The sequence below is a fragment of the Sus scrofa genome, chromosome 2 (assembly GCF_000003025.6).
Source record: "Sus scrofa isolate TJ Tabasco breed Duroc chromosome 2, Sscrofa11.1, whole genome shotgun sequence".
Taxonomy (NCBI): domain Eukaryota; kingdom Metazoa; phylum Chordata; class Mammalia; order Artiodactyla; family Suidae; genus Sus; species Sus scrofa.
Genome location: NC_010444.4, coordinates 69,581,612 through 69,867,260, shown reverse-complemented (window position 1 = coordinate 69,867,260; position 285,649 = coordinate 69,581,612). Strand labels below are relative to the sequence as shown.

At 49.2% G+C, this 285,649-nt stretch overlaps 6 protein-coding genes and 1 long non-coding RNA gene across 48 annotated transcripts; 2 read left to right on the top strand and 5 right to left on the bottom strand.

The window, feature by feature from the left end:
- On the bottom strand, positions 2,438-38,913 carry LDLR (low density lipoprotein receptor). 5 transcript variants are annotated; one of them, XM_021080457.1, is made up of 18 exons: positions 31,169-32,195; positions 28,014-28,136; positions 26,815-26,937; positions 25,491-25,877; positions 21,263-21,385; positions 19,420-19,542; positions 17,599-17,718; positions 16,765-16,890; positions 13,834-14,005; positions 13,516-13,743; positions 12,442-12,560; positions 12,022-12,161; positions 10,358-10,499; positions 10,106-10,258; positions 9,051-9,170; positions 5,835-5,912; positions 4,659-4,816; positions 2,438-4,147 (listed from the first exon to the last, which is right to left on the bottom strand). In XM_021080457.1, coding segments are annotated over exons 2-18 (2,349 nt in total). In that variant the 5' UTR covers positions 28,015-28,136; positions 31,169-32,195; the 3' UTR covers positions 2,438-4,111.
- On the bottom strand, positions 56,960-150,086 carry SMARCA4 (SWI/SNF related, matrix associated, actin dependent regulator of chromatin, subfamily a, member 4). 25 transcript variants are annotated; one of them, XM_021083834.1, is made up of 36 exons: positions 149,789-150,058; positions 135,210-135,459; positions 133,248-133,380; positions 131,783-132,187; positions 131,378-131,476; positions 130,269-130,527; positions 128,542-128,668; positions 127,824-127,997; positions 126,324-126,497; positions 124,981-125,160; positions 124,852-124,902; positions 119,209-119,339; positions 118,959-119,016; positions 108,506-108,627; positions 106,908-107,058; positions 105,387-105,550; positions 99,484-99,550; positions 98,236-98,346; positions 96,226-96,468; positions 94,832-94,945; positions 94,201-94,308; positions 93,027-93,113; positions 91,732-91,778; positions 89,998-90,164; positions 87,135-87,298; positions 84,781-85,008; positions 84,431-84,529; positions 84,096-84,173; positions 83,247-83,465; positions 79,064-79,120; positions 78,343-78,596; positions 60,707-60,815; positions 60,330-60,431; positions 59,450-59,582; positions 59,171-59,313; positions 56,960-57,463 (listed from the first exon to the last, which is right to left on the bottom strand). In XM_021083834.1, the coding sequence occupies exons 2-36, from the start codon at positions 135,429-135,431 to the stop codon at positions 57,431-57,433; spliced, it is 5,013 nt and encodes a 1,670-aa protein (XP_020939493.1). In that variant the 5' UTR covers positions 135,432-135,459; positions 149,789-150,058; the 3' UTR covers positions 56,960-57,430. The 25 variants fall into 25 exon arrangements, with proteins under 25 accessions (XP_020939493.1, XP_020939494.1, XP_020939497.1 ...); XM_021083835.1 differs by having other exon boundaries at positions 60,707-60,812; XM_021083838.1 differs by lacking the exon at positions 79,064-79,120 and having other exon boundaries at positions 78,343-78,605.
- On the top strand, positions 141,453-205,875 carry LOC110259342. Its single transcript, XR_002341646.1, has 2 exons — positions 141,453-149,915; positions 204,970-205,875. It is a non-coding gene; the product is annotated as an uncharacterized LOC110259342 (long non-coding RNA).
- Positions 214,892-217,591, bottom strand: TIMM29 (translocase of inner mitochondrial membrane 29). Its single transcript, XM_003123205.4, has 2 exons — positions 217,450-217,591; positions 214,892-217,372 (listed from the first exon to the last, which is right to left on the bottom strand). Exons 1-2 carry the CDS (start codon positions 217,541-217,543, stop codon positions 216,684-216,686), a joined length of 783 nt encoding a protein of 260 aa, XP_003123253.3. The 5' UTR covers positions 217,544-217,591; the 3' UTR covers positions 214,892-216,683.
- On the top strand, positions 217,570-223,261 carry YIPF2 (Yip1 domain family member 2). Of its 11 annotated transcripts, none has more exons than XM_003123204.5 (10): positions 217,570-217,781; positions 217,936-217,996; positions 218,376-218,530; positions 218,613-218,693; positions 220,232-220,319; positions 221,358-221,474; positions 221,553-221,719; positions 221,794-221,976; positions 222,067-222,198; positions 222,304-223,261. In XM_003123204.5, exons 2-9 carry the CDS (start codon positions 217,966-217,968, stop codon positions 222,178-222,180), a joined length of 936 nt encoding a protein of 311 aa, XP_003123252.1. In that variant the 5' UTR covers positions 217,570-217,781; positions 217,936-217,965; the 3' UTR covers positions 222,181-222,198; positions 222,304-223,261. The 11 variants fall into 11 exon arrangements, 5 of the variants coding, with proteins under 5 accessions (XP_003123252.1, XP_005661307.1, XP_013850139.1 ...); XM_005661250.3 differs by having other exon boundaries at positions 218,373-218,530; XM_013994685.2 differs by having other exon boundaries at positions 217,570-217,786; positions 218,373-218,530.
- CARM1 (coactivator associated arginine methyltransferase 1) lies at positions 222,399-265,140 on the bottom strand. 4 transcript variants are annotated; one of them, XM_021083822.1, is made up of 16 exons: positions 264,885-265,138; positions 238,713-238,838; positions 236,340-236,446; positions 235,362-235,466; positions 234,064-234,174; positions 233,645-233,822; positions 231,509-231,599; positions 231,255-231,336; positions 225,804-225,889; positions 225,532-225,621; positions 224,936-225,073; positions 224,754-224,843; positions 224,551-224,663; positions 224,343-224,420; positions 224,030-224,098; positions 222,399-223,868 (listed from the first exon to the last, which is right to left on the bottom strand). In XM_021083822.1, exons 1-16 carry the CDS (start codon positions 265,102-265,104, stop codon positions 223,726-223,728), a joined length of 1,827 nt encoding a protein of 608 aa, XP_020939481.1. In that variant the 5' UTR covers positions 265,105-265,138; the 3' UTR covers positions 222,399-223,725. The 4 variants fall into 4 exon arrangements, with proteins under 4 accessions (XP_020939481.1, XP_020939483.1, XP_020939480.1 ...); XM_021083824.1 differs by lacking the exon at positions 264,885-265,138 and adding an exon at positions 256,561-256,890; XM_021083821.1 differs by having other exon boundaries at positions 224,030-224,420; positions 264,885-265,140.
- Positions 266,501-282,711, bottom strand: C2H19orf38 (chromosome 2 C19orf38 homolog). The gene is made up of 7 exons (XM_013994683.2): positions 281,251-282,711; positions 279,352-279,660; positions 274,999-275,091; positions 273,538-273,565; positions 272,522-272,565; positions 270,860-270,894; positions 266,501-267,118 (listed from the first exon to the last, which is right to left on the bottom strand). The coding sequence occupies exons 1-7, from the start codon at positions 281,279-281,281 to the stop codon at positions 266,972-266,974; spliced, it is 687 nt and encodes a 228-aa protein (XP_013850137.1). The 5' UTR covers positions 281,282-282,711; the 3' UTR covers positions 266,501-266,971.

The following is a 285,649-nucleotide window of genomic DNA, read 5'->3' as shown; positions in this document are numbered from 1 at the left end:
CAAATTATGATTTTCTATAGGTGGATGCTAGGGAGTGGTATTGGTAGATCATATATCTGTTCTATTTTTGTTTTTTTGAGGAGCCTCTGTACTGTTTTCTCTAGTAGTTGTACCAGTTTACATTCCCACCAACAGTATAGGAGGGTTCCCTTTTCTCCCCACCCTTTATTGTTTGTGGACTTTTTGATGATGGCCATTCTGGTTGGTGTAAGGTGGTACCTTATAATAGTTTTGACTTGCATTTCTCTAATTAGCTATGTTGAGCATCTTTTTATGTGGGGTTTTTTTTTTTTGCCATCTATATGTCTTCTTTGAAGAAACATTATTTAGATCTTCTGTCCATTTTTAATTGTTTTTTTTTTTATATTGAGCTGCAGGAGGTGTTTGTATATGTTCAAGATTAATCCCTTGTCAGTCTCTTTATTGACACATATTTTCTTCCATTCTGTGGGTCGACTTTCTATTTATGGTTTTCCTTTAAGTTTAATTAGGTCCCATTTGTTTATTTTTGTTTTTATTTTCATTACTCTAGGAGGTGGATCTGAGAAGATACTGCTTTGGTTTATGTTAGAGTTTGCCCTATGTTTTTGTAGTCTTACATTTAGGTCTTTAATCCATTTTGAGTTTATTTTTGTATATGGTGTTAGAGAGTGTTCTAATTTCATTCCTTTACTTGTAGCTGTTCAGTTTCCCCAGCACTTCTTATTGAAGAGACCATCTTTAATAAGTCTCATTTTAATCCTGTGTCTTGGTAAAAAAAAAAAATAAATAAAGCCCTCATGCCAACCACTGCAGGGGCTTCAATGCAGAATCCTTCAGAAAAATCAGGAGTTCCCGTTGTGGCGCAGTGGTTAACGAATCCGACTAGGAACCATGAGGTTGCGGTTTCGGTCCCTGGCCTTGCTCAGTGGGTTAACCATCCGGCGTTGCCATGAGCTGTGGTGTAGGTTTCAGACACGGCTTGGATCCTGCGTTGCTGTGGCTCTGGCACAGGCTGGCAGCTACAGCTCCGATTCGACCCCTAGCCTGGGAACCTCCATATGCTGTGGCAGCGGCCCAAGAAATAACAAAAAAAAAAAAAAAAAATCATTTGTGTATTGATAGAGCCAAGTGGTTGTGGGGTTTGTTTGTTGTGTGTTTTTGTTTTGCTTTGTTTTGTTTGCTTTTCAGGGTCACACCTGCAGCATATGGAGGTTCCCAGGCTAGGGGTCCAATCGGAAGCTACAGCTGGCAGCCTACACCACAGCCACAGCAGTGCCAGATCCGAGCCACATCTGCAACCTACACCACAGCTCACAGCAACGCTGGATCCTTAATCCACTGAGCAAGGGCAGGTATTGAACCTGCAACCTCATGATTCTTAGTTGGATTCCTTTCCGCTGTGTCACGACAGGAACCCCTGTGGGGGGTTAATCTCAGCTCCTATACTCTTTTTTCCCCCTAGATCTTCACCTGGCCAGTTCCTACTCTTCTGGATTCAGCTCAGATGATTGCTTAGACAGTCCTTCCTTGACAGCCCCCAGAATAAGAGCCCCCCGGTCAGTTCTCTGTCTCATTATCCTATTTAATATTCTTCTAGAATAATCTCGTAAAAGGTAATTTTTTGTAGATGTTTCCCCTTCTAAAATATCAGGTCCTTGGAGTTCCCTTGTGGCACAGCTGGTTAAGGATCTAGTGTTGTCACTGCTGTGGCATGGGTTCATTTGAGGGCATGGACTTCCATTCTGTTATTCACCTCAGTGTGAATGCCACATGCCCAGAACAGGACCTGGCTCACCAGGGGCACCCAATGTTTTTCCTTTTTGGCCTCCCCAAGGCATATAGAATTCCAGGGCCATCAGTCAGATCCAACATTCAGTTTCTACCTACCCTGCAGATACAGTGATGCCAGGTCCTTAACCCACTGTGCTGGGCTGGGGACTGAACCTTCGTCCCACTGATCAAGAGAAACTGCCAATCCCCTCATGCCACAGTGGGAACTCCTGAGTGTTTGTCAAATGAATGGACAAGCAGGAAATTTAGCAAAACACCAACTCAGGAGTTCCTTATGTGTTTCAGTGGTTAACAAACGCGACTAGGATCCAACAGGACTCAGATTCGATCCCTGGCCTTGCTCAGTGGGTTAAGGATCCGGTGTTGCCATGAGCTGTCGTGTAGGTCACAGATGTGGCTCAGATCCTGCGTTGCTGTGCCTGTGGCTGGCAGCTACAGCTCTGATTCAACCCCTTAGCCTGGGAACCTCCATATGCCATAGGTGTGGCCCTAAAAAGACCAAAGACAAAAAACCCAGCAGAGCTGCTCCCCAGCTGAGCATGATATCCTCCAGAGCCTGGGGCTTGTGGGAGCCTCCGGGGAAGCGTTCCCTTTCCAGATCCTTCTTAGGGGAATCTAACCCATCAATAGGTGGAGGAAGCAAGAGAACGCAGGAAGAAAGTACTTCACATTTAACCAAATACTTTATTTAAGAAATTTAACTGATCACAGTAAGACGTGTAGGCTATAAAAACATTCTTTATACAGTGGTTTAAAACCCAATACCCTCCCCACAAAGCAACCCATATATACAACCCAGACCTGATTCTCCTGAAGAGCATTGCGCACAGCACGCGAATAATCTTTGTACAGAAAGATAAGGCGTCTCAGAGACAGTTCCCCCCAATGCAGCAACCAGGGTTTGCAAAAATAAATAGATCTTTTTCATATATATAGGCAAGTAAGTGTTTCAACAAATATACAAAGTGCAAACATAACAAAAAGCCCCCACTGTCTGCATGGGGGTTATTTACATGCTTCAGAAAGAGAAAAGGCATTCACAGTCTCCTGCAGAGTGGGGCACCACGTTCCTCCGTTGTGCAATGAAAGTTAACCCCCTTAGAGGCCGTCCCCCAGCACAGGGGTTCTAAATGCCACGACATGTGTGGCAATTTCAGGAAGCATTCTTCTTTAATAGGTCCCCTCAAATGCCTGAGCCTAGAGCAAGTCTTACAGGGCGGACCAACAAGCACATTTCATCATGGACCAGCTTGTCGGGGAAGTGGATGGCTCAGGGGCACAGAAGTGGAAATGTTTGGGGGATACATAGTTGAGATCTTGACTTTGAAATCATGGTCAAGCTGCCCCTTTCCTCTGCATGCACCTCTCATTATGCCCTCGGAGAGAGGCTGGGTCTGCACCGTCATCCGCCCGGAGCCTCTCTGGCCTAGGAGCCCGTCCCAACCAGAACGGAAAGCAGTGCAAAATAATAGAATGTGGACTTTACACAGTGTATAACCCTGAACTGAAAAGTGCAAGAGGCGGGGCTGGGGTCCAGACACCCACACCCGGATGGAAGGACACAGTTAGAGGTCGGAGCTGCTTGTCTTGACGCACAAGGTAACGGGGTCTCAGGCACTTAATACATATTAAGAGCGACGAGCGGCTTGAGCTTTCCCTGGGGTTGTGGCTGGGGTTTTGGTGAATGAATGGGTCTCAGTGGGTGCAGCCCCCAAGAAGGCTAGATTCAGCCATTGCCAGAGGCCCCTCCCTGGCTTATGGAGAGGGCAAACCCAGCTTGGAAACCCTCATCTGATCCTGACCTGGGGGTAGCAGAGCAAAAGCCAACTCTGGCCGCCCCAGCAGGTTCACCAGGCAGAGGTAAACACATTCAGTCCTGAGTGTGGGGCTCGGGAACTCCCCGGGGACCCTGTGGGCATCACCTGCCCTGCTGTGTTCAGAGCCCCTAACCCTCTCCTTCTGTATCCCTCCATCCATCAGTCCCTAAGTCTCTCAGGCGGTGCATGTCAAGGGGGAGAAAAGCTCAGGCGTCCCAGCTCATCCACCTTGCTCCTCTTCTTCACATGTCAAGAAAGAAAGGAAGAAAAAAAGCCACCCTAACCCATTCCCAGCCCAGGCGCCATCAGAAGCCTGTTCTGCCTCCCAGACAATAAATATATAAAACAAAACTCTGACAGACAAGCAGATGGCACCAGGGCTGTAACCACCAACAGTGCTTTTGGCGCCTCAGTCTCAGGAAGGGTTTTGGGCAGTTCAGGGGTCCAAGGAGAAAGTGTTCTTCCTGCCGGTGAGTGGCCAGCAGCAGCTTCTGAGGTGGGACAGGGCTCAAGGCAGCAGCTCACGCCACGTCATCTTCCAGGCTGACCATCTGTCTCTGTCAACATAAGGGTAAATGCCGGAAACAATCAGTCCAACATCCAGTAAACATGGCCAGAGGCCACCTATGCCTCAATCCCTCCTGGTCCCTCGGGCCAGCCCTCATTCATCTCCCCCCTGGACCTGCACAGTCGCCTCTGCTGTGGTTTCCTGGCTCTGGAACTTGGCCCCAGCCTGTTCCCCTAACAGCTGTCAGGCGGCCCAGGTGAGCCCCCAGTTCGGGTCAAACCCCTCCCCAGCTCTGATCTCACTCCTCCCAGAGGCCTACAGTGTCCTGTTCCATCTGCCTGTCCCCTCCCACACTCTCCTCTCTCTCCCCTCCAAGCTCCTCAAATACCCCTGGCCCTTTGCACAGGCTTTGCCTTCTGCACACCATATACTCCCAGCTCAGAGAAGCCTCCCCAGCCACCAGACCCACAAACCACCCTCCGTCCCCCTTCTGACTTTCACCCTTGGACCTATGATCCCTTGACCAGACCCATAGGCAAGGTGCCGAGGGGGCCGCTCACCGAGGGGTAGGTGTAGCCGTCCTGGCTGCGGCAGATGTGGACCTCGTCTTCCGTGGTCTTCTGGTACACAGGGTTGTCGAAGTTAATGCTGTTGATGCTCTTAAGCCTCCAGTTCTTCCAGAGGAGGAAGGTTCCGAAGAAGAGGAGGATGAGCAGTGCTGTGGGGAGATGCTGCCTTCAGGCCCCAAGCCTCTTCACTTGTAAGTTTTTTCCGCATTTAAAGCAATACTCATCCCCCTGTAACACCCTCTATCAACGAGCATAAGGAATCTCTAGCTTGAAAACCACTGTGATTGCCTCGCCCCCCAAATACCCAACTACTGTCAACTCTTCCAGGTCACTTTTGTGACTCATCACACGTGAGCTAGTCCTTTTTCACAAGACTGTTCTCTACCTATGGGGCCACAACACACTCTTTGCTTTTGTCTGAACGTGAGTGGGACTGGATCCCTCTTTGCGTCATGTACAGTGGGCCTTGGAGTGGCACTCCCTGTACCCCTACCCCTACCCCAGGGATCCAGGAGACAGCCAAGGGCTCACCCAGCCCAGGTTTGTAAAAGATTCTGGCCAGAGCCGAGGGTAAGAGAGACAGGCTCTGCTGGGAAGATGCCCAGCCGGTGACACCCTTGGGCAGCCCCAAGGGAGGTGAGGATCCTGCCCAAGTCTCTCAACAGACAGCAGGCCAGCTGTTGGGCACCCAGATCACTGGTCTCTCTGATGCTGCAAAAGGATTTCCTCAGAAAAGTAAAAGTGGCCATGATGCTAACCAAGCCATGACTGACAGATGAGAGGGACAAAGAAGAACTTTCTAAATGAACTCCCTGCCAAGAGAACTGCTCACCAGCCCCCCCCCCCACCAGGGACCCTGGCCCAGCCCACTTCCCCCATGTGGCACACCCACTGTCCCACTCTGCTCACTGTCAGCTCCGAGGGGTGAGGCGGGAAATGTTTGTTTCCTTCAGGGCTGTGTCCCCAGTGCCCGGAAATGGGCTTGGTACACAGTAGGCCCTCAACTACATTTGTCCTGTGAATGAAGCTGGGAAGGAGGTTCCCAGTGATGAACAGGACACACAGTGGGGCTGCCCCATTCCTGGAGGGAAGGTGGACTGGTTTGCTGGGCGCTGGGGTCATTTTACAGGTAGCCAGGAACCAGGGGAGGGCCGGCCACAAGCTTACCAATGGGGAGGACAATGTACAGAGCACCCACGCTCTGGGGCTTCTCAGTGACTCCTCGGCCAGCAACGTCGCCCAGGGCTGCGTGGGAGAAAGGAGAAAGTGAGCCAAGAAGACACAGCAGGTGCGTGATGACCCACACAAAGGAGAACGCCTGACACTTCTTATTGTCCTCGTTTGTTTTTTTTTTTTTTTCTTTTTGGTGATACACTTGCAGCACATGGAAGTTCCCAGATTAAGGATCAAATCAGAGCCAGAGCTGCTGGCCTACACCACAGCCATGCCAGATCCAAGCCACATCTGTGACCTACACCATAGCTCAATGCAATGCAGGATCCTTAACCTACTGAGCGAGGCCAGGGATCGAACCCATATCCTCATGAATAATTAGGTTCTTAACCTGCTGAGCCACGACGGAGACTCCTCAGTGTTCTCAATTTTTTAAAGGAACTTGAGGCATCTCTCAGGTTTGAGAGGGACCAGGCTGGCTTCCAGAGGGGCCTTGATTGTTAGCCATTGGGGTTATGAGATTTAGTACAAATATAAGAGGGTGCTTTAGCCTCAATTAGAGGCCTGGGAGCAAGGCCACCAGACTCTGAGATGAAAGCCTGCAAATACATTCCCAGTGGCTGCAGAGGTCACTGGTGCGATTTTTCAACCAGCTTTTGCACTTGATGACAAGGAGCCTAGTCTGGATGGGGCAGGGGCCCCCTGATGCTCAGCAATTCCAGTGCCTGGGTTGGATCGCACCAAAGACGAGTCAACTGTCCCTGGCTAATAAGAAATAATGAGGGGAGGAACCCATATAACCAGGTATGTGCACCTGGGCTGGACAATGTGAGGGCCCATGAGAGTGAAAGTTTAAAGACCCCCAAACAGGCAGATGGGTTGGTAAGACTGCACAAGTTACATCTGGGCCACAATTATGCCAGTGCATAGTGACCGACCATCATCAGTTATCTTTAAATCTCCCTGGGCTTTAATTCTACTGGCTGTTGCATGTATGTATATGGAGTTAAATATTAAGAGTTCCCTTCGTGGCTCAGAGGTTAACAAACTGATTGGGATCCATGAGGATGCGGGTTCGATCCCAGGCCTCACTCAGAGAGTTAAGGATCCCATGGTGCCGTGAGCTGTGGTGCAGGTTGCAGATTCAGCTCACATCTGGCATGGCTGTGGCTGTGGCGTAGGCAAGCAGCTATAGTTCCTACTGGACTCCCTAGCCTGGGAACATCCATATGATGCAGGTGTGGCCGTAAAAAAGGAAAAAAAAAAAAAAGAAACTTCATGGAGTTCCCTTGTGTTTTGGCAGGTTAGGGATCTGGTGGTGTCATTGCAGCAGCTCAAGTCACTGCTGCAGCACAAGTACAGTCCCTGGCCTGGGAACTTCCACATGCCACATGGGTGGCCAAAAAGGAACTTCATAACAAAAATAACTAAGGGCAGCAGCAGTGTCTTTGAGAAATTTTTCCCTTAAAAAGACTCCTTTGCCAAATTTGAGAAGTTCAGATGGGCTCATCCGCACAATGATTTTTCAAGCAATGGTCCTTCCAACAAGAAGGGTTCTCTCAACCATGGCAGTTTCTGTTTCATCCTTATGGTTAAATAAAGGATTCAGCTACTGTGAGAATTAAAAAACATCTGAATTCTGTGCCTGTTATCTGGCCAGATTGCTTGATGCTCCATTTCTGGCGCTAGTTTAAGACCGGTCGGAGCTGCCTTTCTGGGCTGTGTACAAAATAAAAAAAAAAAAAAAAAAAAAAAAAAAAAAAAAAAAAAAAAAAAAAAAAAAAAAAAAAAAAAAAAAAAAAAACCAGGTCGGACGCCCTCTGCTGGACAAAATGGAGAACAGCAGATCTTCCACTAGTTCACTGAGCACCCTCTCTCACCTTCTTCAGCTGGGAAAGTAGATCATGACCTTGAGGGCCAACTAAGTTGAGGAGAACAAGGGACTTGGTTCAAGCACACGATTTAAAGCACCCCCCCCTTAGTAATCCAGTAACATTATAATGCATGATCATTATTATTTTTTTGGCCATGACCGAAGCATAAGTAAGTTGTTCCCAGGCCAGGGACTGAACTTGCACCACAGCAGCAACCTGAGCCCAGCAGAGGCAATGCCAGATCCTTAACCCACTGAGCCACCAGGGTACTCCCTATATTGCATTATTTTTTAAAATCAAAATTAATTCCAATACCTAATGATGAACAAAATAGCAAAATTTGTAGGAATAGAGGAAATGACTAATACAGATCCTGCCTCACTTGTTTCTGCTGAGCCACGATGGGAACTCCTGATGATTTTATTTTTTATTTTTATTTTCTTTTAATTTTTTTTTTTGTCTTTTTGTCCTTTTAGGTCTGCACCAGTGGCACATAGAGGTTCCCAGGCTAGGGGTCTAATCAGAGCTGTTGCTGCCGGCCTACGCCACAGCCATGCTAGATCCGAGCCATATCTGGGACCTACACCACATCTCACGGCAACACTGGATCCTTAACCCACTGAGCAAGTCCAGGGATCGAACCCGCAACCTCATGGTTCCTAGTAGGATTCGTTTCCACTGCGCCATGACAGGAATTTTTTTTTTTTTTGATGATTTGATTAAAAAAAAAACAAAACAAAACTGGGACGTTCCCTTTATAGCCAACCTAGTGGTTAACAAACCTGACTAGGATCCATGAAGATGTGGGTTCAATCCCTAGCCTTGCTCAGTGGGTTAAGGATCCGGCGTGGCTGTGAGCTGTGCTGTACGTCTCAGATGCAGCTTGGATCCCCATTCTGCATTGCTGGGGTGTAGTGTAGGTCAGCAGCTACAGCTACAATTTGACCCCTAGCCTGGGAACTTCCATATGCCATGGGTACAGCCCTAAAAAGCAAAAAATAAAAAAATACTGCATTAGAATATTGAGTCTTGGGCTTTTTGGTAACCCTTCCCCACTTAGATGCTGCCCCAGGAAGTGCACGATGTGCCCCACACTAGTCCTGGCTCTGTTGGGCAGATTCCTGAAAACACAGCAGTGAACAGACCTTGATCACATTTCAGACGCCTGGGCCCCTTGCTGGGGACTCTGGGATTAATAGCCACCATACCAGAGACAGTCAGCACAGCAACTAAGACTAAGAACACTGTCTCTTCACCAAGATGCTCGTGGCCTCTAAAGGGGCCCCGCCAGATGCTCATCCCAATGAACGGGTGCCAGGGTGGCCCCAGCCCTTACCATGTTGGGACATCGTCACTGACTCGGCTGTGGTGAGCTCAGAGCTGGCGGTGTGCTTTGGCCCCACAGCTGTCGAGTTGACCATGGAAGGTCCCTGGGTGGTTCCTGCAGGTTCAGTCTCTGAAAGAATAAACATTTCCTGAGTGCTCAGTTCTGCAAGCTGTGCTGCTGATTGACAAGGGCTAGGAAGCAAATGCCATGGGCCACAAAGAAATAACTGAAGACAAATGCAGTGAAAATACAAACCCACTAACATCTACATTTTTATATTACATGTTGTTTAAAGGGGAGATTCCTAGAGTTCCCACTATAGCGCAGTGGGTTAATGAGCAAGCTTATCTGTGTGGTGGTACCAGTTCAACCTACAGCTGTGGCTCTGACTCAATCCCTGACTTGGGAGACCCAGAAACTTGGATATGCTGTGGGTGCAGCCATTAAAAAAAAAAAAAAGGTTCATAAGTGGGTTTTTTTTGGGGGGGGGGCGCACCTGCAGCACATAGAGGTTCCCAGGCTAGGGGTCAAATCAGAGCTACAGCTGCCGGCCTATGCCAGAGCCACGGTAACTTGGGATCTGAACTGAGTCTGCAACCTACACAGCTCACGGCCACACCAGAGCCTTAACCCACGGAGCAAGGCCAGGGATTTCATCTTCATCCTTATGGTTCCTAGTCGGATTCGTTTCCACTGCGCCACGACAGGAACTCCCCATAAGTGTTATGGATACACTGGTCCCAAATAGAGGCTTTTTCTGAGGATGAGGAAAATCAAAAGGGAACCACCTTCTCCTTCAATGTCTGGATCTAAAACAGTCACCCCTCCAGGACAGCTGGGAAAGACTAAACTTGACACCAACAGTGAACTGAGTCCATTTACCTGCCAGGCACAGTGTTGATATGACCAGCATTTGACAAAGACCTTAGAGCAAAGCCCTTATTACCACAACGGCCTCCTGAGGCCCTGCTCTCCCATTTGACACATGAGCAAAGAGAGGTTCAGGCAGGTCCAGCTGCAGGGCTGACCCCTAAGGGTGGCAGAAGGCAGGCTAGCACCCTCACCTGTGAGACAGCTCCTCATGTCCTTGGCCAACAGCATGCCATCCGGGCAGGCACAGGTGAACTTCGGCGAGCGTGGGTTGATCTGTGGAGCTGGCAGACACAGGTACTGGCAGCCACCGTTTTGGAGGGCGGTCCTTTCACACCAGTTCACCCCTGAGGTGGAAAAGGCAGGGAGACAGGGCAAGAACGAGATCAGAAAATTTCTAGAAAATTCCAGGGCACTGGCAGTGGGGGTGACCACCCCATCTTTACCTCTCGGCTGTGTGAGGTTGTGGAAAAGGACAATGTCCTCTGGAGACAACAGGTTTTCTGCCATCAAATGTATGTCCGAGCCTGTGAGGCGGTTGGCACTGAAAATGGCTTCGTTGATTACATCTGTCCAAAATACTTTATCCTATAAGGGCGTTAAGGAAGATGACAGATCCCATCAACCATGGGGGCGTAACATGGACCACTATCTCCACATCCACACCCCGGGAGCTTAGGGTTCTCTGGGGAAAGAGCAGTGCTTGTATTGTGTAAAATACGCACAATGTAAAATTACCAGCTTAACCACTTTTAAGTGTCCAGTTCTGTGGCATAAGTATATTTACAATGTTATGACAAGTGTCACCACGATTCATCTCTAAAACGTTTTCATCTCTCCAAGTTGAAACTCTGGCCCCCTTAAACCGTAATACCCCTTCCCCTTCCCCCAGCCCCTGGTCCCCACCATCCTTTCTGTCTCTACAGATCTGACTCCTCCAGGGACGGCCTATGAATGGAAATCAGACAGTATTTGTCTTTCTGTGCCTGACTTATTTCACTTATTTTCACTTAATGGACTTGAGCATCATGTCCTCTAGGCTCATCCGTGGTATAGCAGGTTTCAGAATTTCAGAAGTTCTCAGGCCAGGGATTAAACCCACACCACAGCAGTGACCTGAGCCAGCAGTGACAACTAGGGCTCCTTAACTCCTGAGCCACCAGGAAACTGAATTTTTAAGGCTGAATAATGTTCCAATTGTGTGGGTGGACACACTGTGTTTATCCAGTCACCGTCCATTGACAGACACTTGTGTGACTTCTACCTCTTGGCTTTTGTAAATCATACCTCCTGAACACGGGTTTACAAAAACAGTTGACCCCTGAACAACACAGTAATAAATACACAATCCTGGCTTGGTTAAATCCACAGATGTAGAACTATGGATATCCATAAATCATGGATACAGATTTATACTCGGACTTTTTTTTTTTTTTTTTTTTTGCTATTTCTTGGGCCGCTCCCGCGGCATATGGAGGTTCCCAGGCTAGGGGTACAATTGGAGCTGTAGCCACTGGCCTACGCCAGAGCCACAGCAACGCGGGATCCGAGCCGCGTCTGCAGCCTACACCATAGCTCACGGCAATGTTGGATCCTTAACCCACTGAGCAAGACCAGGGACTGAACCCGCAACCTCATGGTTCCTAGTCAGATTCGTTAACCACTGCGCCACAACGGGAACGCCTATACTCGGATTTTTGACTGTGCACCCATAATCCCCACTTTGTTCCAGGGTCAACTGTACAGCAACATTCTTTAGAGTAGGAGCATTTTTTTGAGGCCAGATAAGCCTTCCTGGTCTCCGACCCCCACCCCCTCTCACAGCAGCATCCCTGGCCTATTCCAGATTCTGCCAAATGTCCCTAGGCGGCAGGACGGCCTCTGATTGAAAACTACTGCTTTAGACCTTTTAAGACCCTCTCCAGAAGAAGAAAATGGAAATCATTCCAGGGTTAAGACCTCTTCATGGTCAGGGCAGTTTTCTTACTTGGTCTTGGCTTGAACAACTGAGGCGGCATGTGGCACCGTCAGCGCATGCGCACAGACTTCTACAGCGCAGGGTGAATTCGCGCAAGCGCAGAAGGAGCTCCCGCCTGCCCCCAGCACCCACCTCAAAAATGGCCAAGGAGAAGGGGTGCGCCAGCTTCGTCTTGTCCTCCAGGACGGTCTTCCGGTTCCCCCCGTTGACATCGATGCTGGAGATGGAGTGGAGCTTGGAGTCGACCCAGTAAAGGCGGCCGCCAGAAAGATCTAGAACCCATGGCGGGGGACAAGGAGAGGTCACACAGTATGCTTGGGGGCCTTGGCACCCTGCTCCCCCAGGAGGAAGCCCCCCCAAGCCCAGCAGAGACGTGCCCAGGAAAGCACCCCCCATCCCCCTAAACCATGCAGGAGCCTGAACCGCATGCGGGTATGTGGGGGGCAAGGCAGCTCAGTTTGGGGTTATAAAAATCTCAGGGAGCCACCCAGGCCATCTCCTCTCTCCTCTGGACTGTGTCCGACCCACCAGGACACAGCCCCACCAATGTACCCAGGGTGATGCCATTGGGCCACTGGATGTCCTCCGTCACCAGCGAGTAGACGTCCACTCCGTTCAGGCCGCCCTTCTTGATCTTGGCGGGGGTTCCCCAATCAGTCCAGTACATGAAGCTGGTGCAACGGCGGGGCGGGGGACACACAGACAGACAAGAGGATGTCAGCGAGGGAGGCTCCGCCCACGCGGAAGAGACCAGGACTCCCAGTCAGTCCCAGGGACCCCCTGGATTCTTTCTGCTCTCCTGACCTTGCTGACCCCAGGGCCCACAACATGGGGAGACCCTGCAGGATTATAGGGGTTTGGAGAACGAAAGGAGGTTTTCATTCCAGTGTGAGGACTGGGGCTCTGGAATCCACACTCTGAATACTACTTTCTGAGGGATTTTATAAATACTTAATTTTCTGTAATTTTTCAGGCTTTTGAACTATATGTAGGAGTTCCTGCTGTGGCACAATGGGATTGACTGCGTATTGGGAGCCCTGGGACGCAGGTCCCACCCCCCCCCCCCCCCCGACCTGACACAGTGGCTTAAGGATCTCTCTGGCATTGCTGCACCTGCCACCTAGGTCACAACCAGGACTCCTATCTGATCCCTGGCCGGGGAAGTCCATACACTGCCAGGAGGCCAGAAAAGAAAAAAACAAAGACAAAAACTATATGTCTGTATCATAAAATTTTTTTGGCTGCACCTGTGGCATGTAGAAGTTCCCAAGCTAGGGGTCAGATTGGAGCTACAGCTGTCAGCCTACACCACAGCCACAGCAGATCTGAGCTTAGTCTGTGACTTACACCACAGCTCACGACAGTGCCGGATACTTAACCCACTGTGCAAGGCCGGGGATCAAACCCACATCCTCCTGGATACTAGTTAGGTTCTTAACCTGCTAAGCCTCAATGGGAACTCCTGGCCCTGTTCTTTTCTGACAGCTTGAGAATGCAGGGGCTAGGGGCAACCCCCACCCTACTCAGTCTGGTCCACTCCAGCATAAACGTCCCCCCTTCCATAGCCCTTAACCCGTCATGAACCACTGCCCATGTCCTCGTGCACCCAGCCCTGGGAACACTCACCCATGGACAGGGTCCACCACAATGGCCCGTGGCTTGGAGCCTTTCTCTTGGAAGAGAGTCTTCCTCTTCACGCCCTTGGTGTCAGCCACGGAGACAGTGCCCAGGATGGAGTCAGTCCAGTATATGTTGCTGTGGATCCAGTCCACCGCCAGCCCATCGGGGGCCTGGAGATCTTCGCCAATAATGGTGTCATAGGAGGAAAAGCTGGGGGCCCTGTTGATCTGGGTACTGGGGGAGGAGGAGGAGGACAGCGTCAACTCCAGGGGCCCTGAGACAATTGGGGTCTGGGGCTGCTGGCGGGGGAGGGCCCAGGCCCACCTGTAGATCTTCCTCTGAGACAGATCAGACCAGTAGATTCTGTTGCTGGCCACCTCAGTGTCCAGAGCGACCACGTTCTTCAGGTTGGGGATGAGGCTGGTGTACTCACTACGGTCCAGGGTCATCTTCCTCACCTCGTGGCGGTTGGTGAAGAAGAGGTAGGCGATGGTGCCTGGGGAGCCACGAAGTGCGCTCAGGGGAGGGGAAGGGACCTCAGCCCCCCGCCATCACCCTGCAGGGTCTGGATGAATCAGAGGAGGCACCCAGCACCTGCCTGGTGTATTAACCATGTTTTGTGTTTGGGGTTTTGTTTTTGTTTTTTATCTTTTTAGGTCCAAATCCGCAGCACATGGAAGTTCCTAGGCTAGGGGTCGAATCAGAGCTATAGCTACCAGCTGACACCACAGTCACAGCAACGCCAGATCCAAGCCACATCCAGGACCTACACTGTAGCTCATGGCAACACTGGATCCTTAACCCACTGGGCGAGGCTAGGGATCAAACCCATATCTTCATGGATACTAGTTGGGTTCTTAACCTGCTGAACCACAACAGGAACTCCAGGGGTATTTTTGTTTTGGCCGCACCTGGATTGAAGCCTCACCATAGCCGCAGCAGTGACAATGCCAGATCCTTAACCCATTGAGCCACAAGGGAATTCCACCTCTGTGGTTTGGATGTAGATCAGGGGGGGACCAACCTCCCAGGGCTTCCAGCTTGCTGGATACTTGCCTCAAATGCGAACTCACTTCAAATGCAAACTAACCAGCCCACACCCTCACCATCTCCTTTACTGGGTTTCACACTCTGGCCTACTCTCCGCCTGCCCCAGTCACCCCAGAGCCAGGTGCCACGCAACCTGGGCCAGCATCTATGCCCCAGAGCCTGTGGAAATTATTCAGACTAGCCAATCCTAAGCCTGTTTAACCTGTTCCTTCCCACAAACCACAGCAGAGGCTCTTGTCCCCATATTCCCCTCACTCCCTTCTGCTTCCTGACCATTCCTGGTGCTTCCCCATATGCCTCCACCCCAGCCCTGCAAAGCTGGCCCCCTCTTCTTGTGAACAACAAACTGTCTTTTTTTTTTTTTTTTTTTTTTTGCCTTTTCTAGGGCTGCTCCTACGCCATATGAAGGTTCCCAGGCTAGGGGTCCAATTGGAGCCACAGCAATGCAGGATCTGAGCCTCATCTGTGACCTACACCACAGCTCACAGCAACGCCAGATCATTAACCCACTGAGCAAGGCCAGGGATCGAACCCGCAACCTCATGGTTCCTAGTCGGATTCGTTAACCACTGTGCCACGACGGGAGCTCCCAAACTGTCTTTTCAATGGTCATTACCATAGCTGAATAACAGTAAAACCTATTACTAAAACACCAGGACCCCAGCACTTTACATTTGAGAACAAAAGATGGAGAAATGATAATGGCAAATATATGCAAGAGTGATTCCGAAGGGCATCCTTGGATGCTAGTCACATTCTTTAACCACTGAGCCACAACCGGAACGCCTGCTGTCAACCTGCTTTACAGTATTAAGGCTCAGAGAGGGGAAGTGACCTGCCCAAGGTCACACAGCTAGTGAGTTCCAGAGCTGGGATTTGAACCCGGGTTGCCTTGAGTCTGGGGGCTGTGCTATAACCAGGATCCCAGCACTCACCAACCCAATGGACCCCACTCAGAATATCCCTTCCCATGACACCAGTCCAGCTGGGATGGCATCTGTAGGGACCCGACCTTACAGGATGGGATGAAAGTGAACTTTCGAATGCTCGAGGGTTTCACATATGGGGATGTGACAGAGGGAGGCCAGGGAGCCAATAAAAGGGATGACAAGAAGAGAGAGAGATTTAAAAGGCCAAGAGACCTTTGGGGAAACAGCTCTAAGATATTTCTGCAAAATAGGCTCTCCTTGGAGTTCCTGCTGAGGCACAACGGGACTGGCAGTGTCTTCGGAGTGCTGGAACACAGGTTCCATCCCCGGCCTGGCACAGTGGGTTAAGAATCTGTGTTGCCACAGCTGCAGCTTAGGTCTCAACTAAGGCTAATATCTGATCCCAGGCCTGAGAACTCCACATGCTGTGGGGCAGCCAAAAATGAAAAATGAAGAAAAAAAAATTGGCACTCCTTGGTATCACACACGCTGCAAGAGTGGAATATGACAGAAAGCAAAGGATGTCTAGGCGACCTGTCCCTTCCACCAGGGCAGCTATGGCTCTAAACACACAGGATTCTGTGATTTAGGTAATTCTAAGAATCAATGCATGGTTGCAGTTCTAACCTAAATGTCATGTGAGAAACACAGTCATGTCTATTTTGTTTCATGATGAGCCATTATATTTGGGTCTCTTGGAGTTCCCACCATGGCTCAGTGGTTAATGAATCCAACTAGGATCCATCAGGAGGCGGATTTGATCCCTGGCCTTGCTCAGTGGGTTAAGGATCCGGCATTGCCATGAGCTGTGGTGTAGGTCAAAGACGTGGCTTGGATCTGGCGTTGCTGTGGCTGTGGTGTAGGTCAGCAGCTGTAGCCCCTATTCGACCCCTAGCCTGGCAACCTCCATATGCCACAGGTGCAGCCCTAAAAAAACAAAAGACAATATTTAGGTCTCTTTTCACTAAATTTGCTTTCTTTAAGTCCTTTCGCTGAAGTGGGTGCAGGCTGTTTGGGCCAAAGCTTTCCACCTCTCATCTCCTGAAGCAGCCCCCCCCTCCATGGGACTGGGAGCTGCGCACCATCCCCTGTGAGACTGACCTGTGTTGACAGCAGAGAAGCCCCACCTGTATGGGCAGCCCTCTAGCAAACCCAGTTCCTAACTGGGCTGTGTGGTCTTGGGAGCAAACAGGTCATTGCATTCGGTACAATGTTCAGATGATGAAATTCCCCAGCGTGTTTGCTTCTGCCCCTCCCGCCACCTCCCCCAGCTCACCTATGGCCTTGCAGGCCTTGGTGAGAGGCTCCAGCTGGAAGCCCTCCTCACACTGGCACTTGTAGCTGCCCTCGAGGTTCACGCAGATCTGGCTGCAGGCGTCTGGGTCCTGACACTCGTCGATATCTGTGGGACACAGAGAAATTTGGGGAGAAATTGGGGGCATCTTCCCTGATGGTCATAAATGCAGCCATGGGCATGTGGACCAAAAGCAGGGCCTCCCAGTGGCAAATGGGGGGACAGCCCGTCCTCTCTAGGGAAGACCTCCAGGGCCAGGGACACGGTGACCATTGGGTTCAGAAATGAAATCTTATTTGTTCTTTTCTTTTCAGGGCAGCACCTGAGGCATATGGAGGTTCCTAGGCGAGGGGTTGAATCAGCTGCAGCTGCCGGCCTACACCACGGCCACAGCAACCCCAGATCCTTAACCCACTGAGTGAGGCCAGGGATCCAAACCACATACTCATGGATACTAGTCAGATCCTTAACCCACTAAACCAAAATGGGAACTCCAAGAAATGAAATCTTGGAAACGGCCAAGTATCACCTCAAACAGTGGCCTCCACCTCACCATTCACTTCAGGGCACAGCCAACAGGGCAAAGTGGCATCAGCTGAGATTTCTTTCTTAATTATTAAACCCCAAAGGCAAGAAGCTAGTGCTCCCAGAGGGCCAAGCCTGCAATAATTGGCCGGCTCGCCTGGCATCTTGCTCAAGCCTCCTACCAGCCCTGTGAGGAGCGGACCGCTTCCATGCACATTTCACAGGCGGGAAAGCGGAGGCAGAGGGTTTGAACTGCCCACATCCAGAGAAGGGGCCCGGGGTTAGCATTACCTTCGCATCTGTGCTTATCCACCAGCTGGAAGCCCTCGGGACAGAGGCACTCATAGCCGATCTTGAGGTCATTGCAGATATGGGAGCAGCCACCCTTGTTGTCCAGACACTCGTTGGTCCCTGCACCGGGTGGGGGATGGGGGTGAGTCACCCTCTGGCCTCCAGACACCCCTCCTCCCCTGCCACCCGACGCTATTTTGTCATCGTCATCATCATCACCACCATGACCAGGAAGCTGGTTAAGTACCAGGACTCCTAGGAGGACTTGAGAGTCACTGTCACAAGTGACGCCATGGATGAACCATGAGGACATCACAGTGGGTGAAAGAAGCCCAGGACAGAAGGATAAATCCTGCACATTTCCACCATGAGGTCCCCAGGGGAGTCAGATTCATAGAGACAGAAAGTTGGATGGTGGGTGTTGGAGGGGCTTAGTGTTTAATCCCCAAAATGAAAGAGTTCTGGAGATGGGTGGTGGTGATGGTTACACAATAATACAAATAAAATTAACACCATTGAACTGTACGACTAAAAATGGTTGAGAGGGTAAATATATTGATTTTTTTTTCTTACCACAATTTAAAAAATTTAATTATTTTTTGACTGTAATAAGTGGTATGTGGCTTTCACCTTTTATAACTCATTTAATCCTCCCTGTATCCCTAAAGGCAAAGGAACTCCAGCTGGGGAAGCTGAGGGATGGCCAGGTTAAATGATTTGTCCAAGATCACACTGCTGGACTCAAACCCAGGGCACTCAGCCCCCAAATCCAGGTGCTTATCCTCTACACCAGGTGTGGGCCAAAGTCAGCCCCCCACCTGCTCTTACACAGCCCCACAGCTAAGAATGGTTTTTACATTTAGAAATAGTTGAGGGGAATTCCCATTGTGGCTCAGCAGAAACACATCTAGGATCCATGAGGACGCAGGTTCAATCCCTGGCCTCACTCAGTGGGTTAAGGATCTGGTGTTGCCGTGAGCTGTGGTGTAGGTCGCAGATGCGGCTCGAATCCTGTGTTACTGTGGCTGTGGTATAGGCCGGCAGCATCAGCTCTGATTTGACTCCTAGCTTGGGAATCTCCATATGCCATGGTGCAGCCCTAAAAAGACAAAAAATAAAAATAAATAAATAAAAATAGTTGAGAAAAAAAATTGATCACAAATTAAAAAACCTGAGTTCCCAATGTGGCACGATGGGATTGGCAGCATCTCTGTAGTATGGAGACGCAGGTTTGATCCCTGGCCCAGCACAGTGGGTTAAGGATCTGGCACTGCTGCAGCTGCAGTGTAGGTCACAGCTGCAGCTCGGATCTAATCCCTGGCCTGGGAACTCCATGTGCCATGGGATGGCCAAAAAAGAAAGAAAAAAAGAAAAGAGAAAAATGAGAATCAAGAGCAAAATTATATTTTGTGCCATGTCAAAGTTCTCTGAAATTCAAGTTTCACATGCACATGTATGCATTCGTATGACTGCTTTCTTGCTACAAGGGCCTGGTTGAACAGCTATGACAGAGACTCTATGGCCCAAAAAGTCAGAAATATTTAAATGGCTCTGGATCACAGCGTTGTTGAAATTACAAGTATCACATTGGCTGGTCTCCAGCAGCCCTAGGATGTGTGAGCAGTTACTGTCCCATCTTATAGTTGGGAAAACTGAGGCTTAAAAGAAATCCACTTACCCCAGCCCACTATCCCCCACATCTGTCTGGCCCCAAAACCACAGCATTCTCAGACCTGGGTAGACCAGTCCCTGGCAGCATCACAGTGCCCATTTCTGGGTCCCAACCCCATTCTGCCAGCAGCCCACATCCTGGGGACTTACCACACTCCTTGAGGGGCTCGTCTGACCAGTCCCGGCAGTCCCTGACTGAGTTGCACACTTTGTCCAAGGAGATGCACTCGCCGCTTTGACACTTGAACTTGTTGGGCCCCTCGCACAGAGTCACTATCAAAGTCACAAAGGAGGGTCAGGTGCTTCCGGGCAGCTGGAGTTTCCTTAGTGCTCTTGATTAATATGATAGTTTATTGATCCAAGAATAGATGCAAATGTACTTGGTAATAAAACAGCATAATTACTCACCACCCCTGGAGCTTCCACTCAGCTTAAGAATTAGAACATCATTGAGAGCAGGGAAACTCTGGCCCACTGCTTGTTTGTTTAAATAAAGGTTTATTGGCATATAGCCCTGTTCATTTGTTCATATGTTGTCAATGGTGATTTTCACACTATAATACTAGAGTAGAGCAGCTGTCATTATGACTATGGCTGGCAAAGCTGAAAATACTTATTATGTGATCTTTACTATCTGTTCCTGGTCTAGACAATTACAGCGGTTTTTGCCATCCTATCCTGCTACCCCTAGAGGCAATAATAATCTTAAATTTGACCATTTCCTTATTTTTCATTAATAGTTCTATCAAGCATGTATGAATGAACAATATACTGTTGAATTCTGCTTGTTTCTGAGCCTTATGTGATAACTATCCAGTAAATTCCTGCAACTTGCTTCTTGCTCCCAAGCCCAAGTTTATGAGGTTTAGCCTGTGCAGCAGCTGAGAGCTGTAGCCTCAGATTCCCAACTGTATGATGCTACACTGTGTGACTACACTGCCATTTAAAAATTATTTCCATGCACCTCTGTTCACAGCAGCCTTATTCACAATGGCCAAGGAATAGAAGCAATTCAAATGTCCATCCATACAATAGAATATTATTCAGTCTTAAAAAAGAAGGGAATTCTACTATACCATGGTTGCATGTTGAAGTCATTATACTAAGTGAAAGAAGCCTGTCACAAAAAGACAAATACTGTATGATTCCACTCACGTGAGGTTCATAAAGGGGTCAATTTCAGAGAGACAGAAAGTATGACAGTAAGTGTCAGTGCTTGGGGAGTTAGTGGTTAATGGGGACAGAGTTTCAATTTGGAAAGATAAAAACAGTTCTGGATGGTGGTGATGAATACTTGGCATTACCAAACCGTACCCTTAAAAATCAAGATGGGAGTCCCCGTCGTGGCTCAGCAGTTAGTGAACCCGACAAGCTTCCGTGAGGGCATGGGTTTGAACCCTAGCCTCGCTCAGTGGTTTAAGGATCCGGCGTTGCTGCAAGCTGTGGTGTAGGTTGCAGACGCAGCTCGGATCTGTTGTTTCTGTGGCTCTGGTGAAGGCTGGCTGCTACAGCTCCAATTAGACCCCTAGCCTGGGAACCTCCATATGCCGTGGATGTGGCCTTAAAATTAAGCCAAAAAAATAAATTAATTAAATTAATTCTACTGCTGATAAACATTTGGGTTGCTTCTAATGTTTTGCTGTTAGGACAGTGCTGCTCTGCCTGTTCCAGGGTCTATCCTCCAGTGCACAGGTCTAAGTTTCTCCTGGCATCATTCCCAAGAACAGGAACTGCAATGTTGTAGATTCAGCAAAGTGCTTTTTACATGGAGTTATATCTGCATGTAACTCAGGGTAAGTATATGAGCTCTCTACACTCTGACCTCATTCTCACAGTCCTGAGGTAGGGCTTTCATTTTGCACAGTTTTCAGATAAGCAGAAGTGAGGCTCAGAGAGGTCAACTAATTTCCCCAAGGACAAACAGCCAGTGAGGACCCAGGAGGCTCCTCCCCACATCTCCCCCAGGCCCAGGACCCCATGGAACAGAGCTCACCATTGACACAGCCCTGCTCGTCGCTCAGGTCCTTGCAGTCATATTCCCTGTCGCACTGCCGGCTACCATGGATGCAGGTCCCGTCTGAGCACTGGAACTCGTCAGGCCGGCACGTGGCCACATCTGGGAGAGGCAGAGCCAAGTGTGGAAGATAAGAAAATGGGCAATACACAAATATTAAGTTTTCTTAGACTTCTCTCTGCTTTGTCTTCACATGCATGTTTCAAAACAGGAAATTCATGGAGTTCCCGTCGTGGCTCAGCGGTTAACGAATCCAACTAGGAAGCGTGAGGTTGCGGGTTTGATCCCTGGCCTTGCTCAGTGGGTTAAGGATCCAGCATTGCCATGAGCTGTGGTGTAGGTTGCAGACGTGGCTCGGATCCCGCGTTGCTGTGGTTCTGGGGTAGGCCGGCGGCTACAGCTCCAATTGGACCCCTAGCCTGGGAACCTCCATATGCCATAGGAGCGGCCCAAGAAATGGCAAAAAGACACAAACAATAAAACACAAAAAACCAGGAAATTTATTAAAAAGCTGGCAGACCCTCAGGAGTTCCCTGGTGGCTCAGTGGGTAAGGATCTGGCCTTGTCACTGCTCTCACTCTAGTTACAGCTATGGTGCAGAAACTTCCACATGCCTCAGGTGCATGTCTTGGGTGCAGCCAATTTATAATAAACTTTTTTATTAAAGTTGAATAACAATCTTGTGCCAATTTCTGTTACATAGAATGATCCTGTTTTTGCTTTGTTTTGCTTCCTTTCATTTAGAATGATCGTGTTTTTTTAATTTTAAGGAAGTATAGTTGATTAACAACATTGTGTTAATTTCTGCTGTACTGTAAAGTGACTCAGTTTTATCTGTAACACACATATTCTTTTTATTTCCATTATGGTTTCTCACAGGATAGAAAAGAATCCTTTTGTGTTTTTGTGTTTTGGGGCCATGTCTATGGCATACAGAAATTCTGGGGCCAGGGAGTGAACTCATGACACAGCAGTAACCAGGGCCATAGCAGTGAAATGCTGGATCCTTAACCCCTGTACCTGCACAAGGAAACTCCCAGAATGATTCTTTTTTTTTTTTTTTTTAATAGCCACACTTGTGGCATATTAAAAAAAGTCCCAGGGCCAAGAATCGAATGCAAGCCACAGTTGCAACCTAGGCCACAGCTGCAGCAATGCTGGATCCTTAAGCCAGAGCACAGGGCTGGAGATCGAACCTGCACCTCCACAGCGACCAGAGCTGTTGCTGTCAGATTCTTAACCCGCTGCACCAGAGCGGGAATTCCCATGATTTTATTTTTAAACCATTTGTTCATCTTTGCAATAAGGAACAAAAACACAACTGAGCATTAACTCTAATGAAAAATGCACTCAGACGACAGCTAAAATAGTAGGGTACATATGGGAAGTATAGTTTTCATAGGTGTGTGTCCTCAGAAGGCTACTCTGCCTTTCTGTGCCTTGGTTTCCTCATCTGTAAAGAATGAGGGAAGCCTGCTCAAGGCATGGGGATTAACCAAGTTTGTGTTCAGTTTTAGAACCAATCACAGACAAAGTCTCTAATTGTTCTTAAAAAGTAACATTTGGAGTTCCCATTGTGGCTCAGTGGTTAACGAATCTGACTAGGAACCATGAGGTTGCGGGTTTGATCCCTGACCTTGCTCAGTGGGTTAGGGATCCAGTGTTGCTGTGAGCTGTGGTGTAGGTCACAGACGCGGCTTGGATCCTGAATTGCTGTGGCTGTGGCGTAGGCTGGCGGCTACAGCTCGGACTAGACCCCCTAGCCTGGGAACCTCCATATGCCGAGGGGGTGGCCCTCAAAAGCAAAAAAAATAAAAAATAAAAAATAAAATAAAATAAATAAAAATAAATTAAAAAAAATTTAAAAATCTAAATCGACAGAACATTGTAAATCAACTATAATAAACTTTTTTTAAAAAGAACATACTGATTTGTTAATCTAAAAACAACAAATAAACAAAAAGTCTGTATAGTGGCAACTATACAGTGAGTGCAACTCTGAAAACTGTGCCCAAGGGCAAAGGTACCAAAGAAACAGAAAGAGGGAAACTTCCTACATCATTAGTCATGGGTGAACGGCCTCCATTCAGGGCCAGGTCCTTGACTGGCACTCTCTCCTATGCAGGAGCCACTAACTACACGTGGCCATTTAACTTTCAATTAGTTAAAGCGAAATAAACCTAAGAATTCTGGGCTTCGGTGGAACCAGCCACACTGCCCAGCTCTGGTGCACGGGGCAGCCTCACAGAAAGTTCTATCGGTGGCGCTGGATTCTGCCCAAGGTCTGAGAAGGCCAAGGCTGTTGCCCCATAACAGGGGAGGGGATCACGGCACAGTGAGGCTAAGTCCTTGGCCAAGGGTCACGCAGCAGGGACGTCACCAGCCAGGCCCGGAGCCCAGGATGATTTCTGGACAAAAAGACACTGCGGGTTGCAGTGTGTGCCCCTTGTCAAAAGAGACTAATTAAGGAGACATTTGAGATGGAGCTTGTCCTCCAAGTGATCAGAAAGATTGGAAGAAACCTGAAATGGGGCCAACTTTCTTGCTGTGTGATGCGAAATCATTGAACTGAGGTAGGAAGTAGATGGGCCCCTGGGCTGAGAACAGCTGGGACACGTCAGGCTTGGTAATTTGGGCTTTGCTTCTTTTTGACATGTCAAGGAGAAAGTTAATGGCAGGACCTGAGCTCTGCTGGAATAAAAAGATTTTTTTTTTCTTTTTAGGGCAGCACCCTCGGCATATAGAAGTTCCCAGGCTAGGGGTTGAATCGGAGCTACTGCTGCTGCTGCTGCCGCTGCCGGCCTAGATCACAGCCACAGCAACACCAGGTCCCAGCTGAGTCTGCAACCTACAGAACTCACGGCAACACCAGATCCTTAACCTACTGAGTGAGGACAGGGTTCAAACCTGCGTCCTAATGGATACTAGTCAGGTTCCTTACCACTGAGCCACGATGGGAACTCCCTAGTATAGAGAGATAAGCTGACTACTTCAATTACTCCTGGGGTCAAGAAGACCTCCCCAGTTATATATACACAGAGAAACTCTTGGGGGTCAAAAACGGAGGTGGGTACCAGGCCATAGTAGGTCCTGATGCCCTCCCATAACACTTTGCTCTGAAATCCATCTTGACCAAAAGCTGCACACACAGATCAGGGAGGGCCCTGGGTCTGGTCAGGTGTGAGAAATAAAACAGGATAACTGGTCAAAGAAAAACAAAGACCCAGTAGACCCGTCTATAAAGTGGTTTAAATCACCTCTCTGGCTCGCTCTTCATTCGGGGGGGGAACGCCAGCACTCCTCTTTTGGGTGTGGATTACTGCTTTGCTCTGACTTAAATAAACTACTTTTTCTTTTTTCAGTCTTTTTAGGGCCACACGCACAGCATGTGGAAGTTCCCAGGCTAGGGGTCAAACTGGGGGACTGTAGCTGCTGGCCGACACCACAGCCACAGCCACTCGAGATCCAATCCTAGCCTGTGACCTACACCACAGCTCACGGCAATGCCGGATCCTTAACCCACTGAGCGAGGCCAAGGATCGAACCTGTGTCCTCATGGATGCTAGGTGGGTTCGTTAACCACTGAGCTATGATGGGAACTCCTAAATAAACTACTTCCCTGTGTGCTCTCCAACATGTCACACTGTGTCTCTGACAATAAACTTTGTACCTGTTTTTACAGTCTTTGTCTCCTTGAAACATTCTTGCTTTCAACAGGGAGCAAGAATCAAGGCAATTCTGCTTCCAGCCTCTAGCTAAGATTCCTGGTTTTCACCCAGGCTGCTCAGGTTTTGTTTTTTGTATTTTCTAGGGCCTCACTCACGGCATATGGAGGTTCCCAGGCTAGGGGTTGAATCGGAGCTGTAGCCGCTGGCCTATGCCAGAGCCACAGCAACACCAGATCTGAGCTGCGTCTGCAACCTACACCACAGCTCACAGCAACACCAGATCCTTAACCCACTGAGCAAGGCCAGGGATCGAACCTGCAACCTCATGGTTCCTAGTCAGATTCGTTAACCACTGAGCCACCACGGAACACCCAGGCTGCCCAGGTTTGATTCCCGAGCAGAGAATTAAGATCTTGCTTCGAGCCATCACTCACAGCTGTCTCTCCAAGATCAGAACCACCTAAAGGCACTGGCCAGCCCCCCACCCCCCACACAGGAGGGCCCAGGGACAGGTGAAGGGATCCCCAAGGCGCCCCTACCGCAGTTCTCCTCGTCAGACTTGTCCTTGCAGTCAGTGTCTCCGTCGCAGCGCCAGCTGGAGTGGATGCACTCGCCACTGTGGCAGTGGAACTCGAGGGCTGAGCAGGGGTTGTTGCTCCTCTCGGGGAGTGATGAGCTGTGGCTCCTGCAGTGCTGTGGCCACTCGTCTGAGCCGTCCTCGCAGTCAGGATCACCATCACAGGCCCACAGCTCAGGGATGCAGGTGGAGCTGTTGCACTGGAAGCTGGCGGGGCCACAGGTGGGTGTGGGGCAGGATGCTTCATCCGAGCCGTCCAGGCAGTCCCGGTCCGAGTCACAGACAAACTTTGGGGCGATGCACTTGCCGTCCTGGCAGCGGAACTCATCTTGGGAGCACGTCTTGGGGGCTTCAGAAATAGACAGAAGATCACAGCCAGGTTACCGGGGAGGCCCTACACCAGCCCACTGCATAGATGGGGACACTGAGCCCAGGACAGGCCAAGCCCAGTGAGTGGACCTGGGGTAGTAGTCAGGGGCCCTGGATTTGGAACCACTGCCCCACCCAGATACCCACCCAGCTCCCGGCCCTCTCAATGCCTCGGACGTCTGTTCGTGTCTCAAGGTGTTACTGTGAGGAACGTGTGTAAAGTTCCCAGGTTGGGCTGGGCACATGGGAAGCACTATTTAAGAGTTTGCACAGGGATCCACATTCAATTTCTTGTAATAAACTATAATGGAAAAGAACATGAAAAAGAGGGAGTTCCCTGGTCGTTCAGCAGGTTAAGGATCTGGCAGTTGTCACTGCTGTGCAGTGGGTTGCAGCTGCACCTTGAATTCAGTCCCTGGCCTGGGAACTTGATATGCAGTGGATGCGACCAAATAAAAAAAAGAGAGAGAGAAATATATATATTTCTCTTCCTTTTACATTCTCTCCCATTATAGGTTATTACAACCTGTCCAGAGGTTTTTGTTTTTTTAAAGAGCCTCACTTCATGAAAGACATGTCTATACAAGAGTTCCCCAGTGGCTCAGTGGGTTAATGATCCAGGGTTGTCACTGCTGTGGCACAGGTTTGATCCCTGGCCCAGGAATTTCCACATGCCATAGATGCGGCCAAAAAAAAAAAAAAAAAAAAAAAAGTTTATATAGCTGAAAAGGAAATTATAAATAATGAATAAAATCAAAGAGCCAGCTGCCACATGCCTTCCCATCTGAAACTATCAGCCTTGTTTCTTTGTGGAACTCTCAGCTGGAGGAACAAATTCTGACCTCAGACCAGAATCTGGTCGGGTCACTTGGACGTGGCTGAGGCCCATGGCCCATGAGGTGAGGGACCCCACTTACAACAGCCTTCCTCATCTGAGCCATTCTCGCAGTCCTGCTGACCGTCACACCTCCAAGACTCAGGAATGCAGCGGTTGACACGGCCCCCACAGCTAAAGTCCCCTATCTTGCAGGTGACAGACACTGTGGGAGAAAACAGCATTGACCCTTAACTCATAGGAAGACCAACCTGCCTTGCCAGTCTGGGCTTTGCAAAGGAAAAAACCTTGGAGTTCCCTGGTGGCCTAATGGTTAAGGATCTGGCATTGTCACTGCTGTGGCTAGGGTTCCATCGCTGGCCTGGGAACTTCTGCATGCTGTGGGAGCAGCCAAAAGTGAGTAGCGAGCTCCCCTTTACATTTTATTTAATAAAATAAAAATTATAGGAGTTCCCATGGTGGCTCAGTGGTTAACGAATCTGACTAGGAACCATGAGGTTGCGGGTTCGATCCCTGGCCTTGCTCAGTGGGTTAAGGATCTGGTGTTGCTGTGAGTTGTGGTGTAGGTCACAGACACGGCTCAGATCCTGCCTTGCTGTGGCTCTGGCGTAGGCCAGTGGCTACAGCTCCGATTAGACCCCTAGCCTGGGAACCTCCATATGCCACAGGAGCACTCAAGAAAAGGCAAAAAGACTAAAATAAAATAAAAATTATATTAAATTGGAAAAAAATTAAGTGACCAGTTGGTAAGGGCTATAGGGATAAATTAGGAGTTTGGAATTAACAGATACACGACACTACATATTAAATAGATAGACGACAAGGACCTACTGCATAGCACAGGAAACTATATTCAATATCTTGTAATAACTATACTAGAAAAGAATCTAGGAGTTCCAGTTGTGGCTCAGTGGAAACGAACCCAACAAGCATCCATGAGGACCCAGGTTCGATCCCTGGCCTTGCTCAGTGGGTTAAGGGTCCAGCGTTGCCATGAGCTGTGGTATAGGTCACAGACGAAGCTCAGATCTGGCTACAGCTCCGGTTAGACCCCTAGCCTGGGAACCTCCATATGAGGTAAAAATACCAAAAAAAAAAAAAAAAAAAAAATCCTATTTCATCTCATTAAAAAAAAAACGGGAGGGCCATTAAAGGAAAGTTCCAGAAATACCTTCTCCGCCCACATCCTAATTCACAGCAGAATGCATCAATACACAAGCTGATTCCCACCGAGTCTATCACCCACCATGGTCAGAAAGGTCACAACCCAAGGGGACTCACTGCACGTCTCCAGGGACTCATCGGACCCGTCCTTGCACTCGGTGTTCCCATCACAAATCCACTTGTAGGAGATGCATTTCCCGTCTCGGCACTGGAACTCGTTTCTCCCACATTTCTCTTCCACTGAGAGAGAAGGAAAAGGAAATGAAGCATCAGTGCCAGGATCAGCAAGTGACCATACTCCCTGTGTCTATTTCTTGCCAGCTGAGAAATGAGCCAGAAATACAATCCTATCGTAACAGTCAGGTTCCCAGGAAATGAAATATGAACAAATTCAATTTCAAGAACCAACAACATCGTGGAGGATTGAGTTCCTTGATGATGTAGCAGGTTAAGGAGCTGGCATTATTACGGCTGTGGCTCGGGTTTGATCCCTGGCCCAGGATCTTCCACATGCCACAGGCATGACCAAAGAGAAAGGAAAAAAATTATACACACACACACATATCATGGAAAAAAATTATACATAAATATATAATTTTTATATAAATATATACATATCATATATATTTTATATATATCATCAATGAGATAGATCTACCTCATGGAGGATGCAAAGAGTATACCCAAAAGAGATTTGTCAACAATGTGAGATTTTGACATCATGGTTGGATGCTGAGTCTAGAGTATGGATCCAGAGAGTTCCCTTGTGACTCAGTGGGTTAAGGACCAAATGTTGTTTCTGTGAGGATGTGGGTTTGATCCCTGGCCTCCCTCAGTGGCTTAAAGATCCAGCATGGCCACAAGCTGTGACATAGTTCACAGATGCAGCTCGGATTCGGTGCTGCCATGGCTGTGATGTAGGCTGGCAGCTGCAGCTCTGATTCCACCCCAAACTCAAGAACTTCCTTCCATAGGCCGTAGGTGAGGCAATCAAAAGAAAAAAATAAAATAAAATATTGAAAAAAAAGTATGGATCCATTGAGCTATGGGAACAAAATATTAGAACTTTGGTGCATGTTAACAAAGAAAAGAGGAGTTCCCACTGTGGCACAATGGAATTGGAGGCGTCTTGGTAGTACTGGCACACAGGTTCAATCCCCAGCCCAGCAGAATGGGTTAAGAATCTGGTGTTGCTGCAGCTGAGGTAGGTCAAAACTGTGGCTTAGATCTGATCCCTGGCCCAGGAACTCCATACATCTCAGGGCAGCCAAAAACAAAACAAAATAAAAACAAAGTAAAGAAAATTATTTGGTATATTACAAAACTGAATTGAAAACAGTACGAAGGAAAATTGAGGCTGCAAAGGCATTAAGCTGGAGGAAAACTTGAAAAGCTTTCTCCAGTAGGTAGAAAGGAACTAGAAAGAGATAAAACTATGAAAATGTGTTAATGTAGAGTCAGGGAGCAGAGATCCAACAGAAAAATTAATCATACAACTAGATATGAGTAAAAGAAATGGGACAGACACAGTAACAAAAGATCTAATAAAAGAAAATAATTGCAGTTCCCGTGTGGCACAGCAGAAATGAATCTGACCAGGAACAACGAGGTTGTAGGTTCGATCCCTGGCCTCAATCAGTGGGCTAAGGATCCAGCATTGCCACAAGCCATGGTGTAGTTCGCAGACGCATGTCGGATCTGGCGTTGCTGTGGCTGTGACACGGGCCGGCAACTGTAGTTTTGATGGGACCACTAGCCTGGGACCCCCCAAAGGCTGTGGGTGCAGCCCTAAAAAAGCAAAAAAAATAAAAGACAGAAAGAAAACTTTGCTGGGAGTTCCATGGTGGCAATGATCCCAACTTGTTACCCTTGTGAGGACGAGGGTTTGATCCCTGGCTTCATCCAGTGGGTCAAGGATCCGGCGTTGCCGTGAGCTGTGGTATAGGTTGCAGACGTGGCTCAGATAGATCTGTTGTTGCTGTGGCTGTGGTGTAGGCCAGTGGCTACACCTCTGATTCAACCCCTAGCCTAGGATCTTCCATATGCCTCAGGTACGGCCCTAAAAAGACCAACCAACCAAACAAAAAACCCCACCAGATCCTTAACTCACTGCAATACAAGGGAACTTCCTGGTATTAATCCTTTCATCTCTAAATATAAACTGTGATCTCCCATTGCAATCTAAAATAATGCAGCCAATAAAAATTATGATCCGGTTCATCTCAGGATGAAGAAATAAGAACAAAAAAAGAAGCTAGGAAGATTTTCCTGATGTCAGATGTTCTGTAGACAAACAGTATGTAAAATTTAAGTTTTGACTGATGGCTATATTTATTACATTTTTCACTACCTTTGTAAGAAGATTAAAGTGGTTTTTCTTTTTGTCAATTAATTTTGAATGTTAGCCATACCCAAAAAGTAGTTTAATGGTTTGTGCAAAATTTCGCCATCAGCTCTTCTTGCACAAGGGCAATGAATGAAAGCTTCATGAATGAGGCAGAAAGTACATGTCCATATCTTCCATTCCTGGGAGAACCTTACAGTACAGAATGCAGAACCTTCCAGAAGACAGTACATCTTGGAATTTCCCCTATGGCACAGCAGGTCAAGGATCTTGCATTAGCACTGTAGCACCTTGGGTTGCAACTGTGGCCTGGGTTTGATCCCTGGCCCAAGAACTTCTATATGCCACAGGCAAGCCCCACCCCACCAAAAAGAACAGAAGACAGTAGATCCTTCTTTTTTTTTCTTTTTTTTTTTTTTTGGTCTTTTTGCCTTTTCCTGAGCCACTCCTGTGGCATGTGGAGGATCCCAGGCTAGGGGATCTAATTGGAGCTGTAGCCACCAGCCTATGCCAGAGCCACAGCAACGTGGCATCCGAGCCACGTCGGTGATCTACACCACAGCTCACGGCAACGCCAGATCCTTAATCCACTGATCGAGGCCAGGGGTCGAACCCACAACTTCATGGTTCCTAGTCAGATTCGTTAACCACTGAGCCACAAAGGGAACTCCGAAGATAGTAGATCCTTTAATGATTCTGTCCCAAGAGAGTCTGGCTATGCAAGAGGAAGGATTAAGACCTTAAACATTGTGTCAGTCTTTTTATGTATATATGTTTCTTTTTCCCTTGATATTCTCTTAATTAAAGACCCATAATTTGTCTTTATCCAAGGAAGTATTGCCTAGAACACTAGAATCATCTACACTTGTTCTAGTAAACAGATTATAGGTAAATTTTTTTTTAAAATTTTTTCTTTTTCTAGGCGCACCTGCCACATAGGGAATTTCCCAGTCTAGGAGTCAAACTGGAGCCACAGCTTCAGGCTATGCCATAGCCAGGGCAATGCCAAATCCTTAAATCACTGAGCCAGGCCAGGGATCCAACCCACATTCTCACGGAGACAATGTCAGTTTGTCCTGACGGAACAAAAACTCCCAAATTAAAATTTTTGTTGGGAAAAAAAAAAAAAAAAAGAATTTCCATTACATAATTTTTTTTTAACCACATACATAGCATGTAGAAGTTTCCGGGCCAGGGAATGAACCCAAGCCACAGCAGTAACCAGAGCTACAGCAGTGACACTGTTGCCTTAACCAACAGAGCCACCAGGGAAATCCTCCATTCATAGTAATTCTTTAGCCTTGAGACTACTAAAGACTCTTTTGAAGGATCTATTCTCCTCCTTCTTCTCTGTATTACTGCTAATGAGCTGCAAGTAGATATAAATGTGCAAACTTCAGGGCACACACTTAGATGGCAACGTTAACAAGTTTATTCCGAGAAATGAGCATTTTGCCCCTCCCACCCTCAACGTACAAGATAAAAACAGACCTCATCAGATATGATGGAAGGTTGAGTAAAGAAAAAAAGAACAAAAAAAAAAATCAAAATGATCAAGGTCGCTCTTTGAAATGTGGCTTCCTGTGGCAATTAACCTTGCCCTTGGTACTTGGCCATAAAAAAGAATGAAACAATGCCATTTGCAGCAACAAGGATGGATCTAGGGATTATATACTAAGTAAGCCAGACAGAGAAAGAAAAATAACCTAGTATTACTTATATTTGGAATCTTACAAAAAATACAAGCGGAAGTTCCCACCGTGGCTCAGTGGTTCACGAATTTCACGAGCATCCATGAGGACGTAGGCTCCATCCCTGTCCTTGCTCAGTGGGTTAAGGATCCGGGGTTGCTGTGAGCTGTGGTGTAGGTCGCAGACCCTGCTCGGATCTGGCCTTGCTGTGGCTGTGGTGTAGGCCAGCAGCTACAGATCTGATTTGACCCCTAGCCTGGGAACCTCCATATGCCTTGAGTTCGGCCCCAAAAAGCAAACAAACAAATAAAAAACACAAGTGAACTTATTTACCAAATGGAAATAGACCCACAGACATAGAAAACAAACTTATGGTTACCAAAGGGGATAGTGGGGGAGGGCGGAATATATTAAGGAGTTTGGAATTAACACATACACACAACCCCTGGCCCAAGAACTCCCGCAGACCATGATGACGAAAGAGCTATGAGTCTCCAAATGATCAATTCTTGGCCAGAATGGAAGTCTGGTCTCTATCTAAGTTAATCTCAAGACAGAAGGTGGTAGAGAGGTGAAGTTAGCCCCAGCCAGAAGGGAATGTGCCTGAGGATTTTCTGTTGTGATGCAGCAGATTACAAGCCTGATTAGGAACCATGAGGATGTGGGTTCGATCCCTGGCCTTGCTCAGTTGGTTTAAGGATCTGGCGTTGCCGTGAGCTGTGATGTAGTTTACAGATGCAGCTCGGATCTGGCGTTGCTGTGGCTGCAGTGTAGGTCATTGGCTGTAGATCCAATTTGACCCCTAGCCTGGGAACTTCCATATGCCACTGGTATGGCCCTAAAAAAAAGCAAAAAGAAATAAAGAAAACGTGCTTCTCTTTTAAGCTCATGCGCAGGCGTATGGCTGGTGCTCCCTGCAATCATCTCATTTCCTTTCACATGCACACATCTGCAGACAGCTGTTTTCCTATAAATGGCTGTGAACCAGTAACAGCCCAAGGCCTGACATAGTCACAATAATTTTTTGTTCAATTAGGTATGCTGAGGGAGTTCCCGTTGTGGCACAGTGGTTAATGAATCCAACTAGGAACCATGAGGTTTCGGGTTCGATCCCTGGCCTTGCTCAGTGCGTTAAGGATCCAGTGTTGCTGTGAGCTGTGGTGTAGGTCGCAGACGTGGCTTGGATCTTGAGTTGCTGTGGCTGTGGCGTAGGCCGGTGGCTACAGCTCCGATTCGACCCCTAGCCTGGGAACCTCCATATGCCTCAGGAGCAGACCTAGAAAAGGCAAAAAGACTTTTCCACAGTCTCCCTTTTAGAAGGGCAACTCAGCAGAATCTGTTAAAAAAAACAAACAACCCCACGAACTCATTGTAGCTGTCAAGGAATGTTCTGCATGTTTAAAACTTTTGGAGAATCTTGCAAAAAAAATCATCTTTCACGCTGTCCTGGAGCCTACAAGGCACAGTGAAACTTACATTTGGTTGCTTTTTCCTTATAAAAGTTTTTAAAAAACAACAACAACAAAAAACAAAAACCAAAAAAAAAAAAAACCCAACAGAGTTCCTGTCCTGGCTCAGCAGAAACGAATCTGACAAGCATCCATGAGCACACAGGTTCGATCCCTGGTGTAGGCCAGCGGCTACTACTCAGATTTGAACCCTAGCCTGGGAACCTCCATATGCCAAGGGTGTGGCCCTAAAAAAAGAAAAAAAAAAAAAAAAACAACAACTAGGAGTTCTTGTCCTGGCTCAGTGGAAAAAACCTGATTAGCATCCACGAGGATGCAGGTTCAATCCTTGGCCTCGCTCAGTGGGCTAAGGATCCAGCATTGCCGTGAGCTGTGGTGTAGGTTGCAGATGTGGCTCAGATCCTGAGTTGCTGTGGCTGTGGGGTAGGCCGGCCGCTACAGCTCTGATTTGACCCCTAGCCTGGGAACGTCCATATGCCACAGGTGCAGACCTAAAAAAGACAAAACAAACAAACAAACAAACAAACAAAAAAAAAACCAAACCAAAACAAAACATAAAAACTACCAGAGTTCCCAATGTATTGCACTGGGATTGGCCGTTTCTCTGCAGTGCAAGGACACAGGTTCCATCCCAGAACAGTGGGTTAAGGATCTGGCATCCCTGCAGCTGCAAAGTAAGTCTCAACTGTGGCTTGGATCTAATGCCTGGTCCAAGAACTCCCTATGCTACAAAAAAAGGAAAAAATAAAATAAAATTGGACAAACGGCTGATACATGAACCAATACACGAATTTCCAAAACATGTGTGTCTGGCTTTTTTGACTCCAGAGTATGTACTATTTACCTGTGTTCTAGTTGGGGCAAACTAACCTATAGGAGTTCCCTTGTGGTGCAGCAGGTTAAGGATCCTGAATTGTCACTGCAGCCACTTGGGTCACTGCTGTGGTGCAGGTTCAATCCCTGACCCAGGAAGTGCCATATGCTGTGAATGCACCAACAACAAACCAAACCAAAACTAAAACAAAACTAAACTAAACCAACTAAACTAACCTACAATGATAGAAATCAGATTAGTAGTGGCCTTTGTTGTGTGAGGGTGGTGAACAAGCTGAAGGGAACAGAGAACTTTCTGAGAGGTGAGAAATCCTCTAAATCATGATGAGAGGTTGTTCCATGGAAGGAGACATTTATCACAATTCACTGAATTGTTTGCTGAACACTTGTCCTTTTTATGGGATGGCAATTACCCTAGATTTCAAAAGGAAACACATTCTGGGTCATATCCAAGTCTCCTTAGGAAACCAGCCAGGTGAGATTAGGAGAGATAAGAGGCAGGGCCACAAGGAGGCCACAGGAGATACATGGAGTGTTTAGAAATATCAACAGAACTCGATAACTGTAGTACAAGGAGGCCAAGATCAAGGGGGCCATGGGGAAGCCCAGGAGACAGGAAGAAGGGGTAGGAGAGACAGAGGGAAGGGAGAAGCTGAGTTGACCTTCAGAACCTGCTGCTATCAGAACACAGACTGATAAAAACATGGATAAAAGCACAGCCCAGCTACTGATCCAAACAGGACCATGGCCCTCAGAGGCGCCTCTACAATACACCCCACACCCCACTGACTCACAGAAGAATCGTCAGAAGAAAGGAAATGACTCACTTCTCACTGAGTGGGCCAAAAGCAATCGGAATTTCAGGACTCTCAGAAAAAAAAAAAATGTCCAAAAGGAAGTTCAGGCAAGGGGCATTCTCAACTGAGGATCCCAGAGGAGGAAATCAGTTGTTCCCTTCCCCAACCAGGCAACTGCAGCTTTAGTTACCACCAATCTACTTTGCACATGGACTCAGCTTATGCTACTGGAAAGGCTAAATATATATATATATTAAAAAATATATATATATATATATATATATATATATATATATATATATATATATATATATTTTACTTTTTAAGGCAGCACCCGCGGCATATGGAGGTTCCCAGGCTAGGGGTCCAATAGGAGCTGTAGCCACCAGACTATGCCACAGCCACAGCCACGGAAGATCTGAGTCACACCTGAGACTTACACCACAGCTCACGGCAGCACCAGATCCTTAACCCACTGAGCCGGGCCAGGGATTGAACCTGGGTCCTCATGGATGCTAGGCAGATTCGTTAACTGCTGAGCCACGACAGGAACTCAAGTCTAGAAATGCGTAAACATCCCAAGGCCCTTTAAAGAGGGTTTAAAGAACAAGAACCCATCTCCCTGGACAACAAGCTCTGGCGTTGCTGTGGCATAGGCTGGCGGCTAAAGCTCTGATTTGACCCTTAGCCTAGTAACCTCCACATGCTGTGGGTGCAGCCCCAAAAAGACAATAAAAAAAAGGAAAAACACAAATACCGCAGCCCAAAGAAACCACTTTTCCTGGTTTCCTCCCTGTTCCAGGAGCAAGGTTTGAGTTTCCCATGTCAATTTCATCCGAATTTCAGGAAAAGCAAACTTGAAGCTCCCCATCCCATTATCTCATCATGCTGGAGGTGCCTAAAATTACATAAGCACTGAAACCTGTTCCCCCACCCAAGAATAAAAACCTGCTAAACTCAAGCCTGCAAAACTCTCCTGTCACAAGTGACTGGTCAGGAACAAGGTTATCGAAACAAAAAAGGGGAATACACATTTCTGCTTTTTCTCCAGCACACAAATGAAGCGGTAAACGCTTTCGATGTTTTCTTTCCACTGCTACAGAAGAGGGTGGTTGTTCAAGGAAGTCAAAATTATACATGGAAAACATTTCCTTGAATAAAGAAGTGGCCAGAGCTAACAGACTCAGCGGAAAATGAAAGAGAAATCCGTTTATCAGTTTTCTTTTCCACACAAGGTGATGCCAAGGTATTTTCCCCAGGGGTGATCTCGATGATAAATTTTGGGGCCTGCTTCTTTGGGGGAGGGCTAGCCTGTTTCTATCACTGTTCACCACTGGTTACTTCCAGTGTCTGAGCAATACGTGATCATTTACTTGCTGGACAGAGGGGCAGGATGTGGATGCACTAGTGTTAACACACTAGATGTGGAATGTGAAAGGCTGTCAAAGCAAGGCGCACACAAGGCACCTAAAATTGGGTCCTATCAGGAGAGGAACTCTTACACCTAAGAGCGGGAACATCCTGGACAAATGAGGTACATATTTTCCCTTAGAGGTTTGCAGTCTCAAAAAACATTCTCCCTAATCTTTTGCCGGTGTTGCTCTGGAAAAAAAATATGCCCAGCAATGACCATGAATCACCTAGGTGGGGCATGTTGTTAGAACAGACACAACTCTTAGTGGGACCACTCTGCTTTCTCCGTTTGGGTGTGTCTCTGGCATACTCCACACACAACTGTTAACTGATTTTGATCTGGCAAAGCAGGCAAGTTAAGATCTGCAACTACTTCCATTCCCCAAGGAAACAGACAAGACACTCCCACCCACTCCACCTCCACCCCCAGTCACTACTCAGGGCAAATGTGGAGTAGCCAGGGCTGCTACAAACAGACCTCATCCTACATCATCTTGTTAACACCAGAAATAAGGAGTAACTGTCAGCTATTAGGAGTCTGGGGAAGATGTCAGGACTCAAGAGCCTCCTTGAGAACAAAATATACCAGACTCTCAGGCCCCACAGGGAAAGAGGAAACTATGACAAGCAACACATCTTGCTCAAGACTTCACTGCCATTACTTTTTCTTAGGAAGAAGTGGATCAACGTGTGAAACACAGATTAATCAAGTGCGTCTTGACTAAACCATACTACCTCCGCTTCACACAACTGGGTGGCCGAATTATTATAATAATCCTCTGCCATGTGGCTACAACCTCCCTTCCTTTCCTCCCAGAGGAAACTGATGTGTCACGGGCACTGATTCCAAGAGTTCAAAGGTCTCGCCTCAAAGCCCCCCCTCCACCCTGTCAATAAAAAGACAGCTTCCTGCATCCTGTTAATCAGACCATCCCAAGCCTTTTCTACGCCCAGCTGGTTGTAAGTAGAAAAAAGACATTCTCTATAATCCAGAGCCAGGTCAAATGCCTCTAGCAGCCAATGGATAACTAAGGATCCTGCACCAAGCAGCCTCTTGCCCAAACCTAAATTTCAAACCCTCTAACACGAAAGGTCGTCTTGTAGGCAGCTCGGCTGAACCCATTTATCCTCTCTGAACAAACAAGGCAAGCTGAGGGGTCCATCCAGTCCCTGATACTCAGTCCCTGCCCCAGCACGGCTGGAGGTCTCCGCGAAAGTGCTCTTCGCGTCCGCTCAAGGAGTGGTATTAGTTCCTTAGGAACAGTTTCAGCCTGGAGAGGAACCGAAGCCTTGAGGGTGTCCCGGGCGAACCCAGCGAGGGCAGCCGCGAGGACAAAGTGCGGACAGAGGCCACGCCACCGATCGCAGAAGAAACCGAGGCATTCGCCGACGGGGCCCAGGCGCTCAGCAGGAGCCTCGTCCAGGCTCATGGAGCTTCTCCAGGGGCCCAAAACCTGCTCCCTCTTTTGTGACAGGAGCCTGGGATGAACCCCAGGAATCTCCTTCGACCTCACCCAGAACCAGGTGCCGCGGCGTGGTACCCCAGCCACGCCCCGCGCCGCGCGCGCTTCTCTGCCGCCATTGGCCAAGGGGAGTGGCTCGAGGCTCGCCTGTTCGAGTAGTGCCCAATAGCAGCCCGAGGGCGGGCCCGCGGGGCTGAAGGCGGGGCAGGAGGCGGTGGCCCGGGGCGGAAGCGTGGTTCCGGGACGATTCTGGGTGCCCTCGGCTCTGTTCTGGGAGCCAGCATCCCTTTCGGACAGCACAAAGCTAATTGGGCCGCCGTCGTAACCCCTGCAGGCGAAAAGGATGCAGAGGGAAGGATCCGGGGGAAGCGCTCGGCAGGGACCTCGAGGCTGAGCAATAGGGTTTTGGATCACCCTCACCCTAGAATAACTCTGAGAGGGAGAGCTCTCTCCCCACAGGGGTGGAGATCCGCGTACCGTGCTCTAAGATAAGGGGGACCTGCATCGAGTGGAAACTTGTGGGAAAGCCACACCATGTTTTCCCTGACTCCCCCAGAGCCTCCAGACCCCCTAAACTCTCGCGCCCCCCTTAGAGCCCCCTCCAACCACGTAAGAATGACTTCGTGCCATTTTCCCACAAGTCTGCCAAGGATACAGTGATTTTTAGTTCTCCACCCCCTAAAAAAAAAAATTACTAAGAGGCTCCCCGAGTTCGGGAGCTAACCTCCAAGCCGCGAGAGCTTCTGGAGCCAGACTTACCTGCAGCTGCCACCGCAGCAATGAGCAAGGCGACAGCCCATCGCAGGACCCAGCCCGTGGACTTCATGCTTCCAGCCTCCGCCTGCAGCTCCCTGGCCCGGGCTCCTGTTCACTGTGTGCGCTCTTGAAATCCGGGCTTCGCGCGGCCCGGACGCGACTGCACGCGGGGCCCCAGTCATTTGCAGCATTTCAATGTGAGGTTTCTCGTAGAGGGAGGAGTTTGCATGGGGTGATTTTCAAATATCTTCACCTCACTGCAAGAGGAGGAGTTTCGGGAGGAGGAGTTTCGAACGGCTGATGTGACATGGGATCCTTAACCCGTGAAGCCCTGACTCGGATTCCAGTCTTTTCCAAAGCCGCTCTGGGATGGGCTGCTAGATGTGTCGATTTTGGTGGCACAAGAACTAAGCCCCCGACCCCCAGCCCAAAATGGAAACGCGCGTCAGCTGAAGGGTATCCCTTAAATTTCTCTCAATTTTTAATTGTTACATCCTCTTTGGTGTCCAAAGTTAACATCCATCTGTCCTTCCAAATGGTTTTGGCCAATGACATCTCCCCTCTGACTAGAAATATTGGAAACTTACCCCCCACACACACCCCCTTCTCTACTTGGCCTTTTCCTTTCTAGGAATTGTTTATAGATTTTAACCATTTCGTCATATATAGTTTTAGAGAGTTCTTCCACATCGCCCCATAATCAATGAGAGTTAAATAAAATCATCTTGAAAGAACGCCCCAAAACTGATTTTGTTTTATGGGATCCAGCGCTCAGATGAATTTTGAGCAAAAACATCTCTAAAATCAACTGACCCACTACTTGGGGTCTGGATATAAATATTGATTTATCCTTTTAGGAGAAGGAGTTGAACAAACAGAGAAGCCACTTCCTCTCCTCTGAGCAAAATCAAAACAAAATAGAGCTTTCAGAGCTGAACCTGATTGCTTAGACCACAGAGGGCTGTTGGAAAACAGCTTTTAAGAATCAGGGAGTCTTCAGTGTTGCCGCAGCTACACAGCTGCCGCTTGGATTCAATCCCTGGCCCAGGAATTTCCCTATGCTGCAGGTATAGCCATAAAAATTTTTTTCAATAAAAATACATGAATGAATGCACAAAAAGCTATGGAGGAGAAATCTCTCAGAGTACTAAGGAGAGTTATCTTTGGGCAGTGACATTTTTTGTTTACCTCTATTTTTCTTGAGCTATCTATATTGTTCATGTATTCTCACCATGCTCAAAAATAAACCTTTTGAAACTAAGAAAAAAATAATTAAAATAATTAAAATCATAAAGATTTTCTTCACATTAAAAAAATAAATAAATCAGGGAGTCTCTTTTGGGATCCATGCACTTACCAGCGGCCCCTTGCCAAAAAAGCCTCCCACAAAGGGTCTGGCAGTTTTGGAGGTTTACTTCAGGAATGAGCAGAGATCTCTAAGGTTTTACAAACTGAGCTTAGCTGGGCAAACTAACCTTTCAGCAGGCTTACAGGGAAACCCAGCAGAGAAGTCAGAAAAGAAGTATAAGGGGCACAATTGAATCCTTGGGGAGAAAAATAGCGATTAATCCAGAAGAAGAAACTTACAAAGTGTTTGGCAGTAAAGAGCCCCAGATTCTGAATCAGACGGACCTCAGGCAAATAACTTAGCTTTGCCAATAAATCAAGGCTGATAAAATAAATATGGGGAGGAAATGCCTGCTTCCCTTATTTGGCAGGTTCATTATCAGGGTCAAAACGAGCTCATTAGCAATACCTGGAGAAATTTACAAGGACTAGCAAGTTCTGAGAGTGGTTTATGAATGTGTCACCATCAAATTCCATTCCTTATTCTATATGTGCCTCTTTTTGTTGTTGTTGTGTTTTTTTGTTTGTTTGTTAAGTCAGGAGCAGTAGATTTGGTTTTTTGTTTTGTTTTTCTTTTTTTGAGGGCCACACCTGCAGCATATCGAAGTTCCCAGGCTAGGGGTCAGATCAGAACTGCAGCCACTGGCCTATACCACAGCCAGGCAACACCAAATCCAAGCCACATCTGTGACCTATTGAACAGCTTTCAGCAGGGCTGGATCTTTAAACCACTGAGCAAGGCCGGGGATTGAACATGCATCATCACAGAAACAATGTTGGGCTCTAAACCCATTGAACCACAACTGAAATTCCTGGAGTACTAGGTCTGATTTCCTTTCTGAAAAATTATAAAAGACTTCTCAGGCTCAGTTTCTGTTCTGTTCCGCTCCAGCTTTTTCTGATCCACCTGGTGGTAGAAGGCCCTTGCTTCCCAATAGGCCTGCAAAGAGTTACCAGGAAACATTCCCTTCCAGAAGGGACTTAGCTTTTTATGTCTCCAGAGGTAGTTGTATGGAGATGTGAGGTCAGGCCTGAAAGAAGTCCACAAAAGCTCTGAAAAGAACATTCCCAGGGTGCCAGGTCCTGGGCAAGAATTCCAGGAGGGCTCTCCCCATGTCCTCAGGGCTCTTAACCCACTGAGCCACAACAGGAACTCCCAGTGTTTTGTTTTTGATGTCCTTGCAACTACATCTTTTCCCTCTCTCTTTTCTTCAAGGAAAAACTTCTTCCTCATACACACTTAAAAACAATCCTTCCTAGAGTTCCAGGCATAGCTCTGTGGAAACAAATCTGACTAGTATCAATGAGGAGGTAGGTTAGATCCTTGGCCTCACTCCATGGGTTAATGATCCAGTGTTGTTGCGACCTGTGGTGTAGATCTAAGACTGGCTCAGATCCTGTATTGCTATGGCTGTGGCAAGGGCAGGCAGCTGCAGCTCCAGTTAGAGTCCTAGCCTGGGAACTTCCATATGCCACGGGTATGGCCCTAAAAAGACCAAAAAAAGTGCTCGCTTCAGCAGCACATATACTAAAATTGGAATGATACAGAGAAGATTAGCATGGCCCCTGCGCAAGGATGACACACAAATTCGTGAAGCGTTCCATATTAAAAAAAAAAAAAAAAGACCAAAAAAAAATCCTTCCATGGAATCCACTTCATTTGAATGTTCTTCTGCTTGGAGTTCCCACTGTGGCTTCTTAGGTTATGAACCTGACTTGGATCCACAAGGATTCAGGTTCAATCCCTGGTCCTACTCAGTGGGTTAAATATCTGGCAGCTGTGGCTTAGGCCATCAGCTGCAGCTACAATTAGATCCCTGGCCTAGGCTCTTCCATATGGTCCAGGTGTGGTTCTAAAAAAGCAAAAAACAAAAACAAAAAAAAAAAAAAAAAGAAAGAAAGAAAGAAAGAAAGAAAAATTCCTCTGTTAGCAAAGTCATCTAAACCGAGGGCAGGCATTTTCCTCATTCTTGTTTTTTTTTCTTTTTAATTGAAGTATAGTTGATTTACAATGTTGTGTTAATTTCTGCCTTACATCAAAGTGATTCAGTTATACATGTATATACATTCTTTTTCAGATTCTTTTCCATTATGGTTTATTGCAGGATATTGACCCTAAGTTCTCTGTGCTATAGAGTAGGACCTTGCTGTTTATCTTTTTTTCTTTTCTTTTTTTTGTCTTTTTAGTGCATCTTCAAGTGCTGTGAGCTGTGGTGTAGGCTGGCAGCTCCAATTCGCCCCCTAGCCTTGGAACCTCCATATGCCACCAGTTCAGCCCTATAAAGACAAAAGACAAAAAATAAAAAATAAAATAAAATAAAAAGAAAAGAAAACATAAAGAAATAGACGGAAAGAAAGGCTGGAGGGAGGGAGGGGGGGAGGAAGAAGCAAAAATAAAAGAAAGAAGAGGAGTTCCCGTCGTGGCGCAGTGGTTAACGAATCCGACTAGGAACCATGAGGTTGCGGGTTCGGTCCCTGCCCTTGCTCAGTGGGTTAAGGATCCGGCGTTGCCGTGAGCTGTGGTGTAGGTTGCAGACGCGGCTCGGATCCCGCGTTGCTGTGGCTCTGGCGTAGGCCGGTAGCTACAGCTCCGATTCAACCCCTAGCCTGGGAACCTCCATATGCCGAGGAAGCGGCCCAAGAGATAGCAACAACAACAACAAAAAGACAAAAGACAAAAAAAAAAAAAAAAAAAAAAAAAAAAAAAAAGAAAGAAGAAAGAAAAAACTCTGGCAAGAGCTCCTCCAAGCCATGCTTGTGACCTTGGCTCCTAGAGCCTTTTACGTCAGCCCCGGCTGCCTTGGCCTCAGGGTCAATGTCAAGGGCAACACAGGCTCCCAGACTTCTCTCTCAGGCCACTAACTCCAGGCAGCTAGGAATCCAGGAAGAAAAAGCCATCAGAAATCCCTGCCTGTTCTTCACAGTGGGCATCTTTGGACCCATAGCAACCCAATGCCCTGCCTCTACCACAGCCACAGCAACACCAGATTCAAGCCGCATCTACAACCTCTGCTGCAACTTTCAGCAATGCCGGATCCTTAACACACTGAGCAAGGCCAGGGACCAAACTTGCCTTCTCATGGATGCTAGCTGAGTTATTAACCTGCGGAGCCCAAGGGATCTGGCATTGTCTCTGCAGTAGCTCAGGTCACTGATGTGGAATGGGTTCGATCCCTAGCCAGGGAACTTCCATGTGCCAGGGATGTAGCCAAAAAAATAATAAAATAAAATAATTATGATAAGGAGTTCCCATTGTGGCACAGCGGAAATGAATCCAACTAGGAACCATGAGGTTGCAGATTTGATCCCTGGCCTTGATCAGTGGGTTAAAGATCTGGCATTGCCATGAGCTGTGGTGTAGTTCACAGTCATGGCTTGGATCTGGCGTTATTGTGGCTGTGGCTGTGGCAGGCAGCTATGCTCTGATTAGACCCCTAACCTGGGAACCTCCATATGCCTCGGGTGTGGCCCTAAAAAGCAAAAATAAATAATAATAATAATAATAATAATAATGGTAAAATACACATAACATAAAATGTGCCATCTTAACCATCGGAAGTGTGCAGTTCGGAGACATGAAGTACATTCATGTTATTGTGCAACTATCACCACCATCCATCTCCAAGACCATTTGCATCTTGCAAAACTAAAACTCTGTTCCCGTAAAAGACTAACTTCCCCTCTCCCATCCCCCAGCCCATGGCATTCACCATTCTGCTGTCTCTACTTTTTTTTTCTTTTTCTTTTTTTGCCATTTCTAGGGCCGCTCCCGCGGCACATGGAGGTTCCCAGGCTAATCAGAGCTGTAGCCGCCAGCCTACGCCACAGCCACAGCAACTCAGGATCCAAGCCTCGTCTGTGACCTACACCACAGCTCACGGCAACGCCGGATCCTTAACCCACTGAGCAAGGCCAGGGATCGAACCCACAACCTCATGCTTCCTAGTCGGATTCATTAACCACTGAGCCACGATAGGAACTCCTCTGCTTCCTGTCTCTGTTAAATTGACTGCTCTAGGGACCTCATATAAGTGGAATCAGGCAGTATTCGTACTTTTGTTATTATGTTACTGAGCATCATGTCCTCAGCATTCATCTATGTTGTAGCCTGTGTCAGAATTTTCAGAATTCCTGTTGTGGCTCAATAGAAACAAACCGACTAGCATTCATGAGGTCGCAGGATAGATCCCTGGCCTCGCTCAGTGGGTTAAGGATCTGGTGTTGCCTTGAGCAGTGGTGTAGATCGTGGATACGGCTCGGATCTGGCATTGCTGTGGCTGTGGAGAGGGCTGGCAGCTATAGCTCTGATTGGCTTGCTAGCTTGGGAACCTCCATGTGCCCCAAGCATGGCCCTAAAAAGTCAAAAAAAAAAAAAAATCAAAAAAAGAAAAAAGAAAATGCTATTTTTATTCAGCTAAAATCCCCTGACACTGGGAGTTCCCATCGTGGCTCAGCGGAAACGACTCTGACTAGTATCCACGAGGACGCAGGTTCGATCCCTGGCCTTGCTCAGTGGGTTAAGGATCTGGCGTTACTGTGAGCTGTGGTGTAGGTTGCAGATGCAGCTTGGATCTGGGGTTGCTGTGGCTGTAATCAGAGCTATAGCCACTGGCCTACACCAGAGCCATAGCAACGTGGGATCCGAGCTGAGCTGGGTCTGCAACGTACACCACAGCTCACGGCAACACCTGATCCTTAACCCACTGAGCAAGGCTAGGGGTCAAACCTGCAACCTCATGGTTCCTAGTCAGATTAACCACTGAGCCACAACGGGAACTCCCAAGGCCAGGGATTGAACCCGAAACCTTATGTTTTCTACTCAGATTCATTTCTGCTGTGCCACAATGGGAACTCCAAAATGAGAACTTTTGTGCTGGGAGAGCCTGTTGCAGCTCAACTAGTATCCATGAGGTTTCGGGTTCGAGCACTGGCCTCGCTCAGTGGATTAAAGGATCCAACATTCCTGTGAGTTGTGGTGTGGGTCACAGATGTGGCTCAGACTCTGAAGTTGCTGTGGCATAGGCTGGCAGCTCTGATTTGACTCCTAGCCCCGGAACTTCCGCATGCTGCAGATGCAGTCCTAAAAAGCTAAAAAAAAAAAAAAAAAAAAAAAAAAAGAAAGAAAGAAGAAAGAAAGAAAAAAGAAAGAAATTTTGTGCATATGTACATTTGTTCTGGAGAGACTGCCTCTAGTTTTCATCAGATTCTAAAAGAATAAGAGGTTTTCAAATCCTGGCCTTACAAAAAAAAGCTTGTAGTAGGTGGAAATCAAGATTTTATTTCATTTATTTTAATTTGAATTTAACTGTGTCCAATCTTGAATATAACACCCAGAGCTCGAACATGATTTCATCAAGAAAACATTGGTTTTAATAAGAAGAATCTTTTTTTTTTTTTTTTTTGGTCTTTTTGCCATCTCTTGGGCCGCTCCTGTGGCATATGGAGGTTCCCAGGCTAGGGGTCGAATCAGAGCTGCAGCCACCAGCCTACGCCAGAGTCACAGCACCTCGGGATCTGAGCCATGTCTTCAACCTACACCACACCTCATGGCAATGCCAGATCCTTAACCCACTGAGCAAGGCCAGGGATCGAACCCACAACCTCATGGTTCCTAGTCGGATTCGTTAACCACTGCGCCACGACGGGAACTCCAGCTACAGCTCCGATTTGACCCCTAGCCTGGGAACCTCCATATGCCGCGGGAGCAGCCCAAAGAAATAGCAAAAAGACAAAAAAAAAAAAAAAAAGAATTAAATGGCTGTCTTTACAAAATCACCCATCACCTCCTTAATAGGTGAAAAACTAAGGCACAGAGAAGGAAAGGGGTTTGCCCAAGGTCACACAGCAAGTTGGTGGCAAAGCTGATCTTTCCAGCTTTCTCAAGCATTGGTACCCCCCCATTTTGTCTGTTAGCACATGAACCCATTTCCTGCATTTGAGGATCTGCCTCCCCACTCCAACTTTTGAAATTCCAAAGGCCAGATACTCACTTTCCCAGCATCCCTTCAACAAGAAATTGAGACTGTGATTGGGACTCGGCCAGTGATATCCTCCCACCCAAGAACTTGACTCCAAAGCCAGTCTCTGGATCCACTGTCCTTTTGATTCTGAAACTATCCAATCTGGTTTGAGCCATTTGCAAACAAGAATAGACATATTTACTCTATTAGATTAAAAGAGAACTGAAATAACCCCTATCTGGGGCTAGAAAACCCCTTGGTGTCACCTCCTCAAATTCTCAGCCTCATGATCTCCAATTTAGAACATTCCTATAAGAATGTTCCATCTATTTTCATCATTGTCTTTGATTATAGCACATGCTTAAGTGTAAAAACCTTAGGCAGTAGAAAACTTAGAAATTACTGAGAAGAAAGCAGTGGACACTTAAAGTTCACTCAAGATCATTACTGTTTAGGAGTTCCATTGTGGCTTAGTGGTTAATGAATCCGACTAGGAACCATGAGGTTGCAGGTTCGATCCCTGCCCTTGTTCAGTGGGTTAAGGATCCGGCGTTGCCATGAACTGTGGTGTAGGTTACAGACATGGCTTGGATCCCGAGTTGCTGTGGTTCTGGTGTAGGCCGGTGGCTACAGCTCCGATTTGACTTCTAGCCTGGGAACCTCCATGTGCCGCAGAAGTGGCCCAAGAAATGGCAAAAAAAAGACAAAAAAAAAAAAAAAATAGTACAGAGAGGTCCCTTGGATTCTACCCTCAGCCTCCCCCAACAATGAGTAATCTTACATAACTTCTTTTTTCTTTTCTTTTTTTTTTTTTTTGTCTTTGTGTCTTTCCTAGGGCCGCTCCCACGGCATATGGAGGTTCCCAGGCTAGGGGTCTAATCGGAACTGTAGCCGCCGGTATACGCCAGAGCCACAGCAATGCAGGATCTGAGCCACATCTGCAATCCACACCACAGCTCACAGCAATGCCAGATCCTTACCCTACTGAGCAAGGCCGGGGAACAAACCTGCAACCTCATGGTTCCTAGTCAGATTAGTTAACCACTGAGCCATGACGGGAATTCCCACATAACTTCTTTATTAAACCAGGAAACTGACATTAATATAATACAATCATACAGAGACTTAACTAGGGATTTATTGACCAGTAACATTTTGTAGCCTGTCTCCACATATTTTTCATATATAAGCTCTTTCTCATGCCTCTGTCATGATAATGACTGTTCATGGATAAGCAATGAAGTCCTACTGTACAGCACAGGGAGCTATATCCAATCTCTTGCGACAGAACATGTTGGAAGATAATATGAGAAAAAGAATATATATATATGTATGACTGGGTCACTATCCTGTATAGCAGAAATTGGCACAACATTGTAAATCAACTATACTTTAATAAAAATTTAAAAAATGACTGTTGAGTGTCTTCTGGCTGAACCTTAGCAGATGTCATCGAGGCCTTATTGTTGAGTCCTTTAATTCCCACCAAAACACAAAAATAATATCTGTTCATACATCTTGGTACCTCTAAAGATTTCCTTACAAGAAATTCCTGAGAAACAGATATAAACATATTTAAATCATCTTGTCAAACTGCTGTTTATTTTTTCTTTAAGGGTGTATTTATTTATTTATTTATTTTGTAGGGCCCCACCTGCGGCATATGAAGTTTCCCAGGCTAGGGGTCGAATCAGAGCTACAGCTGCTGGCCTACGCCAGAGCCACAGCAACGCTGGATTTGAGCCGTGTCTGCGACCTACAGCACACAGCTCACGGCAATGCCAGATCTTTAACTCACTGAGTGGGGCCAGGGATCGAACCTGCATCCTCATGGATACTAGTCAGGTTTGTTACCGCTGAGCCATGATGAGAACTCCTGCTATTTACTTTTTACTTTTATTTATTTATTTGTTTGGCCGAGCCCACGGCATGCAGAAGTTTCCAGGCCAGGGACTGAATGCGCCACAGCAGTGACAATATCTAATCTGCCAGGGAACTCCTCAAATTGCTTTTTAGATAGCCATATCCAAGTACAGCCACGGATGTGAGGCCCCATCTTTTCACCACCTTACCAACACTGTGTTATCATTTAACAAATGTTTACCAATTTGCTAAGCCACATGATGATAATAATAAAGTATTCCATCATGGTTTTAATTGGCATTTACTTGGTGGTTCATAGGATTAAACCCACTTTACTTCTGGCTGGCACGCGTAGTTCTTCTTTGCAGTTTCTCTGTGGGGTTGCTGCAGAAAAATAGTAAACAGAAAGCAAACAAGCTAGCAGTTCTTTTTCGGTTTCCACTAATTCGTCTTTACCACATCCCCTTCCTGTTGGTTACTTATCGGCAAGCTTTCGCGGGTATCATGGGGATATGGTTTGAAAAGTATGTTTTTTAGGATTCTCTTAGGGAGGCCTACATGCGTCCTCCCCCAGATTGTCAAGGAAAGGTGAGAAGGGGCAGGAAAGTGACATGTGAGATGAGGCTTAGGGGAAGGAGATTTCCCAGGTGAGGCATTACAGGAAGAGGGACGCGGATGTGAAAGCGCTTGTAAGTATGTGGTGTAAGATGTCAGTGTGGCTAAGGTTTAGAAAGCCATGGCTGGAGAGTCGCCAAGCTCAGATGATCGGCCCCGTGTGCATTCAGGAATTGCAAAAGCTTATGTTTCTGACCATGTGGGAAGAAAAGCCCGGTGGGGAGTGAGGGCAGGAACTGGGGAACCAGGGAAGAGCAGACTACACTGGTCCAGACTGGCGATGGCAGTGGTGGTGGACCAGGTGAGGGCCAAGGATTGATTTTGTGTGGGCAGATTGAAGAGATTATAATCTATGTATGTATGTATGTATGTATCTATCTATCTATCTATTAATCTTTTTACCACCACACCTGCAGCATAAGGAAGTTCCCAGGCTAGGAGTGGAATCACCACAGCTGCAGCAACACCTGATCCAAGCTGCATCTTCAAACTATGCTGCAGCTCAGGGCAACACTGGATCCTTAACCCACTGAGCGAGGCCAGGGATTGAACTTGTATCCTCTAGGATGCTTGTTGAATTCATTTCAGCTGAGACACAATGGAAACTCTGGATTGAAGCTATTTAGAAAGGAGAATAGGCAGAGTTGGGGGGTGGACTGGATAGAGGAGCCTGACGGAAAGGGATGAGATCTGACTTAGATTTTTGGGGGGCACTGAGGCCAATTAAGAGGTGGGGGACACAGGAGCAGAATCAGCTGAGTGAGGTATATGAGTCAGGCATTGGCCACCTTATAAGTATTAAGGCCCCAGAAGATACAACTGGCCTCATTAAAGCAAAAATCTTTGGAGTTCCCATCGTGGCTCAGTGGTTAACAAACCTGACTGGCATCCATGAGGACGCAGGTTCGATCCCCGGCCTCACTCAGTGGGTTAAGTATCTGGCGTTGCCATTAGCTGTGATGTAGATGGCAGACATAGCTCAGATCCCCCATTGCTGTGGCTGTGGTGTAGGCTCGTGGCTACAGCTCCAATTGGATCCCTAGCCTGGGAACCTCTATATGCCGCGGGTGTGGCCCTAAAAAGACAGAAACCCCCCCCCAAAAAAAAAACAAAAAAAAACTTTGAGACCATGACATAAACTAGAAACCAACCACTCTGTTCAATTAAACAGTGGTGAGGAATCAAAAGACAGTTCTTAAAATGGGCACATGTCCAGACCTCACCAGCTTGGAGAAGTTCCCAACTCCATCCTCTTGACCCCTGCCCCTAGGGGTTATAGCTGTTTAGGATATAGTGTGTTTGGGGTATAACCCGACAGACAGGTTTTTGTTTCTTTTTTCTTTTCCCTTTACTAGGGCCGCTCCCGCGGCATATGGAGGTTCCCAGGCTAGGGGTTGAATCGGAGCTGTAGCCACTGGCCTACGCCAGAGCCACAGCAACGCGGGATCCGAGCCGCATCTGCGACCTGCACCACAGCTCACGGCAACGCCAGATCCTTAACCCACTGATCAAGGCCAGGGACCGAACCCGCGACCTCATGGTTCCTAGTCAGATTCGTTAACCACTGTGCCACAATGAGAACTCCCTGACAGACCTTTATTTAAATGTTTACATGGTGGAAACATGGTCCAGAGCAAACACCTGCAATCCTGTGTGTGTGCCAAAAAACGCTTCTTGCCAGACAGCTCCTTGTGCAGTTTGCTTTTCTAGCCTTAACATTGCTCTAAAGACCTGCCCAGGGGAGTTCCCTCGTGGCGCAGTGGTTAAGGAATCCAACTAGGAACCATGAGGTTTCGGGTTCGATCCCTGGCCTTGCTCAGCGGGTTAAGGATCTGGCGTTGCCATGAGCTGTGGTGTAGTTTGCAGATGCGGCTCAGGTCTTGCATGGCTGTGACTCTGGCGTAGGCTGGCGGCTACAGCTCCGATTAGACCCATAGCCTGGGAACCTCCATATAACGCGGGAGCAGCCCCAGAGAAAGCGAAAAGACCAAAAAAAAAAAAAAAAAAAAGACCTGTCCAGGAGTTCTCCTGCGGCACAGTGGATTAAGGATCTGGCATTGTCACTGCAGCAGATTCGCTGCTGCGGTGCGGGTTCAATCCCTGCGTGGGAACTTTGATGAGGCCAAAAAAACAAATAAAGACATTTCCATGTTGACTTAATTAGACTGGTGTCACTTGAAAAATTGTTTTAGGACAACCCAGTTGCTGTCACTGTGTAAAAAATCATCCCACAGCTTAGTGGCTTAAAACAACACTTTATTCTTTTTCATCATTTCTTTGTGTCAGGAAGGTGGTGGGAAGGGCTCAGCTGGGCGAGGACACATAGTTGGGGGCTTGGCTAGATGTCTCTTCCTCCTCATGCGGTCTTGGTCATCTCTCAGCATGAGCTTGTTTGGGTGTCCTCATAATATGGTGGCTTCCAGGTGGCTGGGCTGTTCCATGACAGCTGATGGCTTCAAGAAGGAGTGTTTCAACAAGCTGTGGTGCTGCTGTTGCTTCTTTTTTTTTTTTTTGGACCGCAACTGCAGCATGTAGAAGTTTCAGGGCCAGGGATTGAACCCGCACCACAGCAGTGATCCAAGCCACTGCAGTGACAACACCAGATCCTTAACCTGCTGTGCCACCAGGGAACTCCAGCTGTGGTACTTTGTATGACACACTCTTAGCATTCACAGAGTTACTTCCACTGCACTCCACTGGTTACCAGAGGGTTCCAAGCCAAACTCAAGGGAAGGAGAATTAGCCTCCAAGACCTGATGGGGGAGTTGCATGTGGGATGGGAGAGACTGTCATGGCCGTCTGTCACATGTGATGCTCCATTCTCTTCCTGATTACCCCCTCCCAGTCCTGGCAGTGTCAGGGCTCCTGTTATACTGACCATCTGGCACTCCAGCTGAAAGGACCTGCTCACCTCAGTCTTGCTGAGTTCTTCCTTGTCTCTTGAGGACACAGACCTGGCTACATGACTCAACCCACCACCCTTTCCAGGGGGCCATTTCACCTTCACAGATGCCCTATCTTTCCTCAGGATCTAGAGCAGGTCCCAGCCCTTGAGGACTCACTCCTGTGCCCCACAAACCTGGGTCCAAATCTGTGTGACTTTGGCCAAGTGCCTCAACCTCTCTGAGCCCTTGTATCATCTGAGAAATAGGAATGAAGTCGCCCACTTCTCAGTGCTGTGGGGATAAACGGGGGAGGAAGGCACAGGCCAGCAGGTCAGAGTCAGAGGGAAAAGGACGGTCCAGATAGATTCATGCTAAGAGCAAAGGCCAGTGGGGGGTGGGGGAGGAAGTCAGCAGCTGTCACCAGGAGTGACAGGAGTCCAGGCTGGTGGAGGTTCCTGGTTCATGGCCAGTGTCCACACAAAGGCCATGCTGATTCCAGGACCTCAGGCCAAGGTCAGTGTGGGATAGCCAGCCCAGGGGGCTGACCCCTCACCCACACCACAGCCTACGTGTCCCAGGGTCACCGTCATACTTGGCTATGCATGTGTGGACATTCAGCCAAACTAGCTCCTCTTATTGATTCCCTTCGTTTCTTCTTTTTTTTTTTTCTTATCTTTTGTCTTTTTGCTATTTCTTGGGCTGCTCCCGCGGCATATGGAGGTTTCCAGGCTAGGGTTCTAATCGGAGCTGTAGCCGCCAGCCTACACCAGAGCCTCAGCAACATGGGATCCGAGCTGTGAGCTGTGTCTGCAACCTACACCATGCCTCACGGCGATGCCAGATCCTTAATCCACTGAGCAAGGCCAGGGATCGAACCTACATCCTCTCATTAACTGCTGAGCCACGAAGGGAATTCCCAAATGCTTTTTTTTTTTTTTTTTTTTTTTTTTTTGTCTTTTTGCCATTTCTAGGGCCTCTCCCACGGCATATGGAAGTTCCCAGGCTACGGGTCTAATCGAAACTGTAGCCGCCAGCCTACACCATAGCCACAGCCACGCAGGATCTGAGCCGCGTCTGCAACCTACTCCGTAGCTCACGGCAACAACACTGGAGTCTTAACCCTCTGAGCAAGGCCAGGGATCGAACCCGCAACCTCATGGTTCCTAGTCGGATTTGTTAACCACTGAGCCATGACGGGAACTCCCCCAAATGCTTCCTCTTTTGGGTGCCTCAATTTTCTTATCAGAAAACTGGGGATAACCACCTCAAAGCAGGCAGTGAGCAAGTTGTATGCCCACAACTTTAGCTGGGCATGTAGGCACCAGAAGATAGGTTGCATTTCTCAGCTTCCTATGCAGCTAGGTGTGGACATTTGACTATGCTGCAGCCAATGAACATGTAAGACAGTGATGTGTCAGTTTCCAGAGAGGGTCTCTAAGGGATGGGTGAATCTTTCTCCTTCCCCTTGCCTCCTTGTTTATGGCTGGAATGTTGTTGGCTAGATGGAGCGCCGGCAGCCATATTGGGCTACGAGGTGATAGTGGACATAGGAGGGGCAAATACTGCAACAAGACAGAAGGAGCTGTTCTCTAACACTGTGAGGCACCAACTGCAGGCTGTGACACACAAGAGGTATGAACTCATGGCTAATAAGTCAGTATTATTTTGAATTTTGCTGCATTCACCAGCAAACTATATTAGACACATAACTTTTGTCCTATTCAAATCCCACATATAGTTCTCTTGAGGCTCAGTGGGTTAAGAACTTGGTATTGGCACGGTAGCATCTTGGCTCACTGCTGTGGTGCAGGTTTGGTCCTTGGCCTGTGGACTTCCATATGCCTCAGATGTGGCCAAAACAAACTAAAACAAGTATTTGGTGTGTGAATGAATAAATAAGTAAAACAATATTGAATGAAGTAAATCTTTAAAACACACACAAAACCCAAATTCCACACGTACTTCTTCCCCCCCAAGAAACATTTTTTTTTCTTTTTATGTCACACCTGCTGCATATGTAAGTTCCCGGGCTAGGGGTTGAATAGGAGCTGCAACTGCTGGCCTATACCATAGCCTGCGGCAACGCCAGATCCTTAACCCATTAAGTGAGGCCAGGGATCGAACCCGCATCCTCATGGATACTAGTTGGGTTTATTTCTACTGAGCTACAGGGGGAACTCCCTAAGGAACTCATTTTTAAATTGGCCACAGTCTGAATACTATGAAATCAAGGGTTTGGTCAGCTGATTTTCTATAAACATGAAAATAAATTCAAATCTATGAAAATGAAGTCAAAGTCGTTCAAACAAAAAACCATGGGCTTTTAAAATGACATGAGGATCGTGGCAAATCTACTCCCTAAGAACAATCATAAAACTAGACAGAACTGTCAAACACAAAATTTTCAGGGGAATTCTGTTGTGGCTCAGTAATAAAGAACCTGACTAGTATACATGAGGACACGGGTTCAACCCCTGGCCTTGCTCAGTGGGTTAAGGTTTTGGCATTGCCACAGATGTGGCTCGGATCTGGCAGCTACAGCTCTGATTCAACCCCAAGCTTAGAAACTTCCATATGCCTCAGGTGTGGCCCTAAAAAGACAAAAACAACAACAACCCCTCCCCCCCAAAAAAAGAACCCACAACCATTTCAGGATTCTGGAGATTAATCAAAGGCATTAAAGGAATTAAGAAGCATTTACTCGAGTCAACTAATCTATGACAAAGGAGGCAAGAATATACAAGGGAGAAAAGACATCCCCGTCAATAAGTGGTGCTGGGAAAACTGGATGGCCACATGCAAAAGAATGAAATTAGAACATTTCCTAACACCATATACAAACATAAACTCAAAATGGATTAAAGACCTAAATACAGGACCAGGTACTATAAAACTCTTAGAGGAAAACATAGGTCAAACACTCTCAAACACTCTCCGACCTAAACCACAGCAATATCTTCTCAGATTCACCTCCTAGAGTAATGACAATAAAAACAAAAATAAACAAATGGGACTTAAAAGTTTCTGCACAGCAGAAACCTAAACAAAACGAAATCCTAAACAAAACGAAAAGACAACCCACAGAATGGGAGAAAACATTTGCAAATGAAGCGACTGACAAAGGATTAATCTCCAATTTATAAACACCTTCCACAGCTCAGTACCAAAAAAACAAATAATCCCATCAAAAAATGGGCAGATCTAAACAGACAATTCTCCAAAGAAGACATACAGATGGCTAAAAAACACATGAAAAGATGTTCAACATCACTCATTATTAGAGAAATGCAAATCAAAACCACTACGAGGTACCACCTGCCAGACAGAATGGCCATCATCAAAAAGTCTACAAACAATAAATGCTGGAGAGGGTGTGGAGGAAAGGGAACACTATTACACTGTTGGTGGGAATGTAAATTGGTGCAACACGATGGAAAACAGTATGAAGATTTCTCAGGAAACTAAAAATAGAATTACCACTTGATCCAACAATCCCACTCCTGGGCATCTATCCAGAGAAAACCATGATTCAAAAAGATACATGCACACCAATGTTCACCACAGCACTATATACAATAGCCAAGACATGGAAACAACCTAAATGTCCATGGACAGAGGAGTGGATAAAGAAGTTGTACGTATTGTATACACAATGGAATATTACCCAGCCATTAAAAGGAAAGAAATAACGGCATTTGCACCAACATGGATGGACCTAGAAATTATCATGCTAAGTGAAGTCAGTCAGTGAGACACCAACATCAAGTGCTATCACTTACATGTGGAATCTAAAAAGAGGACATAACGAACTTCTTTGCAGAACAGATACTGACTCACAGACTTTGAAAAACTTAAGGTTTCCAAATAAGACAGTTGAGGGGTGGGCGCATGCACTGGGGGTTTGGGATGGAAATGCTATAAAATTGGGTTGTGATGATCATTGTACAACTATAAATGTAATAAAATTCATTGAGTAATTTAAAAAAAAGCATTTACTCAAGAAAATTGACTGAATGGCAAGGTAAGAGCAGTGGGATTTTATGGTTTTTCTGGCCTCCCAGCTCCTACCAGCCGGGCCAAGCTATGAAAATCACTGCACTTCAGGCCACTGGACAAAGCAAAAACAGCAGGGATCTCAGGGTGGAATGAACAGGGACAACCAAGGTCTCCTAACGAGTTGAGGTTGTGATCCTGGTTGGAACAGATTGGTAAACTAGTCAGCAGTTAACCAGTAGGTCCAGAGAATGAAAGTCAGCCCCACATATCCTCAGGGTCCAGAAAGCTGTGTGCACACCCCAGGCTGCATGAGAGCCAGTGGCGGGGAGCCCTATCAACCCACAAATCCAGGCAAGCTGCTCAGCGGGAGGCTGTGTGCATGGGCTGAAAAACGCAAGAAGGACACATGAGAGGGGTGAGAAGGAAGAAAACGCAGGTCAGGCTTGCAAACTGTTGGAGCACTGACTGCTGGCACAGGGCCTCCCTGATTCACGTGTTTGAGCACAACTGCAACCACAGCATATGGAGGTTCCCAGGCTAGGGGTCAAATCAGAGCTGTAGCTGCCAGCCTATGCCACAGTCACAGCAATGCCAGATCCAAGCCACATCTGCAAGCTACACCACAGCTCTTGGCAATGCCGGACCCTTAACCCACTGAGCAAGGCCAGGGATCAAACCTGCGTCCTCACAGATGCTAGTCAGATTCGTTAACTGCTGAGCCATGATAGGAAGTCCCCCCAATTTTTTTTTTTTTTTTGGTCTTTTTGCCATTTCTAGGGTCACTCCTGCAGCATATGGAGGTTCCCAGGCTAGGGGTCGAATCGGAGCTACAGCCGCCAGACTATGCCACAGCCACAGCAACGCGGGATCCGAGCCGCATCTGCGACCTGCACCACAGCTCACGGCAACGCCAGATCCTTAACCCATTGAGCAAGGCCAGGGATTGAACCCGCAACCTCATGGTTCCTAGATGGATTCGTTAACCACTGAGCCACGACGGGAACTCCTCAAAAATACTTTTAAAAAGTCCATTTTTGGGGAAAAACATGCAAAAAAACCCAGGAAAAGTGTGACCTATTCTGAGGAACAAAGCAGACAAGAGACATCCTCTGAGGGGGTCCAGGTGTTGGACTTAAGAACAGTCATTATAAATATGTTCAAAGAACTAAAAAGAACCACATCTGAAGAATTAAAGGATATTATGATAATAGTGACTTATGAATACAAGATCTTAATGAAGAAATATGAACCACAGAACAGAACCCAAAGCAAGTTCTGGACTTGGAAGTGCTCCCTGATCACCTGGGGCTTCCTGTGACATGGCTGACAGGTGGGTTGCACCTGCCTGTTTATGTGACATCTCCCCAACCCCACTTTGGCCGCAGGCAGGGACAGGACTGAGCTATTTGCTACCTGCATGGCTGGGCCAGCTTGAACGAATGATGAAGGACAGTGGTGAGAGAGCCAGGGAGAGTCCAGGCTTGCGGTCAGATGGTGTGAGGCCTTGGATTCCTCCCCTGTGAAAGGCGCCCCCTGGGGTCTCATGATGGGAGGACAGGGTCCTGGACATGGCGAGGCCCCATGCAGACCATGCCAGGAGCCGGGAATGAGTGCACCAGAAGGCAAGACCTTTGCTGTCGGTTTAATTTATTACTGTTTGACATCCAGTGACACTGACATACCCCTGCCGGGCCTGCGGACCCCAGGCCCCGGCGAGTCTGACCTGTCCAATAAAATACAGTACGAGGAGTGGACGGCTACACACATGCATCCACAGCTTAAACTACAGTGATTCCAAACTGTGGCCGAAAACAGTACTGCCAGGGAAGGAAAAGAAAAACAGGTGTTGTGTGTTCCCCAATTCATAATTTTTTTTCTTGTTTTAAACAGCTAATGCTGTTACAAACACTACTGATGCCAGGACAGGGCCAGACACAAACAGTCCTACATCTTCTCTGCCGTATAAATATGGAAGATTTTCGTTTATACAGTTTTATCTCAAGTCTGAAACTACATCTGCTGCTAGCCGTTACTGCTAAGGGCTAAGCCGGCTTGGCTCTGGTACGAGGGGCTTGGGGGCGAGACTCTGGAATGTCGGGACTCAGTCTTCCTCACTGCCACTTCCTGAGCGGTCCTGAAAGAGGGACAGGAAAGAGTAGGAGTCAGTCCTGCCCACAGGAGCAAGCCCCCCGACTGGGACCAATCCCGGCTTTAAACACACCCAGTCACCAACATAGGTGGTACAACTGCTTTCCCCAGTGAACGATACACACGAGCTCCATGAGGCTGTGGGTGCTGCCATGGCCAAATCCCAACATCATTTTTCTCCCAGGGGCTGCCCCAGTGCCCATACCCACTCCTCTTTGGGACCTGGGAAGCTTGCTGGGCCCTCCCAGCTCCGTACCATCGTGGTCTGTCTGTCCCTGTGCTCCTGACCTGTGGCTTTACAGCTACCTTGGCCATTCGTGACTACATAAGATCTTTGCTTTTCTGTCTGAACTTTTTTTTTTGGTCTTTTTGCTATTTCTTTGGGCCACTCCCACAGCATATGGAGATTCCCAGGCCAGGGGTCGAATCGGAGCTGTAGCCACCGGCCTACGCCAGAGCCACAGCAACGCAGGATCCGAGCCGCGTCTGCAACCTACACCACAGCTCACGGCAACGCCGGATTGTTAACCCACTGAGCAAGGGCAGGGACCGAACCTGCAACCTCATGGTTCCTAGTCGGATTCGTTAACCACTGCGCCACAACGGGAACTCCTCTGTCTGAACATTTTAAACAGCCTGGCGAGGGCCACAGAACACCCTGCTGGATCCTGACTGGGCAGATGAGGAGCTTTACAGCCAAGACACGCCTCTCCAGAAACAGGGCCACCCCTCTCCACGTTTACAATGTCATTAATGGCCCTATAAGACCATGTACATTGACAGTCAGATTTATCCTGGGGCACCTGGTTTTGCTGCTACTGCAGTTAGACAAGAAAAATAATGACAATGAAATGGTGCTTTGCTGGGAGCTAGGCCCTGGGTCGTCCCTGCTTCACAGCTGTGGAGACAGGCTCAGAAGTGAAGTGAATCGCCCAGGTCCCATGAACGGAAGGGCCAGGCACTGGGCTGCAGCTAGAAACAAAGCTTAGTTAAACCCAGTGAGTGAGTCTGCTCCTGCCGCTCACACCCATGAAACTGTCCATTGTGGGCTTGACGCTCCCGAAGCTCATCTTGGTGTGTGGGGACCACAGCCCAGGCCCAGGGGGTCCCCCACTGAGGAACCGCTCACAGCCCATGTTCAGTGTCTGCTCCGTTCTGTTTTTATGACTTTGGGTTACGGGTTTTTTGTTTTTTGTGTATGTTTTAACCCACTACCATTGTTTAGAAGTCCTTGTAGAGGCCAGGACAGAGCCACAAGCAGAGGCCTGGGCTGCATGGTTTGTGTCACATGCAGTGGTGACACTATGGCAGCCTTGGCTGTGGAGGGCCCTGTGCTGAGGGCGCTGGGGCCTGTCTGATGGCATCGCCATTCCCAGTGCCTCCCGTCCCCCCAACATGATAAAGACTGTCCCTGTCGGCCTTAGCATGGCAGCCCAGACATTCTGGGCAGCGGGAACCGGATGGATGACCTGCCTAAACCCCAGATGCCCACTGGCTCTAAGCGCACTGGTTTGAGGGTCACGTGGACCAGGGCTTGAGTCACATGGCATTTAGTATTGAGCCTCAGCTTCCTTACATGTGAGAAGCCGAGGCACCAGAGCATCTACCCTCACGGGACCACAGAATGGAGTCTGGCACCTGCATGGGCATGGATGTCCAGTAACCCGCCTGGCCTGGGTCCTGAGGGCCTTACCTCCTCCTGCTCCTCCTCACTGTCATCATCGCTCACCACCGGCTTGGCCCTGGACCCACGGCTCGGCCGCCGCCGGCCCCCCTTGAGCCGATCCTGGGCCTTCTCTTTCCGGCCAAGCTTGATCTTCACTTTGACCGAGCGAGCTGGGGTGGGACCAGAAGAAAGAAGATGTGAGCTCGGGAGAGGAGGGTCCCCCTGGAGCCGTGCAGATGGTGGAGGAATGGGGCCTCAGGTCCTCTCCCTCCAGTGCAGCTCCACCCACCCCCACCTGGGACTCACACTCCGACTCCGAGCCTTCCTCCTCGCCCTCCTCCTCCTCCTCGCTCTCCTCCCCTTCACTGTCATCCTCCTTCTCGATTTTCTGCCGCACACTGGTGAAGACCGACTGCAGGACAATGGAGTCTTCGTAGATCTGGGTGGAGATACACAGGGCTCATGTGCATGGCCCAATGCAAGGGAGCTGCCTGCCCACTTGGCCGTGGCAGAAAGACAGCTGGACAATCCTTTCCCAGCCCGAGCCCACCAGGATGAAAAGGTTCCAGGCAAAAGGTCAGGCATGTCATTCAGAAACAGCCATGGGTTCCTCCCTCCCTTGATGAATCGGTGAGCATCCTCTTAAAGGCTCTGAGAGGGTCTGCAGCAATGTGAGAAATGCATGCCTCTCGTTAAAGCCAGAGTTTTCCCCAATTTTATGACTAGCAAATCTCTTCCAGAAGGTACCCATCCCAACACTCAGGAGAACTCATAGTCTGGGCTCTGTGTGTGCACGTGGACTTAATCACAGGACAGGAGACAGTGCAGGCTTACTTTCAAGAGTCCCCTAGTGAATCCAAACAGATCCAAGATGTACATGGGCTGTTCTCAGGGTTCTCCTGCATGGACAGGACTGAGTCTGTTTCCACTATTTTTTGTTTTTATTTTTTGGCTGCACCCGCAGCATGTGGAAGTTCCTGGGCCAGGGACTGAACCCAGGCCACTGCAGTGACAACATTGGATCCTTAATCTGCTGCACTACCAGGGAACTCCTATTTCCTCTACCTTGCTTGTCTTTATCTCCTGCCTTTTTTTTTCAGTAATGAACACATATTGCTTCTGTAACGAGTGGGATACCCCAATTACAGGGCTGATTCACTGCGGGTGTGGCAGGGGTGCTGCTCACCAGAGACCCCTCCAGGTTGAAGGTCTGCGCATTCTGGCACAGCAGCATCACGTCCTTCTCCAGGTCGTTGAGACTGCGGTACTTGTGGTTGCGGATGCGCTCCTGTGGGCGGGAGAAGCAGTTTTACCTTGGGGCTCCGTCATGCCCAGGGACCCCCGGGGCTGGGGGCGGGGGTGTCTCTGCATAACAAGGTCATGGCCGAATCCCTGGGCTCTGTGCAGACTTGGGGGCCCAGGCCCACTACACACAAGGGCTGCCGGCTGACACACCCGGGACCCTGGCCAGGGGCCCAAGGCCCCGGATGGGAATCCCTCAAAGACTGAAGTGGGCATGCCTGGGGAGAGGACCCGCCCTCCCCACACTTGATGCAGGGTTACCTTTATCTTCTTGAAGTCCACAGGCTTTCGGATGAGCTCATAGTACTCAGGCAGCTCCTTTCGGGACGGCAGCTGGATGAACACCTCACTGAGCTGACGTCCACTACTACTGCAAGGAGGGACATGGTGGGTGTCACTCATAGGCCCCACCTGCTGGGGAGCCCCCCAACCTGGAGTCCCAACAGGCCACCTCCTCATCGCTTGTGGACAGAGAAGGTGAGAAGTTCAAAGCCGACTCGAGTTAATTCCTGTGTGTGTACTGTCACATACAGGAATTAACATTCCTGAGGGGCAGCCGTACACAGAGAGGCCCCCGATCCATTTCAATCCAGGCTCTGAACCCACCCGACTTCTCCCACGCCTCTCAGCTCTGGAGGAAACATCACAGATTCTTGCATCATACACAGCAGAAGCCTCGGCACTTGAATGATGGAGCATCTTAATTCTCCTAATGTGTGATGCAAAAATCAGTTTGCTTGTGCAGGGAGCAATGAGTGCTGGCGTTTTCGGAGACCGGTTTTCCAAGCAGGTCGTGTGCCTCTAGCAGGCAGCACTTAGGAGCAGTGAACTTCAGAGAATCTGGCAGAAACCCAAGGAAAAATGCCCCCTGGCGAGATGCTAAAGGACGATAAAAGCTGTTTTCTAGTCCTTTTCACACGCTTGTTTCGCAGAGGAGAGACGTGCCATGGGTGGCTGAGCACTGGGCTGCCAGGGTGTGGCAGGGACAAGAGCTCGGAGACGACATTCTCCTACGCCTGCACGAGGAGGGAGGAGTGGACTGAGAGACCTCAACCCTCGGCTTCCCTTTAGCCTCCTGAGCCAGGACTCGGTCTCCTGGAGAGACGGTGGCAGAGCCCAGCGAGGCCATCCATGGAGCTGGGGACCTTTGCTCTGCGGTCCTCTTTACCCAGGCCCCACGCACTTCAGGTCCTGCTCACCACCCAGGCTTCTCCCTGGTTGCTTTGCAACCCGGGCTCCACAAAGTCACTTCTCAGAGATGGTGGATGCGGTCTCCATGCTGCCAGAGGGTTGAGCCCTGGTGGCTCCTGGCAGCTTTGGCCTCCCTGTCTCCTCCGCTTCTTTCCTTGTCCTTTCAAGGTAATTCTCAAAGGACAGGCTGGCCGCCTGTGCCATCCCACAGCATGGGCCATCTGTCTGTACAACCTGAGTGCATCCTATCGTCATCTTTGTTTACTACTCGGGAAGACAGCAGTGACAACACAACTGCTTTTTGAGTTTTGTCATGGGATGCCTGATTTCACAATGGTTTTAAGGAGCAGCTCTGCCAGGACTGACTCCTTGAGGCAGCTGCAATTTGGGGTTTCTGGGTGGCACGAGGCCCCTGGCTCTCCTCCCACAATTGGGGGACCTCCTGAGACGGGAGGCTGGAACCTGGTCCTTGTATCTTACTTGCCTTGGACAACTGCCATCATCTGATCTTTGCTCTGGGCCAGACACTTGGCATTCACGATCTTACTCAACTCGTTATTCCAACTGTGACGGGAAAACGGGCGAGGAGCTCAGCCTGCCCTCCCTGGCCTTCACCTTCCTTCCCAAGCAAGCTGGGGCCGGCCCCCCTTTCCTTCCAGGTGCCTTCTCAGCCACATCCCGCCTCATGTGGGGCCGGCCCATCACTGATAATGGGGGCAGGCTGGCTCCAGGTCATCGTTCTCTACCTGTGATCCCCTCCCCAGAGGCACAGGCTTCCTTTCTCTTATGAACAAGTTGGTAGGTGGTTTGGTCACAGAAAAAATGGAATTTGTATATATGAACTGCAAGAAAAATGAGGACAAGTAACCAAACATGGCAGGGGCTCTACTTTGATTAAGTGGAGAGAAGTTGGGCCCCCTTGCTTTGGGAAATTCCGGTCTTAAAGCACAGCAGGGCCCAGATCCACCCTTGACTCCTCAACCCTCCTGGGCCCAGCTCTTCCGCCCAAGACCTTCTAAGCAAAGAGCCAGCTTTGCTGGTCACCCTACACTTCTGACCAGGCCACACCCCTGCATAAAACAACAGAAGGGCCTGGTCAGCAGTCTCTCTAAGTGCAGTGGGTGCTGGTTATTTCCTACTCTGTTTCACATCTTAGAAATGTCCGTTTAGACCCACTGAACTCATTCTGCAGCCCACTAACGGATGAGTGCTCGGTGCCAGGGGCAGGCTCACTGAGCCACCCTGCCCCATGCTCACCTGTGTCATCCACACAGGTGGCCTGACCCTTCAGGGAGCACAGGAAATAAGACTCTGCAGCCATGATACAGAGGAAAGTTTCATAGTAAAATCTTCTCACAAACCTCTGGGGTTATCGCATCCTTGAGGAATAAAGGCCCACCTGGCCTGACAACCCTTCCCTGGAGCAATGTGCTGAGAGCAGATGGCCTGGAACAGGTCATGCATGAGGGAGGAACAGGATGCAAGGACCAAGGAGGCCTTTTAAAACCACCCTGACAGGAGTTTCCTGGTGGCCTAGTAGGTTAAGGATCCGGTGTCACTACTGTGGCTCGGGTTTGAACCCTGGCTTGGAAACTTCTGCACGTGGAGGGTATGGCCAAAAACAAAACCATCCTGAGGAGTTCCTGTCGTGGCTCAGTGGCAACGAACCCAGCTAGTATCCATGAGGACTTGGGTTGGATCCCTGGCCTCACTCAGTGGGTGAAGGATCCCTCATTGCTGTGAGCTATGGTCCAGGGTGCAGGACTAGCAGTTTGGATCCTGAGTTGCTGTGGCTGTGGTGTAGGCCGGCCGCTGCAGCTCCAATTTGACTCCTAGCCTGGGAACTTCCATATGCTCTGGGTGTGGCCCTAAAAAGTCAAAAAACAAAAAACAACCATCCTAACAGCTAGGACCTCTTAGAAAGCCCCTGCCATAAGAGTTTAGTTGCTAAAGTGCTGAGATATCATTTTTAATCCTTAAAAGTCCCCTGGAGAATCCCCTCACCCCTACCACACACACACCAGGGACTGGTGTGGTTGGCTTTGGCTGAGAGAGCCTTCCATGCTTGCTCGCCAGTCCCCTCCTCGCTGGGGATAAAACCCACAGCCCTCTGGTGGCTGTTTGGCCTTTCGGGATGACCTCTGACATCAGTGCACCTCTCCACCCCCTCACAGCCACCTCAAAATCATTAAAGCAGCTGCTCTCCCAGGAAACTCCAGCTCCTACCCTCACCTCAGAGGAAATGTCACCTCTTACAAAAACGTTGACTGAGATGAAAAACAAAGGCTCAAATCTCCAGTGCTTCAACCTCTAGCACCTCGCCAAGCTCAGCCTCTCCTTAAACTCGAGACTACACACAGGATCCCACAGGGAGAGCTCCTAGGCCTGGCTACCCCCTCATCACTGTCTGGAAGACCTGTCTCTATCGGCACACATGGAATGGCAGCAGCTCATGTATTTCAACATGCTTGCCCACCTGCTGTTGATGGGCACCTGGGCCATGTTCGGCCTTGGATATTACAAGGTTAAGTGGCTGCAGAATTTCATGTGTGAGCACTTGGCTCGCATCTCTTGGGAGAGTACCTGGTGGTGGAGTGCTTGGTCCTAGGCGGGGGCACTCAGCTTTGGTAGTGACTGAGTCCACGTCCACTGCTCTGGCAGAGGATAAGCCATCCTACAACCTGGTGGGGAATGGCATCTCTGTTTTTTGTTTCTTTAAATCTCTGTGGTTTTAATTAACATTTCCTGATGAGCACTGAAGCTGCGTACATCTTCACAGGTCAGCCAAGGACCTCTCAGGCAGAACCTGTTCTTTTTTTTCCCTGAGGAATTCTCTGTTGAAATGTTTACTGCAAACACCTTCTCTAGTCTACAGCGTGTCTTCTTATTCTCTTGACGGTGTCTTTTGATGAATGGATCTTAGCGATTTCTTTTTAAAATTTTTTTTGGGCTGCACCTGCATCATGCTAAAGTTCCTAGGCTAGAAAGTGAATGGATCAAAGTCCAATCTACCACCTATCTATCTATTGCACCTGCTGCATGGGAATCAATCGATCAGTCTATCTATCTGCTGCACCTGCTGCATGGGAAAATTCCCAGGTCAGGGACTGATATTGCACCATAGTAGCGACCCGAGCTGCTCCAGGGACAATGTTAAATCCTTAATATGCTGCACCGCAAGAGAACGCCAATCTTTCCTTTCATACATGGTGCTTCTCCTGTCTTGTTAACGAAATCTTTGCCTACCTCAATGTCACAGAAGTACTGCATTTCCCTCTAGAAGCTTTGCTATTTTAACCACTGCAAACTGTTAGGCACAAGGCTGGTTACCCTGCTTAGCTTTTGTCCAGAGCAGCTCTGATCCTATCCAACATATCTTGTCTGTCTTCACCAGCTGGAACATAAGACACGCGGGCATGGACCTCACTGGTTTTATTTACTGCTCTATCTTTTGCGTTAAGAACAAAGCCTAGTATACAGGAAATGCTCAATAAACATTTTTTGATTGAAGAAAGGGCTCAGGGTAAACGTCTCAGGGTCATGGAGCAGGGTTCAAACTCGGGTCTCATCAAGATCATCTCTGAAGAAGGGTGCCTCATCTCCCTGCACCTGCATGGTCATTTATATCACCCCATTCCAGAAAGGACCCTGGCAGCAACTACCAGGAGTCCTACTGTCCAGCGTGTTGCTCTGCCCAAGACCTGTCTTGTGAGACATACTCTAAAGAAGTTTCTGCAGGCAGAGTGGTCTGGAATTCCATCTCTGGCCCTGCCCCATGTCCTGAGGCTGTCAGGATTCACCCTGCAACCCCAATCCAGACACTAAGGAAGGAAGTGCCCACCATGGCCTTAGTGCCTCCAGCCTGGGCTGTCACCTGGTTTGGCAACACTAGCAATGGTGGCTGCCGATACGTGTGACAATGTTGTTACCCTCCTGCCTCTAGAGGTCACCTCCTGCAGAGGGGATTTTCTTCCACCTCATTCACTGCCCTGGCTCCATCACAAGAGGACATGAGACACAGGGGGGGCTCAGAGTGACCAAGACCTTGTCTGGAGCCCTCAATTTCTGCTACAACTAGCCCAGCTGTAATTTCATACTGAACGAGATTTGTGGCAACAAGTCTGACCACGTGGCGGGGGGAGGCCTCGTCTAGTTTTACAAGCCTTTCTCCTTGGGGCCCCAACAGCCCAGTTGGGGACTCCCATTATCCGACCTGCCCACACGATGTCTGCCTCCCTGTGGAAAGGTGCCCTTCCCGACATCAACTCAAGGTTCTGGTGGGGCTGCCTGGCACTGAGTCCCAGCCTCTCCCCTTCAAGACTGATGGGACCAAGCACAGCTCCTCAGCCATCTGGTCTCAGTAACTGGTCCAGGCAAGAGCCTGGGACACAGGCTACCTAATAAAAGCCCTTCCCTGGGCCTTTCTACCAGGAATTGGGGAAGCAGAGGTTGCTTTCCTCTTGGGGTGTGAGGTCTTGAGGACGGTCCCCAGAGCTGTGTTTCTCCAGAGAGGAGAAGGGGAGGGGAGGCAGATGGCTCTGGGTCCTGAAAGCTAGTCTCCACCAACTCCTCCATGGACTCCAAGCCTAAGGAATCCTTCTTCTGCTTGAGGACTTCAGAAATATGTTCCTGACACATAGAGCCAGAAAGTCTAAATTGACATATCCTTTGATGTGTCCTTGAACAAAATTACAACATTTGAAGGAGAAACAAAGAATGAGAAGAGATCATCAGTCCCCTGAAAGGTACAGAACCACAGACTCTCAGGATCTAAGGGTCATCCATCGATTTGAACAAATGAAGAAAGCAGAGAGGTTATGAGAGCTGGCCTAGACACAGAAAACTGGTGGCCGGCGGGACCCGAGCACAGGTCCCCTAGGCTAAGTCAGGGGTCTCTCCCATCCTTTCCCATGTGCTGTTCTAAATCAGCAGACTTGGTCTATGAATAGCCAGTGTCTATATTACAGGCTTTGTGGGCCATACAACCTCTGCCACAACTACTCCACTCTACCAACTCAGCCACAGAGAACATGCAGATAAACAGAGTTTATCTGTGTTCTAGTAAAACCTCATTTATGAAAAATGAAATTTGATTTTTATATAATTTCACATCATGAAATATTCTTTTGATACTCTGAAACTCAACAACAAAAGTCTTGTAGTTCCCTGGTGGCTTAGCAGGTTAAGGATTCAGCATTGTCATTGCCATGGCACAGGTTTGATCCCTGCCACAGGTATGGCCAAAAAATTAATAAATCAAAAAAAAATTTTTGGGAGCTCCCATTGTGGCTCAGTAGTTAATGAACCCGACTAGTATCCATGAGGACACGGGTTCAATCCCTGCCTTGCTCAGTGGGTTAAGGATCTGGTTTTGCTGTGAGCTGTGGTGTAGGTCATAGACTGAGGCTCAGATCTGGTGTTGCTGTGGCTGTATGCAGGCCAGCAGCTGTAGCTCCAATTTAACCCCTAGCCTGGGAACTTCCATATGCTGTGGATGTGGCCCTAAAAAGACAAAAGACGAACAAAAATGACAAAAATTTTTTTGCCTTGCTGGTGGCATGTGGAAGTTTTCAGGCCAGGGACTGAATGAGTGCCAAAGCAGCAATCCAAGCCACAGCAGCAATAATGACGGACCTTTAACTTGCTGAAAAACCAGAGAACTCCTTTCCCTTTCCTTAAAAAAAAAAAAAAAAAAAAAAAAATCTTGGAGTTCCTGTTGTGGCTCGGCGGTAACAAACCCGACTAGTATCCATGAGGACACGGGTTCGATCACTGGCCTTGCTCAGTGGGTTAAGGATCTGGCATGGCTGTGGCATAGGCCAGCAGCTATAGCTCCAATTAGACCCCTAGCCTGGGAACTTACATATGCTGCAGGTGTGGCCCTGAAAAGCAAAACAAAACAAACAAACAAGCAACCTCCCCCAAAAAAAACCCCCAAACAACTTAATTCACCAAATACACACATACAAGTGGTAGGCCAGATCTGTGTTTCCACTGATGTGCAGATTTGGTTTGCTGACCTAGGGTATGAATCCTAAAAGTAACAGAAAGTTCAAATTGGGGATGATGTCATACTGCTTGGTGCCTTCCATTCCTCATCCTCTGAGCAGGACAGATGCTGCAAATAAATCACAACACTACCCCTTGAGCTCCCATAGCCTCAGGCAGGCAGAAGCAATCAAGTGAAGATGGTGCTGGAGACAGATCCTTCTCGCCTCTCTCCCTGTCCCTCAGCCCCACTCTTCTTCCTAGACCCCCTTCCCATGACACCTCTCAGTGACAGCGTCTCACCCTGGGGCTATCTTCTCTTTTGACTCTCAACCACTGAACTGAGTGAGCCAGCAAGGGTTCTGGATATGAATAGCTAAGGCTTTTAAAAACTGATTTAGCAGCAGAACATTTACCTAAAACAGAATCTCAGATACATGTATGTACAGCACACGTGAAACTGGAAAATGAAATAATGAGACATATTAAATAGGTATTGACACAAAATTACTTTCTAGATACCATTTTTTAACTCATTACAAAGTCAAGGATATTTTAAGAATTGGAAAAGTGAGGCGTCTGGGACAGATCCATTTACAAATAAGCACTAAGAGCCTCCACCAGCCGGATGTCCACCCCTAAAAGATCAATCTCAGAGTCAGATTTATGGCTGTGCGGTATAGAAGAAGTCCTGATTCAGGTACGAGTGAAAGGAAATGATACTCATCAAGGAACCTGCCCACAAGAAAGGTCTGTAGGCTGCCTGCCCTACACACTCCGCACACTCTTCCAACCAAGAGGGAGAGGGGGGAAGCTTTACTGCAGGGTCCTCAGGCTGAGGGCTGGGTTGGCTGTAGGTTATGATGCTGATTCATTGTCTAATGAACCAAAATTTCTAATGAACCAATTGTTTTAACACGTGCCAAAGACACATCTGAGGACTCATGTTCAACAGTGAAATCTAAGTCTCTAATTTTAAAGAAAACCTGACCACTACCCCCTGCTAAGCTGGATTTGAAATCACTTAGTTTGAAACCCTCATTATAGAGAAGAGAGACACAAGGCTCAGGGTCACAGAGCAAGCGACAGAAGCCAGATCATGATGTAGGCTGGCTCTCAGGCAGGGCATCTACTCCAAGTGTGTGTGCTGGCTGGCACCATGCTCTGCTGTGGCAGGTGCTCAGAGACACTAGCTGTCAGTGATGAGGACAAAGGACAGAGCACCTGTGTCCCATTCACAACAAAGAATGAATGTCTCTCAGGATCAAAGAGATGAAATCGAGAAGCAAAGCAAGCCCAAGAGCTGCAGCCAGAGGCAGATGGAGCTGGTCAGGTGAGTACAGGGAGGCCCAAGGCCACTTTCTGCAGGGCTGAGTGACCAGAGTCTTGAGAAGTGTGCTTCTTGCCTGGAGCCCCATCATTAGCACCTGCAGCTCTAAGTCCTGAGCGGCTCCAAGAGGCCTCAAGACACTGTTGAAGAGGCAGGAACCAGAGAATCGCCACACTGGGAGCTCAGGGTGCTGGGGGTCCCTGGACTACTCGGATGAAGGGGCTGGGATGTCTAGGGGTTAGGGAGCTGGAGACCATGTTGCCACTATCTGCCAGACCCACTCTACACCTCCCTGGAGGCCCTGCAGCCTCTCTCTCTCCTCCCTCTAAATTTTAACCTTAGTTAAATTCCATTTTTAACTAGTTTTATCTCAGAAGTTTGACACTTCTCAATCTGTTTTTAAATTCTTTTATCTAGCTGTCTCCTGGCTTCATTTTAAATTTTACCTGTATTTTGTGGACTTCTCTCTCTCTTTTTCATTTTGGCCGCCCTGCGGCATATGGAGCTTCTAGGCCAGGGATCGGATTCGAGCCGCAATTTCGACCTAAGCCACAGCTGAGGCAACACCGGATTCTTAATCTACTGTGCCAAGCTGGGAATTGAACCTGCAACCCATCACTCCCAAGAGGCTGCCAATCTCGTTGTGCCACAGTGGGAACTCTGGGGACTTCTCATTTATTTGGACCTTTTTATTAATCCTTTTTATTCATCCTTTTCCCCCCAGTCGTTTGGAATTTTCCATTTTACACCCTTCTCTTAGCCTGTTTGCCCTCTCTTATTTTAATGAACATTCCTTTACTCTTTTCCCTGAGGGCAGAAGCAGTGCACACTGAGCACTTCACAGGGTCCCACAGGGGACTCAGGGAGGGGCAGGCTGTGAATAGCTTACCCAAATCTTCTTGGTGCCAATGTTCAAATATCTGTACCTGTCCTATTTTGCACTTCTATGTAATTCTAGTTCTGAGACCCTTAAAACTAGTAACATGCTAGTTTTTTTCTGTTGTTTTGATGTGATCTGTCTCTATTATGGTGATTACCAGTGGGAGTGAAGCCAGGGGACAAAATGGACTTATAAACTGGGCACGTGGGGGGTTTTTCCAGCAAATTCTGTGGCAGAGTCAGAACCTCCACCCAGCTCAACAAGGCCACCTGGGTTAATCCTCCCATGGTTCTGAGCCCACAGGGCTAACAGCCACCTGTATCCACGCTCAGGCTGGCCTGAGGACTGATGATGGATGGGGACCAGCATTTTTCTCAATACATCTTATGTCAGGCTCTAGGCTGGGTGCCCAGGAGAGTGATGACCCTAGACCAGGCCCTGCAGGTGGATGGCTGCCTCCCACTCTCTGAGCACCTGTTCCGGGAGCACCTGCTCGGGCTCCAACTGATGGGGCAGCACGGCCTTCTGAGAAGTTGGAGGCCTCCCTGGCCCTCAGAAAAGGGCTCCCAGGCCCACCACCCTCTGCACTCTCCCTTCTCCCCCGGGGCCTGTTTTGAAGAGCCTAGAGCCGCCTGCGGTGTCCTCTCCTAGAGAATGCTTCAGCCTGATAACTTGCCTGGGGGGCTGGTTACATTGCCCCAGTTTTTCTTTCTTTTTTTGTCTTTTTAGGGCCACACCCATAGCATATGGAGGTTCCCAGGCTAGGGGTGGAATCGGAGCTACAGCTGCTGGCCTATGTCACAGCCACAGCAACATGGGATCCCAGCCAAGTCTGCAACCTACACCACAGCTCACAGCAACGCCAGATCCTTAACCTACTGAGCGATGTCAGGGATAGAACCTGCATCCTCGTGGATGTTAGTCAGATTCATTTCCACTAAGCCACAATAGGATCTCCTGCCCCTGTTTTTCTTCCAAAGCAAGGCACAACCTTTCAGCTGAAGAGCCATCTGCTTTTTGATTCTAATCAAGGTGGTGAAAGGCTTCTGCAAGGGCAGAGGTTAAGTGCTGACAGGGTTTGCATAGTGGCCACCAGGCCCAGGCCTGGGTGAAGCTACCACCTGGTTGTGGCTGGGGCCCTCCATCACCCACAGTGGACACGGGGCTGGTCTCTGGCTGGGTGTCTGGCCCCCGTTATCTCATTTGGGGTCTTCACAATCCCATGATGGGGCTTTCATTCCTGTGCTGTGGACCTGGAAGGTGATGCAGGGAGATGGTTGTTGAACCCAGGTCTCCGTGACACTCAAGCCCTAGAGTCCTTAGAGGGCTGCTGCCTCTTGGTGAGGGGACGGGTGAAGGAGACCTAGAGGGCCTACCCAGTGGAGCTTGGCCCTGGGAGGCTTAGCCTGGGTGGCCTGGACAAAGCTGGGGTACCTCGTGAGTATCTCCTGAAAACAAAGGAGAGGTTCCCTGACCACAGCAAACTCAGGAAACTTGGCGCTGACGCACCTCCACTGCCCAACATTGTCTTTATAGCAGTGACAGTTCAGCCCTGCAGCTGTTAACAGTCAAGCTCTGTGTAGGGAAGCACAGAGGGGGCTCTGTGGGGTCGTCTGGAGCGGCACCTTCCAGCAGATGCACTTCTCTGAAAACTTCCTAAAGGCACCATGGGATGCGCCTGGAGCATTCGCCTGGTGACTGGCATTTGGAGATGGGACCCGAATGCCTTGGTCACCAGCTTCTGACTCTCTGAATGATCAAGGAAGAAGACACCAACTGGCAGCACACACAGCCCCGGCACAAGGTCCCAACCTGACCCCAGAGGCTCACTTACTTGAGTGTTTAGATCTGAAAGTGAAAATCCCTACTTCCAATGTAATTCCTTAATTCTGGTCTCACTTCTGCTGGTGACCAGAGGGTTCCTCCATGCAGTGCTGAGATTTCCAACCATTAAGAAGGTACCCTGGGAGGGCCTGCATGCGGCTTTGGCCTCCAGGTCCCTGCACACGCTGCCCCTCTACCTGTGACGCTCCTTCTCTCTTCTTCCCTGGTGGGCCTCTGCTTTTCCTCAGGCTCTGATTATGTGGCACTCCTCCCAGAGGTCATGCTGGACCCTGGGGTCATCGGGCCTGATATCAGTGGTGCTGAACTGCAGCCTCTTTGAGGTTTTCCCACTGTGGCCCTCAGTGGGAGGGGCACTGTCACCATTATCCAGCAGAGGGTCACAGCAGCAAAGGCTGACGGCCATATACCTCCTGGAAGTGCCACTCAAAGGACGCAGCGGCACTTCAATCTGAACACACGTGAAGGAAGCAAAAGCTTCCATAATCAGGACGTTACCTGATGGCAGACAAGAACATAAATGCAAAGGTGCTACCAAACACGACTGCACTGCTATTTTAATACACCCGGGAGGTGACCTTGAAATAAACACTCAGTGGCAATGTCTGGAGTGGTGCCAACTGGCAGCAGGGAGGCCCTGCTCAGACATAGCTGCAGAGACACCGTGGGGCGGCTTTTCTCTGCAGTCGCTGCACTGAGGTGCAACCCTGGCTCTCACTGGGGCAGTAATGGCAGCACCGCACCCCCTGCTCAGCAAGGCAGGCTCCGAATCCAAACACCGACAATGTCCTGTAATCGTTCTTTGGCATCCAGGAAGAATAAGCTGTAACAATTTCTTATCTCCTCAGGATTCACATTTAACTCAAGTACAGAGTTTAGCTGATCAAAGAGTTCTGGAAAGCAAATTGGTTTTTAAAATTCAAAGCTTCATTTTCTCTTCTGGAAAGGAGCCATTGGAAGACTGAGACAGGGAAGTGCATGTCAGGCTACCTCCAGTTTTGTTTCACTGCCGTTCTCCTGTTGTGGCCTGGTGGCCAGTCCCTCAGAACCTTCCCAAGATGTGTAACCACTATGTCTAAGAAATTTTAGCATGGCCCAAAGAAAGGTCTGGCCTTTGCCCTTGGCTCTTGGGAGGCGAGGTCTCAGTCCTTGCTGGGGTGCCCTTGTTTAGCTGGGGGCCCTGGGCACACAGTCTAAGTATGATTCAGGGCAGAGGTGCTGGTCACATGGCAACAGCTCAACCTGAGGTGCTGGGGACAGGGAGGCCACGTGGCTGGTCCATCGTGTCTATGTGACCAAGTTCCAATGAAATCCCATGACACTGAGGCTTCCCGGGCTGGCAGTGCTCTGTGTGCTTCTTCTCCTAATGTTGCCACAAAAGTCAGTTCTGCCGGTGACTCCACGGGAGGACAAGGGATAGCCCTGTGCATGGAGCCCTCTGGATGCTGCTCCCTTCGTATCTCCCCTTGGCTGGTTTTAACCTGTGTCCTTTTACCATAATAAACCATAACTATGAGTACAGCAGCTTGCAGAGAGCACTGAGAGTCCTTCTAGGGAATTACCGAGCCTGAGCCTGGTCTGAGAGACCATGAATTCTACAGCTGTGGTAAGAAGAGGGTGGTCTAGACTGCATAACTCTACAGCTGTGTGAACCATACTGTAGTTTTCCTCATGGTTTCAGATTCGGCTGGTTAAGAACATCGAAAGTATCCATTAAGTAGGACAGTTCTGGACTCTTAACATCATCTTTGAAAGCATTTTCCATAACTTTTCACACAGGACAATGGGACTGTTTTCCTGAGTTTAGGTGCCACACCTGATCTCTTCCCCTGCAGCCATCAGCAAACCAGCAACTGGAAGGAGCCACTTCAATCTCAAACCAAACGTTTCCTAAAGCCATCACCCAGGACGCTTCCTGGAAATGGTCATAACTGCCGTCCCACTTGTATCTCCTCTGTGGTTCTCTCCAGTCTAATGGAGAACTCCCAGACCTGCTCTGCCATCCATTCCAGGAGGACAGAAGGTTAAATGCAAACCAAGTGTCACCTCTCCACTGAGGCACCAGCACGTGAGTCTGACAGAGCCAGGAGCTTGGCTGTGTGACCACAGGGTCAGGCTCTTCATCAGATCTCAGAATCCCTACCTGGATCTTGGCGTAACAGAATGCTCTCAACAAGGGATCCCTGAACCCTAAGAGCTGGTTTTAATTTTTTGCCCACAGGGACTTCCCATCGTGGCGCAGTGGTTAATGAATCTGACTAGGAACCATGAGGTTGCGGGTTCAGTCCCTGGCCTTGCTCAGTGGGTTAAGGATCTGGCGTTGCCGTGAGCTGTGGTGTAAGTTGCAGACGTGGCTCGGATCCCGCATTGCTATGGCTCTGGTGTAGGCCAGTGGCTGCAGCTCTGATTGGACCCCTAGCCTGGGAACCTCCATATGCTGTGGGAGCGGCCCAAGAAATAGCAAAAAGACAAAAAAATAATAATAATAATAATTTATTGCCCACAGGCTGGAAGAGCGATGGTTTGCAGCAGCCAGGGGAGCCCCCTGTTCTCGTGTCGCGAGACATACAGCTCAACAGGATGCTCAGGAGGCTTTTTCTTGAAGTCATAGGATGACTAAGAAAAGTGAACTGACACGACGTATTTTTTTTTCTTTTTAGCTCTGCATCCATGGCATATGGAAGTCCTGGGGCTAGAGGTTGCACTGGAGCTGAGGTGAGGCCTACACTACAGCCATAGCAATGCCTGATCCGAGCAACAACTGCAACCTACACCAAAGGTTGCAGTAACACCAGATCCTTAACCCACAGAGTGAGGCCAGGCATCAAACCTGCATCCTCATGGATGCGGTGTTGGGTTCTTAACCCACTGAGACACAATGGGAACTTCTGACATATCCAAGGCCTTGTTAACAAATGCAATATGATGATTCTAAGCATCTTTTTTTTTTTTTTTTTCTGGCTGTGCCAGCTGCATATGAAAGTTCTTGGGCCAGGGATTAAGTCCAGGCCACAGCAGCGACCCCAGCTGCTACAGTAACAATGCTGGATCCTTAACCTGCTGTACCACACAGGAACTCCAGTGTCTACTTTTTTTTGGCTTGGTTTTTTTTGGTCTTTTTAGGGCCACACCCTCGGCATATGGCGCCTCCCAGGCTAGGGGGTCTAAACAGAACTACAGCCGCCGGCCTACACCACAGCCACAGCAACACAGGATCCGAGCCATATCTGCAACCTACACTGCAGCTCACAGCAACATCAGATCCTTAACTCACTGAGCAAGGCCAGGGATCGAACCAGCAACCTCATGGTTTCTAGTTGGATTTGTTTCTACTGGGCCACGAGGGGAACTTCTCCAGTGTCTATTTTTTAAAAACCGAGGCAGAGCCTGCTATAAGGACATGCACATGCCTTAGGTATACACCCTGGTGAGGCTTTTCATATGCACAACGAGATCCCAAAGCCCCAGAAACTCCCCAGTGCCCCTTCCCTGTCAATTCCTTTGACGTGAGGTAACCACTGATCAATGCCCATCACCACTGATCAGCTTTTGAACTTCCTATAAGGGGGCGCACACAAGAAATACTTGTCAGTGGCTGGCTTATCTCACTCAACAAAATGTTTGTGAGATTCTTCCAGGGAGTGGGAGTTACATCTGTCTTCGTGACTATCAGAATTCTGCTCTTTGGAGTACCTATCATGGCTCAGCAGAAACACATATGACTAGGATCCATGAGGATGCAGGTCTAATCCCTGGCCTTGCTCAGTGGGTTAAGGATTCGGCATTGCCATGAGCTGTGGTGTAGCTCACAGACTCAGCTAGGATCTGGCATTGCTGTGGCTGTGGCATAGGCCAGCAGCTGTAGCTCTAATTCGACACCTAGCCTGGGAAACTCCATATGCTGTGGGTGCAGCCCCCCTCAAAAAGATAAAATAAAAAAAAAAGAATAAAAAAGTTTCTGCTCTCTGATTAGGCCACCACCGCAATGTTCTCCTGTGGGAGGACACTGGGCTGTTTCCTTTGGGGTCATGATCAAAGCTGCTTTGAACGTTCTTGCACACGTCTCCTGGGAGACACACGCACTCAGGACTGGGACTGGAGAGGCTGGGTGTCGAGCCTCAGAAGATCCTGCCCAGGGCTGAATGCTCCACGAGCAGCATGGGAGGTCCTACTGCTCCACATCCTTGGCAACACTGAGAGGAATTTCAGCCATTCTGGTGCGTGTGAGGAGGCATCTCACTTTTGTGTTAATTGAGCATTTCCTTGATGTTATCATGTCGTGCAGTGATCCTGAGCACCTTTCCACATGCTGATGGGTCAATGGGACATCTTCCTCTGGGAGGTGTCTGTTCATGCCTTCTATTTTAAAATGGGATTTTCTTTTCCTACTTTGTGACAAGTCTTCATGAGGGTGCCCTTAATGATGAACAAATGTTCTTAACTTTAGTGAAGCCTAACTCATGAGTCTTTTTTCTTTCTTCCTTTCCTTCCCTTTTTGGTTTCGCCTGTGGCATGCAGAAGTTCCCAAGCCAGGGACTGAACCCGAGCCACAGCAGCAACAATGCCAGATCCTTGACCTGATTCGCCACCAGGAAACTCCATAACTCACGAGTCTTTTATGGCTAGTGGCGAACCTATCCTACCTATGCCCACCTCAAGACCATAAAGATTTTCCCCCTTACTGTACCTTTCACATTTATCTCTATGATCCATTTCAAATTAACATGTGTGTATGGTGTGAGGAGAGGTCAGAGTTCATCTTCTCCAATGGACATCCCAGTGATCAAGTATGACTTTTTTTTGGCTATGCCTGTGGCATGAAAAGTTCCTGGCCAGGGATCAAACCCACATCACAGCAGTGACAATTCTGGATCCTTAACCCACTGAGCCACCAGGGAACTCCTGACATAACTTTTTGAAAAGTCCATCTTCACCCCCTCACCATTGAGGGTCTTCATTTTGACAATGTTAAGGTTCTCTTGCAAGAATATCACTAAGAAGAAAGCATCAAGGCCTATCATTTCATTGGATTTTTTTGTATATTCCATATTTTATTTTATTTTTTGCCTTTTAGGGCCTCACCTGCAGCATATGGAGGTTCCCAGGCTAGGGCTCGAATTGGAGCTACAGCTGCTGGCCTACAACACAGCCACAGCAAAGCAGGATCCGAGCTGTGTCTGTGACCTACACCACAGCTCACGGCAATGCCAGCTCCTTAACCCACTGAGCGAGGCCAGGGATCGAACCTACAACCTCATGGTTCCTAGTCAGATTTGTTTCTGCTGCGCCACAAGAGGGACTCCAACATTTCACATTTTAAATAACTGTTGGTCTACTTTTTTCTTTGTGGAATTTGCCTCAAAGGCAAAGTTTGCAAATGAGTTCAATATTTTATTCTCAATACTGACATAGAAATTACATTTTGGGGGCCTAGTAGTTCAACTTGAATATGCCTCTTCCACATCACATTTGTCTCTCCCCTAGTAATAAAAGATTCTTTTTAAAGGGCAATTTGTACCCTTTATTTGGGTACCACACCCCCTAACTCACATGCTTGGTAACAGTTTCTTCAAATAATCCACTGTGCGTTCACACCTTGACACTATTCCGTCTGACAGATTAAAATTCTCCCCTACTTTGCTTATGAATTACTATCAATTTGAGTTGTAAAGCCCTCCCATTATGGGATAGCATCATGACCTGTACGAGGAGTACATGGAATAAGACACCGGGGAGTGGAAGGACATGCCTGGCTGCCTTGTGTAGCTCCACACAACCTGCCCTACACTGGTAGGATGTGCACGTGTCTCCCTGGAGGGCTGCAGGAGGACTGTCACTTTTTTTTTTTTTTTCCTGTCTTTTTGTTTTTTGAGTGCCTCACCTGCATCATATGGAGGTTCCCAGGCTAGGGGTCGAATCGGAGCTACAACTGCCAGCCTATACCACAGCCATAGCAACACCAGATCCAAGCTGCAACTGAGACCTACACCACAGCTCATAGCAATGTTGGATCCTTAACCCACTGAGCGAGGCTAGGGATTGAATCCACAACCTCATGGTTCCTAGTCAGATTCGTTTCTGCTGCGCCACAACGGGAACTCCACGTCACATTCTTTTTACTTAGGTGGCACTCATGATCCATGAGCAGATCCAGTGAAGCTGAAATCATGCACTGTCCTTGGCACACCTGTGAGGACGGGGGCCCCAGTGCCTGGTCTATGTCTTCCCAACAAGCAGCGACCTATGATGGCCCAGAGAGACCATGCAGGTGGGGAGAGGGCAGTGAAGGTGGAGGGTCTACAGAAGAAGCGCCACTGGCTCTCCGTTCCAGCCACAGGAGCCTCTCCGCCATGGTCCACCAGCCATGTGACTGGGGTCTACCGCAGCCCAGACCCCTCCCCCATACTCACCTGCCACTGGCCTCAAACTCGCTGGCCACTCTTTCCTGGGGCCTGACTACCTGCTAGGCCCTTGCTGGAGCCCTTGTCCCCAGACCTGCCCTCAGGGCTCCTCTCAAATGCCACCTTTCCTGCCCTCTCAGCAGGGCTGCTTGTCTCCTCTCTTCCAGGATGTGAATGTTAAGTCCTATGTGGGCAGGGCCACTGCACCAGCGGTGGGCTCACAGGTCCCTCCCGGACACCCCACCCATGCCCCTCCCCCACTTACCTGTCCTTGTATTTGATCACAGCATCCACGATCTTCTTCATCTTCTTGGTGAGGTTGGGTGGGTTGGGGGAGAGCTTCTCGGCGGGAGGACGGCCACGCTTCTTCTGCTTCTTGCTCTCGTCATCCTTGTCGCGGCTGCGCGTGCTGGTGGTCGGGGTGGAGGGGCCGGCATCACTGTCTCGCTTGCGCTTCCGTGATGATTTCTTCTGCCGGACCTCCTCTTCTATCTCCTCCAGCGTGCCCTCCTCGATGGCCTTCAGGGTCAATAGTGGTAAAATAGGACAGCCAGCACCGAGGTTGACAAGCAGAGGCCGCGGCGCGAACCTGAGGGCCCGGCTGGGGTGGGACACACACCAGGGGTCTGGACAGGCTCCGGGCCACAGAGGCCAGCTCTGCCTCCTGGCGCCGGCCCACCTCAACAGCATATGTTTCAAGCTGAAGAGTCATATCCTCAGTGTGTGGGGCCTGAAGAACGGGCTCTTGTAAACCCTCGACCCAGAGGTGACACTGTCCACACTGCTGCTCTAGACCTTCTATGTATTTTTAAAATTGTGGTAAGATACACATAAGGCTGACCACTTCAACCACCGTTAAGTGTGCAGTGCAGTGGCATTAGGTATGTTCACGCTGTGCAGCCATCACCGCCATCCACCAGCAGGACGCCCCACATTCCCACACACGCGTGCAAGACCGAGGCAGCACCGGGATCGGGGCCACGTACCACATCACGACTCATCTTTTTGCTTACTATGTCCTGGATATATTTCCCTTCGTTTTTCTGCAACATAGTTTTAAACGTCTATTTAGAATTTCCTCGTTCGACAGGTCTGAATTTAACTTCCCCTGTTGTTGGGCACTTAGGTTCTTTCCAATTTTGGGGGGTGGGTGGACTATTCTAAGTACCACCATGACTGACATCTGATTTTCTTTTGGATAGACACCTGGAAGTGAAACTGCTGAGTTGAAGGACATAAGCATAAATATTAATTTTAAAATAATTCTGATTAATTCTCAATGACAATAACCAACTTGTTTTACTCCTCAACACAAAGTGAATCAGAAAAGGGAGTGAGGCTTGGACCCAAAGGGATGCACTGGTTATTCTATTACTGGCTGCAACTGTGAGTTGGGTACAGGGCCAGGCACCAAGGACAGAGCACTGAACACAACACCTCATGGAGGGGAGACAGTAATTAACATCTAGCAAACTTGGTGACCAGTCTATCAAATGCCAAAAAGGAGGGTGAGTGGTGCTCTGAGGATGGTGGGGCAGGAGAGGGTCCCAGACGTGGGCATTTCAGCTGAGATCTGCAGGGTGAGAGGAGGGAAAGGCCTCCAGGCCAAAGGAACAGCATGGAAGGCATGGAGCAGGTAGGAGGGACTGGAAGGAGGCTGGCATGGGGAGGGCACGCAGTGGGCAGAGGAACAATGTCCTCTCTAACTCATATCTCCGGAAACCTCAGACTGGGATCTTATGAGGGTAAGAGTCTTTGCAGGTGGAATCACTTAAGGATCAGGATGAGCTCATCCTACATTAAGGTGGGTCCAAATCCAAGGAGTCAGACAGAGACAGATTGGAGTGACGCAGCCACAAACCAAGGAATGCTGGGGCCACCACAGGCCGGAAGGGGCCAGGGAAGGGCCCGCCCTTAGAGCCTTCAGAGGGAACATGGACCTGCCGACACCAAATTTTCAGACTCCCAGGCTCCTGAACTGTGAGAGAATAAGTCCCTGTTGTATTAAGCCCCCAAGTTAGTTGTAACTGTTACAGCAGCCTGAGGAATCTCTCTCTTTCTTTTTTATGGCTGAGTAGCATTCCATTGTGTATATATATACCACATAGCCTGAGGAATCTAATACGAGGGTCTCTGGTCCTGCACCCTGGACATGCAGGTCAGTCCAGCAGGGCAAGAGGGAGGCACATTCTGAAGGCACCAGGCTGGCTACCAGAAAAGTGATGCCAGTTACAGGTTCACCACTAAGACAGAGGAGTGCCTGTTTTGGGTAAGTTAACTCTCTTTACTGATGTAAGTTTTATTAATTATGATATATGAGAAGGCAAATGCTCAGCTGGGAAAGAACTGTCTTTTCATCTTTTTTTTTTTTTTTGGTTTGTTTTTATGGCTGCCCCACAGCATATGGAAGTTTCTGGGTCAGGGATGGAGTCTGAGCTGGCTGCAGCTGGGGACACACTGGGTCCATTAACCCACTGTGCTGGGCCGGAGATGGAACCCACACCTCTACAGCAACCTGAGCAGCTGTAGTCAGATTCTTAACCCACTGTGGCACAGCAGGAACTCTAAGAACAGTCTTTTCAATAAATGGTGCTATAGTAACTGGACAGCCAGGTGCAAAAGAATGAAACTGGACTCTGACTTCACGCTACATGCAAAGATTAACTCAGAAAGGACTGTGGACCTAAATGTGAGAGCTGAAACTCCAATAACATTTTTGAAAGAAAACACAGGGGTAAATCTTTGGGACCCTGGATTTGGCAATGGATTTTCAGACATTATACCAAGGCATAAGCAAAAAGAGAAAAACAGATAAACTGGTCTTCATCAAATTAAAACCTTTTGTGCCTCCCAGGACACCATCAAGAAAGTTAAAAAGAAAAAAAACCTCCCATAGAATATGAGAAAATATTCGCAAATCATAAATCTGATGAGAGACTTGTAAAGAAGATACATAAACGGCCAGCAAGCACATGGAAAGGTGCTCAACACCATCAGCCCCCATGGAAATGCAATTCACAACCACAAGATACCAACGCATACCCACTAGGATGGCTATAATCAAAGAGGCAAATAAAAAGTATTGGCAAGAATGTGGAAAAACTGGGACCCTCCTGGGCTGCAGGTGGAAATATAAAATGGTGCAACTGTTCTGGAGAACAGATTTAGTCCCTTGAAAAGTTTAAACAGAGAAATACCATCTGATTCACTTTTAGGAACACAGCTAAGAAAAATCAAAGCATATGTCCTCACAAAAACTTGTCCACAAATGTTCACAGCAGCAGTAGTCAGAGTAGCTGACAAGGGTAAACGACCCCAGTGTCCATCAACTGATAAGCAAAGGCTGAGCATCCATATAGTGGAATATTCTCTGGCCATAAAAAGAAGGAAATCCTGCTATATGATCAAGCCTGGATGAACCTTGAAAATATTGTGCTAAGTAAAGGAAGACAGACCTCAAAGGATCATACACTGTATGACTTCATCTACAGACAATGTCAACAGGCAAAATTCCTGAGACAGAAAGTTGTTCAGCAGATGCCAAGGTCTGGGGGAATAAAGAAACAGGAAGAAAGCTAAAGAGGGAAAAGAGGGTTTCTTTTTGGGGACAATGGTCTAAACCTCATCTGTGGTGACGGGTGCACAACTCTACAGATAATACTGAAAGTCACTGAAGTACACATCTTAAATAGCTGAATTCTGTGGTATATAAGCTATACCTCCAAATAACAAAAGGAAGAAAAAAATCAACGCAAAGCATTATGAACACGTGGGCAGTTTTTTGTTTGTTGGTTGGTTGGTTTTTTTGGTCTTGTTGCCTTTTTCTAGGGCTGCACTCGTGGCATATGGAGGTTCCCAGGCTAGGGGTCTAATTGGAGCTGTTGTGGCTGGCCTACGCCAGAGCCACAGCAACACGGGATCCGAGTCGCATCTGCGACCTACACCACAGCTCACAGCAATGCCAGATCCTTAACCCACTGAGCAAGGCCAGGGATCAAACTCGTAACCTCATGGTTTCTAGTCAGATTTGTTAACCACTGAGCCATGATGGGAACTCCTGGGCAGCTAATTTTTAAAAGGCACCTGGTGTCTCAGTAACACAGGGCTGGTAAAGGGCCCACAGGAGCTGCATGGGTCTGTGGCTGGGCAGGTGCTCCCTCCTCAGGGGGTTCCCTCCCTGGCCCTGGAGCCTGGGTGATGGCAGGAATGGGACACCCCACCCTGGCATGTTTCAACAGCTTCCTCTCATGCACAGCTAAGTGGGTGAGCTAGCAAGCCTGGGGTGTTTTGAGCTTCCGGGAGGGGACCAGGACCATCTGGCCACACAGCTGAGGAAGTACCAGGCTGCAGTTAATCAAGGGGAACCCCAGGGTCCGTGACCAGAGGCATGGGAAGCAGGGGAGAGCTGGGCTGCTCATTCTGGGGTGTGTTACTCAGCAGGGCGTAGCCAAAAGCTGCCATCTGCCTTGTGGGAAATGTTGTTTCAGGATAACAATTTGAGGGTTGGATTCTTAATCATCACCTCTATACTCAGAGCCCCTGAGCAGGGGTGGGGTCAGATGTGTCACTGTAACCTCAGTGCTGGCGTGGGGAGGAGGAGGGCTGAGCCATGAGGGCTGAACAGGCGCCTGCAGCCCTGCTTGGCTGTCGGCAGCTGCTGAGGTCCAGGTGTCACCTGCTGACAACAGGTGCTCATGTCACCTCCATAAGCAGCTGGCGCCAGAGCCTGGGCTGGGGTGGGGGTGGGGAACGTGTGTTCTCCCCTTCCCTCCCCACAGTTCCCAGGGGTGACGGGCCCAAAGCAGGGCCACCTGACCCCGTCAGCACTCCCAATCATTTCGTGGGGGACCTGACAATCCCTGATCTATCACTGGGTCCCCAGACCAGCTCCATGCTGAGATCAGCAGTATTTACTTTAACCTGACACTAGAAAGGCCAATTCCACCCAGGAGCAAGTTTTGAGCTGCACGGGGACCACACGGTGCTCCTTCCTGAGTTGTGTCAGGAGGAACTGCGTGAATCTGACCCCACATGGAAGGGTTGCTGTCATTAGTGAAAACTGACTGAGGACAGCAGAAGGGCACTGCTCAGGTTTCTGACGAAGGCCGAATCTCAGCAACCAAGCCCCAAGCTGCCCGAGGCCTGCCTGTAGCCCTCTCTGGCATGTACCTTGAGCCACTGCTTCTCAGTCAGAGAGTCGCTGTAGTCCACCTCCTTGCGGTGACGGGAGCCGCGGCCGAACATCTTCTCCTCCTCCTCCTCACAGGTCAGCCGCTCCACCTCGGCGTCGTCCTTGATGATCCACGAGGGGAGCTCATCCTCCTCCATCAGGCGCGGCTTCCGCTTGGGGTTGCGAGCCTCCTCACGCCTGCGGTCCAGGTCCATGCGCTGTGGAACATTGGGTGGCAGGGACAGAGGAAGAAAGGTGTCAGCACAGGGATGGCAATGGGAGCACAGGGGTGCCCTGACGAGGGGCTACTTCCCGCCTCAGGGCTACGCTGCATCGGTAGTTAAACAGTGGCCGGGCTGACCGGGCTCCCATGTCAGGCCCTTACTGGGGCTCAGCTTCAGGGGCAGAGAGAACTGGAAAGGACAGCAAAAGATGGCGGGAGAGGGGCTGAAATGGGGTGGTAGCTCCCTGTACAGTCTTGGCAAGAAGCACAAGCCTGCTGGGGCCAAGGGCACTCCTGATTCCATGCCCAAGAGGGGCGACAGCAGGCATCAGCAGGACCAAGGACCACACATCAGAGCAGGGCTGTGCATGTACACATCCCATCATCCTTATGACACACTTAGGAGGCCAGGGAACAAAGATGGATCAGTTAGGGGTCATCATGAGGCCACCCTAGGGCTGTCCCTGGCTCCATTACGGGCTGGGGCACCACTGTCACTGAGACCTTTTGCGCTGTGCGGTGTCAGCAGGGAGGGGCCTGCAAGCCCAGGTCCCCCTCGTGCAGGCGGGAACCGAGCCCTGCAAGGCGTGTAGGGTGGAACTGCTGTCCCGGCCCGTGTGCTCACCATGAACAGGTCGAACTCCTCCTCATGCCGGGCAATCATCTGGTTCACCGTCTCATCGTCAGGCACTTCGTCTTCTTCCTACAAGATTTCACAGGTTTAATCCGAGTGCGGAGAGGCCGGGGTGGGCGGCGGCCGGGCTCGGAGGCGAGCGGCGGCAGTCCATGGGAAATGAGCTGGCGGTCCCAGTCCGGCTGCGGTGGATGGGGACCCACACGGCAGCGAGAGGCACACACGCACACGCACACGCACGCTCCGTGGGATCAGGGCCCTTGCTGGCCGTCTCAGCCGAGAAGCCGAGGATTGAATGGGCATGGAGACTGAACTACCCCTCTCACCTTTAGAGGTGGCTCCTCCAAGTCGGGGTTGACGCCCGCTGGCGGAGGGGCAGTGTGGGCGAAGCTGGCACTGCCGCTGCCCGTGCTGCAGTGTCTGCTCTGTGGATAAATAGAGGACTTCAGTCTCCAGGGCTGTCAATCCGGCGTCTTTCACCAGCAGTTTAGAAAAAAAAAACCACTTCAAAGAAAAAGCAAGTACTCATCCTCTTTCCTTTCAGCCCACACTCCCTTTACTCCAAAGGGATGCAAAAAAAATAAGAGTGCAAAAAAGGTAAAAAAACAAAAATGAAAGCCGCTCATGCGTCCACCACTCACGCCGGGGAGGGGGTCGGGGCCGGCGCTGCCCTCACCTCATCCTGCTCCTCATGCTCGAGGATGGCCTGCAGGAAGGCACGCCTCTCGTGGCTGGAGGACTTTTGGTCGAACATGCCGGCCTGGATCACCTTCTGGTCGACGTTGAGCTTGTACTTGGCTGCAGCCAGAATCTTCTCCTCCACGCTGTTGACCGTGCAAAGGCGGAGAACGCGCACCTCATTCTGCTGCCCAATGCGGTGGGCACGGTCCTGCGCTTGCAGGTCCTGGGGAGAGAGAAATGCAGGTCAGTCCCAAACAAGCTCTTTAGACTGTTAAGGGAAAGTTGACCCTTGGATGCTCTCATGCACCTGCCTGGCTGCTCCTGCACCACAACCAGAGGCTGCACAGGCCGGAAGCTCAGGAGCAAGACAGAAGCCTCTGCCAGGATGATCTCACCTGAGCTCCTAAGCTAGAAATGTGTCCCTTTCTAAGTTAGCTGGGATTGGACAGAGACTGTGGGAAGGAAGCACAGTTTTAGAGGGCCACCCCAGGGGTTATGTTCCTGAGCAGTTCCTGTCACAGCTGCACAAGCCCCCAGGCCTAGCCCAGAAGAGCCCTGGCGTGGCCGTATCACAGCGAGGGAACTGTTTACAGAATGGCGCCAAGGCTGGGCAACATCACTGTGATACCTGGTTTGACTGGAGGCCCTGCTACTTTCTTGCTGGGCCCAGGCCCCCCTCTTTTGAGCTTCAGGATTCACTTTGCTGACATGAGACTCTCTCATGTCTACTGTGTTCAAAAGAGGAGCCAACAGGCATTGGGTGCTCAGTCGAGCACCTGGTAGATGCAGTGCCAACACTATCTGTATCATCACGCCCAGCGCAGAACCAGGAGGAGTCCTATAAAATCCTGTGTCGGGGGCCTGGAGCTGCTGGCAGGAAGAGACATGTGCAAGAACATGCCATGTTCACGTCAGAGCCACAACATGTGTGTGCACACAGGTTGATGCCTGCAAATGCTCAAAGGCCACTCCTGTGTGGGGCCGACCTCGAGATCTGCACCCAATGGGAACGGGTGTGTCTGTGTCTATGGTTCCTCCCCCAATTCAACTCAGCCTGTGATTCCCGGCAGGGCCCGCACCTGATGACCTATTCCTGGCCCTGCAACATGCCTCAGGACATCTGATGCTCCCCGGTGTAGTGGGGACAAGGCTCCTGCCTGCCTGATGACAGGGAAACACACCCTAACCACCTCTCAGGAAAAAGGCCAGTCATCGAGGTCTGGTAGGGAACTACTCCCCAGCCTGATGGCAGGAAGGGACACCAGCAACCACCCCAGTACGTCTGCCAGGTGAGTTATCACGTACACAATGATAACGGGTGCTGTGGGGCTATGGGGAAGGGCTTGCTCACACTGCCCACAGGAGTGAAAGCTGGGGCAGCCTGCTGGGCCACTTTGGCAGAAGCAACAAGAATGAGGAGGGGACAGGCCTATGGCTGAGCAATCCCACCTTTCAGGCTTGACCTGGCCGGTGCTCCAAGGGAGGGACAAGTGGTTTTCCCAAGGGGACAAATGGTCATGCTGAGAAACAGAAAACCCGGACACCTGCCCTCTGGGGTTTGTCTTTAAAGTTCTTGGGTCACCATATGCCAGGACAGCTGGCCGCCAAGCAAAGGCTGGGCAGGGTCCTGGTGCTTATGCATGGAGGCATGAACACACTAGCTGCCAGCAGGAAGAGGTACGTGCAAGAGCATGCCGTGTTCACATCAGAGCTGCAAACTGTGTGTGCACACAGGTTGATGCTGGCGTACACTCAAAGTAGAGTGGGATTGGTGTGGGAGGGGGAAATGGACTCTTGTCTGTTACTTTGAGTTACTGAAAATAATAATTTTATAATGAAAAGTAGGGAAAGGATAAAAGCTTACTTTGAAACTGCTGTATCTATAAAAGACCACATCCCTGTTATCAACCAGCAGGAAGCCCCATGAGGGGCCTGCAGATAAGAAACAAGGGCAGCAGCACACAAAGTGTGCCCCGAGTGTGGTTTTAAGAGGCACCAGCAGTGAGAGCTGGGCCAGAACACAGCCGGGAAGGACCTGTACAACTTCAACAGTGACTACAGCTGCCAGCCGACAAGACCGGGGCGGTTTCCACTTTCTTCGCACACCCACCTGATGCGTTTTGTTTTGTTTTGTTTTAAAATATGTACTTTTCCCTAATCAGAGCAAAAAACTAGTTCTGAGGAACAGAGAAAAATAACTGCTCTAGGCATCGCTCCAAAGGCGTCTGGAGCTGTGGGTGCTGCTGCTTCTCTGGGGCTGCAGGAGAACGTCAGGGGGCCTGTGGGACCCGGGACGGTGGGCACAGTCTCCCTGAGGCTTTGAGCCCCTCCCCCTGAGCCTCTTGTTACCTGGTGGGGGTTCCAGTCACTGTCGAATATGATCACAGTGTCAGCCGATTGGAGGTTCAGACCGAGCCCCCCAGCCCGGGTGCTGAGCAGGAAGATGAAGTACTCGGAGCCGGGCTCGTTGAAGGTTTTCAGCAGCATGCCCCGGTCCTCCGCTTTCGTGGTTCCTGCCGGGGGGTGGAAAGCAGGGTTATCAGGGTGACTGGGAGGAAGGGAGGGGTGGTGAGGAGACAATGAGGAACGCCTGACCAGGGGCCGGGACCACACCCTCACAGGTCCTACTGGGGCCACCTGAGCCACACTACATTTGTGCAACACGTGGCCATGAGCTGCAATTAGCAAGCAACTCATTTACAGGAGATGATAATGAGCCCCCAACGGGCCCACAGTGTAAAACGGAGCTGCTGTGGGAACTAAATGGGCGAGCGCGAGAGCATGGTGTCCGGCACCAGAGTGGGCTGCCCTGTAGGTGTCATTGCCACCACCTGCCCTGCCTAGAAGTCCAGCATGTGGCGGGAGACTCCACAGCCATTAACACCATGTCCCCCAAACACACAAGGGGCCTTAGGGTGGGCAGAGAGCACTGCTCTGGTAGAGAATAACCGGCCAGAGGGATGGGGCCTGCCTCCATCCTGCCGCAGTGGGAACTGTCTACAGGCGGGCACATGGGCCCTCATAATGGGGACTTGCTTCCCTCTGGGCAGGGCGGCTCCCTCTTCATGGAGTCATAAGGACTCTCATGTGACAGCCCAGGGTATGATCCTCAGCACCCCGAGTCTCAGAGCAAAGATGCCTCTGGTAAAGTCAGGTGTCATTTCTGGTGATGCTTCTGGCCACTTGCCTACACATCACAATGAACAGCATGGAGGCCTGATGCCCAGTGGAGCCGGGGCTGCCCCCGTTCCGAGGAGGGGCTAGGGCCTCTAGCTGGGGGTGGGGCAGGTGGGACCAGGCCATGTGGAGGGGCTGCTCCTGGACACCCGGCTGTGCCCTCACCTTCGGCATTCTGACAGCAGGAGGGCTGCCCCACGTGTCACTGAGTTCCCATCCCCTGTCCTGTCCCAGTTTCTGCCTGTTTCAGCAACCACATGAGGTGCTAGGAATGCAGCCACAGCTGAGCAGATGAAAATCCTCACCCTTACATAGAGGGCTCTCATCACGGAGAGAAGGGAATAAAAGGGACGAACAGACGGGTGCAGGGAACATGCCCCCTGCATTCAGCCTGTCCTCTATGGGTCAGGACGGTGACACAGAGGAGGAGCAGCACTCACAAAGGCTTGGCCCCTAAAGGACAGAGAGGACGATAAGGAGGGCCAGCACACAGATGGAGGGGTGAGGTGGGCCCAGCCATGCCAGCCTTAGCAGGGGTGCTGTTTTCAGTCCCAAGTGGAACACAGCTGAAGGGGGCAGGGCAGGGGACACATGACCAAAGCTGTGTTTGTGAGGTTGCTCTGGAAAGAATTCCAGGAAGGGCTGAAGGAAAGCAAGACCAGAACGAGGCAAAGGTTCTGGGTGAGGGTGGGGAGGGCGGAGATGGACAGATGAGACCAGCAACTATAGGTCCATGGTCTGAAAAAAACCCACAGTTCCACAGGATGCACGGTAAGAGATAAATCAGGGGCAAAGAGGATTGGGGTGTCTATCCATAGATTAGATAAAGGCTCTGAGGAGTGTGGTTTACCCCAGAGGCTCCCGAGTCAATTTTCCTTGAGAGCCCTGTTCACTCCATCTGATAGAGGGTGGGGGACTCTCTCTAGGGCCTTCCAGGTCAGATGACACTCATCGGAGCATGAGACCTGCATGCCATCAGCATCTCACTCAGCTCCCTCCACCCGGAGCGCCCACATTCTGGGAACAAGGCAGAAACAGGACTTCCTGGGAGTGCACATGGTCACGTGAGCGATGTTCCCAGGGGAACTTGAAGCTATCACCCCTGAAGCATCTGTTTCCCTCCCTCCCTTCCTCTCCTGCTATTCTCAGTGCTCACGCCTGATTCCAGCTCCAGAGCCACTCGGGCAGTGGAGAGAGGAGCATGTTGCTCACAGTAGCCTAATGAGAGCTGGCTCTCAGACCTCGGGGGGAAACACAAGCTGCTTCTGATTGGGACACTGAGTAGGCGGAAGAAAGCCTGCAGGGGATGCCTGAGAATGAAGCCAAAGTGGAAGACAAAACAGCCAGGAGCTCCAGAAAAGTCCCTCCAACATCACCTGGGCACCTGGATTCACCTGTGCCTAAAAGCTACCTCTTGAAGTTCAGTTGTGAAAGTCTAACAAAGCTTTCTTCCTTATGCCCACAGGATATGGGTTTCTGCCATTTATCACCATAACAGGACTGTAGGGTATCCCTCAACCATTGGACCCAGCTTATGGTGCAAAGGGCATAAGCCTTACTTTCAGGAGAACCAGCCACAAGACTCCCAGGGCCATCCCCCTGGTCTCTCGAGCCTGTGTCACTGAGTGTGCTGCTATGCCCACTCTGGTCACTAGAGCTACAGTCTTTGAGCCTTGGCCTGCCTTGTGACGGGGGGCATACTGGCCGGGAACTTTGGCAGCAGCGGATAGCTAGGCCCCCCTTTATTGTTTTTGCTTCTTAGGGCTGCACCCGAGGCACACAGAAGTTCTCAGGCTAGGGGGTGAATTGGAGCTACAGCTGCTGGCCTAGGCCACAGCCACGGCAATGTGGGGTCCAAGCCACATCTGTGACCTTCCCCATAGCTCACAGCTACACCAGATCCTCAACCCACTGAGTGAGGCCAGGGATTGAACCCGTAACCTCATGGATACTGGTCAGATTCATTTCCACTGAGCCACAACGGGAACTCCCAACAAGGCCCTTTAATCACCACCTTTCTCCCAGTCATACTCACCATCGAGCCTGAGGTATTTAAAACCGCGATACGCAAAATAGTCTTCCATGATCGTCATGAGGGAGGTCATCTGACAGAACAGCAGCACTTTATGGTTGGTGGCACGGAGTTTGGGAAGAATTCTGTCGAGCAGCTCAAACTTCCCCGAGGCTCGGTACAGGTCCAGCCTGGGGAGTGGAGGGGGTGGGGAGGGACACAGACAGCGTGAGCCACAGCACTCTGCGACGGGCAAAGGAGGAGGCACACCCCATCTCCAGTTACATGAGCCCAGGAAGGCTGGCCACCAGGCTCAGGGGCACACAAGTGGCTTCCCGAGCAGACTACCCTTCCCTGCCACTTGCCAGCATTTCAGTGAAACCACTTCAACTCAATTAAAACTCAGGTCACTATTTCCAGAGTGATCATGAAGTTACTGTCCAACTCAGATACTCTTAAAAGTGAGCGGATTGTAAATCAAGTATAATAAAAATATTTTATTTATTATTTTATTTTATTTTATTTTATTTTGCTTTTTAGGGCTGCCCCTGTGGCATATGGAAGTTCCCAGGCTAGGGGTCGAATTGGAGCTACAACTTCTGGCCTACACCACAGCCACAGCAACTTGAGATCCAAGCCGCATCTGCAACCTACACCACAGCTTGTGATCCTTAACTTACTGAGTGAAGCCAGGGATTGAACCCGCAACCTCATGGTTCCTAGTCAAGGTTTGTTTCCACTGCACCATGACGGGAACTCCCCAATTTTTTTTTTTTTTTAAAGAGAGAGAGGAGGTGCTATTAGTAAAGATAACAGGACAAGTAGCGTGGATGAAGGCTTCCCTGGGAAAGCAAGGCCTCCCATTAAAGAAACTTTAGGGAGCAGAGACTCACAGTGGAGAGCACCCATTTCGCAGCACATGCAGGGCTAAGGGCCACTGTGGCTCCTGTCATTCACTCCCAGTTTATAGATGTGAACACTGACACTGGGAGACAGTGTGACATGGCTGCTGACATGCCAGGGCCAGAACTCAAACCCAGGACTGTGTGGCCCCATTCTGCAATTTGTTATGAAAAACTATACAACAAATGAACATTTTGGTCTTTCATCTGGTGCCTCTGCTCCTGGAAATAGTTTACTATCCCAGAGAAATGATGGTGGTTTTAGCTCTAAGAATGTTTGTGTTTTTTGCGGTTTTTTCTTCTTTGGTTTTTTTTGGCCTTGCCCATGATATTCAGTTACCAGGCCAGAGATCGAACTCAATAAAAGAACAGTGCCCTGTGCCACAGCAGCGACAATGCCAGATCCTTAACCTGATAGGCCACTCTCCTAAGAATGTTTTATGCAAGGCTGTTTGTAGCAGTGAAACCTTGAGGCCGCATCCGTGTCCAATACCAGGGCTGAACGATGTCTGGGGTGCACATTATAAACAAAGCAGAAGAAAATCCCTCCACAGTGAGGTGGGTAGCACACTGTATAATGAATATGTCTCTGTTGGTGGGCAGAGTTTAGGATCAGAGTGGTTAGGAAAGTGGTCACAGGTCACAGAGCCTGGAAGAATAGGGCCTGGAAGCCAAGCCTAGTCAACTCTCAAAGTGGTGAATTTGTATTCTCTTTGAGTTCATCTATGTCTTTTAAATTTTCTGCCATGAACGGACTGCCTTTGAAACAAATATAACAACAGAAGTAAAGCCAATCAAAGAGAGAGACACCTGCACATAGACCAACTGCCCACCCCATTAAGCAAGAAAATCTCACCCTTGAACGATGCCGCCAGTAAAGCCCAAGTGCTCAGAAAAGGACTCCTGCAAAGGAAAGAGAGGTGGGTCAGTGTGGGGCAGCAATGAGCAGCCCAGCCCCATGCCTCTGAGTCAACCCACTGGTGCTCAGCCGTCAGCCACAATGGCTCCAAGGCCACACAGAGACACTGAACACAGTGTTTCTATCCCGACGACATCCCTTCCCTTGAAACAGAACACTCTCAACTGCCAAAAGGAGGAGTTCCTGTTGTGGCTCAGGGGAAACGAATCCAACTAGTATCCACAAGGATGTGGATTCGATCCCTGGTCTCGTTCAGTGTTTTAGGGATCCGGTGTTGTCACAAGCTGTGGTATAGGCTGCAGATGCAGCTTGGATCCTGCGATACTGTGGCTGTGGTGTAGGCTGGTAGCGTGAGCCTGAGACCATCCTTGGAGTCATGAAATGGAATCCCGGGGGGTCTTCAGGGGATTTGCAATGACCCTGAAATGTTATCAGAATGTATGGACAGATATGTGCTTTTTAGAAGCAAGAGTCTAGACCCTCAAGGGTACTGTGGACCAGAAAGGTTCTGACGAGGGCTGTCATGAAGAGGGACACTGAGCTCTCAATGTTTCAACCCAGGACAGCCCCTCAGGTCACTGAGTGGGAAAGGCTAGTAGCCAACGAGCAGGGCAGCGTGATCCCACCAGGGTGGGCAACAGCCTCAAAGAACAGCCTCCAAAGGCTTCAGTGGTTATTGGAGGGGCTTCCACTTCTCCTGCATATTTCCTTACACAGTTTGGATTCTTTACCATAAGTACTTGCAAACAAGAAATCAATCAAAAGACAAACGTACAAGCATCACAAAGTCAAAACATCACAACCTCTTCTTCTTCCTTTTTTTTTTTTTGGTCTTTTTGTCTTTTTAGGGCCACACCTGCAGGACATGGAGGGTATCAGGGTAGGGGTTGAATTGGAGCTATAGCTGCTGACCTACACCACAGCCAGAGCACCCCGGGATCCAAGCCACATCTGCAACCTACACCATAGCTCATGGCAACACTGGATCCTTAACCCACTGAGTGAGGCCAGGGATCAAACCTGCATCCTCATGGGTATTAGCCACATTCATTTCTGCTGGGCCACGAAGGGAACTCCCCAACAACCTCTTTTTTAAGGTTGTCACAAAGAAGCCACCTAGCTCTGTGTGGGTCTCAGTGCAGACAGCTGCTCCCAAGAGCAGGGCCTGTGCAGGGCTAAGGCCCACGAGCTCTGGGTGCCTCTGGGCCTGCCGCCCTGTCCCCAGACCTCACCTCGATGTGCTGGAACATGTACGGGTGGTTGCAGATCTTCCTCAGCTGCATGATGGTGTTCATCAGTGTCTTGGTGCCACCTTTGCCCTGAGGAGGTAGAAGAGAAGCTCCCAGATCGGTCTGGTCCTGGGGTGGGGGGGGTGGGGGGGGCAGGCGTGGAAGAAGGACGTGTGGCTTGTGGCAGAGGAGAGGGAGCGTAGCTCTGGCTCCTGCTGAGGCTTGGAGGGCTGAGGCCAGCACTGGGGAAGACAGAGACCCTCTGGCACCTGGGAAGGTGGAGGCTGAGGATGGGCCAGCGGGAAGGGAAACATGACAGGCAAAGAGCTGAGGCCAGATCACAAACATTTTGTGAGGCCAGACAGCTTCGAGGGCACTGGGTGGAGGCCCCAGGGGCTGCAGCCAGATGGGCCATGCTGGCTTACAAAGATCTCTGGCTACCAGGTGAAGGAAGGATGCGGGGGTGGGTGCCCTGGGCCGGGAAGTAAACCAGGAAATATGCTGCTACAACGGCTCAGGTAAGAAAGGGCCCAAAGGAAACGTCAAGGGGAGCAATCGAGGAGGCAAGGCCTAGCTCAAGGCATCGGACACAGAACTGAGGGACCTGAGAGGATGATTTCAGTCCTGGTGAGGGGAGCTGGGGCAGGTAGGACCTGGAACCTCAGAGGGTATCAGAAGGCAGCAGCCTGCACAGCCCCCCTCTCCTCTCCACTGTGAACTAATGTCACCCCAAAGTCACATAATAACAAGGCAAAGGGGCTCAGAGGATGTGGCTGTTGAGGTGACTCCTTCTCAGCTGGGAAGGTGGGACCCAATAGCACTTTCTACCTGCCAGGCTCTATGCTAGGCCCCACACTGCCAAGTGACACACAGGAGCCAGCACTTCTGAAGCAGAGGACCCCAGACAGGGCTGACTGAGGCTCTGGGGGACCCCCTGGAAACAGGCTTGCAGCCCCTGCTACCTCAGCGTTCTAGATGGGGCCGCTTCACACCAGACACAGTTTCAACCAAGCCATTCAATGCCTTTGAGATCACGACCAGATGGGGGCTCAGCCACAACATCACCTCCACGGAGGCGAAAGGCCCACTAGTTACAGTGTGCTCAAGCCCCACACCCAGCTGCCCACCAACCCGCCCACCGTAGACACCAAGGTGGGGAAGGGGGCCCCGGGCTAACCTTCTTGTCCTTCTCAGAGCCATCGGTCAGCAGCACCCCCTTGGCCTGCATGTGCCGGTAGAGCACGCGCTGCAGGGCGGACATGTCGCACTTGATGACGTATTCCACCTGCAGGGACACATGCCACCGTCAGCTGGAACCGAGGGTCCAGAGCCTGGCCCAGCTCCAATCTCCCAGCCTCTCGGAGGCTCCTGGGCCCTGGTATGTGTGCTCGGATCAGGGCACACAGGAGACAGTGAGGAGACCCCACAGATAGACTATGGCAGGTCTATGCAGAGAAATGTGGACTATGCAGAGAAATGTGGGGGGCATTGTGGGCCTGAAGGGGCAACTTGGCCACCTTCTGAGGACCTCTCCACAGCTGGCCAAAAAAACCAAGGGCAAGTGTGACTGCAGGGGAGACTGGCTAGGGTCACCAACCCTCAGGGGAGAGAGAAGGGGCCCTGGTGACCAGCAGGTGGGACCTAGTACTCGAACACAGCACACTGGCCTTCCACTTTGGGGACCTGTGGGGGTGGGAAGCCATCCCCAGGCTGGATCGACCAGGGCCAGACCTGGGACCCAGGACAGTCACCTGACAGGGCCCACCCTAGAGAACCCCCCTGCACAATGCTCAGAACAAACATGGCACCTTTTCAGGCAACTGAGCCTCGACTTCCTTCTTGAGCCGCCGGAGCAGGAAGGGCCGTAGCACTTTGTGGAGACGACGGATGATGAGAATGGTTTCCTCCTCGTTCAGGTCCACCTGGCATCCCCAATAAGACACGCAAACCAAGCGTTATCTCCGAAGAAGGGGACAGGCCACTGGGAGCCTCCTTTTCAGGCTGCCTTAAGCTTTATCGGAGCCTGGCAGGCACCTTCTCCCTTTGGAAAACTGCAAGGATCTGGGACCTGCCACAGAAGTCCTGGGACACAGAGGCCAAGGCCCCAGGGCACTCTGCTCCGCGGCCTCATGAAGAGAAACACAGCGGCATGCTGTCACTTCCCCCAAAGTAGCATGAACTTGTGTGCCCAGAACCCCACCAACATGTCCAAATGAAAGCTGGATAGCACCAGGGTCACAATGATTGGCGTTTGATGTCAACTGGGGGTTCTCACAGTGGGTTTGGCCCTGTCACTGGGAGCCCAAATCCACTCTCATTTCTGCCTGGGTGGGACGGAGGGAAAGAAATGCTGCTCTCTCCCAGGAGGCCTGCTACTCTGAAGAGCAAGACAGCACCTAGAGGTCAACTTGAAAATAAGTGGAACAGAGCATTTGTTCCCCAGTTATTGGGGTAGGGATCCCGATTGTCTCAAAACTGGTGGCTTCTTTATTAGGAGACTCTTGGAAAGGCCCGTTTCTCTTTCAGGAGGATTACTGCCTCAGCTGGTGCACAGATGGGGGATCCCATGGACGATGTCGACAGAGGCCCCTCTGTAACAGCCTGGTAGCCTTGGCTGTCCTGGACTTCTCTATGGAAAACCTCAAAACTGGGAGGAAGCAGGCTGGGACATGGCTGCCTGGGCAGTGACACTCCTGTCAACCCCTGCAGGTGTGCCCACTTCCCCAGTCACCAGGCTGCTTCACCTCCTTCAACTGAAAAAGCAGCTGGCCTGGAAGTGGACTGAACACCACCCACAGCTATATGAACCTCGAGGTGCACGGCCACAGCATTCTTTGAAAACAAGAGGTACAGATGCAGACCATGTTACATCCTTGACTGAAACCTTCAGAGTTTCCCACTGCCCTCAGGGTGAAAACCAAATTCCCCTCAGATCCTCCAGCTGCGCCTTCACACCTCAAGGCCATATTTCTTGCTGTCCCCTCCCTGTGCCTGGGGCGCAGGATCAGGTGAGCCTAGAGAGTACCCTGGGATTTGCCCTCAGGGCTGCCTCCAATTGGCTGGGCCTGCTGTGGTGGGCACTGAACACATGCCAGTTGGGCCTGGGACCATCAACTTGAATGGTCTTTGGAGAAGCTCGTGGCTGAGGGACCAAGGCTCCCCACTCCACCCCACACTAGCACGTGGCTGGCTGCACACCCACCTTTTCCCCAGTCATGGCAAAGGGTGCATTGAACCACTGTTCAAAGGTGCTGCAGCTCTTGAAGATGGTGGGCAGCAGGAAGTTGAGCAGTGCCCAGAGCTCAGGCAGCTTGTTCTGCAGCGGTGTGCCCGTCAGCAGCAGGCGGCGGGGGGCCACGTAGTGCGTGTTGAGGACCTGCGTCAGCTTGCAGTGGTGGTTCTTCATGCGGTGGCCTTCGTCCACGATCATGTACTTCCAGCGGATCTGCGGGCCCGAGAGCAGGAAGTCAGAGCAGGACAGGCGGGCGGGGCTGCCCGGCTGGGCAAAACCTCAAGGCCAGTAGGCAAGAAGACACCAGGCAGATCAGCCTGTCGAGGAGGAAAACGTGAGCACAACAGCCCCTGGTGAGGGAGCAGCACACCATGTGACAGCCACACACAGCAGCCTCTGTAAAGTGTGGGGTGAGGGCGGACACTCAGACAGAGAGACATAGCCATGACCTGCCACCCGGTGAAAAAAGCCACATGTGGAAGAGTGTTTAGGCTTCCCAAGAAAACTACACATTCTAGCATCTGGCACAGAGAAAACCCCCAAATAACACACCCCTGCTGAGCAGAAGCTCCCCTGGGTGGGGTCCACGGAGCACGTGGTTTGGTAACAGGGACACTGCTAATTGGCAGGTTGTGGCTCTAAGGCAGGTGTAGCACAGGCGGGAAGAGAGTGTGAGCTTTGGGACCATGGCTGAGCCCCAGAGCCTGTCAGGGGCCACATGTCTGAAGGACACAGGCTGGACACCAATTCTAATGGTGAGTGGGAGTCTGCAGGCAGGAGCTGCGGGTATAAATCCCTGTTTATACGTCACTGCGATGAGCTTCAGAGCCACTCTGGCTTCGCCTTCTAAATCCCAAGGACCCAGGGTGGCCTAAAGGAGGCAGTGCATGTCAGGTGCACTGGGCGAAAAAGGCAGAACTGACAGGAGGGTGGGGGTGGGCAGCAGCCATTTCCTGAGAGGAGCCCCCACAACAGGGCATTTACATCCATTAAAGCCACTGTCAGATAAACACAGGATATTCAGAGCCCTGTTCCCACGCTTGGGACGGGCCTGGCTCTCTACTAGGTCAGAAGGGTGATCCGCAGCGCAAGTCCCAAGGTAGGCACACTGGACCCCAGCTCCCTGGGCCTCACTTTCCTTATCTGCAGCTCAGAGATGTGGACCAAGCACCAAATATCATCGGTATGATGAAGACCCACAGGTGTGGTAACATGTAAACATCTCCATCCATGGGGTCAAAGGTCAACCATGGACTTTACTCCCCTGCACCGTAGTGAGGCCAGATGTAGCACCTTCTGGCTCGGTCCCTTTCCAAACCAGGGAAAGAACTTTCACTCTCTGCAGGCAGAGGACAGTGCCTGTCTTCCGTTGGGATCATGATCTGTTCCTGGTAATTCAGCTGCCTTGACAGCTACATCAGCTGAGAGGCCCCCAGTGGAGGTGCCAGCCCAGTGGCCCAAGGCTAATGGAACACAGAGGACCTCAGAGTCCTGGGCCCTGAATGCTGAATCCTGCCTGCTTTGTGGGCTGGATTTCTGTGGGTTGTGGTGGGAGACACAGCCACCAGGGAGGGAGGTCTGAGGCCTCTAGAGAAAGGTGGAGACAAGCGGGCCTCGCCAAGGCTCTGCCAGGGACACGGCAGGCAGAAGAGGCAGGTCCATGTGTGACCAGGCTCTTCAGACAGAAAACCTGAGGGGAGCTGGTCCAAGTGCTGCCCAGACAGCACTCATCTCTGGACGTGACCCAGGGCCAGCCTGGGGACAGGCAGAGAGGCAAACCCAAGGTCACCTGGACCAGGGCCATTCACAGACAGAGCAGCTGTCTTTATATGCATGTGCAGGGGAATCACTGAGAAATGACTTGCAGGGGCCTTGAGAAGATGGGAAGTGTGATGCACACGACAATCCTGGGCAGGATCATGGGGCCCCTGACAGCACATGACAGCCTGGGCTGGCTTGTTTCACAAGTAAACACACTACCTTTGCAAGGATGTGCTTGTCTTTAATGATATACTCGTATGTGGTCAGCAAAACGTTGAACTTGCCGCTCCGGAGCTGAGGAACAAAAGCTCGTCTGGCTGCTGGAGAGCCCTGTGAGGGAGAGAAGACACGCGCGCCTCAGCCTCCAGGTCCTGACTGAGGCTGCTGGCCCATCCTCCAGCCCTGCCGTGTAGAGGGTCAACTGCAGGCAGTGGAGAGGAGTAGGGGCCCTCCGTGGCCCGGGCTTCCTGGGAAACACGCTGCCTGAAACTCCATCTGTCCTGCTCCTGATGGTTGACCAGCTCCATTTCCCACACCCTCCTCTTCCTGGGTCCCCACCTCAGGCCTCCATATCTTCCACACAAGTGCAGATCATTGTGATTATTCCTTGAGGGCAGCTCCAGCCCCTCCCCAGAAAATCTGCTCCAACCTCCCCTTTTCCAAGCTCACACTGCAGACAGACTGAGCTTGGCTAGCTCCCATAAGCTCTTACCAGTAGAGAGACTTTTATTTATTTAGGCCACACCTGAGGCATGCGAAAATTCCTGGATAAGGGATTGAACCCGTGCCACAGCAGTGACAATGTCAGATTCTTAACCTGCTGTGCCACCAGGGAAGTCCCCAGAATGACTTTTAGTTCCCCCAACCTCAACAAATTCTCCCTACACCTGCTGTTCCTTCTGCCAAGACCCGCTTCTCCCTATCACGGGGCCGTGAGCCTCACAGAACAGGGTGGCGAGCCTGGACCTGGGAGCCCAGCCGCCATGGTTCTGCCACTAAGTGGCTGCGTGAGGCCCTCTCTGCCTTCTCCCCCACAAGGACAAGAGGCACCATGCGTCCCCACTTCACAGGAGAACTGATCGAGGGGTGGCACTCAGAGCAGGCCTGCACGGGGCTCACATGCCCCATCACAAAGCAGCCCATTGTAGACACTAAGTCATCCTATGTGAATGGGTTTTAACCAAAGCTCAGTGAGAATTAAATTAGCTATCAGTGAATGCATTAATGTCACCACATTCCACAAAATGAGTTCACAACCTCGCTTCTTTTTCAGCATTTCTTCTCAAAACAAAATGATCCGAACCCTGCGTTAACAGCAGGATCCTACGTCATGGCAGAAGAAAACGTACACATGTACACTTTATCACCAATACAAGCTGACATCCCTCCTCACCTACATGTACCCCGCACCCTCTATCCCTCCCTCCCTCCCTGCGCCCACGCCTACCTCCTCAGGCTGCCACATACCTTGTATGACACCTTCACCACGGAGGGGGCCCATTTGTCAAATTCGTATGCCCAGTTGGACAGCGTTCTGGTGGAAACAAGGAAGGGGTGGTTAGGCTCTAGTTCTGTCACCAGCAGCTCACTGTCCACAATGACACCCACAAGAAAATGAAGCCGCCGTAGCTGTGACCTCAGAGGTGGCACAGTAACCGACTGACTGAAGGAAGCAGGGGATGGTGCCCCGGGTTGGTGACACAGGGACACACAAAGGTAGGGTGGTGGGTACAGGGACAGCAGCTACTAGAGGGTGGCAGGAGCCTGGATAGGCCTGGGCTGGAGCAGGGTGGCCGGAGAGGGCCAGGCCAAGGAGCTGGACCTTGGAGATCAGTCCTCTGTCACTACTGTGCAGTGACAGGCCCCTGTGAGAATATACCATTTGCTGTGGATCACTGCCAGGAAAAACGCAGACTCATGGTGCCTCGTTTCAGGTTCAGAAGGCTAGGGCTTATGCCTGGAGCTATAGGAGGCACCACAGGGTCTTGGGGCCACCTCGAAATGAAAACAGCAGCCACTGCAGCTTCCTGTCCAGTAAGAGACAGAATGAAGACGGTGGGCAGGTGAGACCAAGCCAGGCCCAGGCAGAAGACTGGAGGAGGGGAGCGTAGGCAGAGGACCCAAGGTCAGTAAGGGGGGAAAGAGGGGGAGACGGGCAGTGACTGGATATGGGGGCGGGTGAGGAGGGACAAGCCACTCCAGACTATATGAGATAGCCTCAGCAGAGGGTGATGGCAGCAATAAAACCAAGTTTGGAGAGGGAGGGCTCTCAGAGAAACACTGGGACATAGAATTTTCAGTGGGGGAGGGAATTCACTCATAGTCTAGACTGGGGGGTTTGTAAAGACAGGACTCAAAGGCCAAGTGGTAGAAACTGCTTGTGGCTCACCCAGCTCCTCCCTCCAAGAAGTTCCACTGAGGGTACTGCTGTGTCTCCCTTGAACCCCTAGCAGTCAGGGCCAACCAGGTGGACACAATCCGAGCCATTGAGATGGAAGCTCAAGTCACTGGGCTGAAAACTGGGGAAAGGGTAGAGGGGACAGGGCTGGGGGTAGGGCTGGGGACTCAGCTGCTCTTGCTGCTCCTGGCCCCACTCATCATGCTGGGAACCCAGAGGAGATGATGGAGGCAGTGTAGCCGTCTTGCAACCATGAGGGTAAAATCCTGGGGATGACAGAGCAGAAGACTGCAGAAAGCCTGGATCCTGGCAGCTTGAAGGCACCAGGTCGGCCTTAGGCCACCTGGCTCTGGGCTTTCTTTCACTGAGGGTCACCAAGATCGCCCTGGTTCAGTCACTGAGGTCTGGTTCTCTACTGCAGGGAGCAATGAGGGACAGTCAGGGCATCAAGAGAAGCCAAGCGCCAAAACCTGAGGTGTTGGGGGCAGAGGGGGAGAAGAGCCGAAGAGAGTCAGGAAGGGAAGTAAGGAAACAGGGCAGAGGGAGAGGTCAAGACAAGCAAACTCATGGTGGAGAACACCACATCCCAATGGTGGACAGGACAGCAGGACACTAGGGGTCTGAAAGTGTTCCCCAGGGTACAGGGGGCTCTTCTGGCCTGCAGAAGATGACACTCAACAGACAGGACCTCAGTGTACATAGGACTGCAGATCAGGTCCTGCTGGTGTAAAGGCTGCAAATCAACCTACAACATAACTTCACTGAAGGGAATAGGGGAAAGCAATCAACTGAAGTAACCTGGGGAAATGATGTTTTGACCGGAAGTGGTTAAGTCTAAGGTCAAAGGAGCTGGGTCTAAACACTGTACCCCAGGTGGTGAGGCTGTTTCTCACAGGCTAAGTATTCCGAAAGTGCTGTAAATGCACTCTGGGAGCCAACATATGAGCGAAGGGAAAGACTAGAACCAGCGCTGTGGTCCCAGCTGAGTCGGAGACAGCAGCGTGGTCACACTTAGCTACACAGAGACACAGATGACCAGATGCAAATCACGTCAGCACGTATGCATGAGGGTCAGGACGTGTATTCCTAGCGCTGCACAGGGAAGGCCTAGAAGCAGTGATGCCCCAGCAGCAAGGAGCACACCTCACGCCCGGGTCTTGGTTTCCATGACCATTTTTTAATAGGAGAAACCTGGAGAAGTGGCTGATTCTAGGCCTGGGCAGGAAATGCACCAGCTGAGCTTGGAGCATCTTTGGGTGCCAAAAAGGAAAAAAGTGCTCAAAAACCCCCACAAGGATAGGGGCATGTCAAAGGGACAGAGCAGCCCACTGGAAAAACCCCCGATGGCCAAGGCTGGAATGATCTGAGCAACAAAATAAACTAGTACTGGAGTTCAGCCCAAAGTATACAATAAAGATCCATTAAGTCCACACTGATACAAATCACTGAATACATCTGCAAATGAGAGATAAGAGAGAAATCTCCCACAAAGAAAAACTCCAAATAATTTAAAAGGTGACCTCCCCTTCAAGGAGATGACTCTCATCTGCCAACTTGTGGGCTGAACTTAGTGACTTTTTTCCCAGGATACAAGACGGAAGGGGAGAAAAGAGAAACTTCATCGTGGAGATGCCTGACACACACTTCCTCAGCCAGGCGATCAAGGTCAACCTCAAGAGTGAAAAGTCACGTTGACAGTAACCGCCCTTGATGTGAGGTGATGAGAGGTACGCTTCACCTCTGGTCTTCACTCCAAAAGCCATCATCCCGTTTTAAGATGAGGGAATCACCAAAGGGATGCAGACTGAGGCACATCCCACAAAACTCCTGACCAGTTCTCCTCAAAACCACCAAGGTCAGCAAAAATATTCAAAGTCTGAGGAATGATCATAGACCAGAAAATGCTGAGGAGACAAAAAGCCTAAATGTCACAGAGGATCCTGGAATTAACAATGGAAACTGGCGAAAACTAAGGAAATAATCCAAATAAAGTTTAGTTACTAGTGATGTGCTAGTGCTGATTCCTTGGTGGTGACAAAGGTGACACGGTCATGTGTGATGTCATCCACCACAGGTGGGGGGCCAGGGGAGAGTAGAGAGGAGCTCTATGCACTATCTTTTCAACTTTTCTGTAAATCCAATACTACTGTAAACAACAATACTGCAGTGGCAGGGAGGTGTTGAAAGGACATGGGAACCAATTTGAAGCATTTCTCCAGGCCAAACACAGGACAATTTAAACAAAGTAAATAGTGGTTCTGATATGAAGGGTTAAATAATTAAATGAGAGAAGAGAATTCCCTACAGTGGAATTTTAGCACTTGTGGAAGGAATGATGAAAAAACCATTTGCTCTGGGAACTATATCTAGTCACCTTTGATGGAGCATGATAATGTGAGCAAAAAGAATGTATACATGTATGTGTGAATGGGTCACCTTGCTATACAGTAAAAAATTGACAGAACGCCATACACCAGCTATAATGGAAAAAATAAAAATCATTATTAAAAAAAAAAAGAAAAAAAACCACTTGCCACTTCCCACAGTGACCATCATGTCAGGCAAGGCTCATCCGAGAGGGGCTGAGATTTCTATGGAAAGTATGATGAGAAATGAGATGTTCACAGAAGTGCCTCCCCACAAGATACTTATGAATTACAAAGGTAAACTCTTCGGTTCATGTGTGGAGAGCAGAAGGGACCACGTAAGGAGAGACCAAAGTAACTCTCCTGTCATGGAGCCCTTTGGCTTGTGCCTCCGGACGTGAGGGCCCCAAGAAGGGCAGGGCATCCCCTCCCGGAGCTTTTCGCCAGAATTCCAGAAAGAAGACATATCACACGAATCCAGTCTGAGGGACAGTGCCCCAAAGGCCAGGGAAGGATTCAGGTGTCAAGATCATGAAGGACACAGAGGGACTGGGGAACTGGCACAGGCACACAACAAAAGGCAAAGTGGGATCCTGGACCAGAAAAAGGCCTTCGGGGGGGAATCGACAGCATGGGAATAGTGTCTCTAGATTTGATAACAGGTAACAATGACTTGTCAAATTATTGTCACTATCCTGGTGTTGAAACTGTCCTAAGGTTATATGAAATGTGGGAGGCCGGGTGAAAAGTATATAGGAACTCTTTATATACTACTTTTGTAATTGTTCATAAGTCTGAAATCATTTCAAAATGCAAAGTTAGAAACAAAAAATCTCAGGCTGTAGAACAGCATGCTGGACAGAGCTATTCCAGAGGAGTAAGGTCATGTCTGGGGAGCTAAATAGAAGGGGGGAGATGAGAGCCACTGGAGGGCTGGGAGTCAGTGCACAGACAAGAGCGGCAGAAGCCGCGAAGCAAGCTGGGTCTGACCATGGGGGAGGACAAGCCAAGTCCATCCTGCCAGGCCTGGGACCTTATGCTGCCCAGTGGAAATAGTTCTCTATGAAGATCTGTTTCTGCCAAGGCAGCCAGATTTACACTTCACGAAGAACAAAAGGCAGAAGCAAGAAATCAACTTTTCCAAGTAAATTCTGGGAGGGTTCTGGGGCCCTGAGCCCTGGGTGTGTGGCCTTTGGCGGACCAGCCGTCTTTTTTTGTTTCCTGTCTTTTTATGGCTGCACCCACTGTATATGGAAGTTCCTGGACTAGGGGTCGAATCTGAGCTGCATCTGCCAGCCTACACCACAGCCAGAGCAATACCAGATTCAAGCCCCATCTGCAACCTACTTCCCAGCCGGTGGTAACGCGGGATCCTTAACCCACTGAGCGAGGCCAGGGATTGAACCTGTATCCTCATGGATATTAGTTGGGTTCTTAACCCGCTGAGCCACAACGGGAACTCTCGGCCATCTTACAGACAGGAGGGCATGTTCTCAAGGGCTCAGGGGATGAGTGCTTGGTTCCCCATCCTCCCCCTCGACAGCTGAATTGAAGTGGACTTGGTTCCTTCTGACCACTGGGCCAAATGTAAGGGGGTTCTCCTCAGAGCCAGGCCAAGGGCACACAGCCAGGCCTGGCCACATTACAGCAGACCATACCCCAGGCCCATGACTGTACTGTTGCCTAACATGTGACATGGACTGGGTCAATGACAACCAGTCCTGGGACGTCCAGAGAAACCCTGGGGCAGGAGAACTATTTTGTGGCACATGAAAAACTGGGAAGAAGATGCCCAGAGTGGCCTGAAGAATCGTGGCCCCTGGAAAGGTACCTCCTGGGAGGAAGAAGACAGTGGCACCAAGAGGTGGTGAATGATCGAGCTGCCTCTGGACGCCATTTAGGTACCCAGATGCCACTACCCTGAGTGTCTGTGTTGCCTGGACCAGGCTGGAATGCGTCCAACAAGGTTCAGGGCCCCAGCAGTTAGTGGAAACAGTGATTGCTCAAACGGCTCCACTCTATGTTTCTAGTGGGAGCTTATCTGACTCCTGTGACAAGCTTGGGTGGAGTTTGCTGGCCATGGGGCTTGAAGAGGACACTGAGGACATCCTGTGAGAGCTGCCCCAATAGTGATAACCTGTCACCTGCCCTTCTTCTATCCTGTGCCTAGACACCAGAGGCAGGCCATGGGCTGAATTGTGTCCCCTCCCAAATTCATTATGTTGACGTCTTTCCCCATCAGCACCCCAGAAAATGACTAGATTTGGAAATAAGGTCTTTAAAGAGGTAAAAACAAGGGCACTAGAACAAGCCCTAGTCCGCCACGACTGTCATGACTTTCTTACAGGAGAGGGAAATTAGGGACACAGACAGAGGGAAGACGATGCGTGGACGCAGGAGATGACGGCCATCTGGGAGGCTAGGGGAGGTCTCAGGAGAAACCAGCCCTGCCCACCCCTTGTTCTCAGACTTGTGGCCCCAGGGAAACAGTGCCTGTTGTCTAAAGTACCCAGGCTGTGGTCCTTCATTCGCGAGGCCCAAGCAAACCCAGACACAGGCATCTGAGTGCAGGCTGGGCTGCGGGCCCTCCCGCTGGGGGCACTCACGAGAGAGGTACTATGATGAGGAAGGGCCCGTTGATCCGCTTGTGCTCCATGAGGTACGTGATGAGCGCGATGGTCTGGATGGTCTTGCCCAGGCCCATCTCATCGGCCAGGATGCCGTTCAGGTTGTTGTTGTACAGGGACACCAGCCACTCCAAGCCTTTGATCTGCAAGGAGAGGCAGCCAGGACTGAAGCCCGGGTCAGGCTGAAGAGTGTTCCCAGCACCTTGAAGACTTACAGGTTCTGCCCCAGCCATGGACCGCCCATCCTCATTTGCTATTTACCTCTAAGCCAGCCACTCCTTTCCTCAGCCTCAGCCACCCCTGCTGTGAAACCACAGCATTGCAGTGCTAATAGGATGTGTCTATGACATGTCTTTCCTGGGTATAGGTTTAAACACCTAGGTCTCTAACTGTCACAGCATCCATCTGTCACCAGCTGACACCAAGCAATGCAGCACTCCAGGGCCAAGCTGCCCTCAACCACGCAACCCTGGACCCAGGAGTGCACTGGGGCACCAGGGGAACTCAGTGACAAGTGCACCACATGACCAACTACCTGAATATCACTTCAAAATTTAACTGAAGGGTTTCTAAAGCTTGCAAGGCTTTCTGAAACACACACACAGTTAAAAAGATCATTTTCCAAAGATTTGGAAACTTTGGTGGCAGATTCAGCAAGTTAAGTTCTGGCTATATTCTAACTTCTTTGATGACACTGGCCTTTGGAAAGTTCCAAAGATCACTGGATTTGCCTTTGGGATGTGACATCAGCATGGAGGTTCTGAGACTTCTTTCAAGGAAAGTTGGGGTTCAGGGGTTACAATCAACCAGAGTATCAGGGAGACGTGTTTTTTGGTTGGAGATAAACCAGCTACCCTTTGGGAGCTAACAGATGAGCCTGGGATATGGTGTCACAAAGAAAGAAATTTCTACTATGGCCAACTACTGTTCTTGGCTGTTCCAGGCCAGGCCCTGCTTCAGAGTCGTCATCTCTTCAGCCTCATAGGACCTGCAGGGGGGACTGCTGCCCCATGTCCCAGAAGAAAGCTGAGTCTAGGGCTGCTGGTTCTGGACAGCCAAGCTCTCCTTCATCGCTGCTTCACTCTGCACAGACCCCCAGGAAGGATGTACTGAGCACCACGGGCCATTCCCAAGCGGTATGATTCCAAGCAAATACCACCCCTCCGCAGTCATCCTCCAATCCCCCATGGAATCTGGATGACCACAGCACCTACTTCAGGTATACTGGGGGATTCAACACTAGCAGCCTATATTAAGTGCTCCATTCTGCTGGCTTGTATTAAGCCCACAGCAGATACCAACTTACTGCACCATTACATTTCCTCCTGGTCACATCGTGCTGCTGCTTTGCAGAGGGGGAAACTGAGGCTCAGAGGGGAAGAGCAGGTTGCCAGAGATAAGGAGTGGACTGTGAACTCAGGCCTGCCTGACATCAGCAGCCCACCCACCAGGGAAGCCCTTGGTTGAGACTACTCTGTGGATGTGGCCCCTCCTACGTACCTGGTACTGCTTGAGGACACCATTGACCATGAGCGCTGACTGCTTGTCTACCCTCTCGGTGACGGCGTGGGCCACAGCATAATAGGACTGCAGGCCACGAGCAAGGGCCTGAGACACGCCATACTCATCATCAACGTCTTGCTTGGCATTCCTGGGAGCAAGATCAAAATGCCATGTGAAGACACACATACCTACTTGTGACACCTGTGCTTCTGCCAAAGCCTGTGCAGAGCAGCTTTATGGCCTGAGACGGAATATAAGTCAAAGTGTAGCTGCAGGCAAGGCAGCAAATACTAAACCAGGGGGTGTTCAAGACTGGACTTCCAGGTGCTGTGGGTCACCCCACATTCCTAGAACAGGAATCAACTCAGTGTCATAGCACAGACATAGCACATAGGTGGTCACCTGGCCCACTCCCTCTACTGAGAGTTAAGGAGCCTAAAAGGAAAACATACACTCAACAGCCTCACATAAACCAGAATCATTTATACTTTGACTGTACTGTGATCCAATCTGGAATGTTTTTAAAAAGTGACTTTAGGAGTTCCCTGGTAGTCAAGCAGTTTATGGTCCAGTATTGTTACTTCTGGGGTACAGGTTCGACCTCTGGCCTGGGAACTTCCACATGCCACAGGTGTGGCCAAAAAAAAGGTGATCTTAACTATTTACATTTAATTAATGTACAGATACATGTGATACAACATCTGTCATATTATTTTATACTCTGCTGTGGTTTCTGTTTATCTTCTGACAAATCTTACACAGTGAGCTGGGTTTTCTTAGTTTTCTGGGGGCTTTTCCTACATATTTATGAATTCGAAAAACTGTACGTTGGAGTTCCCGTTGTGGCTCAGCAGAAACGAATCTGACTAGCACCCAGGAGGACACCGGGTCAATCCCTGGCGTTGCTCAGTGGGCTAAAGATCCAGCATTGCCGTTAGCTGTGGTGTAGATCACAGATGTGGCTCGGATCTAGTACTGCTGTGGCTGTGGCATAGGCTGGCAGCTTCGGCTCTGATTCCACCCCTAACCTGGGAACCTCCATAAGCCTTGGGTGCAGCCCTAAAAAGACAAAAAAAAAAAAAAAAGGACTGCATGTTTGTTACCGTGGTTCCCTTCATACCTAGAACTTATATAATACTCTCGAACCTCTATTTAAGAGTATTCAGGAATTTCCGTTGTGGTACAGTAGAAACGAAACCCACTAGTATCCATGAAGATGCAGGTTTGACTCCAGGCTTTGCTCAGTGGGTTGGGGATCTGGCGTTGCTGCTGTCTGTGGTATAGGTTGCAGACAAGGCTTGGATCTCATGTTGCCATGGCTGTGGCACAGGCTGGCAGCTGTAGCTCCAATTCGACCCCAAACCTGGAACCTTCCATATGCCGAAAGTGCAGCCCTAAAAAGACAAAAAAAAAAAAAAAAAAAAAAAAGAAAAGAAAGAAAGAAACCAGTGAAATCTTAAGTAAACCAAATTAGTGCCTATGGTCCCACAATGGCTGCCAGCAGGACAGTGCTATCTGAGGAGGAGCTGGGGTACTGAAGGCTTCAGCCAGTGCAGCCCCACAGCAGGCTGGGAATGAGTGCCGGGGTGCCTTACTCAATGATGTGCCGGGCGTCCACCTCAGAGACATCATCACTGTCTGGATCTGGAATCTTCTTCTTCTCTTCTACCGGCAGAGTGGGAGGCTGTGCTGGCTGCGGCTGCTCTTCCTCCTCCTCCTACCAAGAGACAAGCCCCAGTCACCTAAGGTCACAACACAGCAAAGGGCTCCTGGGAAAAGACACTTTTGCAAACAGGTGATGTCTTTGTAATCCACAAGCCCTCTTCCTATCCTAGGCCTTTTATCTGCATCTATTTTTTTCTTTTAATGGCCACACTCGAATTATGGAAGTTCCCAGGACAGGGATAGAAACTGAGCTACAGCTACAGCAATGCCAGATCCTTTAACTCACTGTGCCGGGCCAGGGTTCAAACCCTCGCTTCTGCAGTCAGATTCTTAACCTACTGTACACTGTATCACAGTGTAAACTCCTATCTGAATCTTCCTTTTTTTTTTTTTTTTTTTTTAGGGGCCACACCTGCGGCATATGGAAGTTGGCTAGGGGTCAAATTGGAGCTGTAGTTGCTGGCCTATGCCACAGCCACAGCTACACCAGATCTGAGCCTCATGGACACTAGTAGGGTTCATCACTGCTGAGCCATGATGGGAACTCCTGCGTCTTCTTTTAATTGCTCAGCATATGATAGAACAGTGTCCAAACAGTGTCTTCTCTTTAAGAATATCTCAGGGTAATTGCATACTTTTGCTGCCACTAGTAGAATCCATCTGCTCCCAGTCTCCCTCACACAAGGTACACTACTAAAGCAGTTTTTCATTTGATTCTCTTGGATTTTCCTAGGAATTAAATATTTTATAAGCAATTTTCAGTATTTATTCCTTTTGATTTACTTCCAGCCTTGCCAACTTGGCCAAAATATCTACTAAAACATGCTAAAGGATGCTGGTGATAACAGGCATCACGGTTTACTAAGTGGCTTTCTATAAACCTGTAAAGTAAGTATGAATGTTATGTTTCATTAAAGAGATTTTTCAATATTTACAGAGCAGACAATAAAGAGTTTGACGTCATATTGATAAAATACAAATATATTTCCCAATATTAAACAACCCTTGTATTCCTGTATAAATCATGTGAAATGCTGTGTGTATATGGAAATTCTAAAAATCTGAAATATATATACATCTTTTCTGTTAAATTATTCCAATCAAAACCCAGTGTGATTTCCCCTGGACCTTGCAAAATGGTTGTATAGATCATTTGGAGTGAACTGGTGATGACAACACAAACATTTTGACCAAACAAATCATAAGTGGTAAGATTTGTCCTAGTTGATACTACCTCATGAGGAATTAAAACAGGGGTAGTAAGTCCTAGTGAGGAGGTCAGAAAATTTTCCCCTCAAAAAGTGACTTTAAACTGGATAAAAGTGACATAGGCAAAAAAAAAAAAAAAAAAAGGAGTTCATGTTGAGGCTCAGCAGTAACAAACCTGACTAGTATCCATGAGCATGCAAGTTCAATCCATGGCCTCGCTCAGTGGGTTGAGGATCTGGCATTGCTGGGACCTGTGGTGTAGGTCTCAGATGTGGCTTAGATCCCGAGTTGCTGTGCTGTGGTGTAGGCCAGCAGCTGCAGCTCTGATTCAACACCTAGCCTGGGAACGTCCATATGCCTTGAGTGCAGCCCTAAAAAGCAACAACAACAACAAAAAAAAACATAGTGTAGGCAACCATTTCAGAGCTTGAGGAATCTGAAAAGCATTAACGCTTAAAAAACTGAGCTTTGAGTAATAGTGGGAGTTTGTAGCATTCTTACTTGGGAGTGCTTTCATCTCTCCCCACCCCAGCTCTGACATGAAGACTCTGCCGGGGGGGGGGGTGGGGGGGGGGGGGAATTGCGGGGCAGGCCACGAGGCCTGAGAGCCAAGGCTGATGAGGACTCATTTTGTAGCAGTAGTAGAGGCCTAGGCCAGCAATACTATCGGTGGAGCTGAGGACCTCAGGGACAGATGGGGAAAGCATATTATTGGCTGAGGCTATGCATTCAACAGAGGAAATGAGAAAGGGCCCAGAAGAAAGTAAAAGCCATGGGAGACTCAAAAATGGCCAAAACTTGGAACATGTTCTGCACTCACTGCTTCATTGGCAGAAGGAAGCCTGACTCCAGGTGGTTGAGTATAATCTCTGCCCAAAGAGATGAGGCCCATTTTTAGAGAGTCAGGATTAAAAATTAAAATGAGTGCATTCCCGCTATGGTGCAATGGAATCAGAGATGTCTTTGAAGTGCTGGGATGTAGGGTCCATCCCCGGCCTGGCACAATAAGAATTTGGTGCTGCTGCAGCTGCAGCTTAGGCTGCAACTGCAGCATGGATCTGATCTGTGACCCAGGAACTCCATATACCTCGGGGTGGCCAAAAATGAAAAAAACAAAAAACAAAAAAATAAACTGAGCACAGACACCAAAGGCCACACACACCCTGGGGAAACAATACCAGAGATTCAGCCTAGATAATTTACTAAACAAACAATAACATCAAAAAGAAACCACAGGGGTGAAAGTCAGAATCCAGAATGGCTGAAATAGGCTTTCACTAGACATTAGAAGACAAGCATGGAATTCCCTGGTGGCTTAGTGGTTAAGCATCCGGTGTTGTCACTGCGGCATGGGTTCAATCCCTAGCCTAGGAACTTCCACTTGCTGGGGGTGCTGCCAAAGAAAGAACAACAAAACCTGCGATGTCTATATGGCAATTAAAAAAAAAAAACAAGCCCAAAAGGAGGAAAGTAGGATAAGAACTCAGGGGCAAAAGCAGTCAGTTGAGCCTGTCTCTGTTGCCAGACGTTGCTGGACTTAGCACACAATTTCCCAAGCACCTATTACTATAAATAGGTTCAAAGCCATTTTAAATATATTCAAAGAGGGAGATCCCATTGTGGCACGGTGGAAACAATCTGACTAGTATCTATGAGAATGCTGGTTCGCAGACAAGGCTTGGATCCCGCAGTGCTGTGGCTGTGGTGTTTGTTGGCTGGCAGCTATAGCTCGATTCAACCCCTAGCCTGGGAATTTCCCTATGCCAGGGTGTGGCACTAAAAAGAAAAATATATATATATTCAAAGAAAAAACAGAAACCATTTTTAAGGAGAATGAATCAACAAATAAAAAATATTAAGGCAGAAATGATAAACTGCCCAAATGTGATTAAAAAAGCCCATGAAACTACCAGCCAAGAAGCTAAGCAAACACTGAGAGTTAATATAAAGGGAGGATTCACAATCAAACTTCTAAAAGCCAAAGACAAAGAGAAAATCTCAAAAGCAAGAAAGAGAGGAATTCCCGTCGTGGCGCAGTGGTTAACGAATCCGACTAGGAATCATGAGGTTGTGGGTTCGATCCCTGGCCTTGCTCAGTGGGTTAAGGATCCAGCGTTGCTGAGAGCTGTGGTGTAGCTTGCAGATGCGGCTCGGATCCTGCGTTGCTGTGGCTGTGGCGTAGACCGGCGGCTACAGCTCCGATTCAACCCCTAGCCTGGGAACCTCCATATGCCGCGGGAGCGGCTCAAGAAAAGGCAAAAAGACAAAAAAAATTTAAAAATTTTAAAAAAGCAAGAAAGAGAAAATGAACTGTCAAATACAAAGGCACACTAATACAACTAGTGGCTAAATTCTCATCTGAAAAGAGGGATCAGAAAGTAGTAGAACGACACATTCAAAAGGAAAGAGGTTGTTGTCAACAAAGAAGTCTTTCAAGCTGAAAGGAAACGACAGGAGATAGCAACTTGAATCCATAAAAGAGAAATAAAGAACATCAGAAATGGTAAATGCATGTATCAATATAAAAGAACTCAATAAATATATTATTTCTTTTCTTCTAATTTTATAAGACTAAGCAGTAAGATTATGTAAGATATTAATCAGAAGACGGTACTGGGTTTTTTTTTATTGAAGTATAGTGATTTACAATGTTTATGCCAATTTTTGCTGTACAGCATAGTGACCCAGTCATATATATACATATACATATTCTTTTTCTCATGTTATCTTTTCCCATGCAGTCTATCACAAGAGACTGGATAGTTCCCTGTGGTATACCATAGGACCTCATTCTAAATGTAATAGTCTCTATGTCTGTGAGTCCATTTCTGTTCTGTACACAGTTCATTTGTGCCATATTTTAGATTCCGCATATAAGTGGCATATGGTATTTGTTTTTTTCCTTCTGAAAAAGATTTTTCACTTAGTATTAAAATCTCTGGTTGCATGGAAGAATGTATTGTCAGTTTATAACATATACAGGTAACATATGTAACAATAAACAGAACAAGGAAGAGGAGCAAATGTAGTTATGCTAGTTTAAAATTTCCATTTTTACCAGAATGTAGTTAGTATCAACCTGAAGCATATGGTGATAAACTAATATGCACACTGTAAGCCCCAGAAACTACAATATTACCTTTAAAATGCAGTAAAAATTAAAACCTACAGAATAAATCAAATGGTAAAATAAGAAAATAATACAAAAGAAAGCAGCAAAGGAGGAAAAAAAGCTCAAAGAAAAGAAACAACAAAACGGCAACAGTGAACCCAATCATGTCAATAATTACATTAAATGCGAAGTCTAAAACTCAATCACAAGGCAAACACTGTCGTACAAGACAAAAAAGCAAGATCTAGCTATCTGCTATGTCAGATTCTAATGAACAGACAGGATTAAAATAAAAGAATGGAAAATTATATGCCCTGCAAAATAGTAACCATATGAAAGCTGGAGTGACTAACTCTGATATTGAACAAAACAAACTTTAAAACAAGAAATATTACTAGAGACAGATACTTAATAATGATAGACATCAGGAAGGTAAGTATAGCTATCAATAAAGCATCGAAATACATAAAGCAATAAGTACAGAACTTAAACATAAGAAATACATAATTCAACAAAAACAGCTGGAGATTTTACTGCTTTATTCTCAACTGGTAGAAAAACTAGACAAAACTCCACATACATACACCTGGCTGGAATAACTAACACCATCTCAACTTAAATACCTTACCATACATACTCTAAGACTACAGAAATCTTTTCAACAGTACATGTAAGATTTGTCAGGAAGCTAAGCCATAAAATCTCTCAATAAACTTTGAAAAACTAAAATCATATAAAGTATATTCTAATGAATTAAATTAGCAATCAAAAATAGAAGGAGTTCCCTTCGTGGCTCAGCAGTTGACAAATTCGACTAGAATCCATGAGGATGCAGGTTCGATTTCTGGCCTTGCTCAGTGGGTTAAGGATCTGGCGTTGCTGTGAGCTATGGTGTAGGTGGCAGATGCAGCTTGGATCCCGTTGTCGCTGTGGCTGTGGCCAGCAGCTGTAGCTCATATTCGACCCCTACCCTAGGAACTTCCATATGCCGTGGGCGCAGCTCTAAAAAGCAAAAAAAAAAAAAAAAAAACACAACAAAAAAAAAGAGTTGACTGACTAGCAAAAACTGAAAGACAAATTACTAATTACCAAAATTAGCAATTAATGAGATATCACTGCCAGTCCCATTGAGATATGATAACAACTACTGTAACTAACTTTATGCCAACAAATAACTAAGATGAAATGGACAAATTCCTAGAAAGAAACAAATCACTAAATCTGACCCAAAAAACGGAAAACTGTGAATAAAATCTATAATAACTAATTGGATTAGTAATTAAAAATCTCCTCACAAGAGTTTCCATTGTGGCTCACTGGGCTAGGAACTTGACCGGTATCCATGAGGATGCTGGTTCAATCCCTGGCAGTGGGTTAAGGATCTGGTGTTGCTGCAAGCTACAGGGTAGGTTGTAAATGTAGCTCAGATCTGGTATTGCTGTAGCTATGGCATAGGCCAGCAGCTGCATCTCTGATTTGACCCCTAGCCGGGAACTTCCATAGGCCGCAGGTGCAGTCCTACAAAGAAAAAGAAAAAAAACTAATTCTGTTCACAGCAGCATAAAATATTTAAGAATAAATTTAACGAACCCCTGCCCCCCAAAGCAAAAACTACTGTGAGGAGTTCTGGCTGTGGCACAGTGGGTTAAGAATCCAACTGCAGTAGCTTGGGTCGCTGTCGAAGCAGAGGTTCAATCCCCGACCACACAGTGGGTTGAGGGTCCAGCTTTGCCACTGCTGAAGTATAGGTCCCAGCTGTGGCTCGGATTTAACCCCTGGCCTACGAACTTCCATATGCCATAAGTGGGGCCATTAAAACAAACAAACTGTAAAGTGAAAACTACAAAACACAGCAAAGAGAAATTAAAGATGATCAAATTAAATAAAGATGTTTCATATTTTCAGACTAAATATTAAGATGTGATACTTCCAAAACTGATCTATAGATTCAACACAAACGCAGCAAGCCTAACTGATGAGCTGATCCTAAAATGTATACTGGAATGCAAAGGATCTATAATTACCAACAGAGCAAAAACGTTGGAGTACACTAACTTATTTCAAAACATAGGCTACAATAATCAAGATAGTGTGGTAGTAGCACAAAGATAGACATATAGATCAATAAAAAAACATTAAGAGTCAGAAACAAACCCTTATTTTCGCCGTCAACTGATTTCCCACAAAGTTATGAAGGGTATTCAACGGGAGAAAGAATGGTCTGTTCATCAAATGGGGGTAGATTGAGAGACTATCTGTATGCCGAAACACCCCTTAGACCTGTACCTCAGACCACACTCAGAAATCAACTATGACCCTAAACGTAAGAGATGAAATAGAAAACTTCTAGAAGAAAACATAAGAGAAAAACCTTAGCGACCTCAAACAGTTCTTAGATACAACACCAAAGGCACACTTCATAAAAGAAAAAAAAAAAATCAATAAATGGACTTCATCAAAATGAAACATTTCTGCATTTCAAAAGACATCACTGAGAGGGAAAAAAAGGCAAACAGACTGGGAGAAGATATGGACAAGTTATGTATGTGATTAGGGACATGTATGAAGAATATACAAAAAATTCTGCTGTGCCTTTGGTCTCTTAAAAAAAGTATAAAGAATTCTTATAGCTCAATGATGAGATGACAACTCAATTAAAAGTGGGCCAAATTTCCATAAACTTTCACCCAAGATGATATATGAATGGTGCATAAACATTTGAAAAGATGCTCACCATTCTTACTTACTAGGAAAATGAAAAATAAAACCACAATAAGAAACCACAACACACTCACTAGGATGGTATAATGTAAAGAACAGATAATATACCAAGGGTTGAGAATGATAATGTAGAAACTGGAACCTATCAAAAGGTACAACCGCTTTAGGCAACACTTTGGCAATTCCTTAAAAAGGTAAACGTCAACTTACTGTATGACCCAGCAATGCCGCTCCTAAGTATCTACCCAAGGGAAATGAAAACATATGTCCACACATGGACATGAATGCGCAATTGCACAGTAATGTTATTCATAATTGCAAATGGAAAAAACACAAAAGGCCACCAACTGGTGAATGGATAAACAAAGTGTGGTGTATCAATACAATGGATTGACTCAGGAATAAAACAGTGTTTAAGATCTTAACTTACTAATGGTTTCTCCAAATTCATTTTTAAAATATTTTTGAGGTATACATTACTTAGATTAAAATGCATGTATTTAATCATAAATTTCAATAGGCTGAGTTTACGTTTGGAAATACGCATATAAAGGTTAAATCTATACTCTCAAGGCATAGGACATTTTCTTTTTTTTTTTTCTTTTCCATTATGATTTATTACAGGATACAATAGGACCTTCCTGTTTATCTATTCTCTATATAACAGTTTGCATCCCCCACTCCCTACCCCCTGGCAAATACCAGGCTGTTTTCTATGTCTGTGAGTTTCTTTCTGTTTCACAGATGAGTTTATTTGTATCATATTTTACCTTCCACATATTAGTAAATCATATGGAACTTGCCTTTCTCCTTCTGACCTACTTCACTTAGTATGACAGTCTCTAGGTCCATCCACAGTGCTGCAACTCGCATTATTGGGTTTTGTTTTGTTTTTTTTATAGCTGAGTGACATTCCATTGTACATATTATATATACAATGTCTTCTTTATGAATTCATTTGTTGAATGAGTGGGTACTTGCACTGCTTCCATGTCTTGGCTATTGTAAATAATGCTCCTATGAAAATTGGGATGCATGTATTTTTTCCAATTATAGTTATGTCCAGATATATGCCCAGAGGTGGGATTGCTGGATCAAATGGCAACTCTATTTTTAGTATTTTGAGGAACCTGCATACTATTCTCCAGTGGCTATACAAATTTACATTCCTACCAGCCAGCAGTGTAGGAGAGTTCCCTTTTCTACACACTCTCTCCAGGATTTGTTATTTGTAGATTTTTTAATGATGGCCATTCTAACCAATGTGAGGTGATACCTCACTGCAGTTGTGATTTGCATTTCTCCAATAATTAGCGATATAAAACAAACTTGCAGTTCCTGCCCTGGCACAGCAGAAACGAATCCAACTAGGAACCATGAGGTTGCAGGTTCAATCCCTGACCTCACTCAGTGGGTTAAGGATCTGGCATTGCCATGAGCTGTGGTGTAGGTCGCAGACACGGCTCAGATCTGGAATCACTGGGGCTGTCGTATAGGCCAGTGGCTACAGATCCAATTTGACCCCTAGCCTGGGAATCTCCATATGCCTTGGATGTGTCCCTAAAAAGACAAAAGACAAACAAAAACCCCCCAAAACTTCTGATAAACAGACAAATGGATAAAACTCAAGGAAATGCCACATAAAAGAAGGCAGACACAAAATAATACGTGTTGAATTTATTTATGTGACATTCCAGAAAGGCAGATATATAGAGACAGAGCAGAGCAGTGGTTACCTGGGGCTGGAAGAGGAAGCAAGAAAAAACTGTAAATGGGGTGGGAGGAAACATCTGGGGTGACATAAATGTTCTAAATCTGGTGTAAAGCGATGATTCCACAACTCTATAAATTCACTAAAAATCACTGAATTGTATTTTTACTATGGGTGCACTTTACGGCATATAAATTACATCTCCATAAAGCTGTTTAAAAAATTACAGCAAAATGTTATTGGTATAAGAATCATTAGAATTTTAAAAGAAAGCGAACAGTACATCAACTATATATATATATATATATATATATATATATATATCAATTTTTAAAAATAAATAAAATAAAAATCAGAAAAGTAAATTTTCAAAATTAAAGTAAAATGAAAACTGAACAGGTGGCCCTAAAAAGGCACTAGTGGATATAAAAACCTAATATAGTTTTTAAAAAGACCACAGGTCAGAGTTCCCGCTGTGGCACAGCAGGTTAAGGATCCATCATTGTCACTGTAGTGGTGCCAGTTCGATCACCGGCCTGGTGTAGTGGGTTAAGGATCTGGCAATGCCACAGCTGTAGTCTGGATTCAATCCCTGGCCCGGGAACTTCTATATGCTGCCAGTATAGCCAGAAAAATTAAACTAAAATGAAATGAAATGAATTTTAAAATAAAATTATCACAGGTCAGGGGAAAGGATAGAGTAACAGTCTATCAATTGGCTTAATACCATTGGGAGGGAGAGAAAAGGGCTCCATCTCATGCCCTACACAAAATGAATTCCAGATGCCCTGAAGAGGTAACATGGAGGGGAGTGAAAATAGGACAAACTATGATTAAGATGTAGGTGAACACATCTAATTTCAGGCTGGGGCAAATACATACAGAGCACTTAAAATCCAGTTCACAAACACTCACAACTGATAAGATGTGGGCAAATGAAGCAAATCATTCACAGAAGAAATCTAATTGGTTATTAACACTTGAAAAAAACGTTCAACCTTAACACCAAAGCTGTATCTATTAAAACTTTACGGAGGCGGCAAAGCTTTTCAAAAGACACTCTCACCCCAGCATCCTTTCTGCATGCTAACCACGCGAAAGGAGACCTGCCCTTGGACACTGCATCCCCAGGGCTCCCACTGAGGTACCCTTCCACGGCGGCTGCCCAGGACAGCGTGGGGAACAAGACTCTCATCAGAGCTTCATCAACCAGACAAAATCTGAAATTCACTTTAATGCGGCATAATTAAAGGATTTAGGATATACACATGATAAATGCACCATTTAAAATGTTTCTAAAGAAGAGATTATAATGGGCCAACATGTATGTGATCTTCATACTGATTTTTTTTGGAGAGGAGAGCTCTTGGGGACCAGAAATGTGGCTGGTGTGACTGAGGACATAAGAATGAGGATACTGACATTTAAGTTAATTTAAAGTGGAAAAAGTCACATGTGGCAGGAGGTTACCACGCTGGCCAGCATGGCTCTAAAGCACCACATTTCAGCCTCGTGCACCGCCTGCCCAGCTCCTGCCCCACATGATGAGCAGGAGAAGTCACAGCACCCAGGGACAGGGTCCATACTACACACAGCACTGAGGGCCTTGACAACCAGAAATGACTCTTACCTCCTCCTCTTCTTCTGAGCCACTCTCTTCACTATCAGATCTTGGAGCTACTTCATACCTTAAAAAAAAAAAAAAAGTATTGATGTTTGAACATAAATCTTCCCAGAACCAGCAGGATTCACTTTCCTTAGCAAACTGGTCTGTTTCCAAATGTAAGCAAAGTCACCCCCCCCCGTCAGCTCCTCCAGAATAGGGCTGACCGCTGCGACTCAGGGTCCTGGATGCCACTGGAACACGCGGCCCCACTCACCCCGGGTTCATTTCCAGCCAGGCTTCCAGCTGCCCTGCTTTGGGTGCGTCTGTACCCGTAAGGATTTTCCCACTCTCCACGTGGATCACCTTCACTGGCAGGTCACTCATCTGACTGGTCTCGTCCAGAGGCTGAAAGAGTCACCCATGTCACCTGAGGTTTCGTAGGGCTCACACCCTGAGCATCCGCTAACCACAGTCAACAGTCAAGTGGGGAAGTGGCCTCCCAACTCGATACCCAGAAAATGGCACGTAAATGTGACCAGTGGATGTGGAGATGGGTTTACTGCATGGTAATAATTCAGTTATAATGTATAACTCATTGGTAACAGCTATTTCTTTGAAGTAACTGGTATATACATTTCAATTTTCAAATGAGTAGTATATTCATGCAGTTCAAAATTCAAAAGAGTACAGAGTATGGAACCCCTTATCCCTATCCCCCAGCCTGTTCCTCTCTTCACAGGCACCCACCAATATTAGTTTCTCCCACATTCTCCTAGATCAATTACACACATTAAGAAACAAGAACTGGAGTTCCCATGTGGCGCAGTGGGTTATGGATCTGGCATGGTCTCTGTAGTGACTCAGGTTGCTGTTGAGGCGCAGGTTAGCTCCCTGGCCTGGAGCAGAGAGTTAAGGATCCAGTGCCACCGCAGCTGTGGCATAGGTTGTAGCTGTGGCTCGGATTCAACCCCTGGCCCAGGATCTTCTATAAGCCATGGGTGCAACCAAAAAAAGGGGGGAAAAAAAGAAAGAAAGAAGCAAGGACTTATGTATTCCCTCCTTTTCTACTTGAATTGACTACAATATTCCCAGTCTTCTGGCCTTGGTTTTTTCCATTTATACCTCATTTGTGGACTTCATCAAGGGTGCTCAATCTTTTTTTTTTTTTTTTTTTTTTTTTTTTTTTTTGCTTTTTAGGGCCGCACCCACAACATATGGAAGTTCCCAAGCTAGGGGTCGAATTGGAGCTATAGCTGCTGGCCTATGCCACAGCCACAGTCACAGCAATGCTGGGTCCTTAACCCACTAAGCAAGGCCAGAGATCAAAACTGAATCCTCATGGATACTAGTCAAGTTTGTTACTGCTGAGCCACAATAGGAACTCCCTCAATCTTTTCTGTTAAATAGCCAACTAGAATTTTTGAAAAATCAAACAACTTTCTTTTAGCAACAAATTTGGAATTCCTCAATTCCTTGTTTTGAGATATCAACGTTGGATGATGTTTCCCCCTTCATTGGCTCCTTCACATTTCCTGGAGAAAAGCTTCAGGACAAGAATGAGGACAGAAACCTTTGTTTGCATCTACCAGGAACTCAGACCTCCCAGGCCTCCCTCCAAAGCTGTTACTTGTCATCAGCACGGACCCAACGTTGATCAGATTCTATGCACATTAAAGCAGCCCACCCTCAAAGCAGCCCACCACGGAGGGGGACAGAAACCCTCATGCCACGAATGAACTCTACAGGCTGCCTCAATCAGTGACTTTCACCCCTACGTCATTCCTGAGAGAGATTAGGATACTGACGGCAAGACCTCCCCATCCCAGAATTCTGACTAAACTGCACCGGGTGGGGTTTGGGCCTCCCTGTTTTTTAAAAGCTCCCCAAGTGATTCTGATGTGCAGCCAAGGCTGACACACACTGGGCAAGAACAAGGACAAGCAATAGCCATCATCGAGTGATGCTTCCCGTTACTAAACAGGATGAGCGGCAGTGATTACCCAATGGAATTCTCTGAGCCAGGCTTTCCCGATATATGACTTTCCCCTTGACCTCACCAAATGGCCTCATAAAAGGCTTTGAGCTATAGGAAAATGCCAGCTCACATTTCTCTTAAAAATTTCAATTTAACATTTCAAATAAAATCACGTGAAATAAGTACATATTTTTGAGTTAATCAGTACAGTCATTCATTTCTGGGAATTGGGCCAAGAAGAAAGTGTTCATCTGCTATGGAATGAACTGTGTCCCCTCCAAAATGCATATGTTCACATCCCAACTCTTCTATGTGACTCTATCTGGAAATGGGGCCACTAAGGGTTCATCAGGGTTAAATTAGGTCATAAGGGTGGGGACCTCAGGATGGGATTAGTGCCCCGTAAGAAGAAACATTAGTGCTTGTGCGCTCTGGAGTTCCCTCATGGCTCAGTGGGTTAAGGATCCTGCATTTTCACTGCCGTGGCTCTGGTTACACAGCTGTGGCACTGGTTCAGTCCTTGGCCCAGGAACTTCTGCATGCCGCAAGTGGGGCCAGAAAAAAAAAAAGCTTGCAGTCTTCTCATCCCAGGTGAGGACACAGCCAGAAGGCGGCACTCTATAACCACGGAAGTGAATTCTCATCCTGGGAACCAACCTAGCTGCTCTTTGACCTTGAATTTCCAGCCTCCAGAACTATACGAACATATATTTCTGTTGTATGAGCCACACAGGCTATGGGGTTTTATTATGGCAGCCCAAGCTCAGAGAGCATCAAAAGGCCATGTACAAGGAGGCTCATTAAAACACACTGCAACAGGAAACAAGGGAAATAGCCACCAATGGGGGGGAGGTATATGGTGGTGCATGAGAGCTGCTTGGTGCAGGATCCCTGTAACAGCTCAGGTGGGAAGCTACCCAAACAGCTATCAATGTGAACAATGGAAGAGATTTTAATATGTCAATATAATAACGTGAAAATAGGACGAATGACCCGATATGGAAAGTGGCCCAAGATGCCCTGCTAAGCAGGGAAAGTCTATGTCTAGAATGACCCAAATGGTCCCAAAACAAAGCAAAGAGTATAAAGGTTTCTGGAAGGGTACAGAGGAGACATCAACCAGGGATCAACCTGCAGGCTCCTGAGAGAACAGGTCCACATTCCATGTCATCACTTAAGGTTTTTTCTAAAAGAGGTATTGCATTTATGATTCAAAGAAGCAAGCAATAGCCACCTCTCTAACAGGGTGACATGAGAAAGAGTAAGGCAGGTGTGCAAGAGCTAACGTAAAAGACTAAGATACAGTGCTAGGCATGGGGTAGCCCGTGCACAGAAAAGGTCCCAGAGTCAACACACCAACAGTTACCCAAGGCTTCCCTCTGGGAAGTGGGACTGAGGACAGCTTGGGGAAGGTGGTACAGGAAAGACTTTTTATATACACATCTCACTCTGATGCATCTTTCTTCCAAATAAGTATGTTAAGTGAGAACAGCTGCCTTCACGAGCCAGAGAAGAATATTGTGGAAAAGATGGGTATGTGGAGATAGCAACCACTCTCAGAGTGGGCCCCACTGGACAGTCTGACTTTGGGAACCAGGCCAGTATTTCACATACTAAATAAATAAGAAGTAAATAAATAGGAGCTTGGAATGTGGCAGAGAGGGTTAAGATTCTGACTGCAGTGGCTCAGGTTGTTGTAGAGGCACAGGTTTGATCCCTGGTCTGGCACAGTGGGTGCAGCCATTAAAACAAACAAACAAACAAATAAAACCAACAAGGGTGAGGGGAACTTCATTAACAGGGTAAACTGGGTTTTTTTTGTTTTTGTTTTTGTCTTTTTGCCTTTTCTAGGGCTGCACCCGCAGCATATGGAGCTCCCAGACTAGGGGTCTAATCAGAACTGTAGCCACTGGCCTACGCCTGAGCCACAGCAATGTGGGATCTGAGCCGTGTCTGCAACTTACACCACAGCTCATAGCAACGCCGGATCCTTGACCCCACTGAGTGAGGCCAGGGAGCCAACCCGCAACCTCATGGTTCCTAGTCAGATTCATTAACCACTGCACCATGACAGGAACTCCCAGGGTAAACTGTTAACAAGGGGTAAACACCTTTCAAATTCGGTATTTGGTGCATACACTTTCAACTTCAAATAAACATTGACTGAGAGGCTTCTTTTGCACAGGGGTACAAGGTAGCCATTCTGAATGTACTTTCTGCATGTTCTAGGATTATACAAATCAGGGACTACAAAGTGGCTGATGGGAGCCAGGTTTGAGGCCATCATAACATGGACAGGAAGAAGAAAAGGAAAAAACCCTGCAGTATGGAATTAGAATTGGAGGTACCTGCGTGACCTCAAGGTTTTCAATATATGTAAGTAGCAATCTATTTCCTAGATCTCTCCGCTAAGAGGGCCCAGAAGTGATGACACCTTAGGAGCAATAAGCACATCCAGATAATGGTTTCTAAATATTCTTCTCTGATGAAAGGAATCAGCGCTCTTTGGAGAAGTGGCTAAGTCCAGGACTCAGGGAGGGAAAGGAGAAAAATGAGCTGGGGCTGTTTCGGTATACGAGGAAATCAGAAAAGAAAGTCCTCAAAGAATAATGGGGACACATCAAAGGACGCAGGAGCCAATGTGAAGGGGCACCTGCTGGCCCAAACTTGAACAATTTGAGCATCAAAATAAATAACAAAATGGAGTTCCCATCGTGGCTCAGAGGTTAACGAATCCGACTAGGAACCATGAGGTTGCGGGTTCAACCCCTAGCTTTGCTCAGTGGGTTAAGGATCCGGCGTTGCCGTGAGTTGTGGTGTGGGTTTGCAGTTCGGATCCCACGTTGCTGTGGCTCTGGTGTAGGTTGGCGGCTACAGCTCCGATTAGACCCCTAGCCTGGGAACCTCCATGTGCCGCAGATTTGGCCCTAGAAAGGGCAAAAAGGCAAAAAAAAAAAAACAAAAAACACAAAAAAACCCAACAAGCAAATCCATTAAACTAAATAAGAATCCATGAGTCAGTGCCAGGGGTTGGCAAACTATGGCCCACAAGCCAAAGAGAAAAGAAAGAAAAGCTTTTCTTTCCTGTAGAAAGCCAAGTAATAAGTGCAGAAGGAATGATGGGGGTGGGGGGAATCACCATTTTGTAACCCTTATGGCAAAAACTGATACAGGCAAAGACAACAGATGATGAAGCACTGGTTGGAGTTTGAGGAGTTACAGTATGTTTACATATTTTAAGACTCTCCCCACAAGATACTAAATCATTATGAAAGGAAAAACCGAAACCTTACAGTTAGAGATGCCTGAGCCGACACCAAAGGATCAAGGTCAATATCACCAGTGAGGGAAGGAACCTAGGCCACGCATATCCGAGGTGACGCACAAAGGAGGACACTGCGTCACTTCAGGGTTTTCTGTTGCTGTGAAGGACGCTGGAGGCCTTAACAAGGGCTATGGATTAGATCACACGACTGTGCTAGTGTCGTTTCCTGGCTTTGATCGGGGTGCAGTTATGGAAAAGAACAGGCTTAGGATGTACACCCTGAAACATACAGAGGGGTGAAGTGCCATCATGTCTGCATCTGACTGGCAAGAGGAACAGGGGAACATGATGGTTATGTGAAAAGTGGGAAGCAGGGTGAAGAGTATGCAGGAATTCTCTGTGCTCTTCTCACACCTCTCCTGTGAGCCTGAAATTTTAAAGTAAAAACTTGGGAAATAAATAACAGCACGTGCATAGGAAAAGGAAGGAAACACAGCCGACAGTAAACAACATTCTGTCTGGGGAATGGGCGTGAGGAGTGGCAGGGATTCTATGTGGATTTTATCTCCATAAACTTTTATCATTTCAAATGAAAAAGAAAAAATTTGAAGATGAAATAGACCTAAGCTCTGGGGCTGGGCCAGCATTTCCACAAGAGGAAATCCCTGGTTCCTCACCTCACCATCAGGTCCGATCGCAGGTGTCTGTCCTTCCGCGTTTTCTGCCTTCTGGAAGAGAAGAGAGGCACAGTCATTCCCTGCCCCAAGAGACCAAGGCACACACACAAACAGCCATTCCGGTCCCACCTCGGGGCGAACCTTCTTTTTCTTTTTCTTCTTCTTCTCCTTGGCGACCTGGGCAGCCTTGTGCTGCCGCACCAGCTCCGTGAGGTTCGCCACATACTCATCCGTCTGCTGCAAGAGGTAGGCCAAGCGCTTGTCCTTCTTCTGGTCGATGAGCTTGCGGTACCCTTCCTCGTCTTCAGCCTGCGGAAGTGTGCAGTTATGGTATGGGCTTGGGAGACTGGCCCCAGGGCAGGCGACTCCGAGTCAAGAAGCCCATGGGGTTGCTGTTAACCAGCAGCCAGACCCGTGTTTGGGGGTTTAGCTCATGCCTGGTGCTGGGCTATATTCACACTTACTGGCTCCCCTTTGGGACTTCTCCGATTCCCCCCCAGAGTCAGGTCCATAGGGACCTGTGAGACAGATACAATCCTGCCAGGAGCCATTTAAAAGTCCTATCCCCTTTGTCCACACACACACTCCTGAATCCCAACCCTTCTCTCTACCTACTCCGAGCTACAGCTCGCCTGCAGACCCTGCAGCAAGCCAATCCCAGCTTTCTAGAATATATAGAATCATGTTGCCTCCCAGCTTATAGCCTCCAGAGGCTCCCCTCATGGTCAGAATTAAATCCAAAGCCCTCCCTATGGCCTGCAAGGACCCATGTGACTGCCTTTAGGACTTTGACCTCATACTTCCCTAGACCATGCTGCTCAGGGGCCACTGGCAGGGCCTTGCTCACGGATTTCTCCCCCCTCTGGTCTCTGTCCCTGACTCCTCTATCACTGGGAGGTGCTTCCTCCGGATCACTGCATTCGTGGGTCACACCCACCCTGCCTATGCCACCAGGTCAAATCCCACCCCTTCAGCCTGCTTCATTCTCTGCAGTGAGCTTTTCACCACCCCAAACACTCTTCTCTGTTTTGCTTGGGCATCTCCTGAGCCAGCAGGACCCCTGCCAGGGCAGGGACTTCGCCATTCTTACTACCAAGGCCCCAGACACACAGCAGTGTCTGTCACCATCTCCCTGATTAGAGAGCCCTCGAGGGCTCATGGTCAGACAGCAAGGGTGGGCGGGAGGTCGGCCTCACACCTTCGGTGGCTCTTCCATCAGAAGGGGCTGCCACCTCCAATTTCCAGAGAGCACAGAGCATCCAGCAAACCTGTGGTCACTGACGGCTGGAGTGGCCCGGCAAAGGTCTGGTGACAGGTCCTTCGGACTCCCAAACCCAAGCCCTCTCTTCCTCTGTCCCACTTCTAACTCTGAGCAGCAAAATACCCCAGCGAAATCCTGGGCAGTCAATCCCCATGCTTGTGAGAGAGAGACACACACACAAAGGAACCCGGGTCACAAAGGCCAATTGTACCATGAGCCTCCGCATTCTCTCCTTCTCGATTCTTTCGTTTTCCTTCTTCTGTTCCCGCTCTGTGTTGGCGTGGTAAGTGGCCACCGCCTTTGTGAGTTTCTGGATTTTGCCTGTGACTGATCTGTGATATTCTTTGAAATCCTTGGCATGCTGAAGAATGCTGTTGAGGTATTCCTGTAGGAAGCACACAATAGAGCAGACTGACTACAGGACAGGAGTCGCTGCATCGAACATCAAAGGTAGCTTGGTGAAAACCCAGAGGGCACAATCTAAACAACACATCGACCCTATGCCCATGAAGTCCAGCATTCTCTGCGTCGGGATAAAACTCCATGCCGGCCTGTGGCGTGAAGGGCCTTCCCTCGTGCACAGTAGATGGGGTAGTCCACAGGGCTTCCACTGGGCTGGGACCACCTGGCACTGTCTGCCAAGTGCTTCCAAACACAACTGCCTGCCAGCCAAATCACTCCACTGCTAGGGATTTATTTCAAGGAAAAGAGCAGAGACTGGCCCCCAAATTCAAGTATAAGAAAGTCTATCCCAATGTTATTTTTAATATTGAAAAGCTGAAAATATACTGCATGTCCCCCAGTAGGAAATGGTTTCATAAATTACTGGATGCTGGACATACTGAGAAGGACTACAATGTAGACACTAAAATCATGCTTCAACAATACTCTAAACAGGTCAACATGTGTATGTTGTTTTAAAAAGTGGCTGCTTAACTTGTGATTACTATATGTAAGAAAAAAGAAGATTGGAATGATATATACCAAAATGTTAACAGAGGCTAACACTGAGCACTGACTTTTTTGTTATCATAAACCGTATCAGTAATAGATACTGATAGGAGAAAACTTCATAAAACATATATCAACAAAATCAACCCAAATCCTATTTGAGGAGAGATTCTGGTTTCCTTTACTGATGTTGTAACAACCTCTGCCAGATCACTCCCTCTGCTTAGGACCCTCCAGGGCTCTCATCTCATTCAGAGTGAAAGCCCAAGTCATCCCCTCGCCCCATGGAAGCCTTGCATGCTCTGCCCATCACCTCCCCCTTCTCCCCACCTCCTGCTCGCCTCCTTGCTCACTCCACTGACTACACTGGATCCTTGCTTTTCACAGAGCAGTGGGACACAACCAGCCCCAGGGCCTTTGCACCTTCCCCTCTATCTGGAAACACACACATCTGGTGGCTCCCTCCCTTGGGCCTCAGAGCTCACCTGCTCAGGGAGGACCTCCCAGACGGACCATCCTCCATCACGCTCTAGCCTCACTTCATGCTTCCTTACACCCTATTAACTTCCAACATGTTATACACGCATCTGATTCTACTATTTGGCTTTGTCCCCTGATGTATTTTTAATGCTCAGAATACTGACATAACAAACGGAAAAGAGACACAGACAGTGTGTTGACAGATAAACCAAGGCTCAGCAGCTTACAAGCTGACACCCTGGACATGTGGGCAGGCTAACGCGCAGCTGCAGGGACCTACCTGGTGCTTCTGCCGGCGCTTTCGCTCCTGCTCAATCTTTTGCTGCTTCTCCAGCTTCTCGGTGATGCGGGCCTCGCGCAGGGACTGCCGCTTGCTACGCTTGTAGGCCTTGGCATTGAGGGCCGTCTCGAGGGCTGTGTCCCTCCGCATGCACACTACCACCTCCTGCCGCAGCTTCAGGAAGGAAGAGGAGAAACTGGTAACGGGTACAACTCCGCGACATCTGAATGACATGCACAATTCCACATGGCAAGCTGGGCAGAAGGCTCCCGCTCCCAGAAGGACCCATGAGCACAAATGTGTGCACGGGGAGGACACATGGTGAGGCCCTCGGGTTGGGAGATGGCTGCTTCTGGACACCCGGCAGAGAACACTCTCACACCTCAGGTCTCCAGTTCTACCCTCCCTCAACCACAATCAAACAAAATTTCTTATTGGTTGTTCAAAAGGAAAGGACCCTCAGCAATAGACCCATCTAAGTTCCCTGCTTCAAGCTGGTCACTGCCGCCTTAAGGAAGACCCACGTCTATTCAGCCTGTGCCTTCACTGAGCAGTTCCTCCACTGGGCAGGATGTGCAGAGGAAGGGGGGGGACAGTGACCTAATGAATGTGGGTGAGCACTGAGGCTTTTAATGGTCAGGGTGCATTTAAAGACCTGAAGCAGTAACATTGACAGAAAGGGCTCTTTTCCTAAAGCATCAGCTGCGCCTGCGCCCACCTGCCTCTGGAAGTTCAGGAGCCTGAGGGCCTTGAGCTCAATGGTCGCTTTGGTTCGCAAATCCCCGGCCAGGGACCCGGGAAGGTTTTCAAGTTCCTGAATTCGGTGTGCGATGCGAGCCTGCAGCCTAGAGTGCAAAGATAGAAAGAAGAGCAGGTGATGGGAGGTCTCACTTGTTTATAAGGAACACACCTCTTCCTTTTCTTTAAAGCCAGAACCTCAGAAGAATCCAACCCTTGAAGGAGGCTGCTACTGGTCACAAGACAGGACATGGCTAAGAAAAGGAGGCCACACAACACAGACTACACACAGGACAGCAGCTGCAGAGGTCTCGGGAGCCACGGCAAACAGGAAACCTGACAGGGCGCAGCAGGCTTCTGCCATTTCAGCAGTGGGAGCCAGGCTCTGGAATCAGGCAGCCAGTGTCTCCATCCCAGCCCTGGGAATCTACTTAGCCCCTGAGCCTCAGTGTCCTTAGGTGTGAAGTGGGGAGACCCTTCATAGCACCCTCCAGGGTTGCTAACTGTAAAAAGAGACTTCAAAAAACCTGTATGGGAAACAGTACACAGGTAAGGATGAGAGCAGGGAGGAGGCATAGACCAGACAGCAAGGTGAAAGGCGCTGGGGGTAAGGAAGCTGAAAGGGTTCACCAAGCGGACATCAGGGATGAGGAAGGGCAAGCAAGGGTCAAGGGGCCACGGGGGCCACGGTCCACTCAGCTACAGGATGGTAGGTGCATGGGAACAGAGACAGGAGGGGAAAGTGGGTGGGTGTACCACCATCTGGACAGGCCATCTTTAAGCCGTCCAGATGGGGAGGTGCCTGGGTATAGGGGCTGGAGCTCCAGGGCACAGCACAGCTGGAGATGCACTCTGGAGACGGTCATTTGGCAAAGCTTTCCTGGTGCATCTGGGGAGTTTATGGTGCACAAGGCACAGCCCCCTCCTCTGATGGAGCCAATATTTATTTACCAAGGGAGGCTAGCCCTGAACAAGTCATAATGGAGAAACAGGCAGTGCAAGGAGCTTGGGAAGTGAAGCTCTGGCACCCCCACAGGGTGGAACAGGGTGATACAGTTCTACTGTGCGCCAGGCATCTCACACAGCACCTGGCGCCCAGGAGGCCTGGGCAAAGCTTGCCAGGTGGCCTTTTGAGTGCGGAGGAGCCAAAAGGTGGATAATACACTGTGCTGGAGAGGAGTGACAGGCACTTTCAATTCCAACAATTATCTGTACAACCTACGTGGAGGGCAGTTTTGCGGAATCTATGGAATGTCTATGTGCATGTAAATCTCCCATACCCAAATGATGCCACTTTTATGAACTTATTCTGACACATGTGCAAACATGTGAAACAAGAGACACATGTGCAAGTGTATCTACTACAGCGTCATTTTAATGAAAGGGTAGAAACTACCTAAGGCCCACTTGGGCAGAAGATTGGCAAATAAGTTACAGTACAGCCACCATGCAAAATGCATCCAGAAAAAAGAAGAGTTCATTTTGTACAAACGGGATAATGGCTAAGATACGTTGCTATGGGAAGGAACAGTGCGCACATCATGTACCATTTGGGGGACCACACAGCCACTGTTTGCCTGTATACACAAAGGATTTCTCAAGAAAGATACACATCAACTCAGGGAATTGAGAGGCTGGGACAGAGGCCTTTAGAACTGAGAACCAACAAGCGCAGGGCTGAGCTGGCTGAGCGGGCGGCACCCTCACCTGTACTCCCGCTCCTGCAGGATCTCCACAGGGTCCAGGCCCCGCGGCTTCTGGATGGGGGTGATCCGGCTCTGCTTCTGGTGGAGTGGCACCATGGGGGCAGGCTGGGCTGGCTGCCCCGGCGACTGTGTCTGGGGCGGCATCACGGGGGAGGCAGCAGGTGGGACAGCAGGGGGTGCAGGAGAGGGGCGACCCGTTGGCTGTGGGGGGATCAGCTTCTGAGGTGTGCTCGTGGGGGCAGCAGCATTCGCCATGGGTCCTTGGGGAGTCAAGAAGCAGGGCACAGCACTGAGTTCTGGGGCAGTTCCTGCTGGATGCTCACTGCCCAGGAGACAAAGTCATCTCCAAGGCTGACGAGGCCTGTGCAGGCTGCATATTCCCCAACCCCCAACCCCTCACTAAGCTGTTACTCTCAGGGGTCTCACTCCCTCCTGCCTCCTCTAGATCTCAGCCTACACAGCCCTTCACAGAAGCCCCCACTGGCCCAAGTGCCGGTCCTGGGTGTGGTCTTGCTCTGCTGTGGCCTCACAGGACCAGCGGCTGCCTGATCTTCATCCACCTCAGCTCCAGCAGAACCCTATTTAAGCAATCAGCACTTCAGTGTCAGGCACTGAACCTCTGGCTCCAAGATGACGGGGAATGAGTCCGTTTTATCTACTGCTTTGACCCAATGGATATGACCCTTAATACTGATGACTACATTTTACACAGAACACGGGAGAGAGAACCCCGCGCCATCCTGCCATCCTACCACGCTGCCGGAGGGCATTCTCCGGAGGGAAGGGTGTCAGCCGTGACCTCCAGGGTCGGGGCACCACGTCCTGCAGCTGGGCCTCTCCATGGTCTCCCACTTGGTCACACAGTGGACTCATCCACTAGTACCCTCCTCTTCTCAGCACATGTTTAGAGACCCCAGAGTTACTATGACCCATGAGACTAGGGAGCAAATATTACAGAGGGGAACCAAACCCAAGCCTTTGGTGAGAACCAAGCAGCCAAGGTGTGTCCTCAGCCCACTCTCTCTGACTGGGCTCATCTCAGGGTTTGTGCAGTGCAAGCTGATACGGGAGTCAGGGCACAGACGTGTCACCAGGACAGAGGGAACTTACCTTCAGGCCAGGGCTTGGGAGGCCCTCCGGGGGGCTGGCCAGGCATCCCAGGGGGCACGCCTGAGGGTCCTGGTGGAGGCATATTGGGCCCTCCCATACCTATGCGCAGGGAAACAAACAAGAGGATAAAATGTGTCCTGTGTTTATATCTGTACCCATCCCCCACCCCCATCAGCCCTGGCTCCAGGGCACACATCTAACAACAAGCCCCTTGTTGTGGGCATCAGGGGAGAAAGGGGGGAGCTGGAGAAACGGCATTTATCATGACAGCAGCCCTGCCTCCCTGAATGCCCAGCTCAAGTGGGAAGCCGATGGGCAGCAGAGCCCAGATCTGTCTGACACTGATGTCAGTTTGCTCTAAGACCCCTCCTCACCCCAAGGGCCATGGGCAGGGGCAGGCCTTACCGTGAGGCCTGCTATAATTTGGAGGTGCTGGTCCCGGACCCGGCCCGGGGCCAGGGCCGGGGCCAGGGCCAGGTCCTGTTGCGGACACGGAGGGTGGAGGTAGTGTTGGCATCTGCTGCTGCATCCCAGGCATCGGCCGCTTTCCCTGGACTGCCATTTGCAGGTGGTCAGGGAGGGGCTGTCCCCGGGCCAGCATCTTGTAGGCCATGATCTGGGCTCTGAGCTGGTGCAGCTGGTTCTGGTTAAATGGGGTAGGGCCCCGGTTCTGTTGTCCCAAAGCCTGGGGGTCGGCACCATCCAGCGGGGCCCCTCCTGGACCAGACGACATCTGTGGGCCTGAGGATGGGCCGCTGGCTGGAACCGGGCTGGAGGCATGCTCAGAGCCGCCCAGGGGCGAGGGGTAACCTGCAGGAAAACACGGATCCAAGCAGTCACTTGGCAGCATATGCCCAGCAATTTTTAAGGCAAAGATGGGAACCTTTTCATGCTATTTACACACCACCCCTACCCCGAGATAGGAAACAGCCAAGTGACTTCATTCTGGTGATTCAAAAAAGAGGCACCTGGAGGGCACACACTCATAGCCTGGTCAGAGGCTGGCTTGGTTTGCCCACCTTTCGGTAACTCGCCAACAATGAAGGCTGAGATGTTACACAGATTCAGGCTTTCTCCGGGCCTGCCCTCCTGCCCCTTGGCTTGGCGAGGCCCAGTCCCCTCACTTCTGCTGCCTGTGGAGCCCCTGAGCTTCCCACCCCATGACAGGAAGCCATCTACCCCATCACTTCTCAAACTTCCCTGTTCAGAAAAACCACCTTGAAGTTCCCGTTGTGGCTCAACGGGTAAAGGACCCGACTAGTATACATGAGGATGCAGGTTCAATCCCTGCACTCACTCAGTGGATTAAGGATCTGGCATTGCTGTAAGCTGCGATGTAGGTTGCAAATGCGGCTTGGATCTGGTATTGCTATGGCCATGGCGGCAGCTGCAGCTCCAATTAGACCCCTTGCCTGGGAACTTTCAACATGCTGCAGGTGAGGCCATAAAAGGGAAAAAAGGAAAAAGAAATAGAAAAGGCACTTGGAGGGCTATTAATGCAGAGCCCTGCCCTCCTGCCGAGATTCTGACTCAACAGGTCTGGAGCAAGGTCCAGACACTTCTAACATGCTCCTGGGTGGTTCTAAGCTGCAAGCCAGAGGAGCCCACCCTGCCCAGCTCTGTCGAACACCCGCACTGAACATGGTTCCGTTCCACCAGTGTTCGCCCTCCTGGGGCTGTTCCAAGACAAGACAGCCTGAACAGGACACCAGCCAAGCCCAAGTTAAACAGCCCTCCATGGCAGGGCTGCCCACTGGGCTCAACTGTCCTGGGTTCTCTGAATCCTTCTATAGGTGACTGGATCAGGAAAATGACCTCAGGACTCCTGGAAGGTGACAAATAAGAGAAAAGAAGAGAAAGGGAACCATACCTTGGGAGTGTTGGTCCATGGGGCTCGGCGGGGGCCCCATCCCTGCGTGGCCCCCTGACCGCATGCCCATCCCCTTCATCTGGTTGTAGCGGGGGTCATCCGACATGCCCTTCTCATGCATGGACTCCATAGGCTAAGAGAGAGGACAACGAGGCAGGATCAGCAAGGGGGTCGGGAAGTGGTGGCACAGAAAAGTGCCGCCTGAGAGAAGCTCAATGTTGCTGAAAATGTCCATCCGAAGTCGTCCCAGCATTTACTGAACATCACCAAGTGGCTCAGCTCTAAGACACAATCCTGACATCTATTTAGGTGTCTGTATGCATGAAATAATGCCCCCAGAGGACCTGCAGCAGACTGGTGGGCTAGAGGCAAGGGGACAGCTGGACTACGACTCCAGGGGGAAGGCAAGGAGACAGTTTCAGATGCCAAAATCTCACAAGGAAAGGACACAAACTGCCCTGGTCAGGAGCAGTTTTAGCCAGGATACCAGGCTCCCTGTTCATCATCACGAGAAGAACTTGTGACCACAAATCTTCGGATCAGGGACCCTCTTGCTTGGGTGAATCAGAGAGACAGAAACTCCTGCCCATGAAAATATAATCAACAATATGTCAAGTGTCTTCACTGATCCAACTGGCCCCCTGCCTGCTAGCTGGGAGGGAGGCTGTCTGCAGCATAGTTCTGTCCCTCCTAAGAGGCGTGATCAGATCCTGGAGGAACGAAAATACACACTTTCCTTCCTGATGCTCAGCACTAAGCACTCCCCCTGTGGAAGAGCCAGGAGAGGGCATGTCTTCTAAGACTCTGTTAACCCGGTTAAGGCAAACATCCCTCTCTGGTCTAACAGGTGGCCCAGCAAAGTTAGCTATGGCCCAGCATGTGCCGTGAGTGGAGGAGAGGGCACAAGGCTGGGAGGATGAAGGGCAGCTTCACAAGAAGGAGAAGCAGGGTGCCCTCGGGATGCTGACCAGACCCCTCTGCTCCTTCTTCCCTGGACTGGTGGAGCTGACTGAAGGGCTCCCCTTCCTGACCCTAAGAGCTTTGTGCAGGTGGGAGTGGGGGAACTATAGGACCTCAGCTCCTAGGCCAGACACATGGCAAGGGTCTGATGGGCGTGTGTCAAGTGTTCAGGAGGAAAAAACAAAATGAGCAGAGAGGGAAAAGGGGACTATGTTGGAGAAGACACTGGCCTAAATCACTGAGTGTATTGTGGGGGGGAGTCACCAAGAGCTTCCCAAGAGAGAAGTGACAAAACAGACACTGTACCAATGACGACAGATGAGGGGAGTGTTTGTCACCTCACTGTGCTAGAGGCCAGAAGGATGAGATTGCTCTGCCACCAACTCACTGAATGACCCTCTAAGAGCCTACTTCCTCATCTGCAAAATGGGTACAATACCCCTCTACACCTGATGGGTTGGAGTGAGGGGATAAGCAAAATCCATGGTACAAATACATGGACAGCCCTGTAGGGAGGACAGATTCTTTGTCCCCAGGCCACACCACTTGCATCGTCTACCTTGATGGCTCCCTTTTTGCCTTTCCCTTTAAATGCTGTACAGAAGAGGATACTTCTTCATTTCCTCCAACCACCTTCCAGGAACACAAAGAAAGAACACCTATTTGTGTTAAAAGAGGTTTTCTTCATCTCACTGGCAAAAGCAAACCTGATAAGCTAAGGTCAGTGGTTACAAAAGCGGTACCTGAGTGCAGGATGGAGCAGGGATACAGGGCACCTGCTGCTGTGCTCTGTGAGCTACTCGAGCACCCTGAGTAGAGGACCATGAGCTGTAAGCCATCTTCTGGGATTCGGACATTCTCATTCATTAATAAAACAGCAGAAGTGAGGGGGACAGGGTGGGACAGCTGCCAGCTAGGGCCAGAGGCCTGGACATGCTGCTCACTCCCATCTCTGGTCATGTGGACCCAGCTGGTTGGAGCAATGAGCCCAAGGCCCCCTACCTTGTGCATCTGGTGCATGTTGTCCTGAGGGTACCCTCCAGGCCCCTGGGTCGGGATGGGGTGTCCTGCTGAGGGAGGCCCCGGGCTGGGCCCCATCATGCTGTGGGCGGAGCCAGGAGAGGGCCCCGGGCTAGGGCCCAACATGGCTCCAGGGGAGGGGCCCGGGCCCGGGGAAGGGCCTGGCCGAGGTGTTCCGCCCAGAGGTGGGTCTGGAGTGGACATCTTCACAGGAGCTGTGGACAGTGGTCTCCTGCTGGAAGAAAGTCCTGGTCAGTGTAAGGGTCATGGCCATCGGCTAGGCAGGTCAGGGCAGGTCAGGCAGGATGACTCAGTCATGTCAGAGCATCAATCTGACAGGGAGCTGGCACCTTTGACACGCACCCCCAGCCACCCAGTCCTTTCTCCTCCACTCCTGCCCGAGGTGATACATCAGGCATCCAAAAGCAGATCAAAGTCTCCTGAGGAAGAGGTGCCAGGAGGTGGGGGCACACAGACCTGGCACCAGGTGATACTGCCTCACTTCCCTTGGTATCTTCCTGATTATAAGGGGAGGGACATCTCAGGGTAGTGCTGACACGCCCTTCACACCACTCTGATGCTTGCCCATCTTCCTATTTATGACAAAAGAGCATGAGTAAGGCTCAAGGCCTTCGCCAGCAACAGCACCTGACTGGACCTTTATAAATTCGACCAAAAAAAATATTCATGGCAAGTAATGTAAGTTTCCACTTAAGGCAGTGAAACCAAGTTTCTTTTAAAATAAATGAATTTATAGTATCCATGAGGATGCAGGTTCGATCCCTGGCCTTGTTCAGTGGGTTAAGGATCAGGTGTTGCCGTGAGCTGCGGTGTAGGTCACTGACGCAGCTCGGATTCCAAGTTGCTGTAGCTGTGGCACGGGTTTGCAGCTGCAGCTCCTATTTGACCCCTAGCATGGGAACTTCCATATGCTGTGGGTGCAGCGCTAAAGAGCCAAAAGAAAGAAAGAAAGAAAGAAACAAAGAAAGAAACAAAAAAAGAAAGAAAAAATTTAAGTTTTTCATAGGTTTATTTAAAGAGAAGTATTATAGAACTCATGGCACTCTGATATCTCAAACACTTCAAAAGTGATATTCAACTGTCCAAAGTTTGACGAATATTGCTGTAAATTAATTTATTTTTTTATTTTTTATTTTTTGTTTTTTTTTAGGGCTGCACCCGCAGCATATGGAAGTTCCCAGGCTAGGGACTGAATTGGAGCTGCAACTGCCGGCCTACACCACAGCCACAGCAATGCAGGATCTAAGCCGTGTCTGTGACCTATACCACAGCTCACTGCAACACCAGATCCTTAACCCACTGAGCAAGGCTAGGGACCAAATCTGCATCCTCATGGATACTAGCTGGGTCTGCAACCTGCTAAGCCACAGCAGGAACTCCAAATGTTGCTGTAAATTAAAAATCGATATCCTGAACCATGACCCAGAACCTCCACAAAATCCAAAAATCAGCTTAAAAAAATAAAAAATTCCAATGACACTGATAAATTACATTTACTGTGACTGGCCTGTGAGCTGATAAATTTTCTAAGTGCTTTCTATAGTACGGGTTCAATTTTCAGGTCGCCCTCAATCTGTTATGTAGTTTCATGGCCTCAAGTAAAATTCTATATAACTTAACCTCTTTCCTGATGATGGAGTAATACATTCTCAGTGCTGAATAGAAAACATTAACAAAATATAGAAACTTAAAATCACCCATCATCCTACCAGCGACAGAGATCAAGTGCTTGCTTGCTGGCCTTGTAGAGAATGAGAAGCAACCCTGCCCTCCTTACCCCTCCCAGCAAAGTGGAGTGATGGGGCATCTGTGGGGAGAGAGGGTTGCTACTGAGACCTTCCTGGACCTGTGAGGATGAAGCCCACTCAGAAGGGAGTGCTGACCTGGGACTGCCGCCTGGACTCCACCAGGCTCCAGTGCTTCTCCTTTGAGGCTACCCTACACATAAAGAGACATTCACTCTACAGAATTACTCAGCAACATGGTAGGCAAGCTTTCTCTTTAGAGAATCATTCATACCTATGACCCTTTTCATCATTTAAGTCTTCAAGATGCAAATTCTAGCAGTTCCACCAAGTTTTGTGGTCCTGATGAAACACAAGCTATTTAAACAGCCCCTTTCTTATTGGCATGTCACAGATCTGCTGTTTCTGTGGACATTTTAGTTTGGGGAATGAACCTCTTTGTCCCTAAACTTTACTGAGCTCTCCTGGTTCTAAGGATAAATCTTGAAAAAGTAGAGGAACATTTTTAATTCTTTTGATTAAAAAAAAAAAGTTTTCAGAGTTCTCTGGTGGCTCAACAGGTTAAGGATCTGAGTTGTCAATGCAACAGCTTGGGCTGCCACTGTGGTGAGGGTTCAGTCCTTGGCCCAGCAACTTCCACATACTGTAGGTGCAGTCAAAGAGTAAATTAATTTTTAAAAAAGTGTTCATTTGAGAAATTATCAAAACCTTGTAAATCAATTATACATCAATAAAACAAGAAAAAATAAAAAATAAACAAAAGACCATTAAAAAAAAAACCTGTTCATTTGAAAGGTGGGGTTATTTTCCTGGATAATAGGTCAAAAGCCCAAATTTCTTCATTTCAGCTTCATGACTAAATTACTGGAAGACAGAGGATCAGAAATCTCAGCAGGGCAGGGACCAGTGGTGGTCACACCCACCTGCCTATGAACAGACCCAATTTGATGAGAAAACATTCCTCCATCCTTCCAGCATCCCCAATTTTCTCTGAAGCTCAAGGAACCTCAGTGCTGGATCTATTCCCACCTTATAGGAATACTGGAGAATCTGTCTGTTCATAATTCCTTCCCCACAAATCCAAAATCCAGTAAGCTTAGGGGGAAAACAAAAATCAAACTTAAAAAAAAATTGAGACATATATCTGGATGCAAAATTTGACCTGATTCAAAATGACCTGGGAAACTATACTCAGAAAGCTATAAGACACTGAAGAAAGAAACTGAAGATAACATAAACAGATAGAATGATATACCATATTCCTAGATTGGAAGGCTTAATATTATCAAAATGGCCATACTACCCAAAGCAATCTACAGATTCAATGCAAAACCTATCGAAATACCCATGGCATTTTTCACAGAACTAGAATAAATAATTCTAAAATTTGTATGGAAACACAAAAGACTCTGAATAACCAAAGCAATCCTGAGAAAAAAGAACAGAGCTGGAGGTATCATGGTCCCTGACATCAGACTATATTACAAAGCTACAGTAACCAAAATAGTATGGTACTGGCAGAGAAATAAACACATGTATCAATGGAACATAAATAAAGCCATGCACTTACAGTTAGTTAATCTATGACAAAGGAGACAAGAATATACGATAGAGAAAAGATTCACACACCCCAATGTTCACAGCAGTATCATTATTTTTTGGTCACACCTGTGGCATGCAGAAATTCTCAGGCCAAGGACTGAATCTGAGCCACAGCAGTGACAATGCTGAACCCCCAACCACTGGGCCACTAGAGAACTCCCACAGCAGTATTACTTACAATTGCCAAGATACAGAAGCAACCTAAGTATCCATTAACAAATGAATGGTTAAAGATGTGGTATATATATATATACAATGGAATAATACTCAGCCATTAAAAAGAATGAAATTTTGCCATTATCAACAACATGGATAGACCTAGAGGATATCATGCTTAGTGAAATAAGTCAGAGAAAGACAAATACTCTATGTTATCACTTACATAGAGGAATCTAAAAAATAAAAGAATGAAACAAAAACAGAAACAGACTCCCAGCTATATAGAGCAAGCCAGTGGTTACCAGCAGGAAGAAGGATGGAGGAAGGGGCATAGAGGATAAGGAGGAACAAATTGCTATGTAAAAATGAATAAGCTACAAGGATATATAGTACAGTGCAAGGAAGACAGCCAATATTTTATAACTCTAAATGGAGTATAATCTATGAAAAATTGAAGCACCATGTTATACACCTGAAATTAATATAATATTGTAAAGCAACTGTACCTCAATTAAAAAAAAAACCTGACCTGATTCAGCTCTGTATGAATATTCACACATCGTGCCACAGAAACAGAATTCTGCCTGCTCTGCCACTTGGCAGCAGTCTGTGCCCTCTATCACCTTTGTTAAAATAATGATTCTGGAGTCAGAAACCTCTAACACAGGGGTTTGTCTATGGGCAGGATGCACCGCAGTCCTGGTGGGAAGCCGAGTGATACAGACATGGTTGTGGCTGGGTTGAGAACAATGATTCCTTCTGGCTCCCTTCTAGGCCATCTGTGTCCACGGGCCCTCTCTTGGGCCCCCAGAGCACTGCTGTGAGGTGGGAGAAGGGGCAATAGTCCTGCACCTCCTTAAGGGGCCTGTGGCATCCAGCAAGCAGCTCATGGTTTCTTTCTCACCTGGAAGTCTCTACTCTAGGTCAAGCCAACTGAAGCTGAAAGCAAAATAAAACCCACCCCATCTCCATACCTAAAGGCAGACAAGCCCGATGTGCCTCTGGAATGACAGCTCTTCTCAAAGCAGTTTACCGTGAACATTAGCCCTTCACTCTTCTTCCCATCAAAGCACGTGGCACCTCTAGAACTAACTGTCTCCTCTTGCAGCAGCGCTAACATCATCGGTGACACACAGCAGCTCACAAAAGACAATGAAGAGCATCGAATAAGACCTTCGTGCCCACGTATGGCAATGTTCACCTTTGAGAAGCACAGAGTTTCACAACATGCTTTTTAAATGGCTTTTGCTTCAAAAAGCTGCCACCTCTGAAGGGTCAGGCTGCAATGAAATAGCTATGTGGTCAGAGCCACCACCAGCAAACTCATTTCTGGACTCAAAGTTCAGACACATATGGGGAGCGGCAGTAAAGGAGATCAAAAGCGTCTCAAACGGCAAAGCAGGTAGGGTTCCGTCAAAAGCCCCACCAGGAGCTGCTGCCACCTGTGGGCAGACCTACACCATCAGAAAGCAGAGACCAAGAAAATGGAAGCTAGGAGTGGCTCCCGAGTCCTCAGTGTAGTACTGAGGAGGGGCATTTTGTTTATTTGCTTGTCCTAAGCTCTGGCATATCTAAGATAACCTAACCCTAGGCACACAGCTGCATGAATCTTAGATCAGAAAAAGCACTTCCAACATTCCAGAAGGGGCCCATGGCCCCTTGCCAGCCACGACCACCCTTGCAACAGACCTTCTTTTCTAACTCTCTCACTGTAGGTTTGTTTCACCTGCTACTGAATCTGAAAACAGGGTAATGCACTTTACTTCTGCTCATCATTAGGTCACCCACACTGTTGGGATGGCCATCAATTCTTCTTTATTTGCCCATCCTCTTGTTCATGGCATTGTGCTCCCAGGTTCTGACTAGCACACATAAAGCTGCTGTAAACAATGGGTCAGAAGAAGAGCTGGAGTCACAAAGCCAAGGCCACCGTAAAGTGGCCTCTGCCACCTGCCAATCGCATGACACTGGATTCTTTGATCCTGTTTCCTTCTCAGCGGAGATCAGTTCCTCCTTCAGGGGTCACCAGCTGCATCACAGAAGCTAACACATGCAAGGCACACACAGGCAGCAAGTGCTACCACACTGCTGGTGAAATTAAAGGCCCCCCACATAAGTCGCTTACGGCTGGTCACTACCGTCCTAAAAGCATCACTCAGGTTAAATCCTGAGATCCTCCTTTCCTCACACAGAGATGAGTAAACTGAGTCATGTGTTAAGTAACCACTCTGGAGGACTTGCTTCCAAAGCTTAGCCTCCCCGCAGAACAAACTTCAATTAACGCTGCCATCCCACAGTGCTCAGGACAACAGACTTGCGTCCCCCCTCAGGAAGCAGAGGCTGCACAAAGCAGCTCTGCTGACATGGAGGAGCAGCCGCTGCCTAAAGGCCAGCACAGCCTTGAGTAAATGAAGGCCAGTTGTCAAAACTGACAAGCAGCTAGACGGACAATCAACAGACAGGACTTTTTTTTTTTTGCTTTATAGGGCTGTACCCACGGCATGTGGAGGTTCCCATGCTAGGGGTCTAATCAGAGCTACAGCTGCCGGCCTACACCACAGCCACAACAACGCAGGATCCTTAACCCACTGAGCAAGGCCAGGGATCAAACCCACAACCTCATGGCTCCTAGTCAGGTTCATTTCCTCTGTGCCACGATGGGAACGCCTGGATTTTTTTTTTTTTTTTAATAACTGTACCTTAGGGAAGTTCCCACTGTGGCACAGTGGAAACGAATCCAACTAATATCCATAAGGATGCGGGGTCAATCCCTGGCCTCACTCAGTGGGTCAGGGATCTGGTGTTTCTGTAGCTGTGGTGTAGGCCAGCAGCTGTAGCTCCAATTCAACCCCTAGCCTGGGAACTTCCACATGCCCTAAAAAGCCAAAAAACAAACACGAAAACCCACAAATAGCTGCACCTTCGGCACATGGACGTTCCCAGGCCAGGGATTGAATTTGAGACACAGCCACAACCTACACTGAAGCCGCAGCTGTGGCAACACGGGATCCTCCTGCGCCTGGCCAGGAATTAAACCCGCATCTCTGTCACAGCCCAAGCTGTTACAAGTAAGGTTCTTAACACACTGAACCACAGTTGGAACTCCAATAGGCAGGATTTGAGCTACTGCAAACTCTGCCTTGCCCTCTTGGTCTCCACTGGACAAAGCTGGTGTTCTCAGCCACCATCAAGATCCTTTTGGCCAGCCAACCTTTCCCTAGGGGTAAGGGTGGGCCTTGGCCTGCTGAGAGCCAGAGAGGGTGTGGGCAGGGTACCAATGTGCTTTGGTATGGGGTGGGGGGGCAGATGAGCTCAGCCAGGAATTTCAGAAGAGGGGTAAGATCTCAGGCAAGAACACCCCTTTTCCCTCATCACCAAACACCCCTGCTAAGACTTCACAATTTCAGTCAAGCGCCCCCGCCCCCGCCCCGCTCTGGTACTCCTTAAGGCTTCTTCAGAGGGTTTCAGGTGGCTCCTGGTGCTGCCTGGACTCTGGCAACAAGTCCCTTTCTGACAAGTCACATGGTGTCTGGGCTGGGAAAGGGAGGAAGACTGTGCAACACAGAAATCCATCTCAAACCAGACAGACATCTCAAATCTAAGCAGATGAGAAAAGCAAAGGAAAAGAGGAAGCAGGGGCCAAATTCCAAAGCCACTAGCACATGTGTCTGGAAGCCTAATCAGGATGTATGTGGCCCAGGGAGCAGGTGTGGTTGGGGGCTCCGCAAGGAGGGAATGGAACCTGGGATTCCGGGCAGGTAGCCCAAAGGAATGTGATGGAAAAATAAAAGAACTCTGGGGCCAGAATCTTTTTCTTGGTGAAAACTAAGACCTTCAGGAGGCTGTGAGGTGAAAACTGATTCCCAAGTTCCTGGGGCTAAAGGGTCTGGAAGGGATTCTGCCAAGTATTGTCAATTTCTCTGAGAAAGCATCCCCCCCTCCCCAACCTGCCCCTGCAACTGCTAAACAATCAGAACTGCCCACAAACCATGCTATTAGAAGTCAGAGCATCATTAAAAATGAATGAGGTAGCTCTGTGCATACAGACAGACACTTAGGATGGTCCAAAATGAACCAGAAGAAGATATGGTCAAAGTTAGGGGCACTTGGCCCGAGCCCCATTTTGCTAAGAATAACAGTGTCTGCGTGTTAACTGGAGCATAGAAGCCAGCCCAAAGAAAACATGCCTCAAACTGCTGTCAGCAGCAGCCAGTGGCTCTCTCTGGAGGCGTGTGATGGGGAACTTACACTTTCTACATCACAGATTTCTGGGGCTTTTTCTTTTGTGTTCGTTTTAATCACCTATTACTTCTGTAAACAGATTTTTTTAAAAAAAATGCTTTTTAAGGAAAAAACAAGAAACCTAGGTAAGAAAAAATATCTGGGAAAGAAACACCCAGAAAAGATGCCCAGGAAGTGCCTCTGTGGGAAATAAATGAGGACGATGAAAGGATTTGGGGACTGTGTTACTTTCTGCTTTGCCAAAATCACTGTCAATGTTCAACATGTGGAACCAGACTGCCTGAGGATCAGAGGTCTGTTTCTTCTTTCATAACACCCTTAGCGTTTCTCTTATAAATAAAAAAGGACCATGGTGACCGGCCACTGTGGCAGGAAGGGCTGATAATAGGCAATCAGGACCCTCTGAAATCTATGTGCTGAGATTATGGGTTGACTTTTTAATTTTTTTCCCCCATCTTGCCTAAAAACCAGCATTATACTTAAGTTTGGCCCCAGGATAGCGGCTACTTTGTTTTTAGGGCGTGAAGAAATTTGTTCCAAGACACATTTCAGCAGCAGCTACATAGTAGTCAAGTCATGACCCTGCACTCAGATGGTTCAGGACAGGATAGCTTCAGCAAAGCCAGCCCCATTTGTTACATTCAAACTACAAAATGAGACTCTCCCCCCCTACACACACACACACACACACACACACACACACACACACACTCATGCACACTCTCTCTCTCTCCCTCTCTCCACAACTAAGAAACCCCCCCTACACACACACACACACACACACTCATGCACACACTCATGCACTCTCTCCCTCTCTCCACAACTAAGAAAACCCTCCCAAAGCTGGCTGTTCTGTGGAATTTTCCTTGCAATATAATTAAGTAGCAAAACCTTGCCCTACATTTAACAGGGAATACATTTCAGAAACTAAAAAAACATGTCAGGATGATAAATTACAATGTTTTCTCAGTTCTACCTAAAAGGTAGATATGCCAAATTATTCCCAAGTATTATTTTTAGCACTCAGAATTATACATCATTTTATTCATTGGAATCCTCTCCCCCGCCCTTTTTAAATATTTCATTCATGTGAAAACCACTGAAGAGCACCTTCCCATCTATAACATGGCAGATGACAACCAGACCAGTCCTCTGCCCTCGGGAGGCCAAGCTCTAATCCAGCAGGGAGATAAAGCGTCTACACTTGAGTATACAAATACTACCCTACCTACCCAGGTGTTTTTCAAACTCTTAATCATGACCCAGAGTCCACTGTGACCTGTTTAAAACACACATTAGGTCACCATAACAAGTTTTACAATTCTGTCCTGACCCTGCTCCCCGTGAAACCCGGGTAGACTCTCTTCCTTTTCTCTGCTAAGGCTGACCAAGCCCCACTGTATGGAGGTCAGAGCACAACACTGGGACTTTTGTGGTGCCTGATATACACTCAACACTGAGCATGATGTGTGACTGGTGGAGAGGGCAGGGGAGAAGTCCCCCAAAACAGTGTTGGTCAAAGCACAAGAGCGGCCACGAGGGGGCAAAAGGAGTGGCACCTGTACCTGCCAAGTGTCACTTGAGACAGGCCCTCCAGTCACCACAAATACTGACCAACAACCAACTCTGTGCTGAAGTGGGTTCCAGGCATTGGGCATTCAGCAGAGTCCCTGCCTGGTGGGACTAACAACTGAGTGACAGAAACAACCACACAAATAAACATGACACAATGTCACACACTGGGAAGTGCTATGAATAATTAAGGGTTAACAGTGAAGCTGAAGGGAGGCGCTCTCTCTCAATCATAGTGGCGAGGGATGGTCTCAATGATGGGGACACATCTGAGCAGAGATCTGAAGTAAAACGGGAGCCAGTGGCACAGACAGGCGGAGGGACCAACACATGCAAAGGCCGTGGGGTAGGACTCTGACGGGAGAGAGCAGAAGAGAGGGGTATGGAGGCAGATGAGGTCAGAGCTGAGTGGAGAGGGCAGATCACAAGCCTGAGGGCAGTGGTGAGGAAGCAGAAGTCTACTCTAGGTGCAATGGGAAACCACTGGAATGTTCTGAGCAAGGCAGTGACACGGTCTGAAGATGGTTTTAGAAGGTTTCTCTCGACAGGCTGAAGGAATGGATGTGAGGGTAAGAGAATGAAGGGATAAAGATGACCAAGGTAACCAGCAGGGCCTCAGCTGACATACGCCATTTGAAATAGAAAAGGTGTCCCTTCCTTGAGGGAGACCAGCCCTGAAACCAGGATAAGCAAAGCCCGGCCAGGATGAATTTCAGCCCCATCTTGCATCCCTTCATTCACTACTGGTGACCATAGGTGCCAAGTGGAGACTATGGGAGGGTCAAGGGGTTTTAAATTCAGAGAGGTTGTTTGCCAAGTCATGTAGGGAATAGAGTCCTGCCTACCTCAAGTCTGTCTGACTCCAATGTCTGAGTAACTGATTGAGGCAGAGGATCAGAAGCTTTCAGAGGGGGAGAGCCTGGAAGAGCACCAAGTGCAGTAAAGAGAAGCACTCCAAAGGCAGGAGCCTCCAAGGGGGTGTTCCAAGGAGGCGGTCAGGGGCACTGAGCAAGCGAGCTATCCAGGTTGTGATCGGATGCAGCACTCGGCCGTCACCAGTGCCAGATGCCGTTCCCAGGGCACTTCCAGGGGCTTCCTGTGCTTCAGCGTCCCCCTTAGGACAAGGAGACATCCATCGTGCCACCTGATGGAGACTTTGGGGGCAAATCAGGGTGGTACACATCAAACCCTGCCCCCTCAAGTCTCTCACTGTAACAGGTGAAAGAGCAACTGCCACTTGGCCACCTGCTTCCTGAACCAGCAGGGCGAGACCTACCAGTGAAAGGAGAACTTAAACCACCCCAAGGAGCCATGTTAAAGCCCATCCTCCTCATCACTCTTGTACTACTGGCGAACTTCACACTGAATGAAACTCAGACTGTTCCCAGTGACAAGTGTTCCAATGCACAAATGAAGACATGGCCCTTTAGCAAAGTAACAACAGTCTCAAAATGACACTCTGGAAACCAGACTGGGTTTCCAGAAAGGAGTAGGTTTATGCTGTGCTACTTGTTTTCAAAAGAAAGCTCTTTCTCTGAGGGAACTGGATACACCATCTCTTTCCTTTCCTCTGCCGTGTGAAATCCACTCTCCCAAGAAACCCAGCTACCCCCGGTACTTCCCTTAAGGCCCTTTCATGTACAGGAAGGTGAGTGGAGTGTGACCTTCTCAGGCAGGTTGACTCCATGTCCTACAAAATTTGCATCAGCAGCGTGTAGCTAACAGAAAACTCTTGAGATATCGCTGATCATATCAACGAGCTTAATACTTCTTAGGGATGACACCTGTAAGGTCGACAGCCATGGCAGCTCCACCTGGCCTCAACTCAATTCTGATGTATTCACCCCCAGACATTTCTCCCCCAATATTCCCACAGCTATTATTTCCCTTTTACAGTAGGTTTTGCCCATGCTTTTAATTTAAAAAAAGAAAAAAAAAAAAAACTTTAATTCTCCCTTCAGTGTTCCCATCAGTGTTGCAAGTTATGAGATGTGGGAAATGAAAAATGAGCATTTGATGTTTTTCAAAACCCATGCCACCACACTTCCCTCTTTCCAATGCCGTATGGTGAAATTGCAGAGCATACAATTTTTTTTTTTTTCCTTTTTCACTGCACTCGCAGCACATGAAGTTCCCAGCCAGGGACTGAGTGCGAGCCAGAGCTGCAACCTACGTACACCACAGCTGCAGCAATGCCAGATCCTTAACCCACTGTGCCATAGCTGGAACTCTGAGCATACAACTTGTAAACTAGTAAGGAGAAAATGAAGGACATAATTCCTTTGCTACCACTGTGAAAAAAAAAAATAACTATTACAATGGGGCAAAAATATAGTCTGTATTTCGACCCACTAGAATGTTGTAGGAATCCTAATAAATGACAACTACAAACTGTTCAGCCCTTTGTGCCAGGCACTGCCCTAAGCACAGTATGTTTGTCGTCTGTCATTTTGCTGTCATTTAGTCCTTGCAACAATCCTACAAGCTGGGTACTATTACTGCCCCCAAATGAGGGACAGGGCCCTTGTCTGCCTGTTTCAGGTTGAACCCCCAGCCATTTCACTACATGAATGTGGAATGCGTGGCTGGGCTACTTCTAGTACAACTCAAGGGAGCACCATTCATGTTGTGTTCTATGGTACATGTGAGTGCCCTCTGTGCCATGGCAGCCCTGATGACTGAGGACTTACAAAGCGCCAGGCACTGTCACCCCTATTTCCTTGAGGCACCAAGAGGGAAGCAGCAAAGCTAGGCGTCAGACCTGGATGTTTGACTGGAGAGCTCTGGACCTCAGTTTCTCCACTGGCAAAATCTTCTCACCAGACATTCACCCAACACACCCAGTCCCTCCCCGTCTCCCACATCACAAAGAGCTAGGACATGGAGCTGGTGTGGGGTTACAACCCAACGTTTGAGGACCCACAAGAGGTAAAAAAGGTAAATAAATAAATATGTGTTCCTGTTGAAGTGCTTTTCACTGACAACAAATTTGGAGACCACTGCACTGCCCCCCCGCTAAAGCTCTGGTGAGGTCAGCTCACAACCACCCCTGGGCTCAAAAACCTTCAAGATCACCATCTCCTGACGGGTTGGACACAAAATGATTTTAAGTGGCATGTGGAGCAATGTTTATTATTGTCACAATTATGTATGCATTGATTTTAAAGAAAATTAGGAAAATATATATAACCAGCACATCAAACCCGGGATTTCTGGAATACAGAATGACTCTAAATTATGTTTTCAGTTTTTTTATACAGCTAATTTACATATATATAAATAATATAAACACCAATAAGTTGAGGGCTCATTACATGTCAGGCTCTGCAGATGGTAAGCCACTTCCCACACTGTCTTTTGAACTCTCACAATAACTCTCTGAGGTGACACCACTATCGTACCTGTTTCACAAGAGGGGAGTCTACTGTTAAGTGTCTTGCTTGAGGTCAAACTAGGATTAAGAGATGGGTATAAATCCAGGAGGTCTGATTCCAGAACTAGCTCTCCACACCACCACCTCATATTAACCACAGCCCTACATCTTCATTTTTGGGGGAATGAGGTTTGGGAAACAATGGCCTAGAAAGTTAAAACAACAACAAAAACCCTCCAACAACTAACATTTATCGCCTACAACCCACTTTCAGTCGTGGGCCAAGCACTTCACACACAGCTTCACTCAATCCTCCTGAACACCCTCCTCTTCATCCACAAATGGCTGCTAAGGGCCTACTACGTGCTTCAGGAGATCAGGGAGACAGAGCTGTGAGAGCTCTGATGGCCCTTGGAAAAGAATAGATGTGTAATTACAAACCCAGATAACTGCTACACAAGAAAGGATCAAGGTGATGTGAGAATAGCAGAGGGGAGCAATGACTGGTCCCAGATGGTCAAATGCAACCTGGACATCCTCCCTGATCCTCAGTAAAGGCTCCTCTTCCACGCAACCTCCCTAATCTCTGACTCCCATCACTGGGCATCCATCCACTGTGTTCCTCTCACATGACAGGCCAAGGGGAGTAGTCCCCACATTTACCACCTGTTCCCCTACAAGGCTGGAGAGGCTCCCAAGGCATCCAACCTCCAATCATCTAACACCCAGTAGGGACTCAACAAACTTTTGTTTAACAATAAAGGAGGAGATTGGACTGAACAACAAAATAGTGCTTCCCTCTAACCAGGAACCATTTTATTGGCTTTCACCAACTCCATTTGTGGCATTATTGCCATTTCACAAATGAGGAAACTAAGAGGTTCAGAAAAATTAAGTTATTTGCCTAAGGTCACATAGCTAAGTAACCAGCAACGCCAGAAATCAAACCCAACTCCAGTCTGTCAATTGAAAGTGAAAACTTACTTCAAATTCCTAGGAAGTGGTTCTAACATTATTCCCTACTTTACCTAAGGATTCACTGGGGGTGGGGGCGTGGGGTGGCTACCTAGGCTAGTCTTCAAGATCGGCACAAAACACCTTCTCCTTAAAGATCCACATCTTAAATAAAAGCGTTAATCTGGAAAATCAATTGCGAGGAAGGGAAAAGGATGGAAAACTAAAACAAAGCTTTCAACAGCAGTTCTCCCGGTCCTTCCCGACTAGCTGCGGATCCTCCGATTTAAGGCAAACATTCTGGAGTCACTACTTTACAAGGGGCTGAAAGAGTTATTTACCTTGCCTTGAAAACCTAAAATTGACTTTTTAAAAATGAAATTTTAGGTCATCTAAACCAATTGTGCTGCTAATGTTCATGTCCAGGCGACGCTGGACATATCTGGGGGTTTTCCTACTGAGCGATGACCGCAGCCTTGTTAAAAGGCAACAATCGAGTCGGACCCGTTACAACGTAGCCAGAATAGCCCGGACGCCTGGCTATTGTTATAGCCGCAGCTGAGACCGCGATGGGGGCCGGGCCCGTGGCCCGCCGACTGGGCGAAGAGCTTTGTCCGGCGACCCCGGCGAGAGCGCGCGCGAGGGGCGCGCGGCCTCCACGCGGCCCGGGCCCCCACCCCACCCGCCGCGGATACTGTAGCCGCCGCGGCCTCGATGCACTGTGGCCTTCCCCGCGCGCGCGGTGCAGGCCAGGCGTCTTGACCCTCGGGCGCCGCCGTACCCCGGCCCTGCTCCGGGCGCCGGCGGCCCCCTCCCCCCTCGGAACCCCGGCTCCATTCAAACCGTCCTCCCAAGCCCCGCGCCGCGCTCCCCCCGCGATCTGCGTTCCTTACCGGGAGTCGCCGGTGCCGTCGCCTTCCTGGCGCCGCCCCCGCCCCTCCGCGCGAGGCCGGGGGCAGAATGGGCGTCTCGCCTCTTCTCACGAAACAAAGAAGCCGCCGCTGCCGCCGCCAAGCGAGGGTAAGCCTCGCGCGCGCGCCCGCCGGCCTCGGCCGCCCCCCCCACGCCACCCGCGCCCCCGCTGCGCGCGCACTCGTCACCTCCCCTCCCCCCCACCACTAAGCGCCTCTCCCGCTTCCGCCGCCCGCCCGGTCTCGTGCGCGTGCCCGCCCGCCCTTCCGCTCCTAGAGCGCGTGCGTGTCGGCCGCGGGGGTGGGGTGGGGAGGGGGCGGGGCCAGAGAGAGCTAGCGCCCCGGACGCACCTCCCTACTTTGTGCGGGACGCGCCTGCGCTTGCGCATGGGGGTGGTTCTTCGCCTTCCGCACGTCGTGCGTCGCCACTGCTCCGAGCATGCGCAGAGCGGGCGCCACTGCGGCGGCGGTAGTGGTGGTGGTAGTGATGGTGGTGGTGGGTGGCTGGGGGATGGGACTGGATGGCGGCAGGGTCTTTGGGGAAGGGGTGGCAGAGGGGCCCTGAGACCGGGAAGTGAGGATGCAAGGCAGTGCTTGAGGGGAAGAGGCGGGGAGGCTGGGCCAGAGATGAGCAGAGCCGGCCTCCGGGTCAAGGGCGAACTTAGGAACCGTTTTCATCCTTGGTAGGGGGGATGTGGTGCCCTTTGGGCAGTCTGACGGGTACGGACTGTGGCTGTCTTTTGTGCAGAGCCTATGTAAGGCTATTAATTAGCAGATATTTATTGATTTGCTGTTGAGTTGCGGCACCGGACATAAAATTTCAGCTGCTGTGGCTCTCATGATCTAATGGGGGAGGCAGGCGCGAGGCAAGAGAACCAAGTAAAATATAAAATACACTGTGTTGAAATGGAGACATGAAAAGTGGTGGAAATTTTAAAGCGGCAGCTAGGGAAGGCCGCGTTGGGAAGACATTTGAGTCCAGTAGTAAAAGCAGTGAGGGAGAGAGCCTTGTTAGAAGTATGAAGGCCTAGAGCTTGTAGGCGGCTTCCTCTATGTTTTTAAAGTATCTCCAGCCCCACCTCATTTAGCCCCACAACTGAGCAAATGCTCCCCAAAGTCAAGTCCCACAGCCTGTGACTGTCCCTATCCCTGCTTCTCCCAGGCCCACTCTTCCTCATTTTTCAGGTCTCAGTTGACTTACCACCTCCACCAGTCTTGCCTCCTCTTTGATCACTGCCTCCATTCCCTTTCCTTCACATTTCTTGGGTACCTTTTTAAGTTTTTTTATTATAGTTGATTTATAATATCCTGTCAGTTTCTGCTGTACAGCATCCTTCTCTTCAATTTAAATGGCATGATGTTGTCAATTTTAGTCCCTAGTGAATACCCAGCATCTACTGTAGTGTGCCACCCCCACCCCCCCACAAGACAGTTTAAAAAATTTTTTTAGGGAGTTCCCATCGTGGCTCATCAGTAACGAATCTGACTGGCATCCATGAGGATGAAGGTTCGATCCCTGGCCTTGTTCAGTGAGTTAAGGATCCTGCATTGCTGAGCTATAGTGCAGGTCACAGACACAGCTTGGATCCTGTGTTGCTGTGGTGTAGGCCAACAGCTACAGCTCTGATTCCATGCCTAGTCTGAAAACATCCATATACTGTGGGTGTGGCCCTAAAAAAAAAAAAATTTTTTTTTTTTAGGCGTTCAAGTTGTGGCTCACTGGGTTAAGAACCAGACATAGTATCTATGAGATGCAGGTTCTATCCCTGGCCTTGCCAGTGGTTTAAGGGTCCTGCATTGCTCCAAGCTGAGCTATGGTATAGGTCATATATGCAGCTCAGATCTGGTGTTGGCATGACTGTGGCATAAGCCTCAGCTGCAGCTCCATTTCACCCCCTAGCCCAGGAGCTCTAAAAAGAAAAAAAAAATTTTTTTTATTATTGAAAGGTTAACGGAGAATGTCTCTTGAGAGTGTATTTTTTGTGTCAGGTCTTTGGGTCATTCCAAGCCCAAAGTGAGTCCCTCGCAGCAAAGAGCAGCAGTTGAGATCTCCAGCTCACATCAAAAAGACCTGGGTTGAAAACTTGACTCCATTGTTAGTAGCTGGGGGACGCCAGGCAAATTTATTGGACTCATCCGCACTTCCTTCTCTTCACCTGTAGAATGGAAACAGTAACAGCACTCACCTCCACAGGTTGGTTATGAGGAATCTGTGAAAGCATGCCACCTGGGAGTTCTCAAATCTTAGTTCATGATGTTGGATAGTGCACAGTTAATGGGCAAATGGGATCTGAACTTTGGTCTCATTCATTCAGTACTTCTTTTTTTATGTTATTATCTTATGTATTTCTTTTGAAATTATAGTTGATTTACAATGTTGTGCCAATCTCTGCTGTATAGCAAAGTGACTCAGTCATATGTATATACTTTGTTTTTTTGATAATATTTTCCATCATGGTCCATCCCCAGAGATTGGATATAGTTCCCTGTGCCATACAGGAGGACCTTGTTACTGATCCATTCTAAATGTAATAGTTTGCATCTTCAGATAATATTTCTTAAGTACTTTCAACGTGCTAAACACTGAGCTAGTCATAGGCCCACAGTGATGCACCCAGTAGGCAGGCTCCAACTCTTGAAGCAGACAGTCCATTGATGGCACTAATACCATCAATATTAGAATCTAAGTGAACTGGAAGAAAAGCCCACGGTGTGTTGAGATCATAACTCTTCCTGGGATTGAGGAATCAGCTAGATCTCTGAGGAGACCTGTATGCCGAGACCCAAAGGAAGAGGGCACTAGGTGGAAGAAACAGGATGTGCCAAGACCCTGAAGAGGGAAAGAGTGTGGGAGCAGAGGGTGGCCTGTGTGGCTGCGAGGAGGAGGTCAGCAGTAGCCACTGTGAGCAGGGCCTTGTGGGCAATGGTGAGGATCTCAAGATTTTTCTGGAGCACAGTGGGAAGTAGTTGAAGGGCTTTAATCAGGAGTATCCCATGGCTGCTCTGGCTCAGGTGGGGCAAGGAAAGCAAGTGGAGAATCCCCTTAGATTTCTGCAGCTGTCCAGGGTGGAGAGGTTGGGGCCTGCACTAGAGAGAAAGCAGCGGAGGTAGAGAGAGCTAGAAAAAAATGGGAGGTAGAAAGGATAAAAGTTAAAGTGGACCTGAGAGGTGAAGAAAGAGGGCCTTGTGTGAACTCCAACTTCCTCTCTGCAGCTGGGACTCTGGGACACAGACATTCTGGCAAGGAAGGATCAAGAGTCCTGTTTTGTGTGTGGTTTTTGGGGTTTTTTTGTGGGGTTTTGTTTTTTTTTTTTGTCTTTTCATCTTTTCTAGGGATGCGCCCTCGGCATGTGGAGGTTCCCAGGCTAGGGGTCCGATTGGAGCTGTAGCCGCCGGCCTACACCACAGCTCATGGCAATGCCGGATTCCTAACCCACTGAGTGAGGCCAGGAATCGAACCTGCAGCCTCATGGTTCCTAGTCAGATTCGTTAACCACTAAGCCACGACAGGAACTGCTGGTTTTGAGTTTTTATTTTGGCATGTGGAGGTTCCCCGTCCAGGGATTGAAACCATACCGCAGTTGCAACCTGAGCCACAGCTGCAGCAATGCCAGATCCTTAACCCCTTCCACCCACAAGGAACCTTCTAAGAGTTCTATTTTAATGGCAAGATGTCTTTTGGGAATAATCCTGTGGACCAGTGGTTTATGGTTGTACATATATTGAAACTCCATTTAAAGCAAAACTGAAGCCTTTAGCACTTATACTTCTGTCTATGATACATTGAGTTAGTTTTTGTATATGGTATAAGGTAAGATTGACATTCATTGTTGTCCATAGGAAATATTTCAGTAGTTCCTGACTGTCCACTTCCTCATTGGATTGCCTTGGCACTTTTTATCAAATTCAGTTGATTGTTTGAGGCAGAAAGTGTGAGTCTTTTTCCAAACTGTTCTGTTCATTGATCAGTATGTCTCCTCTTATGCTAAGAACACACTTGGTTTTTTTGGCTGTGCCCACCCACAACACATGGAAGTTTCCAGGCCAGGGATCAAATACACACCATAGCAGTGACAATGGCAGTCCTTAACCCATTAGGTCACCAAGGAACTCCCAAGACCACATTGTTTTGATTACTGTAGCTTTAGAGTAAGTCTTGAAATCAAGTAGTTCTCCAACTTTGTTCTTTTTAAAAATTGTTCTAGTTACTGTAGATCCTTTGCATTTCCATGTAAATTTTAGAATCAACTTGTCAGTTTCTACCAAAAATTGTGATGGGATTTTGATCAGGATTACATTGAATCTGTGGATCAATTTGGGGAGAATTGCCATCTTAACTATAATCCTCCAGTCCATGAACATGGTGTATCTGTTTATTTAGGTCCTCTCTAGTGTCCATTCAACTTGCTCTTTTTGGATCTTTTGTCCCCCACTGAAATGAGTCCTTTTTGGGCACAGGGACCTACCTGTCAATTCTCACTTTCGCCTTCCTGGGTCTGTTGGCCACAGTAGACACATTCCCTCCTTAGGCAATCTCCTCAAGTCGTTGTCAGGACACCATAAATTTTTTTTTTTCCCACCCCATCATTGGCTCCTTTGTAACTTCTCCCACTTCACACTGACCTCAGACCTTGGTCCCCTTGCTACACTCACCTCCTGGCTCCAGTCTCATGGCCTTAAAAAATCATCTACATCCTAGTATCTACCCAAAAGAATGGAAAACAGGTATTTGAACAAATACTTGTAAATAAATGTTCATTGCTGCTGCACTCTTTATAATACCCAAAAGGTTAGTAAGACAGACCAAATATCCACGAACAGAGGAACGGATAAACTGTGGTGTATACATTTGATGAACATTTAGCCATAAAAGGGAGTGAAATCATGATATGTGCTACAATATAGATGAACCTTGAAAACATGCTAAGCAAGTGAAGTCAGACACAAAAGGCCACATATTGTATGAGTCCGTTTATTTCTTTTGCTTTTGCTTTTGCTTTTTAGGGCCACACCCGCAGCATATGGAACTTCCCAGGCGAGGGCCAGCCTACACCACAGCCACAGCAATGCATGGCCATGTCTGCAACCTACACGACTGCAGCGCTGCATCCTTAACCCACTGAGCAAGGCCAGGGATCAAACCCACAACCTCATGGTTCCTAGTCAGATTCATTTCTGCTGCACCACTACAGGAACTCCAAGTTTGTTTATTTCAAATACCGAAAATAAGCAAATACATAGAGACACGAAAGCAGATTGCCAGGAGCTGAGGGTAGGAGGAGAGTGACTTCTTAATGGATAGAGGGTTTTATTTTGGGGTAATGAAAATACTTTGGAACTAGATAGAGATGATGCTTACACAATGCTGTGAATGTATTAAATATGACTAAATTTTTCATTTATAAATGTTTAATTTTATATGACTCTCACATTTTTTAAAAATCTACATGCTAATGACTTGTAAATGTTTATCTCCTGAGTGGACGTTACCCTGGATCACCAGAAAAGTGCCTCTAAAGCACTATCATTTGGGTATTTAATAAGGGTTAAAATTTCAGTTCCATCATGTCCCGCTTTTGCTCAGAACCCTCCAATAGCTCCCATCCTGCCAAGAATGAAAGGCAAAAACCATCAAGATAATGAGAAGACAAACCACAGATTGAGAGGAAATATTTGAAAAGACGTAATAATGGATTGTTATCCAAATATACAAAGAACTCTTAAAACTCCAAAATAAAAAAGTGAAAAACACACAAAAAAACAAGACCTTCCTGACCAGGGAACATATGTAAGCTGCAGGTGCAGCCACAAATCAAAAAACAAAAAATGAAAGACCCAAATAAACATTTCACCAAAGAGGATATACAGATGGCAAATAAGCATATGAAAAGATGTTCAACATCATGTGTTAATGAGGAGCTCTTGGCACAGCGGAAACAAATCTGACTAGGAACCATGAGGTTGTGCCTTCAATCCCCGGCCTCGCTCAGTGGGTTAAGGATCCGGCGTTGCCATGAGCTGTGGTGTAGGTCACAGATGGGGCTTGGACCTGGTGTTGCTGTGGCTGTGTCGTAGACTGGCAGCTATACCTCTGATTAGACCCCTCGCCTGGGAACGTCCATATGAAGGGGGCGCTGCCCGAAAAAGACAAAAAATAAAAAAACCCAAAAACTAAAAAACAATGAGATACTACTACACATCTATTAGAAAGGGAGAAATCCCAAACCTTTGACAACACCAAATGCTGATGAGGATGTGGAGCAACAGGAACTCTCATTCATTACTGGTAGGACTGCAAAATAATTCAGTCAAGTTGGAAGGTAGTTTGACCATTTCTTACTAAACATACTCTTACGATATAACCCAGCAGAGACGTTCCTTGATACTTACCTGAAAGAGTTGAAAATCTGCACCTGGATGTTTCTAGCAGCATTATAATATTTTTTTGGGCTTTTTTGGCCATGCCCATGGTATATGGATGTTCCCGGGCCAGAGATCAAACCCATGTCAAAGCAGCAACCAGAGCCACAGCAGTGACAATGCCAGATCCCTGCTGAGCAACCAGGGAACTCCTAGCAGCTTTATTCTGTTTGGGTTTTTTTTTTTTTTTTTTTTTTTGCTTTTTTTTAGGGTGCACTGGTGGCATATGGAAGTTCCCAGGCTAGGGGTTGAATCGGAGCTGCAGCTGCCAGCCTATACCACAGCCACAGCAACACGGGATCCAAGCCACGTCTACAACCTACATCATAGCTCACAGCAACACCAGATCCCCAACCCACAAAGCGAGGCCAGAGATCAAACCCGCATCTTCAAGGATACTAATTAAGATTCATTTCCCCTGAGCCACATCGGAAACTCCCCTAGCAGCTTTATTCTTGATTGCCAAAACTTGAAAGCATACTCTACGTCAGTAGAGGCGTGGATAAATAAATTGTAATGCATCCAAACAATACAGCACTCAAAAGATATGGGCTATCAAGCCATGAAAAGACATAGAAAGACCTTAAATGCATATGACTAAGTAAAAGAAGCCCATCTGAAAAGTCTCATGTATGGTCTGTATGATCCCAACTCTGTGACATTCTTGAAAAGGCAAAACTATGGAGGCAGTAGAAAGATCAGTGGTTTCCAGGGATTCCAAGGGAGGAAGGCATAAATAGAGCCCAGAGGATTTTTAGAGCAGCTCTGCCTAATATTGCAGTGGTAGATGCTTGTCATAATTTTGTCCAAACCCATAAAATGTACAGCTCCTAGAATGAACCGTAATGTAAACTATGGACTCCGGGTGATGAAGATGTGTCAGTATTGGCTCCAGAGGCACCACTCTGGTGGGGGGGCTTTGATAGTGGGGGAGGCTCTCCGTGTATGGGGGAAGGGAGTATATGGGAACACTGTGCCTTTTGCTCAGTTTTACTGTGAGCTTAAAACTACCCTATAAGATAAAGTTTATTTTAAAAATGTAAACAGGGAGTTCCCATTGTGGCTCAGCAGTAACGAACCTGACTAATATCCATGAGGGTGCAGGTTTGATCCCTGGCCTCGCTCAGTGAATTAAGGATCTGGCATTGCCATGAGCTGTGGTGTAGGTCACAGACGCTGCTCAGATCTTTCGTTTCTGTGGCTCTGGCATAGGCCAGCAGCTACAGCTCCAATTCAACCAGTAGCCTGGGAAGTTCCATATGCCGCAGGTGCGGCCCTAAAAAGACCAGAAAAAAAAAAAAAAAGATATAATATAATAGAATAGGATAGAATAAAAATAAAAATGTGGGAGTTTCCGTCGTGGCTCAGTGGTTAACGAATCTGACTAGGAACCATGAGGTTGCGGGTTCGGTCCCTGCCCTTGCTCAGTGGGTTAAGGATCCAGCGTTGCCGTGAGCTGTGGTGTAGGTTGCAGACGCGGCTCGGATCCCGCGTTGCTGTGGCTCTGGCGTAGGCCGGTGGCTACAGCTCCGATTCGACCCCTAGCCTGGGAACCTCCATATGCCGCAGGAGCGGCCCAAGAAATAGCAACAACAACAACAACAACAAAAAGACAAAAGACAAAAAAAATTAAAATTAAAATAAATAAATAAATAAATAAATAAATAATGTAAACAGGAGTTCCCTGGCATCCTAGCACTTAAGGATCCAGCATTGTCACTGCTATGGCACTGGTTTGATCCCTGATCCAGGGACTTCTGCATGCCACTGAAAAGGCAAAAAAAAAAAAAAAAAAAAAAGATAAAATAAAAAATTAAAATGTAAATAAATTTGTGGGGCCTTCCCGTCGTGGTGCAGCGGAAACAAATCTGACTAGGAACCATTAGATTACAGGTTCGATCCCTGGCCTGGCTTAGTGGGTTAAGGATTTGGCATGGCTGCGACTGTGGTGTAGGCCGGCAGCTGTAGCTCCAATTAGACTCCTAGCCTGGCAACCTCCATATGCCTCGGGTGCAGCCCTAAAAAGATAAAAGACAAAAAAAAAAGTAAAGAAATTTAAAAGAGCAAAGTTGGTCACCACAGGGACCTGTAGGCCCTTTGCTGCCTCCCAGGCTGCGTCTCCCACTGCCTTTCTCCTAGCTCATTCCCTTCCCACCACCAGCCTCCTCGCTCACTATTCTTGTGCCAGGGCCTTTGCCCATGTGCTCCTGACACGTGTGGCTCCGTCTCCCAGAGGATCTGTGTAATATTGCCAGTAGCCTTTCCCGCATTCCCAGTTGATTTCTCTCCACGAGACTCATTCTCCACACTGGAACATAAGCTTTGTGGTCTCCACCACCCATGCATCCCCAGCACCTTGCACAGTGCTAAGTGCCTGGTGCATGGAAGAGAGTGTGAAGGAGCATCCACAGTGCCTCTCCTCACATGGAATCAGAGTTTACGAGATGCTTCCTGAGGCTTCATATTACTCCCCCCACCCCCACCCCCAGCTTCTCAGTTGCCAGTAGGGAGAAGGTTGCCATCTCTTTAGTCTCCACCCCTCATCTCACATGTCCAGGTGCAGTCACCCTCCCCATCTGCTGTCTGGCATAATGGTAGCTGCTCCTCCCACCTTGTGTGGTGTGTGGGGAAGGGTGTGCTGGGGATGCAAAGTGGTGGATGGAAGATTAGATGTTTGCAGCATCACTCCCCCACGTGGTGAAAATACAGTTCCCAGTTGGTTGTACCAGTCTTGGAGTCTATGCTTTCATGTCTACATCTTGTATCTGTCGGCTTATTAGGGGGGAGTTTCTCATATTTTCCATGTGGCTTAAAGGATGTGTCAGGGTTCTCTAGAGATACAAAATCAATAGGATGTTGGATATACATATTTATACATCTTATTGATTGTTTCACTGGAGAAATGTAGTATGCATACATAGAGAAAGAGAACACACACACATATACATAATTATTAGATAAAGAAAGGACGTTTATTTTAAGGAATGGGCTCACATGACTGTGGAGGCCAGCAAGTCCTGTCTGTAGGGCAGACCAACAGCTGGAAATTCAGGGAAGAGTGAATGTTGCAGTGTTGAGTCTGAATTCCATAGGCAGCAGGCCAAAAACTTAGGATTTCTGTTCTGCAGTCTGGAGAATTTTTCTTTGCTCTTACAGCTGATTGCTTGAGGCCCACACATGTGATGGAGGGTCATCACTCGCCTCAGCGTCCTGAGTCTGATTTAAACTTTAATCACATCTGGAGTTCTCTCTGAGGCTGTTATATCTCAATAAAGCTGGGGCTGGGGGGGTGCAGGATTTCCCTTGTGGCACAGCAGGTTAATGACCTGGCATTGTCACTGCTATGTCTTGGGTTGCTGCTGTGGCTTGGGTCCTATCCTTGGCCAGGGAACTTTCACATGCCACAAGCTCTGCCAGAAAAAAAGGAAGAAAATTCTGACACCTGCTACAACATGTATGAACTTTGAGGATATTGTGTTAAGTAAAATAAGCCAGACACAAAAGGACAAAAATTGTATAATTCCACTTATATGAGCTATCAAGAACAGATAAATTAATAGAGATAGAAAGTGAATAGAGGTTACTAGAGGCTTTGGGAGGGGGGGATGGGGAGTGAGTGTTTAATGGGGACAGAGCTGCAGTTTGGGAGGATTAAAAAGTTCTGGGGATAGATGGTGATGATGTTTGCACAACACTTTGGATGAAATTAATGCCACTAGTCTATAATTTAAAATGGTCTTGGGAGTTCCTGCCATGGCGCAGCAGAAACGAATCCAACTAGGAAGCATGAGGTTGCAGGTTTGATCCCTGGCCTCACTCAGTGGGTTAAGGATCTGGCATTGCCATGAGCTGTGGTGTAGGTCTCAGAGGAGGCTCGGATCTGGCATTGCTGTGGCTGTGGTGTAGGCTGGCAGCTGTAGCTCCAATTAGACCCTAGCTTGGGAACCTCCATGCGCTGTGGGTGTGGCCCTAACAAGCAAAAAAAATGAAAAAAAAGTCTCTAAAGAACTGTCCTTGGAATGCCCATTGTGGCTCAGTGAGTTAAGAACCCAACTAGTATCCATGAGAAAGCGGGTTCAGTCCCTGGCCTCACTCAGTGGATTAAGGATCTGGCATTGCCAAGAGCTACAGGGTAGGTCGCAGATGCAGCTTGGATCCAGTACCACTGGGCTTTGGTGTAGGCCAGCAGCTGCAGCTCCTATTCACAGCCCCTAGCCAGGGAACTTCAATATGCCACAGGTGCAGCCCTAAAAAGAAAAAAAAAATGGTAAATTTTTTGTTGTGTGTATTTTGCCACAATTTTTTTAATGGAAAAGTTACTATGGGGGAAACCAAGAAAGTATACAGAACTCTCTGTATTATTTTTTACAACTGCCCATGAATCAACAACAATCTCAGTAAAATTTCCATTTAAAAGCTTAAATCAGGAATTCCTGGAGTTCCCGTCGTGGCTCAGTAGTTAATGAATCTGACTAAGAACCATGAGGTTGCAGGTTCGATCCCTAGCCTTGATCAGTGGGTTGAGGATCCGGCGTTGCCATGAGCTGTGGTGTAGGTTGCAGACACGGCTCGGATCCAAAGTTGCTGTGGCTCTGGCATAAGCTGGCGGCTACAGCTCTGATTGGACCCCTAGTCTGGGAACCTCCATATGCCATGGGTGCAGCCTCAGAAAAGACAAAAAAAAAAAAAAAAAAAAAAGAAAAGAAAAGAAATTCCCTGGTGGCCTAGTAGGTTAAGGATCCAGTGTTGTCACTGCTATGGCTCAGATCACTGCTCTGGCAAGGGTTCAATCTCTGGCCCAGGAACTTGCATCAGTGAGGCCAAACACATACACACAGACACATAGACACACACACACACAGAGCTCCTGCTGTGGTGCAACGGGATCAGTGATGTCTTGGGAGCGCTAGGACACAGGTTCAATCCCCAGCCCAGCACAGTGGGTTAGGGATCTCCCCACAGTGCGGCTTGGGTCGAAACTTCAGCTCAAATCTGTTCCCTGGTCCTAAAGTGCCATATGCTGCAGTGGAAAAACAAACAAACAAAAAACCCATATGCAAGCCTGGAGAATTTTCTGGAGTTTCTGAGATCCCATAGGGTGGAGGTCTAGAATTTTTTTTAATTAAAAATGTCTAGAAGTTCCCGTCGTGGCCCAGTGGAAATGAATCTGACTAGGAACCATGAGGTTGCAGTTTTGATCCCTGGCCTCGCTCAGCAGGTTAAGGATCCGGTGCTGCCATGAGCTGTGGTGTAGGCTGCAGACGTGGCTTGGATCTGGTGTTGCTGTGACTGTAGCATAGGCTGGCAGCAACAGCTCCAGTTAGATCCCTAGCCTGAGAACTTCCATATGCCATGGGTGCAGCCCTATAAAAACAAAAGACAAAAAAAAAAAAGTCTAAGATGAGGAGTTCTCACTGTAGCACAATGGGCTTGGCAGTGTCTGGGTCGAAGGTTCGATCCCCCACCCAGACCTGGTGGCTTAGACCATGACTGTGGCTCAGATCTGATCTCTGGCCTGGAAACTCCATATGCCTTGGGGCAGCCAAAAATGAAAAAAAAAAGGGGGGGGTGGTTGGGGAGCTTGGGGTTAATAGATACAAACTATTGCCTTTGGAATGGATTAGCAATGACATCCTGCTCTGTTGCACTGGGAACTATGTCTAGTCACTTAGGATGGAACATGAGAATGTGTGAGAATAGAATGTGTACATGTATGTGTAACTGGGTCACCATGCTGTATAGTAGAAAAAAAACTGAATTGGGGAAATAACTATTAAAAAAAATAATAATAAAAAAGAAGTATAAAAAAAAGTCTAAGGTGAGTCTTACCATCTGTAAAGTCTGTGAACAGCTGAGGAGACACTGATTTCAGTGAGGCAGACCCACAGACACAGCTACTTCCTCCACATGCTTGCCGATGTGAAAACCTAGATGCTTCCAACAAGTAATTCACAGCTAGTGTGGCCACCACCTGATTTATTTATTTTTGTGGCCATGCCAATGGCTTGCAGAAGTTTCCAGGCCAGGGATCAAACCCCTGCTACTGCAATGACCTGAACCACAGCAATGACAACACCTGATCCTTAACCACTAGGTTACCCGGGAACTGCAGAAAACACAATTTTATTGTGTCTGTCAGCATCCCCTGGAGGGCTTAACAACAGGCAGGTTGCTAGGCCCACCCACAGAGCATCTGATCAGCAGGGCCTGAGAACCTGCATTACTGGCAGGTAGCCAGGTGATGCTGAGCTTGGTGATGAAATTGTCATCCCCATGACCTTTTCACAGGTGAAGCATCCGAGCCCAGAGGTTAAACTTATCGGGGATCACACATCAAGTGTGGTGGTTGGGGGGCATGGCTCTGCACTGGTCCCTGCGAGGAACTAAGATCCAGGAAGGCAGAGGCCTACAGCCTTTAGAGCTAAGTAGATATATCATCTGTTTATTTTATTTTATTTTATTTTATTTTATTTTATTTTATTTTTTATTTTGTCTTTTTAGGGCTGTACCTGTGGCATATGGAGGTTCCCAGGCTAGGGGTCAAATCAGAGCTGAGCTGCTGGCCCACACCACAGCCACAGCAACGTCAGATCTGAGCCCGACTGCGACCTACACCACAGCTCACAGCAACACCTAATCCTTAACCCACTGAGTGAGGCCAGGGATCGAACCTGCATCCTCTTGGATGCTAGTCACATTCGTTTCCACTGAGCCTCAACAGGAACTCCTCACCAGTTTACTTTGAATAAATCCTTGAATGACTCAGAATGAGGCCCGAACTTTGAAAGTGGCCCATAAGGCCCTGCAATTTGTCCAGCCCCCCTCGCCTGCAATTTGTCTTCTACCTGCTGAAAACAGCAGCTGTGTGTATACACCTAACTGTAGATCCCCTCTTGTCCTTTTCTAGTCTCCCGGCCTTTGTCCAAGATTCCTCAGCCTGAATGCTCCCCCTCTGTCTCCCTCCTGGGCTTCCTACACAAAAACTTGGCTTGGACTTAACTTCTACCTCTGCCCCAGACTCATTAGACACCCTTCTTCTGTTGGAAGAAATAGGGACACTTAGGAAGGAATCTTTCTTCAGAGCTGTTGAAGGAGGAGTTTAGCAAGCCAAAGGGTTTGTGCTAAGGGTAATTGGCATTGAAGGACCAGAGATTAACATTTGCAACAGTAGCTAAAGTTTGTATAGTACTTGCAGGGTGCCTGCTATTTTTCTAAGCTGTGAATATGTAAATTAAAATGAAGTGGAGAGAGTTCCCCTTGTAGCTCAGGGGGTTAAGAATCCAACTAGGAGTTCCCATCGTGGCGCAGTGGTTAACGAATCCGACTAGGAACCATGGGGTCGCGGGTTCGATCCCTGCCCTTGCTCAGTGGGTTAACGATCCGGTGTTGCCGTGAGCTGTGGTGTAGGTCGCAGACGTGGCTCGGATCCCTCGTTGCTGTGGCTCTGGCGTAGGCCGGTGGCTACAGCTCCGATTCAACCCCTAGCCTGGGAACCTCCATATGCCGCGGGAGCGGCCCAAGAAATAGCAACAACAACAACAACAGACAAAAAGACAAAAGACAAAAAAAAAAAAAAAAAGAATCCAACTAGTGGAGTTCCCAGTCGTGGCACAGCAGAAATGAATCCAACTAGGAATCATGAGGTTGCAGGTTCGATCCCTGGCCTCACTCAGTGGGTTAAGAATCTGGCGTTGCCGTGAGTTGTGGTTGTAGGTCGCAGATGAGGCTCTTATCCCGTCTTGCTGTGGCTGTGGTGTAGGCCAGCAATTCGACTCCTAGCCTGGGAATCTCCATGTGCCATGGGTGTGGCCCTAAAAAGCAAAAAAAAAAACAACAAAAAAACAACAAAAACAAAAAAGAATCCAACTAGTATCCATGAGGATCCAGGTTCAATCCCTGGCCTCGCTCAGTGGGTTAAAGGATCCAGCTGCAGTGTAGGTCACGGACGCTGCTCAGATCCAAAGTTGCAGTGGCCTTGGCATAGGCCAGCAGCTATGGCTCCAATTCAACCCCTAGCTGGGGAACTTCCATATGCCGTGGGTGAAGTCCTTAAAAAAAAAAAAAAAAAAAAAAAAAAAAAAAAAAAAGATGTCTTTCAAGCAATGAATGGATAAACAAACTATGGAAAATCCAGACTATGGAATTTTAGCACTAAAAGGAAATAAGATCAAACCACAAAAAGACTTGGAGGAATCTTAAATGCATATTTCTGAGTGAAAGAAGCCAATCTGTAATAGCTCCATTCTGTGTGAGTCTAAGTCTGACCATTCTGGGAAAGGCAACACTGGAGACAGTAAAAGGAGACACCCCCACTCCCAGGGTTGGGGGAAGGGAGGGAGGAAGAGGTGGAGCACAATAGGACTTTCAGGGCAGTGAAACTGTTCTGCGTGATATGATAATGATGGATACATGTCATTTTACATCTGTCCAGACCCATAGAATGTACCACCAAGAGGGACCCCTCATGTAAACTCTGGACTTTTAAGTGTTAACGTAGGTGTCAGTGTAGGTGCATCAGTTGCAGCAAATTGGTGGGAGATGTTGATAATGAGGGAGTAGAGGGTATATGGGAAATCTCTGTACATTCTGCTCAGTTTTTCTGTGAACCTAAAACTGCCCTAAAAAAATAAAGTTTATTAGCAATTCCCTGGAGATGCAGTGGGTTAAAGATCTAACATTGTCACTGCTGTGCCGTAGGTTTGATCCCTGCTCTGGGGAACTTATACATGCCATAGACACAGCAAAAAAAAAAATAAAAATTTAAAGTAGTCTGTTAAAAAATCAGCATGTTCAACAACATGAGTGAACCCTAATGTAAACTGTGGACTTTACTTAATAGTGATATATCCATGAGTTCCGTGGTGGCTCAACAGGTTAAGGATCAGTCATTGTCATTGCTGGCTTGGGTCACTGCTGTGGCATGGGTTATTTTATTTCTTTTTTTTTTTTTTTTTTTTTTTTTGGACACACTTATGGCACATGGAGTTCCCAGGCTAGGGGTCGAATCAGAGCTGCATCTGCGACCTACACCACAGCTCACAGCAACGCCAGATCCTTAACCCAATGAGGAAGGCCAGGGATCAAACCCAAGTCCTCATAGATACTAGTCCAGTTACCACTGAGCAGTAACAGGAAGTCCTGTGGTGTGGAGTTCAGTACCTGGCAGGGGAAATTCTGCATGCTGAAGGCACAGCCAAGAAATAATAAGGTGTCCATATTGATTCAATTGTAACAAATTTCACTTGTAACAGATGTCCCACATTAATGCAAGATGTTAATAATTATGGGGGGAGGGCTTGTGAGGAGAGCAGATGTATGGGAACTCAGAACTATTTGCTCAATTTTCAGTAAACTAAACCTGCTCTAAAAAAATAAAGTCTTGGAATTCCCATCACGGATCAGCAGAAACAAATCTGCTTAGTATCCATGAGGACGCAGGTTCGATCCCTGGCCTCGATCAATGAGTTAAGGATCTGGTGTTGCCATGAGCTGTGGTATAGGTTGCAGACACAGCTCAGCTCTAGTGTTGCTGTGGCTCTGGCGTAGGCCAGCGGCTACAGCTCCGATTTGGCCCCTAGCCTGGGAACCTCCATATGCTGCAGGTTTGGCCCTAAAAAGACATAAAAAATTAAAAAATAAAACAAGGTCTGTTCATTTAAAAACTGTATGCCCATGTCCATATCTACACATAGAATGGTACATGACCCTCACCACACCCTGTGCTGCCTCTCCCACCATTGCCTCACATTATAATTGGAACTAAGGCACAGAGATGGTTAATCTATCCAAGGCAACACTGTCCTGGCTGAGACGCCCTGTGCACAGCCAGGCAGGTGGACTCTGGTGGTTGTGTTCTTAACCAGCACTGCCAATGACGAGAGCATAAAAAATGAAGAGCCAGAGATAGAGGTGGAATCGGCTGCCTGCAGGTGATATGTGAAGCCACAGAGGGGAGGGGAACCCTAGGTGACCATGATCACCTGTGCTCAGTGGTCCATGACAGCAGTGCCTGAGTTAGTTTAAGAAGATCTTGTCTCGCCTCTATAGTCAATGTTTCCCAGAGAAACAGAACCAATAAAATGTCTACATGGATAGAAAGAGATTTGCTGTGGACTGAATTGTGTCCCCAAAATTCATGTGTTGAAGCCCTTACCCCTAATGTGACTGTATTTGGAGGTGGGCCTGAAAGGAGGTGATTAAAGTTAAATGAGGTCATAAGGGTGGGAATCTGATATGATAGGTTTAGTGTCCTTAAAAGAATAGACACCAGGAGTTCCCGTTGTGGTTCAGTGGTTAATGAATCAGACTAGGAACCATGAGGTTGCGGGTTTGATCCCTGGCCTTGCTCAGTGGGTTAAGGATCCCTAGTTGCTGTGAGCTGTGGTGTAGGCCAGCAGCTGCAGCTCCCATTAGACCCCTAGCCTGGAACCCCTATGCTGAGGGAGTGGTCCAAGAAATGGCAAAAAGACCAAAAAGACCAAAAAAAAAAAAAAAGAATAGACACCAAAGAGAACAATCTCATAGTCTGTGCCCTCTCCTTCTTTCTCTCTCTCCCTCCCTCTCTCTCCTCCCCCCTCTCCTTCTCTCCCTCCCTCCCTCTCCCTCTCCTTCATCCTTCTCCATCTCTGCCATGTGAGCATGCAGCAAGAAGGGACCATCTATAAGCCAGGAGGAGAGCTCTCACTAGAAACCGAATTGGCTGGCACCTTGATCTTTGGACTTCCCACATCTAGAACTGTGAAAAATTTTTTTTCTGTTTTTGAGGCCACTTAGCTTACAGTGTGTTGGTAAGGCAGCCTGAGGAGGTAAGTACAAGATCAATTTTAAGGCACTGGCTCAGACAGTTAAGGAGACTGGGAAGTCCAGAATCTGCAGGAGGGGCCAGCATGCTGGAGACCCAGGAAGAGCTGATGCTGCAGTTCCAGCTCCAAGGCCTTCTGCTGGCAGAATTTCCTCTTGATTGGGGGAGCCAGTCTTTTGTTTTAGTCTTAGGCCTTTGACTGATTAGGCAAGGCCCACCTGAATTCTGAAGGGCAATCTGCTTTACTCAAAGTCTGTTGATTTAAATGTGACTCTCATTCAAAAACACCCTCACAGGAACATCCATAATATTGTCTGACCAAATGTCTGGGCACCACAGCCTGACCGAGGTGACACAGAAAATTAACCATCACAATAAATAAATAAATAAATAAATAAATAAATAAATAAATAAATAAATTTTTTAAAGAAATAAAAAACTAAGGATGGGGAGTTCCCACTGTGGCTCAGCAGTATCCATGAGGATTTGGGTTCAATCCCTGGCCCCACTCAGTGGGTTAAGAATCTTGCATTCCTCCTTGCCTGCCCGCTTGCATCTCTCATGAGCAGCCTATTTTAATATACCTATTTCTTGCCTAAAAAAAGAAAAAAAAGAATCTGACATTGCTACGAGTTGCAGTATAGGTCACAGACATGGCTCAAACCTGGCTATGCTATAGGCCAGCAGCTGCAGCTCCGATTCGACTCCTAGCCTGGGAACTTCCGTATGCTGTGGGTACGGCCCTAAAAAAACAAACAAACAAACGAAAAAAAACCCACAAAAAACAAAATTAAAAATTAAAAAATATAAAACCAAGGACAGGAAGGGGAGGCAGCAGCCTTAGCAACAGCAGGTCCCTCCAGTCTCCAGGTGGGGATCCAGAATCAGATAGGCCCCCTCAAAATGTCTGCCGCCTTCTCTGCCCTCCCCACCTCCCCTGGGCATGGGTTCTAGATGTCTGTAATTTGGGGACAGATCTGGGGACAGAGGCTGGGCCAATCCAGGGAGTGGAGCTGTGTCTACATGTTGGATGTACAGAACTTAGTCTTGGAGACAAACTAAGTTGTGAGAATTCAGTGGCTAATATTTTTTGTTAAAAAAATACTTTTATAAAGTATTTTATAAATACTGTTAATACTTTTATAAAGTATTCTGGGAGTTCCCGCTATGGTATGGTGGGCTAAAGATCCAACATTGCCATACCTGTGGCTTGGATTTGATCCCTGGCCCAGGAACTTCCATATGCCGTGGGTGTGGCCAAAAAAAAAAGTATTCTGTATTTATATGATGTCACAGACTCCTGTGTAATAAATGACACCCTCCCTCCTGTGTCTGATGTCCACTTCCAACCTCAGACAAGAGGCAGTTTTGCCTATTTGTCTGTTCTGTAGGTTTACAATGTCTAGAATCCTGTTTAAGGCTTTAGGATGCCTTCAATACTTTTTTTGGGGGGGTGATAATTTTTTATTCAATAAATATTTGTTAAGAACCTCCTGTATGCCAGGCATTGTTGAAGGAATTGTAAATATGTCATTGTACAAATTAAATTCCCCCATTATCATGGAGCTTACTTTTTTTTTAGGGCTGCACCTGAGGCATATGGAGCTCCTAGGCCAAGGGTCAAATCAGAGCCGTAGCCACTGGCCTATACCACAGCCACAGCAATGCTAGATCTGAGCCCCCTTTGAAACCCACACCACAGTTCATGGCAACGCTGGATCCTTAACCCACTGAACAAGGCCAGGGATCAAACCTGCATCCTCATGGATGTTAGTCAGGTTTATTTCCGCTGAGCCATGATGGGAACTCCAGAGCTTACATTCTTTTAAGTCATGTTAACCTCGGACTTTCAGGAAAGGTCTTAAGCAGCAGAGATTCATGGTATGATTTCTGTTTAAGATTATTTTGGTTGATTTCTGTAGAATGGACATTCCAGAAATCTTCCCTTCATCCAAAGCCACATGCCTCTTCAGAGGAGCTCTGACAGTAGATGTGCCCACCAGGAATGGTGAAAAATATTTCAAATGCAATAAGACAAATTCTTCTTCCTCTTGAGAACTGACCCCTACTGATAAGTATAAGAGAGAATATTTCAGCTAGGGAAGATAGTTTCAATACTTTTTTTTTTTTCTTTTTGCCTTTTCTAGGGCTGATCCCATGGCACATGGAGGTTCCCTGGCTAGGGGCTGAATCGGAGCTGCAGTCGCCGGCCTACACCAGAGCCACAGCAACACGGGATCCGAGTCGCGTCTGCAACCTACACCACAGCTCCCGGCAACGTCGGATCCCTAATCCACTGAGCAAGGCCAGGGATCAAACCCACAACTTCATGGTTCCCAGTCGGATTTGTTAACCACTGAGCCACGACAGGAACTCCACTTCAGTATTTTTTGAAATAAAAATATTTCTTATTTTTGGAGTTCCCATTGTGGCTCAGCAGGTTAAGAACCCAATTAGTATCCATGAGGATGTGGGTTCGATCCCTGACCTCGCTCAATGTGTTAAGGATCTGGTGTTGCTGTGAGCTGTGGTGTAGGTTGCAGACGTGGCTCAAGTCTGTTGTTGCTGTGGCTGTGGCATAGGCCAGTGGCTACAGCTCTGATTCAACCCCTAGCCTGGGAACCTCCTTGTGCCGCAGGTGCGGCCCTAAAAAGACAAAAATAAAATTAAAATATCTCCTATTTTTAAAAAAATATCCTCCTAGGGTTCTGACCACCCGAAAGTGTCTCCAGAACATGACCAGATGTCCCTTGGAGGGCAAAATCGTCTCCCACTGAGAAGCACTGATTTAGGGACCCAATTTAGGGTAGCTTCTTTTTTTTTTTTTTTTTTTTTTTTTTTTTTGCTACTTCTTTGGGCCGCTCCTGCGGCATATGGAGGTTCCCAGGCTAGGGGTCTAATCGGAGCTGTAGTCTCCAGCCTACGCCAGAGCCACAGCAATGCAGGATCCGAGCCGCGTCTGCAACCTACACCACAGCTCACGGCAACGCCGGATCGTTAACCCACTGAGCAAGGGCAGGGACCGAACCCGCAACCTCATGGTTCCTAGTCGGATTCGTTAACCACTGCGCCACAACGGGAACTCCTAGGGTAGCTTCTAAGCATCCTTCTACCCTCTCCTGTTCATGAGAGGATCACAGCAGAAATGATCATCCTGCAGCCCCAGGGCATGTGAAGACACACATACATGGCCAGTGGAGCCTGCAACAGGCAAGGTGGCCGTCCTGCCCAGCCCCTGCCATCCACCTCTTCTTCACCTCTTCTTTGCCTCTCTTGTGCCGTCTCCTCCCTTTCTTCCACTGACCTCATTCTGCAGTGCAAATTATGCCTGGGAGTGGCATCTCTGGGACTGTGGCAGAACAGGTTGTCCAACCATAAATTGGAGAAATGAAACCCATTTCTGCCCCAGCCAGTGTTCCTCCAACATGGCCTGCCTATGAGTGCCTGTCAACAAGCGACCTAGGGAAAGGCACCTAGGGTGGGGCCGAGGGAAAGGGCTTCATTGTCCTGAGTTCATGTGGCTCTTCCTTCTCCCTGGGGCTGCTGGCCAAATCTAATGACTTTATAAACCAGAGATATACTTCCATGAAAGCAGAAGCAGCCTCTTAAAACTCTGGAGTAACTACCACCTCCCACTGTTAAGATGGCTACTATCAAAAAATAATAATAGGGAGTTCCCGTCGTGGCTCAGCAGTTAGCAAATCCGACTAGTATTCATGAGGATGTATGTTTGATCCCTGGCCTTGCTTAGTGGGTTGGGGACCCAGCATTGCCATGAGCTTCGGTGTACGTTGCAGACTTGGCTCAGATCCAGCATTGCAGTGGTGTAGGCCAGCAGCTGTAGCTCCAATTTGACCCCTAGCCTGGGAACCTCCACATGCCATGGGTACGGCCCTAAAAAAAAAAAGCCGAAAAGTAATAATAATAGGAGTTCCCTCATGACTCTGGTTACACCTGTCATGCAGGTTTGATCTCTGGCTTGGGAACTTCCATTTGCCATGGGTACAGCCATAAAAAAAATTAAAATAAAATTTTTTAAGGGTTGTTCCTATGTGGTATAACAGGTTAAGGATCCAGCATTGCCACTGCTCTAGCTTGGGTTGCTGCTATGGTATGGGTTCAGTCCCTGGCCACAGAACTTCCACATGCCACAGGTGTGGCCAATTAAAAAAAGGGGGGGGAGAAGAACAAAGTAGCATTATTCATTATAGCCAAGAGATGGAAACAGCTTTAGTGTCCATCATCAGGTGTATGTGATCCATCCATACAATGGAATATTATTCAGCCTTCTAAAGGAAGGCCATTCTGGAGTTCCCATTGTTCCTCAGTGGGTTAAGAACCTGACTAGTATCCACCAGGATGCAGGTTTGATCCCTGGCCTTGTCAGTGGGTTGAGGATCTGGCATTGCCTCAAGCTGCAGCATAGGTCACAGATGCTACTCTGATTCCACCCCTAGCCTGGGAACTTCCATATGCTCTGGAGGTAGGCCTTTTTTTAAAAAAAAGGTGGGGGGGAAGGAACTTTTGACACCTGCTTCACCATGGAGGACATTATAAATGCAAACTGACAAATGCCATGTGATTCCACGTGCTATATAGAATAATGGGAGCCAGGGGCCAAGGAAGGGGAATGGGGAGTTAGTATTTAATGGGGGAAGAGTTTCAGTTTTGCAAGACCAAGAGAATTCTGGAGATGGATGGTGGTGATGGCTGCCCAACAATGTGAATGTGCTTAATGCCAGACTATATCCTGAAAAATGTAGTTCAAATGGTCAGTTTTATGTTATGCATACTTCATCTCAATTTTAAATAAAAAACACCTCATAAGGGGCAATAAATCCAAGCCATCCAGCTAACCTCTGATGAGTGCAACCCAGGTCCCCAGGACCAGCCTCGAGTGCTGGCTGAGAGGCAGTGTGAGGGATCTCCAAAGAAGCCTCAGCTCAGATTAATTAAGACTCCACTCTGCTGGCTTATCCAGGCGCCCTGGGGAACCCTGGAGCTGGTTTGCATCTGGTAGAGATCACAGTGTCTCTGTTTATGGAGGGAACCTGGGGGCCTCCATCACAATGCTCGTTCTCCACCCTTCTGAGGTCAGTGCCAAGGCTCCCAGGACAGGATGGAATTATGACAGCGCCAGCTGGGGCCTGAATCAGCAAGCACAGTAATTACCGCTGGAAGACCTCGCCTGTGAGAGCCGAGGAAGGAAAGCTGCTCCTCCAGCGGCTCCAAGGCAGGTTTTCCTTTTAACAATCATTGGCTGGTCCCTTTGATGTGCTGTTATCAAACATCTTGAAGTTGCCTGCTCTACTATACCAGACCCCCCCTAGATCCTGGACATAGATTTTTTTTTTCCTCCATATTTTCTTTTATCTTTTTTTGTCTTTTCAGGGCCGCACACGTGACATATGGAGGTTCCCAGGCTAGGGGTCGAATTGGAGCTGCAGCTGCCAGCCTACACCACAATCACAGCAACACCAGATCCTTAACCCACTGCGTGAGGCCAGGGATCAAACATGTGTCCCCATGGATACTAGTCAGATTTGTTTCTGTGAGCCACAACGGGAATGCCTACTTATTTTTTTAAATTGAAGTATAGTTGATTTACAATGTTTTGTTAGTTTCAGGTGTGCAACAGAGTGATTCACTTACTATTTTTCAGATTATTTTACCTTTAAAAATTCTTTTCCCTATTGAATATTGTTCTCTGTGCTATATAATAGGTCCTTGTTGGTTATCTGTTTTACATTTAATAATTTGTATATGTTAATCCCAAACTCCTAATTTATTCATCCTGCCTTTGTCTCCATATTTTTCTTTTTTCTTTTTTGGCCACCTGGTGGCATATGGAGTTCCCAGGCCAGGGATCAGATCTGAGCCTCAGTTGCACCCTATGCTGCAGCTGCAGCAACACTGCATCCTTAACCCACTGTGCTGGGCCGGAGCTCAAACATGCACCCCTTGGAGTTCCCGTCGTGGCACAGTGGTTAATGAATCCGACTAGGAACCATGAGGTTTTGGGTTCGATCCCTGCCCTTGCTCAGTGGGTTAACGATCCAGCGTTGCTGTAAGCTGTGGTGTAGGTTGCAGAGGTGGCTCGGATCCTGCGTTGCTGTGGCTCTGGCGTAGGCTGGTGGCTACGGCTCCGATTAGACCCCTAGCCTGGGAATCTCCATATGCCGTGGGAGCGGCCCAAGAAGATGGCAAAAAGACAAAAAACAAACAAACAAACAGACAAACAAAAAAATGCATCCCAGCGCTCCAGAGACACTGCCCATCCAATTGTACCACAGCAGGAATTCCTCTCCATATTTAAAATTTCCGAAAGAATGAAGTGGAGAGTTCCCGTTCATGGCTCCGCGGGTTACATACCCAACTAGTATCCATAAGGACGTGGATTCCATCCCTGGCCTCGCTCAGTGGGTTAAGGATCCAGCATTGCCATGAGCTGTGGTTAGGCTGGCAGCTGCAGCTCTGATTCTACCCCGAGCCTGGGAACTTCCATATGCTGAAGGTACAGCCCTAAAAAGCAAAAAAAATAAATAAATAAATAAAGTGGAAGAAGCCATGGATCATATTTCTAGGGCAAAGTAAAGACCACATTTCTTGCATTCAGAGCCTCTGGAATCTAGGCTAGAAGGACTAGGCCAGTGGCTGCACTGACCTCAGCTGAAGTCCTGAGCATGGGCAAAAAGACCCCCTGCCCTCACCTCTGTCAGTCCATACCACTCACTCATTCCAGCCACAATGACCTTCTCACTGCTCCTCCACCCTGCCAGGTATAGTCCTGCCCCAGGGCCTTTGCACCTGCTGTCTTTCTGCCTGGAGCATCTTTCCCCGTATATCCTCATTGCTCCTCCCTCAGCTGCATCAGACCTTTTCTCCAGTCTCAACATCTCTGATATTGCAGATCCTCCATCATCACTTAACTCTCCTATCCCCTCTTCTCAATAGCACTTACCACTGTCTAACACACTCTGATTACCTTATTTACTGTGTCAGTAGTGTATCTACTATGCCATCTCCTCTGTCCTTTGTACCCCACCCAGTAGCATTTGAGCTCCATGAGAGTGGGGGTCTTTGTGTTGTTCATCAACACAAACTGTGTGTCTGTAATAGTGTGTAGTAGGTGCTCAGGAAACACTAGTCAAATGAATTCACCTGAGCCACCAATAGTGTTACTGCCAAGTCCATGTGTCCTATGCACAGTAAGGCCAAACAATACTAAAACGACAGAGTTGGAGCAGAGAAAGGTTTATTGCAGGACCATGCAAGGAGATGGGTGGCTCATGCCTTAAAAAGAACCTGATCTCCTAGAAGGCTTTCAGCAAAGCCCTTTTATAGGAAAGGTGAGGGAGGGGCATGGTTAGTTGCAAACTTCTTAGTGTCGGTTCCTTTGTTCTTGCAGCTGTCCAGGTAGGTCAGGCACAATGTTCCTGTAAACGTCTATCAAAACAAATATTCTCTTTTCTACAACCTTTTCATGCAAGGGAGCCACCACACACAGACCTTTGAAGGAGAAGGAGGAACCATGAGGGTCCGCCTTGGAGATTCCATCTGGCTCTAAAGCTCTAAGAGCTTGAATCGTAACTTAACTGAGCAGCCCGCCTTCCCTGTTAGGTAACTGGCCCAAATTCCATGGGGAAGAGGAAAGGGAAGGGGAGCATTGTCATATAGAGGCCTGTGGGCCTCATGGACAGGCCCTTCTTGAATGACAAGTACCAGGCCAAACAGTGATAAAGATAGATCAGAGAGGAGTTCCTGCTGTGGCGTTAAAAAAAAAAAAAAAGATAGGTCTGGAGTTCCCATCATGGTGCAGTGGAAACAAATCCAATGAGGAACCATGAGGTTGTGGGTTCTAGCCCAGGCCTCACTCAATGGGTTAAGGATCTGGTGTTGCCGTGAGCTGTGCTATTGGTCACAGACACGGCTCAGATCCGGTGTTGGTGTGGCTGTGGTGTAGGCTGGCAGCTGTAGCTCCGATTAGACCCCTAGCCTGCGAACCTCCATATGCCTCAGGTGCAGCCCTAAAAAAAAAAAAAAAAAAAAAATTGGTCAAAGAGAAAGAAAAAATGTATATGTATTTAAGGGGCGATCCCACTATGCCACAGTGGGTTAATGATCGGGCTTGACTCTGGCTGCTCCAGTTCAAGCACTGGCCTGGCACAGTGGGTTAAGGATCCAACATTGCTGCAAGCTGTGGCATAGGTCACAGATGCAGCTCAGATACGGTGTTGCTATGGCTGTGCCTGTGGTGTAGGCTGGCAGCTGAGGCTCCAATTCAACCTCTAGCCAGGGAACTTCCATATGCCACAGGTGTGACCCTGGGGGAACATAAAAAGGTCCCAGGCCAGGGATCAAACCCATGCCACAGCAGCAACCCAAGCCACTGTAGTGAAACCGGATCCTTAACTCACTGTGCCATGAGAGCCTTACCGTGCCACTGCCCCAAGGCTGGAGGGCCTGGAGGAAACCAGGAGAGAAGGCCAAGGTCCGCTGCTCACTGTCCTCTGCCCTTTTTTAAAATTATGTTTGTGGAGTTCCCGCCGTGGCGCAGTGGTTAACAAATCCAACTAGGAACCATGAGGTCGCGGGTTCGATCCCTGCCCTTGCTCAGTGGGTTAACGATCCGGCGTTGCCGTGAGCTGTGGTGTAGGTTGCAGACGAGGCTCGGATCCCACGTTGCTGTGGCTCTGGCGTAGGCCCGTGGCTAAGCTCCGATTCGACCCCTAGCCTGGGAACCTCCATATGCCACGGGAGCGGCCCAAAGAAATAGCAAAAAAAAGACCAAAAAAATAAATAAAAAATAAATAAAATTGTGTTTGTTAGTACTTTATATTTAAAAAACGATAATAATGGACTTGTGTTCATTAATAGCAGCTCCATCCATCCAGGTGCTCAGGCCAAAAATCTCAATGTCATATTTACTGCCTCACTTTGTCACCTCCACATCCAATTCATGTGAAAATCCTAATTGGTTCTACATTCAAATTGTGTCCTGTGATACTGTGATTTATAATAAGGAATATTTATTTGCTCTTCATCCACCTTCCCGGCTGAGCTCCTAAAACCTTTGGAATTTCCTAAGTGATAGGAGCAGTAAAGGTATCTTTGTATTCATAACAAGTGCCTGTTTCAGGCACAACTAGTTTGTGTTAACGGGGTGAATTTTGGAAGGCACCTGAGGAAGGGAGCTGGTGGTCAGGGGAAACCACTCTGTGATTAGAAGGCTGGAACTTTTGTCACTGATCACAAATCGAGTGTCCCGTGCACAGTGAGGCCAAATATTACCAAAACATCAGAGTTTGGAGCAGAGAAAGGTTTATCGCACGGCTGTGCAAGGAGACAGGTGGCTCATGCCTTAAAGTAACCCGAACTCCCCAAGGGCTTTCAGCAAAGCCCTTTTATAGGAAAGGTGAGGAACGAAGCCTGGTTAGTTGTTGCCGACTTCTTGGTGTCAGATCCTTTTTCTTGTAGCTGTCCATCATGGTCAGGTCACAATATTTCTATAAACCTCCATCAAAACCATTATTCTCGAAATCTGACTAGCATCCATGAGGATGCAGGTTCAATCCCTGGCCTTGCTCAGTGGGTTAAAGATCCAGCATTGCCGTGAGCTGTGGTATAGGTCAAAGATGCGGCTAGGATCTGGTGTTCCTGTGACTGTGGTGTAGGCTGGCAGCTGCAGCTCTGATTAGACCCCTGGCCTGGGAACTTCCTTATGCTACTGATGCTGCCCTAAAAAGACAAAAAAAAAAAAAAAAAAAAAAAAAAGCAAAAAAACCCCAAAACCTTTATTCTCTGTTCTGCTACTTTTTATCTAAAGGTGTAATATACAAAAGAGGGAAGAGGAGGCATTAAATTCTATCTCCATGCTCCTTGTGGTTTTTAATGCTTAACAAATCCCATAAGCAAAGCAACATCATTACCCCTTATCTTACTGTTCAAGGTTTGTCCCAAGCAAGATTTTCGACCTCTGAGGTCCAGGCCCTGGCTAAGAGGAGGGGGACCCTGCGCAGGCTGGTCACACTGCCCATGAACATTTTTCCAGCTCCCAGTCTGGGTCCTCCGGCCAGTGCCCAGGCACATTGAAGAGGCAGATCTCAGAGGTGCCCTCTGGACCAGGCCCAGACCCTGCCCACCTGTCACTGATGGAGCAAGGTGCTGGGGACCTAGCCGGCCCTCAGTCTCCTTAGGCCAACCAAACAACAGCTGGGTCTGAGGACTGTGACCCAGGGAGATTGCTGCCACCATTAGATTGCAGAAGTGGGTTGGGGCCAGGCCAGTGGGCAGCCTGGGCAAAGGTTACTGAACTCCGCAGGGCATAGCCCTTAGCCTCTTCCCTGGCCACCCCCTGAAGCTCACCCACCAACCAGAGGCTGGAGGGCATGGAGGGTGCCCAGAGAGAGGGCCATAATTCGCTACTCACTGCCCTCTGCCACGTGTACCACCATTGCAGAGCAGGACCTCTAATGGTCCTGTGCTATCAGTCATGCACTAGTCTTGCACTAATGGCCACATGGTAGTGGCCATCCACACTAAGGGCTACACACCCCTGTTACATTGTGGGATGAAGCCCTTCACCTGTGAGGGCTCATGCTACATCCAGGGGGCAGTGGGGAGCAATATGGATCTTGTTCTCAAAAATGTGGTTGTGCCTTTTAACCTGCCTTCAGTCCACCCGGAGACGGGCACAGAGGTTTGCTTTTGTTTGACCCCCTCCCCCCCGCCCCCCGTCAGAGCAGGGCTGCCACTGAAGCATCTTCTTAGGTGGCATTGGTAAAAAGCTATAAAGACATATGCTACCCACAGCCATTTAGGGCAAGAGATGGCAGTTGGGGTGAGAAACAGACCAACATGCTGGGGCAGGAAAGCGAGGGTGGAATCAAAATGGCACACTAGGAAAAAAATCAAACACCAAAGGAGACAGTAATGGGGAATTAAGAACAGAGAACTTATAGGCCATATAGAAAAAAAAAATAGCTGTGGAGTTACCATTGTGGCTCAGCGTGTTAAGAACCTGACATAGTGTCTTTGAGGATTCAGATTTAATCCCTGGCCTTGCTTAGTAGGTTAAGGATCAGACATTGCTGCAAGTTGCAGTGTAGGTCACAGATGCAACTTGGATCTGGTGTTGCCGTGGCTGTGGCATAGGCCTGCAGCTACAGCTCCATTTCGACCCCTAGTCTGGGAACTTGCAAATGCCACACGTGTGACCTTAAAAAGAAACAAAGAAAATAACCTAATGCATTTCACAGCAAATGTTTTTCTAGCATTAACTATGGCAAGACAGTGGCGCTTTTGTTTTTGTTTTTGTTTTTGTTTTTATGGTTGCCCCCATAGCATATGGAAGTTCCTGGGCCAGGAACTAAATCCAAGCCACAGCTTCAACCTATGCCAGTTCCTTTAAATCCACTGTACTACAGTGAAAACTCCTGATGCTGGCAATTTTTTTTTTCTTAGCTTTTTAGGGCCACACCTGAGGCATATGGCAGTTCTCAGGCTAGGGGTTGAATTGGAGTATAGCTACTAGCCTACACCACGGCCACAGCAGTGTGGGATCTGAGCCGTGTCTGCAGCCTACACCACAGCTCACGGCAATGCCAGATCCCTGACCCACTGAATAAGGCCAGGGATCAAACCTGCATCCTCATGGATACTAGTCGGAATCGTTTCCACTGTGTCACACTGGAACTCCTGACACTGGAGACTTAACAACAAGAAGTTTCCGTCATCCTCAGGGATGGGTTATCCTTTGGGAACATCCATCTGCGACAATTTGCATAGACTATTGCCAACATGGAAAGTGCATCCAAGTTTCAGTGTTCAGAGTTTTCACGAGGGTTTCATTAAGTAGGGATTGTTGATTGAATCCTTACATGAGAAAATCATTGCCCACGCGGCTCAATCTCTGGCCTCCCCTTTCCCACAGCCCCTCCCTGGAGGCAAGGCTGATATCACGTGGCTCAAACCCTATCCATCTAATTATGTGGTTGGTCTTCCTGATGTGGACAGCACCCGCCCTAAGTCATCAAGTTAGCATAAACCATCCTGGGACCTACCATGAATCATCGAGTTAGCATAAACTCTCAAGGGTGTTCCAAGGAGCCCTCCAAGAATAGCTAACACACTCCCATGACTTGAGGAATCCCAATGGTTTAGAGGTTACCTCCCAGGAGCTAGTTCAGAGGCCAGACCTGACTCTGGGTAATTCTTACTATGCAACTTTATACTTCACTTTAAAATTTATCAAGGGGTTCCCATCATGGCTCAGTGGTTAATGAACCTGACTAGTATCCATGGGGACTCAGGTTCGATACCTGGCCTCACTCAGTGGGTTAAGGATCCAGCGTTGTGGTAAGCCCTGGTGTAGGTTGCAGACATGGTTCAGATCCAGTGTTGCTGCGGCTGTGATATAAGCTAGCAGCTGCAGCTCTGATTCGACCCCTAGCCTGGGAACCTCCATATGCCACAGGTGCAGCCTTAAAAATAAATAAATAAGGAGTTCCCTTCGTGGCTCAGTGGTTATCGAATCCGACTAGAAACCATTAGTTGCGGATTCGATCCCCAGCCTTGCTCAGTGGGTTAAGGATCTGGCGTTGCCGTGAGCTGTGGTGTAGGTTGCAGACGAGGCTCGGATCCCACGTTGCTGTGGCTCTGGCATAGGCCAGTGGCTACAGCTCCGATTCAACCCCTAGCCTGGGAACCTCCGTATGCTGCGGAAGCAGCCCCAGAAATGGCAAAAATAAATGAATAAATAAAACTTATCAAAATAATAATTCCATGCCTAGACCAATGTTAATAAAACTGTAGAACATCTAAAACAAAGAGATGACTTTTCAGATCAGCCAGAATAAGAACAATTATACAAAGAAAAATTAAAAAAAAGAACAGTTATACAAAGTGTTCACATCACAGAAGCACCATTGAAGATTATCATATCTTCAATAAATAATCAGGAGTTCCCATTGCAGCGCAGTGGAAACGAATCTGACTAGTATCCACAAGGATGAGGGTTTGATCCTTGGCCTCACTCAGTGGGTCAGGGATCCAGCGTTGCCATGAGCCATGGTGTAGGTCGAAAATGTGGCTTGGGTCCCAAGGTGCTGTGGCTGTGGTGTAGGCTGGCAGCTGTAGCTCTGATTCAACCCCTAACTTGGGAACGTCCATATGTGCCCCTCCCTAAAATGAATAAATAAATAAATAATCAAATTTTCGAATTTGAAAAAACCAAAGTCAACTTTGCACTGAAAACAACCTTCAAGTACAGAGTAAAAGGAAGACATTTTCATTCAAATAAAAACTGAGGAGTTCCCATTGTGGCTCAGTGGGTTAAGAACCCAAAATAGTGTCTGTGAAGACATGGGTTGGATTCCTGGCCTTGATCAGTGGGTTAAGGATCCGGCATTGCTGCAGCCTGCAGTGTAGGTCACAGTTGTGGCTTGAATCAGGTGTGGCTGTGGCATAGGTCAGCAGCTGCAGTTCCAATTTGACCCCTCACCCTTGAACTTCATATGCTGCAGGTGCCTCCCTAAAAAGAAAAATAGAAAATGGATATAGATACAAAAATTTTTTAAAAACTAAGCAGAGTTTCCTGGTGGCTAGTGGTTAAGGATCTGTTGTCACTGCTATGACATGGGGTTTGATCCCTGGCCTGGGAACTTCTGCACACTGCACACATGGCCAAAAAAAACTGAGATAGTTTGCTCCTAGCAGACCTTCATCAAAGGAAATTCTAAAGGATGTTCTTTAAGCAGCACAAAAAGTGATCCAAGAAGGAATGTTGAACAAATGCATATTGTTCATTGGATAAATCTAAGTGCATGTTGAATTTGAAACACTAGTTAGTAATAGTGCAGTGTATTTCTGAAGTTGAAAATAAATGGTTTAGAAATTTTTTTTTGGCAGCACCCTCAGCATGCGGAAGTTCCTAGGCCAGGGATCGAATCCAAAGCTGGAGCTACAACCTACACCACAGCTGCAGAAATACTGGACCCTTAATTCACTGAGCTGGGCTGGCGATCGAGCCTTCATTCTGGCACTGCAAATATGCCAGATGATCCCACTGCACCACAGCAGAAAATCTAGAATTACTTTTTAAAATTAGTGTGATAGCCAGAATTGAGCAGCTGTTCCTCCAATAAAGAAGATAGGACAGGTCCCTGATGCCTGTGTGTCAGGTTAGGGACAAAACCCAAGAAACCTAAATGTACAAATCCCTCTACCATATCCTTGTAGCACGTGCTCTGAAGGCAGAATGTGTGGCAAGAGGCCAGAGCCTGGGAAGGTGTCCTTGGCTACAGTGATGCTGCAGGTGATACTCAAGGGAGGAACTGGCTTGAACAGTTCCCATTGTGGCTCAGTGGTAACGAACCCGACTAGTATCCATGAGGATGAGGGTTCAATTCCTGGCCTCTCCAAGTGGGTTAAGGATGTGGTGTTGCCATGAGCTGTGGTGTAGGTCACAGACATGGCTTGGATCCAGTGCAGCTGTGGCTGGGGCGTAGGCCAGCAGCTGCAGCCTCTATTCGACCCCTAGCCTGGGAACTTCCCTATGCCATGGCTGCAGCCCTAAAAAGACCAAAAGAAAAAAAGGAGTTGGCCTTAAAGCAAAGGGCGGTACTGGTGGATACTGGTGTGGACTGGCAGGAGAGTGTCAGTCTCTCAACACAGCTGGGTTCTGTGTAAATGAAGACTTTGAGCTTCTGGGGTATCAAGTGTCAGAAGTGCTTTTGCAGCTGCCATCCATCCTCCCTGGCAGCTGAACTTGTGTGTCCAGGTGCCTTGGACCAGCTCCATTTGCATCCTGGGCCCAGCCCAGGTGTACGCAGGGAAGACTGTCATTTGTTTTTGTTTTTCTAAGAAAAAAGAATTCATCCTTTGGGACAGAAGATGGATAGGAACCAACTTGAGCATCCCTGTCACACAATGTGTGGCTGGATGTTTGTTTTGATATAATTTTGGATGCTTTTCTGTTACCTTGAAATAATGCCCAATTTAAAAATATTCCCTCAGCAACACTGATCACTAGGGAAATGCAGATCAAAACCACCGTGAGATACCACTTCACCCACATTAGGATGTGGAGAAATTAGAGTCCTCGTGCACTGCTGGTGGGAAGGTGAAATACTGATGACAACCACTGTGGAAAAGAGTGTGGCAGTTCCTCAAAAAATTAAAAACAGGGTAACTATTTGATCCAGCAATTCCACTTCTGGTTATATACCTAAAAGAATTGAGGGGGGGGAAAAAGGAGTTCCTGCTGTGGCTCAGTGGGTTAAGGATCTGCCATTGCTGTGGCTGTGGTGTAGGTCGAAGATGTGACTCACGTTCGATCCCTGGCCTGAGAACGTGCCATGGATCTGCATGATCCACATGCCGTGGGTGCAGCCAAAGGAAAAAAAAAAGTGAAATTCTGACTCCACTAAACACTTAACTCCCCACCCCCTCCCCTCAGTCCCTTGCACCCACTCTCCTGATTTTTTATCTCTATGAAGCTGACTCCTCTAGGGATTGCTTATGAGTGGAATCATATAGTATTTGTCTTTTTGCATCTGGCTTATGTCCTAAAGGTTCATCCATGTTGCTGCATTTGTCTGAATTTCTTTCCCTTTTAAAGCTGAATAACATTCCATTGTATGAAAATAAACTTATAAGTTCCCTGGTGGCCTAGTGGTTAGGACTTGGTGCTCTTACTACTGTGGCCCGGTGTTCAATCCCTGGTCTGGAAACTGAGATCTCATATCAAGCCACTGCACACTGTAGGGGGAGAAAAGGATTAAAGACCTAAATTTATGGCCAGAAGCTGGAAGACTCCTAGAGGAGAACATAGACACAACACTCTTTTGACATAAATCACGGAAATATCTTTTTGGATCGGTCTCCTAGAGTAATGGAAACAAGCCCAAAAATAAACAAATGGGACCTAATTTAAAAGCTTCAAGCCGTAAACAAAATGAAAAGACACCCTACAGAATGAAAGAAAATATTTGCAGATGATGCAACTGGCAAGGAATTATTTTCCAAAATATACAAACAATTCATAGAGCTCAGTATCAAACAACAAGAACCCAATTAAAAAGGGGGCAGAATATCTAAATGGACATTTCTCCAGAGAAGACGTACAGATGGCCAACAGACACATAAAAAAATGCTCAACATTGCTAATTATTAGAGAAATGAAAATCAAAACTATGAGGTATCACCTCACTCCAGTCAGAATGGCCATCACCAAAAAGTGCACATATAACAAATACTGGAGAAGATGTGGAGAAAAGGGAACCCTCCTACACTGTTGGTGCAATTCTAAAAAAGGCAAAAAAAAACACATGTACCCCAATGTTCATTGCAACACTATTACAGTAGCCAAGACATGGAAGCAACATAAATGTCCTTTGACAGATGAATGAATAAAGAATATATATATGCACACACAATGGAATATTACTCATCCATAAAAAAGAATGAAATAATACCATTTGCATGGATGAACCTAGAAATTATCATGCTAAGTGAAGTAAATCAGAAAAACAAGTATCATATGAGATCGCTAATGTGTGGAATCTAAAAAAAAAGGATTCAGGGAGTTCCCATTGTGGGGCAGAAGAAACTAATCCAGCTAATATCCGTGAAGATTGGTTTCGATCCCTGACCTTGTTCAGTGGGTCAGGGATCTGGCATTGCTGTGAGCTGTGGTATAGGTCACAGATACAGCTTGGATCCCGAGTTGCTGTGGCTGTGGCATAGGCCAGCAGTTGTAGCTCCAATCTGACCTGTAGCTCTGATTCGCCCCCTAGCCTGGGAACTTCCATATGCTGCGGGTGCAGCCCTAAAAAGCAAATAAATAAATAAATAAATAGGGAGTTCCCGTCGTGGCTCAGTGGTTAACGAACCCAGCTAGTATCCATGAGGACGTGGATTTGATCCCTGGCCTTACTCAGTGGGTTAAGGATCCGGCATTGCCGTGAGCTGTGGTGTAGGTCGCAGATGCGGCTTGGAGCTAGTATTGCTGTGGCTGTGGTGTAAGCCAGCACCTACAGCTCCGATTTGACCCCTAGCCTGTGAACCTCCATAGCTGAGGTGCAGCCCTAAAATGCCAAAAAAAAAAAAAAAAAAAAGAAAGGCAAAAAAAAGTTTTAAATAAATAAATAAAAGAATACAGGGAGTTCCTGCTGTGGCACAAAAAGCTCTGCAGCTTAGGTCACAACTACGGGTCAGATCTGATCCCTGGCCATGGAATTCCATATGCTGCAGGGCAGCCAAAAAATGAAAGAAAAAAAAAAAAGAAAGAAAGAAAATGAAAATTTAAAAAGGATACAAATGAACTTATTTACAAAACAGAAATAGGCCCACAAACATGGTCACCAAATGGGGAAGGGAGGAGGGATACATTCAGAAGCTGAGATTAATTTATACACACTACTATATATAAAATAGTCAATAAGGATCTACTATATAGCACAGGGAACTATACTCTTTTATAATAACCTATAAGGGAAAACAGTGTGAAAAATATATATACAAAAGTATGTATGTGTGTGTGTATAGTATTCTTTTAATGTATATCTTAGTGTGTGTGTGTGTGTGTGTGTAACTGATATATATAACTGTGCTGTACACCTGAAACTAACATGACATTGTAAATCAACTATACGTCAATTTTTAAAAATTTCATTGTATGGGGAGTTCCCATTGTAGCTCAGCAGAAATGAACTTGACTAGTATCTGTGAGGACGTGGGTTCGGTCCCTGGTATCTGTGAGCATGTAGGTTTGGTCCCCGGCCTTGCTTAGTGGATTAAGGATCTGGCTTTGCCATGAGCTGTGGTGTAGGTCACAGACGTGGTTCAGGTCTTGTGTTACTGTGGCTGTGACATAGGCTAGCAGCCGTAGCTCCAGTTCAACCCCTACCCTGGGAATTTCCATATGCCACACCTGTGGTTCTTCAAAAAAAATTTTTTATTTTGTTTTGTTTAATCAGTCACCTCTTGGTGGACACTAGGCTTGCTTCCACCTTTTGGCTGTTGTGAATGTGGGTGTGCTTGTTCAAGACCCTGCTTTCAGTGATTTTGGTTCTATACCCAGAAATGGAATTGCTGGATCACATAGTAATTGTATTTTTAGTTTTTTGAGGAACCACCATACTGTTTTCCATTGCAGCTGCATTATTTTCCATTCCCACCTACAGTCCACAAGTGTTCCAATTTCTCTTGATCCTCACCAACAATTGTTATTTTCTTTGTGGTTGTTTTCTTATACTAACTATCCTGATGGGTGTGAGGTGCTATCTCGTGTAGTCATCCTTCTGATATTTCAAAAGTGCTTTAACTGTTTGTTTAAGAAGTCTTTAGGAGTTCCCGTCGTGGCGCAGTGGTTAATGAATCCGACTAGGAACCATGAGGTTGCGGGTTCGGTCCCTGGCCTTGCTCAGTGGGTTAACGATCCGGCGTTGCCATGAGCTGTGGTGTAGGTTGCAGACGTGGCTTGGATCCCGTGTTGCTGTGGCTCTGGTGTAGGCCGGTGGCTACAGCTCTGATTGGACCCCTAGCCTGGGAATCTCCACATGCCGTGGGAGTGGCCCAAGAAATAGCAAAAAAGAAGTCTTTAATAGTTTTTTAGAACAGATCAGGATTCACAGCAACATTGAGCAGAGAGGAGTTCCTTGGTGGCCTAGCAGTTAAGGTTTTGGTGTTGTCACTGCTGTGGCTCAGGTTTGATACCTGACCCATGAACTTCCCCATGCTACCAGCTTGGCAAAAAAAAAAAAAAAAAAAAAATTGAGAGGAGAGTTTCCTTATGTCCCCTGCTCTGTCCCCTCTACAAACACACACACAGGTGTTCAGAGCTTCCACTCCCAGTCACTCTGTGACCATCCTGCACCAGAGCAGTGTCCTGGTCCCAGTCAGTAAATCTACATGGACATGTCATGATCCCCCAGAGTCCAGAGTTTACACTAGGGTTCATACCTGGTGCTGTACATTCAGTGCTTTTGACAAATCTTCTCACCATGAGAATATTGTTGGAGAGGCAGAAAGTTTTTTCTACCTTTCTGGGTTCTTCTGGTTGGTCTAAGAATTGACTTGAGACAGATGAACAGGAGGAAATCAAACTAAGTTTACTAACATGAATACATGGGGGAGACCCAGGAAAACTGACTCACTCGCCAAGTGTTTTGACTCTGTAGCAGGTTTTATAAAATCCCCAAAAGGTAAGGCTTATAGGATTTTTTCTTTTCTTTTTTTTTTTTTTTCTGTCTTTTTGCCATTTCTTGGGCCACTCCCATGGCATATGGAGGTTCCCAGGCTAGGGGTCAAATTGGAGCTGTAGCCACCTGCCTACGCCAGAGCCACAGCAACGTGGGATCCAAGCCACGTCTGCGACCTACACCACAACTCACGGCAACACCGGATCCTTAACCCACTGAGCAAGGCCAGGGACCGAACCCGCAACCTCATGGTTCCTAGTCGGATTCATTAACCACTGCACCACGACGGGAACTCCAGGATTTTTTCAACACCCAAATGACTGTTTATAGAAATGGGGAGACCCTTCAGAGCACTGTTCCCTCAGCAAGGTCACATGTCAGAAACTGAGCTTGGAGAAAACAGAGCTGCAGATGTTAACATGCACCTCAACAAAGAATGGAAGGGTCTCTGGAAAGGTGATGGGAACTTCCCAAAGACAGTTTTCCTCAAGTGGAGTCAGACCCAACCTTCAGAGCACTCTCCCTACCCTGTAATCAGTCCAGGCTGAACTCACTCGGTGAAAAACTCTAATAAAAGTTCTGGCATGAATAACATCCAGAAGATGCTGGGTTCTCACAGCACCCCTACTTGTTTGTTTGTTTTTTATTCAAAGGACTGTGACAGTTTCAAATAAATATTTTTTCATGTAACTATTTGCTATAAAGGTTTATCACCAACTATGAAGCTTAAGGACACAGTCCACCCAAGACTTCCCTCATTTCTGCTATACTTGTAAGGTCAGGGGTCCTCCAGACCACCGTCAGGTTAGGTAACTTGCTGGAAAGATTCACAGAACTGACCTGAAGCTGTTATGCTCATGGCTATGGTTTATCACAGGGAAAGGATATAGATTGAAATCAGCAGTAAGAAGGAGGCACTCGGTGCAGAGTCTAAGAGAAGCATCAGGTGCACAGCCTCTGGTGTCCTAGCCCCATGGAGTCATCATTCACTCTATCATCATTGGCGTGTGATGATATACACACTAAGGCCACCCAGGCCTCAGGTGCAGAGTTTTTACTGCGGCTTCATTTTGTGACCATGATTGGCTGATTGGTTAGTTGCCCACAAGACTGATCTTAGTCCAGGTCCATCAATACCACCTGACTCAAAGCTCTCACCTTAAATCACACCCCAGTCTTTCTGGCCCCCAGCCTAAACTGTATTATTACATATGCATTAGACCCAAGGCCACCAAGCAAACAAAGCCACCTGTATCAGGCATAACATCTTGAAGATTACCTCCCAGGAGCTGGAAACAAAGGCTAGACCTCTTTTGCGGCAAAGTTAAAATAGGTTCCCAGTCCATTTCCTCTAGAAAATGGTGATCTCCATGAGGGCAGGACTAGAACTATCTTTGCTGCCTCCCAGTGCCAGGGATTTTGTTGGATGCAAAGAGCAGTGACTATTTTTTTTTAAAGGTTGTCTTCCATTATTGAGGCATTTGGGTTATTTACTGTCAAGGTTCAGGGTATGAATGTGCCTCTGATGAAACCTGTGTTTCAGCATGAAATCAGCAGGCTGCTGACTTAGCTCCTATCCATACTGAAGGCTCTTCCTCCAGTCAGTTGATGAACTGAAGTTTCCCCCCACTCCCGAGATTCAATGTCAAGATCCTAACATCCAAGGCGATGGTGTTAGGAGGTGGGGCCTGTGGGAAGCGACTAGGTCAGGAGAGTGGAGCCCCCATGAGCAGAATTAGCACCCTTGTAAAAGAGACCCCACAGAGCCCTCTCACCTTCTTTATGCCCTGTAAGGACTGGATGAGAAGCAGGCCATCTGCAGTCCAGAAGACAGCCCTCACTTTGAACAATGCTACTGTGAATGCAGGTGCAAGAGTATCTGTTTTAGACCCTGCTTTCAGTTCTTTGGGAGCATTGCTGGGTCACATGGCAGTGCTATTTTTAACTGTTTGAAGGACTGCCATACCATTTTCCAAAGTGGTTGTCATCACATCTGTTTTTACTCTTACCCTTTTTTTTTTGCTTTCCATACCTGCAGCATATGGAGGTTCCCAGGCTAGGGGTCAAATCGGAGCTGTAGCTGCTGGCCTATACCACAGCCACAGCAACTTGGGATCCAAGCCACATCTGCAGCCTACACTGCAGTTCCTGGCAATGCCAGATCCTTAACCCACTGAGCAAGGCCAGGGATCAAACCCACATTCTCATGGGTACTAGTTGGGTTCCTCACAGCTGAGCCAAAACTGGAACTCCTACTCTTGTCTTCTAATTAGAGCAAGTGATACTAGCTGCCACATAAGATATTGATGGGAAACTTCCCCTGAGAAAAGTCAGTAGGTGAAACAATGAGCCCACTGAAATAAAACTAAGCTTCTGCTCAAAAATCTAAGCATAGAGTACCCAAAGGCATACCCCCAGCTGGCCTGCTCTTCAGGTTGATTTGTAGACCACATATGAACTTTCAAGGTGGGCTTTTTTGTTCTTATTTTACTGGCTGCAACCCTGCATATGGGAGGTCCTGGGGCAGGAGTCGAATCTGAGCCGAAACTGCAAGCTACAGTAGAGCAACATCTGATCCTTTTACCTACTGCACTGGATTGGGGATCAAACCCTCAACCTCCTCAGCACCCAGAGCTGCTACAGTCAGACTCTTCACCCACTGCACCATAGCAGGAACTCCAGGGATTTTTTTTTTGTTCTTTACCTTTCTTCTTTTGTGTTTATGCTTTAAAACAAATGGCACAAACATTTCTACTTTATTTGGCTATTAATCTGGAACAAACCTTGAACAAGGGGTAGACAGGAAGATTTTTCTGACAACTTCTCTGGCAATTTTGCATATTCCATCTTCACAGTGGTTCCAGGAGATGTTCATGGATCTGTCAGTAGAAACAACAAGCTCATACAGAATCTGTAGTAGTCTCATGTCCTTGGAGCTGCTGACATGTTAATTTCCTCACACCCTTTTTATCAGGATAATAGCTAGAATGATTGCAGCTAATAGGACCAGGCCCAGCTGTCTCCATGGTAACATTGTACCCTATCAATGTCACTTGCATCCATCCAAGAACATAGTTCATAGGATCAGTGCCAGTCATCTCCATAGTAACATTGTACCCTATAAGTGCCAGTTTCATCTGCCTAAGAATGTGGTTACACAGGGATCAAGGCAAACCTGGGCTAGGAAAAGATACTGGTATGTTTTAAATTTCCATTTTATCAGTTTCCATCTCTGTGAATCAAGTTTACAAATTTTTTTTTTTTTTGTCTTTTTGCCATTTCTTGGGCTGCTCCTGCGGCATATGGAGGTTCCCAGGCTAGGTGCCCAATCGGAGCTGTAGCTTCCTGCCTATGCCAGAGCACAGCAACACAGGATCCAAGCCGCGTCTGCAACCTACACCACAGCTCACAGCAACACCAGATCCTTAACCCACTGAGCAAGGCCAGGGATCAAACCCACAACTAATAGTTCCTAGTCGGATTCGTTAACCACTGTGCCACGACGGGAACTCCAAAGTTTACAATGTTTTAAGAGCAGAAAGTCTTGGAAGTTCCAGGGTGGCACAGCAGGTTAAAGATCCAGCTATGGCACAGGTCACAATTGCAGCGTGGGTTTGATCCCTGGCCTGGGAACTTCCACATGACACAGGCGCAGCCAAAAAAAAGAGCAGAAAAGCTCATAATGAGCCTTTGTTATTTTGCAAGGTGGCATTTCAAAGCAAAGCTACATGGAGTAGTGGCTTGAAATCCTATAGGCAAAGGGATCTTCTAGTGAACACATGCTGAAGAGGAACAGCCTCCAAGCCATGGTCTCAAGAGTAGAGACAATTAGGGAGTTCCCATTGTGGCTTATCGGGTTAAGAACCTGACTAGCATCCATGGGGATTCAAGTTTGATCCCTGGCTTCAGTAAGTGGGTTAAAGGATATGGTGTTGCCATTAGCTGCGGCATTAGGTCTCAGATGCAGCTCAGATCTGGCATTGCTGTCTGCGGCATAGGCTGGCAGCTACAGCTCTGATTCTACCCCTAGTCTGGGAACTCCCATATGCCACAAGTGTGGCCCTAAAAAGGAAAAAAAAAAAAAAAAAGACTAGAGACAATTAGGAGTCTTGCTCTTTGAAATGAAGTAGGCTTATGTTGGCAGCATTACAAAATCCAAGTTTGGTGCCCAACATACACTGAGGCCAAACAATACAAAAACATCACGAGTTAACGATTTTGGAGCAGATAAAGATTTATTGCTGAGCCATGCAAGGAGACAGGTGGCTCATGTCTTTTAAAAAAACCCTAAACTCCTCAAAGGCTTTCAGCAAAGCCTTTTTATAGGAAAGGTGAGAGAGGGGAGTGGTTATTTGTTGCAAACTTCTTGGTGTCAGATCCTTTGTTCTGGCAGCTGCCCTTTTAGGTCAGGTCACCGTCAGGTCACAATGTCCCTGTCAAGTTCTCAAAACAAACTTTATTTTCAATTCTGCAACTTTTAATCTATCTAAAGCTGTAATATACAAGAAAAGGACAGGGAGGCATTAAGTTCTGTCTCCACGCCTCCTTGCAGCTTTTAACACTTAGCAAATCCCATAAGCAAAGTGACATCATTACCCCTCATCTTATTTGTTCAAGGTTAGTTAGTCCGACACTCAGCTCTCATCACTGAGGGAATGAGGCACCCAGGACCCAGTTGGCCCTCAGGCTCCTCAGGCCTCACGAATGGTAGCCAGTGCTATGGCCTGCAACCAGGGAGATTTCCACCGAGAGGAGGTGGGGCCCAGGCCCATCTGGGGGCAGGGGGCTCTGGAGCTCTGCAAGACACAGCCCTCAGCCTGTCCCCGAGGCCAGAGAGCCTGGACAGCCCCAGGGAGAAGGCTGTGATCTGCTTTTCACTGCATTCTGCCTCAAGGACCGCTGCGAGAATGACTCTTGGTGGAGCAGTGTTAGGTAAGATGGGATAGGGACTCAGACCCGGGTGATTCAAAACAGGCCATTTATCAATTACCAAAAACAGGAGGCCTGTGTTCAAACAATGAAGACACATGCAGATACCAGAGGGATGCTCTTAGGAGCATCTCCCTATAACCCTCTCCCCATGCAAATAAGGCGTTCTAGCCCAGAACCAATCCGAGGATCAAAACGCACCCCCTCACCCCATACAGAGATGGAAACAACACTCAGCCATTACGCACACACATGGGCAGGGAGCTTGGGACAGGAAATTTTTCAAGAGAATAGGGGTCCCCAAACAGGTCTGAGATATAGGGATATAAGTTGCAGACAGGGCCAGTCCCTACCCAGGGCGGCCTGCTCTCTCTGAGGACATAAATAAAATTTGCTACCAGATACACTGCTACCTGACTCTTGATTGTGACCTCCAAGGCAACTGGCAGGAGGGACTGGAAGGGCTCATTAAAAGAGCTCAGGTCAGCTGTTACACTGAGCTGTCAGTTCAAGGAGAAATTCCCTTCAACTCAGAACCACTCCCACCCTGATCTGATTGCTCCTGCCTGGAGAGATCACCTGCCTCCATCCCTGCACGGCAATACCACTGGGTCTATCCCAGTGCTCCTGCAGCCCCTCCCAGCTGGAACAACCTCCCACCAGACCACCTGCCTCCATCCTTGCGAGATAAGGCTTGCTGGTTCTATCCCGGCGTTCTATCCCGGCGCCGTTACAGCACTTCTCAGCCTGCACCTCCAAATCTTCGTTGTGTGCAGGCAAGGACCAAGAGAGATAGCACAGAGCAGAGGAACCTGACAGCAGGACCTCTAAGGGTCCTGAGCTAAAGGCCGACCACTAAAGGCTACACACCCTCGCCACCCATATTACAGCAAGAAGCCGAAATATAGTCTGTGGCCACTGGGACCTAATGCCTGGGGTCCAGTAAGTGCCAATCATTGCTCATGGAGTGGGTGGGATTTTCCATTTGTTATTGTGGATGAAGTGTTCTCTGCAGAACCATAAATTCATTCATTTGACTACAAATAAAAACTGTCTTGGTCTGCTCAGGTTGCTACAACAGAATATCATGGACTTATCATTTATGAAAACAGAAATTTATTTCTCACAGTTCTGGAGGTTGAGAAGTTCAAGATAAAGGCTTCAGCAGATTTGATGGCTGGGGAGAGCCCACTTCCTGTTCTACGGAAGGACATCTCACTGTGTCCTCACATGGTGCAAAAAGGGATCAAGAGAGCTCCTTGAGGTCCCTTTATACGGTCACTAATCCCATTCATGAAGGCTCCAGCCTCATGACCTGATCACCCCCCAAGACCCTACTAATTAATACCATCACATTGGAGGTTAGGATTTGCACATATGAACTGAAGGGGACACAAACATTCAATCTATAATGTTGACTGAGTGTGTACTTTGTGCCGGGCACCAGAGAGCTGGTAGTGAACAAAGGAGACAGATCTGGCTCCTTCAGACCTTCATCCATTGGGGGAAATGGACAGAGAAAACATCATCAAATACTAGGAAGGGGAGTCCCATAGTGGCTTCACAGGTTGGGGATTTGGTGTTGTCACTGCTATGGCTCAGGTTGCTTGCTGTGGCATGGGTTTGATCCCTGGCCTTGGAACTTCTACATGCCACAGGCAAGGCTAGGGAAAGAGAAAAAAAAAAAAATACCAGGAAGTAAACACAAACTGAGCAAGAGGCTGGAGAGGGATCTCAGCAGGGTGGTCAGGAGACACTCTTTTTTTTTTTTTTTTAAGGCCACACCCATGACATATGGAGGTTCTCAGACTAGGGGTTGAATTGGAGCTGTAGCTGCCAGCCTACAACACAGCTCAGGGCACCACTGGATCCTTAACCCACTGAGCATCCTCATGGATACTAGTCAGGTTCATTACCAGTGAGCCATGATGGGAACTCCAAGAGACATCTTTTTAATCAGGCGATGCTGGAATTCCTGCTGTGGCAAAGTGGATTAAGAATCCAACTGCAGGAGTTCCCACTGTGGCTCAGTGGTTAACAAATCCAACTAGGAACCATGAGGTTGTGGGTTCGATCCCTGGCCTCGCTCAGTGGGTTAAGGATCCACCATTGCCATCAGCTGTGGTGTAGGTTGCAGATGCAGCTCGGATCCTGCGTTGCTGTGGCTCTGATGTAGGCCAGCAGCTACAGCTCCTATTCGACCCCTAGCCTGGGAACCTCCATATGCCAAGGGAGCGGCCCAAGAAATGGCCAGAAAAAAAAAAAATGGCCAAAAAAAAAAAAAAGTCCAACTGCAGCAGCTTGGGTCTCTGCAGAGGGGCAGGTTTGATCCCCAGCCTGGAGCTGTGAGTTAAAGTTCCAGCATTGCCACAGCTGTGGCATAGGTTGCAGCTGCAGCTTGGATTCAATCCCTGACCCAGAAACTTCCATGTACTATGGGTGCAGAGAAAGGAAAAAAAGAAAGAAAGAGAAAATTAATTACCCTAAATGCCTTCTGAAGAAGATGGTGTGTTTTTTGTTCTTGTATTTTTTATTTGAGAGGATGTGGTTTAGGCTAAAGCACATGGTCTCCCTTGACTCATGTCATTTAACAGGGTCTTCTTCCCCCTGGCCCTCATACCCTTTTAGGTAACTAACCAAAAATTTCCAGGGTGATGTGCTTCATAGAAGCCATTTCCAGGGCAAGTATGGGCAATGGTTAAGACCCCGGGCTTGAACCAGTCTCCCCGGGTCTGAATTCAGGTCTTGCCGCTTGCCTCTAAAAAAGTGACAACAGGAGTTCCTGTGGTGGCGCAGTGGTTAACGAATCCGACTAGGAACCATGAGGTTGCTCGGATCCTGTGGCTCTGGTGTAGGCTGGTGGCTACAGCTCCGATTCGACCCCTAGCCTGGAAACCTCCATATGCCGCAGGAGCAGCCCAAAAAATGGCAAAAAAAAAAAAAAAAGACAAAAAATAAAAAATAAATAAAAGTCATAAAAGGAATTCTGGTACAGATTTGAGCAGATAGAAGAAAGAATCAGGATAAATGAGATAGGATGGTGGTTAAGCCAGCTAAGGATCTGGCATTGTAACTACTGTAGCACAGGTTTGATCCCTGGCCCAGGAACTTCTGCATGCCCTGAGCAAAGCCAAAAAAAAAAAAAAGGATAATAGTAATTATTGAGTCCAAGAAACAGAAAGAAAAAAGAATGACATGAATAGAACCTGAAGGACCTGTGGGACATTGTTAAGCAGATTAACATACTCACTGTGGAAGTTCCACTATGAAAAGAATGAGAGAAAGGGGCAGAGGGTATATCTGAAGAAATCATAGCTGAAAATTTCCCAGAGTTGATGAAAGACATGAATATAAACATCCACAGAGCTCAACAAACTCCAACAGGATGAATTCCGAGAGATCTATACCAAGACATATTATAACCAAACTGTCTAAGACAGAATCTTGAAAGCAGCAAGAATGAAATGACTCATCAAATATAAAAGCTTTTCAGGATCATAAGCAGATTTCTCATCAGAAACTCTGGAGGCTGAAGGCAGTGGCCAGAGATCTTCAAAGTATAAAATGAAGGAAACCGTCACCCAAGAACTCTCTATCTCGCAAAACTGTCCTTCAAAAGAGAGGAATTAAGGAGTTCTTGTTGTAGCTCACCTGTAATGAACCTGACTAGTATCTATGAGGACCCAGGTTCAAAAAAAAAAGGAGGAGTTCCCATCGTGGCTCAGCAGAAACAAACCTGACAAGTATCCATAAGATGCAGATTCGATCCCTGTCCTCACTCAGTGGGTTAAGGATCCAGCATTGCCATGAGCTGTGGTGTAGGTCACAGATGCAGCTCAAATCTGGTGTTTCTGTGGCTGTGGCATAGCCCAGCATCTACAGCCCTGATTCGACCCCTAACCTGGGAACTTCCATATGCCATGGGTGTGGCCCTGAAAAGACAAAAAAAGGGGGGGGGGAAGAGAAATTAAGATATTCCCAAACTAACAAAAGTTGGAGAAGTTCATTACCGCTAGACCTAGGTGGCAAGAAATGTTCTAGAGAGTTCTGCAGGGGAATGAAAGGACACAAGATAGTAACTCAAAGCCATATGGAGACATAAAGATCCCAGTAAAGATAAATACATGGGCAATTATAAAAGCTAGTGTTATTGTAACAATGGTTTGAAACTCCACTATTTGTTTTCTACATATTTTAAGCTATTGATACACTTGAAAAAATAAATCAGTCTAAAAGCTAGTTTATACATAAATTGAGACCAATCTGTTTATTGTCTTTTTAGTGCTGGACCTGGGGCATATGGAAGTTCCTGGGCTAGGGGTCTTTCAGAGCTGCAGCTGCTGACCTATGCCACAGCCATAGCAATCCCAGATTGGAGTCAAGTATGTAACCTACGCTGCACTGCAGCTTGCAGCAACGCCGAATCCTTAACCCACTGAGTAGGGCCAGCGAGCAAACCTGCATCCTCATAGAGTTCCTGCTATGGCACAATGGGATTGGCAGTGTCTTGGGAGCACTGGGATGCAGGTTCAGTTCCTGACCCGGCACAGTGGGTTAAGGATCTGGTATTGCAGCAGCTTTGGCTTAAGTTGCAGCTGAGTCTCAAATCTGATCCCTGGCCCAGGAACTCCATATGCCTCAAGATGGCCAAAAAAGAAAAAAAAAATGTTTACTGGTATTTTTCGACACACAGTATATGGGGATATGATTTTGTGACACTGACAGCTGAGGAAAAAATGGGATGGAGCTCTAAAGGAGCAGTTTTGTATGTTATTACATTAAGTTGGTATAAATTCAAGTTAGAGAGTTATAACTTTAGTTGGTTGAGGGTAATCCCCATGGTAAACACATAGAAAATATCTATAGAACATACACAAAAAGAAATGGGAGAGGCATTTAAACTTTTCACTAAAAAAAAAAAAACCTAAACACAAAAGAAAACTGTAATGCAGAAAATGGACCAAAAACTATAAAGCACATAGAAAACAAATAGCAATGTGACAGAAGTCCCTCCTTATCAGGAAGCCTTAAGAACGAAGGGATTTCTGACACCTGTTACAACATGGATGAACCTTGAGGACATGATGTTCAGTGAAATCAGCCAGACATAAAAGGATAATACTACATGATTCCACTTACAGGAGGTCCCTAGAGGAGTCAGATCCATGGAGACAGAAAGCGGGAGTTCCCATTGTGGCTCAGCAGAAACGAATCTGACTAGTATCCCTGAGGATGTGGGTTCAATCCCTGGCCTCACTTAGTGAGTTAAGGATTTGGTGTTGCCTTGAGCTGTGGTGTAGGTTGAGGATGTGGCTCTGATCCAGCGTGGCTGTGGCTGTGGTGTAGGCTGGCAGCTTATAGCTCAGATTCATCCTCTAGCCTGGGAACTTCCACGTGCCTTGGGTGTGGTGCTGAAAAAAAAAAGGGGGGGTGGAGATGGAGATGGTTAGTGATGGCTGCACAACAATGTGAATGTATTTATAGTGTGAGTGCCGCTGAACTGGACACTTCAAAATGATTACAATTGTAAGTGTTACATGTATTTCTCCACAATTAACAAAAGAACATGAGAAATAAAAAGAAGAAAAGAGAGCTATCAAACCATGAAAAAACATGGAGGTACCTTAAATCCATATTGCTTAGTGAAAGAAGCCAGTCTGAAAACACTATGTATACCATATGACTCCAACCACAAGACAAAACTATAGAAACAATAAAAGATCAGTATTGCCAGGAGATTGGGCAGAGGGAAGAACAGGTAGAATGGTGGGGGGGGTTGTGGCCGCAGCCATGGCATGTAGACGTTCCAAGGCAAGGGGTTGACTCCAAGCCACCTACACTACCAGGTCCTTTAACCCACTAGGCCAAGCCTTGGATCAAACTTGTGCCTCCAAAGTAACCCAAGCCACTGCAGTCAGGTTCTTAACCCACTGTGCCACAGTGAGAACTCCAGAATGGTTTATCTTTTTTTTTTAATTTTTGTGCTTTTCAAGGCTGACATGTGAGGGTCTAGAGGACCACAAGAACCATGGGGGTGGGCAGGAACTGGATTTTGTTCAAGTGCTCTTTTGGGTCAGTTTATCTTTGCTCAAGTTGCTCTGGATTCACCATATTGAGCTGATATCATTTTCCTTAAAAGGGATGAGGATGCAAGACTAGGAAATAAGGAATGGGAATTCCTGTTATGGCTCAACAGGTTATGAACCCGACTAGTATCCATGAAGATGTGGGTTCAATCCCTGGCTTCTCAGTGGTTAAGGATCCAACATTGCCATGAGCTGTGATGTAGGTCACAGACATGGCTCAGATCCCATGTTGCTGCGGCTATGATGTAGGCCAGGAGCTGCAGGTCCCACTTGAGCCCTAGCCTGGGAACCTCCATATGCCACGGGTGCAGTCCTAAAAAGACAATAAATAAATAAATAAATAAATAAATAAATAAATATCTCTGGGAGTTTTCATCATGGCGCAGCGGAAATGAATTTGACTAGGAACCATGAGGTTGTGTGTTCAATCCCTGGCCTCACTCAGTGGGTTAAGGATCTAGCATTTCTGTGAGCTGTGGTGTAGGTCAAAGACTCACCTCAAATCTGGCATTGCTGTAGCCGTGGTGTAGGCCAGCAGCTGTAGCTCTGATTCGACCCCTAGCCTGGAACTTCCATACGCCGCAGGTACCACCCTAAAAACCAAAATCAAACAAACAACTGTGGAGTTCCCGTTGTGGCTCAACAGGTTAAGAATCCAGCTAGTATCCATGAGGATGCGGGTTTAATCCCTGGCCTTTCTCAGTGGGTTAAGGATCTGGCGTTGCTGTGGCTGTGGTGTTAGGCCATCAGCTCCAATTCGACCCCTAGCCTGGGAACTTCCATATGCCACTAGTGCGGCCCTAAAAAGACAAAAACAACAAAAAAGCCCTAAAAAGAAAATAACAACAACAATAAAAAGAAACCTATTTGGGATTCCCTTGTGACATAGTGGGTTGAAAATCCAGCAGTTGTAACTGCAGTGGCTCAGATCACTGCTATGATGCAGGTTAGGTCCCTGGCCCAGGAACTACCACATGCCATGGGACAGCAAAAAAAAAAAAAAAAAAAAAAAAACCACCAAAACCAAAACCCTACTCAAAGGCATAAGATTCCTTATTCTGAGACCTTAATAAATACATTATTATTTTTTTTTTTTTGTCTTTTTGCTATTTCTTTGGGCCGCTCCCGCAGCATAAGGAGGTTCCCAGGCTATGGGTCAAATTGGAGCTGTAGCCGCAGGCCTACACCAGAGCCACAGCAACGGGGGATCCGAGCCGCGTCTGCAGCCTACACCACAGCTCACGGCAACGCCGGATCCTTAACCCACTGAGCAAGGGCAGGGACCGAACCCGCAACCTCATGGTTCCTAGTCGGATTCCTTAACCACTGCGCCATGACGGGAACTCCTACATTCTTAATTGATCAAAGAGTTCCCTGGTGGCACACTGGGTTAGGGATCTGGAGTTGTCATTGCTATGGCTTGGATTTGCTCCCCAGCTCAGGAACTTCCATATGCTGAGGGTATGGCCAAAAAAAGAGAAATCATGGAGTTCCTGTCGTGGTGCAGTAGAAATGAATCCAACGAGGAACCATGAGATTGTAGGTTCCATCCCTGGCCTTGCTCAGTGGGTTAAAGATCCAGCGTTGCAGTGAGCTGTGGTGTAGGCTGCAGACGAGGCTCGGATCCCGAGTTGCTGTGGCTCTGGCATAGGCCGGTGGCAACAGCTCCAATTAGATCCCTAGCCTGGGAACCTCCATGTGCCCTAAAAAGACAAAAAAAAAAAAAAAAAAAAAGATAATAAATAAATAATCAGTGTTTCAAGAACAGGCCCTGTCTGCTCTAAAGAGATGCAATTGACAACAGGGTGAAGACCAGGTGGGCATCAGATCACCTATCCTGAACCCAGGAGAGGAGACCTGCACCTCCCTGGGAAGGCAGCTCAATGCACAACTGGCGACAGCAGCTCAACATGATCCTAAATAGAGTAAGGCCTCCTCTCTAGGAGGGGGTCCCTCAGACCAAAGATTCCCAAGCCATTGCCCCTTCTGCTGTGCCCCGGATTTCTCATCCAAACAGACGCAAGTGTCCTTGAGCAAAGGGTCGCTGGCATTGCAGTCATGGGAAATTGTGACGCTTTTCGTCCCTGTTCCCCACCACCACTAAGCTCATCTCTACAGATGGCAGATCCAGCTGACTCTTAAGCTAACTTCTTCCAGGGCAGTATTCCGGCCAAGCCTGATAAATGCTGAACTAAGAACCCCCTCCCTCAATTCCAGAGAAAGCATCAAGTCCTTAAACCCTAGTTTTTAATCCGAAGGAAACAAGTCCAACTTAGTATTTCTCACAGGTGGTTTCCAGATCAACCCAAGTTCAAGGCAAAGTCTGGGTCAACCCAAGTGCAGGGAATACAGAATCTGGATAAACAGGGAAATGGCTGGTGCAGTCCTTGTGTACGAGAAGGGGATCTGCCGCCCTCTGGTGGTCACTACACGCCATAACTCATCCGGCTGTACTGCTCTGCAGCGTCTGCCATAACCTGTTATGGCAGCTCAAAAGCTGTCTTTCAATAAGTGAACTGATACACAAACTTTGATACCATCCAGACAATGGCATTTATTCAGTGATAAAAATAAATGAGATATGAAGCCACAAAAAGACTTGGAGGAACTTAAATGTTACATTGCTGAGTGAAAGGAGCCAATCTGTAAAGGCTACATACTGTATGATTCCAACTCTGACATTCTGGAAAAGCACAACTCTAGAAAAAGTAGAAAGATCCCTGGATGCCAGAAGTTGGGGGTGGGGAATGTACAAGCAGAGCACAGAGGATTTTCCGGCCAGTGAAACTATTCTGTATGATACAATAATGGCTACTTGATGTCATGCCTTTGGCAAAATTCATAGAATGTACAACACCAAGAGGTCACCTTAATGTAGACAGTGGACTTTAGTTAGTGATAGTGTATCAGTATTGGTTCATCAGTTGTAACAAATGTTCCCGACTAAAGCAAAATGTTAATAATAGAGGAAACTAGTGGGTGAGGGAGCGAGGGTCTATGGGGACATTCACTACTATATGCTAAATTTTTCTGTAAACCTCAAACTGAAGCCTATTAATTTTATTAAAAGTAGTTTATTGGAGTTCTTGCTGTAACTCAGTGGGTTCAGAACCTGACTGCAGCAGCTCAGGTCTCAGTGGAGGTGTGGGTTCGATCCCCTGCCTGGCACAGTGGATTAAAGGATCTGCTGTTGCCTCAGCTGCAGTGTATGTTGCAGCTGTGGCTCAGATTCAGTCCCTAGCCTGGGACCTTCCATATGCTGTGAACGCAGCCATAAAAAGAAATAATAATAATAATAATAATAAAAGATTTACCGAGGTGCAACCAACATACAATAAACTGCATATATTTAAGGTGCACGATTTGATTTATTTTGACATGTGTATATACCTGTGAAGCATCGTGAACCACACTCCCCTCCTCCTCCAGACAGCTACTCATATACTTTCTGTCAGCATTTTCTAGACTCTTAAAATAGCCGGGAACCATCCACTGCCATTTTCTTCTGGCTTCTTTCATCCTGCTGGGTTCTGAACATCACATGACACAGCTTGAACTAGGGGTTGGTTTTGTTTCACTGGCACGTGGTATCCCAGCTGCAAGGATGCCCTCCAACCCATGCATCCATTCCTCTGCCAAGGTGGTTTTGGCCTGCCATGGTCTGCTTGGACTCTTAGCTCCAGCTCCCCAGCTCACCTTGCTCTCACGGTCCAGCTCGCCTACATCACGGCGTGGAGCTTTCTCAAGCAGCGCACTTTCTCAAGCAGTCAGTCACAGGGCTGCCCTTGCTTGTAGGATCCCTCACTGACTGATGTCCATTGTCTTGAAAACATTTTTTCACACATCTAGCCCAACTGGAGGGGGGGGGTCAGGTGGGAAAGGAAATCTGGTCCTTGTCACTCTCTTGGCTGGAGCAGTAGCCTTGTGCCTCAGCTCTAGAAGCTTCTCCCCTTCCACCTTCCATCTTGTCCACAGTACCGCTCTATCCCCTGCCCATTGCTTGTTACCAAAGCATTCTCTTATCTACTGCCAGCTCTTTAAATATTTATTTAATTTTAATTATATGTATATAGGTTTTTCTCTTTTTTTTTTTTTGGCTGCACCCAAAGGTCCCAGGCCAGGGATCGAATCCAAGTTGCAGCTGTGACCTATGCCACAGCTACAGCAATGCTGGATCCTTAAACCATTGCACCACAGCAGGAACTCCTGGGGAATTTAACCTTTTCTTTCCTAATTTTTTGTCTTTTTTGTATTTTTAGGGCCACACCCGCGGCATATGGAGGTTCCCAGGCTAGGAGTCCAGTCACAGCTGTAGGCCACCGGCCTACTCCACAGCCACGGCAACAACAGATGTGAGCTGCATCTGAGCCTCAGGGCAACGCTGGACCCTTAACTCACTGATCAAGGCCAGGGATTGAACCCTCGTCTTTGTGGATGCTAGTCATGTTTGTTAACCTCTGAGCCATGACAGGAACTCCTAACCTTTTCTTTTCTTTGGCTGCACACACTGCATGCAGAAGTTCCTGGGCCAGGGACCTAACCTGTGCCACAACTGTAACCAGAGCCATAGCAGTGACAACACTGGATCCTTAACCTGCTGAGCCATCAGGGAACTCTTTAACATTTTCTGAAACTCGGTTTTGTTCATTATATGGCCTGCCTATCCTTCTGTGTCATTGCATATAAATCTTGCTCTCTTGTTGATGACTGTGGTTTTCCCTAAGAAGAATGGACCTGGGGTTAGCTGTTGTTTCCTTATGGACATTTATACTGATTTCAGTGTCTAGACATTGCCGCAGCTGCAGATATTCACTTGATGGGACTATTCCAAGAAATACAGTCCTCAAAATTGACTTCCAAAAACCCAGATTTCACACCATAATTTGCTAGGCACCCATGAAAGACTGCAGTCTGTGGGCTGTTTGCTCTCAAACTGTGGTTATGTTAGTGCTTCTGCGCAGTCAGTAAGTCTCTGAAAACTCTTCTTCAAAAAATAGAGCTTTGGAGTTCCTGTCGTGGCTCATTGGTTAACCAACCTGACTGGTAACCATGAGGTTGCGGGTTCAATCCCTGGCCTCGCTCAGTGGGTTAAGGATCTGGCGTTGCTATGACCTGTGGTGTAGACACAGCTCTGATCCTGCATGGCTGTGGCGTAGGCTGGCAGCTGCAGCTTTGATTCATCCCCTAGCCTGGGAGCCTTCATGTGCTCTGGGTTTGGCCCTAAAAAGAAAAAAAGAGAATAGAGCTTTGGTGCCTGGGCCGATTTCTCCTGGATGTTTCTACAGAGGGGACAGAGGTACTTCAAACTCTTCAACTCCAAACTGTGGTTCCCCAGCGACCTTGAGCCTGGACACTGCTAAGTGGGCCCATGACCTCATGCGGTGGAAAATGGAAGGCACACCAGCTACTCAGCTGCTGTTCCCTTGACTCACTTCCAGTCTTCTGATGTTCCAGATTTCAACACGCAAAATTTAAGAGATGCAAAACGAGGAAGACTTAATACAAGAGATATCCACATCCCCACCCCCCAGCTTTTCCAGTACAACTCAAGTCTCCAGCCTGCCCCTTCCCAGTTTCCTGACCTGGACCCAGCAGAAGCCAGAGGCAGTGGCTGTCTGTTCTGGATCTGGTGTTTAGCCTGCCCTGACTCATCTTTATGTCATCACAGAGAATTGGTTTTTGAAGAATTTCAGATTTTATTTATTTATTTTGCCTTTTTTTTTCCCACAAGTGATGTTTTATTTATTTATTTATTTATTTATTTATTTATTTTTGTCTTTTTGCTATTTCTTGGGCCTCTCCCTCAGCATATGGAGGTTCCCAGGCTAGGGGTCCAATCGGAGCTGTAGCCGCCAGCCTACGCCAGAGCCACAGCAACGCGGGATCCAAGCCGAGTCTGCAACCTACACCACAGCTCACGGCAACGCCGGATCCTTAACCCACTGAGCAAGGGCAGGGACCGAACCCACAACCTCATGGTTCCTAGTCGGATTCGTTAACCACTGCGCCACGACGGGAACTCCTATTTTGCTTTTTTTTTAAGTATAATTGATTTGCAATGTTTCAGACATACAGCAAAGTGATTCAGTTTTAAGTTTATTTGTACGGCTGTTCTTTTTCGGGTTCTTTTCCTTTATAGGTTTTTCTAAGATACTGAATATAGTTCCACATGCTATACAGTTGGTCCTTATTGTTTATTTTATATACAGTATTGTGTATCTGTTAATCCCAAATTCCTAATTTATCCCTCCCCCCTTTCCCTTTTGGTAACCATAAATTTGTTTTCCATGTCTGTGAGTCTGTTTCTGTTTCTTAACTAAGTTCATTTGTATCATTTTATTAGATTCTACAGATAAGTGATATCACATGATATTTGTGTTTCTCTGTCTGAGGATTTTATTGTTTTTTTGAATACTAGACTTTCTGACTTTATTGATTTATCTCCAAAACCAATAGAACACCGATTACTTGGATGGGAAAAAATTTCAATTAAAGGGACTGGTTCCTAACAAATATTCTTTTTCAAAAAAATTAAAATAGAATATTTAAGGTTAAAAAAAAGTTTGAATGGGGAAAAAATAACAGCTTTGCCAAACATGTGTAGTCCAAAATTAAGGTCATATGCAGCAGCAAAAAGTGTTCCAACTTCTCATTACCAGCTCTTACAAGCCATGACATGTCTGCCCAACATTAAGAAGCTGTCAAACAGAAATGGGCAAATCTGAAAGAATTTAGCAAGTGTAATAAATGACTGGCAAAATCCCAGAAAAAGAACTTACAGAGTTCCCTGGTGGCCCAGTGGTTTAAGGATCTGTCATTGTCAGGAGTTCCCATCATGACTCAGTGGTTAACGAATCCAACGAGGAACCATGAGGTTGCGGGTTCGGTCCCTGGCCTCGCTCAGTAGGTTAAGGATCCAGCATTGCCGTGAGCAGTGGTGTAGGTCGAAGACGTGGCTTGGATCTCGAGTTGCTGTGGCTGTGGCGTAGACCAGTGGCTACAGCTCTGATTAGACCCCTAGCCTGGGAACCTCCATATGCCGAGGGAAATGGCCCTAGAAAAGGCAAAAAAAAAAAAAGGATCCGTCATTGTCACTGCTGTGGCTCTGGTCATTGTTGTGGTGAGGGTTCAATCCTTGGCCCAGGGAATTTCATGGTGCCTCAGGTGTGGCCAACAAAAAAGGAATTTATGGCTTTTGAAAAGGTTCGCAAATAGAAATTGCCTTCCGGAGTTCCCGTTGTGGTGCAGCTGAAACAAATCCGACTAGGAATCATGAGGTTGTGGGTTCAATCCCTGGCCTTGCTCAGTGGGTTAAGGACCTGGCGTGGTTGTGGCTGTGGTGTAGGCTGGCAGCTATAGCTCTGATTAGACCCCTAGCCTGGGAACCCTCATATGCTGCAGGTGCGGCCCTAAAAAGCAAAAACAAAAAAAAAGAAAAGGAAATTGCCTTCTATCTACTTCTCAGAGAACTGTTAGCTCCCTCCTGACCACTGATACATGTGACTTACCAAAATTTGGTTTACCTTTAACTTTTCAGGGACATGCGACCTAAAAAGAAAGAAATACCTCATGTGGGGCTGCCTGGTGCACCTTCCTTGTAGGGCTCTCCTGATGCACTTGGTCAGAATTGAGTCCACATGTAAATACCATTGACCCTTGAACAACATAGCTCTGAACTGTGTGGATTCACTTACACGCAGTTTTTTTTTTTTTTTTTTTTTTCAGCAGTAAATACTACGGAACCACACCAGGCAAGGTTGGATCAGTCTGAGGATCTGGAACCTCGGATATCTGGGAGCCGTCATTTGTGCTAATGAATAGCAGTTGGTATCAGCCACTGGATTCTGCCCGAGATGGAGCAAGGGACACAGCACCCTTGTAGCCGCCCTGCTGGAAATCTCAAAAGGGCAAATCCAGGACTTCTGCTATAGCTTGGCAGCGAGTTCTCCAGAAACGCCAACTGGTAGGTTCTATGAACTCGAGACAGCCTCTGCAGGATGCCTGTGCCTCCTCAGCTCTGAGTAAGATTCCAAGACCAAAGTACCACATCTGTTTTTCAACCCCTGATGATGTGATTGATTCAGATCTTGATGAAAAATGATAAAGCCATCAGCTGGAAGGCTGATAGGGAACCTCACGGGAGGGACCACTTTGGCAGTGGGACATGCAGACCTACCATGCCTCCTTATGTCTGTGTCGTCAGCCAGAGCACCCCCTGAGCTAGAACTTGCTGGAAGAGTTGAATGTGATTCTAATAAATCCTCTTGAGTTGTGGTTCTCAGACCTGGCTGATGATCAGCATCACCTGGAGAGACTGAAAACCTGGGGTCACCTGGGACCCAGGCCAGGATGTTGACTTAACTGGCCTAGATGGTTCATGTTTCCCAGGTGGACCCCACGTGGAGGCTATTCTGAGTTGAGAGCTAATTTACAGGAACTCCAGGGGGTGGGGGAGATGAGGGAACACACTGAATGCCACAACAAACCAGCCCATCCAGTAGGTGGGCTGCATCTCAAGGCGCTTGAGCCCATTTCTGTGTTTCTGCAGCAGGTCAAAGGTAAGTGTGTCTGGTGGGGGGACGGGGCGGACTTCTCTAGATTAAAAGAGACTTAAAAGACTCAACCACAAAATACAACTGTGTGGACCTTGTTTGGATCTGGATTCAAACAAACCAAAGTATAAAAAGACATTTTGAGGAGTTCCCTGGTGGCCTAGAGGGTGAAGGCTCTGGCATTGTCACTGCTGTGGTGTGTGTTTGATCCCTGTCCCAGGAACTTCCACATGCTACGGGCAAGGCCAAGGGAGGAAAAAAACATTTTGAAACTGTCAGGGAAATGTGACAGTAGACTGGCATCAGTTTAAGAAGACCTTATGCTTCAGGTCCCAGCAAGTCTGGAAAAGCTCACTGGGCAGGCTCAGGGTGATGTGGCTGGTGGCGCTGAGGTAAAGCCAGGATTAGGGTGAGACACCAAGGCATGAAATGTAAGGAGGCATTTCCTCTTGGAAATATTCCACACTCAACCCCGGCACGGAGTGCTCATTAAATTCTGTGCTCTAGGCATCTAGCTTACCCTAGACCAGGTCTCAGTACCTTGGGCTCCCAAACAATTCCTAGAAAACGAGGGGAGTAGCAAGCTTCTAGGGCTGACCAGGCAATCCTGCCCCTCCCTGCACTCTGAGGAGAGGGGGCTCGTCTCAAGGGAAGGGGCGGCCTCTGCTAACAACGTAGGTGCAAATTCCAGGGATGGATTTGGTCCTTCTTTGCAGCCCTGCTGTCGGCCCCATCTATCTATGGTCTCTAAAGAACAATAAACGTATCTGTGTGCAGACTGTTCTGCCTGGACTTCAGCCTCCCTAAACAAAAGCAAGCGTCCCCACAGGAGCCCGGTCAGGAGGAGCCAGCTAGCTTCGCTGAGGACCTCTGGTGCCCTCTGCTGGTCACTCTAATTATAACATCCAGCCCTGAGACAAACTGGAGGGCCAGCTCCTGGACTGTCCTAGAAAGCTCAAGTAATTAAAGCTAATTAAGAATAAATCTTAAAAGAGAGAACTGGAAAATGTTCATGTTAGATCCAAGTGTCGCTTTATTTCACGAGACAAATATACCCAGTCTCTCTGGGTCTCGCATTTACAAGGCACTCCCCTGGGGGGCCCTGCCGGGCTGCAGGTAAGGCTAAGAGGTTGTGGTCCCTTCACTAGCCAGGCAGGGCAGGGCAGGGTGTGGATCAGAGCCGCAGACTTCCCCCCTTGGCCACACTGAGCATCTACTAGGTACCAAGTGTTTTCTGGTGGTTGATTTTTCTAACAACCCCAAGCAGATTGGACTCCTATTTACAGGTAAGGAATTTGAGGGGTAGAAAAGGCACTTCACCTGTGCTGTGTCGCTCCCAAAGGTACTAAGTGGAAAAGCTGAGATTCAGACACTTTATTATTAACTGTAGTCACTATGCTGAACACGACATTCCCATGACTTTTTTTTTTCTTTTTTTTTTTTGTCTTTTTGTCATTTCTTGGGCCGCTCCCACGGCATATGGAGGTTCCCAGGCTAGGGGTCGAATCGGAGCTGTAGCCACCGGCCTGTGCCACAGCCACAGCAACGCGGGATCTGAGCCACATCTTCGACCTACACCACAGCTCACGGCAACGCCGGATCGTTAACCCACTGAGCAAAGGCAGGGACCGAACCCGCAACCTCATGGTTCCTAGTCGGATTCCTTAACCACTGCGCCACGACAGGAACTCCCTGTGACTTTCTTCATAAGAGGAAGTTTGTACCTTTTGGTCGACTTCACCCACTTTTACCCAACCCACAGCCTCTGCCAGCCACCAATCTGTTCCCTGCACCTATGAGCTATTCTTTTTCAATTTTTTAACTTTTTTTTTTTCGTCTTTTGTCTTTTGAAGGCCGCACCCACTCCATATGGAGGTTCCAACCAGACTAGGGATCTAATTGGAGCTGTGGGCGCCAGCCTACACCACAGCCACTGCAACACCAGATCAGAGCTGCATCTGCGACCTACACCAGAGCTCACGGTAACGCCAGATCCTTAACCCACTGAGCAAGGCCAGGGATCGAACCTACAACCTCATGGTTCCTACTGTGCCACGACGGGAACTCCTTTACTTTCTTTTTCTCTAAGTTTCCACGTATGCGATCATATGGCATTTGTCTTTCTCTGTCTGTCTTATTTCACTTAGCATAAGTGAAATACCACCTATGTGGTTTCATAAGTCCATCCATGTTGTTTCAAATGGAAGATTTCCTTTTTTAAAAGTTAATATTACATATATTTTATAATATAAACATATATAAATATATAGGAGATCCCATTGTGGTGCTGTGGAAACGAATCCAACTAGGAACCATGAGTTTGAGGGTCCGATCCTTGACCTCGCTCATTGGGTTAAGGATCTGGCGTTGCTGTGGCTGTGGTGTAGGCCGGCAGCTGCAACACCAATTAGAACCCTAGCCTCGGAACCTCCATATGCCCCACCGGAGCAGCCCTAAAGCAAAAAATATATACACATATCTATACACACAATATATATGCATATATTGCACATCTTCATTTTCCTTTTTGGCTTTTTTTGTCATTTTAGGGCCACACCTGCAGCATATGGAGGTTAGAATCAGAGCTGTAGCTGCCAGCCTTTGCTGCAGCCACAGCAACTTGGGATCTGAGCCACATCTGCAACCTACACCACAGCTCATGGCAACACCAGATCCCTAACCCACTGCGAGAGGCCAGGGATCTAACCCTTGTCCTCATGGACACTAGTCGGGTTCATTAATCTCTGAGCCACAAGGGGAACTCCCACATCTTCTTTACATGTTCATCTGTTAATGGGTACTTAGGTTGCTTCCTTATCTCGGCTGTTGTAAATAATGCTGCAGTGAACATTGGGGTGCATGTATCTTCTCAAATTAGTGTTTTCCTTTTCTTCATGTAAATATTCAGAAGAGGAATTGCTGGATCATATGGCAGTTCTATCTTTTAATTTTTTAAGAACCTCCATACTGTTTTCTATACTAGCTATACTAATTTATATTCCACCCACCAACACTGCACAAGAGTTCCCTTTTCTCTACATCCCGGGCAACACCTTTTTTTCTTTTGGCCACACACGCAGCATGTGGACGTTTTAGGCCAGGGATCAAATCTGAGCCATGGTATCAACCCAAGCTGCTGTAGTAACAATAACAGATGCTTAACCTGCTGCACACCACTGAAGGAACTCCTCTTTCTTTTTGATAACTGCCATTCTAACAGGTGTGCAGTGATATATCTTTTTGGTTTTAAAGTGCATGTCCCTGGAGTTCCCACTGTGGCACAGTGGATTAAGAACCTGACTGCAGCGGCTCAGGTTAATGTGGAGGTGTGGGTTGGATCTCTGGCCTGGCACAGTGGATTAAAGGACCCGGCATTGCCACAGCTGTGGTTTGGATTCAGTCCCTGGCCTGGGAACTTCCATATGCCTCAGGTGTAGCCGTAAAAAGATAAATAAATAAATTGCTTGCCCCTAATTAGTGAAGTTGAGGCACCTTTTCAGGTACCTATTGTTCATCTGTATGTTTTTGGGGAAAATGTCTGTTCAGATCCTCTGCCTATTTTTTTTTTTTTTTGTCTTTTTGTCCGTTGTTGTTGTTGCTATTTCTTGGGCCGCTCCCGCGGCATATGGAGGTTCCCAGGCTAGGGGTCGAATCGGAGCTGTAGCCACCAGCCTACGCCAGAGCCACAGCAACGCAGGATCCGAGCCGCGTCTGCGACGTACACCACAGCTCAAGGCAACACTGGATCGTTAACGCACTGAGCAAGGGCAGGGACCGAACCCGCAACCTCATGGTTCCTAGTCGGATTCGTTAACCACTGCGCCACGACGGGAACTCCTGCCTATTTTTTTAATAGGATTCTTTGCTTTTTCCCTATTTTGTATGAGTTCTTCCTATATTTTGGATATTAACCCCTCAGCAGGTAAGTGATTTGTATCTCTTTTCTCCCAATCAGTAAATTGCCTTTTCATTTTGTTGATGGTTTCCTTTGTGAGAAAAAGCTTTTTAGTTTGGTGTACTCTCACTTGTTTATTATTATTATTATTATTTTTATTTTTTTTTTTTTTTTTTGCTTTTTAGGGCTACACCCATCACATATGGAGATTCCCAGGCTAGGGGTCCAGTCGGAGCTGTAGCCGCCGGCCTATGCCACAGCCACAGCAACAAGAGTTATGAGCCAAAAAAAAAAAAAAAAAAGACAAAAAAAAAAGGAGTTCCCGTCGTGGCGCAGTGGTTAACGAATCCGACTAGGAACCATGAGGTTGCGGGTTCGGTCCCTGCCCTTGCTCAGTGGGTTAACGATCCAGCATTGCCGTGAGCTGTGGTGTAGGTTGCAGACGCGGCTCGGATCCTGCATTGCTGTGGCTCTGGCGTAGGCTGGCAGCTACAGCTCCGATTCGACCCCTAGCCTGGGAACCTCCATATGCCGCAGGAGCGGCCCAAAGAAATAGCAAAAAAAAAAAAAAAAAAGAGTTATGAGCCACATCTGCGACCTATACTATAGCTCACAGCAATGCCAGATCCTTAACTCATGAGCAAGGTTGAACCCGCAACCTCATGGTTCCTAGTCAGATTTGTTTCCACTGTGCCACGATGGGATCTCCTGTTTTTGTTTTTTTCCTTGAGATCGCTTTGGCTATTTGGGATTTTTTTGTGGTTTCACAGAAGTTTCAGGACTCTGTTCTATTTCTGTGAAAAATGCCTTTGGAATTTCAGGAGGGCTTGCATTTAACTTATAGATTGCCTAGGGTAGTGCGGACATCTTTTTTGGCCACCCCAGGCACATGGAGTTTCTAGGCCAGGGATCAGATCCGACCCACTGTCAAGATCTATACTGCAGCTGCAGCAACTCTAGGTCCTGAACCCCCTGTGCCAGGCTGGGGATTGAATCTGCATCCCAGGGTTCCAGAGATGCCACCAATCCTGTTGCACCATAGCAAGAACTTCAGTATGGACATTTTAACAACAGTAATTCTGCTACTGAACCAACCTTGAAGCCACTCATTTACACAAAGTAAAGCTTATCTACCGACACCTAGTTGTGGTGAAGGGCAGTGCAGCATTTATTGCAGGGCATGAAGCAAGAAGTCCACGTAGCTAAAAGGCCTGAACTTCCCAGTGGTTTTCAGGGAAAGGTTTTTAAAGACCGAGTGAGGGAGAGGGGCTGTAGGGAATGCAATCAGCTCATGGATATTGTTCTGATTGCTTGGTGGTGGGGTCATGGGCGTCAACATCATCAACCTGGTTCCAACAGGTCTGGGGGCTATGTGCTTGTGGGCAGCATAGTTAACTTCTTCCACCTGGTGGCTGTTTCCGTATCTACAAAACAGCTCAGAGGACAAGGCTCAGAATATTTATCCTCTGGCCTTGGGGAGGAACTAAAGGCCTTTGACTTTGTTGAACGGCTAAACTATCATTTTGTCCTACATGACTGTTTCCCTTTGTTTCTGCATTTTTTCACATCTCTTTTTCACATCATTTATTCTTTGGAACTTGGGGGAGGCCCAGGAGGCTAGTTTTTCTGCAAACAAGAGGCAGGTGGGTTCTGTCTTAGGAAGGCCCCATAGGGTCCTGCTCAGTTACATTTCCAATCCATGAGCATGGAATTTCTTTCTTCAGTGTCATGATTTTCAGTGAACAGGTCTTTCTCCTCCTTGGTTAAACCCATTTCCTGGGCATTTTATTGTTTTTGATGCAATTTTAAGTGAGATTGTTTTATTTCCCTGATAGTTTGTTATTGATTTGTATAATATAATTTTCATATCCTGCAACTTTAGTGAACTAATTTTAATAGGTTTGATTGGGTTTTTTTGTTTTTTATTTTGCTGGAGTCTTTAGGGTTTTCTGTACGTCATGTCACCTGCAAATAGTTTCATTTCATCCTTTCTGATTTGGATGCCATTCATTTTTTGCCTAATTGATGTGGCCTAAGTCTATCACAAAGTTGGCAATGATTCAAACCCTGCTTTAGGAGTTCCCATTGTGGCTCAGTGGTAATGAACCCAACTAGTATCCAGAGGATGCAGGTTCCATCCCTGGCCCTACTCAGTGGGTTAAGGATCCAGTGTCGCCATGAGCTGTGGTATAGGTCACAGGCACAAGTCAAATCCTGCGTTGCCGTGGCTGTGGCGTAGGCCAGCAGCTGCAGCTCCAATTCAACCCCTAGCCCTGGATCTTCCATATGCCAAGGGTATGGCCTTAAAAAGACAAAAAACAAAACCCCCTATTTTAAAGGCCACTTCTTCCAAGTTCTACTGTCCTTTTGCAAATAGAGACAATATACACACCTGGCTGTTTATGGCACTAGGCAGGACTGAGACTGGAGGGCCTTTCCCCTGGGCTGGCCAAAGGATGGGGAGTCAACCCTGCCCCAGTCTACTTTCCCTACACCCAGGATCATATCAGCTCTCACACAATGGGCCTGTGTGGTATCTCACTTAAGTCTTCCAATATTTGCTGGGGCCCAAACTTGGCTGAGCACTGAGGGGTGTTGGGAGCTCAACAGTGAACGAGGAGACCTGGACACATTCTCTGGGGGGGGGCCTGTATAAGCCCCAAGATGTAAAGCATGAAGAACACTTAATCCCCTGTCCATTCTAACAGCTCTAGTCCCCATGCCTCACACCAAATGAAGGAAACCAGAGCAGGGAGCAAAAACATGGTAGAACTCCTCTGGAAAGGCTGACCCTCCGACCATAGACCAAGCCCCACAATCCCTGTGAACCACTGAAAATTTAGTTTGTTGCCAACCACTACTCTGAGCTTCACAACTCTGGGAGGTCTGCATGGAACACACCCTGGCTAGAAGTCAGAATGGCATTTAATAACTGACTCAATGACAACATGCAATCCTTTTTAATTTCTAAAATTTTTATTTATTTGGTTGCCCCTTGGCATGTGGACCTCTTGCACCAGGGATCAGATCTGAGCTGCGTTTGTAACCGAAGGCACAGCTGCAATGCCAGACTCTTAACCCACTGTGCCTACTTCCCAAGTTGCCGCAAATGCCTTTGCACCACAGCAGAACTCCTGCAATCCATTTTTAATATTTCTGATCATGGTGAGGAACAAGTCTCACTTTGATGGCAATGCATCTTTCCCTGCAGTGTTTTTTTTCTTTTTAGGGCCGCACTGTGGCCTGTGGAAGTTCCCAGGCTAGAGGTCAAATCGGAGCTGTAGCTGCCGACCTATGCCACAGCCACACAGGATCTGACCAATGTCTTCAACCTACACCACAGCTCATGGCAATGCCAGATTCCCAACCCTCTGAGCAAGGCCGGAGACTGAACCTGCATCCTCATGGATACTAGTCAGGTTCACTAACTAGTCAGGTTCATTAACCACTGAGCCACAATGGGAACTCCTCTCTGCAGTTTTTTAAACTTTCTGGAACACAACATGATTTAGGTCCAGAGCCTTCAGCAGATAACAGTATAGGATTACAACTTAATATCATTTGTCTTTTTCTGTATTTGTGGCTAATGACAATAGTATTTAACAATTTCCAGTACAGGAAAAATCTGTGAGAACATTGTAAATCAACTACAATCAAAAAAAAATTTTTAGGAGTTCCCGTCGTGGCGCAGTGGTTAACGAATCCAACTAGGAACCATGAGGTTGCGGGTTCGGTCCCTGCCCTTGCTCAGTGGGTTAACGATCCGGCGTTGCCGTGAGCTGTGGTGTAGGTCGCAGACGCGGCTCGGATCCTGCGTTGCTGAGGCTCTGGCGTAGGCTGGCAGCTACAGCTCTGATTGGACCCCTAGCCTGGGAACCTCCATATGCCGCGGGATCGGCCCAAGAAATGGCAAAAAGACAAAAGATAAATAAATTAAATAAAATAAAAATTTTTTAGGGAGTTTCCTTCATGGCTCAGCTGTTAATGAACCCGACTAGGATCCATGTGGATGCAGGTTCGATCCCTGGCCTCACTCGGTGGGTTGAGGATCCAGTGTTGTCATGAGCTGTGATGCAGGTCTCATATGTGGCTTGGATCCTGAATGGTTGTGGCATAGGCTGGCAGCTATAGCTCCAATTCAACCCCTAGCCTGGAAACTTCCATATCCTGCAGGTGTGGCCCTAAAAAGCAAAAAAAAAAAAAAAAAAAAAACCCTTTTAAAATTGCAGCAGCATGTTAGGAGGGTCAAAGATGATACCATGACTTTGAGGATTAAGTCAGAGCTGGGAGTTAGTTTGAACCATGACTGCCACAGCTTTGGAAAAAATAAGTTTTCCCTTTGTAAAATGGAGGTGCTGACTTTTTTCCCTGCCCTTACAATGAGGATAAAAAATTGGAGTTCCCGTCGTGGCGCAGTGGTTAATGAATCCAGCTAGGAACCATGAGGTTGCTGGTTCGATCCCTGGCCTTGCTCAGTGGGCCGACGATCCAGCGTTGCTGTGAGCTGTGGTGTAGGTCGAAGACGCAGCTCGGATCCCTCGTTGCTGTCTGTGGCTGTGGCTGTGGCGTAGGCCGGCAGCTAGAGCTCCAATTAGACCCCTAGCCTGGGAACCTCCATATGCCACAGGAGTGGCCCTAGAAAAAGACAAAAAAAAAAAAAATTATGGAGTTCCCTTGTGGCACAGCTGGTTAAAGTCCTGGTGTTGTCACTGCAGCAGCTCAGGTAGCTGCTGTGGCATGGGTTTAATCCATGGCCTGGGAACTTCCACATGCCACAGTCTTTGCCAAAAAAATCTTTAGGGGAGGAGTTCCCATTGTAGTGCAGTGGAAATGAATCTGACTAGGAACCATGAGGTTTCAGGTTTGATCCCTGGCCTTGCTCAGTGGGTTAAGGATCTGGCATTGCTGTGAGCTGTGGCGTAGGTTGCAGATGAGGCTTGCATCTGGCATGGCTGTGACTGTGGTATAGCTGTAGTTCCGATCAGACCCCTAGCCTGGGAACCTCCATGTGCTGCAAGTGTGGCCCTAAAGGAAAAAAAAAAATCTTTAGGGGAAAAGAATCTGAAAAAGAATGGATGTGTGCATATGTATAACTGAATCATTTTGTTGTACAGCAAAAATTATCACATTGTAATCAACTATACTTCAATAAAACTTTAAAAACTGGGGAAAAAAAGATAAACACAATGCCACAACAAAGTTATTTCATGTCTTGGTTTATTAACTAGCTATAGGTCACATAGGTGACAGAGGTAGTCTCATTCCTATAGTATTTTAGTTTTAAAAGTATGATTATCATAACCCAGCTCTGAATACCAACATGTCCTTTCTATAGAATTCTGTGTTTTCAGGGTTATTGAAGTAAAACATAACCAGAAACTAGGATTCCATGTTGATTTCCAGATCAGAAAATGCTTTGTCCCTCCTTGTCATTTAACATCAGTATCAGTACACACATGGTAAAAACAGGTTGGTTTTGAGAGTTCTTTTTGGCCACACCCGCGGAATCTGGAAGTTCCCCAGCCAGGGATCAAATCCACACCAAAGTATGTGCCACAGCTATGGCAATGCCAGATCCACTGTGCCACATGGGAACTTTCCAAAAACAGGTTGTTTTTAGAGTTTCTGTTGTGGCTCAGTGGGTTAAGAATCTAACTATTATCCAGGACAATGAGGGTTCGATCCCTGGCCTCACTCAGTGGGTTAAAGGATCCGGCGTTGCCGTAAGTTGCAGTATAGGTCACAGATGCTGACTGGATCCTGCATTGCTGTGGCTGAGGTGACCCCTAGACTCTGAAACTTCCATTTGCTGTGGGTGCAGCCCTAAAAAAATAGGGTCAGGGGAGGTTGTTTTTGCAAAAAGTTTTGTCGTAAAATCCAAATAATCATACCAATGTTAATTTCTTGGGTTGGTAATGATTACATAAGTTATGACGGGGGGGGGGGGGGAGGGGGGGGAAGCTGGGTGAAGATACACAGGATGTCTATTTTTCCAGTCTCCTCTGAAACTATAAAAATTTTTTTTGTCTTTTTGCTATTTCTTGGGCTGCCCCTGTGGCATATGGAGGTTCCCAGGCTAGGGGTCTAATTGGAGCTGTAGCCACCGGCCTACGCCAGAGCCACAGCAACGCGGGATCCCAGCCGCGTCTGCAACCTACACCACAGCTCACGGCAACGCCGGATCGTTAACGCACTGAGCAAGGGCAGGGACCGAACCCGCAACCTCATGGTTCCTAGTCGGATTCGTTAACCACTGCATCACGACGGGAACTCCTGAAATTATAAATTTTTTAAAAATTAATTTAAAAAAACATTTTAGTCATGGAAACAGGATAAACATTTCAGTTCAAATTTTAAAATGAAAATCTAGGAGTTCCCATCATTGTGAAAAAATCGGACTAGGAACCATGAGATTGCAGGTTCCATCCCTGGCCTCTCTCAGTGGGTTAAGGATCCAATGTTGCCCTGAGCTGTGGTGTAGGTCGCAGATGCGGCTTGGATCCCACGTTGTTGTGGCTATGGTGTAGGCCAGGGGCTACAGCTCTGATTAGACCCCTAGCCTGGCAACCTCCATATGCCGTAGGTGCGGACCTAAAAGAACAAAAAAAAGAAAAAAGAAAATCTAAAAGTTCTTAGGAGAGCTTGGGAGTCACCTAACAACTGTGATACCTCAGTCGGAGGAATCTTTAAGCCCAGTGCAAAGGCTTATTTCCATCTAAGGCTCCTCACTAACTCTGGCAGTGATAAATGTTACAAGGCATGTCCTTCTGCTCTTCCCAACTCCAAGACCAAGGAGGCTCTGAATTAGCGTCAACTCACAAGGAACAGGTGAGAGGGAGGCCCTCAATTTTGTGAAAACCCACGGAGAGATCACTGCACACAATTTATTTCCATCGCTCTACGTCTGAGGCTGATTCTCACCAACGGCACAATCCTTGATCGGCAGTCTGCTTGGGCTCAGGATCCGGTCAGGACCCAGGCCGCAATGGGTTTCATCTAGCGACTTCCGAGGGCGCCAGGGGATCGGCTTGGCTCAGGGCGAGCTGGTCTTTCTTCTCCTTCTGCAGGACCTGCTCCTCCCACAGCGCCTGATCCACCTGATCGTCGGTGAGCACTACAGGCTTGTACTTCTCATCGAAGAGCCGCTCGTTGGCTTCCGAGTGCAGCTGGTGGGGCTCCACGACGCGTAGATGTGCCGGCAGGTGCAGGAACTCGTCGTGGTTGATGTCGCAGTCGCGCATCCGGGCCCCCAGCACCCACCAGCGGCCCACGAAGCCCACATCCAAGATCCGGTCCGGGAAGTCCGCCCAGCGGGGCTGCAGGTAGCGGCAGCGGGCCTGGTAGAGGCTGACCTGGGCGTCGAACGGCGCCTCGTACACAAGCGAGCAGAGGCCCAGGCTCACGTGGCGCAGGCGGCCGCGACCCCGCAGCCAGAGCAGCCGCTGCACAAATGCTTCAGAATCGCGGTTGCGTGTGGCCGGCGCCAACAGCAGGAGCGTCCCCGACGCATCCAGCAGCGCCTCCTCAAAGGCTGCCTCACTCGGCGCCAGGGCGCAGCAGGCCGCCGCGCCGCCCAGCAGCCCCACGTACACGGCTGCACGCCCGGGCCGGGCTCGCGCTGCCGCCGCCGCGTCTCTGCAGGCCTCTGCGTAGTCCTGGAGCAGCGCGCGGGCCCAAGCTCCTGAGAGGAGAGAAGCGCGATGAGGGCGGTCGGGCCGCTGCGGCCCCCCACCCCCACCGCCTAGCGCCTCTACTCACCCAACCGCGCCCACACGCCAGGCTTTGCAGCCGCAGCGTCCCCCGCCTCCCCACGGCTTCGGGACCACAACCTCTTCAGTGCAGCGGCCGCCATCCTCTTCCGGCTGGGCGTCCCTACTCCGAAAAGAAACGCCTGGTATGCGAAACAAAAAGATCCGGTGAATATCTTCTGCGCAAGCGTCAACATTTCCGGAGGTAGTTTCCCATCGGAAGACGATAGAAAACGGACCGACGCCGGATGTTGCTGTCGGGTCCGACTGGGGTTGCCCCGGCTGGTAGGCGGGTCGCGCAGGCGCAGAGAGTACCGGCCACGCCAGTTGAGGCGGCCTCAGGTGAGGTGGGCGGGGGTGCACCTGGGGGGCGGGAGTGCTGTGTTCACGCCCCTGCGGTACGGTCAGCCGCCAAACGGGGCTCGGGGCTGAGGGTTGGCTTCAAGGAGTGGCGCTGAGTGGGGTTGGGGTGGGCCTGATTGGCCTCTCTCCTCAGAGCGGGATGCGGCGACGCCCCTGAGTGATCATGGCAGCGGCGGACGAGCTGGCCTTCCACGGTGAGTGCCGCCGCGGTCTGACCCCACTCCTACTCCCTCCACTGGCCAGAACCTCCCATCCAGGTCCCAGCTCACATCTAACCGGAATCCCAGTCAGCTGTGAAACCTGACCCAGGCAGGAACCTCGCTCCAGCCCTAAACTCAGACCTCAAACCTGAGCCTCTACCCCATACCAGCCCTCAATTGCGGTCCAGTGTTAGGAGTGAGGGGAAGGGGACACACCTCTTTCCCACTCCCCAAAATTGAGGAAGCTGTACCCTGGGTTGGGGGGAACACCGAGGTGGTCACAGTTAGTCTTGGCCCCCAGATGAGCAGTGGGCAGAACCAAATTGTCTTGACCCCTTCAAATACACCTGTGTCCCATATTCCTTCTCAGCAGAGTTCGAGGAAGCCACTAATTTGCTGGCCCAGACCCCAGAAGCGACCACCACCAGAAGTGATCAGTTGACCCCCCAGGGGCATGTGGCTGTGGCCATGGGCTCAGGGGGCAGCTATGGAACTGAGGATGATGCAGAGGAGAGTGACAAGGCAGCGGTGGGTCCCCTAAGTCTCTGTGCCCTGCCTTTGTCTAGTCCCTGCTGCCCTTCACCCCTCACTGAAAGCCCACACTGTTCAGCTCCTACAGGAGGAGAAGCAGCAGCCTGGTTTCTGGACCTTTGGCTACTATCAGACATTCTTTGACGTGGACACTTCACAGGTCAGACCCGGGGAGTTGGTGGAATGGGGCTCAGAGTCACACTTGGGGTTCAGCCACTAGTCACTGAGCATTTCCTGCGCACCAGGCCCTGAGCAAGTGCTAGCAATACTCATATGAGAGAACAAGAGTCCTACCCAGGCTGGTAGATGTAACTGTGTGGACTGCAAGGATTTTGATGTGTGACAGGGAACACACGTGATATGGTGGGTTAGGGAAGGACCCCTTGGGAGAGATGAGGAATTTGCTGACACTTAAAGGAGAAGGTAGATTTAGCCAGGCAGAGTGGAAGGAAGCTTAAGTACGTTCCAGGCCCAGGAAACAGCATAGGTAGAGGAGCAGTAATGAGAGAAGACAAAAACTACTGCAGAGGCCTTGTATCACTCAGTCTGGAGAGTGAAATGGGAGACAGGTGGAGAGAATCCAGGTCACAGGGGTCTCTTGAGCTTTGTTAGGGAGTTTGGGTTTTATCCTAACGGTGCTGGGGGGTCATGGAAGAGTTTAGAGGGGGAGAGAATTGAGTAGCGTGGAACACGGATCGGAGGCCCCAGGACAGGGAGATAATATTAAACCAAGGTTGTAGAATAGGGGACATATTGGGAGAGACACGTGAATGAGAACGCCCGGGATTTGTTGCCGATCCTTATGGGGGCAGGGAGGAGAGAGCAAAAAGGGGAGTCCAGGACACGGATTCTGAGAGGAAGGAGATGCAAAGAAGATAGCAGGCCCAGAAGTGTTCTTTAGAGTGGTGGGACACTGGGATAGTGAGTGGGGCCTGGCCAGGGGAAGGGCTCCAGGCCATGGGAATAGCCCGTTAGAAACCAGAGAGGAGTTCCCATTGTGGTTCAGCGGGTTAAGAATCTGACTACTATCCATGAAGATGTGGGTTTGATCCCTAGCCTCACTCATTGGGTTAAGGATCTGGTGTTGCCTCAAGCTGCGGTGCAGCTTGCGCATGTGGTTCCGATTCCGCCTGGCTGTGGCTATGGCCAGCAGCTGTAGCTCTGATTCGACCCCTTGCCTGCGAACTTCCATATGCTGCAGGTGTAACCTTTATTTAAAAAAAAAAAAAGGAAACCCACAGGGAAGAGCCCTTTTTGGTGGTGTGGAGAGGAGGTGGGAGGTCAGCAGGGAAGGAACCCCTAAGGAGCTTAACCCCGCTCTTTTTTTTTTTTTTTTTTTTGTCTTTTTTGTCTTTTTGTCTGTTGTTGTTGTTGTTGCTGTTGTTGCTATTTCTTGGGCCGCTCCCGCGGCATATGGAGGTTCCCAGGCTAGGGGTTGAATCGGAGCTGTAGCCACCGGCCTACGCCAGAGCCACAGCAACGCGGGATCCGAGCCACGTCTGCGACCTACACCACAGCTCACGGCAACGCCGGATCGTTAACCCACTGAGCAAGGGCAGGGACCGAACCCGCAACCTCATGGTTCCTAGTCGGATTCGTTAACCACTGCGCCACGACGGGAACTCCAACCCCGCTCTTTTGTGGGTGGTGAAGAGCCCCAGGCAGGCTTCCATCCTACACCTCGGCTCTGCCCCCCAGGTCCTGGACCGGATTAAAGGCTCACTGCTGCCCCGGCCTGGCCACAACTTTGTACGGCACCATCTGCGGAATCGGCCAGACCTGTATGGTGAGTGAGGTTGTGTGTTTTGTTCATTCAATTAGTCCTTTGGCAAATGTGGACTGAGTGCCAGGTCCAGGTATACAGCTGAGAACAAAGCAGAGCCACCCTGGGAGAGCGTGAAACTTACCCTCTGTTCAAGGAGACAGTGCCTGAAGATTAGGCTGCAGAGGGCAGTGGGGCTCGGAAGAGTCGCAGGGGGCTTAGAGGACAAGGGTTGCTGTTTCGCATCAGTTCTTCAGGGAAGGCTCCTCTGAGCAGGGTGAGGGAATGAGCCTTGTTGGTGTCAGTGTTGGGGGTGGGGAGACCTGGGGGAGAGCATAGCAGAAGCGGCATGTGGCAGTTCAGGCCTGAACTGCAGGGCAGCACTGTCCCTGGATTGGAGTGAGCTGCCAGGAGATGACGGGACAGATCTCACAGGTCTCCTATGCTTTGATGAGAAGGGATCTTAGTTAAGTGTCCGTGGGTGGTGTTTGCCCTGGGGAGGGCGAGGGCAGACACCAGGAGACCATGGAGGTGATGGCCAAGGTCCAGGCATGGGATGCCAGGCCTAGCCTGGGGTACAGAGAGGCGTGGTTGGATTCTGGCATGTGAGTGTAGTGGGGCGAATGGCGAATATGAGTGCCAGGTTTAGGGCAGAGGCCCAGGCTTGAGACATTTGGGGGTTGTCAGTGCAGAGGTGGCATAAGATGGACAAGATCACATAGAGGGGAGGGTGGAGGACTGGGCCCCGGCTGGCTCCCCATCATTGGAGAGACCAGGGAGTCAGAGGTAAAAAATTGCCAGTGAGATGAGACAAAAGCAAGAGCATAAAGTCCTGGGAACCACATGAAGAGTGCTCTCAGAAGGAGGGGAGTCAACTACATCACAGGCTGTTGAAAGGCCAAGAGAAACGAGAGCCTGAGTTGACAGCCAGCCCTGGATTCAGCCAGCAAGTTGTCAAGTGTGATGCCAGGTGGATGGAGCACTGGGTGGAGGCAGGCCCGGGGCTTGGGAAGAGGCTGGGACAGATCACCTGTCCTGGCACCGCCCCTGCCCTGCCCATAGGCCCCTTCTGGATCTGTGCCACACTGGCCTTTGTCTTGGCTGTCACCGGCAATCTGACCCTGGTGCTGGCCCAGAAGAGGGACCCTTCCATCCACTACAGCCCGCAGTTCCACAAAGGTAAGCAAATTGGGCAAGGCCTGGTACCTGGCGGGCCCAGGGGTGCCCCAGGGGGTGATGACCTGCCTTGCCCCACAGTGACCGTGGCTGGCATCACCATCTACTGCTACGCATGGCTGGTGCCGCTGGCACTGTGGGGCTTCTTGCAGTGGCGCAAAGGTGTCCGAGAGCGCATGGGGCCCTACACCTTCCTGGAGACAGTGTGCGTCTACGGCTACTCCCTGTTTGTCTTCATCCCCACTGTGGTGAGTGGGGCCCAGGGATGGGCCACAGGTGCCCTGGGGACGAGACCTGGTAGCCAACTGTCTGTCGCCTCCAGGTCTTATGGCTCGTCCCCATCCCGTGGCTGCAGTGGCTCTTTGGGGCACTTGCCCTGGCCCTCTCAGCCGCTGGCCTGGTGTTCACCCTCTGGCCGGTGGTCCGCGAGGACACCAGGTTGGCAGCCGCAGTGCTGCTCTCTGCCGTGGTGCTGCTCCACGCCCTCCTGGCCATGGGCTGTAAGGTACCAGTCTCGGGGAAGTCATAGGTTGGGCCTTGGGTTTTGGGGTTGGCTTGCGGGCTCTGATGCTGACCTCAGGGGATCTTGGGTCAGTTTTACTTCTTCCAGCCGCTGCCTCCGGAGCTCCTAGAACCTCCCCACCAGGCCACAGCCCAGCCCCCAAACATACCGCTGCCACCCACCCTACCAAAGTCCATGGCGACCTAGGAAGGCTGGAGCCCACAGGTGAGGAACTGCTTCCAGCTGTAGCTGAGGCCTGCCCCCGCCACTGCGCCGAGCCCCCCACCCCGTTAGAAGTCAGGGCCACTCGTAGGAGTTTCTGTCTTTCAGGCCCATCAGGAGGGGATGCCTCTGCCTGCCCTGCCCCCAAGACGGTGACTGAAGGCACCCCTGGAACCTCAAGATCATTCTGCTACTTTCCAGACTTTTCTTACAAAGCAAACACTTTTATTTTCTATGCAAAGGTGATTCAGAGAATTTATATAAAGGCGGGAAGAGGGACAGAGCAGGGAGCTTCCAGGGCAGCCATCGCCCCATGGGCTACCTGCCAGGACGGGTGGGCAGCAAAAGGGCCACCCCAGCCTTGGCTGTGCCTGCTCTCACTGGGGTGCCCAGCTTGTGGGCCTTGGGCCTAGCTCCACCACATCTGAGTTTGCGGGTGTTAGAAACGGGGAGAAGTAGAAGAAAACTGCCTGTGCTGAAACATACATTTCCTTGTTTATTTTGCTTTTCTTTTTTGGAGGGGTCCCTGCAAGGCCCCTTCCCAGACTGGGGAGGGACCAAAATGCCATTATAGTGGGGACTTGAGCATCTACAAATACTGAAGGGGACACACAGGCCTAACATTAGCTACACGGAAAAAGGACGCCTTTCACCACAGACCCTTGAGGTTTGTGTCTGCCCCAAGTGGCTGATGGTGACCCTTCCCTCCAGGGCCCACAGGGCCACCTGTTCTAGCTCTGGGTGCGGGTGGGGGTGGGAGACCTGCAGGGGCTCAGGGACAGGACAGCAGCAAGAGGCAGGGGCTGAGGACGGAGGGCCTTCCCGACAGCCGGGTGGGTTGTACATTCAAGTGTGAGGTGAACCCTTTGGTGGGAGGGGGCCGAGGGGTCCAGAGGCCCAGCCCTGCCCCATCCTGCAGACCCGCAGGGCTGCCCCTCGCCACTGAGCCTCTGAGTCGGGGAGAGGGGCTGCTGGCTCGGCCCGGCCGGCCTGATTTCTCAGAGGGTCTGTGGATTGACACTGGTTCTTTTCGTAAAAAAATAAAATTAAAAAAAGCAGCATGTCACGCCCATTGTGACCAAGGCCTGGTAGTTGAAGGGGAGGCCCCGCCCAGCCAGGAGAGCCTTCCTGCTGGAGACAGAGGAGGGCAGGCCCCAGGGACCCGGCAGCAGCTGCTTCCATTCCCCCGCCAGGCCTGCAGCTGTCAGGCCCGGACACGCCTGTTACAGAAGATGTCAAGCCCAGGTCAGGGTGGAGAGGATAGGAGGGGGCAACAGGGCTCCCATGACATGATCGTGTGTAAAATATGGCAGCGACACGCGCTCAGGGCCAAGATGTGGGTGGGCGGTGGGGTGGGGGCGGCGGCAACGTTGTGTAAAAAAGTGTTCGAGTTCCCGTAGCAAAGAGGGCTGTGACTGGTTGTTCGGCTTCTCCAGTACAGGGGTGAGAGCCGCCCAGGTGGAGGGGTGGGGTGGGCAGGGTCTTCATTTGGTTTCCTGGTGCTGTCAGTCTGTTCCACGCTGGGCGGGCCTAGCTCCCGTAGTGCATGGTGTTGGTCGGGATGGACATGGGCGAGGCCATGGAGATTGCGGGGCCGCCCATGGTGAACTGGCTGTTGACCGCGTAGTGGGCGCTGGAGCTGCCGCCGCTGCTGCCCTGGGCGCCAGAAGAGCCTGTGGGGTGGGACGTGGGCACTAAGGGACCAGCTCCACCCCCTTGCCCACCCGGACCCGCGGCAGAGTCAGAGAGAGAAGAGAGCAGGCGAGAGGGCAAGGCGGGCGCCGCGGTCAGCATGCCCACGCCCGCAGGACCCTGCTCCCTCTGTCCCCGTTACCTTGGACAATCCCCGTGCTCATTATGGAGCCCATCCGGGAGTGGGTGTGATTGACAATCCCCGTGTTGGCTGCGCAGCAAGAGGGAGGAAGGAAGGAAGGGAGACGGCGTCACCGCCCCCAGCCTGCCTCGGCCCACGCGCCCGTCGTGGTGGGCGCTCACACACGGGTGTGGGGAGGGAGGTGGGCATGGTTCTGGCAGAGCGAGGCAGAGAGGAATGGAACAGGGGACCTCAGCCCCAGCAAGGAAGAAAAGGTGGTGATGCAGAAGGCCCAGTGCGGCAGTCCCAGGCGCCCGGCCCCCAGGGCGCTCACCTAGAGGAATCAGGTTGTTGTGGCCCACGCTGGAGCCTCCGGCGATAACACTGCTCAGGTCGTAGGCGGTCGGCATTCCTGTGCCAGGGAGGGAGATGTCAGGGGTGGGGCAGTGACCCAAGCAGGGCTTCCAGGGACCAGGACTGTGGGCTTGTTTGCCCGGGGCGGGGGGCACCGCTGCTCACCCCGCCCAGGGGGCCTTGCTCACCGGCCACAGCCATCCCGCTGCTGAGGTTATAGGTGCTGCCGGTGTTCCACATGTTCTCCGAGGGGGATGTGTAGTGGGAGCCCGGTGGGGGAGAGGGTGTCGTCCCGGTGTATCTGTGGCAGAGAAGGACTGTGGGCGTGGGTGGGGCCAAGAGGCTGCGGGCCAGGAGGGCACCCCCACCGCAGGACGAGGGCCCATCCTACCTGAAGAAGGGGTTTTTCAGATCCAGGAGGTTACTGGACTTGGAGCCTGTCTGGTCTACCTGGGCCACAATACTGATGTCATAGCTCTGTCTGCAGAGAAGGCAGGAAAGGGTGGCCATGAGGGGGCTACGTGGGTGGACCGGACCCCTGTCTCCCCAGGCCCCCAGGGCGGCAGCTTGCACCTTTTGTTGGCAATAAGCAGACATGTCCCTGAGAGCGTGTCCCCAGCCTTGGCAAACAGTGGTGACTGGAACAGGCACCGGACCTGGTACCAGTGGGTCAGGGGTTCCGTCGGCGCCGTGGACAACCACACGGTCATTCTGCCAAGCAGGGACAAGCATGTACTTATATCTGGGCTGGAGCCACTCCGACACCCCCACCCCTGGGCCCACCCTGTGCTCTCCCCAGGCACCCACCCCCTCCCCCAGGGGTCCTGAAGCCAAGAGAGGCTGGCTGCCCGGGATGTCCTCAGCACACAACCGCACACACAGCCCCACAGCCAGGGGCACCCACTCGCCTTGACATACATGCCAAGAGACACAGTTCAGGCACTGTGAAGAAGAATCACTCAGGACAGTATAGACATTAGCCTCCCTCCAACACGCTCACACACACACAAAATAGTCTCTCCCTCCAAGGCCAGCTCTCACTGCGTTTTGGAAGGGACAGCGGAACATGGAGGAGTCATGTCCTGCCCTCCCAAGCCAGCCAGGCCTGGGGGTCACAACTGCAGGCAAGTCCCTGGGGCTGAGGGGCTAGGGCCACACACTGCACTCACATGGAGCCAATGAAAGCGACGTCAAACCAGAAAGCCAGACCGTGAACCAGCCCGGAATGCAGCATGTGGAATTTGAATGGGATTTCTATCCTGGAAGGCAAAGGGCAGTGATTGCTGGGGAAGCTGAACAGGGGCGAGGAGAAGTGTCGAGTGTAGGAGGTCAGGGCTCCTGTTTGCCTGCCCTGGGGAGAATTCTGCCTGAGGGAGCCAGCTGGGGTCCCGACCTCCAGCAGGAGCCAGGCCCAGGAGGATGGGGCATGGTTGCAGGTTACCTGTGCAAATCTCCTTCTTTGGCTTCTAAGAAGTTCACCGTGTACTTGACAGACTTGGCCATAAGGATCCGGATGTCAAATGTGTCCTGAGAGAGATCACAGGTGTGACCTGGCTTCAGGCCAAGGGGCCAGCAATGAAGAGAAAAGCCCTGCCCCTCTTCCTGAGTCTGGCCATGGCCTCTAGGCCATTCAGCCAAAAGCAGTTTGCTGTTCTCAGATGTAACGGAGGGTGAATTGGTATAACACCATGGAGGGCAGCTAGGTGACACCTCTCAAAATGACAACTGTTCATCTGTATAAAGTTCCCATTGTGGTTCAGCAGTAATGAACCCCACTAGTATCCATGAAGAATTGAGTTTAATACCTGGCCTCACTCAGTGGGTTAAGGATCTGGCATTGCTGTGAGTTGTGTACGTTGCAAATGCAGCCCTAGCCTAGTAACTTCCATATGCTGTGGGTGAGGCCCTAAAAAGACAAAAAAAAAAAAAAAAAAAGATCTGTCAATTTCACTTCTGGGACTTTTAACCTACAGATCTCTGTGCATATGTATAAACTTACACATGTTAATTACAGGCTGCCTAGAGTAGCAACACATAGAAACCATCTAATTAAACCAACAATGACCCATCAATAAAAGACTATGTATGTGAAAAAGAATAAAGAAGCTCTTAAAAAGAAAAGAAGAAGAGGAAGCTCTTTATGAATAGGTGGGGAAAGAGCTCCCAAATAAGTTGTCAAGCATGTTCACGAAAAAAACAAGAGAACCATGTGCTGACATCCATCCCAGCTACGATGGAGATTTTATATCAGGCTAACAATCCTGCCAAGAACTAAACGAGCGGAGTTAAAAACAAAGGAAAAAAACCCTGTTGTCTGACACTGGAGAGCAACCACAGCAGCCACAATTTGGGGGCTAAGATCCTAGAGGGATGCTTTTTGGCCTGTGTCTTTCACCTTGGGGTGGGCCTTTCAGCAGCCTCCCTGGGTGGGGAAGCAAAATGAGGGCTCAGAGTTAGCCAAGTAGCTAGGACTCAAGGAACTGAGATGCTAAAGAAACGGGAAATGTGGAAACACAAGGTGGATGTTCTCCATTTGATTTCACTTTGTGGCATTTGAGCTGCATGTGGAATGGGGGTTAGAGAAACCAAGCAAAAAGCCGCTTCTATGAGATTAAAAAGCTAAGAAAAGGTTCAGCAGCATAGTGGTGCTGGGAGGCTGGGACAAGAGGCCTGTGAACCACCAGGCTGACTGAGATCACTGAAACTAAAGCAGCAGTTCCCAAAATGTGATCCCTTCCAGAACACCCTCAAGGTAAAACTATTTTCACAATAACAGATGTTTTCTGCCCTTTTCATGTATTCCCTCACCTGTGCTATCACAAGAGACTGAATGCAGAAGCAGAATCCAACTGTATTCTATGAAGCCAGACATGAAGAAATATCCCAAATAAAAATGATGCTATTCTTGGAGTTCCCGACGTGGCGCAGTGGTTAACGAATCCGACTAGGAACCATGAGGTTGCAGGTTCGGTCCCTGCCCTTGCTCAGTGAGTTAACGATCCGGCGTTGCCATGAGCTGTGGTGTAGGTTGCAGACACGGTTCGGATCCCGTGTTGCTGTGGCTCTGGTGTAGGCCGGTGGCTACAGCTCCGATTAGACCCCTAGCCTGGGAATCTCCATATGCCGCGGGAGCGGCCCAAGAAACAGCAAAAAAAAAAAAAAAAAAAATGATGCTATTCTTGCTGAAAAGTTTTGGAAAATAGTTTTTCTTAAATGCTATTAATATGTAATAGGTTTATTACCTTTAAATTAACTAGTAAGACCAAAAAAAAAAAAAAAAAAAAAAAGGAGTTCCCATCGTGGTGCAGTGATTAACGAATCCAACTAGGTACCATGAGGTTGAGGGTTCGGTCCCCGGCCTTGCTCAGTGGGTTAACGATCCAGCATTGCCATGAGCTGTGGTGTAGGTTGCAGACGTGGCTCGGATCCTGCGTTGCTGTGGCTCTGGCATAGGCTGGCAGCTACAGCTCCAATTAGACCCCTAGCCTGGGAACCTCCATATGCTGCGGAAGCTGCCCAAGAAATGGCAAAAAAAGACAAAAATAAATAAATTAACTAGTAAGTGTATATTTAAAAACTTCTTGGGTTTAGTTTTTAATACCAATAGATACTGATGATATATCAAATTGATAAAACACACATTAACGAAAGTTCTTTGGGAGCTTTTTTTTTTTTTTTTTGGTCTTTTCTAGGGCCGCTCCCGCAGCATATGGATGTTCCCAGGCTAGGGGTCTAATCGGAGCTGTAGCCACCGACCACAGCCACAGCCACAGCCACGCAGGATCTGAGCCGCATCTGCGACCTACACCACAGCTCACAGCAACGCCGGATCCTTCACCCACTGAGCGAGACCAGGGATCGAACCCGCAACCTCATGGTTCCTAGTCAGATTCGTTAACCACTGAGCCACAACGGGAACTCCGGGAGCTTACATTTTTAAGATTGTATAGGAGTCCTGAGACCAAAATGTTTGAACACTGCTACCTTACAGGGAAGCCAGGAAATATACCAACCAAGTAGTGTCTGAAAAGCAGGCCCTAAGTATCTCAAATACTTCATGGGACCAAGGTGATCTGTCCTTATGGCTCAGAGTCTGAAGAAAAACAAATCCTTGGGGAAAAACATCATCCAGAGCATCTATGATTTTTCATTCTGGCATTGAATGACCAGGCATACCAAGAGACAAGACCAGAGAACCAAAACCCAAAAGAATAATGAACAGAAATACACTTGCCACTAATCAGATACTAAAAGTAATTAAGAGACTTACTAATGTTTAAGAAAAAAGGTGAAAAAATTTCACAGAGAACTGAAATAGAAAATAAGCAGAAGTTCCTGTCATGGTGTAGCAGAAACATGAGGACTCAGGTTTGATTCCTGGCCTTGCTCAGTAGGTTAAGGATCTGGTGTTGCCATGAGTTGTGGTGTGGGTCACAGATGCAGCTCGGATCCTATGTTGCTGTGGCACAGCGGCTACAGTTCTAAATCGAGCCCTAGCCTGGGAAATTCTGTATACTGTGAGTGTGGCCCTAAAAATATAAAAAAAGCAAAATGGGAGTTCCTGGTGTGGCTCAGTGGGTTAAGAATCCAATTGTAGTGGCTGGCGTCACTGCAGAGGCATGGGTCAGAGCCCCAGCCAGGCACAGGTTTAAAGGATCCAGCATTTCTGAACGCAGCTGTGGCTCGGATTCAATCCCTGGCCCCGAAATATCCATATACTGTGGGTAATGGTCATAATTTTTTTTTCTTTTTAGGGCCACACCCACAGCATATGGAGGTTCCCAGGCTAGGGGTTGAATTGGAGCTGTAGCCGCTGGCCTATACCACAGCCATAGCCAGGGGGGGCTACAAGCTGGGTCTGCGACCTACACCACAGTAGGTAACACTGGATTCTTAACCCACTGAAAGAGGCCAGGGATGAACCTGCGTCCTCAAGGATGCTAGTGAGATTCATTTCCACTGAGCCACGACAGGAACTCCTAAAATGATTTTTCAAAAGACCAAAAAATCAATCTGATTGTAAAACAAAACCCATATATAATATGCTGCTTACATGAGACAAACCTTAAACAATAAGGTCATAAAAGGGTTGAAAGTAGAAGGATAGAAAAAATACATACTATACAAAGATTAGCCAAAGAAAGCCAGAGTAGCTAAACTATTATCAGGAAAAAAGAGACTTTAAGGCAAGTACTACTAGAGATAAAGAGAGACTCCAAAAAGAGTAATACAGGTTTAGGGTTATTTTTATCTTCCTCTTGGATTTTGCCACTGTGTGGCATGCTTGCTGTGTGGGAAAAGGATCAATTCAAGAGGAAGATGAAAAGAACCCTCAACCTGTATGCTCGTAATAACAGTCATGTCAAAAAATATAAGGCAAGGAGTTCCTGTAGTGGTGCAGGAGAAACGAGTCTGACTAGGAACCATGAGGTTGCGAGTTCAATCCCTGGCCTCGCTCAGTGGGTTGAGGATCCAGCATTGCTATGACTGTGGTGTAGGCCATCGGCTACAGCTCCAATTAGACCCCTAGAGCTTGGGAACCTCCATATGCCATGTGTGCGGCCCTAAAAAGGACAAAAGACAATAAATAAATAAATAAATAAATAAATATGGCAAAAACTATCAAAACTAAATGGAAAAATAAATCTACAATCAGTAGGAAAAGCAGATCAAGAAATTTCTAGAGATAGAGCAGACTTGACCGATATTGATTAATAAATGTGACCTTATTGACATTACTCTAACAATGTACTCAACAAATGATTAGTATACATTTTTCTCAAGTGCACATGGAACAAAAACCGAGAGACCACATTTTTGGCGTAAAGCAACTCTCAAATTTCAAAGGACTGAAATTATACAGCTATGTTCTCTGAACACAGAGAAAGTAAGGCAACAATATATTGATTATCCTATTATTCTGAGAGGAGAAAAGGCTTAAAATATATATATTAAAATGTAGGTTTAATGTATACATTATATATATATCAAAGATTTATTAAAGGTTTAATATATAAGTATTTGTATGTGCACATTTAGGTATAAAAGTTCTGGAAAGATATACAACAAAAACTGTTGGCCTATAGGAAGGAGAACTGTGTGGCTGGAGACAGAAACCTTTTCAATACCTTTTTTTTTTTTTTGCTTTTTAGGGCTACATGTATGGCATGTGGAAGTTCCCAGGCTAGGGTTTGAATTGGAGCTGCAGCTTCTGGCCTACACCACAGCTACAGCAATGCAGGATCTGGGCCAAATCTGCAACCTACACCACAGATCACAGCAACACTGGATCCTTAACCCACTGAGTGAGGCCAGGGATCAAACCTGCGTCCTCATGGATACTAGTCAGGTTCTTAACCTACTCAGCCACAACAGGAACACCACTTTTATACTTTTGATTTTTTTTTCCTTTTTCCTTTTTCTTTTTTTTTGGCCACACCCACAGTATATGGATAGAACCTGAGCCACAGCAGCAACCCAAACCACTGCAGTGATAATGCTGGATCCTAACTTGCTACGCCACAGGAGAACTCCTACTTTTTTGATTTTTGAACCATGGGTCTACATATCAGTTCAAAAATTTCAACAATTAATTCGCCAAGGATCAATTCATCTAATAAAAGTTCACATGCATTACATGCTTACATGTGCTGAGCAATCTACATGTGTTGCCACTTTATTCCCAACACCCCTGTGTGAGAGCCTCATGGAGGAGCCCAGAGAGTTCAGGGTGCAGCAGTGGCTTCCCTAGCGCTGCACAGTTTGTATACAGCCTGACAGGGCTGCACAGTTTGTATACAGCCTGACAGGAAAGCCCATGCCCTGTAGTGTCACCCCAGAGGAGGGCCATGCCAGTGCTAACTGCAGCAGTGCCCTGGGTGCCCCCACTCACCACCACAGGCTGCCGGAAATACTCGTCCACCGCGGCGCCTCGGAGGGCTGACAGGTCCACTCCATGAAAGGATGGCTGGTACCTGCAGAAAGCCCCCACCCCCCAGGGCAAGGTCACCAGCAGCAGGAGACCAGTGGGGCAGCCTGCATTCTCCTTTCCACCCCCCACCCCACGTCTTTTTGGTCCTCCTGAGGATGAGTAAGAGAGAGGTGGGGCCATCCCCCAGCAGGCAGGACACCTAGGCGCAGACTCACCAGAAGTTGGCCTTGGTGAACTGCTCCATGTAGAGCTGTTCGTCAGTGAAGGGTGCGAGGTGGACATCGCCAATGGTGGGAAACATGTTTCCTGGGAGGAGAGGAAGGGACAGGTGCTGGCGTCAGGGTGGGACATCTAACAGGGCCTGGCAGAGCCTCCACAGGGTCCTAGGACCCCAATTCTGGGTCTTCCTGGCATCTCATTTAATGGATGCACTCATTCATGCAATCCAGAGGTACTGAGTGCCTACTCTGCCAGGGGCCACACCCCCTCGCACTAAACCTAGACAGTCAGCAGGGAGGCAGGAGGGCCTGCCCTTTACATTACAGGGGCTGGGAGACAGGAGGGCCTCTGCCAGAGCCTCAGGGTAAGTATGAAGTGCCTGGGGTGCAGCCAGGCCTCCAGGGACCCTGTACTGTCACCCACAGGCATGCAGCAAGGAAAGCGAAGCAAAGTGCTCTGGACACAGCGAGGGTGAGTCCCAGGCTATGCCATCAAGGGACTCAGCTGAATTCCCACCACAGGACTGCCCAGGCTCTGGCAGGCAGGGTGGGCCACTGGCGTGGCCTGAAATGGGAAGTGGGGGGCAGGGTCCTCCATCCATATGACTCAAGGATCAGACTGATGAATCAGAACCAGCGACCAAGAGAGCCAGGGCTCAGGAGGGCCCACCTGCCTCAGAGAGTCTGGGGCCTCAAGTTCCCTGGCCTCCAGATGTGAGCCTCCCTCCCTCCTTCTATCCAAGGGATGGGGTCCTGAGGCGCTAGGAATCTGCCTTCTCAAGCCTCCTTTCAGCTGCAGCCGCTGGGGTGGGGAAGGGGAGGTGCTCACTGGCCAAGAGGCCACCAGCCACCTGCCTGCCCAGCAGGAGACTGCCAGCCCCCTGGAGCATCAGGGGAAAGTGCCCCCAACCTTGAAGGCACCTGAAGTTGTGCAGCAGGGGGGAGTGTTTCCTTTCATCCCCCTAAAGAGCTTCTTGAGATGGAAGGAAGCCACATCTACACGGGTTGTGGGACGGGGGGACCGGCCCCAGGCCTCATCCAGGGCAGGCTGCTTGACAAGTGGGGTGGAGTTTGTGGCTGCCCACCAGAGCCTGACCCCGTCTCTCCTTATGTCCCATAAGGAGGAGCATCGCACTCCACAGGGACCACGGCGGCCCACCTACCTCACCCTCACCACCACCCCAGCTAGCTTTGTCCACCAACAGGGCAGACCCAGAAGAAAGCAGGACGAGGACAAGCCTCCAGGAGGCCTGGCTCCCCACACACCAGGACGCAGGACAGCGGAGCCTGAGGCAGGTCCTTCCCCATAGAACAATTCATGCCCTGCCCTCCAGGGAGCCACAAGTGCACTGGCTTCCTGTGCTCTGCCCTGGCTGGTGTCATCCTCTCTCTCTCTCTCTCTCACACACACACACAGTGCTCACACACACACACACACACACAGTGCTCTGCCCTGGCTGGTGTCATCCTCTCTCTCTCTCTCTCTCACACACACACACACACACACTGTGCTCTGCCCTGGCTGGTGTCATCCTCTCTCTCTCTCTCACTCACACACACCCCTTCCTATACAGAAACACTCAGATGCACAGACCTGAGCAGAGAAATGGACTTGTCAGCAGATGTTCAGGGCCACACACAGACCAGACCCCCAGTGACACAAATGGGCAGGTGTGAACAGTGACCCAATGACCCAGGAGCATAGATAGGCCGGTACAATGACACTGACAGGAGCCCCAACACACAGTAACCCCCACTCTGCCTCCCCGGTTGGGAGGAGGGCAGGGCCTGTCAGGCTGAGGGTGAGGCCTACACCGTGAGGAATGGGGATGGAAGGTCAGCTCCTTGGGGAAGGTGCCCACCACAGAACACCTCGTGCCCTGACTGCACCCCGCTGTACACTGTTCCCCACTGGGCATCAGGCAGCAGAGAAGCCCACAGGCTCTCCATGGGCAGAGGAGTGCCCCTCTGAACCATGCCGGAGAGAGCCAAGCAGGGGACTGTGTGGCATCGTTTGGGGGGTGCAGCCCCCTGGGGTCGGGTGAGGGCAGGTAACAGGGGTGAAGGCCCAGATGGCGTTCGAACCCCAGGCTCTCCAAAGGGGCCCCCGGGGAGACACCCCGGGACACTTACCACCAGGCCTCAGGTACTTCTTGGCGTGGAGGTAGCTCTCGAGCATGCGTTCATTGAAGAGCATGTAGCCCATGGGCTCAGAGATGATGATGTCCACCTGCTCGGGGAGGGACACCTCCTCCACCTTCCCGGGGATGACCACAATGCGGTCGGTGAGGTTGTTACTCTTCACCAGGACCTGAGGGTGGGCAACCACAGGCGTCACTCCTGAACCTAATGGGTGACCACCTCAGGCCCAGCAAGACCCTCTCCCTGCAAAGCACTCAGTTGGAGGGAAAAGAGACCAAAGCAGAGAAAGACATTCCAGGTTCCCCTGGATTCAGGGGTCCCTGGGGGCTCCCAGCAGGGCAGGCTTCCCAGGCTGGAGCAGGCACAGAGCGGGAGGGCGAGGATAGGTAGGGACCCAGCGGGCCACTGACCTCGGCATGCTGGGCCATGGTGCTGGCCTCCACCGCGTAGATCTTCCTCGCTCCAGCTTGGGCAGCAAAAAATGACAGGATCCCAGAGCCACAGCCAACGTCTAAAACGATCTGAGGGAGAAGGGGTGGTGAGAACAAGATGGCTGTGAAGTGATGGGGACTGTAACACAAGTGTCATGGGTGCTCACACCCTGCAGCCCCAGCTCCAGGCCTGCTCCAGCCCTGCAGCCTGCTCTCCTCAACACGGCCAGCTGCCCCCAAGGCTGCTCTCTGAAATCCACCTGGGTACATGGGAGTCTGAGGTTTGGATCCAAAGGGGTGAGAACGGGGCTTCTGAGGACAGCTAGGATGCTAAGACCAGTACATGCTCTCAGACCTGATTCAAGGAGGGATGGTATAGGCTGTCTACACAGCACGTGGGAGTGAGCGCTCACTGGGTAAGGACAACTCCAAACACCCCAGGACGACCCTTGAGACTCAGGGCTGAATGGCCAGGCCTACACTGTGGGCAGGAGGTGAGCAGCCTTGACCGCAGGCCCCACAGGGCACCCCACCACCTGGAGGAGCCCCAGGGAAAGCTCCTACTCAGCCGAGTGCTGTGGCGCACAGGCCTCCGGATCCCTGGTCCTCCCCAGAAGCCAGCACAGCAGCCCAGAGGTGTTCCAGAGCCTCTGCAGCCACTGCAGGGTAGAAGTGGGCTGCAGGTGCTGATGGTGGTGTCTCGTGGCTGCATGCTGACCCTTGGCCCCTTCCTGGGAAAGCAGTCAGCTGCTCCACTGGGGAAGGTGGACTGCCCACCCTCGGACCGGCCGGGCACCCTCTCCAGGCTGCCGGGCCCCAGCACAGGCTTTCAGGAGCATCCAAGCCATTGATCCCATTGCACCGCAGTGGGAACTCCAACACACACTGGACCTTTTTTTTTTTTATTCTTTTTAGGGCCGCACCTGCAGCATTTGGAGGTTCCCAGGCTAGGGGTCCAATTGAAGCTACAGCTACCAGCCCACACCACAGCTCATGGCAATGCCAGATCCTTAACCCACTGATTGAGGCCAAGTAATGAACCCGCATCCTCATGGGTACTACTCAGGTTCGTTTCTGCTGTGCCACAATGGGAACTCCCTCATGCCCATCTTAGACACACCAGGCTTCTACAAAAAGAGTTTGCTTTTGTAATCCAAAAAATTAAAAATGAAATCAACAAGCAAAGGAAAAAAAAAAAAAAGGAGGCAGCGAGGCAGGCGCGCAGCCCGAGGGAGAGGGAGGAAGGAGGCAGGGCAGACCCGTGTCGGCCCACTCACCTTGTCCTTGAAGTCCGTGTGGTTCTGTAGGATGGCGCGCTGGTAGGTGCCCGTCCGCACGTAGTCCTGCATCATGTTCTGCTGCTGGGACAGGTAGCCATAAAACTGGAACAGAGACATGCCAATGGCACAGGGCACGCGTCGGAGAGACGGCCGAGATCTCCCTGGGGAAGGCGCACCCCCTCAGCTCTGCGGCCAGTGGCTCCAGGACACAGAGTAGGAAGCTAGAGACAGCCCCCAGGAGGAACACCACCACTTCACCGTGGCCAAAGGACACAAGCTGGATGACGCCTGGACCTGGAAGCCACCCAGGAGAACTCAAGAGATGACACAGGCGGGGTTCTGGGATCAAGGGCCACCTGCCCCATCTTGGGGGCCCCAGAGAAGTAGAGGAGCAGATTGAACAGAACCCTAGAACTCAGAGCGCCAGGCTGGTGAGGTGCTGCAGGGTCTCTCTGTAAGACAACAGGCGATCAGGAGGCAGCGTGGCACCTGGGCAGGGGCACAGGCTTTGGCATCAGGCAGACCTGGCTTCCCATCTTGGCTCTGTTGCATAATAGCTGTGTGACTTGGAGCAAGTCACTTAACCTCTCTGAGCCTCAGTTTTCTCATCTGTAAAATGGGGACAACAATAGCACTTACCTCCTAGAGTTTTTGGGAGGGTTCAAGAGCTTCCGTACGTATCAAAGCGCTTGGACCAGTGCCTGGCATGCCCTGCATGTCCCGGACACTGTAACTGTGCTACCATTACTCAAAATGCCTGTGGACCTGAGCTTCACCTGCACTCAAATCCTTCTAGCAACCCTCCTAGGCAGGCACTCACATCTGTTTCACAGATGAGGAAACTGAGGCCCAGCGGTGGAGAAAGCCTGCCCAAGAGAGTAAGGGGCAGAGCCAGGACAGGCGGAACTGCCCTGTGCCGCGCAGCCTCCGGGGGCCACCGGGGGTGGCAGCTTGGCCCGGGCCGTGCGTACCCACCTGGAAATACTGCACAGCAGAGGACTCCTCCGTGCGCTCGCTGAACACGGACCGCTCCAGGGTGTGGCCCCGGCAGGTTTTCAGGATGTTATAGAAGGAACAGAAATCTGGAAGGGGGAAGCCAGGTCATGCGTGGCCATGTCAGGGGTGAGGGTGGGGGGTTCCATCTACGTGCAGACCCTAACTTTTCCACCTTGAGCACCGGTGACTCGAAAATCCTCCCCCCTAAAATGTTGAAGCTTAAGGAAGAGGAGAAGCCAGATCTGCCACTTGGTGTCTGACAGAGGAGAGGGCAGGGTCATGCACACAGAGGAGTGCTGGTGGGGGTGGGTCCCGGCACTGCTTCGCTGAAGGGCGGCTTGGCCAAAGCCTTCAAAGGATGACCCGGGCGTCAAACCTCTGGGCTTCACTGCAGTGAATGACCATTAAGTCCACCCACAGCTCATGGCAGTATCTGCGGGTGACAAGTGGACATAGGGACGCCACCCCGATGTCCCTTAAGAGTGGACCAGATGGACCCCAGAGGACACAGAGAAGCCTGTCAGGGAACCAGTCACCAGGGGTCTGTAGGACCAGATGCTACACGCAAATGAAGTAAATTTATTAACACAGAATGACGACCACCACGTTGTGTGTCAAGAAAGAAAGTAAAACAAAATCACGCAGACAGACAGGTGGTGGGTGTCAGGGGGAGGGGGAGTCAGTATTTAATGGGGACAGAGTTTCAGTTTTGGAAGACGAAAAAGTCCTGAAGATAGATGGTGGTGACAACTGCACAGCAATGTGAATATTTTTTTGTTTTTTTTTTGGTCTTTTTGCCATCTCTTGGGCCGCTCCTGCGGCATATGGCGGTTCCCAGGCTAGGAGTCTAATCGGAGCTGTAGCCGCCGGCCTACACCACAGCCACAGCAACGTGGGATCTGAGCTGTGTCTGCAATCTACACCACAGCTCACGGCAACGCCGGATCGTCAACCCACTGAGCAAGACCAGGAATGGAACCCACAACCTCATGGTTCCTAGTCGGATTCATCAACTGCTGCGCCACGGCGGGAACTCCTGAATTTGCTTTAATACACTTGGAAGCCATACACTTAAAAATGGTTGATGATAAATTTTATGTTGTGTATTTTAACACAATTAAAAGGCAGTATCTTAAAATGTACAGTTTGGGAAGATGAAAACATTCTGGAGCTGGTGAATATAGAAATGTATACTCAAAAAGGGTTATAACATGGTAACATTTTTGTTATGTAAATTTGACCACAACTTAAAAAAAAAGGATAGGATTGAAAGGGGAAAAAATTAGACTATAAACATTCACAGAGCAGAAAAAGACTAGAGGGATCTACATCAACTCTTAATGACAACTCTGGTGGTGTTTCTGTAACTTCTTTTTTTAAACATTGAACTGGGATTAATTATGTACATAAAGAAGGAACCTGGGGAATTCCTGCACAGCACAGTGGGTTAAGGACCTGGCCTTGTCTCTGCAGCAGCTCAGGTCACTGGTGAGGCACAGGTTTGATCTCGGCCTGGTACAGTGGGTTAAGGATCTGGCGCAGCCACAGCTGTAGCATAAGTCACAGCTGCAGATTTGCTCCCTGGCCTAGGAACTTCCCTATGTCTCAGGTGCGGCCATTTAAAAAAAAAGAAGAAAGAACCGGAGCTTAGAGCGTAAGAATGCTTCTGGTGGGAGGCAGTCAGTCAACTGGCTGCTTTCTCCCAGCTCTGCAGCGAGGCCACACCAGGGCGAGCAGTCCTGAGTGTCTGGGCTATGGGAGTAGCCTCCCTCCGTCGGGGTGCTGGGACAGGTAAGAGAGCTCTGGGGGAGCTGGGGGCAGGCAGTCTCTCTTTGGCTCTGCAGTTGGCCTGGACACACACACACACACACACACACACACACACACGCACACACGCACGCGCGCGCGCGCGCGCCTGCCCTGAACCACTGGCAGCTCCTCCCTGTGGCTTCCCAAGCCCCGCTCAGGAGCCTCATGTGTCCCCCAGCTGCATCTGCTTAGCTCCTTCAGTGTTTCCTCCATGCTCCGAACAAAGCCTCCACCAACCTGGAGACCTCATCCTGTCCCCTCCACTGCTGTGGGAGGGCTGGGCCTCAGCTGGAAGGTCAGGCCAGGCCTCTCAGAGGAGGGGATATATAAGCCAAGCCCGGGAGGTCCCAGAAGGGCTGGCAGGGTCTGGGGCAGTGTCCACACAGCAAGAACATATTCCTATCATGGACTTATTTCTTCACGGAATATGATTTCTGATGTCCGTGGGGCATTTCCTGGGTCAGGATTTAACCAGGCTCCAACCCCCCTCCACACCCCCACTCTGGGCACTCCTTGTGCTGCTGGGACAGGTAGGACACGTACCGCTGGGTGTGGCAAACTGGATGAGGACGCTGTTGCAGCCGAGGGTGATGATGAAGGACTGCTTGCCCACACGGCTACACTCTGTCTCCCGGGACACTGAGCACTTGAACACACAGACGTCTTCATCTGCAGGAGCAGGAAGGAAGCTGTGAGCCGACAGGTCCTGGCCAGCCTGGTCAGGCTCCCCACTGGCTGCCTTTGTTCAAGTCCTGTCCCGCCAAACTCCCCGTCCCTCCTCACAACTTCCTAGATGCTTCCAGAGTGCCATACCCCGCAGAAGCACTGCCCCGTACCATGCCTGCCCAACCCATGCTGAGGACAAGGTGATGGCCAATCACATCTGTGGGGGGAGGTACACAGCCTGTCCAGTGGGAGAGGACAGCTGTCCGCAGGGCGACCAGGACTGGGGCGGGGAGGGCAGTTGCCCAGCACTGTGAGGTCCAGGGGACACCTCTGCCAGGATGACCCCTCACCAGCACCTCCTGGTACCAGACCCCATGCTGCTCAGTGGGCAGTGAGGTAGGAAGACACATGAGAAAAGGGCAAGTCTGGTGGGGACTGAGGGTTCACAGGAACCCAGCAGGGCACCCCAGGCCCAGCTGAAGGAGTCAGGCCTTCAGTCACTGGCCCTTTTGTGACACATGGGGGTATCATCAGTCTTCAGAGCTGAGCAGGGCTGGGTGGAGGGTGAGAAACAAATCCTGGTGGATGGAGTTCTCTGGTGCCATATAGGCTAAGGATCTGGCGTTGTCACTGCTGTGGTGCAAGTTCGATCCCTGGCCCAGGAACTTCCACATACTGCAGGTGCAGCCAAAAAAAAAAAAAAAAGAAAGAAAAAAGAAAAGAAAAAGAAACCCCAGTGGATTTCAAAAGTAATCTTTTTTTCCCCACAATTTTTACTTTTTTTCAAGGTTTTATTTTGTTTTGGTCTGGCCTAAAGCATGCGGAAATTCATGGGCCAAGGAATGAACATGTGCCATAGCAGTGATCCGAGCCACAGCAGCGACAGTGCCAGATCCTTAATCCACTGCACCACCAGGGAACTCCTTTCAAAAGTAATCTTTGAAATTTGAAAATAAAAGCAGAAAGGCAATGTCTTAGTATAGAAAGATGATTTCAAACTGCTGAAGGGACCAAGGGACAGCAGTCATGAGCGGCGGTCACATCAGACCAGAGGTATACACTCTGCACCTTTGTCAGTGGATGCCTCCCCCAGTTTTCCTGCATCTCCTCCTCACTCAGATTTTCCCTCTGGGACAGGAGACATTTGATTTCTCTTCCTCACTTTGCCCTCTCAGCACCTGGAGACCACTCACCCGAGGCCTGGATGGTCACCAGGGTTGGTCAGGCTGATGATCCAGAGAGAAGAAGTGGCCATGAGTGCACAGTATGTGCTTATATACGTGTGTGCACACATGTGTGAATGAGACAGTAGATGGTTGGGTGTGGCTCAAGAAAGGAATCTCCATTCTGCTTCCTCCAGCTGAGCCCTTTCCTTCTTGCATGTATTGTGTGTGGCCACTGAAGCTGGACAGCCTGTGTTCATGCCCCACCTGTGCTACTCAGTATCATGAGGGCAGGGCAGAGCCCTCAGTTTTCTCATCTGTCAAGCAGAACTAATGGTGGGACAGGCGAAGGGCCCACCACACACATATGGAGAGAAGCACTGCATCCCCGAGCCCGCCACCACTATTGTTACTGCATTCTCTCAACCAGCACAGGGCGCCCCACCTTGGCCAACATCACCAGGAGACAGACCAACCCAACACTGTGGCCTGGATGTCGGACAGTGGGATGGACACCCTGGTCCCATTAGAAGGGGACAACTGTACCAGATCAGGGGCAGTCCAAGACAGCCTCCCTGGTTGCCTCAGGAAAAACCTAAATTGCTGGAAACTATTCCAGAGTAAAGGAGACTAAAGAGCCTTGATGATCAAATACGAGGTGTGGTCCAGCTATAAAGGACAACTGGGGAAGTGTGTGGACCGCAGGAGCCATAATTTTAAATGATCTAGATGTGACAAGAGCATTATTCTGTAGAATGCCCTTATCATTAAAAGATACGTCTGGGGAGTTCCTGTCGTGGCGCAGTGGTTAACGAATCCGACTAGGAACCATGAGGTTGCGGGTTCGGTCCCTGCCCTTGCTCAGTGGGTTAACGATCCGGCGTTGCCTGAGCTGTGGTGTAGGTTGCAGACGCGGCTCGGATCCCGCGTTGCTGTGGCTCTGGCATAGGCCGGTGGCTACAGCTCCGATTCAACCCCTAGCCTGGGAATCTCCATATGCCGTGGGAGCGGCCCAAGAAATAGCAACAACAACAACAGACAAAAGACAAAAAGACAAAAAAAAAATAAAAAAATAAAAGATACGTCTGGAAGTAAATTCCTGTGATGTCTACAACTTGCATTTGACTGCCTCGTCAAGTAAGCAACAAAATACAGTTATAGAGAAAAGCAAGAGGACAAATATGGCAAAGTGTTTCCAATTGCCCCATAATAACCAAAATAATCTTGAAAAAGAACAAAATTGGAAGACTCAAATGCCCGATTTCAAAACTTATTTCAAAGATACAGTAACCAAAGCAGAATAGTACTGGCAAACGGAGAGACATATAGATCAACAGAACTGGAGTCCAGAATAAACCCTACATTTACAGTCAATTGGTTCTTTTTGGTCCTTGTTTGGCCATCCCAGTAGCCTATGGATGTTCCTGGGCTGCGGTTCAAATTCAAGCTGGAGCTGTGACCTACACCACAGGTGCAGCAACGTTGGATGCTTTAATCCACTACACTAGACTGGGGATTCTAACCCGTGCTTTCACAGAGACGAGCTGGATCATTAACCCACTTCGCCACAGCAGGAACTCTGTCACTTGATTTTTTTGTGGGGGGGGTGTCTTTTTTGGGCTGTACCCATGACATATGGAAGTTCCCAGGCTAGGGGTCAAATCTGAGCTGCAGCTACTAACCTATACCACAGCCACAGCAACACTGGATCCAAGCTTCGTCTGCAACCTACACCACAGCTCACGGCAATGCCAGATCCTTAACCCACTGAGCAGGGCCAGGGATCGAAACCACATCCTTACAGATACTAGTCAGATTCGTTTCTGCTGCACCACAACAGAACTCCTGAATGAAGACAGGGATCAAAGCAGAGTCCTCATGGATACTAGTCAGGTTTGTTACCACTGAGCTACAACGGAAAGTCCCAATTGATTCTTTTGTGTGTGTGTAGAATTAAAATGATTTTCATTTTTTCCATTATAGCTGGTTTATAGTGTTGTCAATTTTCTACTGTACAACAAGGTGACCCAATCACACATACATGTATACATTCTTTTTTCTCCCATTATCATGCTCCATCATAAGTGACTATAGTTCCCACTGCTATACAACTTTTTAATAAAAAATAAATTAGAAAAAAAAATTATAAACTTTTTATCAAAGGACAGTATCAAAAAAATGAAGAGGAGTTCCCTGGTGGCCTAGCAGATTAAGGACCTGGTGTTCTCACTGCTGTAGCTTGGGTTGCTGCTGTGGCACAGGTTCCATCCCTGGCCTTGGAACTTCTACATGCTATGGGCTCAGCCAAACTAATTTTTTTAAGTGAAAAGACAACCTACAGAATAGGAGAAAATATTTACAAATCCTACACCTGATAAGGATCTATTGTCGAAAAGATATAAAACACTCTTAACATAACCCAATTCAAACAAAAGGCAAGACTTGAGCTGTTTCCCCTAAGACATACAAATGGCTAGCAAGTGAAAAGGTCCTCACCTTTTAATCATTAGTCATTAGGGACAGGTAACTCAAAACCACAATTAGATACCAGTGCACACCCAGCAGGATGGCTATAATTTAAAACAGAAAAAGAGGAAATAACAAGTGTTAGCGAGAAATTGAAACCCTCATACCCTGACTGGTGGGAACCTAAAATGGTACAGCCTCTGTGGAAAACAGTTCAGCGGTTCTTCAAAAAGTTAAACGCAGAATTACCATTTGACTCAGCAATCCCACTCCTTGGTATATACCCAAAAGGATTGAAAGCAGGTATTCAAATGAATACTTGTATGCAAATACTCAGTGTTGCCATTCACAACAGCCAAAAAGTAGAAACAACTCAGATGTCCATCGACTGATGACTGTATAGATGAAATGCGGTCATCCATATAATGGAATATTATTCAGCCATAAAAAGAAATGAAGTCCTGACACCTGCTACCATGGGGATGAGCCGCAGAAACATTATGCTGAGTGAAAGAACCCAGACACAAAAGGTGACAGGTTTATGATCCCATTTATATGGAATATCTAGAATCAGTAAATCCAGAGAGAGAAAGCAAATAGGTAGTTGCCAGGGGCTGAAGAGGGGAGAATGAGGAACGGTGACTTAATGGATACAAAGTTTCCTTTTCAGATGATGAAAATGTTTTGGAAATAAAGGTGCTGATAACCTGATACTGTGAGTGTACTAAATGCCACTGAATTGTTTTATGTTATGTGAATTTTTTTTTTTTTTTTTTTTTTGTATTTTGTCTTTTTTAGGGCTGCACCCATGGCATATGGAGGCTTTCAGGCTAGGGGTCAAATTGGAGCTATAGCTGCTGGCCACAGCAACATGGGAGCCAAGATTTGTCTGTGACCTACACCACAGTTCACGGCAACGCTGGATCCTCAACCCACTGAGTGAGGCCAGGGATCGAACCCACGTCCTCATGGATGCCAGTAAGGTTCATTAACCACCGCGCCACAATGAGAACTCCTGAATTTTTATCTCCACACAAAAAGAAAAACATTCCCAATGGGTGAATCTGGACATGAAGGGCCTGTGGGTGTGGGCTGGGTCCCTTGCTCTCCCCTTGTTTAGTCTGAGCCCTAAGCCTGGACCACAGCCTGGAGGAGGGTTTTTGCCAGATGACCTCACAACTCAGGAGCCAGATGTCACCTCCTGGGGATCAGGGGAAGCAGGACACAGGCATCCTTCTGACAGGAAGGACTGGCAGGTCAGCCCCAGGCTCACAGCTATGCAGCACCGCCAAGGGGCCCAATGCCTTGACGTGGTACCCATGCCCACTCCTGAGGCAGGAAATAAAAGTCGATCTGTCAGCTGCTCCTGCGTGGTGGTGAGCAGACCAGGGAGGGCCTGTTTACAAAGCAGCCTGGCAACCTGACCAGTTGCCCTAGGCACCCCCTGCAACCTGGCGCCAAGCAGGCAACCACAAGGACCTGGGGCCAAGCACAGCTTGGCTGCATCCAGAGGCTTGGGCCAGGGAAGCCAGGGCTAAGGGCAACCTGGGCTGTCCCATCACGGGACAATCAAAGCCCAAGGAGCTAGCTTTTTTTTTTTTTTTTTTTAGGGCCACACCCACGGCCTATGGAAGTTCCCAAGCTAGGGATGAATCAGAGCTACAGCTGCCAACCTACACCACAGCGACAGCAATGCTGGATCCTTAACCCACAGAGTGAGGCCGGGGACTGAACCTGCATCCTCATGGATACTAGTTGGGTTCATTACCGCTGAGCCACAACGGGAACTCCTGGAGCCAGCATTTTTTATATGTCACAGCTATACACCCACAGCCCAGTCCCTATAACACACAGGAGAGCTCGGTAAATATCTGAAAAACAAACAAAAGCTGGACCAGGCTCCTACCTCTCTGAAAAGCCTCAGGAAAAGTCCAAGCTCTGGGAATGGCAGTTGAGGAGCTGCATTCATCAGCCCTTCCCTCCCCAGGGCCACACTCAGAGTCCCAGTCCCCCAGTGAGCAGGCAGTGCACCTCCACACACAGACACACACACACACACAGGCCTTCCCCTCTCCCCTCCTTTCACATGGAGAGGCCCTCAGGGAATGGACAGAGATGGTGGTGCTGGCCTATCCCTGCCAGTAGACACCATTCATGGAGCTCAGGCTCACCTGTGACCAGGCAGAGCACAGCCTGCCTCCTGGTTCCCCAGGAAAGGGGTCTGGAGCCCACAGGGCCTGGACCCAGCAGTGGCACAGCCCCATCTATCAGGAAACCTCCTGGCAGACTGGAAGGCTGGCACCATTCCCCCTCCCCGCCTTTATTTAGCTCTTCAGTGGGTGCACCAGTAAAGAGGCAGAACCCATCTCTGTCCTGCCTCCAGAAACCAACCCAGAAAGTACCACCCTTGTCACATCGGCTGGCGTACTCAGGGGCTGCCTGCATGCAGCCCAGAGAGATAGGGGACAGGGAGCGGGAGATGGGCTAGCAGGCTGCCCTGACAATCTAACTGGGGATGACCACAAAGGGGGCTGCGGGCCTGGGGACTATGCTGGGTTTCAGCCCACCCAGGTCAGGCAGAGCTGTGTTTCCCTCCCCGATAGCAATGGATGGGTAGGCCTGCCGCCTGGGCCGGCTGCTTGTCAGAGGCTCACTGCAGACGGGCTCTGAACAGGGGAGCGCGAGGCAAAGGCCCTTGGCACATGGAGTGTTAGCCATGCCCTGGCCACCACAAACATGTCCGCCCTGTTCCTGGGCCCAGCCTGATGCCCTGGGCTGGCCTCCCACCTCCCACATGGCAAAGTCAGTACTGCCCAGGCTCTGGGGCCAGGGGACCATGGGCCAGATGGCCAGGAACAACTACCTACAAGGGGAATGCAGCAATTGGGGTGCACGGGGGTGGAGGAGGGTATGAAAACCACCCCATCCATCTTGCTCCCTCGGAGCAAGGCCCCCAAGTATCCATGTCACAAATACTAAGTTTCGGCCCACACGCACATCCTGCTGAGACCCAGAAGGGGCTGGGCTGTCAGACTGCGAGTTACAACTGCTGAGGTGCCAGGTTCTGTTCCTGTGTTTTCCATGGACCCCTCAAAGCACCCTTATAACCCCACTGGCTCAGAGAGGTTATGTAGCTCACTGAAGGTCACACAGCAAATGGCCCAGCCTGCTGGCTCCAGGATCTGTGTTCCGGCACAGAGTGTGTATACCCCTTCTCCATGCCTCCTAGAACAAGCAGCAGCCAACTTTATCTGTGAAAGACCAGGCAGTAAATATTTTCAGCTTTTCAGGCCTGTGATTCACCGCCACACACCATACGTTAAGGGGCATGGCTTTGTGCCAATAAAACCTTATTATAAGCCTGGCAATGGCATGAATGGACTCACGGTCCCAGCCTCAACCTTTGGGATCTGACGCTTCCTCCAGGCAGATGGTGTCAAAACTGGGCTAAAATGCAGGACACCCAGCTGATGCTTAAGAAATGCTTTGTGTGTGGGAACACCGCCCCCCCCCCAACACTTGGTAATCAGAAATGTGCAGTGTGGTATTGAGAGCAGGGGACACACTCAGGAGCAGGGGCCCAGCAGGGAGAATGGGGATGTTGGGACAGCCTGGCTGCGGCCTGGGGAGGTTGCAGACTTCCAGGCCTGACAGGCAATTTGTAGGAAGGATGAGGAGTGAGAGAGGCCCCACTGGGCCTGTGGCTCAGAGTCTAGCTGCACCCATAGCCAGGGGCTGCAGCCAGAGGGACCATGTGCTGTGGGGAGAAGGCCAGGGCTAGAGAAGGAGCTGCCAGGCAGGCAGGAGAGGGAGGCTGGGAAGCCAGCTGCCTGCTCCCGGCCCAGCACAGAACCATCCTTGCTGGCTCCCTGCACAGCACTGTGGGATCCAGGGCAACAGAATCTGGGGGGACACCGAGGCATGGGGCTCCCTGGTCCCAGGCTTGAAGGAAATGCCCTGTTCCCCACCCTCACTCCTGGGCCTAAACAAGGGCCCGGCACCCAGGGGCGCCTTGAAAGAGCTGCAGCCTCAAGTGGTCTCTCCTCTGCCTGCACCCGTCCATGGTCCCCCAGAGCCTTCTGGAACAAGTCCACATTCCTTATGGGGTTCACAAGCTTCCACTAATGTGCATGGCCTCGACTCCGCCCCTCCATCATCCCACGCTGACCTAAGCTCTAGAGCACAGACAAAAGGACTTCTCTCCAGCCTCCTGTGGCTCCTCAGACCCTCCCTAGCACCTTTCCTTTCTTCCCCTGCCTCCCTGTCAACTGGTCCAGGTGGAGGAGGGCCAGGAAGCTTCTCCAGCACTTCCTGGACAAGCCCTGGTGGCAGGTTGGCTCCTTGTTTAATGTCTGCCTTGCACAGACCCAGGGCTCTGCACGCGGCTGGCTCGGCGCCTGGTGATGCTGATATGCACGGCACCCCCAGGGCCAGGGGTCAGAGAAGCTGGGCCCCTTCCCCTCGTGCAGGTCCAGGTGCCCAGGGTATGCCTGCACTGGGGAAGGTCACTTAACCACTGGAGGACGCTGGGCATTGGGCAGCCCCAGGTAAGTACTGTCCTCTTTCCCTTTCCCCTTTGCTCTGGAACGAGGGGGCCCTTTAGTTCTTCAGGCTGGACAGACCTATGTCAGAGGGACCCCAGAAGAACAGGGATAAATGCTTAGGGACAAATTCTCTCCTCCCTAGAACCTTCCATTCTCGTGTAAGATGAGGGAAACTATGGAGGGCAAGACGGAAAAGCAGCCACCAGCTCAGAGGGGAAAACAAAACAAAAACCAAAACCCAACACAAAAAAGGGCCACGTTTCAAGTCTTTGCCTCTCTAACAGGAAAACTACTACAGCCACAAATGAGGAATAATTAAAGCTATTTATCTTGGCAGACTTGGGGGTGGGGGAGAACGCTTGTCCCAATGTGAGGTCTTTTATTCAACAGCCTCCTACGGCCAAATAAAACACAGGCTGTTCACCTTCCAGAGGAAAATATTCCACAGGAGAGGAGAGTTAGGTGAAGAGGAGGACGCGGCATGAAGAAATCCAGCTGCTCTCCTCAGCCCGCAGCTCAAGCCACACCAAGCGCAGGGGACGAGAGCACAGCAGTGAACAGGCCGGCCAGGCCCAGACATCCTGCACCCCAGGCACCACGGGGAGGCAGATGGCACCAGTGAGAAGGCAGAGCAAGGGAGCTAAGATGTGATGTCCAGTACAACAGGGACTATGGGCTGCCTAGGGGAGGCAGTGACATCTAAGCCAAGCCAGGCCCCAGGGGATACAGGGTTTGCCTTCCTTGAGGGGCCTCCTGTCTCTCAGAAGCACCAGGCCCCAGCCCTGGTGGCAGTGACCATGTTCCCCAACTGTGGGCTTCGAAAACTTCCCTCTGTCCCTGGTGGTGTGGAACCCTGGTGTCTAGGACAGGGAAGACCACCCTGGGCTCCTTCAGAAGGAAGGCCAGGAGGGCAGTGGTTAAAACGATGGCATCAAAGAAGACCTGGGGGGGAGTCCCCTCTGTGATACAATGGGATAGGTAGTGTCTCAGGAGCACTGGGATACAGGTTCGGTCTCCAACCCAGCACGGTGGGTTAAGGATCCAGCATTGCCGCAGCAGTGGAGGTCACAACAGAGGCTCCGATCTGATCCCTGGCCCAGAAACTCCATATGCCATGGGATGGCCAAAAAATAAAAATAAAAATAAAAGCACAAGAGCTCCTGTCGTGGCTCAACAGTAATGAGCCCAACTAGCATCCATGAGAATGTAGGTTCATTCCCTGGCTTTGATCAGTGGGCTAAGGATCCAGCGTTGCCATGAGCTGTGGTGTAGGGTCACAATTTGGCTTGGATCTGGTGTTGCTGTGGCTGTGGTGTAGGCCGGCAGCTGCAGCTCCAATTCAGCCCCTAGCCTGGAACTTCGATGTGCTGCAGGTGCAGCCCTAAAAAGCAAAAAATAAAAATTTCTTTTTAAAAATGGAAAAAAAAAGCAAGACCTGAGGTCAGGGCCAAACGTGCAGCTCTCCAGATGTGACAGTGGGCCTCGGTTTTCTCATCTGTCAAATGGTGATCATGGCATAGCCCGTGGGGTAAGAGGTACACAGCCCACATGGAGGGCCTGAGGGATGTCCCCACTACTTGCCTTCGCCCCCACCCTCAGGTGTTCCATCTGTGAAATGGAGATAAAGGAGGATACAAGCCCCCTACTGTAAGGGCCCCCTGAGATCATGCAGGTAGTAGTAAGTGTACTAAGTACTTAATCATCAGACAGCCATTGTCATGGTCTTGGAAGAGAATCCCGTCCTGGGAATTCTAACTGGGCCTGGCCTCCCTCTCTGGCCAGCCACCTAAGCTGGCTCCTCCAGTGCTGTCCTCGGAGATGCTCCAGGCAGCTGCTGCCACCCGGCCCAGCCCCAGGGTATTTGAGGACCATGAGGTCACCCTGGGATCCTCTGGCCTGGCCCTGGTCTGGGTGAATCCCAGCCCCTCCCCCAAGCACCCAGAAGCCCCAGGGTCCCCTGGGGCAGCCCTTGTCTGGACATCTCTTCCCAGGGCACCCTGTCAAAGATTTCTGAGAGGCCTTATCCCACAGGCCTTCCTCTCAATGTCTGCAAAGATTCACCTAGATACAGGGCTGCTCGAAGCAGCAGAAAACCCAAGATCCACCGAATGAGTGAAGGAAGGTACAGCCAATGAAAAGACATAGATTCCAGTCCGCAGACACTGCCATGTTAAGATGACCAAGCCGGAGTTCTCGTCATGGCGCAGTGGTTAACGAATCCGAATAGGAACCATGAGGTTGCGGGTTCGATCCCTGCCCTTGCTCAGTGGGCTAATGATCCGGCGTTGCCGTGAGCTGTGGTGTAGGTTGCAGACACGGCTCGGATCCTGGGTTGCTGTGGCTCTGGCGTAGGCTGGCAGCTACAGTTCCGATTAGACCCCTAGCCTGGGAACCTCCATATGCCGTGGGAGCGGCCCAAGAAATGGCAACAACAGCAACAACAACAACAACAGACAAAAAGACAAAAAAGACAAAAAAAAAAAAAAAAAAAAAAGACCAAGCCACACTACTAGGGACAGTGTAAAATACACACATCACAGGTGTAAAAATGAGAAGTGGGGGGCAGGCACACTGTATGCCTGGGGCTTGTTTGGAAAGAAACCCCACAAAATGACTTCAGAGGCTGCCTCTGAAAGGGAGGTGTACTTTTCAATAGGCACCCCCCACCTGCCATTGTTTAAACCCACAGAACCTCCAGAACAGAGGGTTCCTGGGGAGATTTACACATGCAAGCCAGTGTGTGCCTGAAAACACACGCAGGAAAGTCACACTAGAAGACGACCAGGACAGATCGGGAGGGAGGAAGAGATGGACTTTTCATGTTACACCCTCCTGAGCCGTTTGAATTTCTACCCTGTTCCTGAAAGATAAGTAGACAAAAGGTAATCATGACGGTGCCAAGGGGAGGCCTGGCATCCACACAAGTTGTCAGGGTCCTCTCTGAAGTGAGCAGGTCTGCCTAGGTGCCTCTCCCAGATCCTGCTGTCAGGAGAGGGTAGTAGGAATAGGTCCTGAGCCCCCCACCCCCACCCCTGCAGCCTCAGGTCCCCATGACCCATGTGTCCTACTAGGGCTGGAAGATGAAGGACACCGGCCTCTCAGCTGGTGACTGTCTCTCCCATTGCAGGCCTGCACCCAACCCACCCCCCTTCTTAGGTGGGTGTGATGGAGGAGAGGCAGCAGGCAGGCCAGGCCAGGGTGCCCAGGGCCCCTAGAGACTTGGCTTTCTTCAAGTCCATGGCAGTTCCTCTCCCCCTGCTAGGGAGGCTACACGGCCAGTGCAGATTCCAGACCTCCGGCTTCGAAGTCACTTAGACCCCGCTTTGAATCTGGGGTCTGCTACCCGGACCCCCATCCCAGCAAGCCTCAAAAAATAAAAAATAATGCATCATCCAGTACTGACCTAAAAATGAACATATCCCGCGCCCAACCCAAGACCCACAAGCACATAGCAGGTGCTTTGAGCACAAAACATCCGTCTTGGGGGCCCCATACTCCCAAGGCGCTCCAGGCAGTGGCAATGATTGGCGAGAAGAGATCCCAGAGAGAATTCTGAACACAAGGCCGTGCTGGACTGAGAACAGGGATCTGGCCACTGGACCAGCCCAAGTAGGTACACAGACCAGGCTTGGTGCAAGCCTCTGAGACACAGCTGAGGCCAAGGCACTAGCTCCATACCGTGCTTAGGAAGGTATTTACTAGGTTTCACAGGTTCCAGGTTGGGTCATTAAGCCATGTCAAAATGGTCCCCTGAGTTGGCTGAACACATTACCTCCCTGGGAGAAGACAAGAGAAGCCCTTTGTTCTAAAGGCAATATTTACTGGGGGTGGGTGGTGGAAGCTCTCGGTTTGTCGTATTATTGTTGCCGCAACACAGCATCTGTCCACAGGGACCACAAAAACTATCTCTAACCCCTCATCTGAATGGCACATTATCCTTCATGCCTTTGAAAATATTCCACAGTAACAACAGTAGCCACCTCTGCTGGTCCCCTCCTTGTCACCCCCATCCCCCAGGGCTGACGGAGGCTGGAGAAGAGGCCCCATGTTAGAGACCCCCCAAGCCTCCTAAGTTAGCACTGGCCTCAGAGGGTCTGGCTTCAGGATGGGGCATTAGCAGGGACTCCTCTCAAAGGGCTGGTCCATGGGGGGGGTCATCTCTGCCTTCAGGGGTTGGAGACTTCGGGTCCTGCAGGCCTGGTCAGGAGGGGCCCGAGGATAAGTCTAATTATGGGGTGTGCACAGAGGGGAAACCCCAAGAGAAGAAGGCCCAGACAAAGAAAGGGCTTGGCTTTTCTGAAAAGAATACTAGGGACTCCAACTGGGCAGGAGCCATTACATGCAAATATCTCCCCCATCCATGCTAATCAGCCCACAGCCCGGGGCTTTGTGAGCTACAAAGGAAACAGCAGATGTGCGCTGGGTTCCATGGCCCCTAAAAGCAGGGGGCTTAGCAGATAATTATTGGGGGGGTTGTGGGAGGGGCAGCAAAACCAGCTCTATGCACTGGGCTGCCAGCCTCCTCCACTCGGCCTTTCCTCTGGGGCTGTGACTTTGAAACTGCTGCTGTGTGTGGTACCAGGCAAGTACCTAATGCAGTGCTCCCAAACCACTTAACTCGTTTTCAAGAGGGGGAACCGAGGCACAAAGAACCGACATGCTCGGTGTGGACTCAAGAAAGAGAGCAGAAGTCCAGCCCAGCCTCTGGCAGAAGAGTCAGGGCTGGGAGGCTGTGGGGACCACGCTCGGGGCCCTGGGAAGGATGTGGGCTCTGAACCCAGAATTAGCCAGGCCTGGCTGGTTGACCATGGCTGGCAGGGGTCACTGATGGTGTCCACCACCACCAGTGACAGCAGGAGCTGGGCCGGCAAGTGCTCTGTGAAGACTGAAGCAGCAAGGGAGGTCTCAAGGAACAGCAGAAGGACCCCAGGTTGTGCAGGGGTCCCACCCTCAGAGTGGTGGGTCCGCTCCAAACTCTGGCTCTGAGGAGAGAACACTCAGCGAAGGAAGCTGAGCCAGTGAGCATCTGGGGAAGGCGAATTGTTCCTCCTCTGGGCAGCTCAGAGGCCCTAACGCTCAGCCCAGGGTGGCTCCAGGGAGGCCAAATCGGAAGAGGCCAGAGGACGGGGCAGAAGCAGCCTTGGTGGAGGAGGGATGGACGAAACAAGCGGGGGGGCCGGGGGCTGAGGCCCACCTGCAGTCCCTGCAGAGGGCCCATCTTGGAAGAAAAGTTTGACCACTGCCCCCCCACCCCCACCAACGCCCCAGGTGAAACAGGATGACCTGGGGGCTACACTGCTGCCGGAAGGGCTCCACCAGGCCCCTGGGGCTCTGAGAGCCCTGCCTCTGGGCTCCAAGAACAGAATGTTTGAATTAGGGGGGCCCCTTCCCGCTGGGCCCATGGCTGCCTCACCAGATGTGACTCCAGATGTGGCCCAGGCGAGAGGGAACAGGGTCTGTCTGACACCACAGAGGAATCAGCACCAAGGCAGGAATGAGGAAAGACTGGCTTTGGGCTCCAGAAGAATCCACCAGGGCCACTGTCCCAACACAGGACACAGACCAGAAGGGCCAGGTGCTACATCTTTGCAGCATCAACTCCCCAGGGGAGGCAGCAGGGCGGAGTGGAGGCGTCAGGGCCAAACCTTGGTTGGCATCCCACTGCTGCCCACTACCAAGTGCCTCAGTTTCCTTGCCTATAAAGTGGGGTGGGGGCAAGAGAGAGCTGTGGCGATGGTGGCTCCCCCTGGGGTGAGTCAGTGAAAGTAAAGTGCTGGGCACAGCGCCTACCTGCCACATGTTGGTGGTCAGCAAACGTTACCCATGGCAGGGCTGGAAGCGCTGATAAGCAGGGTGCGGGGATGCAGGGGAGTCAAGGTGAGGCATCCCATCAGCGTCTCATCCAACACTAGGGACGCCAACCTCTGATCACAGAGAGGGCTCAGACAGAGCCAGGCTCTGCAGAGGGCCTCCAGAACACACAGAAGAAGTCTGGAAGCCCCAGCCTGCCTTTTGCCTTCCCCTCCAGCTCAGGGAAGAATGTGGCAACTTCTCTGGAATGTCCCTCTCGGGTCTGCAAGAGGCCTCCCAATCTGCCTTTGATTACTTATTCACGCGCCCCCTGCGGGGGGGGGGGGAGATCATCAGCGCATCCCTTTTTCATTAGAGCCCACTGATCTGCCAGGGTCCTTGCAGCCCACCCCGCCAGAATCTCACCAGTTCCTGTGTTGTCAGGCAGGTTTCTACACACAAAAACCATTACATGAGTAACACATCCAGGAAAAAAAAAAAAAGAACCCCAGCCACGGGAACACAATTAGCGGGGGAGCAAATCCGCCAAACAATCTTAAAGAAAACAGCCCAGATCCGCTGTACCAAAGCTGTGGGTGATGAATTGCCTGAAAGAGACAGACAAAAAAAGAGGGAATAAAAGGGGTTCTCCCTTCACTAGGCAAGGAATGGGGGTGGGGAGGAGACGAGCACTCCCCGCCCCCAACCAGTCTGGACCTGTTTTCAAGAATGCCCTGCCTGGTGTCAGGGGACAGACCCACCTGACCAAAGAAAAACCACCCAGAGGCTGAGGGACAAGCTCTAGGTCTGGCTTTGGGGGGGCAGTTATGCGGGTATATACAGTGTAAAATACACCTAAGGCCCAGACATCTGTGTGTATGGATCAGAAAACAAAGTAAGTGATCTAAAGAATAAGCCACCACAACAGACACATGAGAGCCACGGAGTAGCCATATCCAACTCCTGCAGGCCCTGGTGAAGTCTGGCCTCAATTCCCTTCATGTGACTGGTTTTCAGGGAACAAAAGGGGTGGGTATGGGAGAAGTTGGGGACTCAGGATCCCCCCCACCACAGGCATAACTCCCTAGTAAAGGACCTGGGATTCTAAAGTCAGAGCTGTGCAGCCTAACGAGCATCAGGGCAGGTGGCCTGGCTTCTCTGGGCTGATGTAAAGGATGCCAACAGCCCCACCCTGCACTCTTCCTGGGACGCTGAATCCTGAAGATTCCCAAGTGAGAAAACAGGAGGGGGAGTTCCCATCGTGGCACAGTGGTTAAGGAATCCGACTAGGAATCATGAGGTTGCGCGTTCGATCCCTGCCCTTGCTCAGTGGGTTAACGATCCGGCATTGCCCTGAGCTGTGGTGTAGGTCGCAGACGCAGCTCGGATCCCACATTGCTGTGGCTCTGGCGTAGGCTGGCAGCTACAGCTCTGATTAGACCCCTAGCCTGGGAACCTCCCACATGCCAAGGGAGTGGCCCAAGAAATGGCAGAAAAAAAAAAAAGAAAGAAAGAAAGAAAAAGAAAACAGGAGGTCGAATGCACAAAATAAGTCATTTGGGACCAAGAGGGGCAGGATCTCCAAGGCCACTTCTTTGTGCCCCCTCCTGTCACCAGAAGGGCGACCAGAGTGAGCTCCTGTCTAACATTCAGAAATGGATTGTCCGAGGAGACACACATGTACTGACAAAGCAAAAGACTTTGGAAAAAGGGGTACTCACGTGGAGGGCAGCAGGGTAAGGGAACCCAGGAGAACTGCTCCGCCTAAAGGGGGCATTTTGGTCATGGTTCCCTAGCCCTCCGGCTCTCCCTGTACCTGTCTGGGGCTTTCATGCTCACCCCCACCTGGAACACATCTCTTTCAGACCACACAGCAGCTTCAGGAGACCAATACCTTATACCATGTTTTTTACCTGCTGTGTGGTAGGGCTAAGACCAAACCCCAAAACCACTCTCTAGATCTCTTGTGGCTCAGCAGGTTAAGGATCTAGTGCTGTCACTACTGCTGAGGGGGTAACTTCTGCATGCCTCAGGTGCAGCCAAAAGAAACAGAAAAAGAAAAAAAACTGCTCTCCTCTAAGAGGAAACTAGGGAGAACTAGGGTCACTTGGCCGAGGTCACAAGGTCAAGTCAAGATAAGGCTCCACAGCCTGTGCTAATCATGACCTCCAGCTGCTTCTGACCCAGAGAGGGCTGCAGCAGACCAGGAGGGGGAAGGGAGAACATTCCAGCCCAGGAATGCAAAGCAGGCCTGTCCCTCAGCCTGGCCAAGAGCAGGACTGACCCAGAGACACAGCAGACCCCAGATGACCCCAAGTAGGCTAGCACCCCAGCTAAGCCCCCTGTCTCTGAGCTCCCCCTTCCCACCTCAACTCTCTCCACCTGGTGGCCTCCTGCCCCATTCTCTTCAGGCTGGCTCCTGGGCCACTTTCACCTAGAGTGGGGAGATAGGGCTCCTGGTCTGTCTCTCTCTGCTCCCCAAGAGGAAGGGGGTGGGGATCACATCTGACCTTGTGCAGGGCTGTGCCTACAGTCCAGGCACATGTACCCACCGGCCACCAGCCAAGCCCCTCAGTGAAACCTCCCCACCAGCAAGGAAGCTGAGATTCATGAGGCTGAGTCATTCACTTAGGATCACACTGCTAGGAAAAGACGAGGGACAGAACTGGGCTTGAGCCCAGACACAAACACAGGTGCCACTTCCCTCCGCAACACTCAAAATAAAGGCCAAGCCCCTTGCTGGGGACCACCCCTCCCCCTACTGCTCTGCTCCAGCCACTCCAGTCACTGGCTGCCCTTGGCCATGCAGGTTCACAGGCTCACTCCCTAGCAGGTCTTCCTGCCTGCTGAGCAGCAGACACTATTTTAAGCTTCTATTAGCTCACAACTCACAACAAATCTCCAAGGCAGATGCTACCAAGATACCCATTTTACAGCTGAGGGAACTGAGGCACAGAGCTATCATGGCGATGGTGAGGCACAGACTCACCTCCTCTTCTGGCAGCTTTAATGCCCAATACTGGGCAGGGACCAGCCCGGACCAACCCTCACCACCCTCCTCAACACCCCTCCCCTGCAGTATTCTTAAGCCTCAGCTCATTTTACCTTCTTCAGGGCACTGACTACTACAGAGTCTACGTGACTGCTGACTTAAGTGTCTGTCACACACACGCACACCCCCCGCCCAAGACACACAAGTGTGGGCCCATGTGCTTATCCCCAGATCCTAAAACAGTACCTGGCATGTGGCAGATGCTCAGTAAATTTTTGCTGTTTAAAGTTAGGCAAATGGTAACCATGATAAAAAGACAGCAAGTTCACTCTGAATACATGTTTCTGGTTGGAAGAAGGAAAGGTTGGATCTCCACATTTTCAAAGAACTCCTCCTGGGTGAGGTAGCTCCTCCTCCATCTCTCCCACTCAGACTCTGCCACCTGGCCCTCCCCAGGCCTGTCACCTGCCTGGGACCCCACCCCACCCTCGAAGAGGCTACCCCTCCTACTCAGAAATCTAGTGACCTCCCCTTGGCTCTCACGCCATTCAAAGCCACTCCTGGAGTGGACACACACAGAGACACACCAGCCCCCCACCCCACCATGACCACCCCCATCCCAAACAAGCCAGGGGCATCCACTTTACTCCCCAATCGCTGCTGTCCTCCAGCAGCTGTCAGCCTTTTCTAGTGTCCCAGACCCCTCTGAGGGGGATCAAAAGCAAGGGAGCCTCCCCCTAGAAAAATGCACAGAGAACCAACAACAGTACCTCGGTCACAGCTTACAGAAAGCAACAGCATTTACACGTGTTCCCTCCAGAGAGGTGCTACTGTCACCCCTTTCCCACAACCAAGGAGCCTTCTCTGAGGTCTCAGCCTCTGGTCCCTCTGCCCTATTTGAACTACACATGATTTCAAGGGCTCATCCCATGAGCCTCCCCAGGGGGCCGTCCAAGAACTTCAGGTTCAGAGCCTTAGCTCTGAGCTGCCTGAAGCCCCTCCCAGCCATCCTCCTCAGGAACAGCCAAGTCAGTCTCAGGTCTGGGCCTCCATGCCTCCCTGTCTCCCAATGTCCTGGCAAACTCACCGCCTCCCCAGCTGCCTTCCCAGGCTCTCTGAGAAAGGAACCACGCCAGCCACCAAGGGGTCCCAAGCCTCCCCCATTCTGCAAGATCTGACCTGGTCTCAGAAGACACCTCAGAATCGCCGATGACCTAACGCCATCCTCCTGCTGAAGGGCCCTGCCCGCCTGCCTCACCCAGCCCCCTATACCTAATGCCTGCGCTTGCTTGCCAGGTGCTGCTCATGGCGTGGACCACGTTTCACCCGTGATCTCATGTGGGTACCATGCCAGGCCCTCAGTCCCTGCCTGAAACACGTGGGGCCTGGTGTGTTTCGGATTACAAACTCTTCAGATTTGAAAAAAGGGTTAACAAGGCACAGACCACGTGGATTATCCCTCGCAGAGAATGGGTAACATCAGTAACCAAGCCCCGTTCCAAAACGTGTGAACAGTCAATCTAAACTGCATGTGCACAACTATAGTTCAATAAATATAAATAAATAAAGTACCTTTTAAGGAGGAAAAAAGTAAAATAAAATAAAATAAATTAAAAAAAATAAACTGGATGTGCAGAGATGAGAAAGAACCCCATGTGGCAGCTCAGGCAGGAGTTTGCCCATTTGGGTCAGGTTGGATCTTGCTGTCAAATGAGGTTTTCAGAACTTTTGGATTTCCAAATTGCCAGCGAGGGTCTTGGGCTTACACAGGTGCAGGGAAGTAAGGAAAGGGAGGGGCTCAGGAGGTGGGCAGTGGGCGTGGTCTGGGAGCTTGGATTGGCATAACAGCCCCCAGCTGCTTGGGGCTCCAATTCAGCCCCTCAGGAGGAGGTGCAGAGGCCAAAGAAGGGCGTGGACTAAGAGTAAGAGACATTTTCCCACGCCTGATGGAAACGCGGGTTCAGAGAAATGCCTCTCTACTTTAAGAAACAAACCACTGCCAGTGAGAGAGCAAATGGTTACTGGCGTGAGGCCTGTGCTGGGTGGGCGGGCAGAGAGCAGGAAGGGGATGCTGGGCATTGGAGGTTCATGCTCCTTTTGAAGACTGCACTGCCATCCAACTTAGCCTCGGGTGTGTAGGCCCAGGGCTGCAGCCTTCCACATTTTTCAGAAGTACAAGGCCAGATTTTTTTTCTTTTTTGGGGGGGCTGTGCCTGTGACATATGTAAATTCCCAGGCCAGGGACAGAACTGCACCTGGGCCACAGCAGTGACAATGCCTTAACCCTTATGGAGCTTTAACCTGCTGAGCCACTAGGGAACTCCAAAAGCCAGATTTTGATGTGAAATCCTGATTTTAAAAATACTACTAGTCTCCTTTTATTTTAACCACATAGTAGAGCATACTTTTTAGGCAGATCACTCACCACCCCTGGTAATGGCCTCTGCCACCTTGTCCCTGCTGCCCTGGGCAGACTTTTGTTCCATAACATGATTCCCAGCCTCTGACATGCTTCAGGGGCAGGCTAAGGTGAAACTATTTGGTTACATTTCTGTTACATTCTCTAGTCTGCATTTCTAAGTTCCATTCTTATCATGTTAGGGCCCCCATCCGTGAAAAATGGCAGGCCACTCCTGACCACACAGAGGTTTGAAAAGGCCCCCATCACTTGGGAAATTCTATTACCCGCCCTTTAGTTTCTCCATTCCTCTGTGGGACCCCTTTGCTCCATGCTAGGCTGCTGTCCCCAACCTCCTACTTGAGCCTTTCCATAAACCAGGAATATCCTTCCCAACACTCTGGTGGTTACATCCACATCCTACCTACTGTCTCCCAGTGTCTGTTCTCCCTTTCTCCCACAGAAAAAGAAACCCTCAAGTTAGCTGAGCACAGGGCCACTCGGACTAAAGACTACATTTCCCAGGCTCCCTTGCAGCTAGCAAATGGCCATGTGACTGCACCATTCTAGCCAATGGGATGAAAGCAGAAGCACCCAGGGCACCTTCTGGGAACCTCCCCTGGCAGACACCTGGCAATGCCCTTGGCACCCTTTGTCTCTTCCTTAATCCTGCTGTCTGGAAACCAGAGTGTAAGAGCTGGACTCCAGACGCCATGATGATCCATGATGACAAGAGCTGATCCTGGGAAGGCAGGAGTGGGCTTAGCTGGAAGGACCTGATCCAGGGACTTCCTGAAGCAGAGCTTCCACACCAGCCCAGGTCTGCCAACCTCCAAGACTTTAGGACGAGAGCACAAGAAATAAAATGCCATCCTGTTTAAACCACTGCCACTCTGGGTCTCTGTTACGCCTGTATAAATAGAATCTTGACCACTGTTTTTCACTAAACCACTCCGCAGTGAGACAGAGGGTCCAACAGCCATGAACTCCAAAGTCAGCTCTGCTGCCTGCCAGCCGCTTTATTTGGTCAAGTCTTTTCATCTCTGCGTTTCCAATAATAAAATGGGAGTGCTTTCCCTGACCTCCTAGAACTGTCCTAAGGACACAGCAAGGGCCACACGTGTCAGGCTAACCGGCCCATGCGGTCCAAAAAGGGAACTCTCTTTGGCCTGAGCAATCAGGACACTTCACAATCAAAACAAACAGACCTGCACAAAGAAGGGCTTTGGGGTTTCTCTAGAACTGTGGCAGATCTGCCAAGCCTGACTGGGGCTGAGTCCCCAAGTTCTCCTTCTTCCTGCCATTTGTTCATTCATCCCAGAGACTGCAAGCTTTCTCTGTGAAGGGTCAGTAAGTAAATATTTTAGGTCTTACAGAACTCTATTATATCGGTTGAACATTCTCCTTTTTTAAAAAATCAATCCTTCCAGGGAGTTCCCGTTGTGGCACAGTGGTTAACGAATCCGACTAGGAACCATGAGGTTGCAGGTTTGATCCCTGGCCTTGCACCGTGGGTTAAGGATCTAGCGTTGCCATGAGCTGTGGTGTAGGTCTCAGACTCAGCTCAGATCCCGCATTGCTGTGGCTCTGGCGTCGGCCGGTGGCTACAGCTTCGATTGAACCCCTAGCCTGGGAACCTCCATGTGGCCCTAGAAAAGGCAAAAAGACAAAAAAAAAAAAAAAAAAAAAAAAAATCAATCCTTCCAAAATGTACCAGAGTTCTCTTGTGGCACTGCAGATTAAGGGTCCAGTGTCGTCACTTCAGCGGCTTGGTTTCATCCCTGGCCTTGCTCAGTGGGTCAGGGATCCGGTGTTGCTATGAGCTGTGGTGTAGGCTGCAGACTCAGATGTAGCTCAGATTTGACCCCTAGCCTGGGAACTTCCATATGCCATGGGTGCAGCCCCCAAAAGAAAAAAGAAAAAAAAAGTACAAACCTCCCTTAGCTCTCACTGGTTAAAAAAACTGGCTGCAGGCCTGATCTGGCCCCCAGGTTGCCCGTGGGCTCTGATTTATGCTATTATCCTGTCTCCAGCTGCCCCCAAGGTCGAGCATTTGAGACACTGAACACAGGTTTAAGCAAGGCCTGGCACATAGTAAATGCTCAATAAATGACAGCAGCCAGGAGCAACTAGCAGGCACTAGTGAAATGCAAATGCCCTTTGGTGTGACTAGCTTTCTGTGTTGTCACCCCAGTTTGACACTGAATATTCTAAAGGCTGGACAAACTCTTCAGAACCCTTACCCTCCTGAAACCCCCTCACCCCAGCTGTTGGGGAGTGGGGAGGGAGGCTACCAAGAGCGTGACCGAAGGAAGTCAGAGGGTTCCTGATTCTGTGGTGGCATCAGACCATTTTTCTTCACCTTGTTCTTACAGAGGGTTTTTTCTCTGGGGTTTCCACTCCCTGGCAGGCCCCCACGAACTGAAAGTTAGCCCCTGTCAGAGCCAGCCCTGCTATACGTCCCTTCTGAACCCACAGGGCGGGGAGAGACCAGAGAACCAAGGAAGAAAAGCAACACAGTCATCTCCAGAAAGGCCGCCACGGAGCTGAGGAACTGAGAGTCTGTTCTGTTCACTGCCCCAGCTGCCCCGGGCCGACAGGGTTCCCACGGAGCTGTCTCCCTGCAAGGGGTGGGCAGCCTGTGTCCAAGAACTCCGGAGGCAGTGCCAAGGCTTCCTCAAGGCCCGGGAAACCAGTGCCTCTGCTCAGGGAAAATGGCCTGGTTTTGGTAGCTGCCATTTAGCCAATGCCATGGACACAGGCCAGCCAGCGTGACATCAAGTGGCAAGAAAGGAGTGAGGAGGGTTACCGTTCACTGCAGGTGAACTGGGACAGGGCCTTGCCCAGCTGTCATCTTTCCCACATGGAGACTGCAGACATCAAGGAACAGGACTGTAGGTCCTGCTACCCACACCCATCTCCCAGCCCTGCCACCTGAGACAGAGGCTGCGGCCCAAGGGTCCCTCTCCTGGCAGCAGCAGGGGCTCCCTCCTAGAAAAGCCAGCTCTTCACCATTCCATGCCAACAGCATCACTTGCTACAAAATCTATACACAGATACCCTTGACCGAGATGCACTTCCCCCACATTCTTGGGCCACCAGTGGCATTATCCCCACTGCAGATGAGGAAACCAAGGCCGTGCACAGATACCTGTCACAACAGGTGAGGAAACAACTGTTGCTACAGGTGAAGTGGCTGGTTCAAGACCACGTAGCTGGTGACTCACACCAGGCAGACTCCACATTCAGGACCCTCAACAGCAACCCAAGGACATCTCTGGCTCGCCTCCCGGCTGTGAAGCACTGAAAGATTCAGGCAGAAGTCTTGGCCGACCACCCATCCACCCCCCAGCCACACCCACACACAGGGATCTGCAAATACAAGCGGCTTGCAGGACCCCACCTCATGAGAAACAGGTAGGTGGAACAAGGGCTCCTGGAGCCTTCTCACTTGCAAGGCATTCAGGTCCCAGAAGGGTCCAGGCTGGAAAATGCTGAGGCCAGGGAAGGAAGTTCATCCTAAGAGAAGGCCTAAAGCTCCCTCCCAGCAGCGTGGTTTACCCCTAAGTGCCCCCAGCCTGCCCAGCAGACGCATTCCCACATATCCTCCCTCCAGTGGCTGGACCACCTCCGCCTTTTTCCAGGGGACCATCGGCCAGCCCTCCACACCCAGCAGGCTGGGCCTGCTCATCCAGGACTTTGCTCTCCCTCGGCAGACTTCAGAGCAATCCTCCCTGGGGGCCCACACACTCCAGTGGGGCTCAGGAACCAGTGCTGCCTTGCCCTGAGCAGTGAGCTGGCCACCCCTGAGGCAGGCCATTGCCAGCTCCTAATGGGAACAGGCGCTACCTCCAAAGCAGTGTTCATGTACTGAGCAAACACACTGCACCACACAGAACGGTCATCACCTCCATTCTACCACTGAGGAAACTGAGGCACAGAGACTCACAACTGCCTACAGGGCATCAGTCTAGCCATGTAGTGGACCCCCACCCCTCCAAAAAATCTGTCCAAGCCCTAACCTCCGGAACCTGTGGATATGACTTTATTTGGGAAAAGGGTCTTACAGATATAATTAAGGCTCTCAAGATGAAGACCCTAAATCCAGTGACAGGTGAACTTGTAGGGAAAGACACAGAGACAGAGGGGAGCAGCCATGTGAGGACAGAGGCAGAGACTGGATTTCTGTTGCCTCCAGCCAAGCCGAGCCTGGAGCCACTGAAAGCTGGAAGAAGAGCCTCCTCTAGAACCTCTGGAGGGAGTGTGGCCCTGCCAACACCTTGATTTTCGACTATGAGAGAATACATTCCTGATGTTCTAAGCCACTAAGTTTGTTACAACAGCCGGAGGGAACTAATACAACCAGAGTCAGCCAGCTCCAGAACCCTGACTCTCAACCCTGCATCAATGATCCTTGAACAGAAAGGGGAAAAGATTCTTTCATATCCAAGATTTTATCATCCCAGACAGAGATACTCAGTTTGAGAAACATGGACTTTCTCCTCTTGACAAGGCTTCAGTTTTTGTTTTTTGGTTTTGGTTTTTTGTTTGTTTGTTTTTGCTTTTTAGGGCCGCACCCACAGCATACTGAAGTTCCCAGGATAGGGGTCGTCAGAGCTACAGCTGCCAGCCTACACCACAATCACAGCAACTGCAACGCAGGACCCGTGCCGCATCTGCAACCTACACCACAGCTCAGGGCAACGCCGGATCCTTAACCTACCAAGCGAGGCCAGGGAATCAAACCCACAACCTCATGGTTCCTAGTCGGATTCGTTCCCACTGTACCACGATGGGAACTCCCAAGGCTTGTTATAAATGATCTCTAAAAGAGAAGGGGGGAGTTCCCATCGTGGCGCAGTGGTTAACGAATCCGACTAGCAACCATGAGGTTGCAGGTTCGGTCCCTGCCCTTGCTCAGTGGGTTAACAATCAGGTGTTGCCGTGAGCTGTGGTGTAGGCTGCAGACGCGGCTCGGATCCCACGTTGCTGTGGCTCTGGCGTAGGCTGGTGGCTACGGCTCCGATTAGACCCCTAGCCTGGGAACCTCCATATGCCGCGAGAGCGGCCCAAGAATTAGCAAAAAAAAAGACAAAAAAAATAAATAAATAAAAGAGAAGGGTTCTTTTTAGAACCAATAACAATTCTGTGTGTATCCACAAAACAACACAAAAGCAAAAACTATCCCAGAGAAAGACGTACAGAGGCAAGACCTCAAGACTACGTGTAGAGTGGGTGGGAACACTTTGTACTACCTTCCTAGTAATTCAATAAACCTAAAACCTTTCAAAAATCAAAAGAAGTTTATTTACAAAGAAAAACCAACTCCTGTGGAACTCCTTTGAGGATCAGCCCTGGGACCCTAGTTTGAGAAACGCTGCCCTACACTGTTCTCCACCCTATTAATGCTGGTTGAATAAACAGCCATGCTTACGATCTGGGGGATCCTGTTGGGCTTAAGTGTCTGTCCTGAGCTCCAATCCCCCCCGGGATACCCTTCTCTCTCCTCATCTGGTCCAAGAAAGTCAAAAAAGTCATGCAACACTGGGAGCTCCCTTATTTGGGTTTTCCAAGTTGAGGTGTGGGGAGCACCCTCTGCCTGAGCTCCATACACTTCCCTTCAGAAAACCCTGTTCCCAAAGTGGCAGAAAACTCACAGAGGCCAAAGCCAGGAAAGGCCTCCTCAGTGACTCCCCAGAGCATCAGGGCAAGAAACCCGGAGAGACAAAGCTAAGTGTAACAGTATAACAAAATGTGAAGGCGGAATCCTGACAGAAGACAACAGATAAGAAAGAGTAACAAGAGGAAGAAAAAGGATAAACTACAAAGAAGCAGAGTCCTCGGCAAACACCTTTGTAATTTTTTCCCCCCACCGAAATGTCAGTTTTGAAACTCGCTTCTGAAAATTCAGCCCACTTCTCACATCCCCAAAAAGGAAAATCGGAGGACCGTGGCGAAGAAGGAGGCAATGTTACCCCTTACTTCAGAGCCGGGCATCAAGAAGGGACCCTACCCATCCACGTATCCACGAGGCTCACAGCCAGTGGCTCGCACCAACCTCGCATGGGCCCTCTCCTCAGATCTAGAAGTTTCCCACTCGGGGGTCCGGATTGCCAAGCCCTCCGGATGGGTGGCACAGGGTCCTCCAGGCTGGGCACCACTTTCCAACCGTCCTTGGCAGTTCAGAGGGTCTCCCGAGGTGGCCACACACCCCCTCCTCCCAGCTAGGGCGGCCACACCCGCCCCCAGACTCCCACCTCTCCCACGCCTCAGGCCCCCTCCCCTCCCACCCAGCCTCCACAACCCCAGCTTCCTGCGAATTCTCCCTTCCACTCGCGGCCCCCCACTTCCTGCTCACCCCCTCCCAATCTCAGGGCCCTCACTACTCCCCCATTTCCCGCTTCCCTCCATAGTCCGGGCACCTCACCTCTGGCCACCACGCACGCCCTCTTTTTCTGCCGCTTGACACCGTCCCTCCACACCCCTCAACTCGGGGACCCGCACACCTAACTCCCCCGGCTCGGCCCCAAGGACCCCACCCCAGGCCCCCACGAGTCAGGGCCCCTCACCCTCGGGGCCCCGGGCCCCTCACTGTGGTCGCGTCCCTCCCGCCCTGGGCCCCCCGCCCTGCCGGCCTCGTGCGCAGCCCCCGCGCGCAACCCGGCCCTCGGCCCGGCCCCGGAGCCCCGCACTCACGGCTGTAGAGGGCGATGCCCGCCGCGTCCGGGCCGGCGCGCACCTCGAGGCGCAGTGCCTGCTGCTCCGCGTGCCGCTGGATCTCGCCGTTCGCGTCGCCGATGGTGAGGAGGCGGGCGCCGGGGAACACGGACACGGCCCCGCAGGGCCCCGCGACACCCGGGCCGGCCGCCCCTGCGCCGCCCACGCCCGGCCCCGCCGCCGCCGTCGCTGCTGCCATCTTAGATCCGGCTCCAGGCCCCGCCGCCGCCGCCGCCGCCGCGCCCGGGCCCAGGCCGCCGCCGCTGCCGCCGCTGCCGCCGCCGCGCAGGCCGAGGCAGAGGCCGAGCCGGGCAGCGCCGCCTGCCGGCCACGCGCCGCCTCGCCGCCACCGCGGCTGCTGCCCGGCCCCGTGGCGCAGCGCCCCCTGCCGGCGGCCCTGGGCGCTGGGAGGGAGCACGCTGGAGGGGCGGGGCCTGCCCCACCCAACCCCGCCCCGCCCCGCGCGAGCGGTCGCCGCTTTGTGAGGTGACTCCGCGGTCCAGGAACAGCGGGGACAAGAGCGTACGTCGGGGGAGGTGCTTGCGGCGCGAACACGCCCCTGGGCCTCGGCCCCGCCCCCCGCCCGGCGCGGCCTGAACTGCCGGCGGTGCTTTGTGAGGCAGTGAGGCCGCCGAGGCCCGGGGAGGGAGGGGGCCGGAACGCGCGTCAGGGGGACGGTGCTTATGCCCCGGACACGCCCCCTTGCCCCGCCCCGACAGTCGTGCCCAGAGAGGTGGCTCCCCAGCTAGAAAAACGGCGGGGGCGGACCTGACGCCCAGCAGCTCCGACACGCCCCTGAAGCTTGGGTCCGCCCGTTGCCCCTCCCGGCTTTGTGAGGTGACACGCTGAGGGGCGGGGTCCAGCTGCGAAGAGGCCCCGCCCCTACACCGGTCCTGTTCCCTCCCGCTTGCTTTGTGAGGCTCTGGGTTCAGGGGAAGACCGGAGTGAGGGGCGGGGACAGGACGTAGGGACACGCCCCAGCCGCAGCCGGCGGGATGGAAAAACAGTTTGAGTTAGGACTTGACCCCAGTACCCCACCGGGAACTCCTGCCTGAGCACTCAGCCACTCCTCCGCTCCACTCCATCATCTCCAGCCCCTTACTCTAGGGCCCTCCTCCTCCATCCTCAGCCCTTCACTGTCTTCTCCCCTACAAAAAATTCTTGGACCCCTCCTTTAGCCCCTTTCCTCTTCTACTTTCCCTGCCCCGAATGATGGCTGGCCAGCAAATCGGGGCCAAGTGCCCCTTTCCATACACACACAAACACATATCTGTCTTCCCTCCAGTTCCCCCCTCCACTGGTCCAGGGGCCCATTCTCTTTGGGGGAGTTCCAAAGGGGTTTGCAGCCACATTCTCCAGCTGCCTCTCTAACCTAGACCTGCTCATTTAGTACTGTCCTTCCCAATGTTCCTCTTCCTCCACCCCACCATCATTCCACCTCCTGTGCTCACCAATACAAAGAATTTAGCTGAGGCCCACGTGGTACTACCCCATCCACGCACCCCCGAGAGCTTCCCCATACACCACACTGAGTGCTACAATCAGTGATTGGACCCCAGAAGCCCCGGGCTTGAAGGAGTACATTCCATCGAGACTTTGAGAACAGCTCAACACATTATAATTAATAACTTAGGCATGCCAGCAGGGCACACAGAATATACCCCCAGGTACCCTATGCTCCAGAAAACCAGCCAGGTTGGTCAAGTTAGGTGTGGCATAGAAGGAGGAAACCAGAGAGGTGTGCAGAGAGCTCAGACTTCACAGTGCCCCAGCAAAGGGCCAGCAGGGAACCTAACATCTCCTTCACTGGTGGCCTGGGAAGCTGGGAATCCAAAGAGAGGCTTCCTACTTTCCATCCAGCCTCTAGGCCAGTGCTTGCACTCGTTCTCCCACCCCTGCCCCTCTGCAAGGCCAGGGTTCCCCTTAATCGCCTCTGTTCACTTCCCTGAGTAAGCAGCAGCCAGAAGTCCCCAAAGTAGCTGGAGGGGCCTGAGGCACCAAATAGGCCGGCCAGCTCAGGGAGAGGGCTGAATGGAGGGCACAGAGACATAGAGAGAGGGATCCCCCTAGCAGGCCCGGAAAGTGCTGAATTCAGGAGGCTCAGGTGAGGATGACGTGGAGTTAGTCCTCTTCCAAGGCCCAGAGTTGTCAGGTGTCTTATTGGAGCCTGAGGGAGCATCCACCGTGGCTGCATCTTCTTCTGAAGTCATTTTCTATCCGTGGAGGAAAAATAGAGAACCATGTGATTTGAGGTTTCAGGATCTTAGGTTGTCCCATGTTCTGCGACTGAAATTCGCCAAGTCCATGGGGTCTCATTTCACCCCCACACACAGCTTCAGAGCCCGGATCCTGCCATCTGTTCTGACTTCCTCTGTGCTGACTAGGGAACCAGACAGCCTGGGTTCAAATCCCAGCTCCACATTTTCCCAGTGGTGTGATCAACCCATTTACGCCTCATTTCCCCCTTTTGTACAATGAGGGAGAATGCCAGTACCCTCCATCCTGGGGTGGCTATAACGCATAAAGATGAACATTGTATATCTTTTCTCTATAAAATCCAGAATATGCAAATCACCAAAGTGACAGAAAGTAGAGTGGTGAGTGCCAGGGCCTGCATTGGGGGTGAAAAAGGAAGTTGGTGTTTAATAGGAACAAAATTTGTTTTGCAAGATAAAGTTTTGGGGATGATGATAGCAATGGTTACCCAAGAATATGAATATTCTTTTTTAAAAAATTTCTTTTCAGTTCCCATTGTGGCTTAACAGTTAGTGAACCTGACTAGCATTCATGAGGATGCGGATTCAATCCCTGGCCTCACTCAGTGGGTTAAAGATCCAGTGTTGCAGTGAGCTGTGGAGTAGGTCGCAGACATGGCTTGGATCCTGCGTTGCTGTGGTTCTGGCGTAGGCTGGTGGCTACAGCTCTGATTACACCCCCAGCCTGGGAGTCTCCATATGCTGCCAGTGTGGCCATAGAAAAGACAAAAGACCAAAAAAAAAAAAAAAAAGCAAATACACACACACACACTAGAAAAAAAATCACTAGAACTTATTTTTAAGGAAAAGAGCATAATGGTGTGGTTACATGCTATCATCTGTGTTAAAAAGAATGAGGATATAGACTTGCTGTTTTTGCTGTTGCTTGTATCTGCAAGTTCCTAATGATGGTTACCTGTATGTGGATGTGCAGAGGGGGAGACCAGTGGGTGGAAAGTGTTAAGAAATAGAAGAGAACTTGGAGTTCCCATCGTGGCTCAGCAGTTAACAAAACCAACTAGGATCCATGAGGATGCAGGTTCAATCCCTGGCCTCACCTAGTGGATTAAGGATCCGGCGCTGCTGTGAGCTGTAGTGTAGGTCCCAGACATGGCTCAGATCCCGAGTTGCTGTGGCTCTGGCGTAGGCAGGTGGCTACAGCTCCAATTGGACCCCTAGCCTGGGAACCTCCATATGCCTTGGGACGTGGCCCTAGGAAAGGCAAAAAGACAAAATAATAATAATAATAAATAAATAAATAAATAAAATGCCTTTTAAAAAGTGGCGAGGGTCGGGGTGGGATCAGCAGGCTGGTTCCATGAATAGTGTGGCTTTTCACAATGTTTTAGAACCTGCCCTGCCTGCCAGGCGTTTTTTTGTTTTGTTTTGTTTTTTGTCTTTTTGCCTTTTCTAGGGCGCTCCTGCGGCATATGGAGGTTTCCAGGCTAGGGGTCGAATCGGAGCTGTAGCCGCCGGCCTATGCCAGAGGCACAGCAACGCAGGATCTGAGCCATGTCTGGGACCTACACCACAGCTCATGGCAATGTCGGATCCGTAACCCACTGAGCAAGGCCAGGGACGGAACCCACAACCTCATGGTTCCTGGTCAGACTCGTTAACCACTGCGCCAAGACCGGAACTCCTGCCAGGTTTGTCTTAACAGCTCAGGATTTTTTCCCTGAGCTGAGACCTCAAAGGGCTGAATAGGCCGATGCCAAGTCCCTTCCTACTTGCCATCTGTATACCTGTGACTGGAGGCCAGTCTCCATCTGCTCTGGGGCATCACCCAGTGAGGTGGCCCATCTCTTGTCTCTCCAGGACTCCTCCATGCCTCCTTCTCCCTTGGCCGATTCGTCCACTCCTAAATCAGTGCCATGTTTCCCTGAATCGCCCTGACCTGCATCTGTTCACTTCTTGCACCTCCGCTGCCAACACATGGGACCAAACTACCCACCAAGTCTCGCTGTCGCCTGCCCCCTGGGTGCCGACTCCCGTCAGTCCACGGCCCCCCGCCTATTCTCCATGGAGCCGCCAGAGGGCGCCCGTGAGCACTTAGAGAGGGTCACGTCCCTCCTCTGCTTCCAAGGTTTCCCACTTCTCCTGGGGTCAAAGCCAAAGTTCTGCGCGGGTCCTCCCCTCCGCTGCTCATACTGCTGCAACTCAGTTCTACTGGCCTGTGCCAAGCACGTGTCCTGAGCCTGGATCAATCCTCCGCAGCTACCTCCTGCTTGTGGCTTATCTCTGAGACTACTCTGCACTCTCATTTAAGTGAAATTTGGCATCATCTGTCTACTGCCTTCAGAAATAAGAAACTCTGAGAGATGAAGGCCTGTGTTCTTGTCCAGACACCCAGTAGGGCTATGTTGAACCCATCCAATCTTCCCCCCAACCCCACTATCCACTGTGACACCCTAAGCCCACTGACTCACCCCAGGGTCTCTGATTGCAGTTTCAAAGAATCAGGTTTTACAAATGGCACCTTTGAGGTCACCTCAACTGGAGCCACCTGCACCCTACACCTGTACCCCTCCCCTGTGTGGAGAAGAGCTAGCTGAATTTTTTTCTTGATCCATGGTGTCTAGGGTTCAGATAACTTCTAATTTAGTAAAATAATAATGTGTCCCAAGGCCACTACAACATGCAGTTGTGCAGAGGAGTCCCATAGACCTGGGTTCAAATCCCAGACAGGGAGTTCCCTCTATGGCTCAGTGGTAATGAAGCCGACAAGTATCCATGAGGACGTGGGTTTGATCTCTGGCCCGACGCAGTGGATTAAGGTTCTGGCATTTCTGTGGCTATGGTGTAGGCCAGTGACTACAGCTCTGATTCAGTCCCTAGCCTGAGAACTTCCATATGCTGTGAGTGCAGCCCTAAAAAAGACAGAAACAAACAAACAAATCCCAGCCAGGACATTGTGTGATCTGGAGAAGCAACACCACTTGCTAAACAGAAGGAGGGGAGTTGAGACCCTCCCCCCTGAAAGAGAAGCCCATGTCTGAGACAGAAAAGTTGAGGGTCCTGAAACTGAACACAAATATAGGCTTTTCTTTATACCAGAAGGGGACCACAGTGCGCATCAGGTAGTCTCAAAGCTCCATGACCCCAAAGAAGCCACCAGGTCTCCCTGACTACCCTGTCACCATTTTGAGTGCTAAGGCAGCCCTGACAACCAGGAGTCTGCCCACCGTCCCATGAAGGCTTGGACAACGTGGCCACCTTCAATCCCCAAGAATTTTCTAGCGTTAACTCTCAGCTCACAAACAATCCCTGCTCAGTGATTCTGGGCTTTCCCCAGGCCCACCCGAAGTTCAGGGACAAGTGGACCCAGCCCAGTAGTAGCCTCCAGCTTCCTGTGGTTGGAACAGTCAGCAGAAACCAGGACTGAGGAGTTCCCGTTGTGGCTCAGTGGGTTAAGGACCCCACTAGCATCCATGAGGAGGCGGGGTTTGATCCCTGGCCCCACTCAGTGGGTTATAGATCTAGTGTTGTCAAGAGCTGTGGCATAAGTCTCAGATGTGGCTCAGATCCGCATGGCTGTGGCTGTGGCTGTGGCGGAGGCCAGTAGCTACAGCTCTCTTTCAACCCCTAACCTGGGAACTTCCATATGCCATGGGTGTGGCTCTAAAAGGACGAAAAGAAAAGAAAAGAAAAAAGAAAAGAAAGAAAAGAAACGAGGAACCAAGAAACGGGATAACTTACCGAGATGGTAAACAGGGAGTTATCGAAGGACATGTCTGGAACAGAAAGAGAAGAACAGGTCTTGGGTCAGTTCAAATTTCTTGCCCACTGCCCTCCCCAGGTCCTCCTTCCAAGCCCACAGGCCCCAAGTTCACCTTAAGGAAGAGTGTGGGTCCACCACACAGCCTCTTTGCTCCCTTCCAGCCCATTCTACAGGGTGACCTATGCACAGCTACAAATTGAAGTGCATCCCTCTTCTGCTCTGAGCTCTCTGCCCGGGACTTCTGCCTGCCCTCCCAAAAATGGGTGCCTGGTCTCAACTCCCACCTTCCAGAACACCTCTCAGCTCCTCTATCACCCTGGGCTCTCCCCCTAATCACCCATTCTCCTCCCAGCTACTCCCTTCTCCCCTAGGTTTCCTTTTTTTTTTTTAATGGCCGCAACCAGGGCATATGGAAGTTCTCCGGCCAGGGATTGAATACAAGCCACAGTGACCTAGACTGCAGCTATGGCAATGCCAGATCCTTTAACCTGCTGCACCAAGCCAGGGATGGAACCCACACCTCCACAGAGACCAGAGCTTTTGGATTCTTAACCCACTGTGCTGTAGTGGGAACTCTGTCCTTCTCCCCCTTTAGGTTTCTTTCTTTTGTTCTTTTCTTGGTCTTTTTAGGGCCACACCTGCAGCATATGGAGGTTCCCAGGCTAGGAGTCAAATCGGAGCTATAGCTGCTGGCTTACACCACAGCCACAGCAACCCCAGATCCCAGTCACGTCTATGACCTACACCACAGCTCACGGCAATGCCAAATCCTTAACCCACTGAGCTAGGCCAGGGATTGAACCCGTGTCCTCATGGTTACTAGTTGGGTTCGTTACCACTGAGCCACAATAGAACTTCCCCCGTTTAGGTTTCTGATTAAACACCATTTCCACCAGGGTCCACCCTTCCAGCCTAGACAGGGTCCGGCCCTTTGTGGGCTGTTTCCCCACGAGAGTATGGGCTCACTGTTGTCTCAGGAGCTCCCAGACCCTAGCATAGAGTAGGTGCTCAATAAATGTAGGGGACAGTGAAAGAAGTACAGAGAATGGAGTTTTCTCAGCTTGAGGCCCCTTCCAGAGCATTGCACTTCACAGCCTGGCTGCCTCTCCCCCAACCACCCCACAGAATGGCATCTTCTGGACCACAAGTGGGGCTCCATTTAAGGACACAGCCCTAGCACTATGAAAGTGGGATACCCAGGGGGTAGCAGACAAAACAGATGCAGCTCGCCCCCTCCCCGCCCCCGACCATGGTCCAGTATTATACAAACACGCAATGATTACTTACTTGTGTTTTTACAGAGGGCTAAGAATGACAAGGTGAGTATAAAGAGTAGATTCTGCATAGAAAGTCAGGGAAGGCTTCCTGGAAGAGGTGACTTTCAGACTGAGACCACAGGAAAGAAGCGTGTTTTAAAGCAGAGTGAGTGAAAGGGGAGAGGATGGGGCAAGGAGAGGGGAGAGGTGAAAACTGCTTGGGAGTGGGGAGGAGGAGGAGAGGGAAAGAAGGGGAAGGTATGTGCTCCACTCTAAGCAAAGGGAGCAGGTATAGAAGGGGTTCAGTAGCAAGTGATGAGATGGGATGGCATTTGGAGGCAGTGACCCTGCCCCCATGTAGGACAGGAACAGGGAGGCACAGACCTGTGGCGGGGAAGTTGACTTGGGCCCAGCAGGATTCTCGCTCTCTGCAGAGGGATTCAGGAGAAAGTGACGACTTGTCTCACGCAGGAGGTTCTTTCCTTCCGGGTAGCCCTGGGCCCAAACTTTCCATCCTCCACCTCCACCCCCACCCCCACCATCCTCGCTGAATCCCCTCCCATGGAAGTTCTCCTGCAGGAGCCCCACAGCCAGGTGATGTCAGGATTTGATCCAGGAGGCAGCGTGTCCACCTGGCTCTCAGAAGAGAGTAACCTGGAACCACTTGATAGATACTGATGCTCAGAAACCAGGGCTGCTGCCTACAGGCCACAAGTTGGGCATTGCACAACCCCAGGGAGCACCACTCGCCTCCCCCGACTGTAGATTTCAAGAACCATTACTCAACAATTTTTGGCAGCTGGTGGTAAAGGAAAGTGAGGAAGGCTCAGCCTCCACATCTGTAAAATGGGACTATTTGTAGTGCCTGCTTCCAGTGTTGCTGAGAGGATAACTTAAGCTCAGGGTCCAGAGTCTCCTAGCAGAGTGCCCAGCACACAGTAGGGGCTTCATAAATGGTATCTGTTTTCTTTCTTCCTTTTTTTTTGTCTTTTAAGGGTTACACCCATGGGATATGGAGGTTTCCAGGCTAGGGGTCGAATTGGAGCTACAGCTGCCAGCCTACACCACAGCCACAGCAACGCAGGATCCAAGCCGCATCTGTGATCTACATCACAGCTCACTGCAACCCCAGATTCTTAACCCACTGAACAAGGCCAAGGATTGAACCTGTGTCCTTATGGATCCTAGTCAGGTTTCTTAACCACTGAGCCACAAGGGGAACTCCCATAAATGGCATATATTAAGCCGCCTTCCACCAGAGGGCGCTGTTTTTTTTGGGGGGCGCGGATCATCCCACTAGCCTTCTGCCCCCAGAACGTAGCCAGCTGAGTGTTAGTACCCATTTCCTGAGTTTTATTTCCCCAAAATCACCCTCTGAGGGCCTCCAGAGATGGTCTTACCTTTTCTTCTGCAATTTTTTTAATTTAACTGGGAACAAATAAACAAAAAGCATCTGTTAGACTGTAGTCCTGTTGCAAAAAGGCAAGAAACCAAAAATTTCATCATAGATTTGCAGCCCAGCCTTGCCTTCTCCCCTGGCATATATCCACTCAACAGGAGAGCTACTGAAGACACTCCCCCACCCCCTTACATGAGTAACAGGTGTTGGTAAAAATGTCAAAGTACAAGCATGTAATTTTTTTAAAAAAATGCCAATTTCAGAGTTCCCAGGTGTCGAAGCCAGCTGAGGATCCTGCCTTTTCACTGGTTTGGCTCAGGTCACTGCCGTGGTATGGATTCCATCCCTAGCCCCTGGAACTTCATACCCAAAAAAACCCCAAAACCCTAATTTCAGTAGGTGCCAGGGGCTAGGGGGAATGGGGAGTCAGTGTTAAATGGGGACAGAGCTATGGTTTGGGAAGATGAAAGGATTCTGGAAATAGGTGGTGGTCATGGTTGTACAAGAAAGTGAATGTACTTAATGCTGCTGAACTAGGCACTTAAAAAGGGTTAAAATGGAGTTCTTCTGTGGCACAGTGGGTTAAGAACTGGACCCGGTATTGTCAAGAAAGAAAGAGAAGAAAGGAGGAAGAAAGGGAGGAAGGAAGGAAGGGGGGAAGGAAGGAAAAAATAATTAAAAGGTAACTTTTATGTCATGTATCTTGTTCTCTGTCTCTCTCTCTCTCTCTCTCTCTCTCTCTATATATATATATATATATATATATATCACCCCCAATATAGACATAGGTACAGATAAATATTACCACTAATATACATATATACATACATATATATACACACACATATAGAAATTTCCCCTGCCCACCACTATCAACAAAATTCTGGAGGGTTCTTCACTGCTAAATTTTTGGAGGGAGTTTTGTTTTTGTTTTTTCTTGGCTGCACCCACAGCATGCAGAAGTTCTCAGGGCCAGGGATTGAACCTGTGTCACAGCAGATCCTTAACCTATTGAGCCTCTAAACTAAACGAACTACTCTTTTTTTTTTTCTTTTCTATCTTTTTTTTTTTTTTTTTTTTTTTCCCTTTTTAGTGCCACACTGTGGTATATGGAGGTTCCCAGGCTAAGGGTCTAATCAGAGATGTAGCTGCCGGCCTACGCCACCGCCACAGCCACGCCGGATCTGAGCCGCATCTTCGACCTAAACCACAGCTCACAGCAATGCCAGATCCTTAACCCACTGAGCGAGGCCAGGGATCCAACCTGAAACCTCATGGTTCCTAGTTGGATTCATTTCTGCTCTGCCACGACAGGAACTCCATCTCTTTCTCTCTCTCTTTTTTTTAACTGCTAAGTTTTTGGAGTAAGAACTACTGTGTGCCTCTGTTCTCCTAAAAGTAGGTATGAGTGGGAATGCATTTACACATTCTGGTGGGCCATGCTTTCTCTGCCCGCTGTTACCTTTTCTGACGACCATGGCAATGATCACCAGCCCAGCAAGGAGAAGGAAGGCTCCAGCCAGGCTCAAGGAGAGTGCCAGGATCCAGGTGGGCACTAGAGGAAAATGGGGAGAGATTAGGCTGGTCATGAATTTTTGTATGGGCTCAAGGAGAAGGTGGGATTCCTGTCATTCCTTCAGACTGCATTTGGCGAACCAATCCTCCCCCTACACCCCTTTACCGTTTGGCTTGGCTATAGCCAGACCCTGGGAATTGAGCATACCGGTGTCTCGTCAGTTAGCATATTCCCTCCCCCTGACCAGTGTGATTGATTCAGGGAGGGGCATGCTGCCTATGCTGAGCCAATGAGGCTAATTTTAGGACTTTATTTAGACCACTGGGAAGAGAGGTTTATGCTTCAGGCCAGCATCTCAAAATTGGTAGGATATATATCTGAGTTCCAAGGTACGATTTTGACGCCTTGAGAGGGAGGGCCTGTCTGAGAATAAGGCAGAAGAAAGCGGAGCTGAGAAGTAGCATATGATTCCTGACATCACTGAGCACCTGGATCCAGCCATGCCTGAAGTTAGAGCTGTGACCCACCAAAGACTCATTTGTTGCTGAAGCCAATTTGAGTCAAGTTTTCAATTTACTTGTGGTCTGAAAAGTCCTGTTGGCTTCAGTCTGGGTAATGGGTTCAAACAACATTCACCCCCACCACGTGGTAGACCCTGAGGCCCACAAAGAGATCAGTCACAGAAGCATAAAGCCCCAGCTTCAGAGGTTACCTCTCTGCAAAAGATTTGGCTGCCCCTCCATGGAGGAGGGGCGGGGAAATCTCCCAGGGGAGCCTAGGGGAGATGTCTTGACCCCAGTGGAGGTCAGAAGCTAGCCAGGAGGGGAGGAGAGGCACACTCTTGGTGTTCGCAGTGTTAGTCCTTGTTCATTCATTCATCTGGGGCAGGAGAGATGTTGTCACCTCCCCACTCTGAGACCACAGGACTAAGGTGAGAGAAGGAGGCCTTTGATAGTGGAACCTGAGGCTGGGAAGGACACAGAGACTGTTCTGTCATCACAACCTGTGGGGTTCTGCTGGTACAAAGTTTTCTTTGCAGCAAGAAAATTCTGACTGATGGTGACGCAGGAGCTCCACTAGGAGTCTCCTCCCTCCCTCCCAACTCCCTGATCCACAGCCTGGGCTCAGCCCCCTCTCCTGGAAAGAACAGAGGAAGACATTAGCCCTTCCAGTCTCTGTTTTTCTTTCTTTCTTTTTTTGGTCTTATTAGGGCTGCACCCATGGCATATGGAGGTTCCCAGGCTAGGAATCCAGTTGGAGCTGTAGCCCCAGCCTACACCACAGCCATAGCAACACAGGATCCGATCCAAGTCTTCGACCTACACCACAGCTTATGGCAACACCGGATCCTTAACCCACTGAGCGAGGCCAGGAATCAAATATGCGTCCTTACAGATGCTACTCGTGTTCGCTAACTGCTGAGTCACGACGGGAACTACCAGCCTCTGTTTCACCTAGACGAAAAGCCAGAGTCCTTGCAGCAGCCACAAGGCCCTGCACGATCCTCCTTGCCATCTCCCTCCATTTTCCCCCTTCCTCACTATGATTCAGCCATATGGGAGCTCCCCCATGTGATTCAAACTTGCCAGGCACATGCCAGCTTCAGAGGCTTAGCATAGACTGCTGCTTCTTCTTCTTCTTTTTTTTTTTTTTCCCTTGTCTTTTTGTCTGGTCGCACCTGCAGCAAATGGAGGTTCCCAGGCTAAGGGTCAAATTGGAGCGGTAGCCGCCGGCTTACACCACAGCCACAGCAATGCCAGATCCGAGCTGCATGTGCAACCTACACTACAGCTCACAGCAATGCCAGATCCTTAACCCACTGAGCGAGGCCAGAGATCAAACCTGCAACCTCATGGTTCCTAGTCGGATTCATTAACCACTGAGCCACGATGGGAACTCCTAGACTGCTTCTTCTGACGGGAATGCTCCAGTTTCAGATACCCATGTGGCTGGCTCTTCATCCTTCCTCATCCTCCTCTTCATTGCTTAAACATCACCTCCTCAGAGAGGGCTTCCCTGGCCACTCTCCTCTCTATTTTTTCATTGTTATTTTTTAAATTAAAAACAAACATTTTAAATTTTCTAAAAATGTTTTTGTGTTTTGCACCCGCGGCATGAGGAGATTTCCAGACTAGGGGTCAAATTGGAGCTGTAGCTGCTGGCCTACACCACAGCCACAGAAACACCAGATCCAAGCCACATCTGCAGGACCCTTAACCCACTGAGCATGACCAGGGATCGAACCTGTGTCCTCATGGATGCTAGTCAGATTTGCTTCCACCGAGTCACAACAGGAACCCCTTTTTTTTTTTTTTTTTTTGTCTTTTTGCTATTTTTTTGGGCCACTCCCGTGGCATATGGAGGTTCCCAGGCTAGGGGTCTAATCGGAGCTGTAGCCGCCGGCCTACACCAGAGCCACAGCAACTCAGGATCTGAGCCGCGTCTGCAACTTACACCACAGCTCACGGCAATGCTGGATCGTTAACCCACTGAGCAGGGGCAGGGATCGAACCCGCAAACTCATGGTTCCTAGTTGGATTCGTTAACCGCTGCGCCACGATGGGAACTCCAGGAACTCCTTATTTTTATTTTTATTATTTTTGGTCGTGTGTAGTACCCAGGCCAGGGATGGAGCCTGCTCCACTGCAGTGACTGGAGCCACAGCAGTGATAACGCCAGGTCCTTTCATCTTTAGCCATGCTACCATGGAACTCTTCCTCTCAATTTAAAATGACACCCTTGGGAGTTCCTGTAGTGGCTCAGTGGTTAACGAATCTGACTAGGAACCATGAGGTTTTGGGTTCAATTCCTGGCCTTGCTCAGTGGGTTAAGGATCCGGCATTGCCGTGAGCTGTGGTGTAGGTCGCAGAGGCGGCTCGGATCCTGAGTTGCTGTGGCTCTGGCGTAGGCCGGCAGCTACAGCTCCGATCAGACCCCTAGCCTGGGAACCACCCTAGAAAAGGCAAAAAGACAAAAAATAAAACAAAATAAAATAAAAAAATGACACCCTTAGAGTTCCTGTTGTGGCTCAGTGTTAACGAATCCAACTAGTGTCCATGAGGTTGCGAGTTCAATCCCTGGCCTTGCTTGGTGAGTTAAAGATCCAGCATTGCTGCGAGCTGTGGCATATGTCACAGATCCAGCTCTGATCTGGCATTGCTGTGACCATGGCGTAGGCCAGCAGCTGCAGCTTCAATTCAACCCTTAGCTTGGGAACTTCCATCTGCTTCAGGTGTGGCCCTAAAAAGAACTAAAAAACCCCTATAAAAAGCAAAAAACAAAAACAAATAAAACACCCTTCAAGCTGTATTTTATCCCTGCCACTTTACTTGTCTCCTGCTGGCAGACTGAATAATTACCAAACTCCTTTTTTTTTCTTTTTTGGCCACACCTGAGGCATGTGGGCCAGGGATCAAACCTGTGGCACCGCAGTGACCTGAGCCACTACAGTGACAATGCCAGATCCTTAAACTGCTGCACCACAAACTCCTTATTTATTGTCTGTCCCCATCTCCTCAGGATGTCACCTGTGAGAGATCAGGAACTTTGTTTCATGCCCTGCTGAAACTGCAGTGCCAAGGACAGTGCCTGGTGCATAGAAGGTGCTCACACACGTTCTTTGGCCAGGAAGGGAGGGGAAAGCAGAGCATGGAGGTTTAACACCTGGACTTTGGAGGCCAGCGGAATCCCAGCTTGGTCACCTGCTGGCTGGGTGACCCTGGGCAAATCTCTTCATCTCGCTCTCTTTTTTTCTTTTTTCCTTTTTTTCTTTTTCTCTTTCTCTTTCTCTTCCTCCCTCCCTCCCTCCCTCTCACTCTCTCTCTCTCTCTCTCTTTCTTTGTCTTTTTAGGGCCATACCCATGGCATATGGAATTTCCAAGGCTAGGGGTCAAATTGGAGCTGTAGCCACCAGCCCACACCACAGCCACAGCAACACCAGATCCAAGCTGCATCTCCGACATACACCACAGGTCACAGCAATGCCAGATCTTTAACCCACTGAACGAAGCCAGGGGTTGAACCCTCATCCTCATGGATACTAGTTGGGTTTGTTACTGCTGAGCCACAACGGGAATTCCAGTCGCTTCATCTCTTGTGCCTCAGTTTTCCTTATCTGGAAAATGGGGTAATGGCTGTACCCATTGCATGGGGTGACTGTGATGATTAAACAAGGACAAGTGAGTAAGTCCTGGCACGTTGGGAGTGTGGCTCATACTGTGATGACTTCCAGGTGCAGCCAAGAGCCCATACAAAGGCCTAACGGTGAGAAAATGGACCTGTTTCCCCAGGGGGCCTTACCTGGGAAGGAGATGTGCATGGGCTCACTCAGGTCTGATAGCTGGGGCTGCCTGTGCTCACCGAGGACGCCATACTGGCAATAGAATGGTCTTCCTGGAGCCTCCTGGCTGCCACCACTCAGGTTGAAGGTGACCTTGAGCTGGTCCACAGGGGCCTGCTCCTGCTGCACCACCTGCCCGCCTTGGTACAGTGTGAAATTCGCCCCTGGGAATTCCTGGGGGGCCACACACGAGATGTGGATGGGGTCCTCCTGGCTGCTGGGGTGTGGAGGCACCAGCATGATGGACGGCGCTGGAATCGCCAAGGAACCTGGGAAGCAAGATGAGGGAGGTTGGCTGGGTGTGTAGTTAGAGCAGAGGCCTGCCTCCCCGTGTAGCCTTAGGCACGTGGCCCACACTCTCTGGGCCTTGGGGTTTTTTTAATTTTCTTTTTTTCTTTTTGTCTTTTTGCCATTTCTTGGCCGCTCCCGAGGCATATGGAGGTTCCCAGGCTAGGGGTCTAATCGGAGCTGTAGCCGCCAGCCTACGCCAGAGCCACAGCAACGTGGGATCCAAGCCGCATCTGCGACCTACACCACAGCTCACGGCAATGCCGGATCCTTAACCCACTGAGCAAGGCCAGGGATCGAACCTGCAACGTCATGGTTCCTAGTCAGATTCGTTAACCACTGCGCCACGACGGGAACTCCTGGGCCTTGGGTTTTTATGTACACCTGGAGGCTGGTCTTCCGTACCCTGCTGCAAAGTCAAGGGGATTAAGTGCCCAGCACGTGGCGAGGGGGTCACTGCATTTGAGTCCTTTTATTACCGTAGCCTTGGGTATTTACACAGCCTCTGAATTATACTTGTATTACTTCGATCAACAGAATCGACTACATGCCAGGCCCCGTTGAGGTGCTGGGGGCAAAGCAGTGGATGAGACAGACAGACAGACAAGGAGACAAGGGTGGTAGGAAGGCTGTGTTGGCCGGGGTGGCCGTGAGGGATTCCAGGGAGAGACGGCGCAGGAAGAGCTGGGTGTGAGCATTCCAGGCAGAGGGACCATCTGGGACAAAGTCTGGAGGCTGGAAGGTGTGTGGGGTGTTCAAGGAACCTGGGTGGCGGGAGGGGGGCAGTGCATGAGGTGGGAGGGGAGGGCAGAGGGGATCTCTTCCATCCATTTCTCAGTATGTGGTGAGGAATATGATTTTCTTTTTCTTTCCTTTTTTTTTTTTTTTGGCTTTTTAGGGCTACGCCTTCAGCATATGGAAGTTCCCAGGCTAGGGGTTGAATTAGAGTTGCAGATGCTGGCCTACGCCACAGCCACAGCAACGTGGGATCCGAGCTATGTCTGTGATCTGCACCAACCCACTGAACGAGGCCCAGGGATCAAACCCACATCCTCGTGGACACTATTCGGGTTTGTAACCCGTTGAGCCAAAACAGAAACTCCCAGGAATATGATTTTGGGGGCCCAGTTTCCTGCAGGAAGGACCAGTGTCTCCCCAGCTGCCTGCCCCCTGGCTCAGCAGAATGTCTGGCTCCGGTGAGGTCCATACACGCCCTCCCATGTCCAGCTTCACCGCCCCCCAGACTCCCCCCAGCAGATCCTCCTGCTGCCCCAGCCCTGGAGGTAGGAGCCTGCAGAGGCCAAGCGGGGCTGAGTCATGGGGCGTGGGCACTGCTGTCTTGAGTGGGGTGGCATTTCTGGGACCCTGGATGGGGGTGGGTAAGGAGACCTAACAAGAGAAACTCCTGCTCCTGGGGGCATTTCCTAGGCTCTGAGGCAAATCTGTCAGGGTTCAGCCTCTCCAGCACCAGGTTTTGGTCCCCCACCCTCTGTCCCCCCAGCAGAGGCCAGGTGGGCAGGGGTGGGAGGAGCGGGGTGGTGGGGGAGGGGGCGCAGAGGCATCAGGCTCACCAGCTGCAAAGAGCAGGACGGTCCAGGGCATCTCTCCTCCCGTGTTTGGCCGGGAACTCTGGCTGAGGCCAGAGCGGCCCACGGCTCGCCGCCAGCTCCTCCTGTGAGGCCAGAGCAAGGAAAGGAGAACCAGGGCTGATTTGAGCTGAGTGTTTCCTCACGGGCAGGAAGTTGCACACACACACTTGGGCCCTGAAAGGGACTCTCTCCCTTCCCCACCCCTCCCAGGGATGCACACCAGAGCCTGGCACCTCGCTGCCCCTTGGGGGCTGAGGTTCTGCAGATGGGAGGGGAAAATGGGCCAGATGGTTGAGTGCATGTTTGTTTGTTTGTGTGTTTATTCTTCTGAGAGAGCTCCTGGATGAGGCGAAGCAGGAGGAATGCGGGTCATTTGGGAAACCCAGGTCCAAGTCACAATATGTGGCCCACCCAGGGCTGAGGTTGAAATGTGCAGGGTGGAAATCTGTTAGGCACAGTGGTTAGGGCTTGGCTTTTGCCACCTCAGGCAAGACACAGGCCTTCTTTGAAGCCTCAGCCTGCCATGCTGTGGAATGGAGCTAAGAGTGGCAGACATGAGCTCCAAAGAATTTATGGCATGAAATGCAACGCCTCATAGAGTGGGTGTGCGCCCAGTGTGAGGCTACAGGGAAGCAAAGTTTTGGGAGCATCACTAGCCAGGTGAAAGGAAATACTAGCACCAGAACTGAGGAAATGACATAGTTAGCAGCCTCAATTGTCTCCTGTTTATAGCTCAGAAACTTCCAAATATCTGTCTTACCAGATTTGCTTTGGACTCTAAATGTTTCTGCTCAGGTCCAGCAGGTCCACCTGGAGATTTACACCCAGGAAGAATGTAAGCGTGTGGTAACCAACCACTAAAAAGGGCCATGAGGGTGGACTTTTCTTCTTTGGATACACACAACTCATTTCAATCTCAGGTCCTTTGCACGTGCCATTCCCCTGCCCAATTCTATCAACCTGGTCAAATCCCACTTTTCCTACGGATCTCAGTTTAAATACTATTTTCAGGAAGTCTTTCCAGATCCCTCTGGACTTAGAATAACCACCTTACTGAATCCTCCCATAGTTCCTTATAATTTTGATTGCAATTAGCATGCTTGTATTTTCAAGGAATTTGTCCATTTCATCTAGGTGATCAACTTATTGGTACAAACCTGTTTATTGCCCCTTGTTAGCCTTTTAATATCTGCCTCTTTCATTCCTGATAATAGTAATTTGTGTTTTTTTCCCCTCTCTTTTTTTATTGATTAGTCTTACTAGGGGTTAATCAGTTTTATTAATCTTTTCAAAGTACCAAATTTTGGCTTTGTTGTTTTTCCTCTGTTCTTTTTTGTATTTTATTACTTTGTGGCCTTATCTTATTTGCTCTTTCTTCTAGTTACCAAGTATTTTGTCTCTTCTTTGTCTAGCCGCTTCTTCTTTTTTTTTTTTTTTTTGTCTTTTTAGGGCTGCACCTGTGGCATATGGAGGTTCCCAGGTTAGGGGTCTAATTGGAGCTGTAGCTGCTGGCCTACACCACAGCCACAGCAGCTTGGGATCTGAGCCGAGTTTGTGACCTACACCACAGCTCATGGCAACACCAGATCCTTAACCCACTGAGCGAGGCCAGGGATCAAACCTGAAACCTCATGGTTCCTAGTGGGATTTGTTTCCACTGCACCATGACAGGAACTCCTCCTTTTTTTATTTTTTTATTATTATTTTTTATTTGACTTTTTAGGCCCACATTTTCAGCATTTGGAGGTTCCCAGGCTAGGGGTTGAATTAGAGCTGCAGTTGCAGGCCTACACCACAGCCTTAGCAATGCCAGATCTGAGCCACATCTGTGACCTATGCCACAGATCATGGCAATACTGGATCCTTAGCCCACTGAGCAAGGCCAGGGATTGAACCCACATCCTCATGGATACTAGTCAGGTTCATTACCATTGAGCCACAAAAGGAACTCCTTCCTAGCTCCTTAAGAGGGATGCTTAGGTCATCGATTTTAAAATTTGAATTTTTTTTTTTTTTAGGGCGATACCTAAGGCATTTGGAATTTTCCAGGCCAGGGTTTGAATTGGAGCTGCAGCTGCTGGCCTAACTATGCCACAGATTCCAGCTGTGTCTGCGACCTACACTGCAGCTCTTGGCAATGCTGGATCCTCAACCCTAAGGAGAGAGGCCAGGGATCAAATATGCATCCTCAGGGATACTAGTTGGGTTCTTAACTCACTGAGCCACAATGGAACTCCCAAAATTTTATCTGCTAATATGCACCTAAAGCTACATATTTCCATCCAAGCACTGCTTTAACTGCAACTCACACATTTTTACATATTAAGATTCATTAAATTAGAAATATTCTGTTTCCCTTGTGAACTTTTCCTATAACCCATTGTTATTTAGAAGTGTGCCACTTAATTTCCAAACATTTGAGTTTTTATAGCTTACTGTTAAGGATTTTTAAAGTTAATTCCTTTGTGGCCAAATAATACATTCTGTGTAATTTCAATTCTTTGACATTTTCTGATACTTTTTTCTCTCTCTCTTTTTTTTTTTTTGGCTGTGCCCACAGCATACAGAAGTTCCTGTGCCAGGGATTGAACCCCCACCACAGCAGTGATCCGAGCCACAGCAGCGACAATGCTGGATCCTTAACTTGCTGAGCCATCTGGGAACTCCTGATACTTTTTTTTTTTTTTTTTTTGTCTTTTTGTCTTTTGTTGTTGTTGTTGTTGCTGCTATTTCTTGGGCCGCTCCCCCGGCATATGGAGGTTCCCAGGCCAGGGGTCGAATCGGAGCTGTAGCCACCGGCCTACGCCAGAGCCACAGCAACGAGGGATCCGAGCCGTGTCTGCAACCTACACCACAGCTCACGGCAACGCCGGATCGTTAACCCACTGAGCAAGGGCAGGGACCGAACCCGCAACCTCATGGTTCCTAGTCGGATTCGTTAACCACTGCGCCACGACGGGAACTCCTGATACTTTTTTTTTGATAGGAGAGAAATAGATTTATTAGGATAGGATACTTGTGAGAGATGCAAGTGGGCAGGCAAGGAGGCTCTGCCGACCCTTTTTTTAAAAATGGCTCAGCATATCTTTATCCACATTCTACATGCACCCAAAATGAAAATGTACTCTGCAGTTGCTTGGTATAATAGTCTGTAAATATCAGTTAGATTAGGTGAGGATGGTTCACAGAACATGCTCAAATATACTGAATTCATCTGGATTTCTTCTGCCAGAGGGCAGAGATGGGGTCTGTGGCATCTCCTGCCCTTCTCCGATGTCTAGCACAGTGCTTGGTGCACACAGTGAACCATAACTAGTTCTTGCCTGTCTGACCTGAAAGCCAAAACAATGCAGTCATTTTTGTGGCTCTCATACACGTAGTCTATCCTGGGCTGGGCCCCAGGGACACCATGACGGGTGAAATAGCCTCTGCTCTTGTAAGAGATTCAGACACGTAGACAATGAGAATCCGGTTGGTTAAGTGCTATGATGGGGGCTGTCCCTGACGGGGACTCTTCACTTAGCTTCAGTAAGTTCAAGGTAGGCTTCTGGGAGGAGGTGAAATCTGGCTCCAAAACCCTGAGAAGGCATGGGGAGAAGGGCACTCTAGGTAACAGGATCAGGATGAAGACGTCATCCTGGGAGCATCTAATAGGGTGCAGGAATCCAAACCTGGAATTGTGAATTCAGAAAAAAAACAGTCACACAGGAGTTCCTGTCATGGCTCAGCGGAAACGAATCTGACTAGCATCCATGAGGACGCAGGTTCAATCCCTGGCCTCGCTAGTGGGTTGAGGATCCAGTGTTGGCGTGAGCTGTGGTGTAGGTTGCAGACATGGCTCGCATCTGGCATTGTCATGGCTGTGGTGTAGGCTGGCGGCTACAGCTCTGATTCAGTCCCTGGTCTGGGAACCTCCATATGCTGCAGGTGCTGTCCTAAAAAGACAAAAAGAAAAAAGAAAAAACAGCTACACATACCTGTATTGGTCAGCGGATGCCCTTAAGGGACAGGACTGAGGAGTCATGTGCAGGGTGAAGGGAAAGCAATGAGGGATGGTGACTCCCTGGGGTCAAGGAATGGTTACCAGCCAGGCCTGAAGCTGCTGGGGAGGAAGCAGTCCTGGAACCTGGAGAGAGCTGGAGTTGCAGGCTTTGGGAGTGATGCAGACCAACAGGGCAGGAGCCAGGGAATATACACCCAGACCTTCCTCTCCTCCGGCCCTCAGCTCTCCTACCAGGGCTGAACCCAACTGGAAATGAGAGGAAAAGGCAGCCAATGACTCAGTGTGTAGGTATCAGCATCCCCAACCCCAGCCTGGGGCTTGGAACAGTGCCGAATGATGAAGAGCTTTGGTGGGGAAGACAAATACTGCCTAGCACAG

Bases quoted from the DNA above. Each gene is read 5' to 3' on its own strand.
- YIPF2 (XM_021083825.1), top strand. From the start codon at position 217,966: ATGGCAGCGGCGGACGAGCTGGCCTTCCACG. The intron at 220,320-221,357 runs GTGAGTGAGGTT...CCCTGCCCATAG, and splicing joins GAATCGGCCAGACCTGTATG to GCCCCTTCTGGATCTGTGCC. The intron at 221,977-222,066 runs GTACCAGTCTCG...ATCTTGGGTCAG, and splicing joins TCCTGGCCATGGGCTGTAAG to TTTTACTTCTTCCAGCCGCT.
- SMARCA4 (XM_021083827.1), bottom strand. From the start codon at position 135,431: ATGTCCACTCCAGACCCACCTCTGGGCGGAACACCTCGGCCAGGCCCT. The intron at 98,347-99,483 runs GTATGTGGCAGC...TCTCCCTCACAG, and splicing joins TGGTGAAGGTGTCATACAAG to GGCTCTCCAGCAGCCAGACG. The intron at 93,114-94,200 runs GTTAGCCCGGGG...CTACCTCCTCAG, and splicing joins GCTCTGAGAAGGACAAGAAG to GGCAAAGGTGGCACCAAGAC.
- C2H19orf38 (XM_013994683.2), bottom strand. From the start codon at position 281,281: ATGCCCTGGACCGTCCTGCTCTTTGCAGCTG. The intron at 279,661-281,250 runs GTGAGCCTGATG...CTTGCTTCCCAG, and splicing joins CGTCCTGCTCTTTGCAGCTG to GTTCCTTGGCGATTCCAGCG. The intron at 273,566-274,998 runs GTAACAGCGGGC...ATTTGTTCCCAG, and splicing joins TGCCATGGTCGTCAGAAAAG to TTAAATTAAAAAAATTGCAG.
- TIMM29 (XM_003123205.4), bottom strand. From the start codon at position 217,543: ATGGCGGCCGCTGCACTGAAGAGGTTGTGGTCCCGAAGCCGTGGGGAG. The intron at 217,373-217,449 runs GTGAGTAGAGGC...CTCTCCTCTCAG, and splicing joins TGGCGTGTGGGCGCGGTTGG to GAGCTTGGGCCCGCGCGCTG.
- LDLR (XM_021080444.1), bottom strand. From the start codon at position 30,473: ATGTACTGTCTTCTGGAAGGTTCTGCATTCTGTACTGTAAGGTTCTCC. The intron at 28,137-30,307 runs GTATGGCTAACA...CTTCTCTCTCAG, and splicing joins ACCATTAAACTACTTTTTGG to TGGAAGAGAAATGTGGGAGA. The intron at 4,148-4,658 runs GTGAGCGGCCCC...TTATGTTGACAG, and splicing joins ACGGCTACACCTACCCCTCG to AGACAGATGGTCAGCCTGGA.
- CARM1 (XM_021083821.1), bottom strand. From the start codon at position 265,104: ATGGCAGCAGCGACGGCGGCGGCGGGGCCGGGCGTGGGCGGCGCAGGG. The intron at 231,337-231,508 runs GTGAGTCTGCGC...GGCTTTCTGCAG, and splicing joins TTCACCAAGGCCAACTTCTG to GTACCAGCCATCCTTTCATG. The intron at 225,622-225,803 runs GTAACCTGCAAC...TTTGCCTTCCAG, and splicing joins AAAGAAGGAGATTTGCACAG to GATAGAAATCCCATTCAAAT.